General features: G+C 38.2%; 7 protein-coding genes and 1 pseudogene across 9 annotated transcripts; 6 read left to right on the top strand and 2 right to left on the bottom strand.

The window, feature by feature from the left end:
* The first annotated feature begins 14,710 nt into the window (after nucleotides 1-14,710).
* Nucleotides 14,711-36,355, top strand: LOC145987286 (transmembrane protein 45B-like). Of its 2 annotated transcripts, none has more exons than XM_083121805.1 (5): nucleotides 14,711-14,783; nucleotides 26,622-26,722; nucleotides 30,002-30,135; nucleotides 32,829-33,055; nucleotides 35,481-36,355. In XM_083121805.1, exons 2-5 carry the CDS (start codon nucleotides 26,640-26,642, stop codon nucleotides 35,898-35,900), a joined length of 864 nt encoding a protein of 287 aa, XP_082977931.1. In that variant the 5' UTR covers nucleotides 14,711-14,783; nucleotides 26,622-26,639; the 3' UTR covers nucleotides 35,901-36,355. The 2 variants fall into 2 exon arrangements, with proteins under 2 accessions (XP_082977931.1, XP_082977930.1); XM_083121804.1 differs by lacking the exon at nucleotides 14,711-14,783 and adding an exon at nucleotides 21,014-21,108.
* An 11,422-nt stretch (nucleotides 36,356-47,777) lies between these two features.
* LOC145987035 (uncharacterized) lies at nucleotides 47,778-81,578 on the top strand. The gene is made up of 8 exons (XM_083121495.1): nucleotides 47,778-47,832; nucleotides 48,688-48,761; nucleotides 50,184-50,370; nucleotides 58,911-59,057; nucleotides 62,068-62,142; nucleotides 64,361-64,691; nucleotides 81,119-81,481; nucleotides 81,526-81,578. The coding sequence occupies exons 1-8, from the start codon at nucleotides 47,827-47,829 to the stop codon at nucleotides 81,576-81,578; spliced, it is 1,236 nt and encodes a 411-aa protein (XP_082977621.1). The 5' UTR covers nucleotides 47,778-47,826.
* A 12-nt stretch (nucleotides 81,579-81,590) lies between these two features.
* Nucleotides 81,591-81,976, bottom strand: LOC145987034 (uncharacterized; annotated as a pseudogene).
* A 66-nt stretch (nucleotides 81,977-82,042) lies between these two features.
* On the top strand, nucleotides 82,043-139,591 carry LOC145987033 (dynein axonemal intermediate chain 7-like). The gene is made up of 9 exons (XM_083121494.1): nucleotides 82,043-82,069; nucleotides 82,156-82,804; nucleotides 89,001-89,159; nucleotides 130,063-130,219; nucleotides 131,188-131,464; nucleotides 132,116-132,211; nucleotides 134,076-134,294; nucleotides 136,400-136,501; nucleotides 139,125-139,591. The coding sequence occupies exons 1-9, from the start codon at nucleotides 82,043-82,045 to the stop codon at nucleotides 139,260-139,262; spliced, it is 1,824 nt and encodes a 607-aa protein (XP_082977620.1). The 3' UTR covers nucleotides 139,263-139,591.
* Nucleotides 91,196-98,679, top strand: LOC145986474 (toll-like receptor 4). The gene is made up of 2 exons (XM_083120521.1): nucleotides 91,196-91,865; nucleotides 95,970-98,679. The coding sequence occupies exons 1-2, from the start codon at nucleotides 91,196-91,198 to the stop codon at nucleotides 97,772-97,774; spliced, it is 2,475 nt and encodes an 824-aa protein (XP_082976647.1). The 3' UTR covers nucleotides 97,775-98,679.
* On the top strand, nucleotides 106,509-111,095 carry LOC145986473 (toll-like receptor 2). The gene is made up of 2 exons (XM_083120520.1): nucleotides 106,509-107,300; nucleotides 109,210-111,095. The coding sequence occupies exons 1-2, from the start codon at nucleotides 106,607-106,609 to the stop codon at nucleotides 111,093-111,095; spliced, it is 2,580 nt and encodes an 859-aa protein (XP_082976646.1). The 5' UTR covers nucleotides 106,509-106,606.
* A 6,062-nt stretch (nucleotides 139,592-145,653) lies between the features above and the next one.
* Nucleotides 145,654-169,011, top strand: LOC145986673 (uncharacterized). The gene is made up of 7 exons (XM_083120959.1): nucleotides 145,654-145,844; nucleotides 152,575-158,741; nucleotides 159,562-159,712; nucleotides 160,048-160,115; nucleotides 162,516-162,605; nucleotides 166,578-166,731; nucleotides 168,836-169,011. Exons 2-7 carry the CDS (start codon nucleotides 152,694-152,696, stop codon nucleotides 168,937-168,939), a joined length of 6,615 nt encoding a protein of 2,204 aa, XP_082977085.1. The 5' UTR covers nucleotides 145,654-145,844; nucleotides 152,575-152,693; the 3' UTR covers nucleotides 168,940-169,011.
* Nucleotides 169,012-171,516: 2,505 nt separating this feature from the next.
* Nucleotides 171,517-206,222, bottom strand: Patr-1 (Protein associated with topo II related - 1). 2 transcript variants are annotated; one of them, XM_083120957.1, is made up of 12 exons: nucleotides 206,090-206,222; nucleotides 198,277-198,376; nucleotides 196,977-197,080; nucleotides 195,327-195,449; nucleotides 193,728-193,910; nucleotides 189,467-189,941; nucleotides 188,553-188,947; nucleotides 186,767-186,916; nucleotides 184,259-184,387; nucleotides 180,615-180,773; nucleotides 175,536-175,802; nucleotides 171,517-172,912 (listed from the first exon to the last, which is right to left on the bottom strand). In XM_083120957.1, the coding sequence occupies exons 1-12, from the start codon at nucleotides 206,126-206,128 to the stop codon at nucleotides 172,640-172,642; spliced, it is 2,397 nt and encodes a 798-aa protein (XP_082977083.1). In that variant the 5' UTR covers nucleotides 206,129-206,222; the 3' UTR covers nucleotides 171,517-172,639. The 2 variants fall into 2 exon arrangements, with proteins under 2 accessions (XP_082977083.1, XP_082977084.1); XM_083120958.1 differs by lacking the exon at nucleotides 206,090-206,222 and adding an exon at nucleotides 205,632-205,696.
* Between the last annotated feature and the right edge of the window lie 9,274 nt (nucleotides 206,223-215,496).

Below are 215,496 nucleotides of genomic sequence, written 5' to 3'. Positions count from 1 at the left end.
ACTCACACTGCTTGAAAATTGTAATAACTAAACGTTGTTCATAATATTGATTAATACTGGTGTGTAAGTACCCCACTCCAATTATATGCATCAGTTTACCAAGGGTTTTGCTTTAAAATACATACATTTTATTAAAATACATGTATTCAGGAATACATGAGAATATTAAAATACATGTTACGTAATCACAAAATCCCGTTTTTTACACAAAACTCTTGCAAAATAATAATTATCTTCATATTTTTCATAATTTCGACGATAATTCGACTACAAAAGTGTAATTTTTGCAGATTCCGCAAAAGACCAGAATTCCAGAAAAGTATCAGCTAGCATAAGTTGATACCAAAATGTTGGTATCGGAATCAATTCAACCCTAGTTTAAAGTGTATAGGTCAGTAGGTTTAAAAATGAAAACCTTCAGTAGAGACTCCAATTACAATATGTGTTGTTTTGATCAAAGTTGAGAAAGGAAAATACAATGGGACCTTCATTTTATGTTTGCAAATTTTACATTTTAAGCTTTATCACCTCACGTAAAACTGGATGTTCAACTGTAAATAAATGCATATTCTACTTTCTGTGGCATTTGACACAAACGTAACATGTGGAATCAGATGGAATTATTGATTTAGTTGTTTTGCAGTTTGACTACCATGTAAGTTTATAGCACTGCTGCCTTGTCATACAACATTATTGATTTTCCTTCGAGCTGTCCAGAAAAAAAATTTGCGTAACGCCCACACTCACTTCAATACAAACCACTTTGTGTGAATACAGATTATTATTGAACTTGTTATTCTGGAAGAAAAATAACTTTGTTGCCTGTGAAAAAGATTTTTCAACACTTTTTTTTTTTTTTTTTTTTTTTTTTTTTTTTTTTTGCCGTTGCAGTTTCATGACAATCGTTTGGAATATTAAAGAGGAAGTGTAAAGAGGGGAGGAGGTAAATTCTTTGCATATTTGCTTGCTTGATGTACTTTTTGTGCAATAAAATATAGTTAAAACAGTAAAGCTGCTCCCTTCACATTGCAACGTGCCGTGGTATGTGGAAGTAGGACCCCACACATTCACAATCTGTCATTTGTAGTGAAGATGATGTGATCAGTACCATCCTCTGGCCCCTCTTTACACTCCCTGCCGACACAGATGCCCATTTATTAGAGGCTGGGTGAGCCCCAGAACCACTCCATGCGGAGACATTGTTGGGAAAATTCACACCTGAAATCGCCCGCCCTGTTAATCGAAATTGTTTCTCCCATATGTCCTACAGAACAGACGATCTCGGCTCGATATAGGCTGTAATATTTTATGTTGTTTTTAGCCTGATAGTGCATTATATAACAGTGCTTATAAATTCTTATTTTTGTCTAAAGAAAAATATTGTTTTTGGTTACTGCCATTTTTATTTGCGGCTCTGGCTTTCTATAACTACAGTATTCACTCTCAAGTGTGCAGGCTGGCCTGGCATACTTCAAATGAAATTTTGGAGGTTTTTCAACTAAAATTGCAACGTAGAAAGGGACCAGTAATTGGGAACTTTGTATGCTTGAATTTGAATTGTTACGGTAAACAAGATCCAATTTTCAGGATATGCCACTGTCAATACATATTTATGTACAGTTAGAATTAAGTTGCCATTGTTATGAGCTCAATGAAAAAAATCCTTTGTTACATTAATTCAATAGATGAAGAGGAAAGAAACTTATTGTACTAAATTTGTCTCCTGTAGACAGTGGTGCAGGAATGGGGGGGGGGTACATTTTACCCCCCAATTTTTGAAGGGGGTACAGTACCACCTAAATCCGTAGGTTGAGTTGTACCCCCCTAAAATATTTTGAAAGACTCAAGGTGGTGCAGGAAAAAGAACCTCTTATAGCTCAACACAAAGTTTGTTTACAAACATTACCTTGCTTTCCAAAAAGAAAGTCTCTGTAAAACCTATTCTACTATATTGTTGTACTCTAAGTTAGTTCACTTAGTCTGTGCACTACAAAATCATTTAAATGAGATGAATTTTTTTTAAAAAAAGAGTAGTAGTAGTAGATTGATTGATTGATACGATGTGTATATGTATGTGTGTGTGTGTACGTGTGCACACACTCTTCGGAAAACCAACTTTCCTCAAATTTTTCCAATAGTTTTCCCAAACTGAATGCTTCCACAATTGTCAAAAAATAAATTGTGAAAATTTTTACTACGTATGAAATTATTTAAATTGCAACTTTTCATATTTCGTCACTACAAGTAGAATTATTTTTTTTGCATTTAATGCATTGAAAGTTGTCATATCTGACATATTGTTTGCATATTTTTCTATTTCTGTTTAAACTGTATAGATCCAGTCTTGATTAGCCTATCTGAGCATGAAGTGAATCTAGAATAAGATTTTGACAAACTTCAGAGTATAGACCGAGACAAGAACAAGCACATATAATAACGAGAAATAATTCATCACACAGGAGTCTCTACTTGTCTCATCTCGATACCATTCCTAAAAAGAAGCAGTGATGTCTCCTTGACATTGAAAAATGTTGCGACTTTTGATTTTTTCAGGAGTGATGGACTTAGTGGGTTTACTGTCTCAATAACTTATTGATATTTGCCAATAGTTCCCCAGACACACAGGTTTCCATTAATTTAAACCTCACTTACACTTACCTTTTTTTACCTATGTAGTAAGTATGCTTATACTTGAACATTATTTGTTTAAAATCTAATTTTGATATTGTATTGAACACAAATCAACCTTATTCGAAGTTAAGATGTAAAATCAAACTATAAGAAAATTATATATATCAGCTGAATAGACCTATGACTGGAGCTGTGTTGTTGTTTGTGTGATGCTTAAACTTGATCCATTTTGTTGCAGATTTTTCTGCATCGAAGTAATGCACAAAGGGTGCATTTTTTTAAAAAAGGAAAAGCAGGTTTAAAAGTATTGCAACTTCTAAATGATTTCTCTGATCAGTTAAGGTTAGATTCGTGGCACTGAACTTGCAATTTCGATGAGGCATGCAAGGTCTTTGAGTGAAGTGACCCTGTGTTTTGGATGTAGATGCGAATATCTTCATCTAATAACGCAACACTTTTCGCTTACCTCAAAGTTCATCTTTTCACATGAACAAGAAATGGATATGTCACTATATCACATACATTGACACTCGTACAAAGGCCATGCATCTGTATTTAATACGACTACATCCAGAAATAAACACAAGTCTTCAAACCGATTAATCACATTATCCACCATGGATTGAAAAAAAATCTGAACGTGCAGTTTTCCTCTAACTCCCGAACTACCAATCCTCACACGGTAAATCCATTGCTTTCAGTGTTTCAAGAGTTTTTTTTCTAGCAACGTCAATTTCTTGCTTTGCTCCAAGAACTGAAAAATTTCTGTTTTCCATACACAATGATATTACTTTCAGTACTTGTGGAGTTGGGTGAGGCCTCTGTGCAGCCTGTGTAGTGTCCTGTGTGATTATCCTTCGCTAATTTCAACTTATCATCATTCATCATCATATTCGTGATTAGCCATAGCTGGCAGAAAAACGAAGAAGAAAAATCAAGTGCTTGTAGAGCGTCGTAAAGTGCAGACAATTCCATTATAAATAAGTACTTTACGCAGCATGCTATGAAGTTAGTGGTCCCAGGTTCGAATCCCAGTCGAGAGAGTTCCTTCATCGTATCACCACCCATTCTCATCTTCACGATTAGCCAAGTGGCAGAAAAGCGAAATAAAGTAAACCAATCAAATCCCAATTCATCATTTTATAAATCGTAGAATAATTTTAACAAAGACGTCGCATACTAAATAAGAATTACACGAATGAGAGAGAGAGAAAGAAATAATAGATTTAGTTTATTTTATTTCACTTTTCTGCCATTTTGGCTAATCACGAAGGCAGTCGATGAGATTGAGGCAATATCGTATGTTGTATTTTGTAGGTGTTATATTTTTAAAATTTTAACATATAAGACATTTGAGTCATTCCATGCGAAATCATCACAGCCTTTGACCTGACCATCTCCGATTTTCATGAAATTTGGGGAATTGAAACTATGCATGGAACTTAGTAAGTATAAAAATTTTTAGTCTCCTGCGACTTGTAGTTGTTAAATTAATCAAGGTCAAAGTTAGCATAAATTGCCCTTTTTGAGCCTGCTTAGCTATACTAAATCTGCTGTAACTCCGCCCCTATTTCGCCTAGGAAGCTCCAATAAAGCTTATTGTACAGGGAATTGAACAAGCTTTCCAGTGATATATAACAAGCCTTGACTTTTGACCTTGAATATCTCAAAACATATCATCACCAAAAATCGTGAAAAAAATATATTTGGTCCCTCATACCATACTCTAAAACATACCAAAAAAACATTCTGGGACTGCAATGGGATCAGAAGATACAAAATAATATGTGTAACTATGTGACTGATAAAAGTCCCATTACATGAACTATGAAGAGACAAATGTCCCTTAACACCCCCCTACAAAATGTGAAGGAGTTATCCTGGGTATAATTGGTCATGAAAGAAATAGGTTAGGCACAGGGAGATTTCTAGCCGTGTGTGTCAAGCTCAGGTCCGGCATATTGTTGACTGCCATATTGAATTCAACGCAAAAATTTCAAAGGAAAAGGGGTGATGTGATATATCAAATGAGACTAGAATTTCACGAGAAATGAAGTGACGAAGGATTTTCCAACGTATCTTACGCCAGCAAAAAGTTATACACATATCTTTCACTTACGATATATGCACATTATAATGTTGTCAATGTTCCTGTGAGCACACTCGTTGACGTCTCTCACACTCGCATAGAACATTTGGTAATGTAGCATGTGCAACAACATCGCAAGCAGCAACTATGCCTTCTCTCAGATGGTCAACATCAGGGACTTTTAGTGCATGCACCATTCTCTTCAAATGTTTCTGAAGGTAAAAGTCCTCCTAAGATGTTAGATCTGGGGAATGTGCAGGCCTTTTAATAGATCCCCGTGTGCCCATCAATCTACCTAGAAAATTACCATGAAGAAATTGCGAAAATGTCTACATAGTGTGGTCACACTCTGTCCTGTTTCAAAACTCTCGAAAAGTGCCATATCCCGTAAGCAAGGGTGAAAAAACCTGTTCACTTAACAAATCCAAGAAGCCCTCACCATTTAAGGTTCCGTTGTTGAATATGGACCAACTATTTCCGTTCGCCATACATTATACCATATAATTAGCTTACCAGCAACAACCATTCGATTGAGCAAATCACAGGTATTGCATATTATTTTTATTAACTTCACCGTGAATATAAAAATTTGCCTCGTCACTGAAGAATTTTTCATTCCAAAGGAAGTGTCACGTAATTGTTTAAGATACTTTTCCCAATATTCTTCACTATTCAACTATAGGGATCTCCCTGTGCCTAACCTATTTCTTTTATGATCAATTAAACCCAGGATAACTCCTTCACATTTTGTAGGGGGTGTTAAGGGACATTTGACTCTTCATAGTTCATGTAATGGGACTTTTATCAGTCACATAGTTACACATATTATTTTGTATCTTCTGATCCCATTGCAGTCCCAGAATGATTTTTTGGTATGTTTTAGAGTATGGTATGAGGGACCAAATATATTTTTTTCACGATTTTTGGTGATGACATGTTTCGAGATATTCAAGGTCAAAAGTCAAGGTCATGTGACAAAATTATATTTTTATCCAAAGGTAGGCTTGTTATATATCACTGGAAAGCTTATTCAATTCCCTGTACAATAAGCTTTATTGGAGCTTCCTAGGCGAAATAGGGGCGGAGTTACAGCACATTTAGTATAGCTAAGCGGGCTCAAAAAAGGCAATTTCTGCAAACTTTGACCTTGAATAATTTAACAATTACAAGACGCACGAGACTAAAAATTTTCATAGTTACTAAGTTCTATGCATAGTTTCAACTCCCCAAATTTCATGAAAATCGGAGATGATCAGGTTAAAAATTGCACATATCTGTGTTGATTTGGCATGGAATGACTCATTTCTGCTTCTGAAAATGCGCAAAAAAAAACAACAATTCTTTCACCTGTTACTGATATTTGTAAATCTCAGACTGCTATTCAGAGATTGAGATTAAAAACTGAAACTCTCAGTAATTGTAGAACATTTGCTAGGCTAAAATGTTCCAACGAAGGCTTTCAAATGTAGTGCATGGTTGGAGAGGGCCGAGGTATCAAATATGGGTCAAGTCGCCACGCCAAGCCAACAGCTTTAAAATTAGATATTTTGATCTGTAATTATCATAGCAGCTAGGTACCTGGTATTGCATTTGAATGAAATCAGTCTGAATTTTACAAGACTGGAGGCGTCAGGAGAGATAGTCCCCCTCTCACCCCCGAGAGGTCTAAAATATCGACCTTGCCACTTAAAACTAAACAATTACTCCTCCCAAGGTAAAAATAAATCACCAATTAACATAAGATTAAATGGTGTTACCTCTCTCTCAGGTCTAAAACTAAGTCATCAGTCCTGAACATGATGTTTAAAACAAACAGTAAACTTTTAATAAAAATGTCCAACGAATAAAAAATCCTCCCTTCCCACGAGACGAGGTGTTCATACACTCCAAAGTTTGCAGCGTTAAAACCCGACAGGGCAGATGGTATATCGAGACGATGCTTGTCTGTCCTTTCACACTAAAAATATAAATTATTAAAGAAAACGTTAAGGAGAAAAGTAAAACTTACCAGTCATTTGATTCTATATCAGGCGACTAAGTGCAGAGCAGTGATCTTCCGACGCGACCTTGCAGTCTGTGTACTTTCTGCAAATGATTTACACGTACTGTACATGTGCACAGTTATATCGCTTGGTACGAAAAGAAATCCAAACTCATCACTACAATTTCCAGAGTAAATACCGAAACACGCCTTCTGCAGTTGTTCTACTCTGAACAATAACTTTGTCGTCTGACCAAGTCTACATTTGGAAAAGGAAGGGGAGATTAGCCTAGACTTGAATTTCCAAGAGCTTGCAAGGTGCGCCTTTTCTATGGTCGATGACCCTTTTGACAGCACGGGATCCTTAAAGGAAGCTCGTGTTCGGAAAGTGCACCGGAAGATTTAAAGTTAAAATATCCTCTGTCCCTCTACCCCGATGCATTGTTATATGCTAGCTTCTAAGCAAAACTGGAAACAGAAGCAGGGAATTCCTTCGGAGATACTTGATTTGCAGAGACCTGACTGCGATGTCACATGCTTCTTGCTGTTAACGGAAACTTGAGTGCACGTTCACAAATCTAGTGCTAAAATATTTTTTCAAATATTCTTCAAAACCAAGATAAGTTGAAATAGATGTAGTCTCATTTTTAGGGAGTGACTGGGCTGGGGGGTGTGGTGGGAAGGGGAGCAAAAATACAACCTTGCCCCTCCTCTCTTGTTTCAGGCATCAGGCAATAACGAAAGCATTTGTGGGTAAAGGCGGAACAACCAAGGAAGGAACGTTTGTTTCTTGGCCATTTAGTTTTATTAAAATTTTACTGTCTGTTTTAAACGTCATGTTCAGGGCTGATGATATAGGCCAAATCTCAGTGTAACAACCTCTAAGAAATAAGTGTGCCAACTCAACGCCATCATCTTCTCATTGAAATGAACAATTTATGCACATTTTGTGATCGATTTTTCTCTTCTCTTCTGAGCCTGGGCTTCGCAGATAGCCTGGAATACAGATGCCTCTGCTATGAATACTATGAATAACCCACTGAATGTCGATTTCAAGTGGCATATGATGCGATAGCGTTTGCGCCTGGACGTGAAACCCCTTAATTCTTTGTAATAATTCGAGAGAGCCAATAGCATAGTCAATAGTACTACTTCACCCCGCCTCCACGTATGTGAAATGCCCCGGATGGTCTGAAAAAAATTCCCATTTAATATTTGGAGGTTGTGCAACCCGCATAGTTCTAGCAGCTGCCTCCCTCCCGCGTTCACTATTTATCCCTGCTCTGTCTAGGATTTCCTAAGTAACTGCCGTCGTGAGTCGTTTGGTCACCGTCTTGCCCCCTGTAGTCGTCCCAGGATACCTCCTCCTCCCCTATTCGGGCGTTTAAGTCGCCAGTCACCAATATATTGGCCTCAGGGTATTCTTCAGTCAGTTGTTGAATAGTTGTCCCTATTGGAAATGTTCATAGGGGTGAAGGCAACATTATAATGAATAAGAAAGAACGGTTCAGTCAGAAACTAAATGTATCTACTGTGTTAAATGTTGTAGTCCTATGACGTCACGGACGCTGGCATAAGGCCTGTAGTATCTCGAAGGCTCCGGCCTGTACTACTCGCAAGAATATGTTTTAACAAAACTGATGACCTGTCAACTGTGATTGGTTAGTTGCGGGCGATTTTATTCCAAGGCGGCGTGGAAGTGATGTAGGCTTATATTGTTTTTTTGAATACTAATTAACTTTCAATACATCAGTGAGTGCAATAATTATTGCGTGTTTTTCCATGAAATAAGAAGAGCGTGCAGAGAGTCAAAGTGACTGAAGACAGGCCCGTAGCTAGAAATGATCTCCGGGGGGGGGGGGGCTCACGGGTTATCAGGGGGGATTTGTAAACCAAATCCATTTTTCAATAATTTAACAGTATTAAATGAAGGAAAATTAGGAGTGTGTGTGCCTGGGGGATCATTAAGTTATATAAAATTTATAAATATCATACAAATACCACATTTTTCTACATATCGTACAAACACCCGATTGTTTATATTAAGGGATCGTAGATAGGCTATGTGACAGCCTTTGGCCACTCGCTTGCTGAGCGAGAGGAACGTCGTAAGAGGAAGGGGGCAGCCCTGAGGAGCTACGTCTACACTACACTTAACCAAGCAAGGGGCTTACACCGTGAAATAAGAACTACACTCACGATTAAATTTAAACACTTCAATTAACTGGTCTGGCAGGGGTGTGAGAGAATGAAAGACAAAGGATAAAGGAACGTTCGTTACCTGTAGAACTCAGTGGCGTGCGGTGCTAATTCAGGCAGGGAAACAGGTGACCTGCACTTGCCCCCTCCCCTTGCATACCTGTCGTAATATAATACAGTAGACCAAGTAAAATTCAACCCTTGTTGAAATGAACCAAATAAACATACGATACATATTATGTTACAAATTGTCAGAAGTGACATAAACGAACAACGTTAAATTTATGACAATACCAATGTTAAAGCAAATATGATATAATGTGAAGAAAACATTAAAAAGAAAATTGTTGATGCGCAACAAAGAAAAAATTAATAAAAGCAATTTATGAGTGATCAAAGAAAAAAAATGTTTTGTTGAAACCTGTTTCATCTCTCTATTTGTAGATTAAGTTGAATTTTTTTTTGGTAGAGTTGAACATTCTTGTAATTAAAACGTTCTCAATGCAATAATGGCGATCAGATGGCCGAGTTTTCTCATGACGTCTGCTAGATTTGTAGAAATTGTGACAAAACTCGAACAGTTCCAGACTCCCTTCTCGGGAACAAACAAGGACAACAATAATTTGCCACTGGAAGAGTATCCAGTTAACCATTTTACAGAGTTGTAGTAACTTGTTTAAAAATGCCTTGTGTACGATTTCGTTTTAGTTTTTAATTTGGTTAGGATAGGTGTTGGTTTGCTGTCTTTTCTGTAAAGTTCAATGAACTAAAAGCTTTCGTCTTCAGCCGGTCCATCATACAACATTCGCAACCCTACGGTCGCAACATTCGCTTTCTTGTCCTGCTGCTGCGTGCGTCTCGGGGCTGGTGGAACAGGTGGACTCGAGCTGTTCCCTCGGAAGCTATTACGCAGCGTTTAGCCAAGGCATTTAGCAGACGCTTAGAGTGTAGAAGATTTATCCAGTTCGTTATGACTGGCAGACGCAATTTTGCAATGAGATTAGGAAACTATAGACTTACTACACTCTAAACTATCACTACGATACGACGCAATTAAACTTTAGCACATAGCAAAAAATAGAAGGAAAACGAATTCGCTATCTCTCTCGCAGGTAACAGCAAAATGTAAAGAATTAAAAGTTGTTTCAATAAAATGACAACATTGTTAAATACGTTAATGAACACCGTTGCCGTCGAGTAGATATAGCCTAGGACATTTTTTCTGCAGCCGACAGAAGCGAAGAGGGAGGCCGTTCCGCTACCCTGAAGAGGCAACAAGGGAGAAGAAGGTGCCAATGCAAGGAAAGAGCGGGGAAGGACTTTGGTGTATTATTCATATGCCTGTTAAGGGGCCCTGTTGCCGTTCAGACCCACCGGAGCAGCCAGTGCTGTCACATCGGATTGACAGAAAAGAGCTAAATCCCGCCTAAAATAGGAATACAATTTCTATGAAGCAACCAGAGTAGACTGCAAAGCCAAGGCTGGATTGAACTACAACTGAGACCAGTTAGGTAATAGACGAAAATATAGTTCCTTGGTGTGATTCGTGATTTGGACAAACCTTGCTCCAAAATACTAAGTTGGCAACAGTAGTACGTACAGCTGGGTTTCCCTTCCAGGAAGGAGCGGGGTTCTGTCGTCTGCTCAGTGCTCACCACACAAACGTCAAACTGGCCCGGGAAAAGTGTGGCTCTTCTTCTTCCCCTTCGCAGCTCATTGCAAAGAAACGGAGACAGATGAAGAATTGACAAGAGTCTATCACGATTCATTGGATTTTCGGGGTAACTGTCTCACGAGTGGTAGTTCTTTCTAGGAGTGTTTGTGGCTAAATCACTAGTGTGCTGATTGCAAAACAAGAACGAAATGAACAAATATCTAGCTCGAAGACATGTTTTCTTTACCGAAGGGGGGGGGGGGGTTGTAATAACGTCTAGCAGGCATAATTGTCGTACTGATAGCCGGTATCACGCCACGCCACTGCTCTCTCGTAGGGAACAGCTAAGCTTCCGTGGTGAGGATCGTTTACCTTCGCGCGTGGTCGGAAATACTCGGCGTCAGACAGCAGAGGGTGGGACGACGAGGGTAGGTGAAGTAAACAAACGTCCAGTCATTGAAAGTTTTTCTTGGGCGTGTTGATTTCGGAAGAAAGAAGTGTTCTTATTATGTTGTTATAGATAATTAAAAAGCTATAAAGGGCGATAAGTAGAAGGGAACAGCCTGTTCCCTCTGTTCCATGGAGGGACCGCCACTGGTAGAACTTGAAGTGACGATCGACTCGCTGTTTCGTTGGTGAAACACTGATGAACTTTCCTGAAATAAAACTCCTTTCCCGATAGCTGTAACTCCTTTTGTAACGTTTGGTAATCCGACTTAAAGTCGGAGGCAACAACTATTCACGCCATAACTTTCTTTGTACAACTGTTTGTATAATTCCGAGGCACCGTCTGTGCATGCGATAGATTTCAGATACCGACTGTGTGAAGAAATATTCTCCCGAGCTATTTAAACGAAATTCGAACTTCGGCCGTTGAGAGACCGCGTCTCTCAATAACGGTGCTTTCAGCGTAAATCTGTGTTTGCAGTATCTTTCCTGCGATTCCGGAAGAATTCGTATCAGCGGATTTTGACATCCGCTGAAGATCGCAGGTGGCATTTGCTTGAAAGAAGCTCTTTCCAGCTTCTTTCATACTCGGGCCATTTTTATGAAATGATTATACTATCGGACTATGGCGTCCGGGGTCCTGGATTCGAGTCATGCCTTCGGCACGATACGATATTTTAAAACATCTCTTGAAGTGTTAATTGACCGCTGCTGAGATCATCCCTTACTACACGCTCCATACTACTTTTGATGATACAGATATTTATGCCATACAAGAAAAAATGCACAATATTCAATCATAGCGCTACCATACATTCCAGCCCTGGCCGTAGCAATGAAACTCCCCTTCGTTCTCAAAACTTGGGAGCTGTTGGCCTTTGATGCAGATGTGGAAGGAATGTGGATGATGACATCAAAGTCACAGATTTCTGTCTAAACGGGAGGTCGCAACAGGGACAGTGAAGGTATACTTAAAGAAGCTCCCCTATGAAAGAACTTTCTAAAGTATAGAGAATGTTCTAAATACTTGCAGCTACTTGGTCTTCAACTCGTAAACAAGATGAGCGAATGTGATAGCTTATGTTAATGTTCTGTGAATTTATCATTAAGTTATGAGCGCTCTACATTTTCACTCTTCACTGCAAACAAATTACACTTTAAGTTGTGCGCCCCTACTCTTTTAAAAATGATAGCTTTTATTTTTAAATTATTAATTCACGCTTACATTTACATTAGGTATATAAAAAAATATGAAAATACATACGTGTAACTTGAATCACTGTAGAAACTGGTACGAAAGGTTAAGACAAGAGATAAACTGTGGAAAAATATATGTATATTATAATTATATATGAAAATACATGAGCTTTAAGAAATGGGTCATACCTCGCTATTAAGTCTATGATGTTGAGAAAATTTCCAGAACTACTTTGTACGGTCGTTAAATCTTCTCGATGTCCCTGAGAGCCAAATTACAGGTAGATAATGTTATTATTACATGTAAAATTATTTTAATGATGTCGCGCCACTTATCTAGATCTTGTTTGAATATCTTTATGATTGTTCCAGTCACTATATACCATACATACATTCAAGTGAATTCGGCACATTTCGTGTTCTTTAATTTTTTTAGCTAAACCTTTCCAATCATAAATTTTCCCTTTACACCATGCATCATTAAATTGTTTATCGAACCTATCGGCAAACAACCAGCACGGTTCACAATAAACAGCGTCTACTAAAATAGATGAGTAACAAGTCAATATCTCTCAATTTTCTATCCGACAGTGGTGAAAGATCTATTACTCACCGGGTCTTTCGGAAAAGGTCCTTGCGTTTTAACTTGTTTTGGATGATAAAATTGAGCTTAAATACGGGAGCAGCACAGTTTCTCCAAACCTGATAAAACGCTGAGAGGGGTGAAAGCGTTTTCTTGCCTGTCGTCCACCCTTCGGCGACACAATCAATGACCTCAACTATTCAGCTAATGACGGTTTTCTTCTAAGCTGGTAATTTACTTACTACTTTTTGTTTGCAGTTGTATGGGTATAAAAATACAAGATGTTTGGTTGAAAATATATACAGGTACCTAACAACATCGTCTTACTATACAATTTTGGTTAAACTTTTAGGTCAAGAAGATTTTGAATAGTTTGTGTAATTGAACATTATGACATTTTTAAATAAATTTTCCCCAGTGGAAGCTCTTTTATAAATCGAAACACAGGGCGGGAACTTCCCAACCCCCCCCCTCCCACCCCTAAACTCGGTTCTGTTGGTAGATCACGATGTATAAAATGGTAGTTGCTTATAGAGACAATATGCCAATACAAATTGATCGTCTTTTAGAATACGCAAAAAATTCTTTAAAAATTGTGTACGGCAGCATGCCATAAAGATAATAGGGGTGTGATAGCGAAGATCCACACATTCTCGATTTCAGAAATAGTGCGTATGTTGTGCTAACAGTCCGTCCAACTTGCCCACAATGAAAGATGGGATGAACCCAGTGATGTGCGTCTACGCGTAAACAACGATAGTCTACATTTTACACGTAGACTATTTTATACACGTAGATTAGGTAATCTATGTAAGCAACATGGGAAAAGGTGATAACTTAACAAAGGGCGCTGTGAAATTAAAAGAAAATTATACTGCGTATCAGTTGCTGATGTTTGAAGAGAACTTTTCATACTCTCTTTCTTCCAAATTCGAACAATTTCTCACCTAGGAAGAAACCTAATATAGGAAATATTCTAGTGTTTTATGGGGAAAAGACCACTCTTGCCTCACGACTGCCATCTGTTGTTGTGTTTTGCATACTATTTATCTTCTTCCATAGTTGATGATAGAAGAGAAGAGAAATTTTGTTGTGAACCAATATAGTTGAAAATGTCACTTTCCTTTCATGAAAGCCTTGAAAGTTAATTTTAATGCACTTTAGATTGTCTACAGAGTCTATGTAAACTACAACCCAATGTAATCTACGCGTAGATTACGTGTAGACAACGCATGTAGACGTAAAATTATAGTCTACGGCACATCACTGGATGAACCCCAGAGCCGCTAATGCAGAGGTCTCGTCGGGAGAAAGTCCTGAGACTGCCCAACCTGGATCTACCGGACAACAGTCAAACTTCCTACCAAACTTTTTTTTAAAAAAAAGTCAGTTAATATATTCACTTTTTTGCGATGTAAGTGTTGTAAATGTCATTTATTCAATTTTTTTAGTAGATGTTCAGTTTTTCATCACGGACAACAGAATCATGTGTGTCTTACCCAGGATTCGAACCTGCGCCTCACACGCGTCGTAGCGCGACATGAACCACCTCGGGTCATTTGACAGTGCGGTATGTCCAGCAAATTAGGAATATATTTATGTCATATTTGTTCCTGATACAACACGATTAAACTTATGCAAACACTTATTTCGTAAGGAAAATGCTCATGACGTCAGGAGCGAAGAAAAATCTGCATTTGAATAATTGAGAAGCGGAAAGTTCTGCGCTGAATCTTCGAGACACGAAAACATCTATGAAAACTCCCAATTGCAAGTCGGTTGTTTACACGTTGCCAGGGTAACGATGTAAAATAATGGTCGTCCGTAGTAAAGAAGAACTTGCATCGATCTGACTGTGCTTGTACCGCAAGTTATCGCTTCAATTGATCTCGAGATGAAACTAGGCTTGGAGCTTATTTTTGTTGTTTATAAGGGAAGACACTTCCTTCTGGAACGAGGTTGAGAGCTGAAGTGTCGCACATTACACACTGCTGCAGAAGGGGTAAGTGATCGTTGGTTAAACTCAAGTTTATCCTGGAACAGATGGTGCTGTACTGCACACTGGGGAATAGCTGGTAATCTCAGTCTGCACGAATGTTGCTGTGCGACAGAGTAGTGTTATGTTGACACACGTGAGCGAAAGATTTAACACGATACTGCGCAGTGGCGGCAACTTGTATGGGCCCGTGAGGCTCGAGGCTGGCCGTGTCGTAGAAACTTGGGCATTTTACATTTTGTGTCTCTATAGAAATACATTAACTTCCGTTCCGTATAATGTAATTCGAACTACACAAAATTTCTTGTAATAATCCCTATTGATGTGTTTTCCAATTCGATTATTAACCGGCCTCCGTGGCTGAGTGGTTATAACACGCTACGGCGACATGGTTCCCGGGTTCGAATCCCGGTCTGGGCATAGGCACAGTGCCTTCAAGAAGTAGTGTTAAAAACGGCAAGTTTCTGCGCGCTCCGGCGGTTCCACCCCATGATTAAATCCGCTAGAGGCGTTGTTAAGATCTTATCCTTATTAAATGTTCATGTAGGAGATAAATCAGAAGTAAATGAAGTACACACAGCATAACCTTTAGTTCTAGAACCTAACTTGATTGAAGTTAAAGATGCTATTAAAAGGCTACAGAATAACAAAGCACCTGGCATTGATTTAATACCCGCTGAGTTAATTAAATATGGTGGAAATTCGTTAATATGTCAAATTCATAAATTAATTTCTTTAATTTGGAATAAAGAAGAAATCCCTCAACAGTGGAAATAATCCATACTTGTTCCTGCGTTTAAAAAAGGTGATAAAATGAACTGCAATAATTACCGTGGAATTTCTCTACTCTCAACAACATATAAAATATTATCTAACATTCTTTTAACAAGACTAATCCCATATGCTAATGAAATTATAGGTGATTATCAATGTGGATTTAAACGTAACAGAACAACTACAGATCAAATTTTTCACATCAGACAGACACTTGAAAGAAAGTGGGAATATAATCAAAATGTCCATCAGCTATTCATTGATTTCAAAAAAGCATATGATTCGGTCAAAAGAGATAAATTATATAATATATTAGTAGAGTATAGAATACCTAAGAAGCTTGTTAGTATGATAAAAGTATGCACCAGTGAAACCGAAAGTAAAATTCGTGTGGGTATTAATATGTCTGACAAATTTACAATTCATGATGGGTTAAAACAAGGAGATGCATTATCTCCATTGCTCTCTAATTTTGCCTTAGAATATGCTGTAAGGAAGGTAAAAGAAACTAAAGAAGGACTAAAATTAAATGGTGTGACTCAGTTGTTAGCATATGCAGATGATGTAGACTTACTGGGGGATGATGTGAATACAATTAAGAATAATGCTAAAATATTTTTCAAAACTGCTAAAGAGATAGGTTTGGAAGTTAACAAAGAGAAAACTAAATATATGCTTACAAGCCGAAACCAAGTGTTAGCTAATAATCAAAATCTAATTATTGATAACAACTCGTTTGAACCAGTTTCCAAATTCAAATACTTAGGAGTAATATTAACAAATGAAAATTATATTAAAGAGGAAATAAAAAGCAGGCTTAATTCAGGAAATGCATGTTACTTCTCTCTTCATAAACTTTTGTCTTCTCGTTTAATATCTAAGAAACTAAAAGTTAAAATATACAAAACAGTAATTTTGCCTGTAGTATTATATGGATGTGAAACTTGGTCCCTTACATTGAAAGAGGAACATAAATTGAGAGTATTTGAAAATAAGATCCTTAGGAAAATCTTTGGACCTAAAAGGGATGAGGAGACAGGCGAGTGGAGAAGGTTACATAATTTAGAACTACATAATTTGTATTCATGTCCAGATATTATTAGAATAATTAAATCAAGAAGACTTAGGTGGGCAGGCCATGTGGCACGAATGGGAGAGGAAAGAGGAGTTTATCTTGCTCAAGATAGGGACAGATGGAAGGCCTGTGTTGCTGCATCCATGAACCTTCGGGTTTAAGAAGGCAGAGAGTTAGTTAGAGGCGCTGTTGTGAGTAGTAGTTAATGGAGTTTGTCGGCTTATAATACAATTTAATGGAGTTTTTGTTGAAAGGTATGATTCTTTTCATTTCAACCTTTTCGTTCTATGAATGTTAAAATTTCTATGATATTTGGCACAGTTGTCGAGAAGATATTACAGGGCATTCTGAATACGTCTTGTTACTATGATTTTTATTAATAATACGGGAGAAAATGTAGGTATTTTTTTCTCAATGGCATGCATCATGTCACCTCGGCCTGTTGTCAGCGCATATATTGCGTATTTTTCTGTTTGAGCTTTCATTTTGACGCTGCCAACACTCGATTTTTTCCCCCGCATCTATGCAATTGTGCTGCATGGGTTAACAATTATCGCTAATGGATTTGGATTAATGCAGCTTGTCGTGTCGCTTTATTTCTGAACATGGGCGTCGCCAGAAATTTTCCTAGGGGGCGGGGTCGAATCGAAGATGTCGAGGACACCCCCTCCCCTCAAAAATATTGTGATACAGACAAGTGGCATATGCAGAAGTTTGTTAAAGAGGGATTCATTTTTAAAATTATTGCATTATCGGTATTTTAAATTATGCTATTATTATTATTATTATTATTATTATTACTACTAGTAGTAGCAGCAGTAGCGGTTTTAGTTTAGTTTATTTTAGCATCCAATACGTTTATTATATGAATAATATAGTACTTGTAGTAGCAGCAAACGCAGTAGTATAAGAAGCTTCGGAACGTGTGAAAGTTACAAATTAACAGAGTTTCAGTGTTCCAAATTATGAAAGTTTCGTACCAAATTCGATATCTCAAGACCATTTTTAAAGAATGACGCAAAATTAGGTGAAATAATATGATTCGTTTATAAATTGCCATAAATTGAAAAGAAGTAGATGGAAATTTCCAAGGGGGTTCGACCCCCCATGCCGACGCCCATGTTTCTGAAGTATGGTTTCTAAAATACACTTTTCTTTCCGCTTCGATTGAATGCTCCCTGAGTAGCCATGTCTATCATGGCATACCCCACCTGGAAAAAAATGCGTCCACCCTTGAACACACCCGACCAAAATTCTCTGGCGACATTTTTCTTTCTAACAAGAACAGTCTCGGAGGGGGACAAGCTACTAAAAGCCCGCAAGGTACTCTAAAGTGAAGTTAAACTTTATCAACAAACTCTGCGTCGAGATTGGAAAGCTTACATTATTTGTAGTGCCTTCACTTTTGCCTCGTTATAGAGAAAAAACATATTCATGTAGAAGTCTTGCACAGCGCACACGTCTTGAAAGTCCGAAAATTACCCTCTAATGTAAGATCGAAGAAAACTTCTCACTGTTCCTTACCTTCCTTCAGCATAGAAAGACCGTTCCCACGTCCTGTGTACACACTATTATTATTTAACATCACTTTCTGAAAACGTATGCTTCGGTATCGTTTGAATCAAGTACGCGTCCATCAATATTCCATCGAGACCTAATATGTGCTTTGCAGTTGTATCACGAATGGCAATTTCTCATTGTAATGGAGGGAGAGGAAATTTCATAACTGCAAGAAAAAATGGAGGAGGACAGATGCTGGTTATTTGTGTCATGTTGACAGGTAATTTTTTAAAAAAAATCAAATGGGATTATCGATTTTCTTTCATCTTTAGGCACCTTTCAGATCGAAGTAACAAATCACGTGAGTTATTTGGGAACGAACCTTCAGCAATAGACGCAACCTTTCGTGCCGAAGCGACACGAAAAGATGCACGTGTCGTTCGGACTGTAGGGCCCCGTGTCGCCTGTCACTACGGTGTGAAACTTCCGTGTCGCGTGTCACTTGTCGCTTCGGTCTGGAAGCTGCTTTAGGACAGGGTTGTTGAAAGTCCAGGAAGAGCCATAAATTCTAATGGCTTCTAGTGGGTTCTGTAACAGGACTGAAACATTTTTTCTCGGGCAATTTGAATTTGGTCCAAGTTGCGTAGTGTTTCATTTTAATACCGATTTTCAACCTTATTTAAATTGATCCGGAACAAAGGAACTGAAATACTTTAAAGATAAAAAAGTTTTTTACGCTCCAGAACCCATTTACGCAAGCTGATTTTCTGTTCCGGACCGGAATTGAATTTATTTACAATTCCTGGACCTTTAACAACCCTACTTTAGGGTGACGAGATTTAGCATTATTATCTTTATTATGGCACTTCATTTTGAAGAGTTTGTTGTATTATTACATTCTTCAGAAGAGTCTGTATCTGTATGTGGCTTTTTATTTACTTACAAATTGTGGTTGATAAGCCCCGCGACAGGTTAAGTTTGCAGTAACTTTTCGCACATGTAGACGCAAACGTGCGCGCAGAATATAGTTCCGCTGCAATACTGCCAATTTTCTCACTGTCTGTGATATGAACAGCTCGGAGCTTGAGGCAAGACTGGCACGGAAAATTCTTCATCGCCATTCTTGCGTGGATTAATACATAAAACCTGCTGCAAACTTAACCTGTCGCGGGGCTTAGATTGTTTCGATCAAGTTGATTCAATTTTGTATTCACAGTAGCAAGACCACAAAACGGTAACAGCTGATATTCAGGGCATTAGTACTCCAGAACATTTTAATTTAAAGGGTCCGAAAGCTGTAAAGAAATCTCGCGGAATGTTATTGTTTAAAGTTAGACGACCTTGTAAAAATCGTGACGAGAATCGAGACTTATCGAGAGGAGACCGAGAACGAGACAGGCCTCTGTAAAATCGAGACGAGATGGAGAATGGCTCGATTCGTTTAACAAATGTTCTCACGGAATCCATTAGACCGTCTCAATATTAATAAATTGCTTTCGTCAATAATAGAGATCGGACGTGCTACAAAAGAGATAAGATAAAATACATGAGTTGTGATATTGGCAGCGTGGCGCTTCAGTTTGCTGACACGTGCAATGATACACGCAATCTCTATATTATATATAGGCTAAACGTGTACTATAGGAATGAAAGATGAATCATTCACTGGCAGGGACTTTTGGGGGAGGGGGAGGTTAAAGGTGATCCATCACTTTTCTTAACGATATTAACTTTAAAATAAAAGGCTCTTAAAGGCCATGGATGGGAAGGGAGTGGGGATGAAGGAAGTCAGACCTTTTATATTGTAGTGGTACTAAGAAGAGTCTTGTTTGGAAAGGCAGCCCAGAAGTTTCTTTGTATTTCTCTTTTTATTCGTTATTTATCGGCGTCTTTCGGCAAATCGAGACAACCCTGATGGATGACGTTGAGAGGTTATTGAATCGGTCATTGTAACCATTTTTGCCGGCAGAGACGACAGAGACTTAAGTTGAAAAAAGCAGTGTTTTTGATTTTGGGAATATGGCAGTGACAGGTGTTATGAACAGACGGAAGACTTCACTGCAACGTAGACCTTCCCTGTGAGGAAAAAAACGTATAAGAGAAAGCAACATGCCCACTTGTTTTGCTGCTTGTGTGGCATTTAGTTTTTGTTGGATACAACATTGTTCGTGTGACAGGTTCAATTAACGAAAGGACACTTGTAAAGAAATATAACGTTCTCGATTTTGTAAACATCTGTCTTGTTTTCATCTTGATTGATTGATTTGGTGTTTTAAGCCCACTTTATGCACAGCAAGGCTAATCAGGACTGGACCTACAGTTTAAAGTGTGATCCGAACCACTTGTGCCTCTGCTGGATATCAAACCCGGGATCCCTTGATTACAAGGCGACGACGCTACCACTGCCTATGCTCGTAACTGTTCCAAAGTCTCGTCTTAATACCATTCCTGGCATAAGATAGAATTTTCTGTCAATTGCCTATCTTGGAGTTAAGAAACGCGCATGCTCGAAAGGTTTACGCCAAAGTAGAAATCGTTGAAGGCCACCAAAGTGGTGGACATGTCAACAAGGCGTCAACTGTTTGTTAAGGCTGATTAGTTAGCTCGGGAATCATACTTTCACGTGCGATGACAAACACACTGCAATCGATGGTCCCGCGGTTGTTGTCTTTCGGTTCGGGCATTACCGAATCATGCTAATGGAAGAAGATTGCTCAAAACGACATCCACCAGTGCATATGTGATGGGCACACGAACCAATTTACGAAATGTCCCTTTCTAGAGCGTCAAAGAAGGTAAATCACTCTCGCCTGTCTGTTATCGTAGTTGCCAGGAAACGTCCCATCTGTGTGTAATGTTGTAACATCACAATCACGTCTTCCGATAACGAACTTATCGGATTTTGCAAGAATTCAGAGCGAAACTTACGTCGCACCTAGAAAGCTATTCTATCGTGTCATCATTCTTGGGGATTTTAAACAGGTATATTTTCAAACTCGTCTTAATTAAGTCTTAAGAGGAACACATAACTAGTTTTCAGCAAATCAATGTTTATTCTAAGAGTATATTGCTTACAGTAATCGTTATTTGTAGCAAACGTGCTACACTCAGTGCCATCCATGTTCACTTCCGCTAAATATACTACGGATTTTAGCAGTGGCGCAGGAACGTTTCAAATTTGAAGCGGTGTAAGGTGCCCCTACCCCACCATCCCTCACGCCAAGTCCGTTCCTACGCCATCGGATAAGTGTAAGCAAGACAGCAATGTCACCACAGATTTTCATCAGCTTGGATTTATGACTGCTTTTTTAGCTTGAGTTCTATATTTGTCATATGTTTTGGATTTAATGTGTTTTTTAAAGAGAATGAGCTAACGTAACGTGGGGGGGGGGGGGGCTTATACTACTCGTCAACATATACCTGTGCACGCCACCACTGGCGTACCCAGGATGTTTTTTTCGGGAAGGGCTGGAATTGTACAGGTGGATAGTACATAGATGTTTTTTAGGGGGTGGCATACACAGCAAGATATTTCATGTTTTGAACTTTTCACTCTCAAAAACGGCAACCGTGCGTCATTTTAAGAGAGGTATGCATTTACCAGTCTGGATTTTCCCTTACTTCGCTACTTTTATTTTAAAATGTTGACTTTTCAAAATTTCTGAGGGGACTGGGCACGCCACTACAGCACAGTAGCTTGAGAATATACGTATCTCTCCGCTAATAGATTAAAGTTGCAATCTCAGTAAACTGTGAAATAAGGTAGTTGAACACATTCTATCTACTATCGAGGTATGCCACTGCAAGCAGTGGCGTAGCGGCCGCTCCCGCAACCCCCGCAATGCGGGAGGGCCCCGAGGTGTAGGGGCCCCGCAATGTTTTCTCTGCGCTCCTGAAATTTTATATAATTTCAGAAATTCAACATATAGTGTCGGTTATTTTTTTAAAATACGAAATAGACAAAATGTAGGTCAACAATGACAAAATTTGAACTCGAAATTCACTGAGGTGAGCACTAAATAGAAACGCCCTATCGGTGAACTTAGAATACGTATCAACAGAGTTACTGTAATTTACGAGTCTGTGGATACCACAAATAACTTCACGTCTGTTTTATTTATTTATTTTCATGTGGAATGTGGTCGAGTAGGTTTCCAGGAACATTTCATAAGACAATGTCTGTGACAATAAGCAGCGGCGTAATGGCTCGATCAAGGGGGGCCCTGGCAACTTAAACTGTGGGCCCTCAGAAATGCCGTATATCGCCTAAAATAGGAAAAAAAATCCCTTATCTCACACCTTTATAGATATACCGTGTGTCGGAATCTTTTAGAGCATAAATTGTCTGCAGTTATGAATCCAGTAGGAAGATTCAGTTGCTCGGACAGTCTGTTTTCTATTGCAACACAAACAAGAAAACTTGGCAATTCATGAACTTCACTATTATTATTTTTATGTGGTATTTAAAATGTAACTTCCCACCAAATATTTTCAAAGGGGCCAAAGCATTTTCATATTCAAATAAGAACAGACATATTACCAACATAGTCCACACCTGTTAAGTGTTACAGATTATTTTCGATTTTTAGCTGTACTCGTATCGTGACAAGGTAGTTCAATTTTCTTTAATTGTTAAACACTTCAAAGGGGTTAACTAACTGTTGTACGTCTGTTACCCTCTGACGTCTTCGATGATACATATACGTTGTAGTATTTTCGATTTTTTTTTACCAAGGGGGCACCCAATATTTTAGTTGCAGGTGGGCCCCAGGGCATTTCGCTACGCCACTGACTGCAAGTGTTGTCTACTCATAAAATACATAAACAATATACTGGCCTTATTCTGCTCTTAGCTGAATGACGTTTAAATTAGTCATTTCAAAGTTCTCTCTTTTTCCAAATAAGAAAATACACAATCATAGGACAGATTCAAGGCGGATGTGGTACATTTTGCTTCAAGGTGGTAGCTGGGTAATTAATTTCAGGAAGTTCCTATTAACACCAACTTGGAGCACAATCTCCACCCTTCGATTCACCATGCCACAAAAAAATAAGCTAAGAAAGCCGGCCTATCTAATGAAGAACACAAAAGAAAAATAAACATTGCGCCCCACTTTGAACGACCATACTGGACGACAGTAGAGTTCCAGTTGAACCTAGGATTCAAGATTATGATTTGAGTTAACGATATTAATGATGAATAAAAGTAGTTGGCGCTTTTGTTATTGACGTTTTAATTTCTTATTGTTGTGTGGATGCGATTTTATAGGTAATATGCAGAATTATCTAATTATATAGTATTAATACTGTTGATAATTTTTCACTCTGTTGCAAGACGGTTCTAACAGATATACTGTAGCAATGACATATTTCAGATTTGTTTGTTCACTCACGAACAAATAATGAGAAAAGTTTAACTCTTAGTAGCACAAGGGTAGTAAAATTGTAATAGTTATAATACTACTAGTTATACTACTACTGCTACTACTATCGATGAGATTGTGTAGACTGGTTACTACTATTAATAATTATTATAATGGCAGTTTACAATTAATAATTAATTACTTAGGAGTAATACTAACAAATTAAAATGATATTAAAGAGGAAATAAAAAGCAGGCTTAATTCAGGAAATGCATGTTACTTTCCTCTTCATAAACTTTTGTCTTCTCGTTTAATATCTAAGAAACTAAAAGTTAAAATATACAAAACAGTAATTTTGCCTGTAATATTATATGGATGCGAAACTTGGTCCCTTACATTGAAAGAGGAACATGAATTGAGAGTATTTGAAAATAAGATTCTTAGGAAAATATTCGGGCCTAAATGGGATGAGGAGACAGGTGAGTGGAGAAGGTTACATAATTTAGAACTACATAATTTGTATTCATGTCCAGATATTATTAGAATAATTAAATCAAGAAGACTTAGGTGGGAAGGCCATGTGGCACGAATGGGAGAGGAAAGAAGAGTTTACAGGATTCTTGTTGGGAAAGCTGATGGTAACCTGTAGGAAGACCAAGACGAAGATGGAGGGATAATGTTGAGATGGCCCTAAAGGAAATTGGTAGGGATGGAAATTAATATATAGATCTGGCTCAGGATAGGAACAGATGGAAGGCCTGTGTTGCTGCAGCCATGGACCTTCGAGTTTAAGAAGGCTAGAGAGTTAGTTAGTTAGTTAGTTTACAATTAAATACAATAAAATATTCCCTTTTAAACAATCTTAATATACGAGTACATACCAATGTACAGTAGTAACATTATTATTTTTCATTATTTTGATTATACAGGGTGTCATTTTAATGGCGCCCACGGACCACGGAAACGTATAGAGGACATCAAAACAAACAGCTTTTCTCAGTAACATTTTTCTCCTTGGTGCATCACTTCGGCCCTACAGTCGTTCAAAGAAGCCAGTTTTGCCGCATGAATGCTGGCAACCACACACAACATTTGATTGCATTTATGACGTCATATCCCGTCGTGAAGCGATGCGTTCCAGGGTTGCCAGGAACACACATATTCTGTGAAAAATGACATAGCTACAATCAGCCACATTATGTACCGTAAAACAAAACGAGAAAACACGTTCTGTAACCTAACAGGAAGTAAACAAACAATACGAAAAATTTTAGAAAGAAAATAGAATTCAAATGAAAGTGGTCATATCGAATTTTGTCTTAGCTTAAATGTCAAATATTTGCAATTCTAGTTACCAAGTTGACATCTACAATTTAGTCTATCCACTTCGTCCTTCTGATACTAGTCTGTGACACACTGAACAGATGACAAAATAGAAATGAAAGAACTCAAAATTCCAAAGGTAAGCAAGCAACACATAATATAATGTATATTCAGGGCATTATGAGGCAAGTGGAAAAATGGTTGAAAATACAGGGATATAAGTAGTAGTAAAACAAACTCTCCGACGCACCGGATACACATGTAATAGTTTGCAACTGTGAACAGAGCAGTATATTCGCTACTGATTCATCATTATATTGTTACTGTGGTTGTACGTGTTTTTTTGCCGTAATGTAACAACGTGAACCTCGGATACTTCCGTTATCAGCACAAAAGTACCACAAGGCATCTGGACACAATCCTGTAAATATCAACGTTGCAACGAGATTTGCAAATATATTATAATTGGCATGTAGCTGGGCGTAAACAGCCACATGTAAGCTGTAAGTCCAATAAAATTTATTGTTGTTGATATTTGACATGTAGGCTGAGACAAAATCCGATATTGACACTTCATTTTGAATACATTTTTTACCATTTCTCATATCGTTGGTTCACTTCCCCCTTCCCCTGAGATGACTGCTTATCTTCTGGCTGGTAGGCTACGATGTTCGGTTTTCTGGACGCGTTTCTCGCTTTGTTTGACAGCTAATAATGTGGTTGGTAGTTTGTCATTTTTCACAAAATTTGTGTGTTCCTTGGAACACTGCGTGCGCTGTTTCGCAGCAGAAAATGACGTCACAGATGCGATCAAATGTTGTGTTGGGTTGTCAGCATCCAGGCGGCAAAACGTTTTTTTTTTTTTTTTGAACGGCTGTAGCGCCGAATCGACGCACCAGCGAGAAAAATGTTACTGAGAAAAGTTGTTTGTTTTGAGTTCCTCTATACGAATCCGTGGTCCGTGGACGCCATGTATATTCAGATTTCTATATTCAACTTTTTCAAAAGCCGGCTCCCGTGGCGGAGAGGTTAACACATCGCGCTACGACGCTGGGGGTCCCGGGTTCGAATCCTGGCCTGGGCATGGATGTTTGTGATTCTCCATTCATCAATTTCATCATGTCATCACTCATCCCCATCTTCGCAAATTAGCCAAAAGTGGCACAAGAAACGAAGTAAAATAAATGAAATCAAATCAACTTTTCAAAATTACCTATCAAAATATGTCTGTATTTTCATTATTTAAAAACTGTTGACAACTAATTATCCCCAGTTAAAATTTATTTTTTAAAATAACAAATTCTGATAAAGGATGAACGGAACATCAATTTAATAAGACCATTCATTATGTATATGAGCACTTCTAAACCATGAAACAATTGAATTGATCAAGTGTTGATTTGAATACATAATTAATGCAAAATGGAGACTAAACCAACGTACCCGTTAAATCCCCTCTTATATACGACCATGATAACGAAGTATATGTTGCAAATGAAGCTGATGTGGGATTCGTTACCTCTCTTCGGCCAGACCAAAGATCAACTAAACCTAGTGAAAGCCCCCTCCCCCCTCTCCAAGACAAAATGTTTCAATTGCACCTTCCACAAACCGCCTATAATTTTTTATCGATTCAACTTAATTTGATCGTTGAAAAAGCTAAGATAAACAAGAAGCTAAAATAAGAATTGTCCTCGGATTTTTATGAATCGTGAAAGAAATATAGAAAATGATGTGGAAGTTGAATGTATTTGTATATCCTGCAAAATCAAAGCTAATTGCGATATTACTCGTTAAATATGTTTACAGAATCGATAAAGCTGAATCATGGGAACGTTTATGGGTCACGTTGTACCTGGGACATTCTTCATATTGTTTTCGGTTTGGTGGACATTCAATACTTTTTATAGGTAAGTACCATAACTCATTGCGATTTATTAAAACCTATGTAACTCTCGTTGCATAATTGAATTTATATCAAGAGATAAATTTGTTGCTAAAGTAATCAGTTAAATATAACGCAGATTTTAAATTGTGAAGGTATATGTACTTTTAGGAAAACTGAACCAGATTTTATACATTAATACAGGGTGCAGCAGCGTCCATAGGGTAATTTGAAGTCGCAATTACATATATGGAAAAAAGTATTTTCATTAAATGACCTTAATACCAAATTGTACAGAATGGATTGCCAATGTGGCCCATGGCAAATGTTTACCACGGCACCTACACAATCTTCCAATGTTGCCAGCTTCATTGTAATCCGCTACTCAAATTACGTTGTGAATGCTACCGCACTCTGTTTATTCTGTTAGGTACAGAAATTATAATATAACATTAGAAGATACATGCACATGCACACAAGTATATTTTTTAAAATTAATTTTAGGTTTGTGATATGTGTGTTCAATGGCGGCATTTGAGTCCCAAAACCGGGACGGTAAGGTGCCAAAACTGGGGGCAAAGACAGTACATTTCCCTTTGTAGATAAGATTTAGGATAGTGTGAGGGGAAAAGTGGCGAAAACTGGGGGGAGGTAACTGCCCCCCTCGCCCTCTCTAATCGCCACCACTGTGTTCAATAGTACGAGTAGCTAAAATAAAAATCTTGACAACGTACTCTACTAACACTTGGTAACTAAAGCTCGTTTTAGAGTAATGTAAATTACAGCGTGATCATGGAATCTTTTTGTGATAAGAAAATTTAAAGCGTGTAAGCTAGAACATGCGGTTTGTGATAATACGTAACGTACGATGCAAGTTGTCATTCCTGCTATCTGTGAACTTCGTTTGTGGCACTGCAGTTAGTAGCTTCCAAAATGGCGTCTGTGAAGAGAAGTGCAGTGTGTGTGCTGTTCTATAACGATCACGAAACCCAATCGCCAGTTACAGTGCAGCGATTGTTTCAGAGAGCCATTTGACGTAAGACACCCTATGCTAAGAGTACAAAAGGTTGGTATACAAAGTGTGATTTTTCAATTGGATGGGTCTCCGTCGCAATGAGCTAAAGTTGTTCATGAGTATATAGATACCAAATTTCCAAACCGATGGAGGGGTCTGATACCATGGGCACCCAGGTCGCCTGATATAACTCCACTGAACTTCTTCATGTTGGGTTACGTTAAGGATATACCAACACCCGTTGGTTTTACCACAATAATAAAGCATTAGGGATGCTGTTGAGACGAAGCACTAAAGACATGTGCACAGATTATATTTTGGACACTACTGACCGGACCACCACAAATGGTTCATATGTAGATTGCAGCAGCACCTACACATAAAATTTGCATTATTATGTTACGTTTTGTCGCAAACCACATGTTCCTCGTTGTTATGGTTTACACGCTATAAATTTATCAGGGACAGTGCTCGAAGTGAAAATTCCTAGCTGGTGGATGCTTGTTCGAGTTTGGAAATGGGAGGGGGGGGTGATGATTGTATGAATCAACATGGAGACAGTGCAGAAGGTGGAGGAGGATTCTTATGCAAATTGCCCTAGCTGGGGGGGAGGGAACATTCTTCTCGCGTTCCCTACTTCGAGCGCTGATAAGGGAATGACTTTGTGACTACGCTGTACTTAAATATGTGAAATACTTACAAAGTGAGTTTCAGAATGACTTTTGTAAAGAAACTAGTTATCGCCAAAGAGTTTCTTAAAGTTAATACTAATCACGATAATATTAACAAGAATAACAATAAATATAATAAACTTTTATATAAAGTACACGTAACACAAGAATGTGAAATTACGTGTAGGTTATAAGATAAATATAATGTTTATGTAATTGCCTGTATACATTGTTTCAACATTTCAGTATCAAGTATATGCTCAAAGAAACTCTTCTTACATACGCTTCTACATAGAATACTTTCATTGGATTATTTTCAAATCGGTAAATTATAACTTAAAGTTATTTTATAGGTTAACAAATATTTTTCCATTTTATTACAAATAACTTTTAATTTTCATCTTTATTTATGGGGTTTTATTGAAATGTGAAGAAATATAACATTTAAACTGTAGATTTTTGCCTCTAATAATCACTAAAACTGTATAATTTCTAATGTTTATGCAAATATTTTAAGGTGTGAATATTTACAATAGGGCCACGGCAGTCCAGTCGTTAGGGCGTCTGACTGCCACGCTTCAGAAACGGGTTCGATTTCTGAGGTGATTGATCTCTGGTGGAAATTGTTCCGACAACATCCTTACGTAGAACAGTTCTGGGGCTCACCCAACTGCTACCAATGGGTATCTGATCGTGCTGATCACATCACATATAGTATAACAGTGATTGAGAATGTATGAGGCTCTACCTATGCACCCTTATTTGACTTTATGACACGGTGCAGGAGATAGTTTTACCTTTCTCTATTTACAATGAAACTTATACGTATTAATTCAGATGTCGACTTTGTAATGTATGTATCTCTTTACAGAAGCAATCGATATTGGGTATTTTAAATAGCCTATTATTATGAATCTACTGTTAACTAATATATACAGTATGTGGGACACTCTTCTAAAGTAATTATATTGTTATTTATAGTTTTATATAGATTTAATAAAAGTTTTACTCAAGTTTCTGCCTAAAATATTTTTATAACTTTCAATTCATGTTAGCATATTTCTCTTTCCCTGTATTAATCAAGATTTATAATCATAAATTAAAGAAAAAATTAGAGATCTTTATAGGCGCACCCATAAGTTTATCATATGGGATTTCAGAATGTTCAAAATCATTTTGAAAGCCGTTACGAAAATGGACCAGAATATTAGTATTAGCTTAAGCCTTAAACGCCCGGTTTGAACCTATCTTAGAACGTTTCCTTGGTAATTGTTTATAAGGATGTATACTTTGAAAAAAATATTTTTGACTCAAAACGGTACATGAAAATGCTGTATTGTTATTTCGGATTTTACGTTTTGTTTCTACCGCCCGCTTAGACACAACGGTGATAATACATGGATGATTAATACAGGTTACTCTTTCTCTGTCAACAATGACTCTCAAACACTTCATGAGTTTGGAACATCATACTCCAAGGAGGATGACCGCAATCTCGTGTTAGCTTGTTTGGCCATTTTTGCAATATTTCGAGCGCCCCTTCATTAATATTGCTTAAACCTCATTGTTTGTATCAAGTATTAAAAGTTTTATACATCTAATTGCGAATATTTTGTAGGTACTTCTTGGCCCAGAGGTATCATCCAAAAGGAAATGGTTACAGAAGCACCTCCTCGTTCACCAGTTCTTGCAAACCCTCCATACCTGTGGAGGGAATAACAAAGCTAGTTGCTGTTGTTATAGGAATAACTGGTGAGTCTAGCCAATGTATCTTTATAGTAAGCATTGTTTCTTGAGTCACCATTTCATGAAAAATATATTAAAATCTATAACTCAAGCATGGTAAATCAGATGGAATGGAATAGTACATCGTCTTATTTTAAAGACACGACATACAAGATTCACAAAAGTCAATTTTCTGCAGTACTTTGTAAACGTGTTGGTGTGACAGAATCAGTGGCGTGCTCAAGGAGGGGGTGTTGGTGTGGGTTATAACCCCCCCCTCTTTGGCCCAGTATTCCTAAAAGAAAAGAACATCAAATGCAGGAAAAGATGGCAAAATGAGAGCTGACTATTAAAAAATGTATACTGCAACGTGCCACCACTCGTAACTCCAGAGTATGGAGATCCGATTTGGCAACACACCGCTTCTTGCTCCGGCTGGTCAGTTGGAAGCACCAGGTCTCACCCAGGGATCGGGATTAAGACGATCCACCCTTCCTCCAGGAAGGAAACCACCGAATTGCGACACGTTACAGCAAATAAAATTCAAATACTTTATAATTAAAATGTCCAAAATCTTTAATCACAAATCGCGCGCGTACATACTGATTCGCACAAGTTAAAAGTTATAATTTGTTGGGTCATGCACGCTCGTAGGCAGTGATAAGCAATTTATTTAACACGAGAGTCCGCGCACCGCCTTCACAGTTAATAGCAAGACCTCAACTACTACCTCAAGCGCGAGGCGCAGCATAACAGATTGTTCTATCTTACAATAATACAAACTCATAACATAAAATAACACAAGAAAAACTGATAATTTATATAACAGATCAATGTTAATTAGCGATAGTAAGCTAAAGTTCAGGTTGGCAACAATTAAAAATGCCAACGTGGAAGTTTTTACATCGCCAAAAACACGTAGCGTGGTTCCCCCACTCCTAACATATACAGCCAGTAAGAAAACGATATTTTATTGAAAACGAGGGAGAAATACTTTGCTATATTATTACAATATTAAACAATATAGAAATAACTAAACTGATTTTATCAAATAATTCATATTTGCCCTTGCACATAAAAATGATTAAATAAAGATTTAGTTTATAACGAAGACAAATTACTTCAATCTTGTACATTGTTGAACAAAAATCGATATTAAGAAGAAATGTATTTAACTTGTGCTTAAACAACAAAATTTGCGTGAAAGATAGAAATAATCCTAGCCATTTTGGATTTGAAAAACAATGAAAACGTTGCATATATTATTTGGGATAATTATTAGCCTATAAATTCTGAATAAATGTTGCAAAAATACGCGAATAATATTATAACATAAGATAAAACGTAAATATATACATGAATTATGAAAACAATTAATTATAAATAATCGAATCAAAGTTCTTAACTTGAAAGTATACGAATAAGATAAATGCCAATATACGACTGAAATATGCCTAACATGGCGGTCGTTACAATACCAAACCCCCTCCTTTCGAAAATCCTGGGCACGCCACTGGACAGAATCATCAAATTTATTTTAAGCACAAAGCAATCAGTTTCTGTCAAGTGGGCTTCAGTTGAGTAGATTTCTAGCAAGCCACTAAAGATATGCAAATTTTTCTACTAAATAATAATTTTCAATGTGAAAATTTTGTAGTTTTTTTTTCTGCATTAACTTTCACGTTATAGGGAGTTAGTTCCAGTATAGAAATAACAAGGTTAGGAGAGTGCCAGAAGAACAACGGGCCTCGGTGACGTCACAGAACTGGTCCGATATAATTTGTTTTCAGCTCTTAACACAACGTACTATACAACCTTATTATTTAGATTTCCAAAATAAATATTTTTTCTTATTGATTCTGATCTTGCATCTACCTTCAAGAACATTTCAAATATATAACATCAGAAAATACGTGAATATTATTGTTACATCGTAAAATCTGTCATAACTTAGGGGCACTAGTTCCGTATGATAATTTTAGAAAGTTGTACGTCCAGGATTAGGAAAGCGTTTGTAAGATTGGAATTTGATATTTCATAAACTATTCAAGATTTGAAAACGGAATTCCCATACGAAATTTGCCTATGTTATAAATTTTGGAGAAATTTCGGTAAAAGTCAGTTTGTTTTCAGCCCACTTTATGCTCAGATAGGCCATTAGGGATTGGTCCCATTCCCATAGTTTAAAGTGGGCTCCTGACCACTGGGCAATGTGCCTCCACCGGGGGTTGAACCCGTGGCCCCTTGGGTACAAGGCAATAGCGTTACCACTATTTTATCGCTAAAGCGATTTTAAATTAGTCAATTTACAAAATTCTAAGTCGATGTTGAGATAATATGTCACTGAGATGAAATATTGTGGTGTCAAATTTTGCGGTCTTGCTACTTTTGATACTAATCTAATTAAGTAAAATGTTTACAGAATCAATGGGACTTTAGGTACACGCATGGTGAAAGTACAGACTATGTTGATATTTTAATAGATCTCTGTGGAGAAATTTTCAGTCTTCGGAAATAGGCTACAATAACATTGTTAAAAATATGTGTAAGAATAAGCGTTTTTACATTAGCCTTGTAAAAATAGATTCTCTATTTATTTAGTTCCTACGATTTATCATCTGGTTTGTATACTCATTATAATCTTTATTTGTTATGAACTTTATTTTTAGGAAACGATTAATATTTGTTTATGATTTAGAATTTGCATCGATTTCTTCCAGGTGAGACAGCTACAGGTATAGAACATGGACGCTGGGTTCATTTAGTAAATGCGCAACATGTAACAATGTTCTTTTTCTTCGCATTTTCCGGTATCATGGATATTCTTTACTTCTACAAGTTTTCTTTGCCACCGGATCTTGATTACGTTGCTGCTATCCTAGCCTTTAGCATGGAAGGCTTTCTGTTCTTTCACCATTTACATGGAAGAACACCTATGGATACACAGGTTAGCCCATTTGATGTAAACCGTGTTTCTAAGTAATAATAAGTCACAATTGGCTGTTAATATACTTACAGTAACTTGATCTGTACAATGAGGATTAGATACGAGAATTTACGTATATTTTTAAACGATGTCTTATCTCAATTACTCGAAATCCGAGCCGACCCAGTGGGGAGTAACAGGAACATTTGCTCCAGTCCCTACAGAATAAGTACCAGGTGGTTATAATTAAAGTGACGGTGTTCAGAGTGGTACAGCACGGGCTGTAATGAGAGTAGCAGTCTGAAACTTCGTAGATATGCTAATGAAGCAATGCGCTCGCGAATCATGCAAAAAAAAAAAAAAGTTCCAATTCTCGCCACCAGGGCAAAAAATGGCGCTTTAAGCAGTCAAAACGTGGAATTTTCCGTAACTCTGACGTCAAAGTCGGTGACATTGCCTAACCATTGTGTGAGCTCCCTGGTCGTGGTTGGTGACGCTTGTTGCTTTTTCCTTTAGTAATGTTCATGTAATTCGAATAGTGAAATTGTAGCGATATTTTATTACAAAGAGTATTGTTTTCTGCGATTTATAGTGTTTTTCCTGTAACTATACCAAGTTTTGACTGCTTACAGCGCCATTTTTTACCCTGGTGGCGAGAATTGGAACTTTTTTTTTCATAATTCGCGAGCGCATTGCTTCATTAGCATATCTACGAAGTTTCAGACTGCTACTCTCATTTCAGCCAGTGCTGTAGCGCTCTGAACACCGTCACTTTAACTATAACCACCTGGTACCTAGACATGGGCTTCACTAGACATTTTCACAAGGGAGGTCAGGTAGATGGTAGCTACATAAAATTGATAGTATTATGAACAAGTACTATTCCTATTATAAGCTAATAATAATAAACTTAATTCATTACCAATTTTTTTATTATTATTATTATTATAAAATTGGGGGAAACGTCTCCAGAAGCCGGAAGAATTTATGAGTTTCGTCACATCAGTGTTTTTTTTCATTTCATATCGTTAATATACCGAAATGATTTGTTATTAACTTTTACACCTCCTTAAAGACAAATCTTTGGAAATTAGAGTGAAATTTAGCCATGAAGATTACGCTGTGTCTCCTCTCATAATAATTCTCAGGTAGAATATGAAAACTTGAAATTCTGACCTGTTTCCTACATTTTGCACTAAAAATGTTGATTTTCTTCGGTTAATATGTAGTATCAAAATAAGGAAGGAAGGAAGATAGGAAGGAAATGGAAAAATAAGAAAACGTGAAGAAGTAAAGAGGAAAAGAAGGGAAGTAAGAAAAACAAGGACATGAGAGAGAAGGAAAGAAGGAAATAAAAAGAAAGAACGTAGAAAGGAAAGGGAGAAAATAATACATTGAGTAGGAAATAAATAAAAGAAAATGAATATAGAACATAGGAGTTAAAGAGGGGAAAGGAAACAAACAATGAAACTAGGAAGAAAAAGAAAGAAATACGTACAAGAAAGAAGGTAGGAAGAAAAGAGAGAAACAAGAAGGAACAAAGAAAGGAAGTAAGAAGAAAACAGAAAAAAGAAGCCAAGGGGAAAAGTAAACAAGGGAAAGAACGAGTGAGAGAGAGAGAGAGAGAGCAAAAGTTAGAAGAAGATAAAGAAAAATAAGAAATGGTATTGAAACAGCATAATGTAAAGACAAAAAATAAAGATGAATTTAAAAGAAATTGAAGAGAAGAAAAAATTCTTGGCATAGTACTGCCTACAAAACATTTTTTCCACGTGTGTGTGTGAAGAAAAATGATGTGACGATATGTAAAAGCATATAAATCCCTGTGAACTACTGTTTACGAAACGACTCAATCACTGATACGCACTGTACCCAAATATTCTACCCTCTCTCTCTCATTTGTCACTTTGCACTTGTTTGCGTCCAGTCTCATTTCAATGTACCATCTTGTTACTTACTTTCCCTTCACTCACTTGTTTAAGGATGTTAATTTCGTTAGAATACATAGATAACTTAAAGTTTGCATTCTCTACATCTAAACCATCCCCTTGGATTAGTAACTCTCCGTTACTTCTTTCTCTGAATCATCTATTCGTTTAGTAAATAAATCACATCGAAATTATAAAAGGTTGATTTAGAATACCACAGAGGCAAGAAATGAGTAATTAAGGTGATCATTCTTTCAAAAATGTATATTTACAGCAACTATTATTGTTATACTATTAGCGTGTTAATATTTTTCATTAAAATATTTCTTATTTGTCACTGTATATGTACTGGCACCTGCATATATGTATATAGTACGTACATTCGTGGAGATTGTCAACCTTGTCCCCTCTAAAAAGGTTTCAAAGTCAACGGTGCTGTACACGCATAACTTCATTGTTAATAAAGACGACCTCCCTTGCTATACACAGCATTATAGCACTACTTTATCTTCCAACAGGTTCACATGATGTTATTTTACACCGTTGTCTGCTGCGTTGTAGCTTTAGCTCTGGAAATGAGATACAAGGACAACGTGCTACCGGCTTTGGCACGTGCGTACTTCACACTACTACAAGGAACATGGTTTTATCAGATTGGATTCGTTTTATACCCTCCCTCGGGCAACAAATGGAACGAAGAAGACCACAACCAGATGATGATTGTAACTCTCATTTTCGCCTGGCACGCTGCAGGGCATTTCGTGATATTCATGGTTATTGGAGGCTTGATCAAGAGGCATGTGAAGTTAACTGACACGAACGTTGGTTATCAGAGACTTGTTATGCACAATCTTTCGACTCTAGATGAAGAAAACTCTTTTAAAAGGAAGTTAAATAACGTAGAAGACTTATTTAACTCGGAAAGTGAGGATATTTGATGAACAAAATGCTGCACATAATTTTAAAAATCGTGGACCAAGTAGCGTAATTGAAGTACGTAGCACAGATCTTGTTAATGGTTAAATCTTCTATACAATTGATGTATGGAACCATATTTTCTTAGTATCCTGGTACGAATTAAAAAATATTCATCACTATGTCAGTCTAAAATGTGATATTGAAATGCTTACGAGCAAACACGTTTATATGAAGTGTAGGTTATTTTCAGGCAATATGTTAAAGTACAATTCAATTAGTCTTTTACGGTATTGAGAGACTTCATCAATAAACATCAAAACAGACTACTAATAAAAAAATGCAAATGTAATTCTATTGTTATATATTTATGCACAATATTGCGTAAAAAGGAAGTTATCGAATTATCATTGAAATAAACTACTTAAATTTAAAGCACATTTTTTAACTGTGCAAAATACAAGTGCCAAATAGAATGAAATACAGGGAGGTTATTGCAGCATGACACCGCAACAGCGTCGGCCGCTTGCCGGCCCAGTCATGCAACAGGTGCCGGCAAATTGCGTAACAGATAGCCCGTTACACAAACCGCTTGTTTTGTAATGTTTCCACTTTTCACAATTATAGTTACAATTACAACTTAAATAAGCACGTACCTTGCCGCAAGGATGCTGGAAAAGGTGTCCTCTAAAATACAAATATTTCTGGCACTTTATTTCTGCCCATATCGCTTCTGACAGCAATGACTCATCCAACATAAAGGATTCAATTTTTCATTCTTGTCTTGCCTTCGAATAAACAAAACCGTGACTCTTATTTTGCAGATAACACAAGATTAATCCTTTTGAACACTAGAGTCAGTGGCGTGCCCAAGATTTTCGAGGGGGGAGGTTACGTATACATTATTATGCAAAACGAAAGCGCAGATAAACGAATTATTTAACAGTGTCACTTAATTTTAACGTGTGAATATTTTTGAAGTAAAGTAGCGATCATACACTGTGTGCGTTTTTCTTTCTGAGAGCGCCATTTGAAATAAGCACTTTTCCCCTTTTGCTACTATGGGATAAACTGAATATAAAAGGCTATAACTGCTCAACAACTGCATCTTTTTAAGAAATTTAAATTCTAAATGTAAGAATGAACAAAAAGCAACATTTTATGTAAATTCCGACAATTGTGAGTCCAGGGGGAAACGGGGGCCAAATCCCAAAGTTCTATTTTCCCCGTAATTACGCAAAATTTCTGAACGTCGTAATTTCCATATTTTTTTTTTCAAAGTTGCGGCAGGAGCATTACATATCCTCATAGAGTAGTCTTTTGTTGTGCTTCCCTCAAAATTTGGTCCATCCAGTGTCTATAGAGCCGACGCTAGAAGCGAAATTCCTCAGATGTCGCAAGAGCGTCAGCGGCTTATCGGAGTAGTGGTAAGCCGCGAGAAGCCTCTCGATACTACGCGAATGCGACAGCTGTCGGCTACCAGTTGTTTAGACGTGTTCACTTCGGTTTGCGTTTATCAGTACTCGTGTTGTTCAGTGCTAGTGCTTTATCGTGTGTTAATTGTTATTCATTCATTAGTTATGCCGCCAAACAAATATAGTCTTGAACAAAGAGTTTTTATGTACGATACTTACGTGAAAACGAACTCTTGCAGAAAAGTAGTCAGGCGATTCGCAAGAAAATTTCCTGGCAATCCTGTTCCGGACAGACATACTGTTTACAACCTCGTTAAAAGATTACGAGAGACAGGATCTCTTGAACCTAAGAAACGTGTTTCCAGACGACGTGTTCTTACGGAAGAAAAGCTAGACGAAATTGGTGAACGACTTGAACATACTCCAAAAAAATCCCTCCGTCGGCTTGCTCAGGAAACAGGCATTTCAAAATCCTCAGCACGAAATGCCACTAAATTACTTAGATTAAAACCCTACAAAATTACAGTGGTTCATGAATTGCAACCGCGCGATCACGCGACTAGAGTTCGATTCTGTAACTGGATGCTGGATAATATTGTTGCTGGCAGAGTAAATCCAGAATTAATCATATTTTCAGACGAAGCTTGGTTCGAATTGAATGGCCGAGTTATTTCACAAAACAATCTCTATTGGAGCGCAGAAACACCTGACCTTGTGCATGAAGTTCCGCTCCATCCTGCAAAAATTGGTGTGTGGTGTGGTTTGAATGCCCACAGAATAATAGGGCCTATTTTTTATGAAGGTACTATCAATGGTGAAAGGTATCGAAGAGACATACTACAACCTTTTTTTGAACAATTAACGGACATTGAATGCCAGCAGTCATTTTTTCAGCAGGACTCTGCTACTGCTCACACTGCTTATGAATCACTTAATTTTATTGCCGAGATTTTTGAGGACATTTTCAACATCATTTATAACACAGAAGGTTAGTGATCATCATTATTATTAGTTTTAAATATAATTTTACACTTTCGGTTTGCTTTATGCGCCGCGATGCTGTTTCTGTTACGGACTATCTGTTACGCAATTTGGCGGCACCTGATGCATGACAAGGCCGGTAAGCGACCGACGCTCTCGCGGTGTCTAAGAAAGATTACATGTCAAAAATAAAGTGCCAGAAATATTTGTATTTTAGAGGACACCTTTTCCAGCATCCTTACGACAAGGTACGTGCTTATGTAAGTTGTAATTGTAACTATAATTGTGAAAAGTGGAAACATTACAAAACAAGCGGTTTGTGTAACGGGCTATCTGTTACGCAATTTGCCGGCACCTGTTGCATGACTGGGCCGGCAAGCGGCCGACGCTGTTGCGGTGTCATGCTGCAATAACCTCCCTGTACTACCTACAGCGAAATATTGAAACACATCAAGATTTTGAAAACAGAAATTAATGTAATGATAAGATGAATAAATTTTCAACTGTGTTGATATTTCTGCAATGATTGTTCCAAAAAGGGTCTAGCTTTTGCAAGGTTTCAAATAGTACAAATCGCTTAAAATGAAATTACAATTTACTAATAGTATTTTTTGTATTTTTCCAGCGTGTAAAGTATTATATTTATGATATATTGGCTGTTAGACTATTTATTTTTGTATTAGAGAATATAAATGTAACCTCAGTAAACGTTTATAAAATGTGTAAATGAAATGTGAAATATGGTTATATTGTATTTTTTCTGCGTCACTAACCTGGACATAGGAAGATCAGCGTACGGCTTATTTGATGATCGCATGAAGACGTGAAAGTTTGATACTACATTATTTAATATGAATTATGTAATATACACCAAAAGTGTAAAAACATTTTAAGGCGTAATATTCCAGAGGAATAGTTATTAAGAGTCAATCCGTGATATATGTATAAGTTCACCATATTGATCATTCAGAATTCAGTACCACTTGGATAAATAATGAGTAATAGATATTGTTCTCTGTATGGCAGAATTATCATTTGTTTGAAATATAAAATGTACTTATTTTGAATTTTCCATCGACACTGCAATAAATGTGTGGAAAACTTTTCCGTTTTTTTTTTCGGGAGACCAATAAACATGCAAACACAGTACATGACTGCAGGTCCGTAGCCAGCCTATTTTGCATAATTTGTTTGCAATGAAGAATGAAAATGTAGACAATTCACAACTTTAAGGATAAATCCACAGAATATGAACAGCATCTATTACATTCACTCATTTTGTTTATGAGCAGAAGTAGCTGCAAGTATTTATAATGTTCTCTAGACTTCAGAAAGTTATTTCATAGGGGAACTTTTTTATCTGTACCTTCACTGTCCCTGTTGCGACCTCCTGTTTAGACAGAAATCTGTGACTTTGATGTCATCATGCAAATTCCCTCCGCATCTGCGTGAAAGGTCAACAGCTTCCAAGTCTTGGGAACGAAGGGGAGTTTAATTGCTTAGGCCGGGGGTGGAATATACTGTAGGCACTGTGATCGAATATTGTGCATTTTTTGTGTGTGATATAAGTATCTGTATAATCTAAAGTAGTATGGAGTGGGTAAGGGATGATTTCAGAACCAGTCAATTAACAAGAGATGTTTTAAAAGATGTAGAAAAATGTAGTATTTGTGTAGTATATGATATTTATAAATTAATGAGCCCCCCACACACATAATTTACCTTCATTTAATACTGTTAATTTTTTAAAAAATGGGCTTGGTTTACAAAGCCTTCCTGATAACCCGTGACCCCGCCCCCTGGAGATCAATTCTAGCTACGGGCCTGCATGACTGAGTCTTATTCTATGCAGTTCATTCGCATGTTCTTAAATCCAAAGCAAAGGACTATCTACCATGTAAACAGTTTGAATCTAGAAGCACACATGAATAAAAATACATCCCACAATGGATTAATGTCAATGAAAGAACTTGATATTACTTCATGTCAAATGTTTCTCTTCTTGCGCCATTAAACATTTACAAATATGCATTTACGTGTACATGTGTGTGTCCCTATATATATATGCACAATACTTAATATCAATATTGTATTTAATGAGTGTATTTAAAATTTAGTTTTATGTAGTTTTATGTGTACATATATAATCAATAATTGTATTTTTACAGTTCTTATTTGATTTCAAATTGCCCACACGTTTTTCTTTCATTTTCTTACTTATTTACTATTATTATTATTATTATTTCTTTTCTTTTTTTTTTCTTATTTGATATATATACCGTTTGTAACTGTAGACTGTATTCTGACAAGGGTTAGGTGGGAGAACAGCGTACGCTGAACCTCGCCCGCTCAATAAAGATATATTATTATTATTATTATAAACACCGACATAGTGGTAAAAGGGCGGCGGCAGGTGACAAAACGTAGGTTTATTTCTATGTTGAGGTTATTCTTCTTGTTAGTCTATTTGATAAACGCAAGTTGTGTTTCGGCAAACGGTTACTCCCTAAGGTAGATGTCTGGGTTGATCAAATTGTCGCGTTAGCTGGTCGCCTAAGAGATAAGACATTGCGCGATACCACGTGACCGCTTTGCTTAATGCGGTGTGATTGCGTCAAGCTAAATGAATTGCTAGAATGCACAAAGATGTGTGATACAGAAACACGATAGGAGCATGCACAGGACACGGTAGCCATCAGCCAGCCTTTTGGGTCACTATCATCTCAAGAATATTTGAAGCCACATACATTATTTCCCAGTATTATGCTTTCTAAGGTAGTTCTGAAATAAATACAGTACTTCAGTAAATTATTTTTATTTAGTTGCCTCACCCAAATCAATGACTTTACTATGAATATGATTCGTGTTACTGGATCTGCTAGGGGACTTGAAGTTTATATCGGAAATGGAAATCTTAATTGGATTAATCCTTCATAAATAGTTTTACTTCCTTTTCATATTTCTGACACTGAAAGAAAATATGATCTGTATCTTCCTGAGATGGTCCATAAGAACATTCGGGGGATTTTGTAATATTTGCCTTATGTAGGTGAAACTTTGTTCTTAAAGTCCTGATGGTATTCCTGATTTATTTTTGGTTATTTAGCATAGCTTTTCTTACACTTTTGGCTAATCGCGACCCATGCCTAGGCCGGGATTCGAACTCGGGACTCCTGATGATGTCCTCAAAATATTTATTGTTTATATTCTGAGAATATCTAAATTATTATACCAAATTTTGTCATCAATTAAAGTATCCAGTCATTTATAGGTATTTTCTGCTTTTTTCCAGATTAAATTTTAGTTCTTGTTTCAAGTTTATTAATTATTGTATCATTAATCTGACTATGTTTGTTTATTCAGTATTTACGACAACTATTGGTGAATGCGAAATATTAAAGCTGTGATCACCTTTAGACTTCAAATTATATTAACGTAAGGTGACAGCAAGATGATGCCATTGTTATAACCAATCAAAGTGTTTCTGCAGGCTGTGAATGTACCTTATTTTAAACTCTTGGACTTAATCGTAATGTTACACAGGATTAAGTATTGATGTAATGTTTGTGTATATTTACAGTGTAAGTGTTTGAAATATGTGAACTTTGTTTTACTTAAAAAGTGTTATTTACCAGTAAGTAACTTGTCTAAATATGCCAAAAAGGCATCTTAATGGATATAAAGTGTCAGGAAGTTTCATCTACATTGCGTGATCTGTTTTGAGTGGTAAGTTGTAAGGTAAGTGGTAAGTTAGGCGAGGATTTTATTTATTTTACTTTTATTTATAATACAAAACGATATATGCATATTAAAATATGTTTTTCGAAAGCTATAAAATACCCACCCACTCCTGCATATTTCAGGTATATGTGTGTATGTATACATATTTGTATGACACTTTATACTTCGTTTCACACTCACAACTCCTGGATAGTGGCAGCGGGTGGCAAGGATAGTTTACTAGTAGGGGGGGAATAGCCCCCCTTCCCACTGCTCCTAGATATACAGTGTGTTCGCCACTGGGAAAGCCCACTAAGAGCAAATATGAATTGGGTTTCTTGTTATCAAATTTCAAACGAAGCGAACATTTTTCGGATCCTAAAGTCTCAAGATTTCGTCCATTCACCATGCTTCTAATTTAGCTTGCATATGGTTGAATGTATTTGTCTCAAATTACCTGTCGTTTGAGTTCCATGCTCCACACCAAGGTTTCAGTAAGTAAACACGGAAGTTAATTCATTTATCTTATCCTCGACTTGGCGCACGGGAGAGCAGCATTGGATGCCTACTTGTATCTGTTATCCTCTTTAAAACAACAACAAACATTCGCCATTAAATTGAATGCTCCATAACGTAATCACTTAGAGAGATGTAGCTGCGTAAAAAGTTGTGGGGCAAAAGATGAGTGCTTTCACCATCTCCTCACTATCATGAGGATGGTTCAACGAGGCCCTTGATAATACACTGATGTTTGTACGTATATCATTCGTGTCTTGTTATGACAAAGAAACTTTAAGTGTCTATTCTGCATAATGTTTACTTTTTTATAAAATATTTAGTTTTTAGATTATAACGCTGTGGTTGTCTGAAAAAAAAAACACTATCCTATTTTCTGTTTGCAAGTTCAGCCCCTACATTAATGTTGCGAAATGCATAATTTCAATGACATTCAACAAATATACATACACTGGGACCAAGTGGTATCCGAAAGTGTATCCCCTTGTTCGAATGTTGGAAACAACCGTCACAATTTTTCCTTGAACTTTTTCTAGAATTTTTCGTAGAAAATAGATGACCTAACGGTGTCATCTGGTAATCAAAGGGAGATTAGGCACATTGTACAGTAGTTCGGGCCCCACTTGAAATTGCATGTCCATCTGTCCAGTCCCGATTAGCCTATTTAGCAGAACATTAATTATGTACATACATACAATAGTACATTAATAATGTATGTGTGTGTGTGTGTGTGTCAGTGTGTGTATATATTTTTTCTGCTTTCGCTGTGATTTACAGAAAGTATTAAGAAAAATATTAATTGTAATAGACCTATGTATTATCTATTATAATAAGGGTTTCTTAGTAAGAGTGTCCCTTGAAGCTGAAACACGCTCCTCAATAAAGGCGATTCTATTCTGTTCTATTCTATAAGGAAAAATGGACTTGAAACATACTTTGACAAACAATAGTTTAACATGGTTAATTGAAGAAATTAACAAACCTGATTACCTAAATTAATTACATAACAACATTTAATTAATTTCCAGCAAATTTATAAAACTTATATACATATATAAGCTACAATAAGACGCTAGTGATACTCATTGTATCAAAATTTCAATATCTTGATTGTAGCATAATTCCACAACAATACTGAAATAGTCTGATTCTAATATGGAATGAATTTGTAGCTTAAAAATCAATTACAGTACTTCCTGTAGGGGACATTATTTGACATGTTAAGTTAATAAACTGTGCTTTCATTTTCACGAAAGGCAGAATTATGAATGCCATACATCAATTATAATTATAATTATTAAAACATTCAAATGCTGGCCAAGGCAAAATTTATTTTTTATACAATAAATGTTGCCTTGGTCATCATTTGAATGTTTTATTAACATGGAAACAAGGCTTAACAGTGTTACCATCAATTATTGTAGAATTCTGTTGTAATAATGTATCATATTTCAGGTGTATTGTGTCTTGTCCCTCTTTTAGGCTCTATGGGGAATTTTAGAAGAAGAAAAAATTGGAATACCGCAGAAGAAGCTCTACAATCTTTCACTTACAGTAACTGAAATTTAAAGAGTTTGAAAACACTGAATCATCACTCATCTTCATTATCGCGACCAACGTAAAGAGATGGAGAAGTAGAGGTACTGAGGGGAAAGTCGGGATTCTGTATCATAAGCGCCACAGAAGTGGAATAATACTTCTCGGTAGTAATACAGACACCCTTTTATATACTGTTTTTTCACAATGATGCTAACAACTCTAGACATTTACTAGATAGTCAAATGCGGTTTCTCCAGATCCTCACGGCCGACTTGTGTGGTGGCTTCAGTTACGCGTTCTCGTTTAATCCTCAGTTCAGACTCTGTATTTTTATAACGTAAATCAAGTTTGACCCCTAATTGTTTTTAAGTTAACTTTTGTATAATTTTTTCAGTAAATGACACCAATTGATAACTGTTGCATTACAGTATATTTTTCACAACCTAAGGTACTACCTACATTAACGAACTGAACCGAACCTTCTATTTACATAGTTTTATAGGAAATAACAAAAAAATACATAGGCTAAGGGAAGAAATATGAAAATGAAAACTTTAAGAAAATTGCTCAGAAATGTCAGTAAATGGCACCAATTGATAACTGTTGTATTACAGTATATCTTCACAACCTAAGGTACCTACATTAACATATTGAACCTTCTATTTACATAGTTTTATAGGAAATAACAATAAAATACATAAGGGAAGAAATATGAAAATAAAAACTTTAGGAAGATTGCTCAGAAATGTCAGTAAATGACACCAATTGATAACTGTTCCATTACATTATATTTTTCACGGATCACACTGACATAGAAAAAAATAGTCAAGCACTATTAAACAACGCAATGTAACAAAACATGCTTTCTTACATTAATCAGTACAAAAAATATTTCCTTACACAAATCAGACACTGGGGTAAAATTCGACCGCACTAAAAAAAAACAGCCAAGAATTCACGAGAAAAAAAATCTTCACATTTCACACCAGTACCTGACACCTAACACCCTTTTTGACAAAGTCACTGGCTATCGTATATGTTGTTGAAACAATTTCGAAATGCGGCTGTTTTTTTTAAAAAAAAAATGGTGTCAGGATTGACCCCCACAGTCTGATTCCAGGGTTAAGTACTATGAAAGTTGGGCGTCAGATCGTAAGATCTTCCTGAATAACCACAGTTGCACAGTTATAATAATAAGCTTTAATTAAGTACTTTTCCGCTATATTGTTGACTCATTCTTGAACAACCCTGCACATGAACAACCCACGTCCGTAGTCGAGCGTTATGTTTGAGTTTTGTTTTGCTGTAAGTCCACTTTATGCATAGAAAATCTAATCGGGACTGGACTTACAGTCTAAAGTCGGATCCGAACCACTACGTGCCTTCACCGGGTATCGAACCCGGGACCCATTGATTGTAAGGCGACGACGCCGTGTTTGGTGCATTGGGTGCTGGCAGGGTTGCCATTAGGAGACACGAGGCCCTGTGCGAACTAACCAGTGTGGACCTTACATTGTGAAAAGTGAAAGTAAATATAGATAATTTCCACGTCTCGTAAAAATTCTACAACTTGTGTAACATATTATTGGCACTAGCCGTATGCCCGATTTTTTTTCCGGATAGGATGGAATTGTAAAGGTTGGCTACGTTGTGGAAGAGGGGGGGGGGACAGAATAAACAAAATATTTTGTAATTACTATTTAAACCTTCCTTTGAAAAGTGGTTCAAACACACAAATGGCAATTGGGAGTTATTTTAATGGAGGGGTTGTATTTACCACTTAGAAAAACTCAATATGCTGACCAAGGCAGAAATTTATATCTGCCTTGGTCAGCATATTGAGTTTTTCGTATCATGGAAACAAGGCTTAATGGTGTTATAATTACCACTTAGGCTTTTCTTCACTGCTTTTGAGGCATTCCACGAAAAGTGAACTTACTCGACGTACATAACAAAATTAATTAACCTGAACATTATTATTGTTTTTAATTACATTAAGGTTTGGATGTTTCTGAATGCATATCATTTACACATTTCACCAATAAAAGTTACTAGTACCTGGCTATCTGCAGCCTATATGCTTCACAGACAAATGAAGTCGAAATTAAATCGTCACACACGTAATGAGCTTTGGGGAATACTTTTCATGTATTCAGCCTATGCCATCATACTCAAGTTTTTCATTTGTTAGCTGTCACCACAAAGTATTTCATAATTCTATGAAATCAGTCCATTATGAATATTTTAATCCAATCTCATGTCTAGAACCTTAAATTGTGTGTCTCAAATGTCACACACGCATCGCTCGAATGCTCCTTTTATTTGAATATTTCGATTTCCGCGAAATTTTGAGAGGGGTCCGCTGAATACACAATCATGTCTCCGACGGTCCCATTTTTCGACTTGGGCATGCTCGATATGAGGGCCCTTTATCAATTTCATGTAATCATCATTCATCTTCACCCTCGAGAATATCCTGAAGAGATAAAAAATAGTCACTGCACAAGAAGATAATAATTATTCTTTATTCCCTCCTATGTGAATCTCGCTATCAACGTGCAACAGTATGTTAAATTTATTCTATCTTTCTTCACAGAACGAAGCAACGTCACGCCCACAAGATAAGTTAGAGCAAAGCAACTTCTTAGGAAAAGCATCTTAGAAACTACTATTAGATATGGTAAGTTTGTGTTTAGTCTTTTGGAATATGACATTCTGCAAGGAATGTGTAGAGGTAGTTATGAGGTGATAATATTTAGACTTAATTCAAGATATGCCACCTTTCAATTATAAACTTCTTGATTTCTGTAATTCCAGTTGACAGACAGGTTGTCAACTTTCAGGATTACATGGAAGTCGCCTGGAATTACAGGTTACCTAAAAACCTGGTCCGGAAGTCGAAATTGTTTCGGAATTCCATAATACAAATAGCTGTCTAATTTTAAAATATATGAAAAGTTGTCTTCTAAACCCAAAATCTTAATCTCTATCAGTTTTGGAACCTTAGATTTGTTGTATAAGGTGTCTGACAATAAATAGCAATAGATGTATTTGTAGGAATGATTGTCCAGGGTGTCCACAGGGAGGGTTGGGCGGGGTGGGGTAGCTAATCCCTGAAACAAGAAAAGAATACTTAGTTTTCCCTTCTTCATTGTATCTCCTTTCCACCCTTTGTTTACCTTGTATCTTCTTGTTAGATTCGGCTTCGTTTTTCGCTGTTAATTATTCTTACCTCCTCTAGTGCCCATCATTTGTTTCCTTATTTACATATTTTATCCTGTTGTCTGTCTTGTTTTGTATTTTACTCTTTTTCTTTCCCTCCATGTCACTTTCGTTTCTTAATTTCTCGCTTCGTTATTTCCTCTCTTTCTCTCTCTTATTTATTTGTTTTCGTCACGATTAAGCCAAGAAGCAGAAAAGCTACGTAAACCAATCACAACAGGAATGGAAAATACTTTGCATACTACCGCACCCCCTCCCTTTAAAGGCAAAACCCACCTTAGCAACCCCAACCCTAAATTCCCTCGCTCCCCCTTACCTTACATGACAACCGCAGCTAGAGCTTTGAACTTGTATTGTTGGTTCGATGAAACTGCTTCGCGTGCATGCAGACGCTCGTGCCACCTGTCGCAACCCGCACGAATCACTCGGCGCTAATCCATTCTACCATGCGGGCAAGATCGACTTTTGAAGTTTCTCGTTGTGTGTGGCTTTCTTGTCTACTTTTGTGCACAAATTAAGAAAGAGCGAACCCAGGTGTATTGTGGGACAAGGTTGAATGGCGGTAAGTAAATGCGAAACTTGTGGGCATGAATACCCGCAGGGTGAAGGGAGAATCATTTTACTCCTGAAAAAGGTAAAAATTATCCATTTATTCCTCTCCCTTCTCCCGATTTTTATATTTTGCTTTTCTTATATCTCCATTCTGTTTTTTTGATATTTTCTTCTCTGGTTTTAATATCTCTTTGTTCGTGTTTACTTCCTCTCTACTTAATAATTTTCCCTCCAGGTTTCTGTCGTGTGTTCTTTTTTATAACTCTCTGTCTGTCTGTCTCGCTTCACTATTCCTCTTCCATTCTTTCATTCCCTCTTTCCCTCGCTTCCCTCTCCTCTCCTCCCCTCCCCCTCTCTCTTCCTTGCTTCTGTGTTTGACGGCTCCTTTCTTCCCCTTTCTGTCGCTGGTAGAAAGTGAACGTCAGGTTCCAGAAAGTTAACAAAAATACCCATAACTCGTAATGTTTAATAAACCTGAAAATTTGAGGGAGCCCCACCTCCCTTAAGTTAAGCTTATGGTTGGGACCTTAAAAATGCAGACGCAGTGTACAATCATTGACAATAAAAATGTGGGACATGTGGATCCTAAAACTCTGTAATGCGTAATGTGTGCACACACATGCTTTTTCCCTTTGTTTCTCCCTCTCCCTTTCTCTAATGTTGCGAAAGTGCTAATTGTACACAATGATCAGCTACTGACTGACAGCAAATTGTAAATGTACTGAATTTGTAAGTTCCCCAATTGTTCAATTTGTTTATAATCTAGAGATGAGTGAAATTGTCGTTGTACTTTCCCATGTTCAGTGAAGCAGTATCCTACTTGCACTGTGAAAGCAGGGAATAATAATAATATTCTCTTTTTCAGGGACCGAAAAAGAAGAAAGAGAAGAAAAAGAAAGTAGAATCCGCTATTCTTCGAAAGCAAGAAGAGGAAGAGAGGTAAGGAACTCAGAATTACCTATGGTAACGGGTGGATTAAGGGGAGATAAAGTTAGGTGTTCCCCCTTCGAGATATCTAAACCAATAAAAACAAAGCCAGTTTATAAGAGAGTAAATTACGATCAGCTCTTCGCTTCTAAAATTAGCTAATGCGATCACCCCCTGCAGAGGACATCAAAAACTGCAGTCAACGAACCTAACGGCAAACAGCTAAAGAAAAGATGAAAAGGAAAAATGTCGTTCATAGTTAGGACGTTACCTTTTTGTGTTCATGTATTTGGTTACCATGTTTTGCCCTGGCCTCTATCTCCTAGGTCCTCCTTCGTGTCTAAGGCACCTTGCTTTGGACGGCGACTGCGGGACGGCATGGGTTCGATCCCGGGTTTAGTCTCCGGAAATTTCGACCTGTGTATAGGGCCGGTGGAAACCCACCATCGTGAGGAGATTGGGGAGCTTCGAATGAGTAAGCGTAATCCGGTCGCGTAGATCTACTGCAACGGCTGGGGATACGTCGGGCTGATCCCCCGACTATTCCAATCCTGGTTGAAGATCTCCACGCTTAGAGGTGACGAAGGAAAGCGTGGGAGGGAAACTGGCAGTCGGTAGGTAAGCCAAACTCCTTCATGGGCTGTAGCGCAAATGATGATGATGATGATTATTATTATTATTATTATTATTATTATTATTATCTATCTCCTAGAGTAACATTTAAAAATAGCTGGCTGAAACTGAGGTACCTTTTATGCAAAGTACAATCAATTCTGGATGTAGTGAACATGGTAATAGTGAACATTTGGCTACACTGAACCTAAATCGCTGGTCTCGACCCAAACTCATTATAAATGTCGTTGATAGTGAACCCTCAACTTAGGTTTTAGTGAACTTAAATGAAATGGCCATGAAAAATTATCATTGTTCGCATGATAAGCACAGCACAGTACTTCAAAACAAACCTTATTATGAAGACTTGAAGAACCTGGTTTCATGCCTATTGTGGCACTCAGAGCGACTGAAATGAAATGGAACGTTATGCACAGATAGGCTAATCGGGACTGGGCCTACAGTTCAAAGTGCCTTCTCTGGGTATCGAACCCGGGATCCCTTGATTCGAAGGCGGCGACGTTACCATTACGCCATCGGAGAGGCCCCGATTGAAATGGGGGTGTCCTATAGCGTGGGGTTGCTGATGAAAACTGATGATTAAGCAAGTGTTCGAGGCGAGGGACAGCCTGTGGCTGTCACTACTAACCTAAAGTCAGGTTAAGGGAAGGCATTTCGGTTATAGTAAACTTCGGATATAGTGAACCAATTGACTGAAACCATACGGATTCATTATAAGCGGAGTTGACTGTAATCGAAACTAAGTTATTTTTTAGAATAACTTTCCAGATACTGGAAAGACACCTATGAATTCTCTTGTAGGTTGAGATTAGAAAGAGAAGAGCTAGAACGACAAAAGAGGGAGGAAGCCGAGGCCATAGAACGATTCAAAAGAGAATTTGTAGAACATGACTTGAGGGTTGTCGAGTTGCCACAGATCATCGAGATCTTCAGGAAGCAAAAGGAGAAGCTGCTGATCGAGAGGAGAGAGAGGCGAGAGAAGGAAGAGGTAGGATCATAAACGATTGCAATTTTTGTTCTTATAACCTAACTTCAGTTTGACTATTGACATGACTCCAGGTTCATGTACAAATAAGCAGGCGCGGCGCCTGATAATGTTCGCATGAGCACGTGAACACTCATGCATATGTTTTAAATTACGTATATCTTAATTGCACACACACACGTATATTTATTCCAAAAAATACTTTGATGTTCGAGTATATACACACAATTTATTTTGACACGACTTCTTTCACGTCTGATAACTTTTCTAGATAGTGGGTAACACTGACTCCCACGATGTTCAACGGAGGGCTTTGAACACAATTGCTGTGCGTGTTGCATAAAACTGACAGCTAAGGGGCTGTTGGACACTATACCCCGAAGATGTTCACTTCGCTGTGCGAACACTGATGCAAGCAGCAATACTTCTTACATTCGGCACCAGAGTGCAGCATATACAAGGCATGTCAAGGGGGACTCGAAAAGGTCTTTCAATGTTGAATGAATGTCGTTGGTTAACATATGGTCCGTGTAATAAAAAGTAGATTGCGAAGTATGGTAGTCTTGCATTGTACATACCTGAGATTGCATGTTATACAAATTAGTTTCAACTAGCCATTACTAATTATAAGTAACGTAATTAAAAGGGTGTTAGTTGTATTGCTTCAAATATAGCATGATTTTGGGGTGAAATTGTTGAAAATAAGATGAACTGTTATCCTCACTTTATCAATTGAAGATGAAGTTACAAGGGAAAGGAATAAATCTGCATTCAGTATAAAGATTATATTGTGAACACCCGTATGTAACCGCACGAGACGCCACTGCAAATAAGATTACTAAACTCCGTGCTCAACAGCTCTTTGAGAGCCAAGGCGTGCCAAGCTGTTTTTCATTGAGAGATTAGTCAGCGTATCGCTTTCTTCTGTTGCTTCCAAAAAGTTCCTCGATTGTCAAGACGATGCTTGACATCTCTAACTATGCGGAAACTATTTGTATGTCAATAGTGAACGACAGACGGAATTACTCAGTTCTCAATATCAGCAGAAAAGAAACGCTTCTCGCAATAAGTCACTAGTGGATTGAAACAGTAGTCAGAAACTTGAAAATGAAAAAGAATGTAGTTTGAAAATATTCAAAATTTTAAACACATAAAGAATTTCATTGTCATCGATCTTATTCTTTTTATGTATGTTTCGTAACTATAGACGAGAATATAGCAATACATTCGCAATTTGGTGCACGTGATTTTTCTTTTGACGGGGAATTTAAATCTAGAAAAGTCAATTTCACAAAGAGTAATAATACCGCTGTGAGTTAGGGCGGGCCGAATTTTAAGCAAAATTAACGAGGAAATTTTTAACTCAATTTTGAAAGAAAAATGCTCAAAAGTTTGAATAATGTCTGCTGTCTGGTCTGGTTCTCATTCAGGGGTGGATTGAAGTGTTTAAACATCTATCTGCCTAATGTGATTGAAAAACTTTATTAATATATATTAACTTTTTAAAAGAGATGTGAAGCAATAGAAAGATATGGTAACACACTATTTTATTGGCCACGTCAGAATAGAAGCTATCGTTAGGTCCGAAAATCTATTATTTTTGCTCTAATTAATATTTTCAAAAAGTGATGTGAATATGTTTATGAATCAATTGAATGACAATGTTAAAAAAAGTCATATGATAATATCCTTTACGGGGATCAAAAATGTGCGTTAGGTATCACCGCTTCGAGAATGTGTAACAGAAAAATATATGACGAGATGATCATGTAGTTTTCTTTAGAGTCACGTTGTCTGTGTTCATTTATATTTTTGTATAGTGAAATAATACAGATAGTATATTGAAAGTTAGAATGAGTGTCAGTTGTGCTATCAAGCGCTGATAAGATTGTATTGTCATGCAAAGTAAATGTATATAATTTTTAATTCGCTTTTTGGTTATTTGAATAGGATATCATGTCTACTTTTATGTGTCTATGATAGATAACTTCTATATCATGTTGATTTCATTCTGGATAAAACTATAGATTTCGCACACCACTGGATGATGATCTTGGAATATCGATATATCGGACTGGTATAGGTGTTCAGATACCATGAAACGGTTTTATCTTGTTACTTTGATATTTTAGTAACAATAGTTTCACTATTTGGTTCTTGTAGTATTTTGTAATTTGGATATTGGGAAAGAAAATACTTCACTTTCATTACACTATTTGTATATTTCTTTGTGTGGTATTTTTCTTTTTTTGTTTCCCTATGTATGTTGATAACTGATATTACGGTATTTTTCATATTACGATAAATTTATATTTTAGCATTAAGAGCAAATGTATTCAAATATTTTGATATTTTAACAGGATGCTATATTTTGATATTATATGTTATTTTGACATTTCGTTAATTCCGCATTTGTTAATTTGATATTTCGGTAGGGGAGAGCGGGGTCAATTGTAACAATTTTGACAAATGATGCATTTTCTATGAAACTATTTATCTTTGCAGCGTGAAAATCGGCATGGAAACACTACAATATGTTGTTATTGATATTATGCAATCACGATCCCCCATATATAATATGATAATCATAATTAATGTTTTAAAAATGTGTGGCAAATGTTACACTTGACCCTTGCTCGGGGGCAAATGTAACACACTACAGGGGCAAATGTAACATACTAACATTTACCAGAAATACAATTCATTTTTTTTGCTGGAAATAACATGTAGCCTTACAAAATGATTAAGAATTAGCTAACTGTGTTTTCGTTAATAAGTAGGCTAATCGAACCATACCAGGTCCCAAACACTGTTTCTAACAAAGATATATCTGATCATTCTGACTGACAGTTATGACAAATGTAAAAGCTGTCTCCTTTGGTGCATTTCTCATGTGACCAGTTGTCACAAGTTAAGCACTGCACCCATTGCTCACCAGATGCACTATTGGACCACTTCTCAAGGCAAACTAAACAAAAACATTCGTCGCCTTCAGAGCTGCTTTCCTGACACCTTCTTGCGCTTCTGCTTGCAGTTCTCTTCTTTTTTGATTGACGACTATCACTTCTGTCGAACAGCCTCTTTTTCCCTTTGCTATTTTCTTGTCCCGATCATTGCTGTGCCAGAAGTAGTTCTTTTTCAGGTGTCTCTGTCCATATTGCACTTTTCCTTCTTCTCCTTCGAGGTGCTGATTCTTTAGGTTCTGCATGAGGCAGAGGTCGAATGTCAGCCGGAGAAACAGCTGTTGAGGTGGACGGAAGAAGTTCATTGCAAGGGTTGCATTGCTCTTTGTTCTGGGTACAACTAGTTTCTTCCAAGTTACTTGATTGTTCTGTTTCATTAACTTCATTCTCATCATTAGTAGGTGTGGTTTATAACCCATTACAGGATTCCCTTCTTCTTGTCTCATCTTAACAAAACGGGTTAATGTCACATGACAAATATTGTGCGCTTTTGCTGCGTGTCGGATTGAAACATTGCTTTCCAAAATTAACTTTGCAGCTTCTTCCATCTTATCTTGTGAAGGGCTTCGTTCGGTAGTTATTTTTCTGTCTCTCACCATTCTGAAACATACAGAATGTAATAATTCAGGATGGTTGAACAATGTTTTTTTATTACAATGCAAGTGGATATTTTTCATAAGGAACGCATAAGGGGCAATTGTAACAGTGTTACAACTGCCCCGGTTACATTTGCCCCATCCTGACGCCATATTGTTTGCTGGCTTGCAGCTACTAACCCCGACACCAGAAATTGATCACAACTATCTTAACAAATGCATGAAATATTGTGTATTGCGATGATATATACAAACCTTGATCAGACGACATCGCGAAATCACTATTAAACAATAAAAAGGAACCTTATGTTTTTACTTACGTGTTGAAAATTTGAAAAACTCCCAATATTAGCCGGAACAATCGCTACGTAAGCACCACCGCCACATGAGTCACTCCCAACTGACGTCTCCTTTCTACAGGTTTGAATAGTTTTAAAAAATACCTCACGAGAGCAGCACAGTAGCGATTGTTACATTTGCTCCGTGTTAAAATTGACCCCGCTCTCCCCAACTTTGTGCTATAATTTTTCGATATTTTCGTATTTTTTATTTCTCACACAAACAATACTTTGTCATTAAATTCATATTTTCACACATCGATATGTGTTCCCTTTATTTTTACTTCATTTATACTATTCAGTATGTAAAACTACTGTATGTATCGAATTAATATCGATCAATTCCATCAAGACCTCACTAGTGGTAATGTTGTCGTCTTGTAATCAAGGGGTCCCGAGTTCGATACACTGTGGAGGCACATTGCACAGTGGTTCGGATTCCTCTTTAAACTGTAGGTCCAGTCCCAATTAGCCTATACAGGGTGTTTCCGGGCTGATGATACAAACTTTCAGGGATGATGGAGAAGGGCACATGCAACATGTATCAATTTGAGATAAGGAACCCTGATCCGGAAACGACTTAGTCGAAAGTTATAAGCGAAAATTGGTGTATGAAGATGTAATACTTTTATTACCTGCACAAGTTTCACAGCTGCTACATTCACAATAGTTGTTCAAAGTGGCGTCCCCCAGTTTCGCTGCAGGCATGACATCGTCGCACAAAGTTCTGGCGTACCCGTTGGAACAACACCGAGAATTCTTACCAGTAGATCCTCTTCAGTCTCGACAGGTGTCTCGTACACAAGACTTTTCACATGACCCCACAAGAAGAAATCAAGTGGGGTCAGATCAGGTGACCAAGCTGGCCACGGAACAGCTTGTGAAACGTGTGCAGGTAATAAAAGTATTACATCTTCATACACCGATTTTCGCCTATAACTTTCGACTAAGTCGTTTCCGGACCAGGGTTCCATATCTCAAATTGATACATGTGCCCTTCTCCACCATCCCTGAAAGTTTGTATGATCAGCCCGGAAACACCCTGTATGTGCATAAAGTGGCCATACAACTCATCTTCATGGACCAAGCAGACAGTAGCATAGAATACGGAACATGCAGCAATACCGATAAAAAATAGCAATTGGTGATTACACCATGTTACGTAGCTGGCATCGACACGTGACCAAATGATTACGTGACTGCTTTACGGGGCAAGAAAACATTTGATGTTCAAACTTTTGCTACAAGTAGGTCAAAATATGAACTGCGGTTATTAATCTAATCGTAAAACAGTATAATAAAGAATTGGCAATCAAAAGAGACTGTACGTATAGATCCAGTCTTTCGATAGGGTAGTTATCATATTATAGAGATATTCATCTAATTTGAGCTAACTTCTGATTAGAATGAAGTGTCGGCTCTTTTTAAGTGTTTCCACCACACTTATTCTGATGAAACTCGACAATTATTGTGTGGTCAGGAGCAGATAAAAATATATTACATATCTAGTGATACTGAAGTTAAGTTCGCCTAGTACCGGCTTTATTTTTGTAACTACCTATGCGTAGTTCCTGAAATAAACTTGAAGGTTTCATGTTACAGGTACCGACTTCTGCAGCTGAGTGTTTAGCACAGCACTGTACGACTACGACGAGAGGGGTCCCAGGGTTCTGATTTGATTCGATTTTTGTTATCTAGCGACACTTTTCTCTTTATTTTTGCTAATAGCGACGGTGATGAAGCAATGGTGCACGCCCATACCGGAATCGAACCCAGGACCTCTGGCGTTGTAGCGCGCTGTGCTAACCACTCCGCAACAGAGGTCGGCTGGATCGCGGGTTCATCGTATCATCATTCATCGTCGCGATTAACCAAAAGTGGTAGAAAAGCGGCGTAAAATAACCTATTTCAATCGCCTTGTCTGGCTAATCACGACGACGAGGATAAGTGATTGGATGAAGAAATTAATGAAGGGAGACTCACGAGGAACATCCATACCTAGGCCGGGATTCGAACCCGGCAGGCACAAGCTAGGCGAATCCCGAGCAATTTCCTGTAGGTTGTAATTCGCTGAGGCGCTTGTAAGGTCACATGGCTGGACTGGAAAAATGACAAAATTCATGATAGTGTCCGGGCTGGCAGCTGTGAAGGAGGCTATATCCGCTACACCTTAATTCTTTATCCATTTCACATCCTTGTCCATGTTAACGTACAGGCATAAATCGTCGCTTATTTTGACGACTTCCGTGGCGGAGTGGTTATGACGGCGCACTACGACGCCAGGGATTGCTGGTTCGAATCCCGACCTGGGCATTGCTGTTCTTCATGGGTGTCCCTTCATCATATCATCACTCGTCCTCATCTTCGCGAATAGCCAAAAGTGGCAGAACAAAGAAGAAAAATAATAAATTAATCAAAATCGTAGCTCATTTCACGCACAGGCGTAAAAGCGAATTCCAAATCGTTTCGCATTTCTTTATACCAGCCGCCACAATTGAGTCCCTCGGTTTCATTCTCGGAGAGTGCATGATCTTGTGAATTTCTTGGCCATCTCGTGCATAAGCAGCTCTGGGTTGTAGGTTTTAGGTTTTTAACCTATTTTTACCTTTGCAGGTAAATAAGAAATAACAAGTTACGTCAGTGTTTCATTAAAAAACGAAACAACTGATGAAGTTTTATAGGGCCTAAAATAACCTATTTTGCTTGTTAGAACCTAGTTTAGGTTTATGCGCCTAAATCAAACCTTTTTTTAAGGTTTTTAAATATATTCTAAGGATTTTTCAAGATTTTTATGTCATAGAGGTATTTGCTCGGTTTGATACAAAGAAATCAATGACTAACGTGTTTGAAACACATTTTCTGTCGATTCCCTTCCTTTATTTTCCACCCAGCTTTCTTTTCCTTTCCTTCTTCGATAAAAATATAAGCTACACTGTGAAAAGCGTCAGGACATTTCTAAATATGTACACATTCAAAGAGATTTGGATTAATAAAAGTTTCAATTTTTCACGTTTATGAAGAAAAATACATGCAGAATTCCAGGAGCCAACGGACAATTTCCGGAATTCAAGGAATTCCCATTGACTAGCCACCTTGGTATTGTGCAGCAAGTCATGGATACTTAATTCATTCTTCAGATCAACAAGTAACTTTTGCTAACACAAATATAGGATTACAATAATTTGTGGATAATTTTGAAAATGATGTATGCAAATGAAAATTTGGTTAGAAAATTAATATTTGGTTGTTACGTATAGCTGTTAAAATTTCTTACGGTTCTTTTGAAATTTTGTTTTTGAAGATTTACCAAATCAGTATTTTTTCAGGAATTTTGAAGCATTTAAAGTTTCTTTTCGAACCTACTTCAGGATTTTGAGCGCCTAATTTAAGATTTTTAGAACCTATTTTAGGATTTTTAGGACCTATTTTGGGATTTTTAGAGCCTATTTTACGAACCTAAAAGCACACTTTTTAGAACCTAAAAATCCGAGGTCTAGTGATCACCCAGCCTCTCTTGTATTTTTTCATACCTTTCTTTTGCATGAATTTGCTGCCACCTTTGACTTATCGCGGCGGTGAGTATGGATACTGATTAGATGACATTGATGAATGACCACACACAAAGGATCCGAAGAGAGGACTGTCTACTGGTACCTGGAAAGGGTAAAGGCGGTTCGGTACATGATGCTGATCACACCACCACTAAACCTGATATCGAGAATATGTAAAACTCTTCCACCACGTACCATGCATGTCTTCACATTGCCTTTTTTCACTTTGGAATTTATACAAGTAAGCTATTAGTGTCTCCTCGTTACTAATCCGACAACAGATACAGTTTTTCACTTTTAGAGGAATTTCACAAAATAAGTAACAAGTGAATCAATCTGGAAATTATTATTGTTTTTCAATCCATTGAGGGGTTCCCGGGATACCCGGTGGAAGCACATAGTGGTTCGGATCCCACTTTAAACTGTAGGTCCAGTCCCGATTAGCCTTTCTGTGCATAAAGTGGACTTAAAACAACAAATCAATGAATCAATGCATTGAGGCTTAAATGTTTGTGAATGCATATAATTTGCATACTTGGCCAGGAAAAAACTATTAGCGTTTGCAGGTGATTCGCTTCATACACAAATGAAGTTCAACTTTGCTTTGATACATGTTTGAAATGTGTCACACACGTAAGACATTTTCATTTAAGCTTTTCATGAGCTCAGGCTGTCATCATATTCAATTTTTTTTACACTTGTTAGCAGATAGCAATAAGTAGTTCATAATTGTATGAAATCAGTAAATTATGAATATATTAATCTGAATGCATGACTAGAACCTTACATTTTATTTGTGAATGTCACTGGAATGCCTCTACAGCTTAAAATTTACAAAATTTACTACTTGAAAGCTATAAAATACAAATATTCAAATTTATAATTGTCAAGCAGTAAATTTTATCATATAATTCAAAAATCATCTTCAATGGTCACAAGAGAACAATCACTGGACACGTGACTATAGTAAATGGACAGGATTTCAGCAACAGATGAAACGGGTATTTAGAATTGTACCCCTTAGCTCAGGTAAATGCTAATGGCTCATGACTGTTTTTAACGTGTAACAAGTATTTTCGTCTTCCTTCCTTCCAGTGGGATCGGTTAGTTCAGTGCGAAGGAGCACCGTTGCTTCCTCTCCCTACCTCGACCAAAGAAATGTACGATTACATATTTGAATGGGGATTGGACAAGTCCACCGAACTTCAACCAATCGTCAAGAAGATAGGGGAGATACTGACGGTAATTGAAAATAAACATTTCAAATTTGTTTTCTCCAAGCAGGTATTTTAAAATTCTTTGTATACATAGATACTGTACGCTGTTACATAAAATACAGTAATGCTGCAAATTAGAACGTAAGAACCACAAAAATACATGAACAATTTACGTATAATATACTTAAGTTTTTAAACAAGTACATAAATGTTCATCTCTTTTTGAAAGAATATGACTTTATATGGAAATCACAGTTTGAGAAATGAACGCTATACACTGTAAAATGTTGATGAAGCTGATGGTCTAAGACCGTCCATTTTCACTGCCATCCAACTATCGTAAAACATAACAATGACCGATTTTATAATGTTAACGATCATTTCATAGTTAATCTGATGAATGTAAGTTTAATTATTCAGTTTTTAATATATATATATATATATATATATATATATATATATATGCTGAACACAACTGTAATTAAAAATCATTATTTATCATAAAATATCCAAATTTAAATAAAAAAATAAGTTGTTACATTCTGTTTTTGTAAATTAACATCCAGTCTGTTTAATATTAACGGTAGTTGCCACGTCCTCTCACGTGAGCATCTGCCAGCTTAGCACAGGGTAGAAACAATGAGATACCTCTGGGCACAGATCAGGGTGACTAACATTAAGAATATATGGAAAGAAACAATACATTTAACCCACTACGGAGGGTACAATTCGTAATATGTTCTTGAATAATCATGTACAAATATTAGATAACTTTGGAAATCTTTTCATACAATATTTTTCTCTATTTTTATTTCTTATTAATTGTAGCCAATCTTCTTCTTTGGGCTTCTTCTTCTTGTAATTACTAAGGCTTCTTCTTCTTGTAATAACTAAGGCATCTTCTTCTTGTAATTACTAAGGCTTCTTCTTCATGTAATAATTAAGGCATCTTCTTCTTGTAATTACTAAGGCATCTTCTTCTTGTAATTACTAAGGCTTCTTCTTCATGTAATAATTAAGGCATCTTCTTCTTATAATTACTAAGGCATTTTCTTCTTGTAATTACTAAGGCTTCTTCTTCATGTAATAATTAAGGCATCTTCTTCTTATAATTACTAAGATCTCTTCTTCTTGTAATTACTGCATATTGTGTATTTTTCCTTGTCGATCCAAATTGACGGAAATATTAAGAAGATCGATCTCCCAGACAAACAAAGAGAAAGAGGTTAGTTAAAGATCGCCGCCTAGCCGGCGCTAACCTTAACTTGGAGCTGCAATAGATGCGCCTACCAGTGGCGCTACACCTGGGAAAACAACCCAAAAGCCGCAGGAAACTCTCAGTTCGTGGAAACCGTAATAGACACAGAGTCGTAATTCCAATTCGACTTCTTTACTTTTATATAATGATCACATATGCTATTACTGAATATTAATTACCCTTTCCACCTTATTTATATCCTGTTATTGTACTAAGTTCATTTATTTCTTTCATTATAATTAGTATTAATATCTACAATCATTATTTCACCACATCAGCGCTTTCCTCCTTCTCTATTTACAATAATATACGTTTTCTTGAGTGCTGCCATCTCTGGCCCACTTTCTAAACTGCTTGATGCATCATCAAATATATGCGTCGTTCTTTTTGCATGCTGCCGTCTATGATCCTCTACGTCAAACAACAACAATGCAGTTTGTGTACGTGACATAGTATGTTGTAAAATTTATAGTAAGTTCAAATAGTGTGGTAACACATACAATTGCAAAGAATCTTACACTTGCGTGAAATATCTTTGTGGAATTTAATATTAAATATTACAGAATATGTTAGGAAAAGGGAGAAATGTATGGAATAAAGCATTAACGACAAATAAAGATTTTCGGCGATAATATTATCATGTTGATAAGTGTTCGTTAGAGTTTAGATTATAAAGGTCAAATTATATAGAGCACTCACGTGCACTATATACATGCATACATACATACCTATTTACATACAGTTACTCACAATGTTGTTTGTACAATTCAAACGTATCGACAGAGTCGGATTTGCTAAAGAGCATTTACATAAGGATCAGGAGTTTTGGGACAACGTGATCTTGTCCGATTAAATCAAAATAAACCTTCACTGATCAGATGATGTGATCAGTGTGTGGAGGAAGGCAAATACACAGGAGAATGTTGCCAATACAACGCCTACGGTAAGACATGATGGAGGATCCATTATGATCTGGGCCTGTATGTCGACTAGAGGAGTTTGGAAATTGCAAGTCATTGGTGGCATCATGGACAAACATGTCTGGAATAATATCCTGAAGAATAACGTGAAAAAAAGTGCCCAGCAAATAGGGTTGCCATGCCATGTATGTTCACATTCCAGCAGGATAACGAGAGCAAACGTACGTAACGTACTGCTCAACTCAACAGGGACTGGTTGATTTTGAATGTACCAAAGCAGTTGAAAACACTAGTTCAAAGTTCAGATCTGAATCCGATTGAGCATTTATGGACATTGTTCAAGAAACTTGTCCATAAACTTGAGTGCAAGTCAAAAGAAGATCTGAAGAGGGCCGTCGCTTTAGGGTGGGAGGGAATGAGCTCAGACATCTACAAGACTTTGTTCGCTTCTATGCACAGGAGGTGCCAAATAGTTATTAAGGCCAAGTGATATGATTCTGGCTATTAAATTGTCTCATTTTGTAACATTTTTATGTTTGTTTTCTGTTTTCATTGCAACTGTACGAACAGAAATATGACATGAAAATAGCATGTTTGTGCTAAAATGTAATGTTCTTTCGTTATTAATAACGTTTGTGGGGGAACAAACTGTTGTAAGTAAATCACCATACGCGTTATAATTACATGTAGGGAGAATGCCTATAGTACTAAGGCTTATTGTAATTTTTGCATTCGTTTACTTCTCACATTTCATCTGTACGAACAATATTGTGAGTAACTGTACATACATACATAATACACACATATATATTTGTATGATTTTTAATTACTAAATGTTTATGTTTATTGACTTACAGTTAATAAGGGGAATAGATGAAGCCGTTGACTATCCAGAAGAAGCATCACCACAACGTATAGAAGACTGGAAAGAAGTACGTATTTGCTTTTTTGTCACTTAGAAACGTTGGATATGCATTGTGGTTGTAATTATTATTGCAAACTGATCATCAGTTTGACTTCCTTTTAGCAAATTTACATAATCACAAGTAGATAAACTAGTAACTACATAGAAGAGCATGAAGAAATAGGAAGAATGTTATACTTCACATCAACAGGTGTTATCCCATACCTTTGAAAAAAATCATATGTTCACAAGTCTACCATAAATTAGGATATAGCTAGTATTTTGCTTATTTTATACGAATTTTATACTTCTTCAAGTTCAATCGCGACGACGTGGATGAATGATTATTAGTTTAAATAGACGAAGGGACAAAGGTAAGTAAATGCCCATGCACGGGCTAGCATGGCCGTAGGCAGGAAATTTTTTCGGGGGGTTCATTCAGAATTGTTCCCATGGGCGTCGCGAGAAATTTGAATAAGAGTAATAATAACAATAATTATACAATAATATTCTAATTAAAATTTCGTAATAATAAAACAATTTTATACTATAATAATAATAATCATTATTATTATTATTATTATTGTTATATCCTTGACGGGGCTTACTCAATCCAACAGATGAGTGAACATTTTAAATTTTAGATACCTTCAAGAAAAAGCTTTAAAAGATAGATATAAATTTTAGTCACAACGTTTTTGTTGTTTGACCTTAAAAATTAATTTTTGGAATTTTGAAAAGTGTGGAACCGGTTATTCTTTTTAAAAACTTAGCCTGGTGCATGGATTGTCTCAATCGTGAACGTAATGCTCTACGAAATTGGAGATCCTAGGTTTGAACTCCTATCAAGGGGATTTTCAACTTTATCGACAAGGAAATTTCAAAGTTGGAAAGGGAGTTTTGGGACAATCATAAGTGAATTTTCAGTTTATATTCCTTGTGACGCAGGAACAACACTGGAGAGAAGACAGCAGAAGTGAAAATGGAGGGATCGCGGACGGGTTGCAATTCCGGGAATAAATCCTGTTTCACTCAAGTGTCAGAATTCCAAATGTATGAAAATTCTAGCTTGGTCGTTTCAACATTGTCTCCTTGTATTTTGTGATGCTTCGAAAAAAAAAATTGAAAATGAGTTACAGATTTTGGTTTCTGAACTTCCATTAATCCAACATGTCAGAAGTTTCGGGTGGGGGAGGTGGACCCTAGAAACCCCCTCCCCTCTAAATACGGCCATGCAGGGTAGGACAGGTGAGATTGTGGACAGAGCCGGAGAGCGCATATACAGGACAAATATCGTTATATCAACTCGCACACCTTTATTTCTTATCTATTCACACCCTTGATCTGGCTAAAAACTTATATCGACCTGACATGACCGTATGTAAGGGAAGGGGTTAGGGTCCAAATCACTCTCACTGGTTTAGTAAACATTTTCGGATAATTACATAATCAAATCAAAAATTAATCATTCCATTATATTACTTGGCAGATTTTTTTAAAATATATATTAATTCTTTATTTATAATGGACGATATTCTTCGATTTCAATAACCTTATTTTCTTCATAATTTATTATCGAAAAAATATACTGTAATTGGCAATAATTAATTGCCAAAAAGTGAAAATTCACAGATATTTTGATAGATTTTGTTCAAAATTTGAAAATAGAAACATGAATATACTCCTACAATAAACACAATGAAGAATAATAATGTTATTAGGTGCACATTGATATATACAATGAGATTATTTAAAAGGAAATATATGATTGATTAATAGTTAACTGTTTAATGTTAATGATAATAATAATTAGTAACCATTTTACAAGTGTAGCCATTATCACCAAGCAGTAGTTATTGCTATTATTATTAACGATTTATAACTATTAAAGTTTCATTATCCGTCGGCTGTTCCTTGATGAACCCATCCCAATATTTCTTTCTAACGGCCATGGACCTGGCTACACTGTATTTCTATTGAGAACATGCGTGCCTGCATGGAATTTGCATGTTTTTTATTTTTATTTTACATCACTTTCCTGGTCTCATAAAGCTAATCTCGACGACGAAGATGAATGGTGATCAGATTAAATTGATGAACGATCCCTCACAGAGGAACACCAACAATCACGTGGTGAAAGCCGAGGCGCTGTATGGAAATATATGGCTTTCAATGTTCTTGGTGAGATTTGCTTTGCGCATTAACAGTTTTGGACATGCAATTAACTCCACTTAATTTTTACTCAGATCCGCACGATTCTACGGGACGAGCTGGATCGTCGACTGCAAAAGTCAAACTATAATCTTTTGAAGGACCTGGAGGCGTTGAAGACAAAGGGCAACAACTATGTCTATGACCTTGTAACTCCTCACATCACCCTGTGCATGTGGGGGCGAAGGCCCCTGACGCCCCCAGTACTCAGCCACAATTTTGAAAAACTTGGGATTCATATCAGCCTACCAGAGAGTCTCTCCAAGGAGAAAATGATTGCCAGGATCTTATGGCTCAAATACGACCACTACTCTGACAACTGCCCCACTTACGATCCACCCAAGTTACCAAGGAGATTCGATAAAGGTTAGTATAATGTATCCATTATATCAATAATATTTGTCGTGTATATGTGGTTTTTGGTTCTCTTCACGTCGCTTTTCTATAGGTTAATTGCGACCACTGCTCGGAAAGTTACTTTTTAAAATTAACTGAGATAAAGTTACTTGTATCAAGATGATATTGATTAGGTTAACTATGAAATGGTCCATAATACTTGGAAAACGATCATGGTAATTTATTGGATATCAAAGGAAATTGATTGTTTTGGACCGTGATTTGTATAGAATCAACTTCTTACTGTTCTTAGAATTAAAAAAAAATATAACTAAATGTCATCTTTACGTACTTAATGATTTACGGTGACATACAAATTTGAAACTTGAAACTTGAAACCCTTTAATGAGGTATTTCCGAATTTCATCCACCACCAGGGACAGGGAATGCCAACCAAAATGTTAATAATTAGATTAGAAAGAAAAATGTGACAAAAATTTTCAGTAAAATTCACTGCATAGTTTGTGTTTGATTTTGTAAGCTTTGATTTGTGTATTTAAAAAATATGTTTCTCCTGTGGTATAACGTTCGCAACACTTCAACGAATCAAAATTACAAACGTTTGTCTTTTTCAAGGTAAACATTGGTAATAAATTGATAAAGAAGTGGTAGCCATTTTTGTAATCACTTAAAAAACAAGGATCATTAAAACATTTTTGCGTGCAAAGAAATAAACCCACGTCACACTTTTGACATAAAATGTTTACTTGTTCTTTACTTTACTTATCTTTATCAGAATAAAGCAATGTTAATAACTTTAGGTTCACTTTAAGCGTTATTAAATGATCTTTCAAACAACATACTTCATACCTCTTTTATTGTCTTATTTTTTCTGAAAAACATTTTATGTCAAAAGTGTGAGGTGGGTCTATTTATTTGCACGCAAGTGTAGTTTAATGTTTAATTTCAATGTATTTTTCTCGTTCTTTCTCCTTGTTCCACTCTTGTATGATTCCTATTGTTGCATATGAATGAATCACTGGTATACGAAGGGGGGTAGCTGATGAGGCTGCAGCCCCTTCTGAAATTTTGAGAAGAAGAATCCAAATTTTTAAATGAAAATCCGAAGAACCCGAAAAAACGAAAGGAGTAAATGTAAACTCCATTTAAAATGCCTTCCGATTACCATTCTTGTCTTCGAGTACAGTGTCTCTCAAAAGTTTTAGGACAACGACATTTTAAACTAGGCAACCCAATTTACACAAGGCGTTGGTGGGTTGCGTGTAGAGTTAGGCTCAATTTCAGGGTTGCCACATGCACAATAGATATTTATAAAATACGCGAAAGGAATAAAATTAAGTATTATTGTACAAAATTATTAAAAATATCACTATTATATCGCAAGTGACAAAATTCTTTCTGAAAGAAGAAAAATAGGTTTCCTAGTATTTCATCGCTGATGAGTCTACAGAAAGGAAAAGAGGTGAGAGAGAACGAAAAGTGACAAAGGAGAGAAGAAAGAGAAAGCGAGAGGAGAAGAGGAAAAGTAGAGGAGAGAAGAAAGAGAGGATAGACGAGGAGAGGAGATGTAGTGAAGAGAATGGAAAAATATTCTAGGAGAGATGAGGAAAATGGAGCAAAGAAGAGGAAACGAGAAGAGGGGAGTGGAGAGTAAAGTAAAGGAGAGAAAAAGAGAAGAACGAAAAGAAGAGGAGAAGAATGCAGAGGAGTCGGAAATCTAAGACAGGAGAGGAGATACGAGGAGTGTAGATGAGTGGGATGGAGATAGGATGCGAGAAAAGTAGGGAAGGCGATATGAGATAAAAGCAGAGCGAGCAGAAGGAGGGGAGAGGAGAAGGAGAAGAGAAGAACAGAAGGGACTGAAGAGAAGAGGTAGTTGCAGAAAATATCGTCTCAGCGTCAAGAATTGATGCATTGGTCAAATTATCGACATGAAACATTCAATAACATTTTGAAATGTATTGGAGAATGTATTAGATCGGTTCAAAATGCCTTTTGGCTTAGTTCAGAGCAAGGTAAAATCTTCCATGTAAGATCTTTGATTTTACCTGCGATTATACCACTAAAAACATGAATGTAATTTGAATATTTATAAGAATTATCCAATTTTTGTCCACTTCTCGGTTCGTTGAAATGGAGATTTTCCCCTCCCCCATCGTTAATTCCAAACTGAATAATTCCGTTTCACACGGCGTGGACAATGAACACAATGAGATAGGTCTAAAACTTAAGAAAATTTTCTGCCACCGGAAGGGTTTGAACCTATGACCATCAGATTGACAGTCCTGAACGGTAAACACTACCCTACAAGCTTTCGCTCCTGAAAGTAAGTAGAAGGAGCTGACCAATGGGAAATGTAGATGCAACTCTCCTCCTACATATAATGTGCAAAGAATACTTGTTTGTAACAAAGAAAAAAAATGTAGTACGACTCGGCGAAAACATTTAATGGAGAATTGCACATGATGAAAACTTTTCATTCGATATTTGCAGAGGTATCCTGGCATTGAACTCGAGTGGGAAAAGGGGTAAAATTAGTATGTCCTGAATTGCCACAAATATAAATAGTTATTTCATTAATATTTGTCAGTCTTTGAAGCAGTACACAATTATCGTTAGAGTATCATAATTCACGATGTTATACATGAAAATATCCCTTCGAATGTGTGTCAATTCATTTATTTGTTTATTTTTTTATATAAATTCCATATGCAGAACAATGTAGCCACTATACACTGCTATTACAAATAATGTTACCATGCTCTTGTTTATAATAAAAGGAGAATTAAAGAAAGAACACCTAGTATGGAGGATCGAACCTGGGACCGTAATCAATGCTTTCAAGAACTCTAACCTATACACTACGCCCTTTGTTTCCTTTGGAGCAACAGTTCTTAATTATTCTGTCGCGTGAATATTCTAAACGTTATCCTGCAAAAAGAAGTTCAATACTCTGATATAGCTCTGTTCTTCTAGAATTAATCTATACACATGCATTTGAAATTTAACTCTAAATTTATTTCTTCGTTGTTAGTATATCTAAGATTGTGAATATACTTTATTTGTAATTTTATAACGCTTACATGAACATCTACGAAATAGTTCCTTATAATAAGCTCCGGTTGACCAATTTGCCAACATGAACAAATGTATTACAGATTATCTTCGAGCTTACATTGTTAAAAAGGAGCGGACACACGTATTACTATCCCAATACTTATTCAATAAGATTTCTTGTTTGTCAGAAATTATGACTTAAACTATTGCATGTTGAGCTAGTGCCCACCTAGCCGCCTCTGATGAAATCTATCATTCTTCAGGTTCTCTTTAAAATTCGACTCTGGTTACTTGTAACTTACTGGGTGCAGACACTGCATCGACGCACAGTGTTTTGCGATAAGAAGCGGCCTTGAATAGCGTGAGTGAGTTACTTTGAACGCGAGCAAGCTACGCTACCAAGCTTGTCTGCCTTTGAAAACCAAGTCATTATTTTTCACCGTTTCCGAACGCGACTGCTATTGTAGAAGTATATATTCTCTCAAAAGAGCAAGAATGGAAATTAGACCAATGTTTTCCCGTCGTTTAAAACCAAATATTATCTATTAAACGAAAAGTTCACGATTGTCAATAAACCTATCTGAGCATAAAAGGTGGATGTAAATAATAAATTTAATAGAAAGATTCTCCAAAATTTCTCTCCCACTGTATACGTCAGGCCAGTACCCATGGGAGGGCCATGCTCCCCTCAAACCCTGAAAAAATATTTAAATGTGAACCTATCAATAACTACGAAAATAACATCGTCGATTTTAGAAATGTGTAAAAATTTCAAATTTGTTCTTACATAAATGAATCTGTTTCTTGCGCAAGAGTCTTCAGGCTGCAATATTGGGTAGTTTTAGTGTTATAATCATTGATGCAAGGCTACCAGACGTCCGATTCAGCGATTTAGTCAGGACAGTGCGTAACTTTCAATCCCTGTCCCGACTTTTTCGAACTGCAATCGTGATGCGAGAATGTCTCTTTATTATTGCTTTTTCTTAACTCACAATTAGATATGTTCTTTATTGTAATAATATTTCTTAGGACGCAACATTTAATTTATAAATATATTATTTTCTAAACATAGAATTATCATGACTTTTCAATGGCGCTCGCACTATTTGAACTATTTTGTAATATTTCTCTCTCTCTCTCTCTCTCTCTCTCTCTCTCTCTCTCTCTCTCTCTCTCTCAGTCTTTTATATAATAATAATAATAATCCTTTGCGCAACAGCCCTCTTATATATATATATTTGGGTCTGGCCCCTCCCTCAAAGAAATCCTACGTATGGGCCTGATCTAGGTCAATGACAGAAATGCAATAAAGTATATTCACAATCTTAGATATACTAACAACGAAGAAATAAATTCAGAGTTAAATTTCAAATGCATTGTATAGAGTAATTCTACTAGAAGAACAGAGCTATATCAGAGTATTGAACTTCTTTTTGCAGGATAACATTTAGAATATTCACGCGACAGAATAATTAAGAACTGTTGCTCCAAAGGAAACAAAGGGCGTAGTGTATTGGTTAGAGTTCTTGAAAGCATTGATTACGGTCCCAGGTTTGATCCTCCATACTAGGTGTTCTTTCTTTAATTCTCCTTTTATTATAAACAAGAGCATGGTAACATTATTTGTAATAGCAGTGTATAGTGGCTACATTGTTCTGCATATGGAATTTATATAAAAAAATAAACAAATAAATGAATTGACACACATTCGAAGGGATATTTTCATGTATAAGATCGTGAATTATGATACTCTAACGATAATTGTGTACTGCTTCAAAGACTGACAAATATTAATGAAATAACTATTTATATTTGTGGCAATTCAGGACATACTAATTTTACCCCGTTTCCCACTCGAGTTCAATGCCAGGATACCTCCGCAAATATCGAATGAAAAGTTTTCATCATGTGCAATTCTCCATTAAATGTTTTCGCCGAGTCGTACTACCTTTTTTTTCTTTGTTACAAACAAGTATTCTTTGCACATTATATGTAGGAGGAGAGTTGCATCTACATTTCCCATTGGTCAGCTCCTTCTACTTACTTTCAGGAGCGAAAGCTTGTAGGGTAGTGTTTACCGTTCAGGACTGTCAATCTGATGGTCATAGGTTCAAACCCTTCTGAGTCAGTCTCGCGCGAACCGCGGAAGGAGGAAGTTGGATCGGTGCTCTCTCCCGTAGCGTGTAGTTGAGACAGCGCGCGTGTATTACGTAATCGTCCAGTCGAACAAAACTGAAGTCTTGAAAATGTCCATCAAGCGAGTGAACACGTTGAAATTGAACTTTAGAGAAGTGAGATATAAGCCAACGTCAAATGAACTACATCGCTGGATAAGTACGAAATTGAAACTGAAACCAGAACAGGTTGTAAGTATAGAAGTAGACTATTATAGAAAATGTGTTTTTGTGAAATTATTGTCTAAAGTAACGGGTGAACAGTTATTACGCGAGTCGAAAGGAGTGTATATGTATAATGACGATGACGGCGAACATGAAGTGATAATGACGTGGGCAGACGAAAATCATGTGATAGTGCGGCTGCACGTCGTGCCGAGTGAAATGTCAGATGAAGCAATTTATTCTGTACTACAACTACGGACAGGTGATATTCCTTGATGACAAAACGTATTCGAATGACCACATATACCCAGTGAGAACCGGAAGAAAATTAGTAAAGATGAACTTGTCCCGTGCGATACCTTCATATGTTACGATCAGTGGCGGCCGATATTGGGTCACGTACAATGATCAAGAGCGTACGTGTTCCTACTGTGATGCGGTCGATCATTTCTTTAACCAATGCCCTAGTCGCCAGAGGCCAACAGCACGCACAAGTGATAACTCGTACGCAGGGAGAGTGCGACCCGCCCCATTCAACCTCTACAGCGCTGAAGAAGTGATACACAATGATCGGACAGTACTTCCAGCTCCAATAACCAAGACGCAAACTGAATCAACTGTAGATGCCAGTTCCGATACAATACAGGATGTCCCTTTAACACCGACCGAAGAAAACAGCACCTTGCCTAGTGTCGATCCCATGGAGGTTCCAGTATCTACCAATGACGAGACTACAATCATGCCGCTAAGTACTACGCAGATGACTCCTGTGGAAACCATCGAGAACTCACCACCAGTAGATGCAGATTCTTCGCAGACGAAAAACATGGACCTGACTCTAGAACCACCATCATTGCCGACCCCATCTTCACCCATACTGGGAAAGAAGAAGAGGAAGAAGCAACGTAGCACAGACCAGAATCACACCCACCCGGCGAAGAAAACGAACGAACAGCGTTCACCATCGCCAGTGAAGTATACCCTGACCCCAATTGTGCCCAACCCTTTGGAAACAACCCCCAACCCCACGATGACGACCACTCTAAATACCGATTCTTCAGGAAACCTGTAAGTACATGCAATGTTTTGGTTGTTTATATCATTAGTGTGTTATATGACGGCTCCCGTGTATCATTTTGCCACACTAAATCTGAACAAACTATCCTCTACAGTCAAACACCATGCCTTGACTGATTATATAAAGCAAAGTGCTCTCGATCTTCTTTTCCTTCAAGAGGTAGGTACAGACGATTTTACATGCGGCCACGACTACACTATATATAATAATTTCACATATAACGCCACAGGTACTGCCATTTTGGTACGACAAGGTATACCTGTTAACAAAACTTTCCTGCATCCCTCTGGGCGAATTACATGCGTCGAAATAGGTAAAATCTGGTTTTGTAATATCTATGCGCCTTCAGGATCAGTGGCCCGCGAGGCACGAAACACTTTCTATGCAACAGAAGTGGCGACAGCTTTAGGGGGCAACCACCAACATATTGTCCTTGCTGGGGATTTTAACTGTGTGTTACGACGACAAGATCAAGATCCAGGGTTTAACTCATCCCTCAGTCTCTCTACCCTGGTCGAGGCCTTTCACCTAAAAGATGTCAGGGAAACCAAGCACCCACAACTGGAAGGATTCACCTTCATACGTCCAGACTCGGCCAGTCGATTAGACCGTTTCTATGTAAGTGCGAACTTATTACCCAAAGTGTCAGCTATAAAGATTTTTCCCACTTGCTTCACCGACCACCTCAGTGTGCAACTAGACATGGCAATGGACGCCAAAACTGCAGTTCGGGGACGGGGATACTGGAAACTTAATAGTCGGATTCTTCAAGATGAACAATTTCGAACAGCCTTCAAACAAAAGTGGAAGGAATGGGAAAATATGAGCAGGCGCCAAACTGATATCATCACATGGTGGGACACATTCCTGAAGCCGTCAATCAAGCATTTTTGTATAGCATACACACGTATGATGCACACGGATTTCCATAAGAAATACAACTTCTATTATTCCGGAGGTAAAATAGTCCCCCGTTCGGATCTCCGGGTGGGGACTACTTTGGGAGGTCCCTGGACTAAGGATAAGATCTACATTAGGAATAAGGATATTAAATTAGGCACCTGGAATGTTCTGAGCCTTTACCGGCCTGGGACATTTCAGTGTACAGTTAATGAGATAGTGAAGTATAAATTAGATGTAGTAGCTGTCCAGGAAGTTAGGTGGCCAGGAGAAGGGAATTGTAAAACTAAAAATTATACTTTTTTCTATGGTGGTACTGAAAATCATAATTTTGGAACAGGCTTTTTCATAAATAATAGAATTATCTCGGCTCTTAAAACAGTAGAATTTATTAATGATAGGATATCATATGCAGTTTTACAGGGTAGGTGGTGTAAAATTATTTTAATAAACATACATGCACCAACGGAAGATAAAGATGATAATACTAAAGATGATTTTTATACAGAGTTAGAACAGGTCTTTGATAAATTTTCTCACTATGATATGAAAATTCTGTTAGGTGACTGTAATGCACAGATTGGCAAAGAAGAGACATTTAAATCCACGATTGGTAAAGAAAGTCTTCATGAATTAAGTAATGATGATGGTATAAGATTGATTACTTTTGCAACCTCAAAGAATTTAATTGTGAAAAGTACCACTTTTAAACATAAAGATATCCATAAATATACCTGGTCTTCTCCAGATGGTAATACTCATAATCAGATAGATCATATTGTCATTGATAAGAGAAGGCATACTAGTATAATTGACGTTCGTACACAAAGAGGTGCTGACTGTGCCAGTGACCATTATTTAGTAATTGCTAAATTAAGAGAAAGACTCTCAGTGATAAATCATAAGCAACAAAATCTAAAAGTTCTAAAATTTGATACAGGAAAGTTTACTGATGAAAGAATTAAGAAAGATTACCAAATTAAACTGTCAAATAGATTTGATGTTTTGCAGGATTTAAATGATGATGAAAATATAAATGAAACAGACGTAAATAAGAATTGGGAGCTCATACGTAATGCAATAGAATCAGCAGCTAAAGAAAGTATAGGATACCATAAACCAAGAAAAAGTAAGCCATGGTTTGATAATGAATGTCATAACCTAATAGAAATAAGAAATCAGGCTAGACTTAGGTGGTTAAATAACTCGGATGATACAAATCTAAGCAATTATAATAGAATAAAGCGAGAAGTTAACCGCACGTTTAGAAGTAAAAAAAGAGATTACTTGAAAAGCAAAATTAACGAAATTGAAACAAAAAGCAAAAATAAAAATATCAGAGATTTATATAAAGGTGTAAATGAATTTAGAAAGGGGTGGCAACCTTAAGTAAACTTGATAAAAGATAAAGACGGTGATTTTCTAGCTGACCCAAGCGATATTCTAAATAGATGGAAGAACTACTTTAATGACCTTTTAAATGTCCATGTAGGAGATAAATCAGAAGTAAATGAAGTACACACAGCAGAACCTTTAGTCCCAGAACCTAACTTGACTGAAGTTGAAGATGCTATTAAAAGGCTAAAGAATAACAAAGCACCTGGCATTGATTTAATACCAGCTGAGTTAATTAAATATGGTGGAAATTCATTAATATGTCAAATTCATAAATTAATTTGTTTAATATGGAATAAAGAAGAAATCCCTCAACAGTGGAAAGAATCCATAATTGTTACTGTGTTTAAAAAAGGTGATAAAATGAACTGCAGTAATTACCGTGGAATTTCTCTACTGTCAACAACATACAAAATATTGTCTAACATTCTTTTAACAAGACTAACCCCATATGCTAATGAAATTATAGGTGATTATCAATGTGGATTTAAACGTAACAGATCAACTACAGATCAAATTTTTCACATCAGACAGACACTTGAAAAAAAGTGGGAATATAATCAAAATGTCCATCAGCTATTCATTGATTTCAAAAAAGCATATGATTCTGTCAAAAGAGATAAATTATATAATATATTAGTAGAGTTTGGAATACGTAAGAGGCTTGTTAGTATGATAAAAATATGCACCAGTAAAACAGAAAGTAAAATTCGTGTGGGTATTAATATGTCTGACAAATTTACAATTCATGATGGGTTAAAACAAGGAGATGCATTATCTCCATTGCTCTTTAATTTTGCCTTAGAATATGCTGTTAGGAAGGTAAAAGAAACTAACGAAGGACTAAAATTAAATGGTATGACTCAGTTGTTAGCATATGCAGATGATGTAGACTTACTGGGGGATGATGTGAATACAATTAAGAATAATGCTAAAATATTTTTCAAAACTGCTAAAGAGATAGGTTTGGAAGTTAACAAAGAGAAAACTAAATATATGCTTACAGGCCGAAACCAAGTGTTAGGTAATAATCAAAATCTAATTATTGATAACAACTCGTTTGAACCAGTTTCCAAATTCAAATACTTAGGAGTAATATTAACAAATGAAAATTATATTAAAGAGGAAATAAAAAGTAGGCTTAATTCAGGAAATGCATGTTACTTCTCTCTTCATAAACTTTTGTCTTCTCGTTTAATATCTAAGAAACTAAAAGTTAAAATATACAAAACCGTAATTTTGCCTGTAGTATTATATGGGTGTGAAACTTGGTCCCTTACATTGAAAGAGGAACATAAATTGAGAGTATTTGAAAATAAGATCCTTAGGAAAATCTTTGGACCTAAAAGGGATGAGGAGACAGGTGAGTGGAGAGGGTTACATAATTTAGAACTACATAATTTGTACTCATGTCCAGATATTATTAGAATAATTAAATCAAGAAGACTTAGGTGGGCAGGCCATGTGGCACGAATGGGAGAGGAAAGAGGAGTTTACAGGATTCTTGTTGGGAAACCTGATGGTAAGAGACCTGTAGGAAGACCAAGACGAAGATGGAGGGACAACGTTGAGATGGACCTAAAGGAAATCGGTAGGGATGGAAAGGAGTATATACAGATGGGGGACAAAATAATACGAACACCTGTGAAAAAGTATGCCACATTTCACACCGGCAGTACAGCAGCATCACCTGGCACTGAAGTCTGCCACCTAGTGGCTGTGAAGGGGAAGGTATTAGTTTGCCAAGAGCTGTTATTGGTGGTGCATTCGTCTATCATATGCTCTCAAGAGACACTGCAATGTCAGACCTGACAGAGTTCCAAAGAGGCATGATTGTTGGAGCACGTTCAGCTGGAGCCACGGTGACTGAAACCTCAAAGCTTGTTGGGTGTGCAAGGAGCACAGTATCAGCCGTTATGACAGCGTACACAACACAAGGTAAGATGGCGTCTTCAAAGCACAACAGTGGACGAAAGACAAAGCTTGCTGCTCGGGATAGGAGGGTGTTGAAGCGCATAGTGGCCCGAAAGCACAAGCAATCGTTATCCGAGATAACATCTGAAATGAACAGGCCTCTCCAGGACCCCATTTCAACCAAAACTGTCAAAAGGGAACTCCATGCTGCAAACATTCATGGCAGAGTGGCAATTCGTAAGCCATTGGTGACATCACGTAATGCTGTCAAGCGACGCCAATGGTGCAGAGCTCACAGAAGTTGGTCCCCACAGCAATGGCAACAAGTCATCTGGTCTGATGAATCAACATTCACGTTATTTCAGACCACGGGGCGAGTTTATGTGTGGAGAACGCCTCGAGATGCATTTCATCCTGACTGCCTCTTGCCGACTGTGAAGCATGGAGGTGGGTCCATTATGGTATGGGGCGCGATATCTTGGCATGGTGTGGGACCATTTGTTTTTCTGCATGGGAAGATCAATGCCAGTCACTATCGCAGCATTCTGGGGGATCATCTCCATCCTTTTGTCCAGACTTTATTTCCTGGTAACCGACCGCTTTTTCAAGACGACAACGCTCCTATCCACACTGCTGGGTCTGTCCAAACATGGTTTGAAGAACATGACGATGAAGTAGGACATCTTGAATGGCCCCCACAGTCTCCTGACCTGACAATTATAGAACATTTGTGGGGATATTTGGAGTCCAAACTTCGTGCTCGAAGTCCGCCTCCAGCCACACTTTCGGAATTGGAGACTGCTCTGGAAGAAGAATGGCTCCATATTCCCTTAAACATTGTGCATGACCTCTATACGTCCATGCCACGTCGCATACAAAGTATACTTCAGTCACAGGGTGGTCCAACCCCCTATTAATAAAGATTTTCTCTACATTCACAGGTGTTCGTATTATTTTGTCCCCCATCGGTATATCTTGCTCAAGATAGGGACAGATGGAAGGCCTGTGTTGCTGCAGCCATGAACCTTCGAGTTTAAGAAGGCTAGAGAGTTAGTTAGTTAGTTATTATCGCGTACTCCACGAGTTGACGCAACAACTCATACGGGGCGACCCAGTCCTGCAGGAACTGAAACGCATACAATCGGTCCTACTGAGGATGCACCACGAGCGAATGGCAGGTTTCGTGGTGAGAAGTCGTCACCCAACAATTGACCCTCAAGAACAAGCCAGTATTGCCCATGTAAGCGCAGAACAGCGAAGTGGGAAAAGGAAACTCATAACGAGATTGCAACAAGGGAACGAATGCCTCACACAACCCTCAGACATTCGTGCATGCCTATATGAACACTATGCAGCACAATTTAAGGCACCCCAGGCGGAAGAAGAACACGTGACATACCCCGATATCCCCACGCTATCAGGGGAAGATGAAGCCATCTTAAACCAACCGTTCACTAAGGAAGAAGTGGAAGCGGCCATCCAACAAGCTCAAAAAGGAAAAACCCCGGGCATAGACGGACTACCGATTGAATTATTTCAAACATTTTGGCCTACCATGGCAGACCTGCTTATGCGGTGGCTCAATGCCTGTTTTGCGCAGAAGACGTTAGGTCGTACAAGCTCGACAGGGGTCATGGTCTTAATCCCGAAAGTGATACATCCCTTAACACCTGAACATTATCGCCCCATCACTTTGTTATGTGCCGATTATAAAATATTGGCACGAATATTAACGCGCCGACTACAACACTATACAGCTACCCTACTAGGCCCTCATCAATTTGTGCACGGAACTAATGGCAATATAACTACCGTTCTCACTAGCATACGAGACATCGTTATTGTAATGAATGAAGCCCCTGACTCGGAAGCAGCTCTAGTAGCCCTGGACTTCAAAGGAGCATTTGACTCATTGTATCATCATTATCTATTTCGGCATTTAACTCAGGTTGGATGCGGAGAATCCTTCGTAGAAGCGATAAAGAGCCTATACACCCAGGCTCGGGTACATTTGTGTGTAAATGGAACATTATCCTCGCCGTTTGTTCTTCAGCGCTCTGTTAGGCAAGGTTGCTCCTTTTCACTCCTCGCCTTCTGTACAGCTTTTAGTCCCTTCCTACACCAAATAAATCAACGACTACAAGGGATACAAGCGTATGGCATGACCTACCGAGTTTTTGCATACGCCGACGATGTCACAGTGGTGGTGCGTGATCATCAGGATTATGTTAACCTAATGGAAATCTTGGAACAATTACGAGTAAATAAAGGCTTGTGTCTCAACCTGAGAAAATCAAAAATACTACCCTTGGGGAGAATGGCAAGGAACTGGACAGAATCTGTCCCAATGACCGTGACGGACGTATTGAAAGTACTCGGGATCTACTTCTCGAGAAACCTGGTCGAGACTTCCAACCACACATTTCAAACCATAGTGCCCAAAATACAAGCAGTATTACATTTCAACCGACTCCGCCAACTGTCACTAAGCGCTAGAATCAAATATGTCAACACTTATGCACTCTCGAAACTATGGTATGTGGCGCAAATACTACCCGTGCCTAGCCAAACGGCTGCGAGAATCCGGAGAATGATCACACGCTTTCTCTGGCACGGTCACCTGTTCCATGTAGCTCATAACACACTATGCCTACCAACTCGCCTTGGAGGATTAAACCTGCTGAGTATCGACCGACAAGCGCAAGCCTTATTTTTGCACCGCCATATCACCATGATAGTCCAGCATCAAGATAGCATGACGGCTCGTGTGCTACGCTCCATGCTGGATGAAGTGGAACTATGTGCCCCAATTTACCCAGGTGTTATACCCACTAAATTTCTCTGTTTACGAACAACCATAGTGGAAATTTGTTACATGTTGATGCTCCTTCCAAGTGTGGATCATTCTGATATAACAGTCAAATCTCTATCAAAAATGCTGCAAACACGGATGAAACATATTCCGCGTATTGTCCCATTATTCCCCAGTGTGCGCTGGAACATCGTGTGGAGAAACATAGCGGCGACCCACCTCCCCAATCGAGTTCGATCCATATGGTACTTAACTGTACACGATGCTATCGTCACTAGAGTACGATTGCAGAGATACCTTATGGCAGACAACTCCCAATGTACCAAATGTGCACAGGACGACATCCTAGTGCATCGACTAACGACATGTGTGACAGTCGTGGAACATTGGAAACACCTTAAGAAGTTACTTGGAATCATATGCCGCCGCTCTCCGAATGACTTCACGGTGAACCATTTATTAACTCCAGAGTTTCAGTATTTTCCTCTCACAAGAACACGTGCAGTGCAATTTCTCATAGGACATTACGTCTACTATGTGCTTGGCAACCAACCTCATGTACAAGAACTGTCATTCAAATTCTATGCCAGTGAACAATATTATCACAATGATCAGATAACCTGTAAAGCCTTGTATGCAAATTTTCTACATGTGATCCTTTGAAATTAACGTCCAAATGTAAAATCTGTGTAAGTAGTAGCTAATTACAATAAAGAAAATTTAAAAAGAAAAAAAAAACCTTCCGGTGGCAGAAAATTTTCGTAAGTTTTAGACCTATCTCATTGTGTTCATTGTCCACGCCGTGTGAAACGGAATTATTCAGTTTGGAATTAACGATGGGGGAGGGGAAAATCTCCATTTCAACGAACCGAGAAGTGGACAAAAATTGGATAATTCTTATAAATATTCAAATTACATTCATGTTTTTAGTGGTATAATCGCAGGTAAAATCAAAGATCTTACATGGAAGATTTTACCTTGCTCTGAACTAAGCCCAAAGGCATTTCGAACCGATCTAATACATTCTCCAATACATTTCAAAATGTTATTGAATGTTTCATGTCGATAATTTGACCAATGCATCAATTCTTGACGCTGAGACGATATTTTCTGCAACTACCTCTTCTCTTCAGTCCCTTCTGTTCTTCTCTTCTCCTTCTCCTCTCCCCTCCTTCTGCTCGCTCTGCTTTTATCTCATATCGCCTTCCCTACTTTTCTCGCATCCTATCTCCATCCCACTCATCTACACTCCTCGTATCTCCTCTCCTGTCTTAGATTTCCGACTCCTCTGCATTCTTCTCCTCTTCTTTTCGTTCTTCTCTTTTTCTCTCCTTTACTTTACTCTCCACTCCCCTCTTCTCGTTTCCTCTTCTTTGCTCCATTTTCCTCATCTCTCCTAGAATATTTTTCCATTCTCTTCACTACATCTCCTCTCCTCGTCTATCCTCTCTTTCTTCTCTCCTCTACTTTTCCTCTTCTCCTCTCGCTTTCTCTTTCTTCTCTCCTTTGTCACCTTTCGTTCTCTCTCACCTCTTTTCCTTTCTGTAGACTCATCAGCGATGAAATACTAGAAAACCTATTTTTCTTCTTTCAGAAAGAATTTTGTCACTTGCGATATAATAGTGATATTTTTAATAATTTTGTACAATAATACTTGTTTTTATTCCTTTCGCGTATTTTATAAATATCTATTGTGCATGTGGCAACCCTGAAATTGAGCCTAACTCTACACGCAACCCACCAACGCCTTGTGTAAATTGGGTTGCCTAGTTTAAAATGTCGTTGTCCTAAAACTTTTGAGAGACACTGTACTCGAAGACAAGAATGGTAATCGGAAGGCATTTTAAATGGAGTTTACATTTACTCCTTTCGTTTTTTCGGGTTCTTCGGATTTTCATTTAAAAATTTGGATTCTTCTTCTCAAAATTTCAGAAGGGGCTGCAGCCTCATCAGCTACCCCCCTTCGTATACCAGTGATTCATTCATATGCAACAATAGGAATCATACAAGAGTGGAACAAGGAGAAAGAACGAGAAAAATACATTGAAATTAAACAGATTAGCAGATCGCGCAAATTCGCAAATTAGCCAAAAGTGACACAAAAGAGAAGTAAAATAAAGCAAATCAATCAATAATTTAGCGTGAGTATTGGAAATATAATTTCACTTTTCGCTTGTCTGATTATCCAGTTACTTCTTTTCCGTCATTTTTATCCACTTTTTTGCTGCTTGTAGCTTCACATCCTCACTGGCGTACGCAATGGGGCGTGGGGGGAGGAGGGTGATGTCGCTACAGCCGTTCCAGAAATTATGAGAGGATCAAAAGTTTTATCTGAGAGCAGTAAAGATCTTGGGGAAAAAACAAAGTAGTCAATGCAAATTCTCCTGAAAATGTTCTTCGATTACTATTGTTTTTAGGATAGTTATAAAACGAAGGTTTAAAATCGTAAGTACGAAATATTTTATGTATAACCGTCCCTTTCTTAGAACGCAGCTATGTGATATATACACTTTTACAATTTCAACCCCCTCCGAAATGAGATCCTACGTACGCTAGTGGCCATCCTGCTTTTTTTTTTTTTTTTGCCCTTTCTCTTTACACTTATTTTGTAGGCTTATTTCACCGAGTGTTACTTCTAAGAGCGTGTTCACTGTTCCCATAGCCATTTCTAAATTTTTCTTTTGTCTGTGTCTCTTGTATTGCCAAAATTACATTTCTGTATTTTGGTAACTTTTATGTGCTTATATTTTCATAATTTATCCAATCCCCTGTGCTACAGTCTCTGCTTTTCCTTTTCTGTTGTCCTTTTATTTTCTCTTACTTATTGTTTACCGCCATATTTATAATTCTTTCTATCAGTTACTAAAAATACTTGCATGTCTACCGTGATTCGTCACATATGTAATAGGCTAACCAAGTGTTTTTTCTTTCTCTCAAACAGATCTATTCACCTGGACAGAGGAAGATTGGAGACGGTCGAAAAGGTCAAGAAGAGAGAAGGTGAAAGAGCTGGGTATTCAGCTGGAGCTAGGAGATCTAGCAGATGATGAACAGTTCTCGTTAGAACAAGATGATGAAGATGGTGGGGGGACTAAGGTGCGAAAACTAAAACTAGAGAAATTGGAATATTCATTGGATATGGATGATGAAATTTATGATTACGATTCTCTGGATGCTTACGAGGATGAGGAGTCCGAGGAAGAGGAGGAGGAGGAAGAAGAAGAAGAGGAGGAGGAGGAAGAGGATGAAGATGAAGAAGAGGAGGGAGAAGAGGAAGAGGAAGAGGAAGAAGAGGAAGAGGAGGGTGACGAAGGGGAAGAGGGGGAAGAAGGAGAGGAAGGGGAGGAGGGGGAAGAAGGAGAAGAAGGAGAGGAGGAGGAAGAAGGGGAAGAAGAAGGTGAAGAAGGGGAGGAGGGCGAAGAAGGGGAAGAAGAGGAGGGTGAAGAAGAAGAGGAGGATGAGGGTGAAGAAGGAGAGGAGGAGGAGGGTGAAGAAGGAGAGGAGGAGGAGGGTGAAGAAGGAGAGGAGGAGAGTGAAGAAGGAGAAGAGGAGGAGGGTGAAGAAGGAGAGGAGAGTGAAGAAGGTGAAGAAGAGGAGGGTGAAGAAGGGGATGAGGAGGAGGATGAAGAAGGAGAAGAGGAGGAGGATGAAGAAGGAGAAGAGGAGGAGGGTGAGGAAGGAGAAGAGAGTGAAGAAGGAGAAGAGGAGGAGGATGAAGAAGAAGAGGAAGGAGATGAGGAAGAAGGGGAGGAGGAGGAAGTCGAAGAAGAGGAGGAGGAGGAGGAAGAGGAGGAGGAGGACGTGGAAGAGGAGGAGGAAGAAGAAGTGGAGGAGGAATATGATGATGAAGATGATGATGTAGATGATGATGATGATGAAGGTGTTGGTGGTGGTGATGAGGAGGGAGAAGAGGAAGAGGAAGAGGAGGAAGAGGAAGAGGAGGAGGAAGAAGAAGAGGAGGAAGATGAGGAGGAGGAGGAAGAAGAGAGCGAAAGTGATGAAGAGGATTCTGAAAGTGAGGAAGAGGAGGAAGAAGGTGAGTGGGAAGAGGAAGAAGGAGAGGAAGCAGAAGGAGAAGCAGAAGAGGGAGTGGCAGAAGAGGGAGAGGAGGAAGAAGAAGAGGGAGAGGAAGAAGAAGAAGAAGAGGTAGAGGAAGAAGAGGGTGAGGAAGAAGGAGAGGGAGAAGGGGAGGAAGAGGAGGAGGGTGATGGTAATGATAATAAGCAGGAAGAGGAGGAAGATGGTGAAGAAGAAATTGTGGAGGAAGTTGAAGATGAAGGTGTGGAGGATGAAGCCGACCACTTTGACAAGGACGACGATGACTACTACAAGAGCGATACCGATTCTGACGATTATGAAGACTATGACTACGAAGACGACGAAGATTTTGACGATGATGGTGATGATGACGACGATGATGACGACGACTATGGGATGGCACCCGAATCAGGCGAGGGTATTAGCAACCAGACAGGCGAGTTGAGCGAGGAAATGCCTAAGAAGAAGAGACAGACGGATGAAGAATTCGAAGCTGAGATCATGGAAGAAATTTACCGCGAGGATCCACTCGAAGTGAGGCTTCATACTCTCAATGACGACTGGACGCCAAATGAGACGCACGTAGACGGTTAGTACAAGAGCTGGCGTGATCTTTCTAAACTAGAACTATACTCCGTCCACTCCGAGAACAAAGTCAGTGTAAACAACGAAACACGTAACTTGCGAGAAGCTTCGTTATTGGTTACTTCTAAACACACGCCCATGGTCACAGTTACCGTTGTTTATGTAAAAGGTATCACAACCTCGCTATTGCACCCTATTGAATTGGGCTGACTTTCTTTTTTCTTCTTCCTACGACCCAAAGGCAAGTGCAACGGTTGCCATCGAAAATAACGAATAGGATTTTCCCACGGGCATGTGCGTTTGTTTACATCGACTTCATTCTTAAGGTGGACAGAGATTAGATTTGAAGGCTCCCTGCACAGGATTTGCACCCCTCGCCCACCACACACACACACACACACACACACACACACACACATATCTCCCTCTTTATAAATATTGGCCTTGTCCCCGTAAAAAAATCTAAAAGTGAAAATGATTTTTGTCTCGAATAGGCCGTCTCCTGTACAATCACGGACATTTCTGGGTTTTTGCAGTCCCATTGAAAATCAAGAGAATCGTTACAACCCAGAAGTGTTCATGACTGTACTAGGGATGGCCAGATCCGGATCCTGGCGGATCCGAAATCCGGATCCGGTTGGTTCCGGATCCTAAGGATCCGGATCCTAAAATTTTTCGGATCCGGATCCGTGGATCCGGAATTTTCAGATCCGGATCCGCAGATCCGGAATTTTCAGATCCTGATCCGGATCCGCGGATCCGGAATTTTCAGATCCGGATCTGGATCCGGATCCAGAACTTTCGGATCCGGATCCAAAACTTTCGGATCCGGATCCGGTACTTTCAGATCCGGATCCGGTACTTTTGGATCCTGATCCGGAATTTTCGGATCCGGATCCGTTTTGCCATCCCACATGCGCTTCTTTGGAAAGTAAGAATGTGCTTATAACATATTGTTACCTGCTAATATACATATATATATAATATACATACACACATATATATATATAGTGTGTGTGCGCGCGTGCGCGATTTGTAATTAATTAATACACTTACAAGGGAGGTCTAAGTCTCCCCCTCCGATTTCCATGAAACTTGCAGGGCCCAAATGAAGAAATACGTGTTTTCTTGTTTCGGCAAAAAATTTGTTCTAGGGGGCAACCACCTCTCAAATGTCAAGATGAGGACAAATTGAAGTGGGGATCTGACCCCTGTGTTCCCCTCCGATTTCCATGAAACTTGCAGGGCCCAAATGAAGAAATACGTGTTTTCTTGTTTCGGCAAAAAAAATGTTCTAGGGGGCAACCTCCTCTCAAATGTCAAGATGAGGACAAATTGCAGTGGGGATCTGACCCCTGTGTTCCCCTCCGATTTCCATGAAACTTGCAGGGCCCAAATGAAGAAATACGTATTTTCTTGTTTCGGCAAAAAAATTGTTCTAGAGGGCAACCTCCTCTCAAATGTGTATAGAAGGGCCCAAAGGAAGAATTACGTGTTTTTTTGTTTCAGCTAAAAACTGTTTTAGGGGGCAAAATCCCCTTAAATGTCAAGATGAGGACAAATTGAAGTAAGGATCTGACCCCTGTGTCCCCCTCCGATTTTCATGAAACTTGGCAGGTGTATAGAGGGGCCCAAAGGAAGAAATACGTGTTTTTTTTTTGTTTCGGCTAAAAAACTGTTTTAGGGGGCAAAACCCGCCTCAAATGTCACGATGAGGACAAATTGACGTGAGGATCATTTGACCCCTGCGTCCCCCTCCGATTCTCATGAAATTTGATAGGTGTATAGAGAGGCCGTATGCCCCTTGTTTCTTCCTATGCCATATTTACGTGGTTTCGGGGTCAGATCCCCACTTCAATTTCTCCTCATCTTGACATTTGAGGGGGGGGGGAATGAAAACACATAAATGTGAGACATTCCATTCCAGGATGAAACCTTTAACACATATAACAAGATAGAAATGTTATACAAAAATTATACAATTGTTCTACAGTTACAGTTCTACAAATTAAAATAAAAAAGTTCTGGATCTGGATTTCGGATCCGCTAGGATCCGCATCTGGCCATCCCTACTATACACCTGCCACGTTTCATGGAAATCGGAGGGGAACACAGGGGTCAGATCCCCACTTCAATTTGTCCTCATCTTGACAATTGAGTGGGTTTCGCCCTGTAAAACAGTTTTTTAGCTGAAACAAAAAAAACACGTATTTCTTCCTTTGGGCCCCACTATACACCTGCCAAGTTTCATGAAAATCGGAGGGGGACACAGGGGTCAGATCCTTACTTCAATTTGTCCTCATCTTGACATTTAAGGGGATTTTGCCCCCTAAAACAGTTTTTAGCTGAAACAAAAAAACACGTAATTCTTCCTTTGGGCCCTTCTATACACATTTGAGAGGAGGTTGCCCTCTAGAACAATTTTTTTGCCGAAACAAGAAAATACGTATTTCTTCATTTGGGCCCTGCAAGTTTCATGGAAATCGGAGGGGAACACAGGGGTCAGATCCCCACTTCAATTTGTCCTCATCTTGACAATTGAGTGGGTTTCGCCCTGTAAAACAGTTTTTTAGCTGAAACAAAAAAAAACACGTATTTCTTCCTTTGGGCCCCACTATACACCTGCCAAGTTTCATGGAAATCGGAGGGGGACACATAAGTCAAATGCCCACTTAAATTTGTCCTCATATTGACATTTGAGAGGAGGTTGCCCCCTAGAACAACTTTTTGCCGAAACAAAAAAAACACGTATTTCTTCATTTGGGCCCGTTTATACAAACACCTTCCAAGTTTCATGGAAAACGGAGGGGGACACAGGGGTCAGATCCCCACTTCAATTTGTCCTCATCTTGACAATTGAGTGGGTTTCGCCCTGTAAAACAGTTTTTTAGCTGAAACAAAAAAAACACGTATTTCTTCCTTTGGGCCCCACTATACACCTGCCAAGTTTCATGGAAATCGGAGGGGGACACATAAGTCAAATGCCCACTTAAATTTGTCCTCATATTGACATTTGAGGGGGAGGATTGCCCCCTAAAACAGTTTTTAGCCGAAACAAAAAAAACACGCATTTCTTCATTTGGGCCCGTTTATACACACACCTGCCAAGTATCATGGAAATCGGAGGGGGACACAGGGGTCCGATCCTCACTTCAATTTGTCCTCATCTTGACATTTGAGTGGGTTTTGCCCCCTAAAACCGTTTTTTCGGTGAAACATAAAAACACGTATTTCTTCCATTGGGCCCCACTATACACCTGCCAAGTATCATGGAAATCGGAGGGGGACACAGGAGTCAGATCCTCACTTCAATTTGTCTTCATCTTGACATTTGAGGGGGTTTTGCCCCCTAAAACCGTTTTTTTGCTGAAACAAAAAAAACACGTAATTCTTCCTTTGGGCACCACTATACTGCCAAGTTTCATGGAAATCGGAGGGGGACACTTAGATAACCTCCCTTGTTAGTCTTACACTTTGTAATTATTTAACACTGCATATATTATAATGTTTTATTTTAATTTGTAGAACTGTAACTGTAGAACAATTGTATAATTTTTGTATAACATTTCTATCTTGTTATATGTGTTAAAGGTTTCATCCTGGAATGGAATGTCTCACATTTATGTGTGTTTTCATTTCCAATACATTCGAATGAATACATATTCGTTTCAATGGCATTTACAAAATCACCTCTGACATGTGTGCACGAGTGTGTTAGCCGATGCGTAGCAAAGTATTGTAGGAACAACACTTGAAAAAAATTCTTGTAGAACTAACGAAAAATTTCTTTGTAATCGAAGATCATAATACCCTTTAAGGTGTGGTAATATTATAATGGGATTGAGATACGAAACTCTCGGATTCGTATCCGGATTTTCGAATCCGGATCTAGATCCGAATCTTTCGGACCCGGATCCGGATCCAAAATTTTCGGATCCGGAACTCTCGGATCCGGATCCAGATCCGGAACTTTCGGATCCGGATCCAGATCCGGAACTTTCGGATCCGGATCCAGATCCGGAACTTTCGGATCCGGATCCAGATCCGGAACTTTCGGATCCGGATCCAGATCCGAAACTTTCAGATCCGGATCCGGATCCGAACGGATCCGGATTTTTTGGATCCGGATCCGTTTGGCCATCCCTAGACTGTACAACTCTTTTGTCTCTTTACTGTAACAAAGATCAATTATTACGAAATAATACCGAATTAGTTAATTAGATAAACTAATGGGTGCGTCAGTACATATAGTTATTTTCTACCATTCCACCACAAAACGCATATTTGTTGTTATAATAAATATTAAACCAGGCGTAATTATTACCTGCGAATTTCATTGAGGTGTAATTTAATGCACTAAAAAGTACCTTGTTTCGAGATACACCTCCATTATATTAAATTATTATGACAGGGGCATCACTACCTATTTTTTCTCCATTGCACAATTTATACAACTATCACTGTACAAAAATCACTTTTACGGAAACTCGTGGTAGAATCTGAGATAACAACGCATATCCACTTGTAAAATAAGGTCTCACACCTTCACCATTGTATCAGTTAAACTGCCTAGATGTAGTCACCACCACCTCCCTTCCTTATAAATATAGGCCCCAACCCCGTGAGGAATCCAGGGTGAACATGATAGCAACTTTCTCTCGAATATATACTCTGTCCCAGCTAACTGTGAAGCAGACAAACGGATACAAGTGTCTGCGCAAGTAGTGACGTGAGACGGCTTCACCAATGAACACGTGAGAGGGAACGGGGCTACGTGGAGTGGGGGAAAGCGACTGCAGTTACCAGCAGCGTGTACTGCTTCCCTCTGGCCACTCGATTTACCTCGCTTCTCTGATTTACCTTGCTCCACAGTTAGCTGGGACAGAGTTTAGATGGGGAAAGGGGGATAGAAGAGACGTACTTTGCCAATGGTGCAACTGCCATAAATTCTGAGACTTTGAGCTGAATTTTTCCTAAATGCAAGATACCATGGAGGGTTGTCCTATGATGTTCTATGTCATAGCATTTGAGCGAATAGATCTCTACATAACTTTGAGTAGTAAAGTTGCCACGATTAATGCTTGTAACAATTACATTAAAAGTATATCCGCGATAAATATAAATTAAGCCTAATACAGAAGCATCAAAAAGTGACAATAATACAAACACAGAATAAGTTGCACAGCGTTACAAAGAAAGTGCATGTGAATAAGCATCGTAATAATAATAATACGACGCCAGGGGTCCCGGGTTCGAATCCCGGCCTGGGCATGGATGTTTGCGAGTGTTCATTCATCAATTTCATCACTCATCCCCATCTTCGCAAATTAGCAAAAAGTAGCAGAAAAAGCAAAGTAAAATAAAACAAATCAATAAATAAATAATAATAATAATAATGGTGAGAAATGATAATAAAAATGAGACAGAGAAATATAAAGTTAGTAAGAGTTTCCTTGACTACACTGCTAGAAGTTAGTGTAAAATACAATATTTTCATCATTCTGTCATAATTGATTGATTGATTTAGTGTTTAAGGCCACTTTATGCACAGTAAGGCTAATCGGGACTGGACCTACAGTTTTAAGTGGGATCCCAACCACTATGTGCCTCCACCGGGTATCTGACCCGGGACCTCTTGATTCCAAGGCGACGACGCTACCACTGCACCATCTAGGAGGCCTCTACCTGTTATAAAAACGAGAATTGTCTTAATTCGAATATTTCATCATGCATAGAGATAAATAATTATACCGCGTTTGTTAGAACCTGTCCTGTTTCCCGCGCTAGCGATCGCTCGACAGTTTCGGTGCCAATGAGAAACGAGGAAAAAATCGTCTGCTGGGCAGCGAGGAGCGAATGGAAGCCAGAAGAGAGGAGCTTACGTAGACGCTGTTGCGACGTTGCGTATTTTAATTGGCTACCTGGCTTTGACTTTCCCCAGCACGGAGAAAAGCCAGCGACCAGCTAGCGCGGGAACCGGGACAGGTTGTAACAAACGCGGTATAGAATGAATTGAAATTGCGTGTACCGTAAGTACATTAAAATTACACTAATTAAATTGGCTAATGGCTGTGTCACAGTCATTTTTTACGGTAATAGGATGGCAGCGGAAAATGACAGAAAAGAGTAACGGTTACTTAAACAACTGCTAATAATGAAGTAAATATTACTTTTACTGAAATATTTTCCTTCCTTGACAGACGAGAGAGGGAAAAGCACAAAGAAGTTGCTGAAAATGAAGACAGATCCAGATGAACTGAACCTTAGGGAGTATGTTGTCCTTGGAGGCGTCCTCCATTTGGACCTTGTCGAACAGTTGAGGAAGAAGAGGAAGATAGGAGACAGATATATTCAAATATGTAAGTACCTGCATTCATTATTATCAACAATTGTCACGACTGTCGCTCCACGGATGTTTGATTCGAGCTTGCATATTTTATCAGACCTGTACATGAAGTCCAAAGTTCAGATTATTTTTTTAATGCAAAATATGTATTGGAAATTACACATTGGCGGCGCAGAAGAGAAAAACATTAATAACAATACTGTCGGACCTTACCTAAAATTTACAATATCCTACTGTTAAAATGTAACAGTCTGCTTGTTCATTTACAAAAACTGGATGCAACTGGGTTTTTTCTTTCTTCGTGAACGCCAATGCATTCGTGTCGTCACATCTCGCTGATGTGGTTAGAATGAGAAGTTAATATGGCGTTGGTAACTTCTTGTTTTGTTCTGCGTATATAATATGGGGGAATGTGATAGATTGTTAGGTGGGAAATTTTCGTGTGCTAATATATGCTTTGTATTATCAATTCATTCAAACAGTATGAAATATATTGGTAGAGCTAATGTTAGGTTGAATACTAACTTGATATATTTATACACAGGTGTTCGTACATGTCAGCATCGAACCACAAAGAAGGAAAAAAACGTTTAAAAACTGAATTATTAAAATTACATTAATTGCGGATAATTATGTAGCAGCCGTTAATGTCATTTTTTTACATGCAGCAAAAATTGACTGTCTTAGAACGTTATACTCAACTTTTTACAGTACACTTCGTATCGTGAGCCTTGTCTTTTTTCAAATGCTGTTTAGACCAGTGGTTAACCAGTGGTCTGCTGATCCCAATGGGCTTTTTATACGTTCTCAATAAATTTTATGTTTTTTTATAATTGTCCTGAAAGTTACAGGAAACTAGATTCCTAATCATTAAATGAACAGACTTACAAATTTAATACGGTAATCAGCAACTTGCAAGAGGTAAAAACGTGACAATATTTTTTATTGTCTTTATTAGATATTGTTAATAATATTAACGTATTTATAAAAAGTCATCTATTATAAAGCACACATTTGCAGGACGTCAATAAACCAACGCGAATCGATAATTATCTCTTTGTAATAAAATATACTGGTGATGATCAACTTAAGAAAAAAAACATTTTTTGACTCCAAATACTGAGCCAAGTTCTGAGGTCCGCAACTGCAAAAAATGTCGATATTTAAAGGTGGTCCGTAGTCATTGACGGTCTAAGAGTCGCTGGTTTTTCTGAAACTTACGGAAGTGCCACCTTGCTATTTCGATGTTGGATGAGCAAATAATGGAAGGTATATGACAGAAGAAGAAATGAAGATCTTTTCTTTGCTGACCATAACCACGGTAAGTGTAATATATTTTTATTTATTTATTTACAAAATCAAATCCACGCTTTGTACTGAACTTCAGTGCAAAGGAAGTCGCACTTATAGATTTTTAAGATCTGTAAAAGTGGGCATATCTGATCTCTATCTATGTTAGTGTAAAGAGGTGGATGTTGCCTGTGATTTATCAAGTCATGCTTTTTTCGCCCCTTTCAATCAAATTCAAATGTGGATAGAATGACTGAATTTGTAAGTGTACTTGTCCGTCCTTATTCGTGAACTATGAATCAAAAGTATTCTGCGAGCCGTAAACGTTTCTCCATTTTGTTTCTTTTTTTAACGAGCTATATACGAGATAAGATCTGTCTCTTCATAATAATATGATACAGCATCTAATAATCCAGAACTGTAAATAGGGAATATACGATCCCGTTTTGTTCTTCATACCTGATGGTATTTGTATCCCCAAGAGACGGTGGTGAATCTTGAATTGTCAGTCACGTGTGTCTTGCATTACTCTCTCATTAACCTTGATAGTTGAGAAAATTAAGAGACAGAAGCTCTTGATAACGAAATGAAAGCATTTGATTTTTTACGCATTTATGATCCCGTCAGCAGATAACACCAACGACAACGGTCTTGCTGATATCATCACTTGATTAGATAAGACATATCAATACGTGGATGATAAGTTGTGTCACTGCTTGGCAAATTGTTAAGGTAGATCAGACTTGAACAGTGCCTAGGATGGACCAAGCGGCTGGAATCTCGTATGTTGTGGTTGCATTTGTCATTCTAACGAACTTTTGTGGGCATCAAAGTCCGATTCCGAGTGCAGTGAACGAAGCATCTGCCACAGACAACGCAAACTACACTGGGCTCCCTTTTACGAAACTTACCACTAGTCATTGCACACTGGAGAGTCAGAACAGAACCTACTTGTGTCGAGGCGAAGACAAGGTTGTGTTCTGGACCGACATCCCTCGTAACCTTGAAAAACTAGAAATAGTGGAAACGTCAATCAGGCACATACCATCGAAGGTTCTCTACAATCACTCGATCAACCACGTTCACATACTGAACAACCAGAACCTGAAATTTCAACCTCAGGTCTTCATCGGACTGAAGAACGTGACGTGTCTGAGGTTGGTGATGAACAAAATGGACAGCATCGACCCTATGTTATTCCGTCCGGTACCTACAGTTCAACATCTTCATTTGGACAGCAACCAGATAACCTTCACGACTTCTCCTGAACTCGGACCGAAAGCGACGGAGCCTGTTTTGCCCGCACTGAGGGTGCTCAGCCTGGATCAGAATCCCCTCAAAAGCATCACCAAACGGGCGTTTTCGTGGCTGAAAAACGGCAGCGAGATACTTTACATGAGGAAGTGCAAGATCAGCTATATTGAATCAGGTATGTTCTACAGAATGAAGTATCTTTCTTGGTGTTGTACTCTATCATAGTGAAGTATACGTGTGTACGCTGGTGTTCAAAGATGGTTCATCAACCATTGCAATTATGAATGCAGTCCCAATAACACGGCTGACCTGAATATTGTAGTCACATTGGATCAGCGCCTGAAGTGGAAAATGTTAGCTGTTGAGATGTTTGGTCGAGCATTGGGGTTGATTGGGTAGATGCTCTCAGAAAATTTTGCTAGTTGACGGAGGGAGGTGTCCCATTCCCCGCATCCCCCCTCACTTCCGGCACTGCATTGGATCTAGTTTCTGCTGAACTTTTACACTGGTTTACACGGGCGAGTTCCACTGATGGACGTTCTGGCGATGTTTAGTGGTAGAATTTGATGATGTGCAGATTGTACAGAAATGGAGCACGAAATGTTACTTTCGAAAACGCTTTACTATAAATATTACTGAAGAGGGTGAAAGATGTGGATTAACGAAATTTTTGAAGATTTTTATTATTTGTGCGTTTTTTTAATGACAGAAAGTGTAGTTAGCGCTGTGCCATTCCCGTCTAGTTTTAAGCCACAGTTTCCTGACTTCCGATCGTGATAGTTCTTGACTTATTTGAATCAACTGGTGGTTTACTTTCGTATACCAAGTCAGTAAACCTTTTAGTTTCATTATTGTCGCTAAAACAACTCAAGAATTGAAGTATAAAGAGCACGATACTATATTCTGACAAATTCAGCCGATAAAAATGATTCTGTTCGAATCAGTGGTCGGTGAAACACGGCCGTGCGACAGAGTAGCTCGACTACACACTCTTCCATTGTGCTGTTCCATTGTGTTGTTTGTTCTACCGTTTTCGGACGTGTACGCTAGTGTAAAATTTCCGTCTCAACAGTATCTAAAGCCCGCATCACACGGAACTGTATTTCCAGTAGGTATGCCCTAGTTGGCGCTGGACTGGCTACCAATTTGCTAGTTTTCGCCTCACACGATACTTATCAGCGTACTTGTCGATAGACTTTTGTTCCCATACGAGGGAAGTTTTAATGGCGGGCGCGTGAGAAGTAAACAATGCATCACTTCACATTTTTGAAAGCCGATAACTATTCAACCGAGAGGAATAACGTTTCGTATAAAACGTTATTAGGTACAAAACAACGGCGCTGCTTAAATACATACTTTACTACGTTTACTGTACACGTATGGAAGAATATTTTGGTTGTTTCAAATGTAAACAACGTGCACTCAACATAGATGGTGTAAGTCAACGCGCCTTTCATGCTGTATACGTTATACATTGCTGGAGTAACATTCGGAAACCACAGACAAAAGGGCTCCTTCGCACACTCACAGATTATCTTCACGTGGCGAAACTTTGCTCTGATTGGCTGTTCCACAGAATCCAGTCGAGGAAAGCAAGTAGCAATTAGAACATGTCCTATTCCTCCAAACCAGTCAAGCAGTCAGCCAGGCGGCCATGATTGCTTCCTAGAAAGTTAGTTCAGCGCCAACTAGGGCATTCCTACTAGAAATCCAGTTCCGTGTGATAGGGGCTTAACGCGACATGCTGGTGCAAACAGCAGAAAACGGTAGGACAAACACCATGTGGATAAGTGAGGGCAGTAACTGACACCGAACTACTCTGGTGCACCGGTCGTGTTTCACCGACAACCGAATGGAACCAAATCATTTTCACTCTTTAGGAAACATATGAATACTATACAAACGAAATTTCCATAGGATGAATCCTGGACTTGGCGTCGGTGTTCGTTCCTTTGTGAGTGTCCCTTCATCAATTTCATCATATCATCACTCATCCTCATCATGATGATTAGCCAAAAGTGGCAGAAAAGCGACGCTAAATCAAATCAAATCAAATCTTCATCAACTCATCTATTTATCATCCATCCTAACCGTTGCAGAAAGCAAAAGTTGTCCCAGCAGCCTTGTAAACAGGCTTCACACATCCCTCTGTTTCAGAATATCATTAGCACAATCTGCTCACGCTCTCCAATAATATTTTCAATAAAAAGTCTTCAAAGAATACCATTTCATGGCCAACTTTTATGGGCTATGCACTTCAAACTTGACGATTTTTCTGATCCAATCTGACCACTTCATCGCCAGACCGTTCGTCAGGTGAACACGGCAGAACGGTAGAGTAGAAGTTAGGTCGAAACCGGATGCAGTGTGACAATAGGGTAAGTGTTTGCGTCGTATGCGATCCACAGTTGTCACAAGAAACCAACCAGCCTTCCTGTAGTACAGAACGCCATAATGGCGTGTTTGGAAGTATGACAGGGCAAGAGGAGGTTCAACTAAATATTAATGTTGCATTTACTCTGTACCTTCCAGTGTATTACCCCATTTGATGATAAATGGAAGCGACTTGCGAGTGCCTGATAAATTTTTCAGACGCAACTGTCGTATTTACTATAGCTTTTATTTAAAAGTCACAAGTGGCCAGTTTGGACACTGTGGACTATTTTAACAGTGCACGTGTTAGTAAGCTTTACCAGAATATTTTAAAATGCAAATAGATACAAACACGTTGCTTCAATTTCTATTTGTGATTCTCAGGATCTTCCCGATGGCGTAATGGTAACATCATCGCCTTGTAATCAAGGTATCCCGGGTTTGAAACCTGGTGGGGAGTGGTTCGGATTCCACTGTAAACTGCAGGTCCAGTCCCGCTTAGCTACCTTTGCATACATGGTAGTACTACAGTACTACAGTACTATAATCCGGCACTTCGCCAATCCGACTCCTCCAGTAGTCCGGCGTTGAGCGAGTGGGGAGCGTGAAAGGGAAAACAAGCTACTGCATGTCGGTGTCAGAGACCTTGGCATGAGGTAAACACTAGGCTCAGTATAGCGATCTGTACCTGTCATTGTTGCACACGCAAACCCCACATGCACCGTTTTCTGTAACACTAATTTCCATTTTAATATATGTACATACGTACATATTTTGTAATATTTTGTGCAATAAACAAAGGTTTTGCTTTTAAAATGCGTTTTTTTTTTTTTAATGAACCTCCACTAATCCGGCAGTCGTCTGGTCTGATATCTGCCTGATTACTCAGGGATTACTGTATTTGTGATACTCGTATAATACTACCGTTAAGGGTTAGGAATGTGATATTGTTAGTCAATGCAATTTCTTCGAACCCCGATGAATACGGTAGCGAAGACACACAAATTTGGGTGTTGATTCGAGTCATTGAGTCATTGAGTTGGTGTTTTAAGTCCACTTTATGCACAGTAAGGCTAATCGGGACTGGACCTACATTTTAAAGTGGGATCCGACCACTTGTGCCTCCACCGGGTATCGAACCCGGGACCCCTTGATTACAAGGCAATGACGCTACCACTGCGCCATGGGGGAGGCCCTGGGTGTTGATTTGAAATAAAATATCTGTGCTTATAACAGATTTCAATAAATACTCTAATTTTTTTAGGAGTCCCTCACCACATTTTAAGCAAGGTTTGAAATAAATCAATATAATAATTCTTTGGTCGTCTGATCAGATTTACGTACCAACAGATAATTCACTGCAGTAAATATAATAATAATAATAATAATAATAATAATAATAATAATAATAATAATAATAATAATAAAGTGCCTTCCCAATAGTAGTGGTAACGTTGTTGCCTTATATGGAAAGGATGTATTACATTTCTGCATATAAATGGGGTATATTATTTGTATCTAAATATTACTATATTGTATATTATGGAATCTCGATTGAAAGATTTCTTATCGAAGCTGCATACTCAATCAGAATCAATAAACGGAAATTTCTTTCTTTATATACATTTTTTTAAGGGACGGATTTCTCTTTGTTTTAATGGCGACATTGAGGATTGGTGTCGATAGAATGAAATAACTCTAAGATTTCTGCAATCATCATACATCTCAGCACTATCTTCAATTAATATCTGCTGCAGAGTGTATTAAAATGCAATTCTCTTGGCTTTGCATAAGATGCGCTAGAAGTGCAATATTACATTCTTTTGCTTGTAGATTTTGGTGTAGAGGTCATTTTCCATGTATATTTTGAAAATCGATTAAAGTGTCGTCCTTTCTTATGTTTCAGATGCCCTATCACTTTTCAAGAAACGTCTGAAGAAATTGGATGTGAGTGTCAACCCAATGATAGAAAACTATCTATCCAACTTGACCCAAGGACTTCAAGGTGGTACTCTCACTAATCTGTCAATAACGTTTAGTGGTCTCCAGGCGATTCCTACGAACGCTTTGGGTTACGTAAACAATACTTTATATTCATTGTCATTGGGTTTTAATGCTTTCGAAAGATTAGGGAAAGATTCCTTTCCAGAAATGAAGAATTTGAGGATCCTCACCCTTGAAGAGTGTAGGATTTGGATTATAGAAACAGGTGCATTTGACTCTGTACCAGGATTAACAAAACTGATATTATATGGAAATAGGTTAACTTCCGTACCGGAAGCAGTGCGAAATCAAGTTTCCTTGAAAGTTTTAGATTTAAGTTATAATTGCTACAATCGTTGCGAGAAAGACGCCGAAAGTACAACTTTTTCTATAGGAACGGGAACGTTCCATAATTTAACCAATCTGGAGTACCTAGATTTGTCCTACGTTGCCATAAATAATATAAGTGCTTTCATCTTTAGCGGCTTAGAGCGCCTTGAGATTCTAAAACTGAAATCTTCAGAACTGAAGTACGTTGAAGAAGGCGCGTTTTCAAATTTGTCGCAACTCAGGTACTTAGATCTTAGTCTGAATCCGCTGTTTAAGCTTTTGGATCAAAATATATTCCTTGGTCTCAACAATCTTCAAGAGCTGCATCTTCAAATGTGCAATTTATCTACAGTGTCATCTGCATTTAGCAGACTTTCGTCGTTGAAAAGTCTCTATTTGTGTTCGAATAAAATCAAACGACTAGATTCCAATTTGTTCGAATCCCTTGCATCTTTGGAAGTGTTAGATATGGGTTCCAATGAGATTCGAAGTTGGGACGAACAGGTTTTCCGCAAAAATGAAAATCTATCGAATGTTTACCTGGAACGCAACAATATCGAAACTATAACACCCGCAATGTTCAGCGATTTATATGGAGCTGATGATATCGACATGTCCTACAACCCATTCCAGTGTGATTGTTACATCCGGGAACTGTTCCAGTACATGTCCGAGAACCCTTTGAAAAACTTCCAGCAGATGTCGGATCCTAACTCGTACACTTGCACATCCAAAAAGGACGATGCCCTTCTCTCCTTCTTCGAAGCAAATGCTTCTTTGTCGTGCAAAGCAGCAGAAACATATTCGTTCAATTACTTAGAAGTTGTTATACCGTCCGTATCTGTATCTGTAGTTGTCATCATTGCAGTGATAGTCTTCCTTTACTGGAGACGCTCCAGAAGGCGTAATTTGAACAACTTCAAGTATATTCGTAAACCATCTCAGAACTCTAAAATCTACCACGTTCCTCACATCTACGATGTATTTGTTTCGTATTCAGGTAAAAATAGGAACTGGATAATGGACCAACTGTTACCGAACCTAGAAGCCAAGTCCAATTTAAAAATATGCCTTCATGAAAGGGACTTCCAAGTGGGCGATGGAATTATAAGCAATATTGTTGATAAAATGAAAAACAGTTCCACAATTCTTCTCGTTGTGACTCAGACATTTCTCGACAGCCAATGGTGTATGTTTGAAATGCAGTTTGCTCAACATCAAATGCTTGAAACAGGGAAGAAAGATCTCATTGTAATCCTGCTGGAAGAAATACCAGACTCAAAAATTCCCAAAACTTTAAGTTATTTCTTAAAAACGAGAACGTACATAAAATGGCCCACAGATGCTCAGAATCAAGAAGTATTTTGGAGAAGATTGGCTCAAGCGTTAGGAACTTGATGCATTTCACAATAGTATTCATGTACTGAATTGTTTTGTTTGCCAGCGAAGTAATCCCATAGGCAGTCTGGACGACTTGCTATATTGTTTACACTTTCTTATGAGCTGCAGATCTTTTCACGCAGTACTTTCTATCATGGAAATGTGATTTAGTTCTTCAATTGTAGCACAAGTTTACTTCCTAATTAGCACACTAAATAACAAAACAAATAAAATCGCTTTAGTCGTCAAGACAAGTGTTTTATAAGTAGCCCACACCTGACTTTTCTAAGGATCATGAGCCCGACCCTGTAGCCGAGTGGTTAGCACATCGCGCTGCGACGCCAAGGGTCCCGGGTTCGAATCCCGGTCGGGCTTGGTTGTTTGTGAATGTCCATTCATCAATTTCATCATTTCATCACTCATCCCCATCTTCGCAAATTAGCCAAGAGGCACAAAACGCGAAGTAAAATAAACTAAATCAAATCAAAATCAAATCAAAATCTAAGGATCATGAGAATATCTGAATGACCAAGGAAAGAAAAAAATCTTACATAGTGCTTTCATGGTGAAAATAATTTCCAGAAACAAACCTGGCGTTGTTATCTTCAAGATATCATACGCTCAGGAACCCGATGAAGCAAAATATGAAAGGCAGCACTATCTTCTTGCATTCGTAACTTCAAGTAAGAATTCATGTGCAACGCCAGTAATTAACATTAAATCTCATTTTACAATGGCCAATATGATTTAAAACTTAGTTTTCGAAGTCACTTAATTCATCGTTTGATGTACAGATATATGCGTGTAAGGCGAAGATGTCAGCAAGAACCAAACCCCAGATACTTCACTAATATTCATCGCATGAAAGAAATTTTTCTCTGTAAAAGTTCTATATTCAACCTGTAAAGACATTGATGTGCTGTTTCTGTTCCTGTTTTGAGCTGGAAGCTGAGATTTGATCGCAAAAATTTCTCAGTCACCAGTTGTTTTTTAGGTATTGTCAATATTAGTTGGAACATACCTGTGTTAATGTCTACTTCATATCAGGAAGCTATACGCTCAAGCAAATAATTTAGGATATGAGGCGTGACTGTAGACTGAAGTTTTAAGTGTTTTTATTATAATACAAGAAACCATGCATTTTATTTGCTTCAATCCACCTGAAAATATCCTCGATTGTGCGTTATCATCGGTCTGGACAGAAACTCTTCCCAAACAAGGCTTGGGATCTTTCGCAGAAATCCGTTACTTGAGATCTTAGGAATGTAATATGGCCGCACACTACAATATATACGTATGTATAAGTTTTTCAAGCATCGGAAGTATTTACAATATCTCAGCTATCTTGCACGATCGAAAAAATAAATTTTTGAAGAAGGACTTATTCTGGTAGATATTATTAATATGTGCATTTCACAAACCTGCAGATCTGTATATTGAATCGAAAACTTCGCAATACTTTCTTATGTGTCAAGTGATCTGTAAAGTGCAAAACCGAATTGTGGTATTTTGTCTCCTCAAGTAAGATAATAATTTTTGTAACTCCAGTCTATTAGAAAACTGCATGTGTATATCGAAAGTGTGTGTCTCTGCGTATGTATAATATTTGTGTCTATATATAAGTATTTAATGTAACTAATGTAATGCATATGGTTTCTTTTTATGTATGTATACACATGCTACTTTCATATTAAAATACTCAAAAATAATGTGGGATCATTCTACACCTAATTTTTATCAGTGCTTTTATGTCAACATACGATGTTTGTGTACAGTGTAAGTCAGCCACTAGCAAAGTTTTTAAATCCTTGAAATTCCATTGGTGCAGATTCACTATAGTAGCGCTTGGGCCCACAGTTAGGGTAATCCACCTGTGGGACTTTGTGCCATGCCAATATTTGTGCCGAGTGCCTATACACAGCATCAGCTTTCATCACAGACATGGAATTTTTTTAGTCTTGACAAGATGTTCATCTTCACAAGATGAGTTTTAACTCGGTGAGTTGTTTTTATTTTCTTACCACAAACTGAAAGCGCAACAAAAAGGACTCTTCTTCTCTAATATGGCAAGTGAAGAAGTTAGTTGTATTTATTAACCGATTTTTCATTCACTATTGTAAAACACGAGTGTTTGTAGTTCGTAAGACGTAACTCTTGCCACTTAGTGCCAAAGCATCACTCCACTGGTCCGAAGCTCATTGGCGATTTGAGTCACGTAAAAGTTATTACGCCAAATATTTTGGCGAGAATAGAGTTATATCTTCAGGACTGAAATACTCGTACGTAACCAATCAAAGAGTTTAAAGTACGTCAGAAACTATTTGTATCCGTTGACTCGGCATTCTGATGTTTTCAAAATTCAAACAGATTGTTATCAGTTAAGTGTTTTGCGCGTCAATATTATCGCAATCACAACGACAATGAATTGAAACAATTTCAAAAAGTGGTAATTATCTTTGCTTTGTTTTTGCGAAGTTGCAAATTGTTATCTGCTCTAATCTGTTCTTTGAATAGAGCAGTCTTGATCACTGGCCTCTCTTAAGGTGCTTTTCTTTTTTAAAAAATGACATCAGTTGTAGTAGAAATAGAAACTTTAGTGCGTACAATCAGGAATTTTTACTGTGGCTGGATGGTCGTTCACACAACGACAAGAGAATAGACAATCCTAACCTATTCACAATGACGAACTTACACGTTACCAAGAATATGATAATTTAAATCAAATTATATCGTATTGTGACACACTTTTACTAAGAAAAACTAAATATGCTGACCAAGGCAGTAATTTATTTTATTAAAAACATAAACTAAAACGTAACGTTTCAACCTTCTAGCAAGGTCTTCATCAGACTCTGTTTCACGTATCAAGTACAAAAGTCATTTGTTCATTTGTTCATTTGTACTTGATACAGAGTCTGATGAAGACCTTGCTAGAAGGTTGAAACGTTACGTTTTAGTTTATGTTTTTAATAAAATAAATTACTGCCTTGGTCAGCATATTTAGTTTTTCATAATCATGGAAACAAGGCTTAATGGTGTTATACTTTTACTAAGCGTGTGAACCTCGAAAGGTTCGGGGATCGAACCTGAAGCCCTTTAGATGAATGTAATTCTTCTCATTGGGGTAGCCCGTAAGCTCTCGCTTGGCTGCATCTGCTAACTGCGGGAGGTACCTAAATAAACTTCAATTTACAGAACCCTTTAAAGAATGGCACCTCTCTTGTATTTGGGCTATAATTACTTTAAAGACTGTAAAGGCAAGGATGGCATTAGAAAAGCATGTGACTTGTCTCTCTCTCTTGAAGCGTGGATAGAAGAGTTTCTAAATTAACTCTCTCTCGCTTGCTGAAGTTCGTCTCTTAAGTTGTCTCTGTTCTTCGCAGCACTCTACTCCCAAACAAGTTTCTAAAAGTGCGCAGCCAGCCTGAATCTCCTTCAAAATCAAACTCACTCTCCTCTCTCCAAAACTCAAAACCCCTTTTCTTACTCCCGAACCACTCTCCTGTTCTCTTCCAAACTCCAAGACCAACTGTCTAGAGCAAGATGCAACTTGCATCCACCCTGATCAAAACTCCTCCCCTTTTTTCTCTCTCATCCCATTTTCCTCTTCAAATACTGGCGAATGCTTTTCGCTGAGCTGGCGCTGAAGTTAACACATTCCTTATATTTCCTGCCAGGCTGCCTAGCTAAACGTAACTCGAATATGAAAATGAGGGATACGTAACGATATTATATACTTTTGTCTTGTCCATCACGGATGAGAAAATATCTCTGCAAATGCAAACATTTCATAGTGGGTTTACATGTTTTGCAAACCCCATCTTAGTACTTTGGTTGTGTTGTACTGGCTACACGCTTAACCAAAATCAATATTTGACTTAAAACGTGTGAAATACTTAATGTTGTCTTGTAACTTAATAAATTATTAGATATTTTTGATGAAAATAGGCTTTTACGAGGTTTTGTATAATAATAATAATCTTAACTTATATAATATTTCTGTAGCTTCGGTGGCTGGCCTTGTTCAGTGTTCGACTCACGATCTCGTCGGCGAATATTCCGCGTTAGAGTTCCGACCTGGGCCTGCGTATTTCTTTGTGAGTGCTCCATGAATCATCATTCATCATCGTCGTCGCAGTTAGTCTAAAGAGGAAGAAAAGTAGCGTAAAACAATAAGAAAATACCAAGATGTCGTTACCAAGATTATGTAACTATTTGCAAGACCGTGATTTGGACTTTAAAAATGCCAGGTTACATTAAAACATTGACTTACGCTTTGAAATTTCCGAGACAAAAATATTCTGTGTGATGATAAGAAATATTCTTTGCCGTTCCCGCATTTAGTAAGCTGTGCCGGGGAGGGGGGGGATATGGTATGTTTTAACATGTTATAAGTCAGAGCGAGACATTAGCTTTTGAGTGTAGGAAATATTGTTCAGAACCTGCTAGACTGATAATTCAAGAAAAAATGTTCAAGACTGTGTCAGGAAAGATTCAACGGCTTGCATCATAAATTGTACAGTCACGGACACTGCCGGCTTGTAATGAATACATTGACTTTCAATGGAATCGTTACAAGCCGGCAGTGTCCGTGACTGTACAGTGTTCTCTTTTCAACTATAGAGTGGAAGTTTACAGTCAATGACGTAGTGTTTGGGAATCCACGTTCTCACTTTCTTCTTACCACAGTCTGTTATTTCTCTTGCGCGGGAAATTTGAGTCTTTGGCTCCGACATTGACCTGAATTGTTTGGTACTGGAAGGATTTGGGTCATTTGTTGTTGATATACGGAAATAAATACACTTCCATAGGCACTTTTCCTTGTTTCAGCTGCGCTAGTAATGTGCGTAAGCAGTTATAATCGACCCTGCAAAAGCGTAATTTACTTTTTCGATGCTGACGCGTCACATGACAATGTGGTCTCACACAGTGGCGGAGGAACATTGTGCCCCCAAAATTTTTGAAGGAGGGTACTGTACCCCCTAAATCTGTAAATTCAGTTGTACCCCCTGTACCACCCCCTCTTAGATAATTTGAGAGGCAAGGAACTACTGTTAAAAGAACCTATTTTCAATTCGCTCAATAAAAAAAGTTTATATTGTTTATAAATTACATGCATTATCTTCCTTACCACAGAAATTTAAACCATTGTAAACTTATTCTACTACATTGTGCTATCTTGCTACTACCAGTAAGTTGACCTGTTTTCGAGGTTTGGAAACCTCTCTGAGGAGATGAACATTGTTTAAAATGTGTGTGGAACCATAGATTCAGGTAAAGTTTACTCTCAGAAAATCACTCTCCATGCGAAAGCTCTTTTGCGTAAGGAGGGGTACACTTTTCTAAAGAAGTGGTCGCGTCAATTCGAAGATAAGATACAAATCTTCATCAGAAGAGTATATGACTGACCTTTGCTTTTCAATTTTTCAAATGGAATTTTTCCAAACGAAAACTTATACAAACGAGACGCGACACGAGAGACCGACTTGGAGAGAGGGGGTTACAATGTACTCCTCTATCTCACACATAATTCTCATAGCTCTGTAAGAGGGTGTTCGGCAAACTATACTTAAACCTATATATAAACAGATTTTTCTTCAAAATAGATATGGTACTGAGACAAGAAAACTCTGTGTTTCCTCTCAATTTTCTAGACGAGACTGAAATAAATCTCTGCAAAATCCAAGTGAAACGATCCTTGATGTCCGTGACGATCTTGCTAGAAATTCTGGTATCATATTTGAAGAAATTGCTTAAAGGAAATTTAAATTACTATTTGTCTTATCCAGTCATATCAAGCTTATATCTTATTGATCTTTTTTTCAAATAAGTCGTATATTTTGTTTACTGTAATTGTAAAGTTAATCAATTACTGACAATTGCGAGCCTGTGCTGACCTGTTTCATTTACTCAGGATAAAATTCCATATTTCGACGGCTCGTAGCGTCGAAACAAGATGTAAAACAGAAAAATATTATAAAGAAAAGTTTTTGCTTTAATGACATATTGTACGTTGTGAAAGTTTGTACGTGTACAATGTACGTGTTGCTTATCCTAAATATTTCGTCGGTCAGGACGAGATACCTCGCTTTGTAATTAAGGGATCCTACATGCACAGGTATGTAGTGCTTTGGATTGCACTAGAAACTGTAGATCCAATCCCGATTAGTGAACTAGAATAAGTTTTTGTAACTTCTGATTGGAAACCGAAAGAAAAATAAGCACAAACAAGAATGAGAAAGACCTCACTACACAGGAAAGGAGACGAGGCTATGATAATTCTCGACTCGTCGCATCGCGATATCATTCCTACTTGAAACTAAATGTTTCATGTACATTAAAACAGGGATCCATTTGTGATTTTATGAAAGGGGAGAGGACTTATTTTTAAGTATATATTAGGTGTACTTAGAATTGGACATTAATTGCTTAAAATCTAATTTTGATATCGAATATAACACAAACGCCATTTTAAGTTAAACTCTAAAGTCAAACTGTAAGAAAGTTACCTTAGTCAGATGAATGCACGAGATAAATGAGACTCACTGCAGGTTTGCCAGTTGGCTTATCACGGGCACTGTGATACTTAGACTCGATCTAATTTCTTGCAAATTTTTCTGCATGAAAGCAATGCACTGGGGGTTAGAAGGAAAAGTAGGTTTAAAACTTCTAAGTGATATCTCTAATCAGTTAAGGTTAGGTTTGTGGCATTGAATCCGCTTTCACATTCGGCTGTAGATATTGGTAGATTTTGGATTGGATTCACAAGATCTTTCGGGAGTGAGATGGAATTGTTTGATTTATTGATTTGGTTTAATTTACTTCGCATCTCCCACTTTTGGCTAATATCGAAGATGAGGAGGAGTGATGATATGATGAAGGGACACACACCAACAACATCCACCCATCCCAGGCCGAGATTTGAACCTGGGACCTCTGGCGTCGTACCGCGCAATGCTAGTCACTTTGCCAAGGAGGCGGCGAGGTGGGAATGTGTTTTGGATTTTTCTTTGTAGATGCGAAAAACCTTTAAATGTGACGCACACATGCTTCTGCTTACATTAAAGTTCACCTTTTCACATAAACGAGGAATTGGCATGTCACCCTAAGACAGGCACATGTATCTGCATTTAATACCACTATACGAAAATAAACTTTGGCCGGATCTTCATATTGTACACCAAAAATTGAAAAGGGGGGGGGGACTTTCGAACGTGTGGTTTTCCTTGCTTGCTCTGAGGGATTTCGGTTCTGTACATGAAATGAATGATACTGTAGTACTTTCAGTGCTTGAGAGCGTCATTAGGTACAGCTAATTATATTACATATAAATGCTTTGTCAAATGTTTTACAAATATTCCAAAGTTAGACCCCTTACGAATTAATCAGGAACAATCTAAACTCATTTTTTTTTTGTTTTGATTGATTGATTGAATTGTTGTTTTAAGTCCACTTTATGCACAGTGAGGCTAATCGGGACTGGACCTGCAGTTTAAAGTGGCATCCGAACCACTATGTGCCTCCACCGGGTATCGAACCCGGGACCCCTCGATTACAAGGCGACGACGCTACCACTGCGCCATCGGGAGGCCCTCATTTTTTGTTTTGTTTTATAATACAACGTCCTCTAGATGTCTGAGAAAATACCGGCTTCGAAAAAGCATTGGATGTGGTACACATCAGCCAAAAATTGTTGAAAAATCATTTTATGTGTAGCTATGGGACTTTCAAATTAAAATGAACTGAACTGAATGGAACTCCATAGGCTAAGTGTGGTATATTCAATAATATGGTTTCTATATCCAGTGGGTGGAGGATGATTATGGTTGGGATGGCTCAAGATAAAGGACGAGGGAATCCCCTTAGCCCCTTTAATCTCACCCTGCATTAAAATGAATAGATATTATGTTTGTTCGCAATTTTCACATTTCGAACTCTTCATTTCCCGTTCCGTTAAATTCAAAATGATCCCAGAACAAGGTTTAGAGCTTTGTGTGTTTTGGAATTGTTATCTGGTCTTAAGAGCTGTTTTTATAATAACAGCAAATTCTAAGAAATAAAAATTATTTATGCATTTAAAAAAACAACAGTATATTCGTGTGTACTGCTCTAAAATGAAAAATTTCCCACGCCTTCACATTATACCTAGATATAGGCAACTTTATCCCTATATTTATATATGGGAGGCTGAAATTTGTAAATACCCAAATGAAAAATGTTCCTGCGCCACTGGTCTCACATTGATTCATTCTGTTAGTGATGGAGATACTAAACGACTCGTAGCAGCATGTTTCTGAAGAGGATAAGATTATCAACTAGAATGACGCGTTACCATTCAAGAAAATGACGAAGGAAATAGATATGGTGTGACGTAATTGATAATAGCACACTGGGCTGCGGTTTAAAACAGATTTCTTTCAGCAGGTATGACTTACGATTTTTACCATCAATTTTACGGCGAAACAGAAAATGATCATCAATACAGCCGTAATAGTGTGCATTACTTATGTATATTATTTAAAATTTGGTTAGCAATCTGGCAGAAGCTGTTGTGTGTTGACCGCGTGATTCTGCTGAAAACATCGTCTCACTCAGTGTAGATAAAAATGTTATCTAGCGACATTTCTTACAATTTATCTGCGATTGAGTACCTCGCTAAGATAATAATCGCTTTCGACTGTAGAATAAATTACTTTGTTTATGTGAAGTGGCGTATTGAGGAAAAAGGAGACAATCGCTTTTGTCTCACAGTTTCGGTTCGTCACTCTGAGCTGGTGCCACCATGGTGCCTCAAACCTCGTACCATCGAGAAGTGAAGTTGCTTTGTGGAACCCGTTGCTCAATTTACTGATGGAACAATGTGGAGCTCGCCGTCTCGTCATGTTTTCTTCGCACAGAAGGATCTTGATGTTCGTAGCGTGTTATCTCCTGTGTTGCAGCTTTGGTATTGAACAATGTAAGGACTTCGCGATCAATGTGTCCTCCTATACGGCTAGGTTTCATAACTTCGAGCCACAGTTCGAGTATAGAGGAACCTGCAACACTTCCAATGCATGCTGTGACAACAACAGTCACTGCACCTACGACGGAGGCGACTTTCTGGCCATACTAAGAAGCTTACCCAAGCAGTTTGTGACGCTGAACATCACCAGATCGAACATCGGAAACGTAACACGGCACGTACTGCTAGATTTTTTTATACAGCACATCTATCTGGACAGGAATTCGATATTGGAGATATCGCCCGAAGCTTTCGGCGGTGTGAGTAACGTGCAGGAACTATTTCTTCGGTGGAACAACATAACGGAACTGCGGAAGGATGTGTTCAAGGGACTCACTGATTTGAAAATTCTCTTGCTGGATGGGAACCAGATTCGGTTGAACAATTCGAGGTTTGTGGAGGGCGATCTGGCAGCTCTTCGCCGGCTGAGCTTGGCTGATAACCCAATTGAGACACTCGGCAGATACTCGCTGGAGTGGCTGAGAAATAGTTCGCTCGAATGGCTTAATCTCCAGAAATGCCAGTTGAAGGAAGTTCACCCAGGTAAGTCACAGTCCTACTAAGTTTTTCTACAATAAAAAAAATCAAATAGAACAAAGTAATCTTAGATGTTTAGAATTAATGTAAAAGATTGGTCGGTCTTAAGAAAGAACTCAAGTCAACAAGAACAATTTTGTTCCCAGTTCACATTTTGTTTCCGTGATCGATCTTACAGTGGCGACGCTAGAACAAGAGGGGAACGGGTGCTCTCAAGCCCGTCCCCCAGCAAACATGTGAATAAATAATATATACATGAATGCTCAATTAGCCCAAATACAAATTTTATGTTCTATTTATGGCACATAATGTAACTACCTTCTCACCAGGAATTTCGATAAATTTCCCCAGATATCCTAACAAACAACTTTGAAATTGAAGTTATACGGTCCGCCAGGAAGCTCTCGTGGTTTCCTCAATCAGTGGTGCCAACCCTAGCACAATAGTTCTAAACCTAGCAAAATTTGAACTTCGTTGGAACCTGGAAATCGGTAGAAAGTAGGGGGTCACAAATAAAAACAAACGGACGCCGTTACTAGTCGTCGAATTTTCTTCAACTTTTTCTTCAACTTACTGAACCCATTTTATTAAAGGGTCGAAATTCCTAATATTGCTTAACTATAATAAATAATCAACAACGTAGTTCACAAATACAAAATAGCTACATAAATTGAACTTAAAACTACTACAGCCATCAGAAAATGGTAAATTAAAAATAATTGTATAATAATAATAATAGCATAATTTTATCGTATTTAGCGTAATTTAAGAGTTGAAACAGTACTTTTTCTTATCAGGAGGTTGGAATTGGCAAAACTGTACTCATTTCACACAATACAGACAGGAAGAGCATTCGAAAATTTTCCTCGGTCTGTTTATTATAACTTCCTACACCCAAAATAATTCACGAGTCGCCACCGAGTATCGAACCCGGGACCCCTTTCCAAAATATGAGCTTGTTCATGGAGCAAGATGTGTCTCGTACATTAGTCAGTAAAATACTTTTACATATTGCGAAATCAAGTAAAGATAAAAAAAAATTCGCAATATTTTAAGCATTTGTTCTTGTTGACTAAAAGCAGTGTAATTTTAATGTAAATTTATGCAAGGAGTTTTTAAGATGCAACAATCATGCACCATTACAAGGCTCACAAGAGAACGGAGTTGATGAACTCTTCTAGTTCGTTCATTACAATGACTATAGGCTCCAAAAATTTGTTGCTTAATAGGAAAATTACCATTACACATGTTGAAAAATGCAATGACAATTTTTAAAAATAATAAAAAGAAATTACAAGAGGCCAACGGTTGAACGGTTTTCTCTGTTTTCAATGTGTGATTTCAATGGTTTTGTTATAGTTACTGTTAATATTAATAATCATAATAATAATAGAGTGGATTCTCTTGTAGATATGTAAATTCATTGTTTACGCTTTAATCATGCAGTGTATGGCGTCCCCCAAAGCAAATTCTAATTCGTCTATTTGTCTAATTCGTTCGTTGCTTCTTAAATTCTACAATTCTAATGTACAATTAAGTATACACAAGGACACGTGAATATGTTATACATATCTTTTAAACTGTTGTCATATTTCAACATGCTATTGTAATTTTCCTTCTACATATCAAACTTTTCATATTTACTCAGGCTGTTATATCATTGGAGCAGCTTCTTCTGTGGTACTTGAAAAGTTAATAGCATTTATAATCTCTTTCCTTATTAAAAAACACAAGAAGTTATGTTTTTTGTCCATTGGTACTGTAAACTTTCGCCTTCTATTGCCTCCGCTTCATTGTTTCGCACAAACGTTCGTTACATGATAGTTTCTTCGTATTTAAATTTCCCCATAAATCTTTTCAGTTTTAACAACAGTAGAAAAATGAAGTGTTAATGATATTTTGGCTTCTCTTTCAGAATCCATGGAACCCATAAAGCATCATCTGATGAAACTGGACCTCTCTAAAAACTGGAATATCCCTATGTCGGCATTGAACAACCTGACAATAGGATTAGAAGGAGGGATCTTACAAAATATAAATTTCAATAGACTGGGGCTTCAAGACATACCAACCGATGCTCTTTCGTACATCAACGCTACGCTGGAATGCCTGAGCCTGCAGTGGAACCTAATCACATATATAACCGGATCTTCCTTCCCTGATTTGCTTTCTCTGAAGTACCTCTACCTGGATGATTGCGATATCTTGTACGTTTCGGAAGACTCGTTTCTGCAGCTCCCCAATCTTCTAACCCTCACGTTGTCAGGAAACAGGCTGATGGAAATTCCTTCCGCTGTGACCATCCTAAGTACTCTAACGTACCTGGACATGAGCTACAACCCAGAATCTTTCACGAAGAAAGACTGGAAGCCTTCCTTGTCGCTTGCCTCTTTCGAAGGCCTCCAGTCCCTGCAAGTCTTGGATTTGTCCAACACGATGCTCGAGACACTATTGAAAGACAGCTTTGTGGGACTGAACAAACTGAAGTTGCTGAAGCTTCACAACGCTCACGTAGCGCAAATTCAGGAGTTCGCCTTCCAAAATCTTTCCTCCCTGTGCTATCTGGACATCAGCTTCAATGAGATTTCTTCAGGATTTCTCAATGAGGATGTGTTCTCTGATCTGCAAAATGTGGAAGTGCTGCTCGCAAACAACTGCAATCTTCAGCTGCCTTACATCGTGGAAGATGATGGAACCACGAGGAAGCTGGGATCAGAGAAGAGCGTCTACCAGAACACCTTCCAGAAGTTATCGTCTGTTAAATATCTCGACTTGCAGAACAATAAGATCCAACAGTTATTCCCTGCTTTCTTCGAGTTCCTCCCTGCGCTCGAGGAAGTCGACCTGAGCTACAACTTTATCACGGAGTGGCACGTGCATCTGTTCGCCAACGCCTCCATTCCGGGGCGAATCAAGCTCAACTTAAGGCGAAACAAATTCAGCTCCATCACGTCTGTCATGGCGGAGGACTTGATGAAACTTAAGGAAGTCGACATTTCGGGGAACCAGGTGAGCTGCGATTGCGGCTGGAGAGACTTGAAGAAGCGCTACAAGACAAACAAAACGGTCGTTCAGAATGCGGATAGCACTTGCTGCAGCGGAGCAGATGCTGATAATTGTCTAAGCTGGGGAAACATAGCTACCACGAATATATGTTCAACAAGTGAATCGCCTACCTTGTCCTTAGCGACCGTGATCATTCCTAGTCTGTTGGCTGTCCTCGTACTCGCATCCATCGGAAGGCTCTACTACGAAAGGAGCTATAAGCCGCGTGCGTTGAGAAAAAATCACAAGTTAGACCGTAAAAGCAGTCAGAAGGCGTCGTACAACTATGATGTCTTTGTGTCATATTGCGACAAAGACAGGCAGTGGGTGCTGGATCATCTTTTGCCAAATTTAGAGACTGACTCAACCATAAAAGTGTGTTTGCACGAAAGGGACTTCCAAGTTGGAAGAAGCATTCTGGACAATATAGTTCGGTGCATAGAAGAAAGCAGATCCTTCCTGCTAGTGGTCTCCAAGGCATTTGTCAAGAGCAAATGGTGCCACTTGGAAGTTCACTTGGCTAAGTGCAGGGCGCAGGAGTCCAGAGTGGATAAAATTATTCTGGTGCTTCTGGAAGACATCCCCACCTCTCAGAGGCCAAAGACTCTACAACATCTGATGAAAACAAGAACCTACATAGAGTGGGCTCCAGACATTCATAGCCAGCTTCTGTTTTGGAAGAGAGTTAAACAGGCTATTTTGAGAAAGGAATACGAGACTGAGTTTTTCAATTTCACGTACATGTCCTCTAGATGACTGCGTATATGATGTATAACACTATTTTTTACAATATATAATGTAGAAGTGAAAGACACTGCATTATTAAAATCTCGACTATTTCATTTATTTGAACAGTAGGGTGAGCGTTAAAATCTTAACCAAAAACTTAACTTAGCCCAAGAGTACCTAGAAAAGTTAGTGGAAATTGAAACATGAGCTTGGTATTTTATATCTGTGAATATCTCCGCAGTTCACATCTCTGTGTATGTCTTCTTCTACTCCAGGTATTTATACACATTTATAAATGCGCGCTCACACACACGCACATACATGCACATACCGTAAGATCGTTCGATTGGCTACCTACAAGGCCACGAGTACAAATGATAGTCGACTCATAATTTGCACTAACTTTTCAATGACTTATTATAAGAGGTATGATTTATTTTACCATTTAAAATACATTAAATTCGCATTTGCTTTTTATCACCGATTCACAATAAAAAATCAACAATTATTAGCACACACTTTTCCCTCGGTATTTTGAAGGAGAGCAAATGTGTGTGTGTGTGGGGGGGGGGAAGGTATATGAAAATGGAAAATAGTTATTTCTACGTAAGCGTGGTCATGATTTTCTGTCCAATAACTCTCAGTAGTGGTATTGTAGGGAGGATGGGACTTCCGCCCTCGAAACTCCAGTAGTACAATAACCAATTTCGTATCGCAAAATTTAGTTCTAATACTGAAAAGAAATTGATGAATAATATAGAAAATAACTATTACAATACATACGTATATTGTCAGAGAACAGGAAACATTATTTTCCCGATTGGAAACAATTTTAAAAGGCAGAGCATGAAAGAAAAATCCAGAGGAAGATTCTCTTTATCATACATAATACATAAAGCGCATTAAGATTGGTAAACTTATAGTTACATATAAGTAAATAAATTGTGAAAGCAGCTCGAGTTTGTCAATGCTACAGTATTTGCAGTGTTTCTAAAATATAAATTACTCTGGTTTGTTGTTTCTTGAACACTAAATTCAGGTATATCAATAACTGTAGCTTATGTAAATGGTTTTTCCGTTTTACTTTTTATCGGATTTTTTAATATGCTGCGAAATAAAATCTATGTACTTGCTTACGAACAGAAAATAATTCAGAACAGTTTCTCTTTACTCAAGGGCGAGTGGCAACAGTTCTGCCACTTAACCTCAGACAAAGTTACGATTTGTTAACTTTATATCCTCCGTGTGCCTTAAGCTACTTTTAGTAACATACACTAACGGACACAATCTCACTGATTTTTAATAGGATTGTTAAAACTAGGGCTGAGTCGATACCACTTTGAACCGATACCGATAGTCTCACCGATTCCCACCGATACAGATACCGATGCTTCAAAATTGTAATAATTTAAAGTTGTTCAAAATAATAATAATTCCACTTTAATTATATGCATCAATTTACCAAGATTTTTGCTTTAAAATATTTAAGAATTACATGAGAATATAATTTGTTTGAACTGAATTATTGTTTTAAGTCAACTCTATGCACAAATAGGTTAATCGGAACCAATGTGAAATGTGCCTCCACCGGATATTGAACCCCGGACTCCTTGATTACAAGGGGGCGACGTTACCACTACAATATTAAGTTACTTATCACAAAATTCAGTTTTTTCAAACAAAACTGGTACAAAATATAGGGTGAGCCAGTCAAAAGGGAAGATTTTAAAAAATCACAAAAATAGAGAGAGCAAATATTATTTATTTTATGAACATGAATGTACTGTACATGAGTTGAAATTACTTGTGTACCTGAAAAATGTTCATTTTTTGAATAAGGTGTCAGTAAGATGGCGTCCTTGGTTCTGCAGACATTGTCGGAGTCTCAGAGTAAATCCGCCCATGACGTTGCGTAGCATCTCCAACGGAATGTTGTGGATCTCTTGACGCATTCGCTCCTTCAAATCATCCCTGGTTCTTGGAGGGTTGTCCTTGAATACTTTGGATTTGAGGTAACCCCAAAGGAAAAAGTTAGGAGCTGGCAAGTTGGGTGAACGGGCAGGCCACGGAATATCGCCGAATCTGCTGATGAGACAACCAGGAAATGCGAGTCTCACATCCATAGACACAGTGGCGGTTCCAAAACCGGGGGTTGGGGGTTGGGGAAGGTGCCAAAACTAACTGGGTGGCAAAGACAGTATATTTCCCTTTGCAGACAAGGTTTAGCATAGTGCTGAGGCAAAAGTGGCGAAAAGTGGAGGGGCAACTGCCCCCCTCGCCCCTCCCTAATCGCCGCCACTGCATAGACACTCTGGCAGTATGGCTAGTTGTACCATCTTGCTGGAAGAGGGTTTCGTCATCTGGGTCATAGTCATCGCAGGCAGGAAAAATGTGTGCAAAACCAAGGACGCCATCTTACTGACACCATATTCAAAAATGAACATTTTTCAGGTACACTAGTAATTTCAACTCATGTACAGTATATTCATGTTAAAAAATAACTAATATTTGCTCTCTCTCTGTTTTTTGTGATTTTTTAAAAAATCTTCCCGTTTGACTACCTCACTCTGTAGAAGAAAACTTCGAATTTTGTATAATTTACAGGATATTTAGAATCCGCTAAAGATCCCGTGAAAGACTAAATTCCGGAAAAGTATCGACCGGTATCGGCTAATAAATTACAACCGATACTTTCCGATACCGATACCACTGTTAGCCCCGGTCCACACGGGCGGAAAGAATGCTTAAGAGGGAGGTGGAGTTTGGCGAAGGTCGCCGTGGAAAGCGCTTAAATTTAACATGGGCTTTTTTGCATTTTGTTGAATATAACGTTTTAGGACAAAAATTTGCCGGAAAACACGCAGTGGATGTGAACTTACTTTATGAAACTTTAAGTACATGACACATTTATTCAATTTCAGTTCGATAAATGTGCACAAATACCATTATTTTTTTTCAATTTCCCATAAGGAAATACGTAAATAAGCACAGAATGGTTATAGGATTTGTGGGTAGCACCAACGAAAATGGCCATTATGATGCATACTAACGTAATGCTCAATCCTTTTTTGACTAAGCCAGGGAGGGCTTTTCTTTCAAAAGTCACTTGCACGGCCCAAACTGATTGTTTAAAAATGTCATGTATTATCGACGGCGAAAGATACGGCCGCTTCAGCCGAATTTCATTCATCATAGTTCGCCACTTGGCCACTAGATGTCTCTGTTCGAAAATTGCCCCAGGCTGAAGGGAGGGCTTTTTCGCGCGGGTGTTTGAATCCTCCGCACAGCTGGGTTCCGTCCCCTCATCAGAAGGTCCCGTAGCTGTCACAGCTTGATTTATTGCCTCTTTCCCAGGCAAGAAACCAAGAAAGCAGGAAGGCCATGAGTTTGTGTATGTTTGAGTGTAGAGAAGCAGAGCATACTTACCGTGAATTGGAACCAGTGACACAGTAACTTTATCTCGATCCCTACCGCGAAGAACGTATTCAGGGGGGTCCAGGAGTCCCAACCTCCCCCCGAAAGACTTACCAAGTACAAAAATTAAATAATGAGATCATAAAATAACTTCAATTAAGTAATGAAAATAAGGTTGTTGTTTAGTCGCAATTAGTTTATTTCCGCAAAAATATTGGAAAGCAATACGACTTTGAATGACAGTACCAAAGAAGATTTATGCCAGAATTATTACTACTTATAATAACATGCAAAATATTACCAGGCATTTTACTTTCGTCAACTGGATCTAACATCATTTTTTCATACTCAATAAATATTATGTTCTTTATCTATTTGACATTAATTTCCTTGCCAGGGCAGTTTCTATTTATTTACAAATTTTGCCGACCTTAACTACACGTAAGCTAGATAATGAATACGTGATGTTATACTGTATCACTGTTGTTATATCGCCTTCTTATCTATTAATGTAATAAAAATAGATTAATTATTTTAATATAATTATACTTATTTTAATTTACCATTATTAATATTAGCGCTTCCTCTTTTTACATTTCGATAGTTTTACCTCACATGTAGTACTTTGTGAGTCAACGGTGCAGGTAGGAAATACGTGTACACACACACACACACACATAATTGATGATTCGCAAAGGAACTTCGTTAAATTCCCATGCTTGTTCCGCTCACAAATCACATCCTATCCAAATTAGAATAGCCTACTATCGTTGTTGCTTACATATGTGTGTGTGTGTGTGGTTCCTAGAACTTCACTATTTCCAAACATAAACTTGATGTGACTCTTACAAAACATTTGTTTTTGGAGTGGAAGGATCATGAAAAGGTCTACTGTTTCTTTGCAAATCTTCAATTAATCTAAAATTTAGTATAAAAACATAATTTTGGCTGACTTGCTAACTTGAGATTTAAAGACAAATTATTAATTTGAATTCTTCATTAACAATAACAAAAGTGACATAAAATGTAGAAGGACAAGACTCCTGGCTTGATTGAGAATTACATTAGAGATGTACAGGTTAGGAAAGGGGAGGGAGAATTCCGTCTTCTTCCTCTTCAGCGCGAACCCTGCCTCCTACATTCTACATGTCCATTCAAAATGTCTTCTTAGTTTCAGATATTTTTGCCTCCCCTATAGCGTAATGGTAAAGATGACCCTCGTAATGTCAAAAGGTCCCGAGTTTGGTACCTGGTGGACGCCCAATAGTTCAATCCCACTATAAATGTAGGTCCAGTCCCGATTAGCCTATCTATACATAAAGAAGACTTACAGAAACTCAAACTCAAGATACTCAAACGACCGGCATAGGGTTGACGGCGCTTGGTGCAGTGAGAGAGCTCCCCTTTGCCAAATTAAAATTAGGAAACAAAAACTCATCTTCAGAGGTTCCCTCACTTTTTCGCCCTTAGATTGCAGCTGCTGATAAGGGATGAGCATCCCCCCCCCCCAAAAAAAAAAATTCTGCCTACGGGCCTGCTGTCCTGCATCGTGACCGTCCGGTCTAAGGCGTTATGCTTTGGGCTCTCCAGCTACGGGACGCGCGCAGGTTCGAGTCTCCTGGAAGAAGCGTAACAACTTTTCTCCTGATATTTCGGCCAGTCAAACTCGCGGCCCGCGAGCCGCATGTAGGCCCCAGCATCTGTTAATGCGGCCCGCCTTGGCCCCACTTAACACTTCATGCTTGAAATTATCTATACATTTGTAGTTATCCCGTTTTCTCTTTTCTCGTGATACAAGACCAGACTCATCCAAACTTGAACACATTGACCAATTTTCCCTACACAGGTATACACTCCATTATAGAGTAGGTGTTGTGTCAACTAAGCAAGCTGATGGACATGTTACTTCTGAAGTACGAAAATATCTTGCCAGCTGGGGGAGGGCAGCGTGCATACTTTCTGTCGCCTATGAGTTTGTTTCTTGATTTTCAAGGATTTACCTGGAAGAAAAGTCAGTTTCTGTAAAAGTTTCAGGGAACCATATGGCTGCCCAAACTTCGTGGGAGTAAGAAAAGGACTATAGAAGAGGAATGTAGATTTTTCAAGTGAAATGCTTACTTTTGTTGTGAAGTGAATAGTGAAAAGCGTAGAAAATTTGTACCCTGATAAAGTTTATTCATTCAGAAGTATTTCTATATCACGAAATAAATTTGCCAACCTCTGTGGCGGAGTGGTTAGCACAGCCCGTTGCGACACCAGAGGTTGCGGGTTCGAATCCTGGCCTGAGCATGGGTGTTCTTTGTATGTGTCTCTTCATCAATTTCATCATACAATTACTCATCCTCATCGTCGCCATTAGCCAAACGTGGCAGAAAAGCAACGCTAATAAAAAAAATATTAAAAAATCAGCAATACAGTTGAGGAGAGGATTGATAACTTAGTCAACGAACAATTGAAAGCAGAAATTGTTCGTGTTGTTGCCTTTTCGCTCACAATATGTGAAATTACGAACGTCTGCGAGCTAGCTGGGTTAGCTCCCTTCATTCGTGGATGCGATTCTCATCTCGATATGACAGTAAAACTACTTGAATGAATCCTCCCCGTGACACAAGGGCTGATATTTTGAAGGAAGTGGAGGTCATCAATTGAAATTAATGGTAGGGTGGGGATTATAAGTTGCCAGGGCACGGATGTTCTTTGCGAGTATCCCTTCATCAATTCCATGTAATCACCATTTTATGTCGTGATTAGCCAAAAGTGACAGAAAGCGACGAAAAATAATCAACCAATCAATCAACGTATCTACACTCTCGGTGGTGTTACATTTCAATTGTTCGGTTTCCAGTAAACATTCCATCTTGACGTCATCCGTAAGACTGCCATTGTGACCGTAATACTTGTAGTTATTTCGGAGCAAGATGACCAGATATGATACGTGACTTATCCTGAGGGGTGCGAAAGCCAAAGCTAAAAACTAAACACAGTCCATAGCATCAGGTCTTACAAGATATATACATACAGGTGAGTCACTATTCTGTGACATCATCAGTAATAGGTCTTAATATTAAATAACACAAAAATCACGCAGCAAATTAAAGGTATTACGAATAACATTAAAAATATTTCTAGAATTGGAAAGAGCAATAAACATTTGTGCAACGAGAAAGGAAATTAACAACAATAAATATTAGTTCGAGGGGAAGCACGTGTCATAATGATACAAAATGATAACATGTAGAAAGTTTCAAATACGTTTGAGCTGTTTAAAAGATGGGTAATACATAAAGTGTAAGTTCAATGTTTACCTATTCGTTACCTTACATCATTGCTACTACTGTAGTTGTACATTTTGTTCCATTGGTTTGTCTTTCGCCTCTTCTGATTATCCCTAGGTCATTCCACATATCCGAGACTTTTTCCTTTAAATTCGAAATAGTCTCGCTACCGTCCATCTCGAATTATTATCAGCACTGTTCGTAGTAGTTAAAATAATAACTGTTACTATTGTTTGTGCTTATTACTATTAGATACAAATTTTGTATCAACACGAAACCCCCTACAAAAAAAAGAAAGTAAATGGCGACTAGTATGCCTCTGCCTTGTTATCACTGCCACTGGTATGCTATACATTTACACAGCGTACTTTCAATTAGTTATTCTTACTTGATTCGTCGTTACTTTCAACTGATAATCTCTACCTCCTTCTTTACTCTCAATTTATAATCTCAACCGCACAAAGAGAAATTCTACATAATTATAGCAGCCACTGTAATCAACAAAATTTATTCAGTCCAAATTTCATTTGTGAAGGTCCTGACTGTCTGCTGTGGCCAGCCAGCAGTGAATATTTTGCCAGTGGAGAAATCTTGAAAGAAGCCGAAACCAGAATGAAATGAAACAGGCGGTGCCCTTTCGCAGCGGTCACGAAGGGGAGGGGGTGGTGAAGACAGGGGGGAAACATGGTGGCAAGTCTTTCCACCATGGGGGGGGGGAGGTCCTCTGCCCTCCGGCCTGTGCTCTTCCTCTATAGTGGAGCCCAAGTTAAGAGTTCAGTATGGGCCCTTATGGGCTTTTACTTTTGAGATCACCACCCCTAAACAAGTGTGTTTCTGTCAGAAACAAAAGTCGTTATCATTCGAAGAGAAAATAATAAATAAGCAAAAACCAGAGGAAATGTAAGGCTTTGATGGTTTACACCTTCTTTTGCAATTCGGACCATCAAAACAAGACGTTTTCCTTTCTTGTGTTTACCGCGATTTGGGGAGTTAAAACTAACAGCTGTCCGACGGTTGCCACTTGCTGCAAACACGTGTTGGGAAGAGGGAAGGGGGCGGGGAATGGCCAGGCAAAAGTTCGTGAATAGGCTCCTGTCGGGGGTCAAGTGGTTTGTTGTTTGCGTGCACGCTTTCTCATTTTGGATATTTCTTGAAGGAATTTATTATTATAATTATTCTACAACAGCAAAATGGCAAGGGGTGGTATTATCAAGCATAAAAGTGTCCAGAGTCTTACAAGTAAAGAGAGACAAATTGTAATAAATATAAATATACTTCAAGCAGAAAAATCCCGGTAAAAGTGTTAGTTGGACTGCAAGCGAAAATGCTGAAACGACTGGAATTTCGTTTAAAACTGTTTACAAAATTAATAGCGAAGCGATTAAAGGTCCTCTTGCAACACCAAACGAGCAGAAAAAACGTCAAGAGGTACGCAAAATCCAACGACTTCGAATATAACTTTAATAAGAGGCGATGTGCGGCGAAACTTCCCAGGCACATTGTATATAATACATTGTCGGATTTTTCGGGAGGAGGTTCACTTGCCCCTTCCAAAATGATGACCATTTTTCCTAGATAGTTAAAAGAATGTCAGTCTCCTTTCCGTAATTATCCTTCATGAGTAAAAATGCAATAGAACTCCATTTATTTCACACCTCCACTAATAATTGATTGATTGAGTTTTAAGTCCAATTTTATGTGCAGATAGGTTAGTTGGGACTGGACCTACAGTTTTATGTGAGATACGAAGTACTATTTGCCTCCAGCAGGTATCGAACCCTGGATCACTTGATTATAATGCGACGACGGAAATTCTGCTAATGCTATCCCCTTATAATCGAAGGATCCTGGGTTCAGTTTCCTGGTGGAGGTACATTCTAGGATTAATTATACATTGAAGGCTCAGTTCAGATTAGTTCATCTGACCACATATTACACCTAGAACGAACCCTTGCAATTATATTGATGTGAATGACGTGACGTGTCCAATGGGCGTATATGCTGGTCATAACTCCTCCTTGGATAAGTATTCCTAAAAGAAGAGGGTCAACAGCAGGAGAAGATGGCATATGAGGACCAGCTACTAAAAAGTATACGTACTACCCCCCTCCCCCTTCGAAAACACTGGGCACAACACTGATATAAGGGCACTCTTTGATGTGTCGAATAAGTTGCAAATCTGCACATTATATTTCCAATGTTACGTAATGCTTACAGCATATTCTGTGCACGTCCCAGAAAAAAATAATTTAGACCCGCCTATGACTGTCGAGCTGCTGCTGTGCAAAACGAATAGAGGGACAAAACAATAAAGACACAACAAGACTTTCTGTGCGGCCTTACGAGTTGTTTGCGAGCACTTACAGGTCGGGGGGAGAGATTTGCTTTGTTGCATGCCGGTAATGAACACGGTTTTGTCAGTGTGTCGATAAATGTGAAACAGGCCTCCCCGATGGCACAGTGGTAACGTCCTGGTTTGATACCCTTTGGAGGCATATAGTGGTTCGGATCCCAGTTTAAACTGTAGGTCCAGTCCCGATTAGCCTTTCTGTGCAAAAAGTAGACTTAAAGGGGAAAAACACGGCCAACGTACACGATGAAATGGACAGCAAGACGTATGACAAGTATATTCGGGAACAGTTATTTGCAAATCTCCCTCCATGGACCGTCATTACTCTGTACCACAGCCGCATGAAAGAACAGCTTCCCATCAAATCATGGCGAAAGGATTTACATTCTTGTATTGAACAGTACCCGTTCCGTTAATCACTAACTTTTGTTGCGGCGTGTACTACAGCAGAAGTTCGATGCACGCCGGAGCCTTCTTCCACTGCGCACCATGCGGCAACACTGTCCCCATAAGCCCCATACTGAACTCTTAAGTTGGGCTCACCAATAGTTTAGGACACAACAGAGAAAAATTGCTAGTTCACTGATATGTCGCTAGGTGTCTCTGTATCGCGCCGGGGCAGGAAAACTCTTTTCATGCCAACCTCCAGGCCACTCTTAAAGAGTGCTTAGCTTTTCAGCACTCTTTAAGCATAGGTTGTTATGGCTGAAGGAAGTAATGGGATCGGCCACACGGACTGACTAGCCTGTGGATGCTAAACGTCTGCCGCATTCCGTAAGCATCGCCCATAGCGGACAAAGTGCGGAAGGAAGACTGGGCTGACTGCTATTTCTTTCTATTGATACTTATGGTATCGTCCACACGAGCGGAACGTGTGCTGGGCTGAATGATCACGTCACGCGCTTTGTGCATTGTTTCGCACCACGTGGTGCTGAGTTCTAGCGTTGTGTTTCTGATAAACATTGTTTTTGCAAGTAAAAATGGGTGATCTAGATATAGATAAATTAGACACAGAAGTATTTATTATGGAAGTGGAAAAGAGGCCATGTATATGGGATATTCGGTGTGAGGAATATAAAGACAGAAACAGAGAAGATTCTGCGTGGAATGAAATTTGCTGTACCTTGTTACCAAAGTTCGCAGAGCTTTCAGAAGTTGTAGCATAACGAACCACTCATCTTTGGTTTATTCACACGTACGTACATGCTTCCCGTCTATTGCTCCTATGCAGTGTGGAGAATTAGTATGATTTTCGAAGCCGTTTGCAATATTCTTCCTCCTCTCTTCCGTCGGTTGAGGTGAGGAAAGCACTGGCTCTGTAGTGTCCCATATTGCACGACAAACTGTTCTGACAACCTCACGGGCCGTAGATTTGCCAATTCTATAGGTATAGTGCAGCTCAATAAGGGAGCAACCAGTTTCGGTCCAGGACCATTTTTCCCCGCATCAATTTTAATACGGTCCAGGAATCTTTTTTCAAGAACAATTCGAATACTGCCCAAGAAGCTTTTTTCAGCTTTCAGATGCAGAGAGGAAATCTGTTTGTTGGTAAGTCATGACTCATGTACGAGAGCTTATTCATAACACACTGCATGCAAACACGCTAATTCGGATGAGTAATTAAAAAAAGGTTAGTAGTAAATATCTCAAAATACACTGAGATAAAAGCCATTCCCATTTCCTAAAAAGGGAAGGAGCTCACCTTTTTTGTTTTGGTGAAAATATAATTTTTTAAATGTTTACATTCCTCACCAAAATATAATTGGCTGTAACTTGAATAAAAGTTACGTATTTTCAGTTTCCGCAGAGTGTCAGCATTTTCTCTGCATTACCTTACCGACACAATACGGAAAGAATGCTTAGACGTTAAGCACTTTTTAAGCATTCTTTCCGCCGGTGTGGACAGGGTGTTATCACGCGATACCGATACATCGGCGTCGGGATCGGCTCAGCCCTAGTTAAAACCAAGATCTGTCAATTGCGTATTTAAATTGAATCGTCATGGAATGATTAAAACATCATGCTTCTCACTCACTGATAGTAATAGAACAATTTGTTAGTTTTGTAAGGTGCCTAGGGTAGTTTGAGTTTGAGTTTTGGTTTTAAGTCCACTTTATGCACAGATTGGCTAATTGGAACTGGACCTACAGATTAAAATGGAATTCGAACAACCGGGTATCGAACCCGGGACCCCTTGAATAGTACTTAAGGTAATAGTATTTAAGTACTTATTACTACTACGCCCGGGTAGGTCCTGACCTAGGACACCCTTCGGCCCAGCGTTTCTAGGAAAATATAGAGGTCAGAGGCATAAAGGTTGGTATAGTCGACGCGCTAGCTACGTTAACGAACGGTTGGCTTTGAAGTCCACGGAACGCGCCCACCAGCTGCAACAATCACATTGAACGCGCAGTGTTGCCACACATCTACTCTACGCCACCTTGTCCCTCGCGCACAAGCAACTTCACGGTCTCCACATTGAAGTTACAAAGTACGGCAACAGCGTAATCCGCAGTCATGTGACTGAGACTCCACGTGGAGTAGACGAGCAGAATGACAGCTGCACCCATTGGTTGAAGGTTGAGTGTGATTGGACGAAAACAACTCGCTCGCTGTTTATTCACATCCACGTTCGTGGCGGCGGCTTTCTTCAGTTCTTCGACGTTAACGAAGTAAACCCGTGGACTTCAACACTTAGCACTGACGTTAAGAAAGAAGTCACCCTCCCCCTTATACTTCTATTCATAATTAAATCATGAAATTCCTGGACATTTTCCAATTGATATGGTGTCCGACTGCCACACGGAGACCCGAGTTCGATTCCCGGCGTGGGTGATCTCAAATCGGCCTCGATTATGTCAGTAACTGACTTTCATGTAATTTCATTTGAAATGTTGTTTCACTATCTCCTCCCTACCTTTATATAGGCCTATAGACCCTATTCATTTCTGAACTTAAGTTCAAGTGTGTTTGTTCGACACAAACGATAATGATGCAAGCACAAGAACTAATATGAAAATATTGTGGTATACGTATTTATATATTGTACGTTTGTACGTATGTATCTATATTCTCTACCTTAACGCAAACAATTATTCGTTATTATTTTGAGCTACCCGTAAAGGTGGCAGGACTGCGTGTCATTGCTTAATGCCAGAGAAGGATAGGGTGTGGGAGTGGTTACAGTATCTAGAATCTAGAGGTCCGTTTGAGATCAGGAGTTTACTATGCAAGGTATGATGTGTTTTTAGTAAAATAAAATAACAAGTACTTATTTAGTCTCATATTTATTAGCTCACAGTATATGATTTTGTGTCACGTTCTATCTTTGGGTCAGCATTAATAGTTTTATTGTGTAAGCATATGATGTGTTGGATTAGTGTTGATATTACATTCTTTTTATTTTTATGTATGTAGGGTAAATAACAATAATAACATTTTTAAGAAAAAACAATAATATAACAATATTACAACTAATTTATACACGAGGCTAACTAAAGCAGAAAGGTGATTTTCACTTCTTATTTGATTTATTGTTATTACTAGCGAGATGAACACGAGATTCTGAGCTGTGAGGAAACTAAACTTTAAAATTCATCTCAAGGATAATTTTCTTAATTTTTTCAAAGTATATAAAATAAACTTTGATTACGTATGTTAATTCCTCATATGTTTTCTTTATTTCGTGAGATAAGATCCTTACATTGACATACTAATCTAGATCTGCAGCGTTTTAAGTGCATCTATTCGCCGTTTGCATATCGTTTTCGCGCTTTTCTGGCTTCGGATTGATATCGTAGTTGATGGATGTTCTAAGCAAACACAGATGACCTAACCGGCGATAGTTGCCGATAAGATAAAGGCAATCGGTGGGTAACAATTGTTTAGTGTCGAAGTCTAATAACAATTCTTGAATTTGATGCGTAAATCAAAACAACTTGACATTTTATTTATAGGAAACGTGGAATTGGTATCTGTATTGAAATCAATTGCAAGACTTTGCAAGCTAAACAAAGTCCTTACCAGAAAATCCAATCAAATACCATATTTGCCGGCGTATAAGACGCACTTTTTCACCTTATGGTTCGTTGATTGGTGTTTTACGTTCAATTTATGCACAGTAAGGCTAATCGGGACTGGACCTATTGGTTAAAGTGCCTTCACCGGGTATCGAACCCGGGACACCTTGATTACAAGGCGGCGACGCTACCACTGCGCTATCGGGGAGGCACTTTTTCACTTTAAAAATATGTCTGAAAATCAGGGTGCGTCTTATAAGCCGATACTCAGTTTTTTAATTACATTCATTTCTGTAAATTTTCTCTATTCTGAGTTAGACGATTTCCTTGCGGTGTGTGACGAAGAAGATTAAAATGTATTCTTTCCTAGTTAGATTACCTAAGTTATTTGTTGAAAGTAGACCTACATGTTACTTTATATTTGAAATACTGTAAATTAATTAAAAATTCAGTGATAAAGATTTTTCCTAAAAAAATGTGTACTTTTACGCCAGTGCGTCTTGATACGCCGACAAATACGGTGCTTTCTTGCCAATATTTTAGTTGCAACTCTCTCTCCTCAAATAAGATACAAACCGAAAAAATGGGCAAATTTGCCACCAGCTCCTCCAATTTTGACCAAATTTTCAGCATTTGCTCTCTACTACCCTGAACATGCATGTATGTACAAGTTCGAGAAAACGCCGGTTTCAGAGTTACGTCATTTTGAAAATTTCCGGTTTTTGGAAAACGAGTTACATTCTTCACAATTAATCTGCTTCTAAGTGAGTAAAGACTTCGAGAAAGAATCGTTTTGTTGCTTTTACAACCGCGCACATTATTCCATGGTAAAAAATATATATATTTTTGAAACTGTCCAAAATTTCTTCATAGAATTTGACGAAAATGGTGACCACTAGTGTTTTACTTAGGTCGCTGCACCCTTCCGAGACTTAAAAAAAGGGCTATAGCGACATTAATTCAGACCACATCTTGCTAATAGGAGAAATCAATCTTACATTGAAGAAGATAACCCAAAACCAGGTGAGCAAGAAACCCCACTTAGAGAAGCTAAGGGAAGAAGACGAAAGACAAAAATTTGCAGAACATTTCCAAGGAAACTATAATAAGTTTAAAGCTAGTTGTAACAATAAGGATGAGATGTGGGATGGAATAAAAAGCTGCTTACAGAAGGCAGTGGATGAAACAATAGGCTACAGGGAAAGGAAAAGTGCAAAGAAACCATGGATTACTGAAAGTATTCTGGAAAAAATGGAGGAACGGAGAAAATGGAAGAATGTAAATACAGAAGAGGGAAGACATAATTACAAGATACTGAATAACCAGCTAAGAAGAGAAACTGACAGGGCAAAAGAACAATGGATGAAACAAAAATGTGAAGAAATTGAAGAACTGGAAAAAAGAGGAAGGTATGACTTGATGTATCGTGAAGTAAACTGCTTGGGCTTCCAAAAGAAGAAATGGAAAACAATGTGGATGATAGAAGACGAGGAAGGATGTGAAATCACAGACAAAAAAGGAATATCGAATGTGTGGGGAAAGTACGTTGAAGAGCTCTACCAGAAAGAGAATCGCCCAGACAGTCTGAATGTAGAAAATGAAGACGACGTGCCTGATGATGAGAAAGGATACTATATCCTGAATGAAGAATTTGAGCAAGCACTCAAAGAAATGAGGAATGGGAAAGCAACTGGCACTGATGAAATTCCTGTTGAACTTATCAAATGCCTGGGAGATGGAAAAAGAGAAATACTGCACTTATGCAATGAAATCTATGAGAAAGGGGATTGGCCACAAGATTTCACGGAGACTGTTTTGGTACCTCTGCAGAAGAAAAGCAATGCCAGAAAATGTTCTGAGTACAGGACAATCAGCTTGATATCTCACTCGGCAAAAATTCTTCTAAGAATTCTGAACAGACGCCTATACTCGAAGGTCAGTGGCGAGTTAGAGGAAGAACAGTTTGGTTTCAGGAAAGGAAGAGGTACAAGGGATGCAATTGGTTTACTGAGGACCATTGGGGAAAGATATTTAGAGAAAGGAAAGGAGGTGTTTGTAGTATTTGTAGACCTGGAGAAAGCCTTTGATAGAGTGAATTGGATTAAACTTTTAGAAATTCTGAAGAAAATTGGCGTAGATTGGAAAGAGAGAAGACTTCTAAGCAACTTATACATGAATCAACGAGTTAAAGTGAGAACAGGAGACGAAATGACAGAAGGCTGTGAAATTGGAAGAGGAGTACGACAAGGATGCTGCCTATCGCCTACTTTGTTTAATATCTATTTAGAAGATATAGTGAAAACTTGTTTCCAGGGCACAGGAGGTGTCAAATTGGGAGGAAGAAGAATAAACTGTATAAGATTTGCTGATGACATGGCATTATTCGCTGAGGATGAAATAACCATAAATAGTATGTTAGAAGAGTTAAACAGCAGATGTGAGCAGTATGGAATGAAGATTAATGTAAAGAAGACAAAGGCAATGGTTATAGGACGGAAACCAAGGAATATTAATGTGAGAGCAAACAGTGAAAGAATCCAGCAAGTGGATAGCTTCAAGTACCTCGGATGCACTATAAGCAGTGACATGAGCTGCAACCAAGAAGTGAAAATGAGAATCGCAATAGCAAAAGAAGCTTTCAATAGAAGAAAAAATGTTTTTTGTGGACCCATGGACATAGGTCTAAGGAAGAGATTAGTGAAATGTTTTGTGTGGAGTGTAGCACTATATGGTGCAGAAACCTGGACGTTGAGAAGAAATGAAGAGAAACGACTCGAAGCTTTTGAAATGTGGACATGGCGAAAAATGGAGCGTGTAAAATGGACAGACAAGGTAAGAAACGAAGCCGTACTGAAAAGAGTTGGTGAAAAAAGATCTATACTGGAGACCATCAAGAAGAGGAAAAGAAACTGGTTAGGACACTGTCTAAGAAGAAACTGCCTGCTAAGAGATGCCTTGGAGGGAATGGTTGAAGGAAGAAAACTCCGTGGAAGAAAGAGATATCAGCTTATGGATGATATTAAATTAACTGGGTCGTATGCTATTACGAAGCGTAAGGCAGAGAACAGGGAAAGCTGGAGATTGCAGTGAAAAACCTGCCAATTAGGCAGAAAACAATGAATGAATGAAGCGAAAGTGCTATTTGAAAGGTGATTGAGGGAAATCCTTCACCCTCTGCTTGCAAATATTAACCCTTGGGGGAGGATGTTTTATGCATAATACTTGCATCCTAACGTTTCGAAAGAAGCTACCGGAATGTCTTTCCCCCACTGGAATCTTCTCAAATATCACACTGGCTGTAACACCTTAACGTGCCATGTTTGCAATAAAAAAAGTTTTATTATGATAGTAAAACATTAATGCAGTACTTGTCTTATTTATAGAGCAAATCCATCTTGTATCTTTCAAAGATTATTGTAAATGTCTCTAAACGTCTTCCTGAACTGTCTTTTCCCTGTTGAAATATTCTGAAGAATGTTTCCGCTATTGGCCTGCCAAGTTCCGTACAAGAGATTCGAGAAAACTCTGTCAGTAAACTACTTACAGTATTCATCCTATTAGCTCACAGTAGGACGCCACTGCTTAATTATGAGCAGATATTATGTGAAAGAAGCACGCACACCGCACACGATTCGAAACACATCACCATGGACCTCCCCGATGGCGCAGTGGTACCGTTGTCGCTTTGTAATCAAGGGGTCCCGGGTTCGATACTCGGTAGAGGCACAAGTGGTTCGGTTCCCACCTTAAACTGTAGGTCCAGTCCCGATTAGCCTTACTGTGCATAAAGTGGACTTAAAACACCAAATCAACCAACCAATCCAAACACTTCACAAAACGAAACGGAAAGTCGGTAATTGTTGGAACAAGTATTGCGCACTAAGTGCACAAGTGAAGGAAGAGCAAAGGGATCTTCATTACTCACCCTTCTTTCTCGGTTCAAAAAGAAGTAAAGAATTGACAATTGGAGTGTCGGTCTGTGGCGGGACAGCTAATCGCAGTTCGCTGATGTTCTCAGCAGGAAATTTTGGAGCCACAAAATACGGGAAAGGGTAAAGGAGAAACATACAGAATGTGCTAGGAAAGGGGGACATCAACACAACTGAACTCTTATGTCATTTTATGTCTATATTAAACTTTAGAAGGCTGTGCATTTCAATTATAGCATTACATTACAAGTGTCAAAACAAGGGGAATTTGAAGGTTGGAAAGAGAATTTTAGGCATCGTTAGAAATTTTTTAGTTAAACACGAATAGCACTGTTTCGATGGTTGTTGCTGACGGACTTGAACAACCAGTGGTTTGTAGTGATGTGATAGGGAAAAATCAGCCGAACTTTCTCGTCATAGCAACCTATGAGGGTGTGGCAGGAGCCATTCAACAACCATCTCTGCAGCAATTGGTATTCTGCGAAATCTTGCTTGCTTTACTTAAGCAGATCACGACTACATACGACCTCCCACATTGCTGATCTCCATAATAATATCTTTCTATGCATACGTGTGGAAAGGATTAAGAAAACTATATAACTACATGGCGGCTGCGGAACGGCATAGTTTCGATCCCGGGTTCAGTCTCCAGGAATTTTCGGCCTGTGTATAGGGCCGGTGGCAACCCACCATCGTGAGGAAATTGGGGAGCTCGGAGTGAGTGAGCGTAATCCGGTCGCGAAGTCCTACAACGGCTGGGTATTGGTCGGGCCGACCAGCCGTCCCCCTAGTCTGTCTGCAGATCTCCACGCCCCCCTGGTGGCCCGCGTGAGAGGGAGGCAATCAGTCGGTAGGTAAACCAGGGCCCAATAATGGGCTGTAGCGCTATAGGGTTACTTTTATATAACTACATGATTAAAGATTATTCCTCGGCAATATTTGGCTGTTGTGCAACACTGCAACAATATCAGCAGCTGCCACTGCTCTTAAAGTAAGATTGCGAAACTTGGTATTTTTCACCCATTTGCGACGTTTTACTACGCAATATTTATTCGAGGCACGACAATTTTGGATATTTTCAACAATAATCACAGACTACACTTAGAATTATTTTTCTTCAATCCCAAGAATATCTTCTTGGTGTCAATAGATAAGTAACTATCTAAGATTGAAGTAGCCAATTTTAGTTTCGATTTTAACTTTTGACCGAATTTTCGCCACCTCAACGAAAGATACTGTGATTATGCTGATAATATTTTTATCACACGTCCTAGAGCTGAACAAAGGTAGTAGAAGAGGATTAAAAAAAACATCATTTCATGCGAATACATGTGTAACCTGTGAATATATGCTTTTTGTCAAGGTCAAGTATTGATAAATTGTTCCTGCCCGTGATTTATGCACACAGTCCAAACTTCCACCAAATTTTTCGCTACATCTCCCTATTTTTTAAAATACAATACAATACATATTTTGTGGTAATTTTAACGCTAAATATACATGTACGCTGCTTAAAGAGGCCCTTGCATCTTCTCAATATTATATAGGAAAACGTAAAAATCTAAGAGTGTTAGCTCTGGCTACCGTGGTGGCCATTCACCTATGTAACCTGACTGTTGCCCAACCCTGTATAGATAAACCTTTTGTCGATTCCAAGACCCGTACGGTTACAGGATTTGTCACTAAAGTTAATTAAATATATTATTTCATGCAGTGAATTTTATATTTGTAACACATGGCTTCACAGATTCTTGTGCTTCGACATAACCCGACATGCTCACCATCTTTAAATTTATGCTTACAGTTTATCTGTATTCAAATCAGAGTAGTGCCTCATGCATACTTTGGCCTGCTCTACTAATAGTAAAACCGAGCATTCGAAAGTATAACCTCTGGCTTTAGAGTGACTTACACTAACCACTTTACCTGCCACACTGTATAAGCAAAGACTGGCCATTGCACTTATCAGCAATTATCTTGTGCTTTCTCTTTCGAACTTTTTTGCAGTACCAATGCTTGAAGATTTTGTGATGGTAGACTTCTACGAGGAGTACGATCCTCCCCCACCCCCGAAGCCCGGCCAGAAGAGGACCCCGGAGGAAATTGAAGCCGAACTCAAGAAACAGGAAGAGGAACTACAGAGGCTGGCTCTTGTTACAATCAAGTAAGTGGTGCAGCTTGTACTTGCTTCCTTCTCCTGTCTTTGCCTGTAACCAGCGGGTTTCTATAAAGAAGCGTACTACATTTGATATTTTTAAATCTTAAAGTCCACTCTGTGCTCAGGTAAGCTGGGACTGAGCGCCAGTTTCAAGTGGAATCCGAAACACTATGCAGTGTGCGGTTATCGAACCTGGGGCGCTTTGTTTACACAGAAACACGTTTGGTAACCGAAAACAAAAAAAATGGTAGCCTTTACTAAAATTGGTAACTTCAATTAACTTTTTGGTAACTCTCAGCATATGTGCACGATTACTGAAAGAATTTGGTTCTGGCGAACAATCACTTCTTTGCCTCCTTCAAAAACAAATGAAGACTAAAATTGGTAAACGCTGTAAGTGCCACAAGAATTCAAACACCGTTTTCCACGTTAAACTGTGAAATGTTCCATGCTTTATAATGTGGTAAACGTGGCTGGTAGCCCTCCAAGTAGTTCAAAGGGCGTGTAAAGAGTCACTAGTGTGCACGTTCTTACGGGCTGATGTGCGGAACGATGCGATTTCCAAACACTTTCGCTTATGGCACTTACAACGTTTACCACTTTTAGTCTTCAAACATTTAGTAATCAGAAATTATCTTTTTGGTTATTCGAAACAAACATTCGCCGCTCTGCGTGAGTGGTTAGCACAGCTTGCTAAGACGCCACGGGTCTCGGGTTTGAATCCCAGGTTGGGCATGGGTGTTCTTTTGTGATTCATCACTCATTCTCATCTTCGCGATTAGTCGAAAGTGGCAAAAAAGCAAAGTAAAAGAAGCAATCAATCGAAATAAACTTTTTCCTTCTGTGTTCAAGGAGACAGCGTTACTACATCCGTCATAGGAAGCCTAAGGTATTTCAATAAATATTGAAGTCTAATGAAATGTGAAATGTCTTGATCATGCAGTCGAGAAATTATTTAAAATATTCCTGTACAGGCTTCCTGATACGGTTTTCTGGTTTGAGCCTCCAATCATGGTGAGATGGGATGACGAGGAGTCGTATTGGACTACTGAAGGTTTCTACGATTTAAAGTTCAACGAGGACAAACAGCAGCTGACGTTCCGGACTGGCGAGATGGGGCTGATGGCCCTCGCAGCCTTCCGCTTTCCGAATCTTCCTTACCAAACGTGGGAACTGAGGCCGGTCCCTGAGGGTGGAGTTGTTCTGAGCATCACAGCAGCCATACTCATTGTTGAGTTCTTCATTAACAAGGTAGGTCTCCACTAGGGATGGACGATATTGGAAATTTGATATCGCGATATATCGTCAATACAATATCGTCACAGACGATACGATATTTTTCGTGTCGTGATATCGGCGATATATCGTTTCCACGATATATATCGCCAAATATCGTGACGATATCTCGCTATAATAACGTAACGATATATCGCCAACACGATACGTATCGCCAAATATCGTGACGATATATCGCTGACACGATATATATCGCCAAATATCGTGACGATATATCGCTGACACGATATATATCACCAAAATATCGTGACGATATATCGTCTACTTGATATCGCCTTGACGATATTTTTTTAATATCGCGATGTATCGTCTGGACTAGTGTTTGGAAGCAACTAGTTACAATTTGAGGAATTCTAAATGTAACTAGTTACTTTTAAAAGTAAGTGGCTGTAACTGTAACAGAGTTACTTTTTGCAATAACACTTAGAAGTAACGTTGTCAACAGTTTCTTTACGGCATTTAAATTGTTAACTTTAAAATGTGTAAGGTGGGGAAACAGCTAAGTTTGGCAACTATGTTTCTTCTCTTCATGCTAAGGTGAATTCCAGTCGTGTTTTTTTCTGTAAATTTAAATGTGTTATTTTATTTTCTTCCCTTTATTTTCAGCAAGGTCAAATATGCTTGCAACAATTACAAAATGGACCAAATAATACATTGCAAGATATTGTGGGTAACTTCTACAAACCACATCAGCTGATTCGCGTAAGTGTTTAAATATTAGAACTCTGAATGTAATCATGGAAGTCATTAGCGAGGGGGGGTGCATCATTCTAATAATGTGGGAAAATATATACTTAAGATATTTGTGTATTATAGAACATATCCTAATAATTCAACGGTTACAACGTTCATGAATGTAATAGCATATGTACAGACCACGAGCAATCACTTTACTGTGTACGTCATATGGATATTTGTCTTATTCTATAACTGGAATAGGTCACTTTTTGCTACAAATAAGTTCTATGATCAAACAGTAAAATGTAAGTTGTTTCATGAACTAATTATTTTTTATCGCTTAACATTTTATAATTATTTTTGCTATTTTCTTTCGCGTTGTGTATTTTTTTATGGCTATTTATCTCTTACATTTAGATCAGTATAATTAATTGCTTCATATTGCCTCAATGTTTTCGTAGGTTATGCAATATGCAATTTATACTTTCGTTACTTTTCAGTGGAAAAACTGCTGCTACCATTATCTTCCAGTTTAGTCTCACGGAATGCATGTTTTACAAACATGTATGAAGATCTACTTTATACATAAAGGCAAACTTGAAGTTATAATAATAATAACAATAAATATTCTTTATTAGGGCGAGTGTGTTTTGGTCTCGAGGATCGTTTTCACAATAAACCCTTGTCTCTGTTAAAGCCGATAGAATTCAAAATAGAGGGAAAAGCATGGTTAGAAAATAAAAATAATCATGCGAACCACTGAGCTCTCGAACAAAAATCCTCTTGGTTCGTCAGTAGCCAAATGATTGTGTTTATTTCCTAAGAATAAAGATAATAATCAGAGTTCAATTATTACATGAGTTCTTAAAGTACATTACTAGGTGTGTCATTTAAATTATTATGGAAAAAACTCTCTCTGTATTTATGTGTGTGTTGTGTGTGTCGCGGGAGACCAGGTTCGATTTTCACTGTCAATGTGCCTATATGGAGCGATTCTGTGGATTTCCCAACCTCCAATAAATGTGCACCTGGAGGAAATGCAGCCGGAACTTTGTGCTGATCAAATCCCTTCCACAAATGTGTGGAGGGAGGGAAAGCGTGCTCAGGGAGCTTCCCTTTGATCCAGAAGTTACATTTGGGAGAGGCGAATTTCAGCCGAGTACTTCACCTCACCGAGAATCAATTCTAACCTACACATGCACCGTTTTACATGAACAATATAAATACAATACACAGGTATAGTTCTGTTAGCAGGAACCAACCATGTTCAAAATATTGGCGTTTCTTTGTTTTTTGTTTTCTTTTTTGCAAAAATAGGGGCTTAGGACTGGAATAGACTATTTTTATTGTATGTTGTTATCATAATTTCTCCTACTGTCAAGGTATGGGGAATAAAATGAATAAACAAAGAAAGAAAACCCATTCTCTGTCGGGGTGTCGAGTTTCATCCGATTTTGAGACGTTTGGCAGAGTGGTCCGGATCCAATTTTAAATTGTACGTACGTCCAGTTCTGATTAGCCTATCATGAACAAAAAGTAGGCTTAAATCAAACTTTTAAAAAAAATATTCTTGAGCCTGTTAAACTTTGCTATAAAAGGCAGAACACTTGAGTGTTGAAAAATATTAGGCATAATAATATATCCAAAAAAACTGGCAGTCGGGAGGTACGATCACCCCTATCACCCTCCCCTTGGATCCGCGCCTGCCTTTAATCCAAATTTTCTAAAAAATAAAAAATACACCAAATATTTTGCATTGGCTGTCAAAGAGAAGATCCGCAACACTATTTTATGATCATATCTCTCTATGGAATATCCAGACACGCCACAAACACATAATGCTCACAAACATTTTTGTTACACTAACATAGTACTTCAAATATTGCAGATAATGAGAGAGGGCGGAGCTGATATATTTCCTTCATATGATGCATTTTGTTACGTGGAAGGAGCTACTGGGAAAAACTACGTTGCAGAAATTCACCTCTACAGATGCATGGCAATGTTTGCTCAAACCTACAACTTCTCTTGGAGTCGTTGGAATCTCTTAGCTGGCAAAGACAATATGGTTCTTCAGATACGGGAATTTGTTGAAACCGATAAAGTGGTAAGCTGTATATGTTTTCCTCAATGAATATTAGCAATTAAGTTTTTCTTCGGTAGTTCTGGAAAATTTCCCAAGAATCGAGACCTTTCTCAGCTTTAAGAGGGCGGTGGAGTTTGGCGAAGGTCGCTGTGAAATGAGTTTAAATTTAACATTTTTTTAATATATATACATATATATATATAACTCCAACGATGAGAACTGTGCAAAGGGACTTAATTCAGATCATAACAAAGAAAACTACTTCATCAAAGTGTAAGTTCAATATTAAACTATTGATTCCTGACATCATTGTTACTACTGTACATTTTTTTTACATTGTTTTGTCCGTCTTTCTCCTTTTCAGTTTTCCCATATGTTATTACGCATGTCCACGTTTCCTCTTTTTAAATTCCAGGTAGTTTCGCTCCTGCCCATCTCTAATAGGGACTCTATTCGTTAATAGTTGAAATAATAATTGTTACTAATTTTGGCCTTATTATTATTATTATTATTATATATCGATTTTGTATAAAAAAACACCCCCTTCAAAAAAATTACTTACTTTCAACTGATATTCTCTACCTCCTTCTTTACTCTCAATTGATAATTCCAACCTCAACAAGAAAATTCAACATAATTATAGTAGCCACTGTAATCAACCAAATTTATTCAATCAAAATTTCAGTGATGAAGGTTCTGTCTGCCACTATTCTCGCTCCATGCAAAAATCAGCCAGCAAACAGTGAAATGCGAATTGCTTTGCCATTGGAGAAATTTTAGCCTCCGAAACCAGAATGAAAAGAAACAGGTGGGTGCCCTTTTCCTGGAAACCTCACTGCGGGAGTCACGGAGGAGGGGAGGGGGTGGTGAAGAGAGGAAGGTTCTCTGGCCTCTGGTTTAGGACAGCCGAAAAGAATTCTTAGTCCCCTGATATGTCGCTAGGTGTCTCTGTATCGCATCGGGCCAGGAAACTACTTTCATGCCAACCTCCAGGCCAGTCTTAAAAGCTGAACTTCATCAGTAAATATTCCGATTGGTCAACTTTGTTTTTCGTCCTGTAATTGCTTGTGTTGGAAGTGGGGCTGTAATCAGTGTCCTTCTGGGTAGTCGTGAAAAGTGAACCACTTTTCCGCGTGGCACACTTTGGAAATTACATTATTGCAGGCAGACGAGTCTCCGGCGCCTTTCCTCACAGCCAATATAATAATTCCCTGTGGGTTTGTGTATAGTCGACACGCTAGCTACGTTAAAGACCGGCTGGCTTTGAAGTCAACAGAGCGCGCCAACCAGTTGCAACAATCACATTCAATCTACAGTGTTGCCACACATCCACTCTCCACATCTACTCTACGCCACCTTGTCCCTCCTCGCACAAGCACCTTCACGGTCTCCGCATTGAAGTTGCAAAGTACGGCAACAGCATATCCGCAGTCATGTGACTGAGACTCTGCGTGGAGTAGACGAGCAGAATGACAGCTGCGCCCATTGGCTGAAGGTTGAGTGTGATTGGACGAAAATAACTCGCCCGCTGTTTATCCCCACCCACGTTCGTGGCGGCAGCTGTCTTCAGATCTTGGACGTTAACCAAGTAAACACGTCATCTAACATGCCCTCTCCAAATGTATTTGTTTGGGTTTGCGTTTTAAGTCCATTTTATGTATAGATAGGCTAATCGGGACTGGAACTACATGTTCAAGTGGATTCCGAACCACTATGTGCCTTCATGCATCTCACCTGATCACCACTCAAATGATGGAACAAATGCGATGCTAAATCAGCACTGGCGACGCTAAAAGGGGGCAAAGTATCATTCATCCTCATCATTTAAATAAGCCAAAAGTTCAAGTAAAGTGATCAAATGAAGGAAAAACAGATAAAAAGTAGATTAATTTCAAGTACTGAAATCATATTTTATTTTTCCATAGATGTAGGCATACTACATTACGAAAGAGAACAGACGTCAGTTTATACAAAACACAGTAGCAACCACAAGGATGGGGTTTGATGGGAATTGTCCCTCCCTTGGGCACGAAAAATAACACCATGAGATACTGGTCGCACGTAATCGTTTATTTGCATTAACTGCAAAGTTGTTAATTCTTGAATAATACCTGGATCTTTTTCAGGTTAACTATTCCATGTTGCTGGTTACTCCATACAAAGCTGCAATCGTAGACTGCAGTGAAATGAGCCAGTCCTTCAGTGAAACAGAAGTTCCAGAAATGAAGGTACTGTTCAATGTTATTAGGATTAAACCATTATTTTGTATTTGTAATGTTTTGTTATTTTTCTCGCCACTTTTGGATAATCGCGACGTTGAGGATGAGTGATGATTAGATAAAGCTGATGAAAGGACACTCTTGCCCGGACTGAATGATCGATTGTCTCCTGTGAGTTATGAATAATGTCAAATATTTATATGCATGTAAAAAAATGTTATGGCAAAATCACACTTTTATTGAAGTGGCACTTTTGTGTACATTCAAGTTGGTTGGGTGCATTGAAGGCTTGACTCTTTACAGTTCCACGGGAAAATATTAAAGGAAGATTTTTTGCCTCCAAATGTTGTCATTTTGTCGCTTTAACCGCAGTCCTAACAACCCTTTCAGTTAATATCCTCCCAGTTGAACGAAGATTGCCAAGTGGAGCAAAGGCATTTCAGAAACTTACCCATCTTCTGTTGCTGAGCCTTTGTTCCTGTTAAGCCTATCAACGCAGTTTAAAACAAAAAAATTCTGATCACCAAGGTAACATAGCTTCCTTATTAGTTCAAAGTCAGTGCGGGAAGACTGGGAGATTCAGAGGTTGCTGTCCACTAGCTAGGAAAAGTTATGTAAATTATCCCTCCATATGTGTGTGATTGTCATCGTGTTAACCCCCTCCCCACAGCTATCTTCAAACACCCCAGTATATCCAAGGGCGAAACACTGGCTGTTTCTACTCGTCTACAGAAGTGACAAATTTTCATTGACAGCTAAACTCTCATAGCTCAAAGAATTGAATCACATAGTCGGAACATGGGTGTTTACCTATCATTGTTTTCATCTAATCATTATTCATTCTCATCATTATGCCAGTGGCGTCACCAGAGAATTGTATTTTCAAGTTATCTTCGCTTTAGTAGTCATTCTCTGTCATTACTCCTTCTTTCTTTCTATTTCTCTCTGTCTCTCTTTTCTTTAGTTCAATGCTTCTCTCTCTCTTTTTCTTTAGTTGGGTGCTTCTCTCTCTCTTTTTCTTTAGTTGGGTGCTTCTCTCTCTCTCTCTCTCTCTCTCTGTCTGTCTTTAGTTCGATGCTTCTCTCTCTCTCTCTTTTCCTTTAGTTCTATGCTTCTCTCTCTCTGACTTTAGTTGGATGCTTCTCTCTCTCTCTCTCTCTTTCTTTAGTTCCATGTTCCATGCTTCTCTCTCTCTCTCTCTTTCTTTAGTTGGATGCTTCTCTTTCTTTCTTTTTCTATAGTTGGATGCTTCTCCCTCTCTCTTTTTCTTTAGTTGTATTCTTCTCTCTCTCTGTCTTTAGTTCGATGCTTCTCTCTCTCTCTTTTTCTTTAGTTCAATGCTTCTGTGTCTCTCTTTTTCTTTAGTTCTATTCTTCTCTCTCTCTTTCTTTAGTTGGATGCTTCTCTCTCCGTCTCTGTCTTTAGTTCGATGCTTCTCTCTCTCTCTCTCTTTCTTTAGTTGGATGCTTCTCCCTCTCTCTCTTTCTTTAGTTGGATGCTTCTCACTCTCTCTCTTTTTCTTTAGTTCTATGCTTCTCTCTCTCTCTCTCTCTCTTTTTCTTTAATTCAATGCTTCTGTGTCTCTCTTTTTCTTTAGTTCTATTCTTCTCTCTCTCTTTCTTTAGTTGGATGTTTCTCTCTCCGTCTCTGTCTTTAGTTCGATGCTTCTCTCTCTCTCTCTCTTTCTTTAGTTGGATGCTTCTCCCTCTCTCTCTTTCTTTAGTTGGATGCTTCTCACTCTCTCTCTTTCTTTAGTTCTATGCTTCTCTCTCTCTCTCTCTCTCTCTCTCTTTTTCTTTAATTCAATGCTTCTGTGTCTCTCTTTTTCTTTAGTTCTATTCTTCTCTCTCTCTCTTTCTTTAGTTGGATGCTTCTCTCTCCGTCTCTGTCTTTAGTTGGATGCTTCTCTCTCTCTCTACCTCTTTCTTTAGTTGGATGCTTCTCCCTCTCTCTCTTTCTTTAGTTGGATGCTTCTCACTCTGTGTCTTTCTTTAGTTCCATGCTTCTCTCTCTCTCTCTCTCTCTCTCTCTCTCTCTCTCTCTGTCTGTGTTTCTATCTTTCTCTCTCTCTTACTCTCTCTCCGTTATACCTTTCTTCTATATTTCTATGTTCCTCTTCCTCTTTTATCTTCATCTTTTACTTTCATTCTCAGTTTATCTCTTTCTTTCTCCCCATGTTCTCTATACTCCTGCGCGTGTACGTAATTCTAACTCGCCTTCGAATATTTTTCATGAGGTGTAAGGTGTGATCCTTCCTCAAGACACCCAAATGTCAACCTCACTTTCACGTAGTACACCCTGAACTGCATTTTGTAGACTAACGAGGCTCTGGCGTCTGTATCCATGGTCAATGGGACTTATGTTGTGGTGCTGTCCATACGTATGTGTGATTGTCCCTTCATCTACTTCATCTTTTCAGCATTCATCCTCATCTTCTCAATTAGCCAAAAGTGGAAGAAACTCGCAGTAAAATAAATCAATCAATTAATATGAATATTTCTAATGTGCAGCTTAACCCTGTGGCGCTTTCGTCGAATTTTAAACCGTAAGCAATTTAAGATGTACGGCAGAAAGTAAATTGTGTAATGTCTGAGGTACCGATAGGAATAAAGCTCTATTCTTTTTCTTTCAGTACTACAGCGACCTGTACTTCATGATAATGGATATGGGCAGTGAGACATCGAAATCTATGATGGAAGAGATGGGGTGTGAAATGCTGGAGTGCCTAAGTGATATTCTTATTTCTACGAAAGTGCTTAGTTTTTCGTAGTCTATCATTAATGGCTACTTTTGGAATAAGAGCCAAATTGACACTTGCGTGGACCATATTGTGAATATAATTAGTATATTTCCAACATTATGGAGCAGCTGGTAATCGTACGCACAATGCACAAAGAAACATATCATACTTCTGAATGTAAATAACTATGATCTGAATGTTAATGTATATACGTACAAATGAAATAATTCATTTCTTGAAATATGTTCTAATAATATTTTACTGTTAAAATGGAGCAGCAGTTAAAAGTTGCACATTTGACTTGTTCGTATGTTAATACACATATTGTTTTAAATACAGTTTGTTCTAATGGCAGTGTTGTTTAGTGGATTCTCGTTGTTTTTAGTACCAGGTTTTGATATTTTATACATACGAAATAATATTGTTATTGAAATATCGAGATATTAAATACTGAAATATATTTTTTATTTGGCGGCTTTTATTCATTTTAAGTGTACACGCAAATAAATAACATTCTTCGTAAATGAACAATTATGGATCAGATCATATACAGGATTTAAAAAAAAATCCTCAGTCCAGTAGATGAAAATGTTCTCTGTGTTATAAATTTGTGTTTGTAATCGTCATTTCATTCTCTTCACGATTAGCAAAGAATTGCAGAAAAGCGACTCAATACAACGATCGAAGGTACGCCCTTTTGCCCTCGTAAATAGAAATTTATATTTTTCGAAGAGGATTGTTGATTGATTAATTTGCTAGAATACGCGAGCAAATCTAACATAATCCTGGACGCGAGGTATCATCCCTGCATCAAGCGAAGTTTCCAAGGCCAATCGGCCTCATACAGCGCCACCAATACACCTCTCTCTCGCTCTCTCGTCCACTTGCTTGCATGAGGACAGCTGAAGAGAAAGGTTGAAGAGTTTGACAGTTGGGCTTGCGTCTGCTTTACTCAATTGAATGGGTGCAAGGGGATCAGAATCGGGTAAGAGTTTCTTCTTTCTAAAAGTCATTCCCTTTTAGGTAAAAATTTACTATCCTTCAGAAACCTATAGCTTCTTCGTTTCGTCAATTTTTGACATTCGTACTTACCTATCTGCTTCGCGAAACATTCCTTAAGGTGTATTGACGTTTTTTTTCAATAAAGTAATTGCAATCTTTCACATTACGAGTACTTCTTTCTCGTAGTCTTTTCGCTTGCCTGAGACACAATATGGCGCGTATAGCGCTCGTCCCCCAAAGAAACCTCACTTTACTTCAAAGAAAGTTCCGAAAGATCAGTTTTCCCCCTTACAACCATAGATCAGGTCCACGTGGAGTCCAGTAAATCCTCCCCTGAAACCTTTTCCACCAATAATGTCCGTCCAAAAAATGACAGCTCTCGTCAACTCCACGTGGACTAAATGAGATGTTGCTAATTCAGTTTCTTTAGAGATTTTTGAACGCGAGGTTGCGATTCTTTATCTTTGCTAGGTTGTGTTATTATACTGTGCATTTTTTTTAATACAATATAAAGACCTTGGGAGTATAACGTCGCAGTGAATGAATGGATGTCCAAACACTGCACGCAAAAGCGACAACAGTGCTTTGCCGAAAAACAGGTGGTGGCTCGAAAGCAGATACGGTTCAGGTCGGCTTCCTCTGGGGTTCTGTCAAAGATGCCGAACTGGTGATACTTAGAGGACTTAGGGTATACACCTTCCTACATAATCGCACGTCGTGCTTGTGTTTTGTGATTTTCATTCGTTATGCAGTGTTTCAACCTTCGGAACCCAAGAAATACCCGAGGACAAAGCTCATCTGATCCAATTTTTTTTTTTTTTTTTTTTTTTTTCGCATTGTTTTACGAAGAAAATTGTAATGTTTCGTGGCGCTATCCGTGAATGGTTTTTGGGGCTATCCGTCCCGGAATCGGTGGGAAATTTAAAGTACAAAAATTATTTTAGTTTGAAATTTTTGAGTCCAAATTTCCCACCGATTCCGGGCTCGGCCCCGGGGATAATTGACCTACCGCTACCGCGGCCCCGCCTCCGCTCCGCTCCGACTACCCGGTTTTCTCTGTAGAGTCCCTGTTAAAGGCATGTTAGAAATTGGCCGGAGTCACCTGCCCCCAAATGAGCCCCAAACTTTTAAATTTGAAGAAATCCGTTTCCAGGATACGGAAAACTTACCTGAATTTCACCATGCATCGACAACACGTCATATTAGGCATATACCCACAGCCCATTCCTTCTAACGAGTAGCTTACATTCACTACCACATTTTCGACATTCCTTTCCTTTTTTCACGATCCCGTGTTCAATTAAATTTAAAAAATCCACTGGATCTTCCACACCCGGTACGAATTTCACCATGCATCCACGACACATCATGTTTCTAACTTTCGTTGCAAACACAGACAGTTCGAAACACTGGGCAACCAATGCACATGAACAAAACACAATCACGACGCGTGATGATGTACGAAGGTGTACGCGCCAAAGGCTATTGTCCGTCGGAGAATTAATTTTCAACAAAGAACATGAATTTCCCCTATCATACATTCCCACATCACACTAAACACCTTCCCGATGTTAGACAATACTACAGGAACTTATTACGGTAAGTAGTTTCTTTTGTGAAAATGAAGAAATCTGTCCGAACAATAGTAAACTAGTACTGAATATTTCGTATATTGTTTGGTATTCAACGAAAGATGTTCCTAATTCTCCATGAACTGAAGCATAGGGTAATTTGATTTCGATTCTACAGAACCGGTTGTGAAGCCCAGACTCGTCACCATGTTGTTTACATAGATTGCATCGTGTACGTGTAGTATTACATTGTGTACTAACATGCTATTGGTCTTCATGCGTAGACAATGATCGCTATTCCCATGTTAATGTGCAGGGACCAATTCCAGGGACCAATTCTTAAAAAGCGACACTCTCTGTTGAATTTCTGGAAGTATATGAAATTTCAGGATCACAGATAGAGAACAATGCCCCCCCCCCCCACATTGCGGGGTATGTAGGGGCGGCCGCTGCGTCTCTGGACCGAGGCAACCCACCATCGTGAGGAAATTGGGGAGCTACGAGTGAGTAGCGTAATCCAGTCTGGGAAATTTCCTATAACAGCTGCGGGTTCGACGTACTGACCCCACGTCACCCCCTTACCGATTGAAGAACCCCACACCTCTAGGTAAGATTGTCGGAGGGAGACTGGCAGTCGGGAGATCTGCCTAGGCCCTTCAAGGGCTGTCGAGCCATGGGTTATTATTATTATTACCAACTCTACATAAAGTGTCCTGATTCCTCGAAGAAAAAGTTTTCACAAAAATAATAAAAACTGACACAATCACATGAACTGGAACACGCTGTTGCAAGTCGACGGAATATGATATATCGAAAAGCGATTTTTTTAAAAAAAAATAGATTTGAGGCTGATACATTTCTTGTTATGACTCCTGTTTGTATATTTTATTTAGTTTTATGACGCTTTTCTACCTTTTTAGGCTAATGTCGAGGCTTAATGAAATTGATGAAGGGGCATGTCCATGCTGGCACTCGAACCTGAAAGTCGAAAGTTGCATGGCGAGATCTCGAGACGGGTTAGGGCTAAATCATAGGCATGTGCACGGAAGGGGCGGCAAGGGGGCAGTTGCCCCTCCTAATACTCTTACTTTGAGATTTAGTGTAGAGAAATATTATTCAACAGTAGAATTCTCTTTAAAAATAAAGTATTGTCAAGCTGACGAAAGTTTCCAGCAACTACAGCGGTTTCATTTCCTATGTAATTGGATTATCTCGCTTCGTTCTCCAGCAAATTAATTGTTATGCAGACTCACGCATTTTATTCGTCAGCCTAGTTGTGTTTACACCTATGTGGTCGCAGAATAAATTGCGGTCACACATTGGAAATGAATAAATTATGTGTATTGTTTTGAATCTGCTGTACGAAATCATGTTTATATGTAAATTAATCTGAACAATAGAGAAGGAAAATAAAGAGGGAGGCGAACAGAGAACTTTTGTGCCACGGAAGCTGGGATTCTTCAAATAGAGTGATTTTCGGTGGGTCTGAACACACACTATGTACGCCCCTGTTTAGTGCCCATCATCGATACAATATATGTTGGAATGAGGGTTTTCTTTCTCCGACTAAACTTTCATCAAGGCTCTTGCCCCCTTAATCAGAGGGTCTGCGCACGCCTTTGGGCTAAATACGAAAAAAAGTACCACTGCTACATCGATTTTGCCCTTGTTCGCGTTTTACACATTCTCACTTGATCTTGACAACTTAAGCATAGTTATATATATATATATAACTATGCTTAATATATATATATATATATATTTTAAAATCGCGATTTGAACGAATATAATCACTACTAGTAGTTAATAAAATTATGAACAATTTGTTTCAAATTCAGTAAGTGACGTGACAAACGTAGAAGAATGTAACGCCGTTCTCGTGACGCAAGTAAACACTCAATTTTGAATGCGCTTCATAGCATTACATTGTAACCTGCACATTTCGATTAGCTTTTCTCCTTGTAAATCTTATTTCTCAACGCAAAATTGCTGTCGAGAATATTCTCTCTCTACAGGTACACGAGAAAAGAATGACAATAAATTACACATATTTCACGAAAAGAAAGCGAATATTCTTCATCGCTTTTGGGTTGGTTTTGGCCCAAAAGCTTACGCGTGAAAGGTGTATTGATTCATTTGGTTTATTTCAGTTCGCTTTTCAGCCACTTTTGGCTAATCGCGAAAATGAGTGGTATGATGAAATTGATATTGTGAAATGACACTCACAAAGGACACCCATGTCCAGGCCGAGATTTCTTAGCGTGCAGTGCTAACCATTCCGCCACGGAGATCGGCGCGTGAAACGTGGAAAAACAACACAGACTGCAAGCATAGGCAAACGACACAGTGATTCGTATCTCTCATAACCAGCGTAGTCAAACGAAAGCACGATGACATTCCTCGGGATGGATTCGTGTATAGAGATATTCAAACCACTTTGTCCTTTCACAGAGCATGCAGAAAGCTTCAAATAACAAGATCATTTTCTATGTGACTTAGAAAAAAACATCTACGCAAGCGGCGCTTGCTCCGCTTTCCTTGAGTGCACGTTACTGCCAAATACAAAACGAAAGCACCACAATTATTTTGGCAGAATCGTTACCTAATTTTAGAGTATATGGCAGAAGAATCATGAAAGATGTAACAGAAAAGAGTACAATAAGAACCCTATATTTTAGCCTGTTCCAATCGCAACTAACATATAGCATTATATTCTGTGGAAATGCAGTAAACAGCACAAAAATATTTAATCTTCAGAAAAAAGTATTAAGAATTATGATGGGAAAGAAATGGAACGAACCATGTAGGGAAATCTTTAGGGAACTTGGCATTCTACCACTACCCTGCCTCTATATACTTAATTTATTATTATGGCATGTAAAAATGGATCTGTCAAAGATCTCCAAATGCAACAAGGAAATACATAATTACAACACGAAAAATAACTCCAATCTTGCAGTTCCAATGCATAACACAACACTATTTGAAAAAGGTCCAAAATCCACAGGCATCCACCTACACAACAAGTTACCAGATCACATTATAACTATTGAACCAGTAGCCAAATTCAAAAAGAAATTAAGAAATCATCTGTTGTAGCATTGCTTTTACACAGTGAGTGAATTTTTGAACGTCTAATCTACCAACTCACTTATGGGTTGATGGATTGGAGGTTTTTTTTACTCTTACCGTTATATTATCTCTCAATATTTAATGTTTTAATCCATTACAGAATAGTATTTTTATATTGTAACTTTAACATGTCTTACTGGTGTTACTTTTATCTATAGACAGTACAGTACAGGATTTTTGAAAGGGAGGGGTTATGTATTCTTTTCCTTGGTAGTCAGCCCTCATTTTCTCATATTTTCCTACCTTTGACGTTCTTTTTCTCATGAATACTTGGCGAAAGGGGGGGTTATAACCCCCATTAACCCCTCCTTGGGCACGGCACTGAGACAGTATAACTAATACGAGTACACACATCCAAGCATAAAACTGTAATAGGCTAAGGTATCATCTCATTGTATATTACATTATTATATTTCATTGTATTAGTATATTGTAATGTTCGACTGACATGTCTAATATCGCAGCATGAAAATGCAAATGTGATTCATGGATGAAAAAAAATAGAAATATAAATGTATAGATGAAGTGCGGCACCAAGTGACGTCTTTTATAGCAAATAGCGATCAATTCCCTCAATTACACAATATCAGCAAACCATGCTTTTTGCAACCGTCAAAAAAATTAAAAGTTTGTGTATGATGGGTACTTAAACTGTATGCTGGGCGTAAACAGCCACATGTAAAGCTGTAAGTCCAATAAAATTTTGTTGAGTTGAGTTGTGTATGATGGGTCAATCTAATTAGTAATAAATGGTTTTCTATAATAATTCGAGCTGCAAGATACGGCCACAGTATGTTCAGATTGGAAAAAAAGAAAGTTCAGATTCAAAATACTTTGGAATATCCCATACACTGGCTTCTATCTCCTGAATAGTTAGATGGGTTGGATCCTATAAAGCTTATATCAGGTATGATTGTTTTTCTATATATATACACATTACTTGTCAAGTGAGGATTACTGCAACTTGATCTAGATCTACATTAAATTCATATCTGTTAGTATTTTGATTGTTAAACGTCACTTCTCTATCCCCTGTAGTTGATCGCAACGATGAGTATGAATGGAAATAAGAACAACTTCAATGAAAGACAAAGGCCTCATCAGGAATTCGAACGCACAACCTTCAGCTAGTATTTAGATCAGTGCTCGAAGTGAGAGGGGATGCAGGAGGATGGTACATCCCCAGCTAGCAAAATTTTCGCAGAACATCACTCCTACCCCCCAGTTGTCCCTGTGACCATGTAAAACAATAGGAGCATAACCCCCCCCCCCATCTGCCCAGCTGGAAATCTACACTTCAGGAGCTGATTTAAACTCATTATTACTATTGTCATTTAGCATCGCTTTTCTACCTATTTAAGTTAATCATGAAACCCACCTTTGAAATATTTTCCAGTTTTCATGAATAAGAGGAGACAATGGAGGGACATGCAAGAAATTATATAAAAAAAGGGTGCTACCCTTTCCAAACACCAGATTTCAGTCCTTGAAATCTCTATAAAATGTGGGACTGAAACGAAATTGATTGCATAAAATGTGTAATTTTCACCTGACATTCACTTTACAGTGGAATTATGTCCCTCTACACCCTTCATCTTCTGTTAATTTTTACTGGTTCGATAGGAAAAAATCATACCCCCCTCCTCCCAAACTGATCAGCCTAGCTACGTCCCTGGAATACATACTGCTGAATGTTTTCAAGATACCATACCATGCAAAAATACGAAATATACTTTTTGTCCCAGCACTATGGCCTCTTATGCTAACCTTGTCTACCAAGAGAAAGTAAATTGCACTGTCTCCCTAGTTTTCGCAACCAATCACCACCTCTGAAGGTAACATGTATTTTTATTTATCCAATTCTATAGTCATTAATAATTTTAAGTTAAAATAATTGATGAACTAAAACTTTAAAAATGCAGCAAAAATATGAATTGGGGTGGAGATATGGTATTTTCATTGTAAGTGAAAGGGTTACGTCGAATATTAAGGTAGATACAGCTTATATAAAATATTAATAAATGTGTCCTAACTTCCACAGGGAATGAAAATGTTTGCTCTTCCTAAATTTTCACTAATCAAAGCAGTTCAGTTTTGACATTTTTAGTAGCAGCCAGTTCTTCTTCAACTTTTCTTCTTTCCATCCATGTGCTTTGTTAAGTTATATTGAGTAACATGTTCCTAGAGTATTTAATAAAGAACACTCCCATAAGCGTCCATGTAAAAATCCAGCTATCACACCCAGGGACGGTGCTACAGGCAGGGGGGCAACCCCCCCAAAAAACAATGGGTCTTAGCCCCCTGTAGCACCCCTAGATTTTTGTAGAGCAGTAGACGAATTTCGACCGAAAATAAGACAAAAAAAATATAAGTTTACGTCCATAATATTTATGATTACAAAACTTTCATTGGGGCAAGGTCATTGCAATATTCAAGTACGCTTCAGTCAGATCGGAAGATTTATTTATTACGATGTCTTCTAAAATCAATGGGGGTGGGGGAAAGGGCAGCTGCAAATTGCCTTTTGATACTAAGTAATTGACCAAAGGTGAGTCGCCAAACTTGCTACAAAATTGACATTTTACTCTGCTATTAACTACAGTGAACCTTAATACAAATCCAGTCACCTAAACATTGCAATACGGTGCAAAAATCAGCACATTGGGTAATTGTATTGATCACAGGCCTAGTCCTACATGTTAATTAATTATCATTTGTCAGGTTGGAAAATAATTTCTGCAGTACCATCAAAGTGGCCAAATTGCTTCTGTGCAGGAGAATCAATCTTTGAAGCACATCTAAAACTGATTGAATTCTGATCAGCCTTAATGCATAATATATTCTGAAATATTCTAACCTATTCTAACAAAATATTACCCAACCACTTACACATTTTATATCTGTATTCATAAATATTATCATACATTTACCTCCTACTCTCACTAACCTTTATTTTAATCTTACTTATCTCCTTGTAGAATGCTGTAAACCCAACTGGGTTAATTTTCAGGTACCAGGGCATAAGTGCCCTCATCCACTTGCATATTTTGGGGTTTCCCTCCATTTTCTTAATTCTGAAATATTTTTATAATCTTCTGCAGTTCTTTTCACTAATCAAAATGACCAGTGCAAGAGTTGCAACTTTATTTATTGTAACCTAGTGAAGGTGAATTTGCAGTGAAAATATAGTCTGTAATTAGTGTGGCACCTTCATTCTTCAGAAATGTTACTCTAAGTAGATGGTATTTCTTGCATACCCCAACTTCTTGTCTTAACTTATAAATTCCAGTCCTTGAAGAAGAAAACAAAAGATACTTCATTTTGGCAGAATTTGTCATTAACACACGTTCTATGTTCTATTCAAGGGTGTTATTGTTTAGTTGATGCATACTTTATGAAATTAGTACCGATTTTCTGAAGCACGAATGCTACAATCTTTTGCCACTTCTACTGTTGTGAATTGAACACTTCAGAGTCCAGGTTAAAGCTTATGTCAAAAGTTATGGCACACTAAGGCAGAAAGACAAAGGCAAAGCAAGGCAAAGATACCCCTGTTTGTGTACAGTACACACATGCCATGAAGGCATATGGGCTAATGGAGTTATAGAGCTCCACATATTCTTGAACTGTGCCATGGGATGATGTGATCAACATCATGTCTGGCCACCTTTAACGCTCTTCACCCTTTAATGAAAATTTCAAATAATGTGTTATGTGTTCATGTGTTTCATCATGTTAAAATGTGCATACCACCATAAACAGCTGATTGCGGTAAATCAAGTGTTACCTTCATAATCGAATACGTAACAAGAGGTTGAGTGCTTTATCTATTCTGTCCATGGAGCAAAAGCTTGCAAAATCTTTGGATTTAAACAAGGTTGCAGATAAAAACAGACATATCTTATTGTTCAGTGACGTATTGTATTGCTCTTGTTGTGATTGCAGTGTTATATGTAATACTCGCGTACTTTCGACGTGGCCTTTGGCCACGTCTTGTACGCTCGCATGCGTGACCTTCGACCATGTTGTGGGCGCAATCATGTTATAGATGGCAGTGACGTGCGGTGACGTCGACACTTGGGGTAGCAATCAATGGTGTGTGCAAGGGGGTGGGTGGGTTGGTGTGGGTCTTACCCCCCCCTTAGGGCCCAGTATTCCTAAAAAAACAGAACGTCAATAACAGGAAAAGATTGCAAAATGATGAATGAGTACTAAAAAAAATTACACGTAACCCCCACCCACATTCGAAGATAAAAGACGATTTGATTTGACCACTAAGCCAGAGATCCTGGGTTCGAATCTCGGCTTGGCCATGGTTGTTCTTTATGTGTGTCCCTTCATCAATTTTATCGTATCAACTTCGCGATTAGCCAAAAGTAGCGGAAAAGCTAAGTAAAATAAACCAAATCAAGCAATCAATCAATGATTTGATTTTTGTTACTTAGCGTCGCTTTTTTGTCACATTTGGTTAATTGCGAAGATGATACGGTAAAATTAATGAAGGGACAAACACAAAGAACACCCATGCCCAGGTCGGGGTTCGAACCCGGAACTCCTGGTGTCAGCCCGCTGATTTGGTGGTTTAAGTCCACTTTATGCACAGAAACAAACAGGTAACAAAACATACTTTTTGTAGTTTATTCAATAATATTCATTTGGCTTTTCGAGTTCTGAGATACATTTTCATTCCGAATTATTGCATTATTCACTGCATAGTACAACACATAAGGCACAAGAATGCGTGTTCATCGCGGGTTCGAATCCCGGCCTGGAGTGTTCATATGAGGTCCCTTCATCAATTTCATCATATCATCACTAATCCTTATTTTCGCGATAACCAAATGTGACAGAAAAGCGAAGTTAAATAAACCAAACCAACATCAAACCCAATTAAATACATACGTTACAGGCCAAGACATTAGTATATTTAAATAAAACACTACTAAAACGAGAGCGATAGAGAACCTGAGCAAATATTTGTAATTTAATCATTATATATTCTATATTTGAAAAAAAAAAGACAAGAAAGAAAGCATAACATTATTGTCTGCAGATAACACGTTCCCATTTCATAAATAATAAAACTACATCCCATATTATACATACATATTGTACCAGTACAACGTGTAAAAAGTTGTGGTGTAAATACAGAGAACATAAGTACTGCAGAAAATTTCCCCCTAAGTTCTTTATAGGATTTACAACGAAATCGAAAGGAAACCAATCCCCTATCTGTCCTATAAGAGATAGACTGAGGGACCTGAAAGCACGGGCTTTCAACCATTGCAGCGGGGGCGAGGGGGCAAGGGAGGTAGAGGCAGAAATCTTCCCTTTTCCTTCGGAAACCCGTTTCTACCTGGAACTGCTAAGGCGGAAGAAGAGCGAGCTAGGCCAGTTTTCCCCTCAGATCGCAACGAGGGACGAGAAGCGCTTGAAAAAAAAAAAGTGTTGCAAATGAACTGTGGCTTTAACAAGACAATAAATATTGTGATTTGAAAATAATTAGAGATGTGAGATTGATTGATCTATCTCTGCTAGACTAGCTACTCCTCAGTGCACGTCACTGATAGATGGGGTTCCACAATGATCTTAATGACTTTGAAAATGTCTGCATATTGTATTGGATGATGGGGATCATGTTTATATGTTCGCTAATTTGAAAAGTTTATAAAGTAACTTTGTGTGTGTATGGGCTCTAATAAGGTACAAATATTCAAAATATTATTGTATATTTTCTTAATAATAAACTGAGTAAGTAATAATTGTTTCAAGATAATTAGTTGGATTTGTTTGCATAAACGAATTCAATAGCGACACTAAATTGAAAATGCAATATTTACGTCTTTTGTCATTTTCACATTTTTGAACGTAATTGGATAATAACTGTGTTCCGTCATTCCCCCCAAATTCCTACCTTGCCTCTGTAATAAATTCTGACGCTCGTATTTTGAAATACGAAAAGTCTAGCATAATTCACTTACAGTAGTAGAAAATAAACTTTCTTTAAGTTCCCTAGCAACGTTCGTTTCCATGGACAACAACAGGCACGGCAAGCTCTAAGGAATTGCATGTCATTATACCCCCTCAACATTTAGTTAAAACAACCACGATGTAGATATTTACGCATTGAGTATAACAATATATACGTAATTGTATCTGGACTGAATCTTCTTCTTATGTAGATGTCACCCTTGTTTCAAGCACCTTTTCGAAACCATGAGTTCATTCATCTGTGTGCTATTGATCTGTCAGAAATATAATGTATTTAGCTAGACAATTAATTATTGAAGGAAACAATGTGTGCTGCAAAAAATTTCCGTGGCAACGGTTGCTAAGGACGTGAGAAAAGGGCATTTTCACCCTTAAGGAAAGGCCGATTGACCGATTTTTTAATTTTCTCGGCCTTTTGGGACGATTTCATGGGGGGTCGTAATCGGGCATTTTTCGCCTCCGGGGCTTCCTTCATGGAGAACATTTATGTCAGTGAGTCAGTCAGTGGTGGGATTGGGGCTTTATATATATTGGATTTACACTTATATCCACAGAACTGATAGTGAGTAGATTCGATGATGTATTGTTCATAAGAATAGCATGTCTGTCATATTATTCCACTAAATAATTAATTACTAAGGAAAACAGTGTGTTTATTGTATTTTAATTAACATAAAGGATTAATGCATAAATGAACTTTTGTATATGATGGATCAAAATGCAACATCTCAGTGATTTACCTTTGGATCTGACTAAAATATGTCATTGGTAAAATTATACCATAGTAAAGTATTAAGTAAACACACTTTAACCGGTATTAGGTCGTAGTTTCAGTTTGGCGCCATCACTGATCCACTGATCATGCCCTCTCGCGCTCAGCTTCTCTTGCTTTGTGGATAAAACTGTACTTCTCAACCTCAAATCAAAATTTCACTGCATAACAAGCCTTCAATATTCGAAGTTACCAAGATTTGAGGTTTACAAGATTTTGACACATTCCACAGTAAATGTTTATCTAGAGATTGGATTCCACTTGTAGTATTTCAACATGCAATAGTGAATATTTTATTCCCAGAAAAAGAACAATTGCAAATAGTATGAATCAACTCAAAACTTAAGGGGTGTAAGAGGTGATTCCTCTTTGGAAGATGCCAAATGTCAACCTCTCTTTCACGCATGGACATCCACAGGATTTTTTCCAGGGTGGACTTACGGCTAGTATAATCCTCTGAGGGGCTCATGTTGTGTTCAGTCTGTGTGTGTTTGTGATTGTCTTTTCATAAATTTGATTTTATCAGCATTCATTCTCAGCTTCGCAATTAGCCAAAGTGAGGTAAAAAAAATAAATCAATCAATCCAATCTTTAAGTTTGGATAGTTCATTGATTGGGTGTATTTTACTTTTCTTTTCAGCTACTCTAGCTAATCACAATGATGAAATTGATGAATGGACAGTCATGCCAAGACTGGGATTTGAACCTGGAACCCCGGGTATCATAGCATGTTGTGTTAACCACTCCACCACAGAGGTTGGCTTAAGTTTGGATAGGTCAACTAATCCAGGAAATTTATGTTGTTATCAAAGACACGATTTAGAAACTTTTTATCATTGTTCTTACTCTGATAATTAATCTGGTTCATATGCAGGTAAAAGTACTTCACAAAAAGTGCATATGCTGCTGTTCCTGAAGAAACACCCAACACCAGAGAATTAAATCCTGCAGCACCAACTTATCCAATAAGTCTGCAGAGTATGGGGAAATGCAATGACAGTCATTTCATTTAAAGAAACAATGCTATCTCAACTAGTAGGTAACAGTACTAATTTTAATTTGAAAGAAGAAAATGATGAACGAGAGATGGAAGAAAATGTTACAAAGAGGTACGAAAGAAAGTTTATGCCAATTGTCAAAGGATCTGCAAATTGGAAGGGTTACAAAGGAGAAAACAAAAGGGGAAGAAATACTAATGTTAAAAAGCATTTTTCTTATGTTAATAGATCAACTCGTGTACATAAGAAATCTTGTGTTGAAAGTATTGGCCATAAAACATATAATGTAAGTTTTCAACAAGAGCAGTTGTGGAGAGAACAGCCATGTTTAATAGAAAAGTTCTCAGAAATTGGACAAAGTAATGAGGATATGGTTAGTGATACTAGTTCACTTTATGAGCCCCAGAAAAGAGATGTTTACACTAGTAAGTCATTTGAAGGCCATGCATCAAACAATGAAGCTGATATTCACCAAGATGAAAATGATGTGTTTGTGTTTTCAGCATCTACAGAAGATAATAGTGCTAACCTTCTACTCAAGTTCACAAACTGCAACAATTATCAAAATCGATACAATAAATCTTTCTGTTGCAATAAAGGAATTACTTCTTCTCAAGAGGTATCAACATCTTTGATAGATACGAACAGTGAACATGAAGATGCTACAGATTCTCAATCAGCTTGTAATTCTGATACCCTCAATTCATCAAAAAAGTTTTTTGTTGATATTGCATCTTCAAGTGAAATATGTGTTGATAATTTATCAGTTCGATCTGACACCACAAGCAACAGAGAAGATCTGTGTGAAAATTCATTGTCAGGAATGCCAATACACACAACTGACGAGGTATTTGATAGAAAGGCAAATAATATCAACATGATTCCTGAACAAAATATCTTGAGGTTCCAGCATGCTTCGCGTAATGTAGGTACAATACAAAATATAGCGGGAAATGTTCTGAAAGAAATTGTGAGTACAAAAAAACAAATTGCCTACTTGTCATCAAATGTAAAATCTGAAAGACAAAGATACCTGTCTGATGAATGCATACAAATCAGAACATCTGATGAAACTATTTTGAAAGGTGAACAAAATGAAAAGGACATAGAAACATCGCCAGTTTCGTCAGAACATACATTAGGAATAGATTTACAAGAGCAGACTGAAGAAGTATATGCTTTGAGCAGTGAGAGTATAAGCTCTGCAAAGTCTGCTACTTCTGTAGGAACATTAACAAGCAGGCATCTCTCCAAAAATTCTGAAGAAAATGAGAAATTAAGTTATGATGATGCTACATGTTTCCAGGAGAAATCCATACTTTTCTCCAGAGATACAGCCATACGAAAGCATTCAATAGATTCTTCTGTGCATTCCATAAAAAAATTTCCCTCATGTCCTTCTCTCAGTTTGGAAGACCAAGTTAGTAACCACGACCAGATTCAAGTGGCTGAAGCTGCGAACAATCACTTACATTGTGATACATCATCAGAAAATGACGCATCTTTAGAAAAGCACTCAGTCTCAAATACATCTGTATCTACACCCGACGATACATGGTTGCTCGATTACAAAATGCTTGACCAAAGATCTTGGCTTAAGCGATCATTTTCAACACAGGAAGAAACTGACCAAGAGGACGACAATTCAGAAATACTATCATACATTTCAGAGCAGGGACCACATTCTTCACTTTCAGGAATGCAATATGGCTATATAAAACCTTGCAAATTTCCAAAAATGGCAGACGAATCACTCCAATCCTCATATGGTGAAATCTGCGAAAGTACAGACAATGACACACCATCAACAACCAAAGATCTTGCATCCGAACCAAAGTTCACAATCACTCAACCATCTGAACAAGTTAACCAGGAGAATACAGACATGTGCATGTGCAAAAAAAATTCTTCAAGAGACTCAAGAATGAATTTATCACTGAAAGAGAATATTGAAGATGCAAGGTCATTTGGTGTGTCGACTGACAATGGGTGGGAAACCTCTTTGGATCAGGATAGATACTATTTCTCCCTACCAAATATTGGTGAAGAGACAAAAGTCAATGAAGAGTATCAGTATCATCAATCAAAAGCAGAAGCTGAAATAACCCAAGGGAAACTAACATCAGTTTCTTTAAAATCATATACCTTGACACAGCATCCAGCTATTAATGAAGCAATAGTTACGGGAACAGGAGAGTTGGTGCAAGAAGATGACAAACTGAGTGAAGAATGCAATGACAGTGTTGAAGAAACGCTGGTGAAAACTGGGAACTTCAATTCTAATGTAAAACGGAAAATACATGGTGAGCATGAACTTCCAACTGAGAGAAAGAGAACTGAAAATGAACCAGAAAGAAAAAGATCAGATATGAATATTGTGTATTCGCCTCGTCAACAAATTCCTTTAACAATTTTGCAAGTGATCAACAGCTTACGTGATTGTGTTGAAATGGAACAACATACAGATTCAGTATTCTCAACATCTGAAAGAATGCAGAATATCCAAGTTCAGGTCATTTTGCAAGATGGAACCACAAGTAAAATTAAGCGAAGTACAGAAATAAAGATTCTAGCATCACCAGAAATGTTTCAAGACAGGGTACAGTATTCTTCTTCTGTTCTCTCATCTCCAGTTTCTGGAAATACTTACAGTGACTGTAACAGAATGAATGAAACTTCAGAAAACTTTTCCTCCTCAGAATGTGTTTCTGAAGATTCTCCTTTAAAGTTACTGAATACAACTAACTACCCTGAAGTAATTAAATATAGAACATCAACGGAGGAATTAGAATCTAATAAGGAACTTCCAAACCATGACTGCACACAGTATTCTGAACTGTCATCCAGTATTTCCACTCAAGCCGAGCAGGTTTCTAATTTAAACTCTAAAAAACTAAAGAATTTTCAATGTACATTACAAGAAAGCACACCAGCTAATCAATATGCAGATAAATATAATACCAGAGGAAAACTTTCTCTCAAATTTACTCAAAAGAAATTAAAATTATCATCTAAGTACAGAAAACCAAATAAAGTCAAAAGGTTATTGAGGTATGGAATTCACGTGGCACAAGAATACACTTCACGAAATCTCGAACATATTCCATTGTATATTAATAATACATCTGAGGATAGCAGTATGAGAAACAAACTAGCTTCCAATAAAGAAAACTCAAAAATAACCTCTGCTCCATTTTCAACAAATAAACATCATGAATCTGATTTCAACAATAAGACTCGAACTATTGAGAACATAAATCAAATTTCTTCAGACAATTTTGTTCTGAAAAATAAATATCTTCAATCTGCTAGTGAAAATTATGAAAGCGATATTAATGTAAGTGCTCCAAGAGCCAGTGCTTATTCAATGAATTTTAGCAAGCATAATGTCATAAGATGTGAAGCTGGTAAACCGAACATTTCACTTCCTGGGAATCCTATAGTCTCACTCACTCATAACAAGAGTAATGAGGGTGACAGATTAGATGCCCAAACAAACAAGTCCAGCATTTCTACATACATTCCTTACGCAGGCAAAGATTTTGATCCTAGCAAACTTGAAGAATATTTTAAAAAAGATGCAGACAGTAAGAACACTCAGGTAACCTGTAAACACAGTGCTTCATTATCGATTTTCTCCACCAAAGATAACTGTGCTGTGAAGCAAGCAACAATTACACGTGACAGAAATAAAAAGGAACGCAGGTTACTCAAAGTTCGTGAACATCCTTTAGTTGAGGAAAGTGAGGATAATCAGACATCATTTTGCTCCTCCTATTCAGCCACTTGTAATAGAGATGGAGATATAGCAAATGGCAATTCAACTCAAGATCAAGAAACTGAAAATGTTGAAAGGAATTCTTCCAAGGTACATGCAGACTATAACTCACATTCGAGTATGTTTCGTACACAAACTAACCATGATAGAGCACATAGTGGCAGTACTGCAGTTGGTGCTGAAAAACTTGAGTTCAGCATTACTAGGACCTTCGTTAATGGAGGTTGTGTGAGCACTGAAGATTCCAACACTAATCACAATTCCGACCCACATAATTGTCAAAGCATTTCAGAAAACAGGGGTCTCCATTCTCACATTGAAGATTCTAAAAATGAACCAACTATAACCTTAATTATTGACCATGATTTTCTATTGAACTGTCCTAAAAGAGATGAAAATAAACATAAACATCTTGAGGAGGAAACAGACATGATTGAACTTAAAGAAATTGCTCATACTTCTCCAATTTACTCATTGACTTCTTGCAACCAGGAACCAACCATGCAGAATGAATTGAAACACTTACCATTTGAAAACAAAGATAATGATGTGTACCACATAATTTCCTCACAGCACATAAATGACACAAGTACGGAACGTGAGTTTTCTTCTGATGTGAAAAGCTGTGGTATGCTGTCCCATGATGGACATTCCAAATATATGCACTATACACCTAGGGAAATGACTGAAGAAGCTGTCAAAAGTAGTTCTTTCCAGGATACTGGTGGTGAAGCAGTTGAAAAAGAACATAATGCGGAAGAAAAACGAACAGAGTTGACTGAACAGAGAGATACTTTTCAAACTCATGCTAAAAGACTCTCGCAAAGACCTCATGTAGACACTGACATGTTAGTAAATAATGAAAGTGTACTAACATCAGAAACTAAAGAGGAGAATGGTAATGCAGGAAACGTCTCTGCAAGTACTCCCGGGAAAAGAAAGAATTCTGGAATATCAAAGAAACCACTACCTATACGAGTCATGCGCAATGCGGTACAGGTAGTAAGAACTATAATTAGAAGAAAAGACATCAAGAGACCACTTCCTTTCTCCGTAAGTGAGGGTGGAATTCTGTCGGAAAGAAAGGGAAAAACTGAGAAAGTGTCTGCATCTGAGATTGTTGTTGGAAGTGCATTACACCCTTCATCTTTCAAAAGTGGTATTCCTCCTGAAGCGACAATCTCCAATAACAAAGAAGAGAAATCCATGTCCAATATGTGTTCCCTCGATACAAAGAAAGAGAATATTGAGAAAGGAAATCCTTCTTGCAATCAAACGCCTGCATCTATAAGAAATGATAAACTCAGTCATGAAGATCCATCAGGGACAAAGGTGATATCTAACACTTCTGAACCTGACAGGGAAGCGAAGTTAAGTTCTACAGATGCAAATGAGATTCTGAATAGATCTGAAGGTCATAACTGTGTTAGCAATGGCCCTGGAAGAAAGAGGATAATAAAGTCTAAACTGACATTACCCACATCTCTCTTTCGCCAAGCCACAAGTGCTATAAGGACTATTGTAAGCAAGGGGAGATTACGGGAGACATCTGAAGCATCAACACATTCAGAAAGGGTATTTCAACAAAGTAGATCTGAACACCACAATGGAGTTGAGGATAGAAGTCAGTCATTATCTGCAAATCAGGGAGAAAGTGGAAAGGAATCAAATATGCCAACTGAGGACGAAAAAGAAATCCATAAATACTTGCACAAAGTTCTTGTGGAGAAATTTAACAACCAGGAGTACGAACTAATTATAAGGCCAAAATGTAAAGATAGGTCGACAAAAAATGAAAAACAAGAAACTACAATGTCAACTGATATGAACGTGAAGATATCAGATGATGAGGCGAAAGCAACGAAAACAGAATCGCCAGAACCATTGGATGAAGTCCCGTCTGGAGAAAGGCATGTGCATTTTGCTGACGAACAAGATTCTTCATTGCTCACTGAAGCATTATCCAAGTTGCCTGCGGTCAAGGAAAGACCACCGCATACACTTAGCCCTGCAACACTAGCAGCAATGTCTAAGGAACTAAGTAGGGGATTTAGGATCGATAACATGGCATTAGGTGGAGATCTCTGCTTGAATGTTTCCCCTGATGTCAAGAAAGATCCTCACGTGGCCGAAGATGAAATATTGTTCAGCGACAATGACAATCCTATAGATTTCCTGGTGAAGGCTGGCTATACGATAGACGAAGCTACACGAGGAATGGCAGATGACAGAATAAGAAGAAGAATGAGAGCAGCGATAACTGAGGTTAGTATTAACAGCAGAGTTGGGGAGTTGTGCAATACAAGTAATGCATTACTTGGTAACACATTACTGTTTTGGTTGCGGTAGCAACACGTTAACTTTTTCAGTACTTGCATTAGTAATGCATCATCAAAATTACATGAGTAATTATATGGCATTCCATTGCTTTGCATTATTTTACTCGGGTAACAATGATAAAATCAGAATTAGATGATTTAATTGCAAGGATTAAACATGCTTTGTTGTGTTGTGAAAAAAACATGCAATGCAAGAACATGGGGTACTTGTGTTAACAGTTGATTATCCTTATTGTATGACAATGTAAAGGAAATTGTAATGTGTTACTTGTGGAAGCAATGTAATAGGAACTGTAAAGTGTTTTTTTTATAGTAATTTACCCAAATCTGCGTAGGTTGACATTTTATTGATATTGAATACCAATTTCAACCAACTGCTGATAGGCACATCAATGTATCAATAATATTGTCAACAATGTTACAAATATAATATTTTCATAAACAGCATGTAACTTAATGCAAAATTCTGCCATGTTGTATTTTTTTTTATATAAATTCAAAAGTATAACTCATACCCTAGTTTTGCAAAGTAAATGTCTACATGCAATTTCTTTTTCTCAAAGAAAATCTTTTGCAGTCTCCTAGTTACATAATCAGTAAATTTTATAGATTTGATATCAGTTCATCAATATATTTACAAATACAACAGAATAAACTTTTAAATTCTAAAATACCAGACAATTTGCATTTGGACTGAGAACCTATATAAGAATGAATAATGCAACTTAAGGTAATTTCTATTGCAGGCCAACGTATGGGTGAACAGTTTGAAGAAAAGTCAGGTAGCCATGCTGTATGTTTTGGCCATAAAATCCAAACACAAAACCATGAGATACTACCTGTTTCTCGTAGAAGCTATTGTGCACAATAGAATCATGAATGTTGTGAAACTTGATGGTAAGTACCAAACAGATTCAACAACTCTTCATAAGTGAAATACAAGTTCTTTAAAATTCCTGTACGTCAAGAAAATTTGCAGAAACTAATCACATTTAGATGTTACGTTCATCTAAAGCATGCAATGTTAATTAGATATTACCCAATGGCTAGTGTTTCTAATGGATTGATGTGATTGAAATGCCTGCAAATATGCTGGAAACACACCCCACAGACCGCAGGAGTTGGTTCCCTGTTATTTCATAATTAATGATATAAAATTATGGAGTGAATTTTAAATGCTTGTTATTTTACAAGAATTACCAAATTATTATTTGTTTTCTTTCCCCTTCTAGCATATCTTCAGCTTATTTATCAAATTGAAACAGGAGTTCTAAAGCTGAGCAATACCATGGGAATCAAGGTAAGCACGGAACTTTACAATAAGGACAAGATCCTTATGCACACAGCCTCCGTTTTGGTGCTAAAAAAGATACATGCATTAAGAACCCTTGCCATAAGAACAGCCTAGTTCATACTATTCATTTAATTAACATATGTAAGTTTTAGACATTCTTGAGAGACTCTTCATTGCAATGAAATTACACTTTAAATATATACCGTATACATCAAGCTTGCATTTTTCATTCATAGGTGGAAGCAGATGATTACTAATTTTTTGGTTACAAAAGTTACATAAAGTTATAAAGTTGACCATTATTTTATACCTTTTTAAACATGATCATTGAACTTTGAAATATCATTGGAAAACATGTGTAATTTTCTAGTAATAATTAGCAGTTTGAAATTCTACTCTTGTAAACGAGCAACTTCTCCATTAACTAGTAAGGAAAGCTCTGATGTTGCTACCCGAAAGAAGCTAGATGGGGCCTGCAAACAACAGATGCAGGCATTTGAAATCTGGTCAATGAAGTAGATGAAGACCAATTCCATGCCTCATGAGGAGCAACAACTTTCAGGTGAAAGTAAAGTTGACAAGGGAAAGCCACCTGCTAGAATGTAACTTTCTAATAGTTTGGAGGGGAGTATTTTTGTGTATATATATCGTCCTGTTTTTGTACCTTGTTACATTTGTACTTGGTACATAGTCAGAAGAAGACCTTGCTAGAAGGTTGAAACGTTACGTTTAATTTATATTTTATAATAAAATAAATTTTTGCCTTGGTCAGCATATTGAAATTTTTTCATATCATGGAAACAAGGCTTAATGGTGCTAATGAAGTCAAACTAATTACCAATGTATTACGGATGTTTATAGGATTTTGGGTCCTTCCCCTGGCTATGTGCCTTTCAAGATCATTCATTGACATTAAGGAGGAAATCAAAAAGTATTTCTGTTTACCATACTTTCTGTCATCATCCTTTAATATGTGCATAATGTACGGGATATACAACATTGTATCGCAAGATTAAAAACTCATTTCGTTTTGAAATGTAGGTTAATAGAAGCAAACAAAGGTGGACAGTTGAAACGTGCGCAACTGTAAATGTTGAATTTTGGCACAACTTGCTTTCCGAATCTAAAACGCTTAAATTACATTTCAAATAGTTTTGGTGCTTGTATCCTTCACCGATTCCCTCCATGAAAAGTGAGACCTTATCCCTCTCCTAGGGACGGTGCTAGTTTCACACATAGAAATACTTCTTGTAGCCTTCGGTGTCTCTTGCATTTGAAATTTGTTTGATATTTTTCATAATTGTCGCATGAATTAAACAATATAGGCTACTCTAGTCTGCCACCCGAATGTAAACCTTTATTCCACATAGTACACCCTGGACTGCATTTTGCAGACTAACGAGGCTCTGGCGTCTGGACTCTCCGCCAGTACAATCCTCTATGGAGCTTGTGTTTTGATCTGCCAATGTATGTTTGTGATTGTCCCTTAATCCATTTCATCTTATTACAATTAACTTATCTTCTAAATAAAACAAATCAATTAATCTAATCTGCTTCGATCGCTTAATACAGTACAGTATGTTAAATTCCTTCTTAATTCAAAGGAATAAGACAAAATATCCACCTTACAAAGCGAAGTACACAGTGAACAGTTGAAAGGCATGGAGGGGAGATACAATCAAGGGAAGGGATACTTAAATGAGAGAAATAGGAAGGTTATATCAAGATTGACACAGGAAAGATAGGAATGATAACAAAGAGGCTTTACAACATCGAATCCCTTCACTACATTTTCCTAGACTGGAGTGGATAGAGAGAATTTTGATCACATTTGACCCGCGTGCTCATGTGTGTGTGTGAAAGTGCAAGAGAGCAGAGGAGAATGGTGAAAAGGATAAATAAGCAAAGGAAAAAGGCGACAGAAATACAAAGAAATTCAGGAGAGAGGGGGAAGAGAGCCAGAAAATATGTGTCTGTGAAACTTGTAAACTCTTGTCTGCCCATCCTAATTTATCAGTATTTGCCTCCTGCCCACCGGGTCAAAATTTTCTGGCACCGCCCCTGATCCTGAAGTCAACAGTATTGGTACGCAGATGCTTGAATAGGACACCACCAAGAGTCCACGTCCCTCGTAGCACCTTCTTTGCAAGAAATTATTTGTTCCTAGTAAGGACCACAGACTCATCACAAGATGGACTCCAAAACAGCAGCAGCATGGATCACAGAATCCATACTGCGAGAAAAATGCCAGTGAACTAGCCAACACCAATGGAAGTCAGGGAAACGAAATTTCATAATTGCCAAATAAGGTAGGAATGCCATTCATTACATAGAAAATAATACATTTCTATGTCTACAAGATATTTCCCTACCTAATATTCAGTCCTTTTTTTTTTTTTTACATAGGATGAAGAAAGCCTAAGTGATGAGATAAAAATAGCACAAGAGCAGGAAGAAAAAGTGTTCAAACAGATGTCAGAGAAGGCACAGAAAGAGGTAAATTGTCTAAATCATTACCTGACAAATAATTGTTAATAGTTTCTAATCTATCTATCTATCTATCTATCTATCTATCTATCTATATCTATATATATATCTATATCTATATATCTATATATCTATATATCTATATATATATATATATATATATATATATATATATATATATATATATATATATATATATATATATATATATATATATATATATATATATATATATATATATATATATATATATATATATATATATATATATATATATATATATATATATTAGGTTAGTCAAAAAGTAAATGCAATGTTTTTATTTTCTTCAGTATGTTGGCTGTACAGCTTTCTGCGCTCGCAAGCCGATAGATAGTATCGTTGTCTTCGCCTGTGGCAGGTTACAGCGTCATCACTTCAGTTCGCTCTGCAGTGTTGCCAAGTAAACATGGCTGCGCCACTGTTCGTGTGCACCACAGAAGAACAGCGTTCTGTAATCCGTTTTTTGTGCTCTGAAGGTGTACCAGGAGCTGAAATCCATAGAAGACTTTCAGCACAACACGGTGATAATGTTTTACCGCTGCGAAGTGTTTACCAGTGGATGAAAAGTTCAAAAGCGGTCGAACAAGTTCGGAAAAAAAAAGTCAAGCATCAACATTCTGCAGGAAAGGTAATGCTCACACTTTTTTGGGACTCAGAAGGGGTAATTATGGAACATTTTGTGAAAAGGGAGAGAACAATAAACAGTGAACGATACAGTGATATGCTTTCGAACAAGTTGAAGCTTGCAATCCGAAGCAAACGACGAGGTCGATTGTCGGAAGGCATTATTTTGTTGCATGACAACGCGCGTCCCCATACCGCCGCCAACACCGCTCAAACTCTGCAGAATCTACGCTTCGAGATGTTAGAGCATCCTGCATACAGTCCCGATCTCGCCCCGTCGGATTACCATCTGTTCGGTCCACTTAAAGATGCTTTAAGAGGCCGTCGATTCGACACAGATCAACAGGTGAAGGACGCGGTGCATACGTGGCTTGCTGCTCAACCGAAAACCTTTTTTTCTCAGGGTATTGGAAAGCTTGTGGAACGTTGGACCAAGTGTATTGAAGTGCAGGGGGACTATGTTGGAAAATTATATCATTGTAAGTTTTCTATTGTTGCTGTGAAAATTTTAAAAAAATGATTGCATTTACTTTTTGACTGACCTAATATATATATATATATATATAAATGGATGTGTGTGTGTTGGTGTGTATATATGTTTGTTAAGGCATAACTCTCGAACGCCTGCAGCAATTTCAACCAAACTTGGTACACATATCACTTGCAATCTGGTAAGAATACTTTTGGGGTAAGATACCCCTGGCACCCCTAGGGGTGGGGTCAGAAGGGGTGACATGTAAATATAATCCAAAACGACCGATATTAAATTCCGCACAGACAGACATCCGTGACTCTATGCAGTCCTGCACAATGATAGTGAAGTGAGAGGGGGTGAAAAATAAAATGTCACAAATGACTTAGTATCGAATCCATAGTTTTCGGAGTCTCTAAGTTAATTGGTGACATTCACGATGAAATACAAGGGTCGTTCAAGGTTCACCGGGACTTTTATTTCTGCAGAGGAAATAGGTAGCAGAAGAAACACCAAACTATGTCAGTTTTTCAAAGTATTCTCCGTGCGCGCCGAGGCACCGTTGCCATCGTTCTGGCAGCTCCCGAATTCCTTTGGCGTAGAAAGAACTTGGTTGTTGTCGTAGCCACTGGAGGACATCGCTCCGCAGTGCTTCGTCTGTCGTGAATTTCTTCCCTCCCAGATGGTCTTTAAGGGGTGCAAACAAATGATAATCACTGGGGGCTAAATCCGGACTGTAGGGGGGGATGGGGCAGAACTTCCCAGCGCATGTCGGCCAGAGTTGTTGTTGTCACATTGGCCGTGTGAGGGCGGGCATTGTCATGGAGAAGAATGACATTTCCAGACAACATCCCAGGTCTTTTCTTGTGAATGGACTTTCGTACAGCACCACTCAACAATGTGGAGTAATACTGGGCATTAATCGTGCTCCCTTTGTCCAGAAAATCCACATGGATAACGCCCTTCATGTCCCAGAAGACACTTGCCATGATCTTTCCAGCGGACGGCTGCATTTTGCTTTTCTTGGGGGGCGGGGAACCTTTATACCGCCACTCCATGCTGCGTCTTTTGGTCTCTGGGGTTGTTGTGCGACCATGTTTCATCACACGTGATGATGGATTGCAACAATTCATCACCTTCTGCTCGAAACCGATTCAGAAGCTGTTCACAGACCGTCCTGCGTGTCCACTTCTGATCGAATGTCAGCTGGCGGGGAACCCACCTTGCACAGATTTTGCGGAAGCGTAAGTGGTCATGAATGATTGTCTCAACACTCCCGACACTGATATTCACCTCGGCAGCAATATCCCGCACTGTTACTCGCCGGTTCTCAAGAATCATTTGCTCAACACGTGCGATATTCACTGGTGTGACTGCAGTCGGGAAAATGTGTCCATGCGCTTCATTTGTCACCAGCTCCCGTCCTTCGCGAAACTGCTCACACCATTCGTACACTCTTGTCCACGACATCGTTTGTTCACCATACTGTGCTTGCAATCGTCGGAAAATCTCAGCTGGTTTCACTTTCTCCTTCACGAGAAATTTGATTACACACCGCTGCTCCACAGCCACAGACACACTGCTTGCCGCCATGTTCGCTGCAACTGCTGCACATGCGCGAAATACGTCATGACGGGCGCTAGTTACTCGCGAAGGAATACATTACGTCACCCGCACGTTTCATCATGATCCGGCTATTCATCGATTTTTTACGTACGAAAATCCCGGTCAACCTTGAACGACCCTTGTAAAATTAGTTACATTTTACACTATAGTTAGAATTCATTATTTTCCTGGCTAATAGAAGATTGGGATAAATAAATATCCGGGCAATGACAGGTAATCAGCTACTTACAAATATTTTCATCTAAAAAAATCTAATACTAAACAAAAGAGTGAAAGTTGAAATAAAAAATAACCTTGAAAAAATTAGTCCATACTTGTAATGTGTGTGTGTGTGTGTGTGTGTGTGTGTGTGTGTGTGTGTGAATTCTAATTTCCGTGATGTAATCAAAGGAAAGGGAGAAAATACGTAAAAATAAATGTTACAATGACCACAAGCTTCTTCACAGTTCCTGAGAATTTGTATTTTTCTTCCCATTTAATTCAAGGCACTGTCACTTTTGGTTAATCATGATGATGAGGATGAAATGGTTATGACTAGTGTTGGGCAATATATCATCTAGACGATATATAGCGATATTGAAAAATATCGTCCAGGTGATATCAACTAGATGATATATCATCACGATATTTTAGTGATATATATTGTGTCAGCGCTATATCATCAAGATATTTTGGTGATATATATATCATGTCGGCAATATATCATCACGATATTTGGTGATATATATTGTGTCGGTGATATATCATCATGATATTTGACAATATATATCGTGTCTGTGATATATCGTCATGGTATTTGGCAATATATATCGTGTCTGCAATATATTTTCATATTTGGCAATATATCTTCATGATATTTTAGCGATATATATCATGTCAGCAATATATCGTCACTATATTTAGCGATATATATCGTGGAGACAATATATCGCTGATATCACGATACAGAAAAAATATTGTATCGTATCGTCGGTGACGATATATCGCAATATCGAATTTCCGATATCGTCCATCCCTAGTTATAACATGATACTCATGAAGGAACAATGACTCAAAGCTAGAACCCTCGGTATTGAGATTGTGGGTTGACTGTTCAATGTGTTCAGCCACTGAGGTGGCCTACTCCTTTAACTTCAATATGAAACTTGATGATAAATCTAATTGGCTGAAACAATAACATGACATGATTGAAAAAACCTGTATCTTGCTTATTTCAGTGCATGCAAGAATTTGGAGAAGAATTAAATGCTCAACAAGTTCATGTTTTACATGCTTTGGCTAATGGGTACAATCCTAGACTTGCCGTGCATGAAGATTTGCTAGCACATTACATTGGTTGCAGGATTATAACATCTTGTGTGGCGATTGATGGTAAATTTAGTTCTTATATAAATACAGGGTAACAATTAATTAATGACCACATTTATATTGTAAGTTTTGTGGTACTAATTTGGTTTTCCTTTTTCATTTGAGGTTAATATAAAGATCGACCTTTTCAAAATTTAGTGGTGTAACATGGAAAGGTGGAGTGCACAACAGCGAGCAGATAGTGAAATTTTATTTCGCTAGCAATTACTGGGTGATCACTGCTCAAAGAAGGTTCCGTGCAAGGTTTGGCGGACGTGCGTGTCCTTCGAGGCAGTGTAGTGACAGAGGCAGTGTAACTGATGCTAACCGTACTGGTAGGCAGAGATCTGTGTGCAATGAAGAAACAATTGCAAGGGTGAGAGTTGCAATCACAAACAGCCCAAAGAAATCTGCAAGAAGGTTGTCACAAGAAGTTGGTGTCAATAGAGATTTGCACTTGTTTCCGTACAAACTTCAGATATCCCATCAGTTTAAACCGACTGATTTTCAAAAACGTTTAGCACTTTGCAACACAATGATTGGACATAACACTAATCCGAATTTTGGAGAGAGGCTCATAATGACCGATGAAGCTCATTTTCACTTATCTGGTTATGTGAATAAGCAGAATGTGAGAATATGGACTGGAAAAACCCTAATGAAATCCATGAACGCCCTACACATAGTGCAAAAGTTACTGTATGGTGTACATTATCGAGATCATGGATCATAGGCCCATATTGTTTTGAAAACGCAAATGGTGTTACTGTAACTGTTAACGGTGACCGTTACAGACAAATGTTAAGAGCATTTTTTCCCCTGAGTTACAGCGTCGAAACCCCAATTTTGAGGACATGTTTTTTCAACAAGCCACACTAGTCGTGAAACAATGCAATTATTGCAACAGAAATTTCCCAATCATGTGATTTCAAAGTTTGGTGACTTTGACTGGTCTCCTCGTTCCCCAGACTTAACTGCTCCAGATTTTTCTTATGGGTGTACTACTTAAAGTCTAAAGTCTATGCCACACAACCAAACAACTTACTGGACTTGAAAAGAGCCATAAGAAATTAAATTGCCTTGATATCAAAGAAAACAATTTCAAAAGTTATGGATCATGTGTTTGTTCGTATTCAGGAATGCCTACGATTCAATGGAGGGTACCTCAAGTCTGCTATTTTCAAAAAATAAGCAGTGTTTGTTATTTTCCTGTACATTCATATATCATACTACCTACTCCTTTACTTTTGTAGCTGCAAGTTTAACACACATAAAATTATACTCAAAATAAATGTGGTCATTAATTAATTGTCACCCTGTAAATACCTGCTTCAATTGTTTAAAAAAAAAAAATGTTATACCAGAGGCATCTGTTGAGCGCATGCGTCAATTGTGGGAAGTGAATGATTACTTTCTTTCACTTCAGATCCAAGAAATGTAATATAGAATTATTTTCCCACAATTGATGCATGTGCTCAGCAGATTCCTCTGTTATACAGAAGGAAAATTAAGGTGTCCAAATATTATAAAGTCTGGACCTGTCAGGACAAAAGAGACATGCACTAAATTTTTATGTTAATGTCCCTGTTTAAGCAGCACCAAGCATTATCCAGTCTGCCATTAATTAGTGCCTAGGGGTAAGGCAGACAGAGCATGGTGCAGATCACAGCACCTCTATTAGGGCCACAACTCCTATGGTGCTATACACATCTTCCTGAATACATTTGTCCAGTTACACATACAAGCAGAAAAATGTGATAATTTTACTTTACTTGGACTAATTTAGGATTGAAGCTGGAAAAAATGAACAGCTGCTGGATTTTTTGAAAAAATAATTAAATTCTTTGAGCAAACATGTCTATGCAGAACACATTATTTAAGAAACGTAGTGGAATTCAAGATTTTACATTCCTGGATTTCAATTTTTTCACCCAGGTCACCTAAAAATGTAAAATCAAGGTTCCACTGTATTTATTGAATGTATATTTCCAATATATTACGATTCGACTGTACCAATGTAGAAATCAGAAACTAAAGTTACATAATTAATACTAATAGAAATAAAATTCAGTAATACTGGATTTATGTTATTCACGGTCAAATAACAGCACTAACTTTTAACTTTCAGCAGCCGTAACTTTCCTATCTCGGGAGGAAGGACCAATCAAATTACAAGAGTTTGAAATTTTTTGTGGAATTATGGAGGATCATAAAAGTATCAAAGAAGACTGATCGCACTGTTAGTACACAAAATAAAATATTTGTGTACATTTGATCATATTTTATTGTTAAGTTAGTTACTCATATAATAAAAATATGTAATTACTACTCTCTATTCTCTATATAATTAGGGATGTACTAGCAGCAATTAAGTGAAAATATTTTTGTGCTTGTGTGCACATGCATACACCTGTATTCTTTGAATTCAAATCCTGTGGTAACAATTTCAGATAGGCATATAAGAGTTCTTAAAACTGACAGGTAAAAAAGAATCGAAAATTTCTCTCACTTGCAGTACTCGTCTCATCATCAGAGATGTGATGATATAAGAATGGTCATTTACAATTTTGCAGAGAGATCCTTAAAGACAAGCAAAATTATATATTATTCAACATATACAGTGTTATATAGAATTTTATAGTGAATATTGCTGTAAGGTTGTGTATCTACAAGCTGGTCATGAACCTTTAAATTTGTGTTCCTTCATCTTTTTTAACGTCATTCTATCACGACTATTCTCAAAAATTACTCAGTCAACCTACCTCAGAAAACATTTCTGCCATGCTCAAGACAAACTCCACTTTCTGGACATGCTTGTACAATAGGGATGCATCTGCCTGGAAAGTAAATCGGTACAGGTTTAAGTCCCCTGCAAAGCAAAAGCGTTATTGCTGAACTGTCACCATGAAAATGTTATTCTTGCGCAACACATAACAAATTGTTGTGTTCCATCAGAGCTGAACAAATATAGTGAAGTAAAAAAAAAAAAAAATGAAAATCAAACCATAAGCTGTTGTACGAGTGATGAATAAAAAGTTATGTCACCAACTTCATAATTCACTTACATTCTTTGATATCCTTACTTGTGTTTACAGCAGTTGCAGGAAAACAATCTGCAGTTGTAGCCCTTGAAATGGAGGCACGTAATGACCATTTGTTAGTGTGGTTTAAGCAATGTTGAAAGAATTGTTCCCTATGTTAACTAGCACCTATGGTATGGTGCTAACATGATCAGTGTGCATCACTGGGTTAAACATGTCAAGAGTGAAAAGCAGGAAAGGTGGATATGTGTAATGAGAAATAAAACAGTCATCCACAAGAAAAAGGTTGATGATGTCATGGGATACTCAATAAATTTTTCACAGAAAAAATTTGGCACATTTAACACATCACAAAAATGTGTGATACAATACTACTCTGTTTTCATAAAAATCCACCTTTTCTGGTTCACACACTATTGGCACACCACTCTTAACACTTGTAAATATAATAACCGTGGCCTAACAGCCCGTGAGGGCCAGTGCCTACCTACCATTCCCACCAGACGTGGGAGATCATCCGACCTGTTAAGGTGATGTGTGGTCAGCACGATGAATAGCCAGTCATTTTTGTAGGTTTCTATAACGAGTTATGCTCCTCATTTGTAGCTCCTCAATTTCATCATGATGGTGGGTGGTCACCAGGTTTAAATCTCAGGAGAAAAGGTGTTAGCCTCCCCCAGGAGACTCAAACCTGCATGCATCCCGTAGCCAAAGCCCAAAGCTTGCACGGCCACGGTGCAGGGCTAAACACTTGCACGCATCAGTGAATATCACTTGGAGCAAAGTTGTCAACAGTGTAAAACACAATCTAACATGTTTCTTAAACCACACTGACAAATGATCGTCGCTATATGATCCAATTTCAAGAAGTATAACCACACTCCTGTTTAGATGGAGTGGCACATTCTTCAACTGTTCACCCTATAAAGTGTGCCACTTTGTGTACAACTGCTTGTCACACATTAAAATAAACATACACACGCCAACACATGAGTGAGTGCTTGTAGCCCATCGCTTCTGCCATGTATTATTATAAAGCTGGAGTTATTACTTTTCATTCATCCCTTGTCATATAGTAGTAAGGAATCTGATACAAGTCATTACAATTTACCTTCTAACTGCTGAGAGAGATTATAGGAAGTGCATACTTGAACATTTAATTTCAATTTGTAACCCACATACAGCTTTGAAAAACACTCCTATCACTCACTCACTCACTCACTCACTCTCTCTCTCTCTCTCTCTCTCTCTCTCTCTCTCTCTCTCTCTCTCTCTCTCTCTCTCACACACACACACACACACACACACACACACACTCACACTCTCTCTCTCTCACACACTCTCACACTGAGGCTTTGAGGGGGATATTAACTGTTCGGGCATATTGTTTATCTCACAACCTTCTTCTTGAACCAAGACAGAAAATGTTTGTGCAGACTGCCAGCATTTCCTAAAGAGATCCAATCTACAGTACTAGATACAGAATAATCGATACGGCCCAGGTAATTAGTACATGGTACTGTGAAAGAAGGCAAACCATAACATGTACATTCTGCTGTTGTCTCACAGTGTGGAGTAAAAATGTGTTTGCTAATATTTCTGGCTTACATCCAGTTTTCAACTAAATGTGTGTTTTATTATCTTGCTCTCTTTATCATAACCTGCAAATCCATGCTCCATTCACAAACCTAGAAACCCATTCAATAATTAATTATCTACCTGTTTTCACAAATACCTCCACAAACAAGGTAAAATAAATCAACAGATAAACTGTAAATTAAATTTATTTTTAGCATCAGTCCTAAACCTGTTTCATGATTTGTTTTTTAAACAATGTCTTATATACATATGAAACACATATGAAAACAAAAGTATTACAAATTTTGTACATAATATTGAAATTCATCACAGTTCTTGCAGAATTTGGAAACAAGATTCATTGATGTAATTTGTAGCACTGAAAAACACCCTTAGTTCTAATAGTTAAAAAAATAATGCATTACATTTTATAATATAGAAACAATCTATAACTTCTCATGACAATGTACACAAACATATAAAATAAATCACTAAACTTATGAAACAAGAACATGTTTTTGATATTTTCATCTTCAAAACTTACAAACGATATCCCAACTAAATAATGACCAACTCCTAGCACAGTGTTTGTCAAAGAGGAACTGCAGGACGGTATAGACTTTCTTCGATGTCCGAAAGTCAGACGTTACATAACCTCTACAAGCAAGGTTTCACACTAGCAAGCTTTCGTGTTATTCGCTTTCCTTCGCAGCTGCGACATTAGGTTTTGGTCAACTTATTCAAGGGTGTTTTTCAGTTGCTGTTTTCCCAACATTCTATAAGCTAAAGTGCTGTTGTCACATACTCAAAAAACACTTGATCAGAAAAAAGTTCAACTCTTGCAGATTGAAAAAGTAATAAAGAATATTTAAACGATTACATTAGCTCTGCTAACCATAATTTTTTTTCTTTAACAGAACGTCGTTTCGGCTTCACTACTGCCATTTCATTTAAACATAACCCAATGTTTTAACCTTTAAATCTGGACATGATATTGTGTATGAGTTAATCTCAAAAGGGTATGGTTAAGTAATAACTGATATGAAGAGATGGAAGAAATAGTAATAACCATGCAGCTGTAAAAATAACAATGCAAATGCCATTTTTTTTAAAAAAATACCTGCAAAATCTTATGAGGGTACCTTTCTCATACTCTTCCATTCAGATACGCTGACGCCCACTCACAATTCTCATTGCCAGTCTTCGAGCAACAAATAAATAAAACATTTTAAACTTCAGAAAAAATGAAAAAAAGGAAAAAAGAAACATAATTTGCTTCTTGGATTAAGATTGGCACAAATTCCATCAGTGCTTTACGATTCTTTTGTATTACATTTTTCTTCATGCTTGTATCCTTTCAAGGTTCTCTCCAGGATTTCATAATTCTCAATCCTCACATTAACGTGATTCAAGTGGGTGTTTAAAGAAGTAACTGGTTCTGCAGGTACTGGTGTATTTGATACCAGTTCTGTGGCTTCAACAATATTCACAAAGAAGTTAGACCACTCCTTCAGTCCAGTGTCTGTCATTGTTGGGTAGAATGTCTCAACCCTATTCATTAACAATGCCACAGCAGACAATCCAAACTGTAAAAAAAAAAATTACATTCAATAATAACAGCATGACATTTTAAGCCTTGAATTCTGTAGCTGAAGTATTTCATCCAAAAATTATGGATGAAATAAAAACAAGCATATTTGCTAGGACTAGTCAATATTCATATGTATTTTTAATTCAGATCACACTTCTACCTCTCTAGGTTATTTATGAGGATTAGGATGAATGATGAAATAGGTGATAACAATTTCAAATCACTGGGAAATTGGGCATTTTTACTTGTGAGGCTGAGAATAGGGATGGGCCAGGGGTGTTTCTGCATCATGAACTACATGTTACCTTGTACAACATACACAATAATAAAATTCTGACTAGATGAGTGTAATAGATTTTCCTTGAATAATAGGGTTCCTACTGGCTCAATTACAAGGCAACAAATACATCTAATGTATAATGTTACTTATTGTATACGGTTTTCAATGATTTCACGGCAAGTTGAAAATGAGTTTCAAGGGAAAGAAAAATGCTTGGAAGAGAAATATAGGAAGGACAATGGACGAAAGTATAAGTAAACAGATTTAACTCCAAACTAATTCAAATTCAGGAATTCCATTTTTGTTGTAGTTGTTGTTTTAAGTCCACTTTATGTGCAGAAAAGCTAATCGGGACTGGACCTACAGTTTAAAATGGCATCCGAATGACTATGTGCCTCCACTAGGTATCAAACCCAGGACCCCTTGCTTACAAGGCTCCATTTTTCTAGTGTTTTAATTTACTTTTAAAGTGGAAATGTCATAACATGGGACTCCTGTTAAAAGTACAATATTTCTTTTTTACAGTAATGTCTATTTGTGAGTGGAGACTACAATGAAAAAATGTTACACAGAAAGTGTTCACATTTTCAAATGCTAATTACTCAGGATTTATACAGTATACGTTGTACAATAGGGTGTCTACTAGAGTGCTGCATCGAGGCCTTTTTGCTGGATCGTCTAATAGTTCGCACGGATGACGCTAGATGGCTTACAGAATTGACAGTTTCTTTGCTTGAGCGAATAACGCTCGAACAGGCAAACGATCGGTATATGCTCCACCCCGCATAACTGTAACTTGACTGTGGTAGTGGTCTCAAATATGGATCGTAAAGTGAAAAACGCAGTGAAATTGAAACTAAAGTGAACATTGTCATCATCTCCATGTTAAAATGTAATTTAGTCTATCTTACCGATGCATAGCAAGATATGAAAATGAATAGATGATTATGGGCTGAAACTACCAGGACGAATTTTTACACATATATTTGTACGATTATTGTCACATTGAAATGATGTTTGATTTTCTACATATTCGAGTGGGAGATTCGATCGAGTATTTTCGAGCGAAAGTGGTCAAATGCAGTACTCTAGTGTCTACCAGTCAAGAAAGTAAAGAAATTAGACTTGTGGTCAAGAATTTTTGCTATATTGATTTAGTTTATTTAACTTCGCTTTTCTGACACTTCGGCTAATCATGAAGATGAGGATGAATGGTGATAAGATGAGGTGGATGAAGGGGTGATCATAAAATACTTGGACAACACAACACAAGCCCCACATAAGTTTGTACTGGCTGTTATTCCAGATGCCAGAGCCTCGCTAATCTGCCAAATGAAGTCCACGTTGTACTGCATGGACGGATTGTCTTTGGAAAGGGTCACCTTTTAATTAATATGTACTGTATTCATTTCTGAGTGGCGTGTGTACTAGGGAGGGGCATTCGCAGAGCTACATTGTAAGTGACCTTGACTTGCAAGGTGCAAGGAGTCCACCTCTAGCTAACAAAGGACCGTAACTTTTCACATTAGTGACTGCTTTGAAAGCAAACGAGCTGAGGCCTCACCCATTAGCATCCCTTTACCAAAACTGAAGTGCGGCTGGTGGAGGGGTCATTTTATTGCAACAGAAATGGGGAAGGGAATGTTCACTGTCAAGTTTGGCAAATTCTGATGAAAGAAAAGACTGCTTGTAAAGGTGTGAAAACAATAAATCAAAGTTCCCCAACACACACAGCTGACAGACAGGCCAACCCTCATTTTAAGGCTGGATTTTCATTTTCCCACATTACACATTCAATCTTCAATCTTTATGGATAAATCCATTATGCTATAAAAGTTTTCCCAGATTATACATTTTCCAGCATTTTAATTCCTTTTCACAGTGGTTTCCTGCAAAATGAAAAGTCCAAGGTTGTAACATATGCAGATGTGTTTGAAATTATATTATGAGTCCATAGCATATATTAACCTTGGATGTTGATAAAAAATACAGACAAATGTGAATGACTGAACAAATTACCATGATGTAACATGGTAATATTTCACACAACGCGAGATGCTACTCACTGATTACATGTGAACATCTATTGTAACAAATTAGTATGAACAAACATTCAATCACAGAAGGTACTGCAATTATACTTAATATTCCCTCACTAATCAGGTTTCTTAATACTTTTGAAATTATCTTGACTTTACCACATTTCCCATGGCATTGGAAACCTAATGCTTTAGTATATTTGAGACAACATGCCTACAAAAGTTACCTAAAAATATCAAACTTCCATATATTTAGAAATGAGCTAAAATTAGAAAAAATATATAATTTATGCACTTACCTTGTTACTAAGGATAATTGCTAATGAATTCTTTGTAGCACTAGTAGTTGAGCTAACACTGTCCATGGGCACCAAGCCGTTTGTTACTTGAAGTAGTGATGGCAATGAGGCAGCATCTATCCAAGCTTTCAGGAAAGGATAAAATTCGAACAAAAGCTGGTCTACTTGATCGCGCCGAATTATCGTGGCCAAGCCTTTCAACAAACGTATCCACAGATCATCTTGTTGCTCCAATGTGAGGTGAGGAAAAACTCGTCCCATTAGAGTCTGGAAAGGAATAAAAAAAAATTTAAATGCTTCCATATGTGAAGCGATTATATTGTGTATTACTAGGGGCATGCATATTTCGTTTCTGACGAAAAAACGAAATTTGAAAAAACACATTGTAGTGTTAATTTTTCATGTTTTTGAAAGGTGTGAGATGCATTTTGTGACCATGTTTTGTCACGAAATAATGTGAAATGAACTGCGAAAGGCGAAATTAACTCAAACACGAAATTTAGGGTTTATTCACCGACGCGACACCTTCTGAGGTCTGAATTATCCTCAGAGTTATGCAATTCCCGGAAAATTGATTAATTCTGCTGTTAATATTGGAGAAACAAAAATTGACTCCTTTACACAGAAATAAACTTAATACTCGGATAACTACATAAATGGGCTATTAGAAGTGAAATGTTAATTCTGTAAAATAAGTGTAGGTTTTAAATCAAATTTAGGATTAGATTCACAATTTTAAAGCCAAAATGTCTTTTTATGTACCACTTTTGATCCAATTTTTCACCGCTATAACACCGATATTTTATTTTATTTACCGCTTTTGAACCCGAAATTGACTCAGTTTTTATACCGAAATTTTGCTTTTTTATTTACCAAAAATATGTGCCTCTATGTATTACATAACTTCCGTTAAAAAAAGTAAAGTTCTCTTTGTGCACTGTACCATGTTCCACAAATTCTTGATTTTAGACATAGTGGAGCTGGTGTGATCAGTATCATGTTCCGACTGCTGTTATCTCGCAGGATTGCCTCTGGATTTCCACTGATGAGAGGCTGCATGTGTTCCGAGATAACCAACTGGGTCTCCCAGATAGAAGATGCCCTACTAACAAAACAGACTACCTCTGGTTTTGATTTTATTTGCTTTATTTTACTTCACTTTTTGTGCAACTTTTGGCTAATTTGCAAAGATGGGGATGAGTGATAATATGATGAAATTGATGAATGGACATTCACAAACATCCATGCCCAGGCCGGGACTAGAACCCGGGATCCCTGGTGCCGTAGCATGATGTGCTAAACACTCCACCATGGGGGCCAGCTAGACTACCTTTGGGTTCAAGTTTTATATACAAAATGACATTTGAGTTTTATTATACACAATACAGGGTGTTACCGAACATCAGCAACAAACTTTCACTGCATCATGGTGAATAACTTTTCTCAGTAATGTTTTGCTCATTCAACACAAAGGCAGAATGCTGAGCATAGTAGTTCTCAAATGAAAATCATAACATAAGATATGAAACGAATGTATGGATGGCATACATGCATGATTTACTGTCCTATTGGCATCACATTGTTTACAGCTTTGGTATGCTATAGTGTGTCTCAACCTTAACGTCAGTATGGAAGTAAATGGAGTACTTCCCTCTCTCTCTAATACATGAGTTTTGCCAATAGCTCTGTCCTTCTCTACCACCGCTGCGTTGCGAGATGTTACAAAATTTACAAAATGTAAGTCAAAAATTTCAAACACTGAAATTATTATCCTGTAGAGTTTTTTATGCTCTATTTACTGACGGCATTATATAACCTGTCATAAATTCATGCGATCTGAATTTTTCATAATTATGCAATTTTGCAAAACACTTAACCTTTAGTACGCCGCGCGGGTGTGACGAAAGTAAGCCCAGTGTCGCTGAGGCTTTTTAGCACAAAATTTAAATTTGTATACTTAATGGAGAAAAATCGTAATAACTCTGGCACTATGGGACCAACCTACTTCGGATAACTTTTGTCTTGCAGCTAGAACATCAGCTCATGCAACCTTGTAAAATTTGGAAGCCGCAACTGCCGGGGGGGAGGGGGTACGGGCAGGGGTTGCATACCCCGAATGTCAATGAAAAACACATACAAATGTGGAGTTTCCCCCTCTTCTCCAGCTATTTTGGGAAGAAAACCCGAACTTTTGCCTTTTTTTTTCAACGAATGGACCTTTCCCAACAGAATGAAACTTGTTTCATGTGTGGGTGCAATACAATTTGAATAATGAGCCAACATGTAAATCTCTGTTATTTTACAAAAAAATAGCCAATTTGCATATTACTCATAAAATTGTTATCACTCTGACACTATGGGACCAATCTACTTCGGATAACTTTTGTTTTGCAGCTAGAATATCAGCGCATGCTACCGTCTAAAATTTGGAAGCCTCAAACACGGGGGGTTACGAGCGGGGGCCGAATCCCCTAAATGTCAATGAAAAAAACAAAAATGTGGAGTTTGCCCCCTCTTCCCCCTGCTATTTTGGTAAGAAAACCCAAACTTTTGCCTTTTATTCACTTTTGCCTTTTATTCAACGAATGGACCTTTTGTAACAGAATGAAACTTATTTCATGTTTGTGGGTGTAATACAATTTCAATAATGAGCCAAAATCTAAAACTCTGTTTTTTTACGAACACAAGTTCAATACAGGCCAGGAAGCACAAAATGAGAAAAACACAAAACAGTCTACCACATTCACTTCTCAGACAGATTCTGGTGAGGCCTCTCCTAAAAGTGCAGGTGGGAGCCTTTTCATCTGGCTTTGTTTTGTCCATGCTTCTTCCTAGCTTCCAGCTGCATTCCATTTATAGCATAGAGATGACAGAAATCTGACAATAGTTGCGTCATGTATTACACATATAATGCAAATGTAAAATGGTAAATAGTTACGTCGAAATATAAACATTTACATGCAAATCTTGAGGTTTTTTACCAAAATGCATCAAATACATAGATTTTGATGATTTCCTATATGATATTAAGGAAGTAAATTTGTCACAATCATTAGCGATTAACAGCGACTCGATGCGACTCAGTTTGTTGATCTGGCAACGCCACGCTCCATTTAACCCATACTAACTTTTAAAGTTGAGACGCTCTATAGAGAACAGAAAAAAATAATAGTGGTACAAACAATGAATCTGTGTAACATAGTTGCATATATACAATATAGAAAATGCTATTTGGGGGAACTTGTATCATGGAAATGAGGTCTCAGTGAGCAAAATGTTAGCAAGAAAAGCTGCTTTCATATGTACCCTTGAAGTATTGTGTAAAGGAGTATGACTGATGTACCAATTTCCATTCACCATTACCATCTTTCTCCGCAATACCCCAAGATCTAATTTTTCTGCTCTGAGAAAATGACAGCCGTCTCAAACGAACTAGCATTCTTTCCCATGAAGCCCAGCCTATATTTGATCACCACACCTACTTCAAGAGAAAGAAGCCAGTGTGTTCCCGCAATAAACTCTGATATCCATCCAGTCCACATTCGGCTCATGTCACCATCAATTCACGTTCAGCTTGATGGTTGAAATTTAGAGAAGCAGGGGGCCAATGGTGAAATGTAGCTAATCACGAAATTTCAAGCAATTTAAAATGTAAAACCCCCAACGCAACTCTCATCCTCGTCCTGAACAACGACCCTCTGTTCTCGAGGGAGTATGCAGCTGCCCAGGCCCGGAATCAAAACAACAACTCTGCACATAACAGACTGAAGCAGACAACATAACTTCTGCGAGCGCGCCAGCCAGTCTACAGTTTGAACATTTCCCTGTCAATGTGACGGATATGAAAATTTGAACTACAACCCTGTCAATTCCGAACATTATGTTGCTATGGTGAACAACTTCCTTGCTCAAGAACTAAATCACTTTCCTCACATTCGTGACAATGCCTGGTTTCAACAGGACGGGGCAACATCACACACAACTCGGCAGTCATTTGCAACATTGAGACAGTTGTTTGGCAATAGACTGATTTCTCGATTTGGTGACATCCCATGGCCCCTCAGATCTCTAGGTCTGCGATTTCTTTGTCTGGGGTTACCTCAAGACAAGTGTGTTCAAACATCGACCTGCATCAGTTGAGGAACTGAAGACACGAAGGAAATCAACCAGATTCCTGGGGGCATGTTATGTCGAGCCATGCACGAAGTTCCTAGACAGCTTCAGGAATCTTCACGCAAAAACGGTAGCCATATAACTGACGTCATCTTCAAGATATGAGACCATCTTGAGACTGTGAGTGAATTAATTTAGTAATGGCTAGGGGCATGCATATTTTGTTTTTGACGAAAAAATGAAATGTGAAAAAACACATTGTAGTGTTAATTTTTCATGTTTTTGAAAGGTGTGAGATGCATTTTGTGACCATGTTTTGTCACGAAATAATGCGAAATGAACTGCAAAAAGCGAAATTAACTCTTAAACACGAAATTTACCATTTACATACCAACGCGACACTTTCTGAAGTCTGAAGTATCCTGTGAGTTATGCAATTCACGGAAAATTGATTAATTCTGCTGTAAATATTTGAGAAGCAAAAATAAACCCCTTTACACAGGAATAAACTTAATACTCTGGTAACTTCATAAATGTGCTATTAGAAGGGATATGTTTATTTTGTGTAATAAGTGCAGTTTTTAAATCAAACTTAGGATTATATTCACAATTTTAAAACCAAAATGTCATTTTATATAGCAATTTTGATGTGATTATTCACCGCTATAACACCGAAATTTCATTTTATTTACCGCTTTTGAACCCGAAATCGACTCTGTTTTTGTACCGAAATTTTGCTTTTTTCATTACCAAAAATATGTGCCTCTAGTAATGGCATACCATATACTATTCATAAGCATGAATACACTTAGTTCGAAGTTCATCATCATCATCTTTTATTTACCATTTCAAAAAAGCCTGTATTTTTCAGACACCCTTTATATTACAGCACCACATAAATGCATGGATAACAATATTCAGAAATTCACATGCACACACACACAGGAACAAAGAAACAAAGCCTACCTTTCCTTTACGCAGGCACATAATGCTAATCAGTCTCTCTTCTTGTAACAAAGATGCTAATATTTTCTGTATTACATCTGATTTGCTCACAGGCGATTCCTCCTGATTCGCTTTCAATGGATTATCCAGGTCTTCCATCTGAAGCATTAATGCATACAACTGAAAACAGAAATGGCATTATCACTTAAAATTAACAAGTGACATCATATATACAGGGTGCATCACGGGAAACTGACTGTTTTCCTCGAAACAGGGAGAGGGTGTAGAGATGGGGAAGTAGGGTGGCATTGATCTCGCTCGGCCATGTCATTTTCGGCTCGGCTCAGCATGGCAGCAGTACATGCAATGTCAGTTGAGGATGGCAACTTCATATTTGTGAAAAAAGGCGAGCATGTTCCTGGCGAAGATTGAACATTGTGGATAATCTTCTTCGGATAACTTCTGCATGATCACAAGTATGTATGGAAGGAATCCCAAATCCGTGTGTAAGGATTTGTCGTACTGTGCTTTCACTCAGTCTCAATTTGACAGCATGTAGCCGAGCAGAAAAGGTTGGACTACTTCCTCGTGATGGCCTCTCTCACTCTTCCCACGATCTCCGGGGTTTGTGCCGTTGCGACAGGACCAAGTGCTTTTGTCTTGATTACAGTTCCATGTGTTCGAAATGCTGTAACCCATCTCATTGAGTCCACATTATGCACAGAAGTGCTAATTTGGACTTGACCTACAGTTTAAAGTGGGATCCGAACCACTATGTGCCTCCACCAGGTATCGTACCCGAGACACCTTGATTACAATGCGACGATGCTATCACTCCACCATCGGGGAGGCCCTGTAACCCACCTCAAGATTGTATTGAGATTTGAAATGGACCCATGATATCCGATATTGAAGCAGCGTCGAAAGAGCCACTGTGTTTCAATATAATCAACTCGCCACTTTTCATGAAACTGTCGTATGTGAACACACGATGCTCTAATGTCCACGCTGCCATGACTGCAACCGAGTCCAGCCGAGCCGAAAATGGCATGGTCGAGCAAGTTCAATGCCAACCAACTTTCATCTCTACCTCCACTCCCTGCTACAAATTCCCCATTTCAAAACTGTCTGTTCCTGTGATGCACCATGTATATCAATTTCTTTAAGGAATGAAGAAAGAAAAGACAAAAATATGAAGTGAACAGGAAAATGATGGGAGCAAAATAATCAAATGGCAAAATAAAGAAAAAAATAAGTTTGAGCACAACCAAGATCAGAGTTGAACACTTAAGAAGGAAACCTGGGTCTGGACACACAGTTTAGAGGGACCTTGAACCACTGAGCATATGCCTTCACTAAACTGAGAGCCTGAACCCCTCGACTAGTTTATAAAAGCAATCACCACTTGCCCAAGACTTCTATAAACAATCATACCACCATCTTATACAATCAGAGATGATATCAAGAAGTCATTGAGTTTTATTTTAGAATTCAACATTACTTTTCCCCCCTCCCCCAAATTGTTAGAATTCTTTCTGATATATTATGTGGCCAAACTTGACTGTGCCATCATCTCTTACCTACATTTGCACTTCACCCCTCTCCTCACGGTCTTCTAAGTTTAAATATTGTATATTTTAGACCTTTCCCTGCCCCCCCACCCCCTCTGCCCCCAATGTAACATCAGTTTCCCTGTATATACTGAGAAACAACAAAAAGAAAGACTGTTAACTCTTTCCCTGGTGGCAAGATTACAAACTTGCTGTCTCTATCCTGGCGGGCAATTTAAACAAAACTAACCTAAAAGACATATTTATTCTTTTTGCCTAAAAGACATATTCATTCTTTTTCTTTGGCAACAGCAAACTTTGTTATACAAAGTGTAAATATCAGTAGAGCATCAATGAAAGCATATACAGAGGTTGTTTCCGATCTATGGTGACGATTTCAAACTGCTCCTACCTTAAGAGAAACCATGTCACCACCATCGAGAGTGCTCTATTTGGTGGCCCTGCATCTTGGCAATTGCCCAACAGTGAAGTTTCCACTGTAGGAGACTGGCACAAAGTGTCATGGCCAGCCTCAGCCACTCCTCTTGACAGGCTTTCCATAGCCCTTCAATGCTACGGGGTCTTCTCCGAGACAAGGCTCGTTTCAGTAGGCCGAAGGTGCAAAAGTCATCGGTGAGGCATCAGGTGACTTCACTGGAATGTCTGTGAAAGGAATGGCACAAATTCCAGTTTCTTCTGCCATTTGTTGGAGGAAGAGGCGGGTTGAGCGAGATGTGTGACTTGACGCCTTGTCTTGATGCACCCACACACTATTCTGATCCCTCCCGTAGAGATGGGGAATGTCATGGTGAATAAAACTGGTGTCAGGACGTTATCCTGATAATAATCGGAATTAACCTTCGTATTTTTGGCAACACAATGTATGGTCAGCTTGCCATTGTACGAGTATCCAGCAATGATCATGAAACCTGTGCCAAAACTTTCCTTACATTAAGTGAACCATATTTGAAAGTCCCTCGAACATGTCGATCGATAAAAAATTGCACGTGGCTTGTGACAGTCATGAAGATAAACATATGCCTCGTCCAATGTAACAAGGAACTTCCATTTTTCACCTGACAGGTGCCGCTCATAAAGCTTTCGACAGTTGGTGCAATGTTCCTGGATGTGTTTTGGCAAGAGCTTATGAACATGCACCTTGACCCAAATCGTGGTCAATGATGGTGTGCACTCTTCAGTGATGTTTGTAGCCAGTTTGCGATACTTCTCTGTGTGGCTGGATTCTCCCTGGTGACCAGCACCCTGACATCCCGAATTGTAGCTGGTGTGCGGCTAGTGGCAGGCCGGGAGTTGGCCTGTTTCTGCCACACAGGAATCATCCCACGCCTCATCTTACCTGCCCCTTTCAACACCTGTGATATGCCATTTCTGGACAGAGTGAATCCACGCTCCTTGCACAGTTTTATAATGGCACTATAACTGTAGTTTACGTCGGAAAGTGCAGTTATGTCACCCTCCCAATATGCACTGTTTTTCGGCGATACGCAATGACCACACCTGTCACGCACAGTCAACGGTCTAACGTGCCCACACGACTGGCAGCTTCGTTCTCTTCACGCTTGGTGGTGCTGCAAAAGGTGTGCAATTTCGTCACCAAAGATCGGAAACAACCTCTGTATTTATAATGTAATAGTTTTAGCATTTTAGCAATTAGCACGTGTCTGCACCAGAGAAAGGTTGGATTCTCTTCGGTTTGAAAACATGCCCATGCCAGGGAAAGTGTTAAAATGAAAATACTAAATTTTAAAAAAAAAGATCAAAAAAATATTTTGTGATGCACAACCTCCCATGCATCGTTTATGGCAAAACTTGACTCAGAAGCCAAATGATGTTTCCCCATCAACTTCACACACCGAATGACAACACATGTGTCCAATTTTATTCACATACCTTTTAAGCACGTTATTTTAACTCCTTCCATATCATGTGATTCTAGCTTGAAGATATTTCATGGCTTTCTGGTGAAGATTAAAGTTTATTAGTCAAAGTGCCGAAAGAGTGCACAACGATTCTCTAAGTGATTCAAAGAGCTAACATAGTTGATGGCGTAGAACTTTGAGCAAGTTAAGTACTGTATGGCTTCGTTCAGCTTACCCTTTCAGTTTCCAAGAGAAGCTGCCTAAATTTCCTGGAATCCTTTTGTGCAGACTGAGCTGGATCCATTCCTTCCGTGGACACCACATCCATGTCAATTATTTTCCTTGGTGCAGTTACACTTACCACCTGTGAAAAGAGTTTATAACACCATCACACACATGCAACATCACAAAGAGAAAGTCGCTTAAGGTAAAGTGTTCCCCTGTGCTTAGCACCACACCATGAAGGCGTATAGGGGGTGTGGGGGTAACGCCCCACACTTTCTTGATCCGGTCGTGAGTGGGGGTGATGTGATCAGCACCACGCCCCTGACCGCCTTTACCCCCCAGGGTTTCCCCCAGGTACCCATGTTATTCGACGCTGGGTGGGCGCCGGAGCCGCTTTCAACGTTAGAAAAGTTCCCGGATTTGAATCGGCCAGGGATCGAACCCGGGACCTTTAGCATGGTAGTCAGACGCGTTACCGACTGAGCCACCGTGGCCTCGTGGCTTAAGTCGCTTAAGGCTTGCTTGAAATCATTACGTTTTATGTTCAGAAAAAATAGGGATTCGATCTAGTTTAAATGCAATCCAACAATTCAAGATGCCTCTTGTGGGGATTGAACCAGGCACTTCTTGACTAGGTGACAGCACTAAACCAGGGACACCACACATATGTGTTCCAAACAACGTTAAAAACATTCTCTATTTTTAGTAGGGATGGGACTGATTAAACAGTACTCTTTTGCCATCAACCAATATAGGCATATCAGTAGAGGCATGCATATTTCGTTTTTGACGAAAACACGAATTATGAAATAACACATTGTAATGTTAATTTCTCATGTTTCTGAAAGGTGTGAGGTGCATTTTCCTACCCTGTTTTGTCACAAAATGATACGAAATGAACTGCAAAATGCGAAATAGACTCAAACACGAAATTTACCGTTTATATACTGATACGACACTTTCTGAAGTCTGAAGGATCCTGTGAGTTATGTAATTCACGGAAAATTAATTCTGCTGTAAATATTTGAGAAGCAAAAATGGACCCCTTTATACAGGAATAAATTTAATATTCTGGTAATGATTTACTGTGCTATTAGAAGGGATATGTTTATTTTGTGTGATAGTGCAGTTTTTAAATCAAATTTGGGATTATATTCACATTTTTAAAACCAAAATGCCATTTTATATACTGCTTTTTCACCACTATAACAGCGAAATTTCATTTTATTTACCGCTTTTGAACCCAAAATTGACTGTTTTTATACAGAAATTTTGCTTCTTTCTTTACCAAAAATATGTGCCTCTACATATCAGTGTATAAATTTATCGGTAAACTTACTGATAGCTTTATCAATTTGACACACCTATTAACAGCCTGTAATGAGTGCAAATCTGACCACTTTGTTATTATTTTTATATTTATAAGCATATACCGTATTTAAGCGTGTATAATGTGCGTGCGGGTGTAATGCGCGTGCAAGTATAATGCGCACCCTGGTTTTTGATGGGGAAAAGTGACAAACAATTATATCTCTTATATAATGCGCAGTACAATCCAGGTTCAAGAAATGGCTTTCTTAGTTGTAGGTCGTAAAGGTGTTGCTATGCCGATGAACAGTGAATAACATCATTTCTATTCAATGAATCATCTGTTGCTCTGTGCACCAAGAGGAGAACATTACATTACAAAGTGAAAAATTGCGGCACATGGCCTTTAAACTTTTATAAGTGGTTTTGCTCATTTCCTCTATACTTTTTCTAAAAAAAACTTCAAAATATATATTTTCCATGAGTAACAAAACATTTATAGGAGGCACATTCAGGACCCTCAAACTAGCAGTTAGGAGCACAAGATTTCTTCCATTAAGGCATTTACACACTCCATATATGTAATATTATTTGGCCAGTAATACATTTTAATTATTTTCTTTTTCCTTATCTTTTTTTTCATACAAAGTACCATAAAAATCTGAACATTCCTTCATTTTGTAATGAGCTTACTTCAACCGCATTGCAAATAAGTGTTGCCATCTTGAATGGAATACCGTTGCCATATTCCGAAACTGCAGAATTCAAGCTTTACAACGATATATAAGGTGATAGGGTTCCGTAAACATTAAAAAAATATTTCGTGTATAATATGCACCACACTTTTTTGGAGGCAAAAATTTTGGAAGGAATTGTGCATTATATATGGGTAAATACGGTAATTATTTTTTTCTAATTTCATAATGAAGTCAGCTGGTTACATATATTTATTAAGAAGGTTATTGCTTCTCATGGAACATTTGAAATTTTATATCAGATTGGTAAACAAAGGGTTATTTGTACTGGTAATATTCTTATAGCTATCAGCAAATAAATCATATTGGTCCTTGTCAATCTAAAAAATTAGCCAAATGTGGTTCTCTATTTTAAAATTCTAGTTTATTTATATTCACATTATGTTAACTGTGGTTCAAAAGTAAACCTAAATGTAAATCAATCATTATGTTTCAAATATATAACAAAAACTCACCTGAAGTTTACCTAGAGAGTTTTCAAACTGTGCTGGAGTGTACGTACGAGGTTCCAAGCGGATATGGTCTTTTTCTTTCTCCCGGTTTTTATCCTGAAGATCTTTTTTGTTCTGGCTTTTCTGGTCCTTATTTCTTTTCAAATTATACATCTGGGAGAAAAAAAATAATAATCAGACAACGTATCACTTTCTTTTTCACAACTAATAATGCAGCATGTTAACATCTAACATGAGTTGATAAACTAGTATAATATGACAAAGTAATAATATTCATGATATACACTGCATTTATCAAGACTTTATTGTAGGCCAATATTTGACGTATTATGTGGCACGTCATCAACTTTCATTGTGGCTATGGACGATTTACTTAATAGTATATACTACACTCAAAAAATAATTTTCTGGTAGTAAATAATAATTGAATCTTCAACCATAGGCTGTAAGATAGTTTCATATCTAAAAAAAAATTTCATTTCTTCACAAAATGCATTGAAACAAAGGAAACATTGAACTACCAATAGCAACGAGAAGTTGCAGTATACCTAGAATGAACATTACAGAGACCAAAGTTATGAAAATTGTGGGTTCGATCCCTGCTTGATACACAATTTTCATAGTATTTACTAAATATTTTCATATTAAATTAACTTCATAGTACAACATCCATTTGACGGTTACAGTCTGCCTAGTGGCATTACGTTAACCAATGACGTCACTGCCATGTAGAACAGGAGTATGTTATTTCTCATTGTCATCTAGTTCCCAAGTATCATCACAATACTAGATTGGAAGTAAAATTTTGCAATCCCTCCCAGTGATTGAACTAGGAGCAATTGCACCAAAAGGGGAGCTAATTAACGAGCAGGCTATATAAATATTCATTCCTTTCTCGAATACTGCCATACAAAATTGTCACAATGCCTGGTGTTCTTGTGTATTTCTTATTTTGCTTTTGTGGCCCCTTTGGATAATAGCACTGATAAGGATGCATGATGAGAGGCACTTAAAGAAATACCCATGCAAAGGTGTTCTGAGGAACCCATCCATCACCGCTAAACCCACCAGTAAGAGAGAGAGAGAACTGCTCTGTCCACAACCAACTAGTACATGTCTGGGAAAGATGCCAGAGAGGTGTCAAGACTGATCCCTAGAGGCATGCATATATAGTTTTTGACAAAAACAAGAAACATGAAATAACATGCTGTAATGTTCATTTTCTTAGCCTGTTTTGTCACGAAATGATGCAAAATGAACTGCAAAATGCAAAATACACACATAAAACACTAAATTCAGAGATTATTTACCAACGCGACACTTTCTGAAGTTTGAATTGTCCTGCAATATTTGAGAAGCAAAAATGGAGCCCTTCATACAGAAATAAACTTAATACTCTGGTAACTATAGAAAAGTGCTATTAGAAGGGATATGTTTATTTTGTGTAATAAGTGCAGTTTGTACATCAAATTTAGGATTATATTCGCAATTTTAAAACCAAAATACCATTTGATACACCACTTTTGATCTGAGTTTTCACCGCTATAACAACAAAAATTTACCACTTTTGAACCCAAAATTGATTCCATTTTTGTACCGAAATTTTACTTTTTTTATTTACCAAAAATATGTGCCTCTACTGATCATACTTGAAATTCCTATGTGGAAAAATTAATGAGCTGTGTAGAATAGATTATCTTCTTTCACCCACCCACAAAACCAATTTATTTTGACAAAATACTTATTACCGTAAACCAAACTTTCGAATTGAACAGAAAGACATACTTACTGTATAATAATAATCATTAACAAACAAAGTCTGCGTGTTCAACTGCAGAATCTGAATATTGATTAGCCACTGCTTTTCCCTCTGTGTCATGAGACCTGCATATTCATCATGATCTGCACCACCGTTCTCAAAGTCTCTGTGATAGTAACCACGATGTGGCCCATAGTGATTATACCCATCCTTCCTCATATGGTTAAAGTTGTTCTGGTACGGATGCGGACCTCTGTCTGGTCTGATGTGAGGACCTATCCTCTGGTCTGGAAAATTTCGGTAGTTTCCTTCCCTGCCCTGGTTCATGTTCCCATGATTCCTGTGAGATTGCTGAAATCCATGAGGGCCTTTACCGTCACGTTGCATAGGCGAAAGAAATCTAATAACAGTCGGAGATGCTCCACCTGGAATATTAGAAAATAAGTTATGATCAAGTTGTTATGTCTTGTACTCATGGCAGGTGTCTACACGGTCTTGTTACTCTGAGGGAATCTACAAATATGAGTGAGTGCTTCAGTGACAAGTAGGACATTAAGATTTCCATACTTTTTATCCTATTTTAACAATTACTTTATGATTTCACACACACGATATAATATGTAAAAAAATGTGAAAAATGCAGGCTTGACCAGGACTCAAACCTGGATAAAATAATGACAGTGAAAAATCAGGAAAGCCAGTGCTGGCTTGGTGTGTCAGCTGGTAAAGTAATGGCAAAGCATGCCAGAAAACTGGCTTTTGAGTCCTGGTCGACCCATTAATTTCTAAAATTTCTACGTATTTTGAGCATGTCTCATTCTCCTCTCCCATGGTGAAGAAGGATCAAGGTTGGTACGTGTAGTGATTTTATGTTGACCAATACATAACTTGTAACACTTTCTATATGCAATTTTATTAATATTATTACTTCTAAAATTACCTACCTATCAGCCTTTGATTGTGAGCAATACCACTTAGTTGCGGAGGAAGAAACTGTCGCACTGCACCACCTAACTCATTCATACCCATGGGTGAGAGATGAGAGTTCATTCCTGCCTTAAATGCTTGCCCTGGTACCGGCGGGGATGGCACCAAATGTGGCGGTACAACAATCTGTCCCACTTGCGCCAAGTGTGGAAAACGATTTCCTACAACGGGGCTGGAAATTCCCATCAAGTTCTTAGAGTTCTTTATGGGCACCTCCTGAGTCACTGTCGAAGGGTAAAGGGGCATTCCTCGTCCAGCACCCATGTTCGTTTTAAGCTCACGCTCGACGTCTTCCAAGAGCCATGCGGATGGCTTCAGTAACACCTCTCTCTCTGCATCCTGCAAGAGTTTGTTCCCGCTGGTCTTCTTATGTGGGGTGGAGCCATTGTGAGATATAAGATCTCGTTCCAAATCTTCCACTGTGCGTACACTCTGAAATTCATTAACATGAAATTAGTAAAAATGGTTGTTCTTCAATACACACACAGAGGAACCTCGATTTTACGTTTTTTAGGGGAACAAACTGAAAAAACTTTAAATGCGGGAAAATGTAAAACTGCTACATTTTACGTAGAAACAATTATTATACAGGGTGCTCGGAAATTCCCCTAGAAACTCCTAGGGCTAGTAGAGGGGACTGAGTAGACAATATTTGGAATAGGAACCCATGTCCGGAAACATTCTGTTTCCGTGATATAACCATGACAATGTGTCGGATGTTCCTGTGTTGGTATGCAACCTGATAGGCAGTACATGACGTCCGAAGATCACCTGATGGCATGTGGCGTATATCCTGCCACCGTATCCAGCCAGGATAACGGGTGCGCATACTTGATCTTCCTACAGGAAGTATTGGCCCTTTTATGAATGCTGTGCATTGAACGTCCGTCAGGAACTGTGGTTTTTAGCACGATGGCGCACCGCCTCACTTTACATGTGACGTTTGGAGACATCTTAACCAAAGATTCGGGCAAAGATGGATAGGCCGAGGTTATCCAACCACGTGGCCCTCACGATCGCCGGATTTAACCCCATTTGACTATTTCTTGTGGGGTTGTATGAAGAGTATGGTGTACGAGACTCATGTAGACAGAGGAAGAACTGCTGGCATGAGTTCTGGTTGCTGCACAAGAGACTGACGGAACACCGGTGTGATGGAGCGAGTGTACCGGAAAATGATTCAACGGTATAATGTGTGCAACGACGTTGGTGGTCGTCATATTGAGCCACTGTTGTAGTTGAGCAGTGCCGTATGCGACACATCCAGTGCATAAGACAGAAACAAATTGTTGCGTTTCACTGTCGACATAAGTGTTATTGTGATCAATGAATAGTATGTTTCTTTGTTGTTCCCTTGGCATTGTTACCAAATAAATTTGTTTGTATTATGTACTGAGTCACACATCATTCAATTCTGTACCTTACATAACACCTCATTTGACATGCTTGTAATAAATGATTACACTTTAGGTCATCAGGTGATCTTCTGACATCATGTACTGCCAGTTGCATACCAACACAGGCACATCCGACACATTGTCATGGTTGTAGCATGGAAACTGAACGTTTCCGGACATGGGTTCCTATTCCAAATATTGTCTACTCAGTCCCCTCTACTAGCCCTAGGAGTTTGTAAGGGGAATTTCCGAGCACCCTGTATATTAGGGTAGGATATGGTTAAAAATCGACAGCGATACCAAACAGTTATTGGGCATGTCCCAAATTATTACAAATAATAATACACTAGACATATTGCTCATGAATATGTGGAGATGTTTCTTCTGCATTGCAAGACAGAGGGAAAGTACACACATTCTTAAGAATACTGTAACAATATTCTTACAGAAAGAGAAATTGTATTCACTATCAATACAATACAAAACAGTCAAAAATTGTCCAAAATATCTATAAATATTAAGTGCACCAATACAGCATCAATCTACAAGAATTTTATTTTAAAATATTCATAGGTTCACATGAGATAATCCAAATATTAGAATACATGTCAATTAATCATCACATCCACTTTAGACAGATGATGATGGTGTAAAATAAAATAGAAAGCTGCATTTGTAAACTTAGAATGTATTACATGGCATTCTGGACACCCTATAAAATTATGAAGTAATTTACAGACCTTGGAAGATGCACACAATCCACAAAAGTATCAGCCTGTATTGACTCAACTCTAATAAATACATGTAACTATACATTTTGGAAGACTTAGTACACCTGAAGCACAAGTACTAGTGATAAACCATCCAAATAGTTAATACTAAGATTCAATTATATTAATTTAGTTTAAATATGTTTTCTGGTAGATATTTCAATTTGGTTTAAATTATATTAATAACTGTTCCATTTTGAAATATATATACATGAATACTTTGATGGCACATCAATGTACCAATTTTATGTTGAGTTGATTGAGTTGATTTGGTGTTTTAAGTCCACTTTATGCACAGTAAGGCTAATCGGGACTGGACCTACAGTTTAAAGTGGGATCCGAACCACTAGTGCCTCCACCGGGTATCGAACCCGGGACCCCTTGATTACAAGGCGACGACGCTACCACTGCGCCATCTGGGAGGCCCTGTACCAATTTTATTTATCATCAATGAATGTGTAGAGCCGAGTTACATAACACAACTGCATAACCACACAAAAAAGATTGTGTCAAGGTATTTCAAGAGTTAACCACAATGAATGAAATTAAAAAGCCAGGTGACTCAGCACTAAGGCTATTTGTACCCATCAAAACATACAGGAAGTAGCCTCTTTTTCAATAACTACATACACAGTGTGTCCCATAATTGACAGTAGTGTATTTACATATTGCATGTTTTGGAAAAAACATCCCTTCTCCAATTACCCTGATATTTTCTCACTCTTGCTGGTAAATTTGAACGTTGGGGAAGGATCTTCTTAAAAGTTACAGTAACACAAGCGACACCACCCTAGGTCACCATATTGGAAATGACCAGAAAAACCAGAGGGTTCAACACTGCCGAGACCTGATTAGGATGGTGGACAGGGATTCCAATTTCCTGAAAACTATCGTGACCGGTGATGAAAAGTGATGTTTCCAATATGAGCCATTAACAAAGCATCAGACTTCGGTGTGGAAGAGGCAAGGGTTCCCAAAACCCAAGAAAGTTCTACTCCCGAAGGTATCAAGACTATGCTTATCACGTTCAACTCCATGGGTATCATTCATAAAGAATTTGTTCCCAATAGAAAGACAGTCACAGGGGAGTTCTACCTTGAGGTTTTGAAGAGTCTGTGGGCATGAATTCCACGGACAGGCCCACAATACTGACAAAGGCACATGGTCCCTTTTTACTGACATTACACCAAGTCACCGGACTGTGGTTGTCCATCAGTTTTTGGCCTCCAAGAGGATTGTTCTGCCTGATCATCCCCCCTATTCTCCTGATCTGTCTCCTCCTGACTACTTCGCTGGCCCCCTTGGTGGAGCGGTTAGCACATCACACTACGAAGCCAGGGGTTCCAGGTTTGAATCCCAGCCTGGGCATTGATGTTTGTAAGTGCCCATTCATCAATTTCATCATATCATCACTCATCCCCATCTTCGCAAATTAGCCAAAAGTGGCACAAGAAGCAAAGTAAAATAAAGCAAATCAATCCCGACTACTTTGTTTTGCGAATACTGACATTGCAGCTGAAAATGTATCTCAAAACTATTCCCTTCAAAGACTTCCAGCAGTGTTTTAACAAGCTGTATGAGCGTTGCATTCAGTGTATTGAAGTACAAGAAATGTATTTAGAATAATATACACCCAACAGTGTCAGTGCATGTGCATTTTCTGTTTTCTCATCCTAGTTCCGAAAATTATGATACGCACTGTGTAAATGACAGGTCTGAATTACAACAAACAAGTCTTTTTAATTAAAACTTATTATGTGGGGACGTTCCTTACTGGCTCTGGGTCCAGATGGCAGAGCTTCATTCACCTGCATTTGCAGCTCCCAAGGGGAACCACATGAAAGAGGTTACTTTTGGACATCTCAGCTCTCACCTTACAATTCACTTAACCAAGGTGTTTTTCACTGTTATTAATGCATGTATTAAAATTACTATCATGCATAGATTTTAAGAAATTAACATATTTCTTTCATTACAAAGGCCAAGAGAAAGACATTTCTGATTTTAAAAAAAAAATGTGCATCTTATATTCAGATGTGAAATAAACTCACCATTACATTCTGAAGGCTACCAATGCCCTGGTTTCTGCGAGGTGTTGGTGGCGAAACTTCGAGTATTGAGGGATCCCTAAACCCATCGGCCTTCCCTGGGGTCCATGGAGAAAATCCTGATGGAGCGGAACTGCTGTATCCATTGTTCAACACACTTGGTACTGACTGAAAGCGCTGAACATTCTGTTAATGAAAACAGGAAATTTGCTTTACTTCACCATCAAGCGAAATATACTTAATAAACAAGTTGGGCAGATACCACTTTGAACCAATAGTCATAGCACAGATTTCCACCAATACTGATGCTTGAAAATTGTAATAATTAAAAGTTGGTCAAAATACTGGTGTGTAAGCAGGCACTCCAATTATACGCATCAATTACCAAGAGTACTGCTTTAAAATATTGGAGAATTACATCATAATATTAGAACACATGTATGTAATAACCAGGGAGTGGATTTTTAGGTGCTAAAAAATGAAAAATATTTATTTTTTCATGTTCTAAAAACATGAAGCGTGGGATGTCACGCACACACACACCTATTAATTCTCTCCGGAACATGAGTTACTTTACACAGTATTTTGGTAACTTTACAGAGTATTTGGTATCTCATGTACATTCGAACAGACTTCAGAATTTGTTTTTAAGCACCTACAAGCGTGTCCCAGCTATAAGTCAATTTCCTTTCAATTGCACTGTCATTCACTATTTTGCAAAGCAGTTGTGTGGAAGTTTCCACTTTTCTTACGCCACATAAAAAGCTTAGATTTGTAGATGTGAATCCCAAATTGTTTTGTAAACATTCATCTTCCAATCGATCTTGAATTATCGCAAAGTATTGTATTTGCACAAATAATTCGAAACTTTATTTGTCTGGAATGTCTAAAATATGTACATTTTATGTTGTTGCTCTACAAATGTGTGTTTTATGTGCTTACGATAAAATTATGCATTTTTAAATCTTCGCAGATTACATTGCAGCCATGTGGTTGGAACTCCTACCGAAAACTTCTGAAGCAACACCCAAAATATGTTTTTACCTAAAAATTCACTCTCTAGTAATAAAAAAAGTCACTTTTACACACAGAACTGGTACAAAATAAAAATAAACTTAGAATTTTACATAATTTTCAAGATAATTAGACTCCACGAAAGTGTTGAACAGCACTTTTTGCAGATCCCATGACACATCAAAATGCCAGAAAGCTATCGGCCAATAGCGATAATAAATTCCAACTGAAACCATTGGTGTTGGCTCAACCCTAATTTTTAATCAATACTAAGTTTGACACAATTGGGCAACCTTTTGCATAAAAAAATCTATTTCATCAGTTCATAGTCACCATGAAAATTAATGCTAGAAGTAGAAAAGCACATAACTGAAAAATTGAGAGAATGAAAGCTTAATAAAATGGTTTCTTTCCTCATTTAAATCTCCATGAATTCACAATATGTAATCTAATATTTTTTTGGCCCTAATATAAATATGCTCTCTTTCCACCAAAGTAATAACAAAACAGGAGTACACTGATTTGGCATTTTAAGCTCCAATGTAATACGAATTTCAATGTAAGATGCAGATACAAAATTAAACTTACACGAGGACCGGATGAGACAGACGTAGTTCTTATTTGCGGCTGGTCATCAGATTCATCCAGCACCAACTGTGTTATCCTCTCCTCAATACTCTGACCTGGTTCTCCATTTAAGTCATGTTCTTTCTAAAGAATGGGAAATAAAATCAAATTTTAGATAAAATAACACGATATGAGCCAATGTAATATGCTACAGTAGTATTACCAATACTCTCAACTCGTTGAGTTAAGAGAAAAATGAGAAATTTATGCATTACGGTTATTGTTTGTGATCTTACTTCTCTAAAATAAGGAAAGACAATGGGAGACGTACAGGTATTGGACAAAATAATGGAAACACTTGTGGAAGTCGGAACATCATGTATTAATATGGTGTTGGGCCACCTATAGCATGCAATACATCTTGAATTCGGACGGAATAGACCGATACAAGTCCTGAATGGTGGTGAGTGGAATTTGAAGCCATTCTTCATGCAGCACAGCCTCGAGCTCAGGTAGAGACGAAGCAGGTGGAAATCGACGCCGAACCCTGGTTTCCAAAACAGACCAGAGGCTCGATGATATTAAGGTCTGGGGACTGGGTGGGCCAGGCAAGATGTTGAACCTCATCAACATGCTCTGGAAACCACTCTTGAACACTGCCAGCGGTATGCATGGGGGCATTGTCATCCTGGAAGATGGCATTCCTGTCTGGAAATAAGGTTTGCACTATTTGGTGGACCTGGTTACCCAAAATTTCTCTATACACTGCTGTGACCCGACCATGTAATGTGACAAGGGGGGCTGCCGAATACCATGATATAGCACCCCAGACCATAATAGAGCCACCACCATGTTTGACAGTCTGGCGGAGACAGTCCACATCGTATGCTGCCGAGGGTGTTCTCCATACAAATACACGTCCAGTGGTGGAGATGGTAAAGGTCTGACCAAATGACACGTTTCCAGTCCTCCAACATCCAAGTTTTGTGGTCATTGCAGCATGCACGTCGCCTTCGAACATTCGTGTCAGTTATTATGGGCTTGGCAATAGCAACATGCCCATAGATACCCACTTGATGCAGTTCCCGCCTCACTGTTTTGCATGACACTGGAGTGTTTAGGTGCTGATTAAGTTCTGTAGTCACTTTGGTGGCCGTTGTTTTCTTCTGCGACGTCACAATAAGCTTCAAGGCCCTGCAGTCCCTCTCCTGCAGCTTTGGCTTTCGACCACTATTGTGCTTAGCAGACCCTGTTTTACCGTGCACTGTGTATGCGATCATGATTTTCGAGACTGTGCCTCGTGTTACACCACATAACGTCGCTGTTTTGTTCACAGATGCTCCAGCGAGACGGGCACCAACAATTCGACCTCTTTCAAACTCTGTCAGGTCAGACATGCTGGTCACTCACCACACCTGCACAACGTCCACTACCACACTGCCTCACTCTACTGTCAGTGCACAGTCCATACTACCTGCAACAAACACGAGAATATTGATTTTCGCCATGCTCAGTGTTACCAGGCACATTGAAAACATGTCCCCCTTCTGACTCGTGTTTCCATTATTTTGTCCAATACCTGTACATTCATTCAAGCAGGCACTTACTGTTTCAGAACAATGTAGTTAAAAAAAACAAAAAAAACAGTCTTCACATCCTCATTATACTTACATCTTCTTCCGTTTTCTCAACAGTACCATTGTAACTGTTGCGATGGATACGCTCCTGCTCTGTAATCTCTGCGAGCTTTTCATGGTCTTCTTCCCAATCTCCTTCTGCAAGTACAATTATACTATCAATAATCACTTAATCTATATCAATTAGGGTCAAAGTTCCAAATGTGTAATGTTCCCAGATGCTTTCATTGAAAGGGATTGGGGAAATCAGATTTGGTGCTTTTGGCATTATAATTATCCTCCTACATGTAACACTAATAAGGTACACAAGGGAGTCCTTGACCAACTACACTCACTTGAGAATTACGTCGATATTTTTTTTAAATGTATATATTTTGATGTTTTAGGCAACATCAAATTTGTTTCAGGGCATGGAAACCACCAGAAAAGAAAGTAATTTGATCCCACGGTATGGACCACGCCAAACTCCTATCTCCGAGTACTTTCACAATTTCTTAAGTAAAAACCAATTGCATGCACACTCAAATAGCGATGCTGATGATTCCATTAAAGTTAGTACTCCTTACAAAAACAACATAAATTACTATCAGCAAGGAACCTAAGGCTCTGAAGGTAACTTAAAATTATCATCATCATTAAATCTAACACTCCTAACTACAGTTTTGCTTCTACTTTGGTTTTGTAAGTTTTCAGTTCTTCAATGTTTAATATACTTTATTTTATAATACAATTCAATTAAAATTAATAATATTTAATAAGTGTTGCCATTAATATTTTGGATTCATTAAGCAGTAGGCATCTATGGTGGTTTGGATTATTGTGTCGAGTGCTATATTCACTTCCATGAAATCTTCAGGCTGGGTTGCCTTATTGTAACATCATGGCACATCTCTGAGAGCTAAAAACATAACTTCATAAAGCAATGGTACTTTCTAGCAGGGGTAGCATACACTATTAATAAACATTCATAAATTTGACTACTTGAAATAACAATCCCTTTCATTAATTCATGTTACTATCTATAGTACATTCAATTATATTAATATTTCAAGGCAAAAAAATGCTTTAGACAGTGGCATTCAAAGAGTGGTTGCTTGTGTAACTGGTTATTCAGGATAGAATTTAAGAAAATTAATACTTGCTGCAACTTTAAGAAGTTCAAATTTGATTATCCTAAACTTCAAACTTACTTCCACACTTATTTCTGGTACTCTAGATGCCTTTCTCATAGTCTTTTAAAACACTCAAAAATTACTAATACACTGGAACTCAGGCTACAGTTTGTAAATATACAAACAATATAAAAGAAAGAATGCAATTTTGTCCACCCTTACCAAGAGCATCTGCACCAAATGTTTCATCATTCAGAGCATCGTACTCCTCCTCCTCTTCCTCAAGGCCGTGGCCATCAGGAATTTCATCGTCTAGAGAAGGCTGGAAGGAAAAACCAACAATATCAGTAGGGAAAAATTAGTTTTGAAAAAAAAGGAAGATGATCTCGCATTAAAAGCATGGTTCACGTCATTGAAGTATGCTACCAACAAGTACATAACTCCGGAGTGCTGGATTGCTTGAGATATTAATTTATCTAATACCTTGTTGTTTAATACACTACTACATATATAATCAACAGGATCTCTACATGAAAGTGAATACGGTTTAAAATATATATGAATCGGTTTTGCAGTCAGTATAGGAGTCAGTGTCTGCAAAAATTAATGCATTTTTATGTTGGACATTAATTTATTTGGCAGAATAACTGTTTTTACACCAATTTTAATTATAACTGCCAATAAGATAAATGTGTTTGTTATAATAATGTATCTAACCAAACTTTCACATTTAACTCTTTATAGTCTGAATTTTTTTTTATGGAATTAAATGGCAGTTTGAAACATTTAGTGTATGTGACTTCCTTTGGCAGGATTGACAACAAAAAATCATCTGACATTTTTATAATACTAATTATAATTAATGGAACATAAACGTCCCGACAGGCAATTAGCGTGTTATGTATAAACAGAGAAATGATACATCAGATGGTGCTTGGTTATAAAATATACAATCCCTTCAACACCTACATGCAAAATGCCTGTTACACGTTTTGGAAGATACTGTTTAGAAGACAAATATATAAATTAAAAGAGAAATGAGCAAGAAATAGTGAATAAAAAGATTCATCACTCTTGAACTGCCATCAGTGAGTGCCCTGGATTTTGGGAAGGGGGGTTGTTACACATATTTTTTTCCATCATTCCCACCTTTATCATGGTCTTCTTTAAAAATTCTTGACCAAGGGGCAGGGGATTATGACCCCCGCCAACACCCCCTTGGACACAACTCTACCTTACATTCATCGCTATTATCCTCAAATGGTATATCTACCTACATCAGAGACTTTCTGCCAGTCACCTATTAATACCCTCATCGATATTGATCTTTGTGCCATAGCCCTACAACATCAAAAAGAGAGGGGTTGGCAGGGGTCATAACCACATTGGGCCCAGTAATCATAAAAAAAACCCCTTCAAAATAAGAAAAAATGGTAAAATGAGGGCAGACTGCTAAGAAAAAGAGTATATACCACCAGTTTAGAAGATCCTGGGCATGCCACTAGTTTAGAAGTGAGGAAAATATAATTAAACTGAGGAAAATATAATAAGATTTTTTTGGGCAAAGTAGACACCAGTAGCCTGTTGGGACTGTAAAGTCCCAGGTGATATTTTGCTCATAAAATAACTTTCCAATCATATTTGGCCAAAATTATTTTATAACCATATTTAAATGAGTTAAAAATAAGATTAAAAATTCTGGGGTACTTACAGTTATTATAATACCTAGTTTTCATAAATCTAAGACCACTGCACTATATGGCTGCATTACTAATGCTTAGGTCTAAGAAATTGCTTACTGGTCCTATCCATATACTTTCAGCAGCGTCTGCAATTTGTTGAGAGTAGTAAACACTACAATTAACAGGGATGCACAAGTTCCGCAGAGTCAGAAACCAACTGTGTCAAGTAGTAAGCACTTGTAGGATGTGGGACCTTTAAAGTTCTGTCGGTCAATAAAGGGTTAAACATATGCAATTTCTGGGCTAATAACAGGGAAAATTGCACTCTCCATGAGACACGTTAAAGATGTATATTTATATATACATATAATAGGACCTCATATGACCTCAACTGTACAGCCTGGCTGCCTTAGCCAAGACCATGGATGGAAGTGCGCATGCGCAAACCGGACGTGTTCAGTGGCTAAATAGGGGTGACGGCAGTTTGATACGAAGCGGGTTCCTTGAAAATCGTCTGCTGTAGAAATAGCAATGAAGTTTCAACATAGTAACATGACCACCAACATACATATAGAGATGTTTACGAATTATATAAGGGTTCGGAACGAAATTAAAGCCATTCATATACTATATCAGCAAATAGAACATACAAGGATGGATTGAAAAGTTCGTGGCCCGAGTAGGAAGGAAGCTTTTAATTTTAAGTTTCATACATTAGTTGCATAGCTATATCCTTTGGTAGTCACTGTGTAAAATTTCATTTCATTTAATTGATCTATTGTCTCAGGTGAGGACTTTTAGTGGGCAGAAGTGACGGAAATTTGTGACATGGAGTAAATAGAGCATCGCGCTGTCATTAAGTACCTGCATAAAAAGGGCTTAACACCACAGCAAATTCATACGGACATGGTAGAGACGCTTGGAGACTCCGCGCCCTCGTATTCCATGGTGAAAAAGTGGGTGGCTGAATTTAAGGGTGGAAGAAACAGCATTGAAGATGACCCCCGCAGTGGCAGGCCTCCAACGTCGACCACAACAGAAAATGTCAATAAAATTTGTGACCTGATTTTGAGTGACCGCAGAATCAAAATCCGTGAGATAGCTGAGACTGTGGGTATTTCCTATGAGCGAGCCCAAAACATTATCGTGAACGATTTAGGGTTTTCTAAGGTGTCTGCGAGATGGGTACCCAAGTTGCTTTCAGTTGAACACAAACGCACTCGACTCACCCTTTCCCGTGATTGTTTGGAACTGTTTGAAAGTGATTCGGAGGAGTTTATTGGCAGATTTGTGACTATGGATGAGACATGGGTGCACCATCATACACCAGAATCAAATCAACAATCAAAGCAATGGAAACAACAAGGATCTCCTACCCCAAAGAAAGCCAAACAGGTTTTGTTGGCAAACAAGGTTATGGCATCAATATTCTGGGATGCTAGGGGCGTTATCTTAATCGATTTCTTGGAAAAAGGAAAGACTATCAATTCTGAATACTACTGCACCCTGCTGCGACGTTTACGCGAGGAAATTAAAATTAAGAGGCCAGGAATGCTGCGAAGAAAGGTGTTGTTTCACCAGGATAATGCGCGCGTTCACACGTCCCTTGCATCCATGGCAGAAATTCATTCCTGTGGGTTCGAACTGTTGCCGCACCCATCGTATTCGCCTGATCTGGCCCCCTCGGACTTTCACCTGTTCGGAAACCTGAAAAAGTTTTTGGGGGTCAGCGATTTTCTTCGGATGAAGAGGTGAAAAGTGCTGTACTGAGGTATTTTGCAGACCTTGAAATCATTTTTTAAATGTGGTATAGCAGCGTTACCGGAGAGGTGGCGTAAATGTATCTCCCTCGAGGGGGATTACGTGGAAAAATAAAAAATAACATATCCAAATATCTTCTCATTTTCTAGGTCAGGCCACGAACTTTTCAATCCACCCTCGTATCAGGAAAGAATTCATCATGTTACATTAGTAGATAAACTTGTTTCTAAACCATTAGCTTTATTTTAGACTATTCAATTAAATTGATCTCCTTAGTAAATATTATAAAGCATTAATCAGGATAGTGTTCACTAATAATAGTATTATAATTATAAATGTAGTAACTGAATGGCTTGTGACATTTTTTTAGTATAACGAGGGTCTTTTGTAGAATGTGCAACAGGGGCCAAAACGTCCCAATTTTCTTTATTCCACTTCGAAACTGTTTCTTACGAATTGTAAGAGCCATCAGGAATCACAAACACAACACAGCAAGTGAAATACCACAGGGTATTTTGGCGAGTGCTTCTGCCTGCTTCCACTCTCGCGTTTGGAATCGTCCTTTCAAGGTAGTTTCGTCTTCCTTGGCCAGACTGTATGTTTTCTCCCATTACACATTTAATCTTCATAGTCGAAATAATTCAGATATTATCCATGTACTTAAAACCTCATTCAGAGGACGTGGGTGTTAAAAACTAAGCTGGTGTGTAAATAGTTTTCAGTATCCATCATCATTTACTACTGGCTACGCTAGTCTCACATGGTATTTGGCTCAGACCTGAATTTAGGATAAATCTTCCATCACCAGCTGCCATACTTCAGGATCACGAGACATTTCATCCTTTAGCCCACAAACAAACAGAAACCATCCTGAAGTCTATTCCAGTACCAACGGAACTGAGGAGCACACCAGATGTTTGACTGTGTTTTAGGTAGCTATTTCTTAAATATTTACGATTGAGGAGACAGTATTTATTACTTGTTCGATTTCGGGCGAACACCTCTCACTCTTTTATTTCGTCATATTAAACATTCGTACTTACCTATTCTGCATTGAGAAAGATTGTTTAAGGTGGGATTTTGCTTTTGTCATGAAAATAATTTCAATTTTTCACATTAAGAGTAATTATTGTTCTTCCTTTTTTCGCTTGAGTAACACACAATATGGCAGGCACAGCTTGAGTAGCGTTGTGGATCATCAGTGGGTAAGCAGTGTTTCCAACTTCTTAACCGAAAAATACCTACTTTCGTGTTACTGATTTTGTATTTTTCCCCGGGTTCGAAATTATGCTAATACCTCGCAATCCATTCACAGGTTACTTACGTTAGGTTAGGTTTGGTTACGTTAACATAGTTCCTTGCGATCCCTGCATGGGTTACTTAGGTTAAGTTACATTAGTTACGTTACATTAACATAGTTACGTTAACAGTTAAAAAAAAAAAAGGGTTCCACGTTAGTTACGTTATGTTAATATAGTTAGGTTAGGTTGACATAGTTAAAAAAAAAAAAGATTTGTACTGAACTTCAACATCACAAATCATGCACATTTAGGTAGGTTTCTTCTTGCAAAACAACGGAATGGTTGGAAACAATGACAGGGGGGTTACATCATCAAACATACACAACATCCGATTCACGTAGAGGAAGCACATAAAAACACCAATTGTGCATCGGAGAGATAATTTTCTTGAAAAATACATGAGTTCCTGGTAAAATAGATTCCACGATGAAAGAAAATACCTCCACGAACTTTCAAAATGCTACAGAAACTCATTTCTGTAAGAAGTTTCTTCTGTAAAAATGAGAAATGCGTTCGTTCGAGATCGAACTGTTACCCAGTATTTTTTTTTTATTACTAGAGTTGGTCCAATTTCTAATTGTATAATTCTGAACTAAAAATGGTACATTTAAACATGGTTCGATTTCTAATTAATTACATCTGTTACCACATACATGAGTCACAGTGATTACTTACTGTGTGTTTTCTGGAGAACAAAGTTTCCTTCCGTATATTTCTACAAGATTCTTTGTTTGTGTTTGTGCCATTTGTTTACCATCCTCTTGGATACAGATGGCTGCAGCCATCTGCTCACATGTGGGGTGTAAAAGGGTATTGAGTCCATTGTTCGGTCAGGTGGGTCAGTTTGGGGTTATTAGCATTAATAAAAAATCCCTAAATGCTTGTGTTGTTTAGGTTATGTGGGTCAGGTTTGGGGCTCTTAGCATTAAAAAAAAAAAAAAAAAAGTTTCTCAGTGCTTCCAACACATGATCATGTAATATATGGTCTAAAGTATGACCTATCCCCCTTTCGAGGCTTACATAAAAATCTGATTGAATTACGTGCCAGAGACCACAGTAAACCAAGAACGGATGCATGGCTGTTTATGTAAGCTACTTTTCAAATCATAATTACTTATGTAAATATATTTTTAACTGTGCTAATTAGTTTCTTCAAGCTTCAAAACTCTATCCACGATTGTTTCCAATATTCTAAAGCACGGGAAAAATTTACTATCCTTCGGACACCTATAACTTCTTCGTTTCGTGGCGCTATACGTGAATGGTTTTTGGGGCTATAAGTCCTGGAATTGGTGCAAAATTTAAACTAACAAATTATTTTAGTTTGAAATTTTTGAGTCCCAAATTTCCCACCGATTCAGGGCTCCGCCCCTGGGGTAATTGACCTACCACCCCCAACCGGTACAGAGGCCTGGCCTCTGCTCTGCTCCGGCTACCCGGTTTTGTCTATAGAGCCCCTGTTAAACGCATGTTAGAAATTGGCCGGAGTCACCTGCCCCAAACTTTTAAATTTGAAGAAATCCATTTCCAGGATACGGAAAACTTACCTGAACTTCACCACGCATCCTCGACACGTCACATTAGGTATAATACCCACAGCTTATTCCTTCTAACGAGTAGCTTACATTCACTGCCACATTTTCAACATTTCTTTCCTTTCTTCACGATCCTGTGTTCAATTAAATTAAAAAATTCACTGGATCATCCATGCCCGGTACAAATTTCACCATGCATCCACGACACGTCATGTTTCTAACTTTCGTTGCAAACACAGACAGTTTGAAACACTGGATATCCAATGAACATGAACAAAACACAATCACGACGCATGATGATGTACGAAGGTGTACGCGCCAAAGGCTATTGTCTGTCCGAGAATAAATTTTCAACAAAGAACATGAATTTCCCCTATCATACATTCCCACATCACACCTTCCCGATGTTAGACAATACTACAGGAACTTATTATGGTAAGTAGTTTCTTCTGCAGAAATGAAGAAATCTGTCCAAACAATAGTAAACTAGTACCGAAACTACTTACGGAACTGATTTTCTGTAGACTTTTCGAAGCTCGTGGAAGTGTTTTCTCCCTTCGCTCAAATTATTCGGCTGGTAAATCATGAATTTTTCGACATTAATGTATCTCCGATGCACAATAGCTCTTGCCACCATTACCGTCGACTATGTGAATCAAATGTTCAGTGCATTTGATTAAGTAACCCCCTGTTAGTGTAGCAACCACGCGGTAGTTTTACAAGATGACGTGAGTGTGGTTTTTTTCCCCCAATTTAATTTTCTATGTTTGCCTAACCTAACTGAACATAACCTTCCGTGAATGGTTTGTGGATCAATTTTCGCTTAAAAACCTCCTGTGAATAGTTTGTGCGGCATTTTTCGGTTAATAAGTTTGGAAACAAGATGACGTGGGCGGGTTTTTTTTTTCCAATTTAATTTTCTGTTTGCCTAACCTAACTGAACCTAACCTAACCTTCCGTGAATGGTTTGTGGATCAATTTTCGCTTAAAAACCATCTGTGAATAGTTTGTGCAGCATTTTTTGGTTAATAAGTATGGAAACACTGCATATCAGCTGACGATAGACACGTGAGTCAAGATTTGCCCGCCATATTGTGTGTAACGAAAGCGAATTAGCAACGAACAATATAAACTTGTAATGTGAAAAATTACGCTTTTTTCAGTGAAAAAAGCAAAATCCTACGTTCAAAAATGTTCCGCTATGCATAACAGGTAAGTACAAATGTAAATAATTAGGAAATAAACGAGTGAAATGTGTTTTCACTATACCATACTGTTACCGCGTAATCATAACCTACTATAGTAATGGTCTCCGCTTTACACATTTCACGCACGTGGTCTTCTAGTTCTACACCATCTAAATATTGCGTGATGACTACCCGTAAGTAAACGTACAGCACATTTGAATAGGGTTGTAAAAAGTAGTAAACAGGTAGGAATGAATTTAAACAAACTTTCACGTTTGAACATCCGCGTTTTCTGTGCAAATAGTATGGAAAACGTACTCTCCGTCAGACACATTACAGATGTACAAAAATTTCATATTTGATACGAAATGCAATTTCATTAGTACCTGTACACCAGAATAAGAATATTTGAACAAAAATAATGATTCTTCATAAATGAAGAATAACCAAGATCCTTGCAGTCTACAACGAAGTTCTCTAGAGTGAAACTATGAATATAGCAATATATTTTTATTCTAGCTCATACAAAATATAAGTCACCTACATTGGCTTTTAAAATTACTACTGACCGTTAACGTAGCGTCAAAACCAAAGAAAGAATCTGCCATTTGTCTTATATTTCCCGTGTGACATGACGTTCATGTAAAATCACAAAAGTCAGCTGTCATGGCGGATAACTAACTTTCGGAATTACCCACCAGAGGTCAGCAGAATTTGTTGTTAGAGACAAAGAACACTTTACGATTAATGATGGCTTTATTTATTTTTTCTACAACCTTTGAAATACCGATACAGGTGGAAGAACGAAAGTAATGTTTCCTTCACACAGATAACTTCATTGATATCTTGTGGGGTAAAAGATTGATGTTATGTGGATTCTGAAAGGAAGGGAGGGGGATAACAGTGAAAATTTTGCTTCGTACTTCGTTGCCAGTGTTGCCACAATCTGTAAGCACAATTTCCCTATTCAAGGGCTAAGATTACCCTTTTTCGCCAAATTTTTCCCTTCATATAAAGAATTAATAATAATAATAATAATAAATATTATCGTTGACCCATGTTCGTATATATGTATAAAATGTAAACCAATTTAACTTTTAAATGCTACGACGGCAGTGGTCCCGGGCTCGAATCCCGGCCTGGGCATGACTGTTTGTGAGTATTCATTCATGAATTTCATCATATTATCACTCATTCTCATCTTCACAATTAGCCAAAAGTCACAGAGAAGGGAAGGAAAATAAACCAAATCAATAACTTTTAATTATTTTTTTTGGAAGATTTAGATTTTATTGATAAACCAAGCCAATTTTTTCGTTTTGAAATGAGAGCTAAAACTACGTTAAACGTTAAAGTTGGCAACTGAAGCTTTTCTTAAGTACAAAGCAAAACTCACAAACAGAGACAGCCCCTGCCCTAGGAATTTTGCCGCCCCATGCAATTTTACTTCTTGCCGCCCACACCCCAAAATACGTACAAAGAAAACGTAATGCATGAACAACTAAGCTTGTTATCCGTGGCAATTTCACATGGTATAACCATTTTTTAACATAATAAAATGAAAGAATACATAATGTGGGAAGATAAGTTATTTATAAAAAATATATATATATTTAAGCCTAATAATAATAAAATATCTGTTGCATTTACTCAACATAGTTTCTGCCGACGTGCGGAACTCTCAACTCTCCTGTTTTGTTTCACTATTTCTTCATGACTATTTATAATGTACATAATTATGTACATTTTCCAGGACGTTGTACATGAAGTAACATATCTTCACTTCATCACTATTTACAATAAACCATGTATGTACAATTATGTGTACGCTTCGTAAACCCCACGATTTCATCATGATTACACTATGCACTTTGTACCTTTTCCCCCCTTAAGTTGGAAAGCTTGTAAATTGACTTTTCTAGCTTTTCTATTTGCAAAATCGCGAATAACATAACCATAGTCTAATTTTTTACTAATTTGTATGTTCAATTGAGATCATAACAAGTCCTTCTAACCGCGATTCGCCCATTGTGGAACGTAAATAAGTTTTAATAAGCTTCAGTTTCGAAAAATAACGTTCAGCACTTGCAACTGTTACCGGCAGATTAAGCAGTATTCTCAAAGATACGGCTACATTTGGAGCGAAACCATTGTCAATAATGTAGCGCAACACTTCAAATGGAGGCGAATCATCTTCTATTAAGTCTTCTATATCATCTTCATCATCTTTTTCCCGTTTGCGTTTACAATATTCTGCACCCGAGATTTTTTCCTTTTATCAGACATAACTTAGTTTACAATTACAAATGCAACAAATAATTTTTTAATCTCTTACGACGACTTGACAAACCAGTTGTTTTGATGACAGCACAAATACACAAGTCTCTCAATACATTGTCACACTCAAACGCGCACGCATTCTCACACACGACATACACTAACTGCACTATCGTTACACCGTCAAGATCGTAAATGAGGTGCAACCAGCAACGACAAAAACAGCGGATACTCGTACTTACTATAGACGGTGTTAAAGACGGAGTTACTGCGAAGCACGCGCAATCGTCTGGCCCCCCTCGAACATTCGGTTACCCTTACGGTGCTATGGACGTTAATATAAAAGGGCAAAGTGGAGATTCTTTTACAAGGAAATAGGGTGTGAACTGTGTAGCATATGGTTGCACAGTTCGATCGGGAACAAATTTATTGAGTCAAGTATCACTTCGTAGGTTTCCGAAGGACGTAGAGAGATGAAACCTGTTGAGCCTTTTACCGGCTCAAGATGGCCGCCAGCTGTAGAAAGCTGACGGATCGCGCTCCGCATAGGATTGGATTTTCTGTGTTCTCAGTTTATTTCATCATTGTGGTACTTTGCACGGGTGTTAAGCGATTGCTATTGAACAGTGCCGACGGTAAAAACATTAGCCCGAGTGAGTGGAAATGCAGTGAGAGGTGTTTTATTGTTCCAGCGGCATGCGTCCTCCCGGCGCTTTTCTCTGTTTCGCCGAGGGAGACACGTGCAAGGGACAGCGGCCAAGGTAAGCCCCCGCCTCAACGGCTCTTGAACTTTCTTTTTCTTGTGCTGCTGTGTGGAGACATCAAGCTAAACCCAGGCCCCAGGCCAATGGAAAACAAATTCAGTGCATACTATCATAATGCCCAGAGCATAAAAAATAAACTTTCTGACTGCACTTCGGAATTGGGAGAATTTATGGAGCAGGACTGTATTGCAATAACCGAAACGTGGCTCAACGACAATGTACTGGATTCCGAACCGCCTTTTTCAAAACATTTCACTATGTACAGGAAAGACCGAGGCTCAAGGGGCGGGGGAGTGATGCTTTGCATAAATAACAAATGGAAAAGTGTGGTGCGAAGTGACCTGGATCGCGACTGTGAAATTCTGTGGGTTGAGGTGCTTCTCGGCAAGAAAAACAAACTTTTCATCGGTTGTTTTTACAGGCCACACAAACTTGCCCCGTAGCAGTTCTGGAGGTTTGCTACGATTCTGTGCTGTCGGCATCCTCTATGGGCGACGTAATTCTTTTCGGAGACTTCAATCTCTCAATTACATGGACAAACTCCACGCATGGCTTTACAAGAGACAAGAACGACACGTACTTCATGGATCAATTCATACATGGCCTCAGACTTCAACAGCACAATATGTTCAATACACGTAAAGACAATAACCTGGACTACATTCTCTCATCACTCCCTTCAACGCACGTCACCCCTTCGAGAAACCTCATCCCTTCGGACCACGAATGGCTGGACGCTGTATTCTCGCTCCCGGACCACCTGAAGAGTCAACGACCTCCCACCCCTCGACGCCAATACCTTGTTTGGTGCAAAGCACCCTGGGGTGACATCCGTTCGGTGCTGGATTCCATTCCCTGGACAATCCTGGAGAATGGAAGTGTCGACGAAGCGTGTGACGTGCTGACTGATGTGATTCATGCAGTGATGAAGGATTACGTGCCACTCAAAAAAACAAAATCAAGCAAATACCCTCCCTGGTTCGACTCTGAGCTCTTACTTGCCCTTGGAAACCGAAAAAAGGCCTGGGATCTCTGGAAACATTTTCCTAATGAATACACACGGAAAACTTTCACCGACTTACGACGTCACTCTAAACAACTGCAGAAGACCAAATACAAGGAATACATCGGTGCTATCACAAACAATATCAAATCAAATCCCAAAGGTTTTTGGTCACTAATCAACTCAAGGCAAAATTACCAAATACCTTTGAAAGTAAAACATGACTCAGTATGCGCAGAGGGCCCTGACAAAGCTAATCTTTTTAATTCTTTTTTTCTCCATAAATACAACCTCGAATACACCGGTTTCATCTCTTCCCAACCTCCGTCCAGTTTGTTGTCACTCTCTAACGTCTCTCTCCACGTCTCCAAAAGAAGTGCAATACATCCTATCTTCAATGCCTCAAAATCGCGCCAATGGTCCTGATGAAATCCCTTCTATTTTCTTAAAAAACGCTGCTTCCTCTCTCGCTATTCCCTTCTCTATTTTATTAAACAGATGCTTCAATGAGGGTACATTTCCACATTCATGGAAAAATGCTAACGTGATACCATTATATAAATCTGGAGACAAGTGTGCTGTTTCTTCTTATAGGCCTATTTCCCTTCTTTCACCACTTTCTATCGCCTGTGAAAAGATAATAAAGGACCGACTCTACAAATTTACCTCTCCATATATAAATACAGCACAGCACGGCTTCCTACCAGGCAGCTCCTGCTTAACGAACTTTTAAGCATTTTATTATCGGACGCTATCAACTCTATATCTGAAAACTCTCAACTGGATGTAATATATCTGAATTTTTTTAAAGCTTTTGACTCTATAAACCACAATTTCCTGCTTCATAAATTATCCCACCGTTTCAATATTCATGGAAACTTTCTCTCTCTGCTCAAGCACTACCTCCAAAACAGACAACAAAAAGTTGTTCTTTCCGGAATGTCTTCTTCTTATCAAGCTGTATCTTCTGGTGTACTTCAAGGCAGTGTTCTTGGACCTTTTCTCTTCATCCTGTACCTTGATGATCTTCCCGAATATCTTTCCGATTCATGCAAAAACCTTCTCCTGTTCGCTGACGATTGCAAAATATATAGTAAAATCTCCAATTCCAGTAACATGGCGCTTCTGCAAGAGAATTTAGATTCTCTAATACAGTGGTGTGAATTATGGAACTTAAAACTCAACCCTCAAAAATGTACCATGGTGACCTTCTCCTTGAAAAACACATTTAATACTAAATATTTCATAAAAAATAATTGTGTTCAAAGAGTTGCCGCCCAAAAGGACCTGGGCGTCATATTTGACGAGAAACTTTCCTTTTCTGAGCACATCTCTACAGTCACAAGGGGTTCAATGCGTATGCTGGGTCTTCTCTATCGTTTCACGGAAATAAACAACTTGACTGCCCTCAGCACCTTTTACAAATCTTTTGTGTCACCTAAAATTGAATACTGTTCTCCGATCTGGTCTATGGCATGCCCCTCAAATTCAGATAGACTAAATTCCGTCCTAAATTTCTTCCTGGCTGTTGTTCGACACCGAATTTCGTCCACAAAATACTTGGAAAAGTCCATCCTCCTGCAAATGTTAAATATCCAAACTCCTCAAGAGAGACATAGACTGATTGACCATATACCAGGCTGTCCCAGAAGTCCTGCACCATACAAGGGCGAAAATGAAACACAGAATATCAGAAAGAAAGACAGACTTTATTCAGCAAAGTACAGGCCTTGATGTTCAATTACCTTCATCCATCTCTGCGACAACAGTTCAATCTGATGGCGATACCAGGTGGCAGGTTTAGAATTGAAAAACTCACGACAGGCAGAATTTACCTCATCATATGAATTGAAGTGAGGACCACACACGAAATGTGTGTGAGAGAGAAACAAACAGTAATCCGATGGTGAAACTTCCAGACTATAGGCGGGATGAGGTAACAACTCAAATCCGTCAAGCTCAGCTAGTGTGTTGGTCACTCTTCGAGACCGGTGACTGGGAGCATTGTCATTTTGCAGCAGTAACCTCTTCCTCCTCGTTAATGCCGGGTATTCCCGTTCAGAATGGCATACACTCGGCGTAATTGTTCAGAATACAGTTCACCTGTTACAGCATGACCTTCTAAAGGGTGTCCCACGAACGGCGCAACTGGGAATTAAGAGTGACGTTACTTTGTAACCGAAACCTGTACATACATAAGTCATACACCAAATGTTAGCCCTGTCCAAGTAGATATTTTTAAACATAGAAACAACAAACGAGGTGCAGTGTTGTTCATGCAGTGTTGCCAAATGTAAGTGAAAGTGTAAATTTATTTTTCCACAAAGCATGGAAAATTGCATGTCAAACATTCGTACGGAAATTTGGACGTCAATTCCCACCTTGGGTAGGTGGACTATTTCGCCATCTATAGTTCAGAGAAGAAAACCGATCGTTTTCGCGTATAGCCAATCCTGAAATGCCTCGTAAAGGCGTACCTGTCCAAATGGGTGTTTTAAAAAAATTATGAGGTACAGTGGCAACACTGTTGATGTTTGAAGGCAACAAAAGGTGTGTTTAGTGATGGTCTATGACATGGAAATACTGGAAACAGGAAAAAAAGAAAATGAAAATTTAGTGATGGTCTATGACATGGAAATACTGGAAACAGGAAAAAAAGAAAATGAAAATTTAGTGATGGTCTATGACATGGAAATACTGGAAACAGGAAAAAAAGAAAATTTTCATTTTCTTTTTTTCCTGTTTCCAGTATTTCCATGTCATAGACCATCACTAAACACACCTTTTGTTGCCTTCAAACATCAACAGTGTTGCCACTGTACCTCATAATTTTTTTAAAACACCCATTTGGACAGGTACGCCTTTACGAGGCATTTCAGGATTGGCTATACGCGAAAACGATCGGTTTTCTTCTCTGAACTATAGATAGCGAAATAGTCCACCTACCCAAGGTGGAAATTGACGTCCAAATTTCCGTACGAATGTTTGACATGCAATTTTCCATGCTTTGTGGAAAAATAAATTTACACTTTCACTTACATTTGGCAACACTGCATGAACAACACTGCACCCCGTTTGTTGTTTCTATGTTTAAAAATATCTACTTGGACAGGGCTAACATTTGGTGTATGACTTATGTATGTACAGGTTTCGGTTACAAAGTAACGTCACTCTTAATTCCCAGTTGCGCCGTTCATAATGGACAATCCCGTCAATATTCCACCACACACTCAGCATGAGCTTTCTTCCAAATCTGTCCTGTTTCACACGGGCGATGGCCTCCTGTCTTCTTTTCACCCACTGTTTACGAGTATCAGGGTTTTCAGAAACACCCACTTCTCGTCTCCTGTCACAATTATCCTCCAAAAACGAAGATCATGCGGGTTTTGTAGCAATGTCTGGCAAATTGCAACTCTGCGCTGGGCCTGCACCTCTGTCAGCTCTTGTGGACTTTGTCGGGGCTGTTTATTGGTGTAATCCATGTCATGCAAGCGACGGTTTACTGTCGATTTGGATGCCCCAGCCACTCTTGCTAACACACGTGTGCTGGATTGTAGTGTAGCATTCACACCATCCTGCAGAGACTCGTTGATGTCCATCGGAGGTCACCCCGTACGGACCTTGTTCGCGAGGCGTAGATCACCTGAAGCGAATTTTTTAAACCAACGGGAAGCTATCCATCGATTCACCACTTCTTCGTTCTCCACACGAAAAATTTCCTCCGCTGCCGATTTAGCTGTTAGTCCATTTTTTCCATAAAAAACGTAACACTGCACGAAGTGCAATTTGGTCCTCACTCATCGTGCCCACTTTAACTTCACGGGAACATTCGCTACACATGCAGTGCGTGCCTTCACTTGATCCCACGATCCTGTCCTCTATGCCTGCCAACAGCCTTTTACCGGTGGCGCCACCTACCTTCGCAAACTTCACCTCTTGGAGCTCAGTGTGCTGATGGTGCAGGACTTCTGGGACAGCCTGGTATTTCTACATAAAATAGTGAATGGCAACATCAGAAGTGACCACTTTCTTCAGGAAATTCACTTTCGTGTGCCTGTCCGCTCAACAAGAAGCACTCAACCTTTTGCTAATCAGAAGCCGAGATTGTGCCTTATCCAGCGCTCTCTGTTCCATAGACTGCCCAGTCAATATAATAATCTAGGAAGGCAAATAGACATTTTTGAAAATCTGGACCGCTTTAGAAGAAAGGTAACTAAAAGTATGTAAGTCTCTTAACCATATGTCATTTTTTGTATGTTATTAATTTTGTTGTATTATGTTATTATTTTTGTCCTCATGTTCTATAAAATCGTTCCAATGTAAAATGGCTAACGCTGTATTTGGAATCTTCTATTAAATAAATAAATAAATAAATAGATACAAGCAGAACGAAGAAAGGATTGGTACCCGGAAAGGATTTGTACGACTTGCATTTTGGTACAAGCATGTTGATCGTTTATCTGCGTATTGTGTTGTGGTGAAAAGCACACCTCTTAGTGAGGTTTCAAACCGAAGCGACACGCGACAGGAGTGGTTCGTATCGAAGTGACAAGCGACACAGGCCCATTTAGTCTATAAATAAGCATTTACCGCTCATGGGAAATCAAGTCTCAGGCGGCTTGACACGCGCAGCTTGTCGTGTCGCTTCGGTTCGAAAAATTTCATTGATCACTGAGGATTCACTTTATTTTAAGTGGCACGGAGATTACACACGGAAGCGACAAGCAACAGCCCCTTTACTCTAAAGGAAACAATTCACCTTGCATACGAGTACAACAGACCGATGCGACACGATGCATGGTACTGAGAAAACAACAGTCCAGTCCAATCTACACGTGCATTTTCTCGTGGTAAATTGGATCGAAAGAAAGCTTTCAGACTGCAGCGATACGTGTCTCTTGGAAACCAACATTAAAAAATAAACAACACCTTCCGAATTAAAGCGACACGACAAATTGCAGGTGTCGCTTGTCGCTCGGACTGGGCCGTTTTATCAATTGCGTGCATTGTGTTGCCCCGGCCTGTTATTAGCGCAAGCGTGACTGGTGAATGGTTTGCTCTAGATCCAAAGCTTGCGTGCGAAATCCCGATATCGCTTGTCGCTTCAGTCTGAAAACTCCCTTGTTGTTTGAAGTAAATTCGTGCAAGTGAAAGTGGCATGCCATATCATAGGTTTTCCTTAAATCCCTCAGGCGGAAAGTCGACGTTGAAAGCACATATATTTACTTTAACATTTGTTATGTGTCATTACTTCGGCAGATTTGTTGGCAAAGATTCACTTAAGCATACTTTATAATATAATAATATCACTAGTTTTATAGAATTATCTTTCCCTCACTTTTCCATTTACAAAATAATTTAATATATCTAAACTTTCGTACGTTTTGAGTTCGTGTACATGAGATGCTTGTATGTAAAGTCGTTTTCACGTTCAGAAGACACAATGGGCTCTTATGGACAATGCTTTTCTTATGGGAAATACGAGCGCGCTGTTGTGAAATTTCTCGATTTACAAATTTAGCTTTCGTAAAAGTAGCTGCAGTTTTGCAGGAAATTTTGTAGAGAATACGATGGTGAGCACAAAAAATTGGTAAATTCTTTACATATTTTTAGATAAATTAAAAACTCAAATTTTCTGTGAAAACAAAATTTTTACATTGTTTTCATTCCTAACGTTGAAACATGCCGTAAAATTGAAGCATTCATTATGAAAAAAATTGACACGGTTTTCTAATTGTCATATGTGATGGTGATACTCATAATTTATCAATACTTTAAAGCATATTCGCATTAAAAAATATTTAAATAAAGTATGTTGAGATATTTTATATTCGTTCAGTAGAAAATGTCGTCGCTGGCCATTTTTTGTTCTGTAATTCCAAGTAAAAACTTCCAGCGACAAAGTTGTGAAGAAAATAATGAAATTATTTTT

The sequence above is a fragment of the Lepisma saccharinum genome, chromosome 4 (assembly GCF_977018435.1).
Source record: "Lepisma saccharinum chromosome 4, izLepSacc3.1, whole genome shotgun sequence".
Classification (NCBI taxonomy): domain Eukaryota; kingdom Metazoa; phylum Arthropoda; class Insecta; order Zygentoma; family Lepismatidae; genus Lepisma; species Lepisma saccharinum.
This window is presented reverse-complemented; position numbering and strand designations above follow the sequence as displayed.

What these genes read in the sequence shown, in the direction of transcription:
- LOC145987286 (XM_083121805.1), top strand. Translation starts at nt 26,640, where the DNA reads ATGGGAACGTTTATGGGTCACGTTGTACCTGGGACATTCTTCATATTG. An exon ending in TGTTGTTATAGGAATAACTG is followed by an intron (nt 30,136 to 32,828) that starts GTGAGTCTAGCC and finishes GATTTCTTCCAG; the next exon opens with GTGAGACAGCTACAGGTATA. An exon ending in GAACACCTATGGATACACAG is followed by an intron (nt 33,056 to 35,480) that starts GTTAGCCCATTT and finishes ATCTTCCAACAG; the next exon opens with GTTCACATGATGTTATTTTA.
- LOC145987035 (XM_083121495.1), top strand. An exon ending in AGATAGGGGAGATACTGACG is followed by an intron (nt 59,058 to 62,067) that starts GTAATTGAAAAT and finishes ATTGACTTACAG; the next exon opens with TTAATAAGGGGAATAGATGA. An exon ending in ACCAAGGAGATTCGATAAAG is followed by an intron (nt 64,692 to 81,118) that starts GTTAGTATAATG and finishes TCTCTCAAACAG; the next exon opens with ATCTATTCACCTGGACAGAG.
- LOC145987033 (XM_083121494.1), top strand. Translation starts at nt 82,043, where the DNA reads ATGATGATGATGAAGGTGTTGGTGGTG. An exon ending in TGATGAAGGTGTTGGTGGTG is followed by an intron (nt 82,070 to 82,155) that starts GTGATGAGGAGG and finishes GAGGAGGAGGAG; the next exon opens with GAAGAAGAGAGCGAAAGTGA. An exon ending in TTGTTGAAACCGATAAAGTG is followed by an intron (nt 134,295 to 136,399) that starts GTAAGCTGTATA and finishes GATCTTTTTCAG; the next exon opens with GTTAACTATTCCATGTTGCT.
- LOC145986474 (XM_083120521.1), top strand. Translation starts at nt 91,196, where the DNA reads ATGGACCAAGCGGCTGGAATCTCGTATGTTGTGGTTGCATTTGTCATT. An exon ending in GATCAGCTATATTGAATCAG is followed by an intron (nt 91,866 to 95,969) that starts GTATGTTCTACA and finishes CTTATGTTTCAG; the next exon opens with ATGCCCTATCACTTTTCAAG.
- LOC145986473 (XM_083120520.1), top strand. Translation starts at nt 106,607, where the DNA reads ATGGAACAATGTGGAGCTCGCCGTCTCGTCATGTTTTCTTCGCACAGA. An exon ending in GTTGAAGGAAGTTCACCCAG is followed by an intron (nt 107,301 to 109,209) that starts GTAAGTCACAGT and finishes CTTCTCTTTCAG; the next exon opens with AATCCATGGAACCCATAAAG.
- LOC145986673 (XM_083120959.1), top strand. Translation starts at nt 152,694, where the DNA reads ATGACAGTCATTTCATTTAAAGAAACAATGCTATCTCAACTAGTAGGT. An exon ending in TGAGAGCAGCGATAACTGAG is followed by an intron (nt 158,742 to 159,561) that starts GTTAGTATTAAC and finishes TTTCTATTGCAG; the next exon opens with GCCAACGTATGGGTGAACAG. An exon ending in ATCTTGTGTGGCGATTGATG is followed by an intron (nt 166,732 to 168,835) that starts GTAAATTTAGTT and finishes TTTAACTTTCAG; the next exon opens with CAGCCGTAACTTTCCTATCT.
- Patr-1 (XM_083120957.1), bottom strand. Translation starts at nt 206,128, where the DNA reads ATGGCAGATTCTTTCTTTGGTTTTGACGCTACGTTAACG. An exon ending in GTAGCCTTCAGAATGTAATG is followed by an intron (nt 189,942 to 193,727) that starts GTGAGTTTATTT and finishes AATGAATTTCAG; the next exon opens with AGTGTACGCACAGTGGAAGA. An exon ending in TTCTCTTGGAAACTGAAAGG is followed by an intron (nt 180,774 to 184,258) that starts GTAAGCTGAACG and finishes TTCTGTTTTCAG; the next exon opens with TTGTATGCATTAATGCTTCA.